The 288,358-nt window shown below is 44.2% G+C and overlaps 3 protein-coding genes across 7 annotated transcripts; 1 reads left to right on the plus strand and 2 right to left on the minus strand.

The window, feature by feature from the left end:
* Window positions 1–625: 625 nt before the first annotated feature.
* Window positions 626–37,421, plus strand: LMNB2 (lamin B2). Its single transcript, XM_069977962.1, has 12 exons — window positions 626–1,011; window positions 9,756–9,892; window positions 14,182–14,338; window positions 18,646–18,771; window positions 19,279–19,449; window positions 19,687–19,812; window positions 28,833–29,053; window positions 29,844–30,153; window positions 31,295–31,402; window positions 33,813–33,932; window positions 35,312–35,428; window positions 36,996–37,421. Exons 1-12 carry the CDS (start codon window positions 790–792, stop codon window positions 37,035–37,037), a joined length of 1,857 nt encoding a protein of 618 aa, XP_069834063.1. The 5' UTR covers window positions 626–789; the 3' UTR covers window positions 37,038–37,421.
* A 25,213-nt stretch (window positions 37,422–62,634) lies between these two features.
* Window positions 62,635–171,002, minus strand: TMPRSS9 (transmembrane serine protease 9). Of its 2 annotated transcripts, none has more exons than XM_069977969.1 (20): window positions 170,838–171,002; window positions 127,256–127,413; window positions 118,578–118,708; window positions 112,196–112,263; window positions 98,533–98,705; window positions 88,954–88,995; window positions 86,746–86,859; window positions 84,734–84,905; window positions 82,472–82,746; window positions 80,072–80,208; window positions 75,139–75,481; window positions 74,542–74,713; window positions 74,181–74,452; window positions 72,307–72,443; window positions 71,786–72,218; window positions 69,446–69,559; window positions 66,861–67,032; window positions 66,443–66,708; window positions 65,524–65,660; window positions 62,635–62,835 (listed from the first exon to the last, which is right to left on the minus strand). In XM_069977969.1, exons 2-20 carry the CDS (start codon window positions 127,398–127,400, stop codon window positions 62,689–62,691), a joined length of 3,450 nt encoding a protein of 1,149 aa, XP_069834070.1. In that variant the 5' UTR covers window positions 127,401–127,413; window positions 170,838–171,002; the 3' UTR covers window positions 62,635–62,688. The 2 variants fall into 2 exon arrangements, with proteins under 2 accessions (XP_069834070.1, XP_069834068.1); XM_069977967.1 differs by having other exon boundaries at window positions 62,755–63,692.
* Window positions 171,003–187,143: 16,141 nt separating this feature from the next.
* SPPL2B (signal peptide peptidase like 2B) lies at window positions 187,144–242,032 on the minus strand. 4 transcript variants are annotated; one of them, XM_069977964.1, is made up of 15 exons: window positions 241,908–242,032; window positions 236,059–236,184; window positions 234,082–234,264; window positions 227,338–227,427; window positions 222,942–223,081; window positions 220,791–220,936; window positions 219,228–219,324; window positions 218,664–218,780; window positions 218,501–218,582; window positions 207,064–207,138; window positions 198,044–198,106; window positions 194,085–194,184; window positions 192,610–192,687; window positions 190,731–190,891; window positions 187,144–189,291 (listed from the first exon to the last, which is right to left on the minus strand). In XM_069977964.1, the coding sequence occupies exons 1-15, from the start codon at window positions 241,953–241,955 to the stop codon at window positions 188,980–188,982; spliced, it is 1,818 nt and encodes a 605-aa protein (XP_069834065.1). In that variant the 5' UTR covers window positions 241,956–242,032; the 3' UTR covers window positions 187,144–188,979. The 4 variants fall into 4 exon arrangements, with proteins under 4 accessions (XP_069834065.1, XP_069834064.1, XP_069834066.1 ...); XM_069977963.1 differs by having other exon boundaries at window positions 187,144–189,294; XM_069977965.1 differs by having other exon boundaries at window positions 189,207–189,294; window positions 190,681–190,891.
* Between the last annotated feature and the right edge of the window lie 46,326 nt (window positions 242,033–288,358).

Consider the following 288,358-nt stretch of genomic DNA (forward strand, 5'->3'; position numbering starts at 1 on the left):
GGAATTCTCGCGGAAAATGTCTGCGGAATTCCGTCAGCTGTCATTCTATGGGCCGGTGTATTCCGTGATCCGCTGAAAGAAGTGACATGACACTTCTTTCAGCGTATAGCGGAATACGCCGGCCCATAGAATGGTGTCTATGGGACCGGCGGAAAAGCGCCCAGATGTGCGGGCGGACAGCTGATGGACTTCTGCGGACATTTTCTGCGAGAATTCCTCAGTCTGAACCTGCCCTAAAACAGGAAAAAAAAAAAGTGAAACCATAATTAAATAAAAGGAACAAATATGGATGAAAAAACTGAAAATACGGAACACATTATGAAAGAAAGCATACTTTTGTAGCATACTTTTAATTGGAAGATTGCCCAGGGCTTTAAAGGACAGTAGATGCTGTAGCCACCACACAAGCTTTGAGAGGCATCATAGAAAGACTGCAGCTCTAGCGCTAACTGATTACACTAGTGACAGTTCGCTGGCTAAAATGGCCGCGCTCCAGCGAGACTACATTTCCCATAATCCCACACTTGTTCGGACGCCATCTTGGAACATGGTATGGGCGCAGCCATTTAATGGGCAGGACGCTTTAGAGCAGTTACGCGATTACCCTACTAGACATGGCCACGCCGGAATCCTAAAGCGGTGACGTCACACGATGCCTCTCCTGCGATTGGTTGGCACCTTGTACTCCCGCCATTCAATGAAAAGTGACCGTTGCTTGAGGAGAAAGAAGCTGTGAGGCGAGTCTTGAAGCGCTTAGTAGTTCTCTAGCGGGACCCCCCGAATTATTGCATGGCTACCTCCACACCCAGCCGCGCGAGCATGCAGTCTCCCGCACGTGGATCTTCCACGCCGCTGTCACCAACCCGCATCACCCGGCTGCAGGAGAAAGAGGAGCTGCGGCACCTCAATGACCGCCTGGCCGTCTACATAGACCGGGTGCGCTCCCTGGAGCTGGAGAATGACCGTCTGATGGTGAAGATCTCCGAGAAGGAGGAGGTCACCACCCGGGAGGTGAGTGTGGAGGACGGGGTCGGCGGGACCGGGGCTTCAATTCATTATAGCCGGGCACGGGCTGCTACCTGTCACCTGGTGGGGAGGGGGGGTGACACGTGACCTCTGACCATGAGGCTGCCCTGGCCCCGCCCCATGTCCAGGTGCCCCAGCGAGTGCACCGCGCGGTATACACTGCCGTCATCACGTGCTGCTGTGTGTATATGCGCCGAGCACGCTGTCACCTACACGTGACCGAGCCCCTGTGGCTGCGCTCACACTCTGCGTGGTAATGCGTTTTCCTTAGCATTTTTTATAGCATTGTTTATTGCTACCACAGCTTACATAAATCTATTCCAGGCATGCAGATAAAGGCGGGAGAACACAACTAATTCTGGCTTTCAATTTCTCCCATTATTCTGCCATGTCTTAATAACAGAGCCAGCAATATTATATGCATGAAGCAGGAGGCTCAGGATGAGTAATGCTATAGTATGCTGCTGTACTGCATAGCAATAACTAGGGCTCCAAAGATACCAGTATACAGTGTGAACTACCTGTAGTCTCCAAGTCCTGTAGATACCAGTATACAGTTTTTTGTTTTTCAAAATCAATTGGTGTCAAAAAGCTTGTAGGTTTATAAATTCTATTAAAAAATCTCCAGTCAGTCTTCCGGTACTTATCAGCTGCTGTATGTCCTGCAGGAAGTGCTGTATTCTTTCCAGGCTTACAGTGCTCTGCTGCCACCTCTGTCTGTATCAGGAACTGCCCAGAGCAGCAGAGGTTTCTATGGGGATTTGCTGCTGCTCTGGACAGTAGAGATGTTCCAGCAGCACTGATGTTCAGGTTCGTATGAACTCAAACTGCAGTCTTCCCGTTCCGTGGGGAAGGTGGAGACAGCCCGAGTCCCGCCTAGAAAACAGGAATACAGCCTGGGTCATAGGTTATTTTCCTGTTTTCCAGGCAGTACTCGGGCTTTCTCCACCTTCCCCACTGAACGGGAAGACTGCGGGAGTCAAATACCGATGGTTCTAGTTCGTACGAACCTGAACATCAGCCCTGTTCGATCATCTCTACTGGACAGTTCCTGACATGGGCAGAGGTGGCAGCAGAGAGCACTGTGTCAGACTGGAAAGAATACACCACTTCCTGCAGGACACACAGCAGCTGATAAGTACTGGAGATTTTTAAATAGTAATTTAGAGATACATATAACTTTCAGAAACCAGTTGATTTAAAAAAATAAAATAAAAATTTCACTGGAGTTTCTCTTTAAAGGAGACATCTGGCCGGACCCAAGTGCTGGGTAGGATAAAAGAAATAAAGTGCTCTAACTCCCCCACTCTTTCCCCCCCCCCCCAGCGCTGGTGGCCGCATCCTGCTGCTCTGGCCCTTGTCCATGGCCACTTTTTAGTCTGAGTGGAGACCAGGGTTGTGACGTGGGGAGGTCTGTTCAGACAGTCAGCAGCCGTATTGGGGTCCTGTCTCAGCCGCTGACTAGCTGAGCGGATTTCACGTGTCACGACCCAGGTCCCTGCTGGAGAAGGTGTGGTAAGAGCACTTTATTTCTTTTATCCTCCCCCTTCCCAGCACTTGGTAAAAGAAAAATGGGTCTGGCTGGACTTCTCCTTTAAGGTTTATAACATACCATTGTGTAGCAGTAATTCCCACTTGTTTTGATGCCCATGTTTCCCTTTAGTTGGAAAGCCAGTTCAGCTTGACGTGTCCTATAATTTAGGGCAGGCCCATAGTCTGGTGCAGAAGAACCTGACAGACTTGTACTGACTGACCACAACCCTATTGACCCCCAGCTGTATAATCTGTCACTGCTCACATGTGATTGGTGGCCACTGGGCACATTGGACAGGTTTTGTCCCAGACATATTGATCTGGGACAATCAGGGCTGTGGAGTCGGAGCTAGTTTTGGCTGGAGTCGGAGTCAGAAAATTTTTTTTCCGACTCCATCTTTAAAAAATGTAGAATTGAATTTTGATATGAATTTTACAAGTTTTGCTCATGAATATATATTATGAGCAACATTCTAATAGGACACTGGCCCTATTACATAAGGGGGGGCGGGGAATATATCAGTAATAGAACACTGGCCCTATTACATAAGGGGGGTCATGGAAAAGTTGTCGGTCACTATTTGGCAGTTTGTTTCTGAGCTGGAAGAGTCCATTGTGTGGGGGGAGATCTATGCTGTTCTCTTCCTGGATGCTGGATGACTGTATATGAGCAGCAGTGTAATATGGAGATATCCTGTGTAATATAGAGGAGGAGGAGGAGAAGACATTAGTAGTGTAGCAGTAACCTCTGTCCTCAGTGTGGTGTTTTCTCTCTGGGAGAAGATTGTGTGTGTGTGTGCTATGGCTGCAGCAGGCTGTGTGTGTGTCTATGCTATGGCTGCAGCAGGCTGTGTGTGGGGTGTGCGCTATGGCTGCAGCAGGCTGTGTGTGTGTATACTATAGCTGCAGCAGGCTGTGTGTGTTGTGTGTGTGTGTGCTATTGCGTGCCCCCACAGTGACCTTCTATATCACTGTGTGACCTCTATATCACTATGGGATATCACTATGGCTGACCTCTATATTACAGGTATCTGGCATTGTTAGCAGTTTTCTTTGTGTATGGTGAATAATTAGTCAGAAACATAGAAGATTGTCAGCAGGAAAAGACCACCTGCTCCATCTAGTCTAGTTCTGAGTTGTTCAGGACATGAAGGCTGGAGACTGGCTGCATCCACTGCACACCCAGGAGAATCTGCTTTATATGTTTTCCTTATTCCCTCAGAAATCATGTAGGATATTAGGGAGAAGCTGCTGAGCCAGTGTGATAAATAACTCCCCTGGTATATAACCGGCCATTTAGGCCCCGTTCCCACTGAGCAAAACTAGTGGAATTCCACGGCGGACAATTTCGCTCATAATGGGAGTCTATGGGAGGTGCGCCCTCCTGCTCTGTCCGCGCTGAAGAATGAACATGTTCATTCTTCAGCGCGGACAGGGCAGGAGCGCGCGCCTCCCATAGACTCCCATTATGAGCGGGAGGCTAACGGCATTCGCTGTGGAATTCTGCTGGTTTTGCTCAGTGGGAACGGGGCCTTATGAAGGAACAGGAGTCTGAGTCCGGAGTTGGAGTCGGTCCTGAGAAAATTCAGGAGTCTGAGTCGGAGCTGCGGCTTACCGACTCCACAGCCCTTCGGACAATGTGTGAAAAGTTAATAATAACTTGTATCTTACCATCCAAGCTGGCCCTGTTTGGTGTTGGGATATGTTTGCAGCAATGTCAGTGGCCAATGCATTTGGTCATGCCTGGTGTTGAGCAGATCTGTCAAAATTCTTGGGTTTGACTACATTACCCGAACACTCTGAGCTTAATTCCCTGTGGCTGCAGAAGTTGGATGCCACCCTAAGCAGGGCTGTGGAGACGGTAAGCCGCAGCTCTGACTACAACTCCGACTCCTGAATTTTATCAGGACTGACTCCGACTCCTGCTCTTTCATAAATGGCCAGTCATATACCAGGGGAGTTATTAATCACACTGGCTCAGCAGCTTCTCCCTAATGTCCTACATGATCCTGGGGCGACTTCTGAGTGAATAAAGCAATACTGTATATAAAGCAGATTCTCCTGTGTGCAGTGGATGCAGCCAGTCTCCAGCCTCCATGTCCTGAACTACTCACAACTAGACTAGATGGAGCAGGTGGTCTTTTCCTGCTGACAGTCTTCTATGTTTCTTACTAAATATTCACCATACTTAAAGAAACACTGCTAACAATGCCAGATGCTTGTAATATAGAGAGGGGTCACACATAGTGATATAGAAGGTCACTGTGGGGACACACAATAGCACACACACACACAGCCTGCTGCAGCCATAGCACACACACACACAGCTGCAGCCATAGCACACGCAGCCTACTGCAGCCATAGCACATTGAAGAAAAAGACACAATCTTCTCCCAGAAAGAAAACACCACACTGAGGACAGAGGTTACTGCTACACTACTTATGTCTTCTCCTTCTCCTCCTCCTCCTCTATATTACACAGGATATCTCCATATTACACTGCTGCTCATATACAGTCATCCAGCATCCAGGAAGAGAACAGCACAGATCTCCCCCCCACACAATGGACTCTTCCTGCTCAGAAACAAACTGCCAAATAGTGACCGACAACTTTTCCGTGACCACCCTTATGTAATAGGGCCAGGGTCCTATTACAAAGCTGGAGTCTGTACATTTTTTTTTCCGACTCCAGCCAAATTAGCTCCGACTCAGACACCACAACTCTGAGTCCACAGCCCTGGCCCTAAGGCTCTCTGGAAAACTTAGCCTCAGCCATAGGTTGTATCCATGTTTTCCAGAATTACCTAGGTCTGCATCCATCTTTTGCAGACACTGGGAATTAAAGGGGTTATCCAGCGCTACAAAAACATGGCCACTTTTGCCCCTCTCTTGTCTCCAGTTCAGGTGTGGTTTGCAATTAAGCTCCATTTACTTCAATGGAACTGAGTTTCAAACCCCACCCAATCTAGAGACAAGAGTGGTGCAAAAGTGGCCATGTTTTTGTAGCACGGTGTTCGGGTAATTTTGTAAAACCCCGAGCATTTTGACAGATCTGCTGAACACTATTCAGGACTAATATGGGTCCTGATGCACTGGTTGGATTGTAATGTGTCAGACTGGAAAGAATACACCACTTCCTGTAGGACATACAGCAGCTGATAAGTACTAGAAATATGGAGATTTTTAAATAGAAGTAATTTATAAACGTACGTGCAACCTACTTGGGAGCACACACAGCCTCCGGCTCCAACACCCGCCCCCACATCCATCCTCACCCATTCTGCTCTCAGCCAGGCTGTAGAGCCGTCTCCTCTGTGCAAATGCTGTTTCTAGACAGAGAGGTCGGCTATACAGCATGGCTGAGAGCTTTCCCGGGCTCCTGAATGGGGTGGAGTGTCCATTCAGAAAGCTGGGTAACCCCCCCCCATGGACAGTAAAAAAAAAAAAGGCAAAAAAAAAAAAAAGCCCTATATAATAGATACTGTACGTTTACAGACACATGTCCTGGGTCAAAAACTTGTGAATGAAAGCATGCTTGTGAAGGCTATCAATGAAATGACAGCCTTAGGGCCCTATTCCACCGGACGATTATCGTTCAGATTATCGTTAAAACGTTCAAATCTAAACGATAATCGTTCGGCTGAAATGCAGTTAACGATTAACGACCGAACGAGAAATCGTTAATCTCTTTATAAGACCTGGACCTATTTTTATCGTTGCTCGTTCGCAAAACGTTCGCAAATTGTTCGCATTGAATAAGACGTCGTTCGCAATAGATACGAACGCAATAGTTACACACAAGGTTTGAGATAAGGGGAACGGGGTAATCTAACAACTAAGGCTGCAGTACCACCCTGCACCACCAGATGTCACCTTATCAATAAAACAACCCACACTATATTTTATACAAACGAACACTGGGCTTAGTTCATAAGAAATATAAATGATCTTTATTATGTGTAAATAGGTACCAAATACACATCAAATTTCATTGGAGTAAAGTTAAAAAAAAAATGACCACAATAATTAAAAAGTACAATTTAAAAAGGTGTCAGCAGAAATAAATCATCATGGATAGTGCAATTGTGATGATGTCTCATATATTAACCTCTATCTTAGTATGTTACACTGGGATATATATGTATCAGATTACTTTTCAAAGTCTCCTAATGTCCCCTATGTTTCCATTCACTCTAAAAGAGGTCTAACATCAGCTGCTGTTACCATCCAATATTATTGCACTCACCCATGCTGCCAGAACACCAAATGGAGCCGCCTCTACGTACGTTTCGTTATCTTCCTCAGGTTCCCTCTTTAGAGTGAATGGAAACGTAGGGGACATTAGGAGACTTTGAAAAGTAATCTGATACATATATATCCCCGTGCAACATACTAAGATAGAGGTTAATATATGAGACATCATCACAATTGCACTATCCATGATGATTTATTTCTGCTGACACCTTTTTAAATTGTACTTTTTAATTATTGTGGTCAATTTTTTTTTTAACTTTACTCCAATGAAATTTGATGTGTATTTGGTACCTATTTATACATAAAAAAGATCATTTTTATTTCTTATGAACTAAGCCCAGTGTTCGTTTGTATAAAAAAAAAAAAACGAACGCAATAGTAAATAAATAGCGAAGAAAAAACTATCGCAATTACGATCATAAGTAACGATTATCGTTCCATGGAAATGAGTGAACGTTTTCAGGTCTTTCACAATAGCGGTCGTTTGAGATCGTTAATTGTTAACTATTATGCAAACGATAATCGTCAGGTGGAATAGGGCCCTTACACAAGAACTCACAGGAGGGAGTAAGGAAATCTCAACTTTTTTTTTTTCATTCTAAATCAGTAGAGATTTTCACTTTTGGAACAATGGAGGCTAAAACTAAGAAACAGCTCCCCCTGGTGGCAAAATGTATAAAGCGGATTTGCAGGGTGAAGCAATGGAAATAAATAAATAAAATATATTGAGAAAAGGTTTAGAATCAATTGATCTAATATTTTAGATTTTTTTTTTTTTTTATTGGGGCATTATTTTTTCAAAAATATTTTGATTGGGGGTTGAAAGGGGTAGTGTTCGAAGTTATTGCGATTGTGGCTATACCAAATATGGTGGGGTACAGTGAAATAAACAAAAAAGTGGTCCATGGAGCCTCAGTCAGCATGTTGATAAGGGGTGAGGCGATAGCCAAACCACCCTATTATGTGGCCCCTTAAAGGGCTAATCCAGGTAACAAAAACAATATTCTAAACAATCCCCTTCCCAATGCCACCCTCTAATATACATGTATAACCTATCTTTCACCCTTTCCATATTTCTTATTCTTTTTCTTACTGGTTCTGGACATCTAAAATCTTCTACTGTGTCAATTCTGACAATGGGCTGCTCTCTGCTGCCCCCTCCCTTCGTAGACACACATGAACTCCTCTCGGGGAAGTTAGCTGTCCATTGACTTGGTAACCCGATTTCCTGCATGATCTCTGGGCTCTGGTTTCCTTCCGCTCTCCCCTCCCCCAGAGATAACAGTGCTCTGGAGCCCGTCTTGTCCCGTGCTCCACATCACTGCCTGCTTTGGCGCCCTCCCGCTACAGAGACATGACAAGGGAAATGCCAAAGCCAGGCAGTCTAAGATTTTTTTTTGTGTTTTTTGCTGATCTACTATTCATTGCCTCCCAGAATCCTACTCCACACTGATGAGGGGCAAACACCCTGAAACAGCTGTCTGTGAATGGATGCCTGGCTTTTGTATTTTCCCTTGTCATGTCTAAATTATTGTAGTGAAATGGTTCAAAGAATAAGAATCAATTTGTCCTAAAAATTGTTATTGGTTGGTTGTCTGGGCAAAACAGACTGAGCTATTCATACAACACAGTGAATGACTTGAAGCACCTGGTGCCATTAACCATGTAGTGGCCGCATCTGGTTACTGCAGCACAGCTGCGGTTTTCGTGAACAAAAGGAGTGGAGCTGCAGTTACATGTTGTCTCTGCTACACATATAGCCAATCTTTGTTTTGGCCCCATGAACTGTGTAGTGCGGGGTATTTGGACGTCAGCACCCTGCCGATCAGTGACTGACCCATCCTGTAGACAGCTCATCTACATGGACAACCCCTTTAATCGTTTGATGCTTCAAAAACAGATTTTCTGTTGGACAGAGCCAGATATAGCACCCTTAAAGGGGTATTCCCATCTCAACTAACCAGACGACTGCATTTAGAGTGGTTAGTTTATATAGGAATATCCCTTTAAACAGAAGTAAATGATATATTTATGTAACTTTCTGACAACAGTTGATTTTCAATGAAAAAAAAATAAAAATCGATGGAGTTCCCCTTTAATGAACCCCTTGACCAATTGAGCCTTGTAAAGACTCTGCAGACAAGCACTGACCAGGGCTTTTCTGCCCCCAGTCGGCCTGGGTACAGGGGCCCTCAGTTCCATGGGTCATGCAATATTTAGGAAGGATCCCCAAACACTGTTTTAATCCAAGCTAGCAATTTTAAAGAGTCACTGTCGTATTTTTTTTTTTTTTTGCAGAAATCAATAGTCCAGGCGATTTTAAGAAACTTTGTAATTGGGTTTATTAGCCAAATCTGCCATTATCTGCATGTAAAAAGCCTTTTCCCAGGTCCCCCCCTCCTTCCTCTTTTTCATCCACTCTGAAAAATCTGAAAATTGTGACTTGTTGCAGGAGTCGTACCCTGTCTGCTCTAGGGAGAGGGGAGGGGGGAGGAGGAAGGAGGGAGTTAGCCGGCAGCAGAAAGCAGATAACAGAGGATTACAGGCATGGAGCTGGGTGACAGCTGTAATCCGAGCTCAGACAGGTCACTGGTGACTGTCCAAGAAGATAAGGGTGAGATATTTGTAGATTAACTCTTTGTTGTCCTGTTTTGGTCTTTTGTTTAGCTCTCTCCATAGGAGAACAATGAAGACAGGGGGGAGAGCTTCAAACAGCTTTTTCATGATAAAAATGCATTTTTCTGATAATAAACCCAATTACAAAGTTTCTTAAAATTGCCTGGACTATTGATTTCTGCAAAAAAAAAATTCACGACAGTGACACTTTAAGTTAAAGACGTTGCCAGGTATGGACGCCTCTATAAGATGATACGCTCTGCTACAGATACTGAGGGCATATTAATGTATATAGCTATGTACTAATTCTGAGGGTTATTTTGCAGGTTAGTGGGGTCAAGCTCCTGTATGAGTCTGAACTTGCTGATGCTCGAAAAATATTAGATGAAACAGCAAAGGACAGAGCAAGGCTACAGATTGAGTTGGGGAAGTATCGGTCAGACCTTGATGAAGTAACAAAAACGTAAGTACATAAAAGTTGGTGGTGTCAGAGCTGTAGAGTTTGAGGGTTGTACTATGGGTGCGTTTACACAGAGAGATTTATCTGACAGATCTTTGAAGCCAAAGCCAGGAACAGACTATACACAGGAAACATATCGTCAAGGAAAGACAGATTTCTCCTCTCTTCAAATCAAGGAAGTTGGTGACTGGATAAGCACCTGTTGTCTCCTGTCACTGAATTGCTTTCTGTTCTATATACTGGTGTCACCAATCTGTCTGTGTTGATAAGAAGAACACTGCTGGGAAATGACTAGCACAGAACAGGAAGTCTCAGCTTACTTTTAAAGCGGCACTATCAGCAGGTTCTGCCTAGACAACCTGCTGATATGCCGCAGAAGCTCAGTAACTTAGGAGTATATTGCTGTACCAAACTTTTCTCTTCTCCCCCACATTCTTTATTAATTCGCTAATTGCTCTTATGCAAATCTGCTGCCTAAGAGCACTTGGGGTGCCACCCTCTGGCACCGAGCACCACCGTGTCCCGTCCACTATGCATATTCATTTATGCATAGTGGGCTCTTATGTACCGCGCTGGTGCAGGGAACATGTCCCGTCGGAGACTGGCATCTTCCCGCGCATGCGCGATTCATCCGGGCCGCCACCAATGCTCCCAGAGGTCACTCAATATGTTAGTATAAGTCTATGTTTGTCTATGAATGTGTCTGAATTGAAGTGATTGTTGTTTTTTTTTGGCAAATTGTATAAATGAGAGTGAGTTGTAGTGTGTGCCTGTTGAGAGAGTGTTGATGATGGGAGTGTGCATTGTGTGGACCCATCATGCACACAATGCTCACTCCCATAATCCACACTCTCCTCACACCATGCACACTACAACTCACTCAGTTATACAGTTTGCAAAAAAACAAATCACCTCAATTCACACACATTCACAGACAAACATAGACTTATATTTACATCTCTAGTGACCTCAGGGAGAATTGTCGGCGGCCCGAATGAATCGCGCATGCGCGGGAAGCAGCCAGTCTCTGACGGGACATCTTCCCTGCATGGACACGGTACATAGAGCCCACTATGTATAAAAATCTATACTGGAGGGGGCGGACTGGGTGGGACATGGTGGTGCTCGGGGCCGGAGGGTGACGCGCCAAATGCTCTTAGGCAGCAGATTTGCTTAAGATCAATTAGGGAATTAATAAAGAATGCGGGGGAGAAGAGGAACGTTAGGGACGGCAATATACTTCTAAGTTACTGAGCTTCTGCGGCTTTATTCTGCTGCCATCAGCTTTTTATGGTGATGGGTCAGAATAGTGCAGGGGCAGCGGTAAGGCTTGCAGTCTCGTCCTCTCAGCTATGGGGCAGTGTGTGGGGTCCTTTCTGCCTTCACCCGCACTGGCAATTGCTATTAATGTTATAACTGCGGCTGCCGGTAACAGGCATTGCTGGCACCGCTGCACACTTTCGGCTCCCCTTACAGTGATCCCACAATGGGAGGTGATGAATACATGAACCCCCCCCCCAATTAACCCCCAAGTGGCCTGGTCACTAACCTTCCCCTCCCCGGGTGGCCATTACATCCAAGATGGCCGCCACCATCACTGTGAACAGACTCTCTGGCGGAGAGCATGGGGCAATGATTGGGGATCACTTTTGGAAACTTTCATGGAAGTTGATAATCTGCTGATACATTTCTAAGCCTGTAACACCCTAAAAAAGTAAAATGTTTACCAAATGATGGAAAAATAATGTGACTTAGGATGTGATGTGACTTAGTTTGTAGAAGTTTGTAAAATGCTAACTTTTATAAAATGTTCATTCTATTTTAGTGTTTTTTTTTGTTTTTTTTAACAAAAAACACAAGATAGTGACCAAATTTAGTAGCAAACATAAAGTACTATATGTTACAATTCACAGACTCGCTAGCATAAAGCATCACTGAAATATAACCACATAATGAGAGACAGATCAGATTTTGAAAAATGAGCCTGGTCATTAAGGCCCAAACTAGCTGCAGCACTTGGGGGTTAAATATATAAATCAGGTCTTTATGGTAAACAGGTTATTTTCTGATTTCTCCTAATACTATGTGTTGGCTACATGCTGCTACAGCAATAGATGAATAGTGCTGTCTCCTGACTGGCTTCCGCAATGTCTGCACCTGTTGTAGTTGTATAATCCAGCAAATGTTCTCCACAATGGTGACTTTCTGTCCCGAATTCTGTCATATTCATCTGTCGGTGCAACAACTGGACAGTATGGTCTCGCTTGTTTCTTTCTTTTTTTTTTTTTTTTTTTTTTTTTTAATTCTCACAGATAATATGAACATAGCTAAGCAGGTCTTTTTTTAATTTTTTGCTCTTCGGGAATTAGTGTAAATTGTGCATGAAACTTCTACCAGCTGATAAAGGAAAAACTGCTGGGGCACAGACAATGAAAAGTGCACTAAATATGTTAAAGGGAACCAATCACCTGAAAAATCGATATGAGGCCAATAATCTGTGCCATAATTGGCTTCATATCGATTTTTTTTTTTTTTTTTTAGGTGATTGGTTCCCTTTAAAGGGAATCTGTCACTAGGTTTAGGCTGACTTAAAGCGTAACTGTCATTTCGGGGTAATTTTTTTGAAAACATAAAATATCAACAGAACAAGCGATTTTAAGAAACTCTGTAATAGGTTTTATAAACCAAAAGAGTTTCCTTCTGTACTAAAAAAGCAATCTCCCAGCCTCCCCCTCACTTCAGAAGTAGCAGGATTTCTGTCTCCATTATGTGGCTATGGAGAGGGGAGGGGCTGTTAGGAGTGACTGAGCACGGAGCAGTCTTGCAAAACACAACACCCTGCAATCTTCTCTCAGTAAGTTCATAGATAAGCACTGACCTTTCTGGCCCCAGAATCCTGCGGTTTAGGTGACCAAAGAGTCTACAAACAGCTGACCTTCATGTCACCTCTTCCTGCTCCCTCATCTCCCTCGGCCCCTCCCCCCTCCATAAGGATAGAATGGAGACAGCAGAGCCCGTCTTCACTGGCTTCTCTGTAATGAAGACGTGTTTGCCTGATAATGCACAGATAAGGAGGCTTTTTTGGCTGATAAAACCTATTACAGAGTTTCTTAAAATCGCTTATACTACTGATTTCTGCAATAAAAAAAAATGACAGTTACGCTTTAAATGAGGGCAGCAGGATTACTTCAGCTCATGTGAAGGACATTTCATATTATATTTCCATATGATAGGACGACGGGTACTGGACTTTCTTGTTTGTATTTTATTTTTATTTATTTTTTGCACTTATCTGCACTTGATTATTGTATTGTTGTTTGTTTTCTTCCTTTCATGTTGAAGGCCGATTGTGGGCCCATTGGCTTTGTGCTATGTGTCTTTGTACTTTTAATAAACATTGATATGTTTGATACTAAATGAGGGCAGCATAAACCGGTGACAGAAATACTGAACCGATCGGTGTCTGTTCAGCTGTTCTCCTGATATGCAGGAGAATGGGCTTTGTGCTGCACCACTCCCTCCAACTTTCAGATGTTGACTGCTGCCTGCTTATACGTAGCATAGATAAACAACTGCCGATCAGGGGCCAGTGCGCGGATTGTGCTAGTGCTCATGAATATCCAGAACTACGCACGCACACATAATGTAGAGGAGTCCTTGTTGTTCAGGAGGATACCTCTAAATCAGCTGCACAGACCAATGTAAGTGATTCTGTTTAGCTTCTCTGTCACTAGTTTATGCTACTCTAGGATAGATATAGTTTTTTTTTAAGGAGGTGTTCATTCCTAATGAATTTGGCACATCCTAAGCCAGTGGCATATGTACTGCCAGTGTTTATAAATTACCCCCTCTATGTATGGTATCATTCAAAGTAAAAAAAAAAAATTGATTGTAATTCATTGATAGCTTGTCATTCATTGTATATTCATTGTAATTCATTGATAGCTTGTCAATAGATTCCCACAGAAAATCTAATCTAGGTTCAGCTTTACATATTGTGGTACTGACCCTACAGCCATGCTAAGATCCTAGAAGCAACCTCCTAAACAACACTGGAAGAATCTGTCCTCCATTGGGCAGGGCTTTTGGGGATTTTATGCCACCCAGGACATAACTGAAGAAGTGGCCACACCGCCCCATCTGCACCACATTTATCCAGTGCAGCTATATCTCACCTCCAATATCTTATGTGTTTCCATGCTTGGTCTTGAGACACTGTCTTTTTTTTTTTTTGCTGTTATTTCTCTAAAAATCTTCCTGTAATACTGTTGTAATTCTTCCTTCTCACTTAGCCTCAAGAAGAAAGATGCAGATCTGCTTCAAGCTCAGCAACGTAACAAAGACCTAGAGGCCTTGCATTTCAGGAGTCAGGCAGAACTTAGTGCAGCCCTCGAAGAGAAACGTAACCTGGAAGCTGACTTTGCTGATCTGCGCGCTCAGCTTGCTAAGGTATGCTGCTGCTGTTGCATCTATTTGTGCACTTGATTATCAAAAAGGGGTACTAAACATTAGTTAAAACAAAATAAAAGCAGCAAAACTTAATTTGTTTTGGGGATTTGGTTTACAACTCCTAGAGGCTTTAGTTTGGGGGCCTGTGCAGCAGACTTTACACATCCACTAACACTCCACTGCATCTTAAGGCTAGTGTACCACCAGTTAACATACAAAAATGTTCCTATGACCTGATGGTGCCGCTGCAGATTCTTATTCTTATTAGTTCATATACCCCAGCAGAATTTAATGCTTTTTTTGCTTTTTTTCATATATATATAATGCTTTTATTTGGATAGCGCCAACTGATTTCGCAGCACTTAGTTTGCCAATTTTGGTCACTGTCCTCATTGGGGCTCACAATCTGTATTCGCCTATCTGTATGTTATGGGTGTTGGAGGAAACCGGAGTACCCGGAGAAAATCCATCCAAACAAAGATTCTATAATGACTGGGATTGTTCCACAGGACTGGCGCATAGCTAATATGGTACCAATATTCAAGTAGGGTTCAAAGAGTGATCCTGGAAACTATAGGCTTGAAAGTCTAACATCTATAGTGGGTAAAGAAACTTTGTAAGAGATGCTATAGTGGAGTATCTTAATGAAAATAATCTTTATAACACAGCACCAGCATGGGTTTATGAGGGATCGGTCCGACTAATCTGATCGGCTTCTATGAGGAGGTCAGTTATACACTGGACCTGGGGGAGGCTTTGGATGTTGTGTATCTGGACTTTTCAAAGGCATTTGATAGTGTGCCACATGAAAGCTTAGTCTATATAAAATAAGTGTGCTGGGACTAGGGGAAAACATATGCAAATGGATAAGTAACTAGTTAAGTGATAGAAAACAGGGTGGGCATTCATGGAACATACTCTGGGTAACAGTTACTAGTTGGGTACCGCAGGGCTCAGTGTTGGGTCCACTTTATAATATTTTTATCAATGACCTCGTAGAGGGGCTACAGAGTAGAATCCATTTTTGCAGATGATACTAAACTGGGTAATCACCACAGAGGGGGATAATATCATATTACAGAGGGATTTTGGGAAGCTGGAGGCTTGGGCAGATAAATGGCAAATGAGGTAATGTGGGAAGATATAAGATTATGCATTTGGGCCGTAATAATAATAATTACAGTACAGTTATGTGTTACGTAATAAAACACTATGTAAAACTGCTTCCAAAAAGGAATAAGAATGGACATTAAACTCAACTTTAGTGATCAGTGCCAGGCATCGTCTGCCAAGGCTTATAAAATAGTGGGATGCATCAAAAGAGGTATAGATGCTAAAGATGAGAACATAGTTTTGCCTCTTTATAAATCACTGGTCGGACCACATATGGAATACTGTGTACAGTTTTGGGCACCGGTATATAAGAAGGACACAGCTGAACTGGAGCGGGTGCAGAGGAGGGCAACAAAGGTCATTAAGGGAATGGGTGGGTTACAGTACCAGGACAGGTTATCAAGATTGGAGTTATTTAGTTTAAAAAAGATGTCTTGGGGCAATCTGATCACAATGTACGTACATACATATGAATGGACAGCCAAACCCAGGAACAAACTACAAACAGAGAACAGGTCATAAAGGAAAGACTGGATTTTTCCTCTTTTCAAATCCCCTCCTGGGTTTGGCTTTAAATCTTTGTCAGATAATCTGTCGTCAAATCTGGTGGTGTTATAGGGCCTTTAGGTCTGTAACAATGGTAAGGGGATATCCCCTATGTCTAGAGGAAAGAAGGTTTCGCCCTCAGCACAGAGGCGGATTCTTCACTGTAAGAGCAGTGAGACTATGGAAATCTGCCACATGATGATTTTCTGCTCATGGTTTGTGGTTGGGTGAAGCCTTTTATTGTCAAACTACTGTGTTTTCTCTTTTTAAATTATGACTACCAAAAACATCCAAATGACCCTGATCAAGTGTATTGCCCCCTCTAACATCAATGACAGCTTGAAGTCTTTTGTGGTAGTTGTGGATGAGGCTCTTTATTTTCCCAGATGGTAAAGCTGCCCATTCTTCTTGGCATAAAGCCTCCAGTTCCTGGGCTGTCTTACAGGAACTGCGTGCTTTATTCTGATATCCAAGGAATTGATTATGTCAGCAGTGTTAATCTGTGATTAACAAATGGAAAATCAGGGGCTCAGTAAAAACAGTCGGGAAGACCAACAAAAATTTCAACCACAAGTGCCAGGAGAATTGTGGGAGGCAAAGAAAAACCCACAAATATCATTAACTGAAATCCCGGACTCTATAAAAATATATTGGACGTACTTGGATGTTCCAACATGACAATGATCCAAAACACAAGACCAAGCCAACCTGTCATTGGCTACAGCAAGTAAAAGTAAAGGTTCTGGGGTGGCCATCTTAGTCTCCTGACCTCAATATCATTGAGCCATTCTGGGAAGATCTCAAGCGTTCCTTTCATACAAGACAGCCCAGGAATTTACAGGATATGGAGGCTTTTTGCCAAGAAGAATGGGCAGCTTTACCATCTGAAAAAATAGAGCCTCATCCACAACTACTACAAAAGACTTCAAGCTGTCATTGATGTTAGGCAATAGGCAATTGATGTGGGGACAATATTAAGAACTCTGGTATGTAAACTTTTGATCAGGGTCATTTGGATGTTTTTTGTTGTCATTATGATTTCAAAAGAGAAAGTTTGACAGTAAGTGGCTTCACCCAACCACGAACCATGAGTGGGAAAAGTTTTGTGTTATCATTCATATGAAAAAGGACAAGAAAGCAAAAATTCTGCCAGGGTATGTAAACTTTTGAGCACAACTGTATATCCCCATAACACAGGGAATGTAGAGTCAGTTACACAGAGCACTGGAGATGGGCCAATGCTCCTATGTCTCCTCCCCTTGGTAACGCGCCTTCTGCACTCCTCTTTCCTGCCTCCTGTATGCCTCCTCTTTCCTGCCTACTGCGCAGGCTCATACCACGCTCTAAAGTCATTTGAAGAGACAGTCTAGTGGTTGTTTATGAAGTGCAGGTTGTATCGATACTGCTACCAGATTATAGGTGGTTTTAGTGGTACCTATGATCTGGTAGCAGTATCGATGGAGCCAGTACTACTTAAACATCTGTTCAAAGGTGCTTACAGGTGGTTGTGAGCCGGTGCAATAGAACCCCACTATGACTATGGAACATGTAAGTATACAGAAAGCAGGACAGGGCAGTGCAGGAGGTGCGTGTCGCCAAGGTAAATAAACCTAGGGATACTGGGCCTGCCTCCAGTGCACCTAAAGACTTCATTTGCATATTTTGAAAGAGGAGCAGATATCAGGAACCAGGTGGTGCTTCTAAAAGTGGACGGCACAGTCAGAATGTAAGCGGCGGTGCCCATTGGGTCACATGAAGATGTATGATTCCTCCAGCTAGGGATACAAACTGAATGTATCATTTAGCCTTTATACCTGGATCCTTTCCTGCCTAAGGCTAGGTTCACACTGCGTTTTTTCCATCCGTTTTTTTTTTTTTTTTTTTTTTTGCAAAAAACGGATGCATTAGTATGCATCCGTTTTGATCCGTTTTTCCATTGACTTCCATTGTAAAAAACAAAAACAAAAACTGATCCGTTTTTTTTAACGGACACAAAAGTAGTGTCAGCTACATTTTTGCGTCTGTCAAAAAAAAAAAACGGATGGACACAAAAAAACGGATGAAAAAAAAATGATTGCAAAAACGCAGTGTGAATTCAGCCTAATATGAAATTTATCAGCAAAGAATTTTGGACTAAGGGCCCTATTCCACCGGACGATTATCGTTCAGATTATCGTTAAATCGTTCGAATCTGAACGATAATCGTTCGGTTGAAATGCAGTTAACGATTAACCACCGAACGAGAAATCGTTGATCGCTTTATAAGACCTGGACCTATTTTTATTGTTGCTCGTTCGCAAAACGTTCGCAAATCGTTAGCATTGAATAAGACATCGTTCGGTCATTCGCAATAGATACGAACGCAATAGCGAAGAGAAACGATCGCAATTACGATCATAAGTAACGATTATCGTTCCATGGAAATGACTGAACGTTTTCAGGTCTTTCACAATAGCGGTCGTTTGAGATCGTTAATCGTTAACGATTATGCAAATGATAATCGTCCGGTGGAATAGGGTCCTAAAAGAATTTTAGGGAATTTACAAACTACAGCACAGTGTTTCCCTGTTTTAATTGTTTGTTTTCTTTTTGATCTTTTGTTTATGGACACTTTAATAGTAATTTAAGGAATTTTATTCTGTCACCAGGCAGAGGATTCTCACTCTGTCGCAAAGCGGCAACTGGAAAGTGAAACTTTGATGCGTGTGGACTTGGAGAATCGTTGCCAGAGTTTGCAGGAGGAGCTGGAATTCAGAAAGAATGTGTATGAAGAGGTAATTGTGTTTAACCCTTTCAGTTCCATTCACAACAGAAGTTGTAGAGTGCATGCTGGGAATTCCTAGGCATTGAAAGGGGGATTCCCATCTCGACAAGCTATGCCCTATCAACAGAATGGGACCTAAAAAAAAAAAAAAAATCACTGGTGGCCAGACGGCAGGGGCTCCCACGATCCAAAAAACTGGGCCCCTGAATTTCTGGTAGCTCCATAGATAATCTAGCTGCAGCTTATGCACCGCAGAGCTCCATTCAGCTGAAGTCTTTGAATTCTTGTTCTCGAGGTTGACAACGTTAGCTGTTACCTGAAAGGACAGCGACACAGAAAAGAATGCTGGCAGCAGCTTACACCTCTCTTCTGTGGAAGCTTACATACATGGTCCTGAAACAACTAAGCAGGGGGATGGAAGGGACAGCTGTCAGACATTGTTTTATTTGTGCATATCTAGAAAAAAAATCTGTTCATTATAACTGTCTTCCAATTTTATTTTTATTGAAACTTACAGGAGTTCAGAGAGACCAGGAAGCGTCATGGACGCAGTTTAGTAGAAGTAGATAGAGGCCAAAAATATGAATATGAATCCAAGTTGGCAGAAGCCCTTGAGGAGCTCAGGAAACAGCACGATGAACAAGTTAGACTGTACAAGGAGGAGATGGAGCAGACCTACCAGGCAAAGGTATTTGTTATAATATTTGAATTTATTCTTTTGATGCTTTGTTTTGAAGATCCCTTAAAATGAAACTGTGGTGCACTGTACCAATCCTGTAAAGGAAGATCTAGTCATTTGATTTTTGGCATAAAAATTAAGGTGACTTCCTGTTATAGGAGAATTAGTTTTTTTTACGTTTAGGTTGCTGTTAATAAATTATTGCTGCAAGATTTTTTGTTTAAAAAAGGCATGTCTTGTTGTTAGTTGGACAACATCAGACGTTCTTCTGACTACAATGACCAGGCTGCAGAATCAGTCCGAGAAGAGCTAAGTGAGGCACGAATGAGGGTGGAAGCACTTGGATACCAACTTACAGGTCTGCAGAAGCAGGTACAGTGTTTGAGTCCTCTTTCTTACCTCTTATTGTTTACCTTTTATTGTTTGTAAACAAATTTTGTTTGCTATGAAAGCTTTTATCCTAGATGGTTACATTCTAGCCATTGGTGCCCCATGCCACTTAAATTTGAATATTTATGGTCCTCTTTTATGGCAGGTTGGGCTTTTTAGTGCTATGTCATTAAAGAGGTACTACTAATTTTATATCGGCCTAGTCTTCCTGAAGTGGCAAGATGCAATCCTCCCCTCCCAATTCTAGCAGGATTAACAGGCGCAACTACTCCCAACAGATGAAGTATAAGAAGCTACTTTATTAAAATAATAAAACGTATTCAAAAGGGTATATATATATATATATAATTACTGTATGTGTGTGTGTGTATGTGATATATATATAATATATACAGTGAGTCCAAGAAGTATTTGATCCCTTGCTTATTTTCTTTGTTTGCCCACTAATAAAGACACTATCCTTCAGCACTTTTAATGGTAGATACATTCTAACATGGAGAGACAGAATATCAAGAAAAAAATCCAGAATATAATTTTAAAGAATATATTTTAATTAATTTGTATTTCAATGAGGAAAATAAGTATTTGATCCCTCTTGCCAAACACACTCAATACTTAGTGGCAAAGCCTTTGTTTGCAAGCACTACTTGTTGTAGTTAACCACAAGTTTAGCACACACACCAGGGGGAATTTTGGCCCACTCTTCTTTGCAGATTGTCTCTAAATCATGAAGGTTGGTGGGCTGTCGCTTGGCAACTCTGACCTTCAGCTCCCTCCATAGATTTTCGATCGGATTGAGGTCTGGCGACTGGCTGGGCCACTCCATGACCTTAATGTGATTTTTCTTGAGCCAATCCTTTGTTGCCTTTGCTGTATGTTTAGGGTCGTTATCATGTTGGAAGACCCAACCACGGCCCATTTTCAGAACCCTGGCAGAGGGGAGGAGGTTGTCCCTCAGGATTGTGCGGTACATGGCACCATCCATCTTCCCAGTGATGCGGTGAAGTAGCCCTGTACCCTTGGCAGAGAAACACCCCCAAAACATTAGTCCAACTAGTAGAAGCAACTCGGCACTACAGCTCCTGTGTTGGTAGTAGCAATATAGACAACTTCAGTACACGTCCGTGCGGTGCTCAATGATAGTTAGATTATCCATAAATATATAGAATGAGGAAAAAGATCAGGCACTCACCCATCAACGTGTCAATTTTCTTCTTTATTGATTATAGAAAAGTCATAAAAACGCAGGGAGAGGGAGCATGGCAAGCAGGTCTCAGCTGAGGGCTGAGACCTGCTTGCCATGCTCCCTCTCCCTGCGTTTTTATGACTTTTCTATAATTAATAAAGAAGAAAATTGACACGTTGATGGGTGAGTGCCTGATCTTTTTCCTCATTCTATATACCCCCAAAACATTATGCTTCCACCTCCATGCTTGACGGTGGGCACAGTATTCTTGGGGTCATAGGCAGCATTTTTCTTCCTCCACACATGGCGGGTGGAGTTGAGGCCAAAAAGTTCAATTTTGGTCTCATCTGACCACAAAACCTTCTCCCAATAACTTGGTTCATCTTTCAAATGATCATTGGCATACTTGAGGCGCGCCTCCACATGTGCTCTCTTCAGCAGGGGTACCTTTCGGGCACTGCAGGATGTGAATCCATTGTTGCGCAAAGTGTTGCCAATTGTTTCCTTGCAAACTGTGGTCCCAGCTGCCTTCAGGTCATTTGCTAACTCCTGCCGAGTGGTTGCAGGACGATTTCTGACTGTTCTCAGCATAATTGCCACCCCACAAGGCGAAATCTTCTTTGGAGCATCGGGCCGAGGTCTGTTGATTGTCATGTTATACTCTTTAAACTTTCTGATAATTGCACCAATAGTTGTTACTTTCACATCCAACACCTTACTAATCTTTTTGTAGCCCATTCCAGCTTTGTGAAGGTCAACAATTCTGACTCTGAGGTCCTGTGACAGCTCTTTGGTTTTACCCATGTTGGAGACTTGAAATCTGTGTGATCTGTCTGATTCTGTGGACAGTTGTTTTTCACACAAGTGATTAGTGAGAACAGGTGGCTTCAGGTCAGGTAACAAGTTGATTGGGAGTGTCTAACTGGTCTGTAAAAGCAAGAACTGCTAATGAATACTAAGGGATCAAATACCTATTTCACTCCATGAAATACAAATCAATTAATATATATTCCTTCGATTTATTTTCTGGATTTTCTTTTTAATATTCTGTCTCTCCATGTAAGAATACATCTACCATTAAAAGTATAGAATGAACATGTCTTTATTAGTGGGCAAACAAAGAAAATCAGCAAGGGATCAAATACTTCTTGGACTCACTGTATGTGTATATATATATATATAGATCTCTCTGAGCTTTTTATATACGTTTTTATTATTTTAATAAAGTAGCTTTTTATACTTCATCTGTAGTAGTTGTGCATGTTAATCCCTACGGCCCTGGCGTGGGTTTGCAGGAAGGCTGCACACTGGCTCTCTTCTTAAGTATACGCATGGAGAGTTGTGCCTCGATCTTGCACAACTTCGCCAGGTGAGAGGGGACCCGGTTTTACTCCGTTACTAGATTTTTATTAATCCTATTGCATCTGGTCCTGCACATTAAAGGGGTTTTCCAGGGAAAAATGATTTTTTTGTGTTAGGAAAGGGTTAACCAAGGTTAACCCTTGTCTAATATACTTACCTGTCATTAGATGTCTGCTCTGGGAGATCGCTGGGCCGGTCACGTGACTTGGCTGCTTCTGATCTTCTGTCTTCCTGTCATTTTCCGGACCGGAAGCTTCTCCTGTCTCTGCTGCCGATCCGGTGACATCAGCTGCACTGAGCTCTTCTGTGCCTGTGCCAGGCTCTCCCTCTTCTTATTGGCTGCAGAGGTCTTGAGCCTGATTGGCTACACACTCGGCTCTGCAGATGAAGCGTGAGGGGGACTTGTGAAGACGGAGGGGCTTGATTTCTGCCAGGCAGGTCTCAGCAGCAGTGCAGACACAGTGTCTCCGTCCCCAGAGTGAATCTGATTCAGAGGGGGGAATGCTGTCTGTGCTGCTGCCCTTCTGAGAGCTCATTCACCACTTCATTCTGTCACAACACTGTTCCCTGACACATAAATCATCTCCTCTGCTGTCCTAACCCACCCCTCCCCCCACACACAGAGAAGCCCTCAGTGTAAACCTTCATATAGATAGCGCTGAGGCAGCTGGGTGGGGAAGGTTAGGACACTGGAGATGATTTCTGTGTGACATAACACTGTTCAGTCTGAAAGAAGAGGTGAGGTGCACCAGCTATATCTACAGGAACACTCTCAGCAACACCACAGAGGTACACAGCGTTCCCCTCCAGTACTGGATATCAATGCTGACAGGTGCAAATATTCAGTATGGAGAGTGAGGGACACTGTGGCTGTACATGGGGAAGCCGTGGCTGGCATGAATCCTGTGGGGGTGGGGGCACAGGACTTCAATGGTGATGACTTCTGAGAGGCAGAACACTATTCAATCAGAAAGAAGAGTTCCACAAGCTATAAGAATGGGAGCACTCTTGGCAGCAGCACACACAGCCTCAGATGGCTTCTGCACCTCTTATTTCTGTCAAAACTGAAATAGAAAATCATCACCCCCCCCCCCCCCTCCCTTTTTCTTTTATGTTTATTCAGAATTGGATTTTTTTTTTAGGACTATGTCCCTCCTGTTATAACAGTCAACTCCTGTGGTGCAGTGGTAAGTATCCGGTTTACCATGCATACAGACCAGGGTTCACATCCCATCAGTGACTCCCCCCCCCCCCCCCCCCCCCCCCAATTATGACTTCTGCCAGATCTTATGGTCATTCTAGTTGCTCTGCAAACAAGAAACACTGATGGTATTATACAAACTAGATGAATTTTTTAAGAAAATAATGCTCTAATGACTCTAATTTATTATATTGTGGACAATAGATATGATGGGAATTTATTTTGGTAATACATGTATACCATTATACATGGCAGTTTTAGATGGCATAGTCATTAGAGCATTATTTTTTTTAGAAAATTCATCTAGTTTGTATAATACCATCAGTGTTGACCATAATATCTAGCAAAAGTCATAATTGGGGGGGGGGGGGGGGAAATAGGTATCTTACAGGATGTGAACCCTGGTCAGTAAACATGGTAAACCTGAAACTTACCACTGCACCACAGGAATTGGCTGGTGAAGCGTTAGGGACATAGTTCTAAAAAAGATCTAGTTCTATGGTAAATAAAAAAAAAATAAATATATATATATTTTTGTCAGTTCATTATAATCTGCGGGCTGCAAGTCCACTATGACTCCTACCATCCATCGGACTACCACCGACCGGTGGCTGAGACGCTCTGCACCAGGTCTCCGGGGATTCTACACATTGGGGAGAGATTTATCAAACTTGCTGTAAAGTGAAACTGGCTCAGTTGCCCCTAGCAACCAATCAGATTCCACCTTTCATTTTCCAAAGAGTCTGTGAGGGATGAAAAGTGGAATCTGATAGGTTGCTAGGGGCAACTGAGCCAGTTTCACTTTACATAATGTTTGATAAATCTCCCCCCTAGTGTGTGAGTACTAACAAGCAGTGTAAGGATATAAACCCACACACCGTATACGCAGCGTATTTACTGCTGCGATACGCAGCAAATACGCAGCAAACACGCAGCAAATACGCAGCAGATTAGATCTAAATAACTGAACACAGCATCAAATCTGTACTAACATCTGCTGCGTATTTGTTGCGTATCTGCTGTGTATACGGTGTGTGGGTTTGTACCCTTAGGGTATAAACCCACACACCGTATACGCAGCAAAAACGCAGCAAATGTGATGGTGAAGATTTGATGCTGTGTTCAGTTATTTAGATCTAATCTGCTGCGTATCTGTTGCGTATTTGCTGCGTATCGCAGTAGTAAATACGCGGCATATACGGTGTGTGGGTTTGTACCCTTACAGTACAAATGCTTTGCTTCTCATAGCAAGCACTGCTTTCATTTTTGCAAGGCTAAGCTGCGATCAGTTGCTATAGGCAACAAAGGAAAGTACTACTGTAAGACTGCACTACTTCCACCTGTATGTATGGAGAGGGAGGGGGAGGAGTAAAGAGATGCTGAAAGAGAGTGTGACCATCACATACAGAGTAAGACAAACAGTAGCACGTAGACACACTTACAATGTAAAATTCAGCTTTCTAGTGGATGGTACATAAACAGAATGATGGAGCAAAAAAGGTTGTGCTAAATATACATAAAGTTTACTGCAGACAAAATTGCATCCATAGGTACAGTGCAGTAAAGCAGAGTAGGATAGGAAAGGAAAAGTATAATAAATGTATTAGGAACAATCAATACATAAAAATAAAACATTACAATGCTGTGGAAGTGTGGTATTTTATCATGCACAGCTGCAGTGTCAACACCTGTGTATGTGATAACCAGTGGCTTGTGGTGGGAGGAGCCTGAGGCTGCAGTTCATGAGGTATCTGATTAGCTTGTTATACACTGCAATACCAACTCTGGCCACTAGGTGTGCTGTGTAAGTAAACAGACAGAGCAACTTGTAAACAAACAATACAAGATATAAAAAGAGCTTTTTCATCTCATGAGAAGCTGATAGAAAAGAAAAATGTATATGGGGAGGTTTTTCTTGACTTAGGCAATCATGCTGGATGATTTTTGAAAAAACGTAAAAATCCTGGAAAACCTCTTTAACCCTTTAAGGACATGGCCCATTTTCGTTTTTACGTTTTCGGTTTTTCCTCCTTGTGCATAAAAGGTCATAGCACTTGCATTTTTCCACCTAGAAACCCACATGAGCCCTTATTTTTTGCGTCACTAATTGTACTTTGCAATTACAGGCTGAATTTTTGCATAAAGTACACTGCGAAACCAGAAAAAAATTCGAAGTGTGGTGAAATTGAAAAAAAAAAAACGCATTTCTTTTATTTGGGGGAAATGTGTTTTTACGCCATTCGCCCTGGGGTAAAACTGACTTGTTATGCATGTTCCTCAAGTTGTTACTATTAAAACGATATATAACATGTATAACTTATATTGTATCTGATGGCCTGTAAAAAATTCTAACCGTTGTTAACCAATATACGTTCCTTAAAATCGCTCCATTCCCAGGCTTATAGCACTTTTATCCTTTGGTCTATGGGGCTGTGCGAGGTGTCATTTTTTGCGCCATGATGTGATCTTTCTATCGATACCTTGATTGCCCATATACGTCTTTTTGATCGCTTTTTATTACATTTTTTTCTGGATTTGATGCGACCAAAAATGCGCAATTTTGCACTTTGGGATTTTTTTGCGCTGACGCCGTTTACCGTACGAGATCAGGAATGTGATTAATTAATAGTTCGGGCGATTACGCACGCGGCGATACCAAACATGTTTATTTATTTATTTATTTACTTTTATTTAAAACCTGGGAAAAGGGGGGTGATTCAGACTTTTATTAGGGGAGGGGGCTTTTTACTATAAACAACACTTTATTTTTTTTTTTTTTACACATATACTAGAAGCCCCCCTGGGGGACTTCTAGTATATACACTTGGATCTCTCATTGAGATCTCTGCAGCATAGATATGCTGCAGAGATCCATGAGATCGGCACTCGTTTGCTTTCGGCTGCTGCAGCCGAAAACGAACGAGTGCCGAGGCGAGGACGGCGCCATCTTGGACGCGTCCCCGGCCGGCATCAGTAACGGAGATCGCTCCTCCGGGACAAGGTCCCGGAGGAGCGATCTCCCCCACTAGACACCAGGGAAACGTTGCCTCCGGTAATCGGAGGCAGCTGTCAACTTTGACAGCTGCCTCCGATTAGCTAATTAGCGGGCACGGCGATCCGACCGTGCCCGCTAATAGCAGCGGTCCCGCTTTGAAGTGCAAGTGAGGACATAGGACGTACCGGTACGTCCTATGTCCTTAAGAGGTTAAAGAGAACCAATCACCTAAATATAACTGTCCCTATTATGACAGTACATCTCTCCCTAAGTCTATTCATGAAGATACAGACTGCCTTTGCAGTCTGTATCTTTATACTTTACCTGATCCTCTGTTCCCTGGCTGTTCCGGTGAGCGCCGCCATCTTGATGACGTCACTTGCGTTCCAGCTGTGCGTTCCAGCGTGACATCATCAAGATGGCGGCGCCGCCGGAACAGCCAGGGAACAGAGGATCTGGTAAAGTATAAAGCTACAGACTGCAAATGCAGTCTGTATCCTCATGAAGTCTATCTATGAAGATACAGACTGCCTTTGCAGTCTGTATCTTTATACTTTACCAGATCCTCTGTTCCCTGGCTGTTCCGGCGGCGCCGCCATCTTGATCACGTCACGCTGGAACGCACAGCTGGAACGCAAGTGACGTCATCAAGATGGCGGCGCCGCCGGAACAGCCAGGGAACAGAGGATCTGGTAAAGTATAAAGATACAGACTGCAAAGGCAGTCTGTATCTTCATAGATAGACTTCATGAGGATACAGACTGCATTTGCAGTCTGTAGCTTTATACTTTACCTATCCTCTGCTTCAGTGCCGCAAGGCCGGTCACCGCCATCTTGATTACGGGCCTTGCGTTCTACCGCTGGAACGCAAGTGACGTAATCAAGATGGCGCCGCCGGCCTTGCTGCACCGAAGAAGAGGATTAGGTAAAGTATAAAGATACAGACTGCAGAGGCAGTCTGTATCTTCATAAATAGATTAGAGAAGAGGGACTTTAGATAATACACAGCGATCTTGCGCTGTATAGCGCGAGATCACTGTGTGTTAACAGAGCGGCAGGCAAAGGATCATGGGAACCTTTCCTGCCACTCTGCATGACGGGAGTTTCCTGTCTCGCGCCGGCTCTTTTGAAAAGAGCCGGCTCGAGACCGGAAAGTAAAAAGGGAATAATTCAAAAACGTGACAATAAAAATAATTAATTATATTTATTTGCAAATGTCAATTAAATTATGATTTGCATCTAATTAAGGAATAAAATTTTTTTTAACTTTCGTCCATGATTGGTTCTCTTTAAGCGCTGTCTTTGTTCTCTTTTACTCTAGCTTTGAAGTGACAAGGGGCTGGAAAGCTTAGCTGTCATTAAAAGAATATTCCCATCACTAAATCATGCAAATTAAAAACTAAGTATTTTATTAGGTATGCATTAAAATTAGGAAAAAAGTCCCTAAATAATCTCTTATAAATTAATAAGTGTGAGATTACCACTTACTTTAGTAAATTCTCTGGCATCATAGTAATGATTTAGGATCGCTAACGTGGTATTTTAAGCTCCAGGGACAATTTTGTGTAATAGAATTGTCTGGTTAAAGTGAATCTGTCCAGCCCATTTGTTTTCTATGCAGTAAAATCGCCAAAGACATTGACATGGGATGGTTGTTGTCTCACAGGGTCAGGAAGAGACTGACAGTCTTTCCTAGACATTGGAGATTTACTACCATCCCGGACATACAAGAGTTAGTGTAGGCTGTTAACACTTATCACTAAGAAAGAATTATAGCTTTGGGCTCTTCAAACATGAAAAAATTCTCCATAACATGGAATATGTGGAGTGCCCTTTACCCGTTTTTAAGATGACACGGTATTATACTGTATATAATTGTATGACCCTTTGTGTTGTAGATATAATCAGAGCTAAAGAACTTGTAGGTCACAATCTCTTTCAAATGTTGCTTGTAAGTCGTTCTGAGACTTTTCCATCGCTCCTAGTGATGGAACTACTTTATCTTTCCAGATTGCATTGAGTAGAATCAACGCAAGTGGTCGACTATGGACTTTGCCGGATGAATAGATGAATTCCTCTTTCTTGAGTTTCTGTTTCTAGTTCTAAAATTGGGATGTTTCATTTTATTTTATATCTCAAGTGATCTCTGTAATACTACCTTATAACATGAATATTTTGTCACATATTTGTAATATCTTTAAATTACTTTAAAAAAAAATCCTAACATTTTTCATTTCTGGATTTGTTTTGCTTTTCAGTTAAATGCATCAGAAGATCGAGTTCGTGAGTTAGAGGAGCTGCTGTCCAGCGAACGTGACAAATACCGCAAACTTCTGGACCACAAAGAAAAAGAACTGGCAGCCATGAGAGACCGTATACAGAGACAGCTGACAGAATATCAAGAATTGCTAGATGTGAAATATGCCCTTGATATGGAGATAAATGCATACCGCAAGTTGTTAGAAGGAGAAGAGGAGAGGTAACAATGCTTTATGTGCTTGTTATTCTATTAAAGGGAACCATTCACCCCGTGGCCCCCGGCAGAAACTGACATACAGTGACATAAAGGTCAATATACTTACTACATCGCTCCCGGTCCCGTCCTGAATCCCGTTGTTGACACGGAGAAATTGACGATTCTTCTTCTCGCGCCCATTATGGTAATGAGCGCCGCCGGGTCTGAAATCCAGCCTTCTCCCCGCCTCCGACACTTGATTGACGCCAGGTCCTCTTCCTCCTCGTCTTCTTTCTTCTCGCCGGATCCCACGCAGGCGCCGTGACAGTCGTTTTCGGCGCATGCGCAGTTCACAATTGAAGCCGCTCCGCAGCTTCACTGTTTACTGCGCGTGCGCCAATTGGCTCGAACACGTATCCTGTTTACCGCGCAGGCGCAGAAGAGGTGACAAGACCATCGCAGCGGCGCCTGCGTGGGAATTCGTCAGAAGACTGAAGACGTCAATCAAGTTCCAGGAGGCTTGGATGGGCGGCGACGAGAAGAGGACCTCATGAATAAGTTGGACTCGTCCGTCGTTTCCTATGGACGTTGGACTCATCTCAGCTCATTACCATAATGGGCGGGAGAAGAAGAATCGGCGATTTCTCCGTGTCAACAACGGGATCCGGGACGGGACCGGGAGCGATGTGGTAAGTATATTGACCTTTATGTCACTGTATGTCAGTTTCTGCCGGGGGCCACGGGGTGAATGGTTCCCTTTAATCAATATATTTGATTATTCACTGGATAACTAAAAAAAAAAATTATTTTGAAGGTTGAAATTGTCACCAAGCCCACAGTCTCATGTAACAGTGTCTCGAGCCACTTCCAGTAGCAGCACAGCTACCACCCGCCAGTCTCGCAACAAAAGAAAGCGCATGGAAGCTGGAGAAAACGTGGAAGCCAGCAATATTCAATCTTCTGCAAGCTGGGTTAGACTGCCTCACACCTCAAGCAGCGCTGTTGAACGAAGCAGCAGTAGCAAGTTCCATATGTCGCAGCAGTCAACTGCAACTGGTAGCATCACTGTAGAGGAGGTTGACCAGGATGGAAAGTTTATTCATCTTAAAAATAATTCTGATCAGGTGATTAAAGTTCTTTTGTACAGATTGGGGCTTTGTTTCAACTAAGGATAAACAGCCTTTGTTTTTAATGAAAAATTGCATTGAAGTCTATAGACAACGGCCGAAAATAAGTGACAAAGAACATTATTTCAATAGCTGTAGCCAAACAATGGCTGTTATTCAATACATGGATGTGTGAAACAACGGCTGTTGTTTGCATTTACTTTAATGCATTATGAAAAGAATGTCCATTTAAAAATAAATTAAAAACGAGCCATTCTTGGGTGGGTCAGTGTAGCCTTAAAGAGGATGTATCACCTACATTTTCTGTTACTGAGTAGAATCGGATACTAACAGTCTTTTTTTTTTTTTTTTTTTTTCTTCCCTACTCTGTTTCTTTTTACCGACTAATCTTTTTTTATTTAACTTTTTGTGCATTGTTATGGGGGCTACCATCTTGCCTGAGCTGTTTTTAACATCATTTAGTGACATGCTTTCAGCCAGGCTCATGGATATAGACAACAATAGACAGACCCTGTCCCCCTTGAGTGGAACTGCAATATTTTAGTATTATTTTATAATAGATAGAAAAATGTAAAATTAGAAAAAATGTCCCTAAAAATTCTTAAAAATATTGCCTTAGCTCTGCTTATCCTTACTAGCTTGAATAATAGAAGTCGTGTGTGAGCAACTGGTCTCTATCTTACCAAATAGCACTTTTTAATATTTCTTGAGTCTTTAGTTACTCCCCTATAATTTACCAGTAAGCTGTCAATTACATTTTCATACATTTTAATATTCATCTAAGGTTCATTCACAAATAACGTCGATTATTTTATAACAGTGTCTGTCATGTGAATAATGGCCGTTATTACGGCAGTTATTTGCTGGTAAATGATGACCGTCCAATAAAAACAACCGACAGTGTATGAACATAGCCTCATGTTGTCCATTTTTAAAGGCATGTTAAGGCATTGCAGTCAGCAAAACGGCAAAGGTTCGGTTTACTTATCTCCCGACCAGAATCTGCAGCCCTGTACCTGGTATGAATTATAAACCATGAGGATGGCGTAGTGACAAGTGTTACTTGCTTTACAGGCACATTGCAACTCTGTAATATTGTTTTTATGTGCATAAATAAATGTTTCATCTTACCTTCCAGGATCGATCTCTAGGCAGCTGGAGACTCAAATTGAGTGTTGGAGAACAAGAAGAAATAGTATATAAATTCACCCCAAAATATGTGCTGAAAGCAGGCCAGTCTGTGAAGGTGAGGGTCTTTGTATCTCTTTGTGGAAACAAAGAAAATTTCAAGATCTGTGTCTTACTCTGAAGAAGCAGCATACAATGAGTGTAAAGCTGCATTAGAGGTCTTTTGCATGATGCCAAAGGAGGCCACATTTGACTGAAGGAAGAATGCCTAAGGACCTTTTTACATGACCCTTTTGCAGAGCCTTTACATGGCTCAACTGTGTGGCTAGACCGCATGAGTGATTGCTGCCTTGTTCATGCAGCCATTTAATTTTGTTTTTGGCTTTGCATCCCCTGTTCAGATGGGGAGATGTGTGGCCATTAAGATAAACAGGCTCACAAAAAAATAGTAAAATACATCTCCCATCATGCATTGTACCACAGTTCTATCTGCCAGGTACCCTCCCCTTTCTTGTAGTACCCGCCCACCATGGACTCAATCTGCTTCTGCTTTGCACAGTAAACACAGTATCTATCTATTTATCTACATAGACAGAGATTAAACAACAATGTCTCCTTTCCCCTATGCTACTCAGGAGAGGCTGTTGTTTTCTTGGCCAGGCGATCAATGTGTGGTGCCAGGGTTAATTAGGGTTACAGCTTGCCTGGCAACAGAGGAGACAAATCATGTGACCTTTGTCTCAGAAGGGGGTAGGACAGGACAGGAGTGGAGCGGGCAGAGAGAATATTTAGCAGCTTCAGGGTGTGTGTCAGGATGTGCTGCAGACAAACTGACCAATTCATGTAATAAAAACCTGTTACATACAAGCTTAGATTATAGATGTGGATTGAATAGGGTAAATCTTTCTTAACCAGTTTCCCTTACATTTTTAAGTGCACCATAAGTAATGAAAGCTGTGCAAGGACACAGGCTGGGATTTGTCGCGCCTCTGCTCAAAGAGTTGTCATTTCAATTCTTTGAGCGGAGGCGCCCAAGAAATCCCATTGAATCAATGGGACAGGTGGAATTTCAAGTACCATCCGCGGTGCAGTCCCTTAGACTGTTTCAGTAATGCCCCCTTGAATGTAAAAACATCCAAAGTCTCAACTACTTTGGCCCTGCATGAATTACACTGTAGACCGTTCACTGTGGAAGAGGGAGCAGGAGGAGGTGCGCTGAGGAGCAATGTGATACATTCATAGGAGAATGTGGGGGGAGGAGTCCTAATTAACCCCTTTAGCACCTGGCTAATTTTCGTTTTTGCGTTTTCGATTTTTCCTCTCCTGGTTTAAAAGGCCATAGCACTTGCATTTTTTCACCTACAGACCCACATGAGCCCTTACTTTTTGTGCAACTAATTGTACTTTGCAATGGCAGACTTAATTTTTGCATAAAATATATTGCGAAACCAAAAAAAAATTATATGCACAGTAAAATCAAATGCAATATTATTTGGGGTGATTTTGTGTTTACACCATGCGCCATATGGTAGAACTGACTAGTTATATATGTTCCTCAGGTTGTTACGATTACAACGATATGTAACATGTATAACTTTTATATTATTTGATGGCTTATAAGAATCAAAACCTTTAAAAAAAAAAACTAAATGTTCTTTAAAATCACTCTATTCCCATGCTTATAGCGCTTTTATCCTTTGGTCTATGGGGCTGTGTGAGGTGTCATTTTTTTGCGCCATGATGTGTTCTTTCTATCTACTTTACTTGCGTATATGCAACTTTTTGATTTTTCTGAATTTGATGCGATCAAAAAAGTGCAATTTTTCACGTTAAAATTTGCGCTTACACAGTTTACTGTGCGAGATCAGGAATGTGATAACTTAATGTTTCGGGCGATTACGCACACCGCGATGCCAAACATGTATGTATGTATGTTTGTTTGTTTTATTTATTTTTATTTATTATTAAAAACACTTTTTTTTTACTAACAGTAATTAGAAGCCCCCCTGGGGGACTTTTATATACACAGCACTGATCTCCCATTGAGATCAATGCTGTGTATATAATAGAGCACCGATCCATTAGATCGGTGCTCTATTATAATGGTCTGCAGCAGACCACATACACAGAATGCCGAGCTGGGATCATTCCGATGCTGAGCCCTGGCCGGCTCAGTACACCCCCAGTGCCCCACCCCCACCCCCAGAGATTAATGCCAGTTCTCAAAATTATCTGACAGGGTTCTTTCTCACTACAGTCACTGGGGTCTGGTGCTACCAACAGGTGTTTTGTTTTGTTAAGTTATCATCTATAGTCTTGAGAATATTATTATTATTATTATTATTATTATTATTATTATTATTATTATTATTATTATTATTATTATTATTATTATTATTATATTTATTATCTGGAGAATAATTTATATCTATTATTATCTTTGTTAGTCTTGCATACACTTTGTGTAGGTTGATAGGAAAAATGTGCTTTGTGAGTGTCAAAAAAATAAGTACCGCTTTCTATACCAGATATACAGCGCTGATGCTGGGGTCTCCCATAGCCCACCTTCAGTCTTGGTTTGGAAAAACCAGAGGAATTGGGGAACAGACGGAAACATGAAAATCTCCCTGGTGAACAGTGAGGAGGAGGTCAGTCCAAACAGTCGCTAAACAGTTCATAAAATGTTGTTATAAGCTGCATAAATATTTATATGTATTTCATTCTGATGCTGTAGTAGTCTTGCTAATTTGTGCTCTGCAAAAACCTGGTAATATTGAAGTGTCATTGTTGTCATAGAAAACTGCAGTACGTCTGCTTCCTGCTCTGTGTCAGAATAGTTAGTGGCCCTTCATAGACTTACATTATGAGCCCGACTGATCACGTTAATTACCAGCTACCCACAGGCCGTGGGTGGGTAGCTGCTGGTAACTAATATTATATTGGTACCTACTATTCTACTATTTTATTTTATTTTTTACAGCCTTTAGCTATATGTTTTACGGCAAGCTCCGTGGACATAGGTCCTGTCTACTGTGGTCTGTCTCATTGAGATGAATACTAAACATTACTGAGCAAACTCTGACCTTAGAAGATGTTGTTCCACAGAGAGCTGCTAATTGCCTTATACTGGTGCCATCTACTGGTGTCACCTGACGCTGTAATGTTATACAGGTCACTTTACTGCAGCCTCCTCCTATTACCACTGACACAACAGGAAGTCTCCACTTCAGTCTTACACTGATGCCAAAACATAGTTACCCCAAATAGTTTATTTTTGTGATTTAGTAATTTATTGGATCCTACTTTAGTATTTCTAGAAAAATTCAGTGTTGTTCAGTAACTTGCCTTTGTATTGCTCTGATTAATTGTGGTGGTGGTTGCTTAAAGGGGTATTCTCATTTGCTAATGTTTTTCAAACTGCTAATGCAAAAGTAAGCAATTTTGTGAATGCTTTTAAATAGAAATTGCTTAATTTTGCAATTTTTGCCCTGTACTGTGTCCCTATAGCTAACAGCTTGTTGCCTAGGTTACTGACCACCGCTCTCTGCTATGTTAGTGGTGGCCAAGCTGTGAGGTCAGTCAATGGCCGGGACCTGGGAAACCACTGGTAAGTATGATCTTCAGCAGCTTCTATGTCTCCCACTCAGATTACTGATGGCTCTAAGGTTTGTGGATTGTTTCTAGAGGCTTCTCTGATCTCAGCGGGAGATGCATAGCTGATTCAGCTCAGCATCGCTGCATCCCATCTTTATCCTCCCCACTTTTTTTCACCAAACTAGGAAGTGATAGCGGGATGCAGTTGTGCCGAGCTGAAATTCTCCAGGTGAGAAAATCCCTTGAAGCGCGTTACTTTGACTACCAGTTAGTAGTATGATCACCTCATGCTTAGTATTGTGCATTTATTAATACGTTTGGATGATTCTATTGGATTCTGATGCTGGTACATTTGCAAACTAGTTCTCTGCATTGAGCATAAATTAATATTAATGGTGTTTTCTATAACCATATTATTAAACTAATTTATCAGGAAGTAGCAGTCAGAACTGTAACAAAGACTATAGTGTCCACTGTAGAAGAGGATGGAGAAGATGAAGAAGAAGAAGAAGAAGCTGATTTTGGGGAGGAAGATCTGTTTCACCAGCAGGTAAACTACTCATATGTTTATATACAACAAATTTAACATACTGAGAGATCTGCCAATCATGATGGACAGGGAAAGGCAGAAGTCCCCCATTGCACATATATATCACTGTTCCCAACACAGTGCTCTGGCTACACTGTGTTTAAAGTGTCACTGTCGTTATAACTTTCTAAATCAACAGTAGATATGAAATAAAGCAAGTTTGCAATATACATTCATTATTTTTTTTTTTATCATGTTATCAAATAAAGCTGACCTTACCAGAAATCCAGGTCCAATCTCCCGAAGGCAGGAGAAAACAGGAAGTGCCATGTTTTCCATGATAACTAAAAAAAAAATAATGTATATTGCAAACTTGCTTTATGTCACGCTAAATACGGCAAGAATACAGCGTGCACTGTGGTTGGGTACAGTTAGAGAATACAGTGTGCAGTGTGATGTTACAGGTACAGAATACAGTGTGCTGTGTGGTGTTACAGGGAGAGAATACAGTGTGCTGTGTGGTGTTACAGGTAGCAATAGTGTGGTGTTACAGGTACAGAATACAGTGTGCTGTGTGGTGTTACAGGGAGAGAATACAGTGTGCTGTGTGGTGTTACAGGTAGCAATAGTGTGGTGTTACAGGTAGAGAATACAGCGTGCTGTGTGGTGTTACAGGTAGAGAATACAGCGTACTGTGTGGTGTTACAGGTAGAGAATACAGTGTGCTGTGTGGTATTACAGGTAGAGAATGCAGTGTGGTGTTACAGGTAGAGAATACAGTGTGCTGTGTGGTGTTACAGGTAGAGAATACAGCGCTGTGTGGTGTTCTGTGTGGTGTTACAGGTAGAGAATACAGTGCTGTGTGGTGTTACAGGTAGAGAATACAGTGTGCTGTGTGGTGTTACAGGTAGAGAATACAGTGTGGTGTTACAGGTAGAGAATACAGCGCTGTGTGGTGTTACATGTAGAGAATACAGTGTGGTGTTACAGGTAGAGAATACAGCCTGCTGTGTGGTGTTACAGGTAGAGAATACAGTGTGCTGTGCGGTGTTACAGGTAGAGAATACAGTGCACTGTGCGGGTGGGACCACAATGAAACAATGCAGTACCGCAATGAAATGTTTCACGAACACATAATGCAATTTGTGAACACAGCCTAGATGTTCTGCTACAGTTTTGGATGGGGGATGTGCAGGGTGGAGGACTGATGAATAGCTGATGAAAAGCAATGCATTCAGGAACTTGTAGTACTAAGCAACTGCTAAACCAGTAGGAACAACCACAAAATACAGAATTAAGACTCCCCAAACAAATAGATTTTTGGTAGTTTCAGAACTGGGTCAGACAGGTAAGCAATACTATATGCTTCTGCAGCAGTACCCCTTTAAGAACCTCAGTCCCTGGTACCAAAAAGTACAATTCTTGTACCCTCTCTGTACCCTCTTAGTCACGCCATGATGTACATTTACATCATGGGGCGTTAAGTTTTTAATTAATTTCTTCTATTTTTATAAGCTTTACTTGTATGGGCATTTATGCCTAATAAGTGGTTCCATGTTTGTAATTTGTTCTGTTTGTTATTTTACAGGGCGATCCCCGTACAACATCCACAGGCTGTTACCTGATGTAACCAATCTGCCAGAGTTGCTATTTTTATATTCTTTTGGCACCATATAGTTTCATCTGTGAAACACAAACTACTGCCAGATATGTTTGCAAAGGATTTCTTTTGTTTTTTATATTGTATTATTGTTTGTGGTTTTAACAACACTATCTCTCCCAGCGAGGGTGCAAGTTTTATGTTTTACCTTTCATGTTGCAGAAATTTTGCAGAGGAAAAGTTTTAATATATGACTAGCATGCACATAATGTTTTACTGGTTAACTTTACAGATTACTGACAAAGGGGCCACTTTTAGAGTTTAATACGTTTTATAGTACTACATATTACCACTTGGAATGAGAGCGAAATGTTAAAGGGGTAGTGCGGCGGTAAAGAATTATTGACAGAATAACACACATTACAAAGTTATACAACTTTGTAATGTATGTTATGTCTGTAATTGGCCCCCTTCCCCGTGTCCCACCACCCCCACCAGTGTACCCAGAAGTGTGGTGCGCTATACATACCTGTCACGTGCCGACTCGTCTCCGATCTTCAGTCTGCGATGTCGTCTTCGGACGGCCGGGCCGAATCCCTCCGAGCGTCCTAAATGCCGGCCGCCCTCTTCAGCGTCATCAGATGCTCAGCCGCGATTGGCTGAGCACAGTTATGCTAAGCCAATCGCGGCTGAGCAGCCGATGACGCTGAAGAGGGCGGCCGGCACTCAGGACGCTCGGAGGGATTCGGCCCGGCAGTCCGAAGACGACATCGCAGACTGAAGATCGGAGAGGAGTCGGCACGTGACAGGTATGTATAGCGCACCACACTTCCGGGTACACGGGTGGGGGTGGTGGGACACGGGGAAGGGGGCCATTCACAGACATAACATACATTACAAAGTTGTATAACTTTGTAATGTGTGTTGTTCTGTCAATAATTCCGCACTACCCCTTTAAAGGGAACCAGTCAGCAATTTTTAATTAAGTTCCCAACAGGGCCTAATGGATGTTGTAAAGAGCCCCCCTACCATGTCTAGGGGTTCCTCTGTCGGTTAATTCACATCCCGGCAAAATGTCTTTTATACCGATGCATAAGGCAGGGAGAGAGACAGAAACTAGTCATCTGGGCAGTGACTAGTCACGGTTGTTTTCCGGTCCGTGTGCTGTGTGGCATTGATTGACAGGCAGAGAGCCGTGACTAGTCACAGCCAAGATGACTAGTTCCTGGCTCTCTCCCTGCCTCACATGTTGTCATAAAAGACATTTTGCCATCATAAAATACATTTTGCCGGGATGTGAAGTCACTGCCATATGAACCCCAGACATGGTACAGGGGCTCTTTACAACATCCATTAATCAGCAAAATTGTACTGATTGGTTCCCTCTAAGGTTTTTAAAAACATTAACGGAAACCTTTACTGTCCATGTCTCTTTCTGCTGTAGATATCCTGCCAAGTAAGTGACCAAAAATAAAGCATCTTTATTAAGGGTGCCTTCACACCTACCGTATCGCAGTAGAAAATCCGCTGCGGTTCCGCAGCAGATCCGCAGCAGATTTAACTAAATGAATGAACACAGCATGAAATCCGCACTTACAAATCCGCTGCGGATCCGCAGCGGATTTGACAGTGCGTATGTAATGCTGTGTTCATTCATTTAGTTAAATCTGCTGCGGATCCGCAGCGGATTTTCTACTGCGATACGGTAGGTGTGAAGGCACCCTAAAGGGGTTATCCAGGCCTGGAAAGACACGGCTGCTTTCTTCCGGAAACGACACCACCTCAGGTTTGGTGTGGGTTTTCAGGCTGTGTTCTACTTAAGTGCATATTGCTGCATTATAATACCACACACAGCCTGAGGACGGGGTGGTGCTGTTCTTGGGAGAATGTACCAGTTTTTTTTAGCTAAGATAACCTCTTTAATCATAAAGTATTCTGCTTTGCCTTCTGGCACTTGTATGGATACAGCATCTTTTGTTTTTAAATCCTTACCCTATAAGTTTACACCCTAGTCATGTGTTATGGCTTGTATCATGGCAAATGTGGTGCCGTTAACTAGTGCTCATGTTTGTTGGGGTGCAAGGTAGAGTATTCAATTGGGGGAATTATTGGTGTACTGTAAATTAGCTGAAGACATATTAGGGCCAGTAAAGTGCTCAGTTGTCTTCTGCAAGCATTAAATCGGGAAGAAAAAAAGTTAAAAATCAAGATTACCAACCTGCATTTATAATTTGCTTGGCTTGTTTGTTACTATGATTCATCCAATCTATGGTCTTGTTTTCTGTTTGCTATCTATTATGTCTAAGAGTCCTACTTGGACTTCTAAAATGGCTGCCCATCTGTTTATCAGCTTACAAAGGAAGTTATATTTAGTTGTGTAACAAGAAGTTTCATTATAACTTCTCAATTAATATTGAGAAGATATACTGCCGTCCGTTCCTCCCATCTCCGCTTGGTCCCCGAGATCTAATCTGGTTTGTACTTATGCAAATGTCCAGTTTAGTGCACTGAATCTGGCCCAGCACCCCAGTGCCCAGTGCTTTTAGTAACAAGCTGCCTTCAGATTCAAGTCTGTCTGGTCTGACATCTCACTGAGAGGAGGAGATATTGGTGCACTGGGGGTGCTAGGCCCGCCTTACTGCACCAAACCAGACAGTTGCACACCAGAGACAGTACAAATCAGAGATCTCAGGAACCGAGCGGTGATGGGAGGAATGGACAGCACTATTACAATGTGCAAGGCGATGCTCATCAGGTGATATGGAAATCTTAATTAAGTAGTTATAGTGGTACATTTATCCATGAAACTGAGTTTTATCCATCATAAGTTACTCTAACAAGGTCATTCAGCTTTAGAGTAAGGGAAACATAAGCTTTGTTCTACAATTTGGCTCTAGAGTTGAGAGTAGGTTTGCGTTATACATTTTGCCTTTGTAAACCACACTCTATGTTGATCTCGATTTAAGGTGTTGCGATGTTTATGTATTCTCTATTTGAAGTTCTTTTCCTTCAATCCTGAGCAACCCCATTTTATCATGCTTACCACCTTTCTGATAAAACTGTAGGCGTAGCTATTTGTCATTGTCCAGTGCTATAAGTTATATATTTTTGCAGCCTTTGAAAAAAAAATTCTACTGTTGATAAGAGGAAAAATAAGAGGATAATATGTCTCTTGTGAAGGGTGAGAGGAGTCTGTACTGTCAGGCAATAATGCATGTTTGTAACAGTGAACTCCTGCTTGACTGAAGATTGTTTTGTTGTTATGTCTCCAGACGAAGTTGATCCATGCATATTGTCAGTCATGTTAAACTGCAATAAATATTTCCATTCAAGCATTCAATAATTTACATTATTCAGCCTTTTTAAAGATAGATTTATATTTTAATGTATATTTTAGTAATATCTTTATTACCTTTCACGTGCATAGGTGACCCATTAGAAATTATAGGTCTAAAGGTGGCCATGGACCTTCAATAATTGATTGCCAAACAATCATTCTCCCACCCACAGCCTTTCCTCCACATATACAGGAACGTTCGGCATGGCTTAGCACTCCTGTGTCTGGGAAGGGATAAGGAGAGCGCTCTCGCTGCAGCTTGTCTGGGTCGGCTGTTTTTCCATCATGGCTGACCCCTATCACCTGTCAGTGGTTGATCGTGGAGACTGCATACACCATAGACTGATGGCCAAATCTGCCGCGAGCAGTGGGTTTGGCTGAAATAATAAGTCTATGGTGTATGGTCACCATAATTGCTGCCACTTGAACCAGTTACTACAACAGGGTACAATCCTCTAACCACACAGCTGAGCCAAGATGAAACACATTACACTGCAGGAATAATGAGTTAGCAATAAATAATGACATTTAGAATAATGACACCTGTGACCTGTGCACATTTTGAATACCACTTTAACTCACATTTTACTTTCTGTTTTTGTTTTTTGCTTGCCTTCAGCCATAAGGTTAATAGTGACAGCTTCTGTGGGGAGTTGTCTAGGTTTTCTAAGTCTTCCTCAGATCAAGGGAAATAAGGCTAGATTGCACTTTTACTTATCATAGGTCTAGCCAAAGCTGTCATATTAGCACCACCATCTTTTTATCTAATGTGTACAGTGGCCTTCTGACTTCCCTCTGACAGCAGTTATTGGGGGAGAGGAGAGGGCTGCACATCTGGCTAACAGCTGTCTATGTATGGCCAACTTTAGTCACTTATTGAATTTGCTGACTAGCCAAATTGGTCCATTTACATCCTTATGTGTTTGATAAAATATTCATGGGATTTATCATTATCACTGCACCATGAAAAGGCTGACACAATTTTTCTCTGGTATTAATGGAAACTGCTTGTAAAATGACCATGTATTGAATGTTTAGCTCTTTTGTAACAATTGTATAACCCTCATTTACTTGCTCTCCATACAACTGTGAAAGTTCCTATAAAACCTGGCCGTGTGACTGTGCCAGTACAGTACTGATTTGGAGCGCCTGGCATCATAAGGATACATGATGCCAGGAGGTCTGTGAATCCGGTACACATAACCTTTTCTGTGCACGGACCATATTCATTAAACTTGTGAATGCCGTCTTATAGTTGTAAGCGCAAACCTTGTATACTATGATTATAAAGCTGAGAGCCATTCATTTAAGATAAAGCCAGTTACTCCTTGGAGCAGCATATTATGGAAACTTTATTGGTAATATCCTTTTTAGAACATTATGAAAAGCTAATAGTCTTGGTGGGTCTCTGAACCACATTCTCAGACACTGGATTTAAGGTCTATGCTAACTTTTTGTAGTGCTACAAAATTAACTATTGAGCTACAGCTACAGTCCAACGCATTACATTGGGCTTTGTCATTGTGTGGGATGCAGTTGAAGGGAGTGTTGCCTAGATTTTTTTTTTTTTTTCATTTGTCAGAGCCAGGTACATTTTTTTTTTTTTAATTTCCTCACTTGTTTCTATTGTATGAGTTTTTTAACTTAATTTTTTTGCTTTGGCCACTTTAAGAGCATTTACAGATATGCTTTACAACAATCCCCATGGAAAGGTAACAATAGACATGATAGAGGTCATTCTACAGGGAGGGGGTGTTGCGTTCTACGTGGGTATAGTTTCTAACTAGTCACTAAAATGAAAACTGAATATTTCCAGGATGTTCTTAAAATTTATATGGTAAAAATAGATTTTTTTTTATTATTTATAAAAAAAAAAAAATGTAAACAGTAAGTCATTTGCTGATTACACTTCTCCTTTAAAATCACTTTTGTAGCACTACAAAAGCGTACCCTCTTGCCTATAGGGGGAGGGTTTCATGCTAATGGGTTAGTATAATGAGTACTCTGGCAATAGAATTTTTTTTATTTATTTTTTTTAAGTGCTCTGGCTAGCTAAAAAATCCTCACCTGATCCCATACTTTTGCTGCGACTACTGTGCCCAGATCGCTGCTGATCACTGCTTTCTGATCCAGACTTGACAAACAGGAAATGCTTATGCCAATCCTCGGCCTTGCTTTTAGCCCATTTCAGTTAGTGATTGAGCAGTCTGAACACTGTGTGGACAGCAGCAAGCATTGGGGCATCTATCCCCACGAACCCCTTTTAAGGTACAAATTGTATGAAAAGTCAACATTTCTTAAATTAATGCATACAGTTTGTTTATATAACCTTAATGTAGGCAACAGAGGATTATCTAACCCTTTAACTGTGAAACTTCCCTTTGAACAAATTAGGGGAAATTTATTGATGTTTACTCAAAAAAAAACTGGCATAAAAAGCCACAAATTACAGCAAAGTGCTCAGATTTTACAACTTCCCTAATATGTCAAAACTGGCATTCAAACCTTAATAGATTCCTCACATTAGGTTTTTGGTCACTTGTATGACCAAGGCCTTAATACATTTTACACTGATTTTCTCATACTGTGAATGGAGCAAATTCTGTGACATTGACCTAAAATTTGTTACTCATTTAATCATTGCAAGGGGATGTTCTATGGTAAACAGGTTTATATGTAGCGCCTTTTTTTTTGGTCATGCATTAGTGCCACCTTTCTATTAACTGTCTGTGGAGCTGCTGGGATTGGCGGGGAGCTGCACTAAATTCCAACAGCTCAATAGACAATGAATGGAGCAGTGGGATGCATGTGTGACTTGCTCCTTCAGTGAAAGCTAAGACTATGGGCCCTTTTCTCGAGACCCAAACTGAAGACGAGTGGTGCTGTTTGTGGAAAAATCCCCTTTAAGGATTCAATGCTTATGAGATCATTGCGTTAACCTTTGCATGAAAATGCTCATGTCTGGTTTATGTCTTCCTGATATTTTTCTTAAAATTTTAGTTGGTAATTAGGGATCTGACCCACCCCTACATACAGCGAGATATTATGCTATATGGCATTGCTGAGTAATTTGGTGTGTCTGCAATTCTGTTTGCTTAGCCATAAATATCCATAGCCTCACACAAGGCATGTAGTGATGTACATAACAAATTTTCAGCTTTGTAGACTTGATATTTTTTTAACCATATACCAGCATTTAATCTACTGACATTTATCCCGTATAATTATACTGGATACAACTTATTTGTATTAGTTCTTACTGCTTTTGATAGAGACATTTGTATTTGGCATAAATTTATTGTAGACTGTCTCTAGGATCCAGTGTAGGGAGTGTGTTCTGTTCATACCTATGGACTGGTGCATTTATGGTCACCTGCTCCTCAGTATGTGCTGTGCATATAGAAGCAGGTTTACTGGAGTATCCTAGAACAGCTTATCTGGGAAATTGCATGCAGAAAATATGAACATTAATATGACTTTTTATAGTTTGCACAGATTCGAGGGGGGAGGGGGAGTTGACAAATCCTTAAGTGCATGATCGGCCGATGTTCCTATAATGTGGCAACTTTGCCTAAGGATGGGTTCACGCTACGGAATCCGCACAGAGAATTTCCGGCAAACTCCGTTGCTCGTACCTGCATGCGGCTCCATTGACTATGACCGGGCCAATTCCGCTGTCTGCCGAAAGAATTGACATGTCAGTTCTTTCGGCAGAAGGCGGAATCTGCCCGGCCATAGAATGTTGTCTATGGCACGAGCGGAGATACTCACGGCCGAGAACGGGTACGAGTGACAGAATCCGCTGGAACTTATCTACACGGATTACGTAGTGTGAACCCACCCTGAGAATGTAGTTTCAGTACAAGAACTTCCTCAATGCACCCTGTGTTTTGCAAGGGATGTGTTTGAAGGGGGGCTATTTGTGTGGCTTAGTTTAATAGTTAAACCAGTCCCTTTTTCCATTAGCTGTCATACTGAACATGTATTATGTCAAACAAGTTACATGAAGTCTTTTATTGGCTGGGCAAGCCCTTTAACGTGAATTTGCATTTGAAGGAAGTGTGCAATATTTTGTAATTAACACAAACTTCAGTTACCTGCAGCCAAGCCCATTAAGTAAGGCGGCCAATGTGGCAGCAGAAAAGTGATGGTATCACAGGGCAGTTACTATTGACTATGCAATGCAATGTTACCCAACACTCTGGAATCAAGGTATTGTGGAACCTGGAGGTATACACTAAAAGCATCACTTTACTTGTGCTGTGTATTTTTTTTTTTCCTGCACCACTTAGGCTGTACTACAGTGCCAATGCAGCCTAAGGGGCCTATTCCACGGGAGCGATAATCTGCTTGATTCAGCCGATTATTGCTCGGTGGAATAGAGAAAACGATTAGCCGATCGTGTCATCGGCTAATCGTTTATTTAGGGCCAGACCTAAAATCATCGATCCCCCACTGCGCATCGCCACGGTGGAATAGCGGTGGGCGACCGACTATTTGAGAAGCAGCATACATTACCTGGCAGGACTTCAATGCTCCGTCTTCCTCCCCGAGTCCCGCGCACAGTATCGGCAGCTCCGGAGCGGCCTGACTGAGCTGTCAGACCACTCAGCCAATCACAGGCCAGGACCGCCGCGGCCAGTGATTGGCTGAGTTGTCTGACAGCTCAGACAGGCCGCACCGGAGTTGATGCTGCGCTGCGGGACTCGGGGAGGAAGACGGAGCGGAGGAGAAGTCCTACCAGGTAATGTCCTTGCAGCCCTAGCACCATACATCGGCAACAATGTCCCTGCAGCCCTCGCTCAACGATCATCGGGTCGTGGAATAGGCCCAGTAAACGAGCGCCGATATAGCAGATCGGTGCCTGTTTACATAGTTAATCGGGCCCTCCTCGGCCCGTGGAATAGGACCCTAACTGGTGGTTTCTACTGGTTGTGGAGGGACTTCCATACAGCACAATGCTATGAAGCTTCATAGAGATTAACTGTTTATATCGAATATAATTTTAGTACTAGTAGATTTTTTCCAGCATATGAGCTGTGTCCTAAATATATGCTTGCTAAATTATATTCTGTTCATCTTTTATTTTAATGAAGGTGCATTATTATTATCATTATTTTTCTTATATAAACCATGCCAAAATAAAAAAAAGTCATACCTAGATACTATCTGTATACTGTGTGATAATTGTATATGCATGGCATGTATTTAGTTTGCATTATATTTTTTCCTTCACTTTGTATTACTCATTATAAGACTGGAATACCTTTTTGTACAATCAATAAAATTCTCTTTGCATATAAACAATGTCATTGAATTTACAATCTGCTGTGTACTCCCTGAATCATTTTCTGTAGGTGTAGAGTTTTGTCTTTTTGTGTGGTCACTGGATTTCTTCCAACGGTGCCCAGGAGGCCAATCTATGTATATGGACACCATTCTTCAGCGCAGAGAGAGGAAGCGCGCGAGCCTCCCATAGGCTGTAACTATGACACGGAGGCTGGCAGGATTTTGCCAGTTTTGCTCAGTGTGAACGGAGCCCGACAGTTCCAAAATCCAAAACTACTTGTCATGTTAAAAACACAGAAAAATGCAACAGCTCACCACAATGGCAAGATACAGACCCACTACAGACTTTTAATTGTTAAAAGCAGCCCCCCACCCCAACTGCCAAAAAACTTCCCCAAAAATAATGAGGCTCTTGGTTACCACTTGAAAATGGTCGTGTTTCATGCCACGGAGAGGCCATAGTACAGTGTAGGACTGCCCCGGTATGAGGCCATCGTAACGTGGTGGGGCAGTTTACACCATTTTCAAGTGGAAACCAAGAGCCTCATTATTTTTGTGGAATTTTTTTTTTTTTTTTGGCAGTTGGGGGGGGGGGCTGCTTTTAACTATTTTCATGACTGTATCTGTAGTGGGTCTGTATCTTGCCATTGCAGTGAGCTTTTGCGTTTTTGTGTGCTTGCAATTTCAGCCATAGCAACGTGCTCCTGCCTAGTGTGAATGGTGTTCTAGGAGAGCTGACCAAATTTGTCTTTTTTTACTTCGTTACTCATGTTACTAATGAGTAATAATTAGAGATGAGCGAACCAGGTTTGAGTCGATCCGAACCCGAACGATCGGCATTTGATTAGCGGGGGCTGCTGAACTTGGATAAAGCTCTAAGGTCTGGAAAACATGGATACAGCCAATGACTATATCCATGTTTTCCACATAGCCTTAGGGCTTTATCCAAGTTCAGCAGCCACTGCTAATCAAATGCTGAAAGTTTGGGTTCGGATCGACTCGAGCATGCTGAAGGTTCGCTCATCTCTAGTAATAATCCATGTCACCATAAACACAATATACATAAGGAGACCCACTACTAATTACTATTCCAACCAAAAGGAATATGGGCACCACACCTCCATAACAATTATTTTTATTAGAATAATGTTAAAATGTTATAAAATTACTGTGTATAAAGACACTGTATAGACATTTACACCATCGCAGACATACACAGAGGATAAAGCAAATCATATACAACCATTGCAAATTGCCCAGAGAATAATATAAACCACTTGATTACTCTCACCCAACATAAGCAATAGTAAGCCCTATTGAAATAGCAGTCATTAGGGTACATGCACACTATGGAATTGTGATGGAAAATCCGTTGTGGATTCTGCAACTCGCACCTGCTCGCATACAGACGGATTCCACCCTCTGCGTATTCTGTAGTGTGCATGCACCCTTAAGGCTATGTTCACACTACGTATATTTGAGGCTGTATAGCAACCAAAACAAGGAGTGGATTGAAAACACAGAAAGGCTCTGTTCACATAATGTTGTAATTGAGTGGATGGCCATCATTTAATGGCAAATATGTGCTGTTATTTTAAAACAACGGCTGTTGTATTGAAATAATGGAAGTTATTTACCGTTATATGGCGGCCATCCACTCAATTTCAACATTGTGTGAATAGAGCCTTTCTGTGTTTTCAATCCACTCCTGGTTTTGGTTGCTATGAGGATCTGACTTGAGGACTAAATACAGCCTCAAATATACGTAGTGTGAACATAGCCTTAGGGAGTAAACTTCATGATGTAATTGCAATTCAAATACAGTATATGGCAACCAGCAGGTCTCAGCTTAACCATTGTGTAGTGTGTGAATGGTGCCCACCCCAACGCGTGTTTCGCGCTAGATGCTTTTTACAGGGGCATGTTCTCACCACTGTCCGTGTCCTATTTATGCTGGCCACAAAATGAGTGAAATAACTTGCCGCTGGATCTCCTGCAATCCAACAGGTAAGTATATATGAAACTAAAATGAATAGATAAGAATAGGACCAAAAAGGGACATGGTAAAATGAATTCAGGAGACTAGAACAAGGATTTGATAATAAATAAGTAGATGAATAAAGTAATTTATATCAACAGCCCCTCCAGACCAAGGGAAGGATCATTTCTACTAGAACACATATACACTCACCGGCCACTTTATTAGGTACACCATGCTAGTAACGGGTTGGACCCCCTTTTGCCTTCAGAACTGCCTCAATTCTTCGTGGCATAGATTCAACAAGGTGCTGGAAGCATTCCTCAGAGATTTTGGTCCATATTGACATGATGGCATCACACAGTTGCTGCAGATTTGTTGGCTGCACATCCATGATGCGCATCTCCCGTTCCACCACATCCCAAAGATGCTCTATTGGATTGAGATCTGGTGACTGTGGAGGCCATTTGAGTACAGTGAACTCATTGTCATGTTCAAGAAGCCAGTCTGAGATGATTCTAGCTTTATGACATGGCGCATTATCCTGCTGAAAGTAGCCATCAGATGTTGGGTACATTGTGGTCATAAAGGGATGGACATGGTCAGCAACAATACTCAGGTAGGCTGTGGCGTTGCAACGATGCTCAATTGGTACTAAGGGGCCCAAAGAGTGCCAAGAAAATATTCCCCACACCATGACACCACCACCACCAGCCTGAACGGTTGATACAAGGCAGGATGGATCCATGCTTTCATGTTGTTGACGCCAAATTCTGACCCTACCATCCGTATGTCGCAGCAGAAATCGAGACTCATCAGACCAGGCAACGTTTTTCCAATCTTCTATTGTCCAATTTCGATGAGTTTTTTACAAATTGTAGCCTCAGTTTCCTGTTCTTAGCTGAAAGGAGTGGCACCCGGTGTGGTCTTCTGCTGCTGTAGCCCATCTGCCTCAAAGTTCGACGTACTGTGCGTTCAGAGATGCTCTTCTGCCTACCTTGGTTGTAACGGTTGGCTATTTGAGTCACTGTTGCCTTTCTATCAGCTCGAACCAGTCTGCCCATTCTCCTCTGGCATCAACAAGGCATTTCCGCCCACAGAACTGCTGCTCACTGGATGTTTTTTCTTTTTCGGACCATTCTCTGTAAACCCTAGAGATGGTTGTGCGAGAAAATCCCAGTAGATCAGCAGTTTCTGAAATACTCAGACCAGCCCTTCTGGCACCAACAACCATGCCACATTCAAAGGCACTCAAATCACCTTTCTTCCCCATACTGATGCTCGGTTTGAACTGCAGGAGATTGTCTTGACCATGTCTACATGCCTAAATGCACTGAGTTGCCGCCATGTGATTGGCTGATTAGAAATTAAGGGGTAATGTGCAGTTGGACAGGTGTACCTAATAAAGTGGCCAGTGAGTGTACATTGAGTCATATAAAGAACATAACCACATGTCAACTTTGTAAGCTTATCAATATATGCACTGCCAATGATATATGAGCATCAAATCCGGTGTACATTAGAGCCTAATAACAACGTCAGAGTGCAACTGTAAATATGATACATGGTTTCTTAACTCTTTAAACCCTATCCACAGTAATGTTAAAAATAAGGGGGGTGGGCGGTGTAACCTAACTAGAGAAAAATAAATTAATCGCGTATAATTTGACAACATAAATGTACACAGAAATACCATTTTCTGAGGTTTTATAGAAAGGCAGCAAAAGAAAAACCCTCATTAACCCCTTAAGGACAGAGCCAATTTCGATTTTTGCGTTTTAGTTTCCTTGTGCTTAAAAGGCCATAGCACTTGCATTTTTCCACCTAGAAACTCACATGAGCCCTTATTTTTTGCCTGACTAATTGTACTTTGCAATGACAGGCTGAATTTTTGCATAAAGTACACTGCGAAACCAGAAAAAAATTCAAAGTGTGGTGAAATTGAAAAAAAAAAAGCATTTTGTTTATTTGGGGGAAATGTTTTTTTATGCCATTCGCCCTGGGGTAAAACTGACTTGTTATATATGTTCCTCAAGTTGTTACGATTAAAACGATATGTAACATGTATAACTTATATTGTATCTGATGGCCTGTAAAAAATTTAAACCATTGTCAACAAATATACGTCACTTAAAATCGCTCCATTCCCAGGCTTATAGCGCTTTTATCCTTTGGTCTATGGGGCTGTGTGAGGTGTCATTTTTTGCGCCATGATGTGTTCTTTCTATAGGTACCTTGATTGCGCATATACGACTTTTTGATCGCTTTTTATTACAATTTTTCTGGATTTGATGCGACCAAAAATGCGCAATTTTGCACTTTGGGATTTTTTTGCGCTGACGCCGTTTACCGTGCGAGATCAGAAATGTGATTAATTAATAGTTTGGGCGAATACGCACGCGGCGATAGCAAACATGTTTGTTTATTTATTTATTTACTTTTATTTATAACCTGGGAAAAGGGGGGTGATTCAGACTTTTATTAGGGGAGGGGGCTTTTTACTATTAACAACACTTTTTTTTTTACTTTAACACTTATACTACAAGCCCCCCTGGGGGACTTCTAGTATAAGTGTTTTGATCTCTCATAGAGATCTCTGCAGCATAGATATGCTGCAGAGATCCATGAGATAGGCACTCGTTTACTTCCGGCTGCTGCAGCCGGAAGTAAACGGGTGCCGAGCCGGGGACGGCGCCATCTTGGAGCGGTCCCCGGCCGGCTTCAGAAACGGAGATCGCTCCTCCGGGATAACATCCCGGGGGAGCGATCTCCGCCACTAGACACCAGGGAACGGCTGAATCCGGTAATCGGATGCAGCTGTCATGTTTGACAGCTGCATCTGATTACTGTATTAGCGGGCACGGCGATCGGACCGTGCCCGCTAATACCTACGGTCCCGGGCTACAAGCGGCACATGGGACCGCCGCGGTTCAGAGCGGGGTCACCGCGCGGCCCCGCTCTGAACGTCCTTACCGGCATCAGGGCGTAAATTTATGCCCGATGTCGTTAAGGGGTTAAGACCCTTAGGGCCAGTTCACATGGGGTAAAAGTGGCGGAATTCCGCCAGCATCTGTGTCATACAGGCTGTGTATGGGAGGGCTTGCACATCTCCGCTCAAAGAATTGACATGTCAATGAAAGAGGTGCGCAAACTGGTATGTGAACTGGCCCTTCGGGCCCAGGATGGATATATGAAAAGTCCACCTAGCCTCTTCATGAAGCAAAAGTTTGTCTAGGTCACCCTTACGTGGTCCCAATCTCATCTGGCAAATGCCTCAGATTTTTAGATGACTAATGTCTAGAGATGAGTGAACCGGGTTCGGGTTTGAGTCAATCCGAACCCGAACATTCGGTATTTGATTAGCGGGGGCTGCTGAACTTGGATAAAGCTCTTAGGTTGTCAGGAAAACATGGATACAGCCAATGACTATATCCATGTTTTCTACATAGCCTTAGGGCTTTATCCAAGTTCAGCAGCCGCCGCTAATCAAATGCCGAAAGTTCGGGTTCGGATCGACTCGAGCATGCTCGAGGTTCGCTCATCTCTACTGATGTCCCCATTATGATGTGTATGTATGTGACCTGATAATGGTGTATCTAGAGCTGTATATAATTTGTCATATCCACATTTAATTGCATACATGATACCTTTGGTACTGCAATAACTGCATGAATTGCCAAAAGGTAAAATGACCACACGAAAAGGATCTGCATACGGAGGTCCTAGGTAAGTCACATGGGGTTGACAGATGGCTATGAACTAATAAGTCTCTAGTTCTTGCCCCTACAGTATATATTTCTTTGGTGTGGGTCCAATTACTTCTCTCAAATCCTCATCCATTAACAAAAATTCTCCAATGTCTTTGCATTATCCTCTTAATTTTGCAGTGTCAGTGTCAATGCAAGCTGTGGCAAGAAGGGTTGCTGTGTCTGTTAGCGTAGTGTCCAGAGGCTGGAGGTGCTACCAGGAGACGTGGAGGAGGCCGTACGATAGAGTTAGATTAGAATCCGACTCCATGAGGATAGTATGAGGGCCCGACGTCCAGAGATGGAGGTTGAGCTCACAGCCCAACAACATGCAGGACGTTAGGCATTTGCCAGAGAATACCAGGATTGGCAAATTTGCCACTGGCGCCCTTTGCTCTTTACAGATGAAAGCAGGTTCACACTGAGCACATGGGATAGAGTCTGTAGACGCCATGGAGAGTGATCTGCTGCCTGCAACATCCTTCAGCATGACCAGTTTGGCAGTGGGTCAGTAATGGTGTGAGGTGGCATTTCTGTGGAGGGCCGCACAGCCCTCCATGTGCTCGCCAGAGGTAGCCTTACTGCCATTAGGTTCCGAGATGAGATCCTTAGATCCCTTGTGAGACCATGTGCTGATGCGGTTGGTCCTGGGTTCCTCCTAATACAGAACAATGTTAGACCTCATGTGGCTGGAGTGTGTCAGCAGTTCCTGCAAGATGAAGGCATGTAGGCAATGGACTGGCCCGTCCCTCCCCTGACCTGAATCTGATTGAGCACATCTGGGACATCACGTCTCACTCCATCCATCGTAACCATGCCCAGGCTTTGTAGGGAGGTCATATAGGCACATGGACGCTACATTAAATACTGAGCCTCATTTTATCTTGTTTTAAGGACATTACATTTAAGTTGGATCAGCCTGTAGTGTGTTTTTCCTGGCCTCCATTGGTTAATTCATTTGATTTCCATTGATGATTTTTGTGTGATTTTGTTGTCAGCACATTCAGCTTTGTACAGAACAAAGTATTCAATGAGAATATTTAATTCATTCATATCTAGGATGTGTTATTTGATTGTTCCCTTTATTTTTTAGCAGTGTACTTTGTTGAAGTAGCCTTTGAAATAATGACAGCATTCAGCGGGAATCAGCCTGGCACACCTAGACTTGGCAATCTTTGCTCACACTTCCTGGCAATAGGGCTGTAAATCAGTCATATCGGGATGAGCTCTCTTGTGTACAGTCCTGTTCTGGTAAACCCACAGATTTTCTCTTTGATTCAGGTCTGGGTTGTGGCTGGGCCATTCGATCTCCTTTGATGTTGAGGTATGCTTTGGGTTGTACTGAAAGGTGGCATCCATCTTCAGCTTAATAACAGAGGCCTGAAGGTTTTGTGACTGATATTTGGAACTATTTATAATTCCCTCCATCTTGACTAAAGCCTCAGTTCCAGCTGCAGAAAAACAACCTCCAAGCATAACGCAGCCTCCACCATGCTTCACTGTGGGGATGGTTTTGGCAGATTTGCACCAAACATATCATTTGGAATTATAACTAAAAAGCTCAAACTTAAGTTGTGCTCAGTGTATGATTACATGCATCCCCTATATTAGCTGAGCTCCATATGATTACATGCACCCCTTATATTAGCTGGGCCGCATAGGATTACATGGACCCCTTATATTAGCTGTGCCCCCTATGATTACATGCATCCCCTATATTAGCTGTGCCTTTATATTGTTAATCTAAAGTTGCGTTTACACGGAATGATTATCGTGCGAATTTGCACAATAACGATCGAATTCGAACGATAATCGTACGTGTAAACGCAGCGAACGATCAAACGACGAGCGAGAAATCGTTCATTTTGATCTTTCAACAAGTTCTCAAATAGTTGTTGATCGTTCGCAAAAAATTCGCAGACCGTTCCATGTGAACAGTAATTCGCCGATTTAACCAACGTGTGAGATAGGCTTTAAGCGATCGCACAACGAATTTCCGTACGATATATCGTACCGTCTAAATGCTGATCGTTACTCCGACATCGTTAATCGTGTAACCGTGTAAACGTAGCATTACCCTATATCATTAGCTGCCCCCTCCCAGCCCCCCCTATATTATGAGCTGTGCCCTCTATGTACTGTTGTTGAGGAGGATGTGGAGGTAACCTCTGCCAGTGTGCATGTTGTCAGGGCTTCACTCATTCACAGGCAATTTTCCTTTACGCCACAAGGTAAAAGTTGATGCAAAAGAAAGTAGTTCCAGTAACTCAGCAGCCAACAACTACAACTCCCATAATGCTTTGCACGGCTGCCAGTGAGACGTGACCTGGGCAGCTGTATGGTGTTAAACAGCAGTCGGGCTTGGTGTTTCTTTCTGGTTAAAGAGGTACTCCAGGCACCCCCTGTAAAATCTAAACTCCTCACACACTGGGGGATGGTTACTGGCTTCCTCTGTCACATTTCTTCCCACTCTGGCTGCTCTCGCTGCCCCTGCACTGTTCTCTGTTGCTGCTGATTACATCTCCAGCTTCCTGTTTGGACCAGTGTCTGTGTGCTGCATAGTCCTACAGCCCCCACAATGCCTTGTTTCCCTGGCCTGCCTCTGTAAACCTCCCACCTTCTCCTCCCACCCACAAACATGGCCACAACCCCGCCCTCCATCCCTAGCTCCTCTATTCCCTGTCTCCCTCCATCTATTCCCCTCCCACTGCACAGCTTAGTCCCCTACACAAGCAGTAATGGTAAATACTGACAACCCAGCCCCCTTATTTGGGTGTCCAGTGAATAAAAACTGCAGCCACCATTGTCTACTTTTAATATGGCATGATGCTGAGGGTTGTGGTTGTGCAACCTGGAGTTGCACAGCTTGAAAAATTACTACCAGCATCTTGTCCAAGAGACAATGATGGTGGTAGTAGTTCTGGAAGCTGTGCAACTCCAGCTTGCACAAATACAACCCCCACCATCATACAATGCTGATACTTGATGATGGTGATTGTGCTTATGAAGCAGAGGAGACCTCGGACACCAGGTTCAGCTATAACTCATAGTCCAGCAGCTGACAGCAAGCAGAAACATCTTTCAGGAGCTTGAACTAGGCCAGGATCTTACAGGGAGCATTGAAACAAACCCTTTCAACTCCAGAAAGATGTTGCTGCTTGCTGTCAGCTGCTGGACTATGAGTTATAGCTGAATCTGGTGTCCGAGGTCTCCTCTGCTTCTCAGTCATTCAGGAGGAGAATCCTGTAGCATCAGACACCAGTGATCTCCTAGCAGGCATCTGGCATTGAAAGGGTGCCAAATGCCTCCTATTAGATCTGTGACATCCAATGCTGCAAGCAGCTGCCGATCTCCAGGATGACTGAGAAGCAGAGGAGACTGAGATAGTGCAGAGGAGGGAGCCCGACAGATAATATAGTATGTATTGTAAAACTGGGCGGGCAGAGGAGGAGTGGGGCGGGCAGAGGATGTGTTGAGGGGCGGGTTTCCCTGTGACAGAGAGGAAATACATCACGTCTTAATATGGCACCTGTGGAACAGCAAAGAGGCGTGGTGTGTTTCCTTCTTCCTGAACTACAGAACTTCCTGTGGGACTTTGATTCTTTGAAAAACGGGTAACATTACAGCTGTCCTACTGAGTGTAAATGGCAATGTTATATAACTTTCCTTTGTAAGTGCAGTGTTAAATTATGTAATTTGCCCGGAATACCCCTATAACTTGTCACGGTGGCCACGAGTGGTGATACTCCTGGACACACAGGCACTGGCACTTGAAAAGGGTAGCACAAGGTGTAGGTGTGGGTGCACGACAGAGTCCAGCACTTAATCGGAGGCAACCTTTACTGGAGAACTTCAGTGCAATACAGAATAATAAGGCAGAACACTAGACAGGTGCAGATGACTGTAGTGTAGAAAAGCAAAGGAAGTTGATTCACTTTCCCTTTTTTCTCTCCTTCCGGGCCAGGATTCCATCACAATTTCTTCTAGCTACATTTTGTCTCTTCAGACACTGCCAGACAAACATCTTAGGCTCTGCACATTTGTAGCAACTTCCTTCCCTTTCTCCCTCCTATCTTCTCCCAAACTGTAGGAACTGCGCTGTTTGGTTTTATGTGCAATAAACTGAGTATGTGGGTTGCCCCCTGTATGTAGGATCTCCTGCTGCTCCCTCATATACTAATAATGCCCCCTGCTGTGCCCCCCATTCAATAATAATGCCCCCAGTTGTGCCCCTCATATAATAATGCCCCCTTATAATAATAATAATAATACCCCTGCTTTGCTTCCACATAGTATTAATGCCCCCTGCTGTGCCCTTGATACAGGAATAATGCCCCTAATGTGTCCTCCATATAGTAATGCCCCCTGCTATGCCCACACTGCTGAGCCCTCCATAGTTATAATATACCCCCTACTGCGTCCTTCATCGTAATAATGCCCCATGCTTTTCCCCTCAGTAAAAATGGCCCCCCCTTGCTGTGACCTCCATAGAAATAATGCCTCCCATGCTGTGCTTCCTCATAGTAATAAGATACCCTATGCTCTACCTCTCTTAATAATAATGTCCCCAATGCCGTGTCCCCCATACTACTAAGAGCTCCACCTGCTGTGCACCAATAAAAAAAAAAAAATCATACTCAAGCCCAAGGCCCAGGGTGTAGCAGGCTTCCCAAGATTTCCCAGGATAGCCGTGCGTAGTCTGTAGAATACTTCGGCTATCAGCAACTTTGTTCTACTGGAGATCAGTACCTTGACTTTAGTAACTGTCCTAAGAATAACAGAAAAGGATCCCTGGTGTGGACAAGGTGTACCCTAGAGGACGGTAACTCCTCCTGTTGGTTTAGCAGTGCATCTTAAGGACAGTCTACTGACAAAAGACCTCCCACCAGAACTATATGGGTTTAAATAGGGATGACTGGGTCTAACCTCCCATTAGTGGGGCTGTGTGAGAGACAGGAGAAGGAAGAAGTGTAGTGGGAGGAAAGTGGTGTGAGGTATCTGCACCTGTGATTGGTCAAACAGTGAATAAAACAGTGCAACAATAACAATATAACAGAAGAGTGAGATATCTTGTGGAGAAAAATACAAACAACACCTTCATCCCCTTGAGGTGCAATACCTGACAAAGTTACTTTACCAAGGTGGTATAAAAACTTAGTGGACCAAACGTACTGGGACACTACAAGAGCACAGCTTCCGCCCCCGGTAAGATGCAGTCAGTTTGTGTGTCAGTGACTTTGAGCTGTGGACACTCACTGGACAAGGACGGGTTCAGCTCGAACTTCGCCCCGGCCAGCTCTGGCTCGGGCTCCGGGAAGTTGGACATGGGAGCAGGTACAGGTGAAGGTTCAGATTGTGGTGTCGAATGCACAGGAGCTGCTGCTGCAGGTGAGTAAATGATGATAGGTGGCCTTCCCGGACTGACACAGACCTCCTCATAGCTTACCTTGTGCATCTCAGCGGTCACAGTGTCTGCTGCCTCAGTGACTGCATGTGAATGCTTTCACATTGCGAGCTCTGGTTATTATAGCATCTACAGACTATAGACAGCGCTGCCCTATGTGCACTGGGTCATAAACAGGTGGTAATTTTCAGGTTAAGGCTATTGTGGGGAAAAATAAATGGAAAAAACAATATATATATAGGATTTGTTAATGTGGAAAATCCACAATAATCAGTGACATAAATTGAAATGTTGCTTTTTACACATCCACGCCACAGTTTGTTTTCTGTGTGGAAAACTTTTGTGCATGTTCTCAGTTCATATCACATATCAATGGAGGTGACTGGGTTCTTTTGCAGATTTTTTTTAATAACTTATGCAACTTCACAAAGAGTATTCACTGACGACTGGTAACCTTAAGGGAAACTCTAATTTATTTCTCTAAAAAAATCTCCAGTCTTCCAGTACTTATCAGCTGCTGTATGTCCTGTAGGAGGTGGAGTCTTCTTTCCGTTCTGACACAGTGCTCTTTACTGCCACCTCTGTCCATGTCAGGAACTGTCCAGAGCAGTTGTGGTTTTCTATGGGGATTTGCTACTGCTCTGGACAGTTCCTGACATGGGAAGGGATGGCAGCTGAGAGCACTGTGTCAGGCTGAAAAAAATACACCACTAATTGCCGGACATACAGCAGCTTATAAATAATGTACAAATTCGTATAACTTTTTGACACAAATTTAGGGAAGAAGGGATATAAAAAGCAGCTCTCCACATTTTTTGAGGCGTCGGGTGGGAGATATAACTGATGGCTGAACTATTGTTTGGCCGTCCGTTATCGAAGGCTCTTAAGACTCTTAATTGGAGTGAAACACTGACTTATCATATGCTTTGCACATCCTTCCTCCCAGTATCTGATTGGATATGGGAGTTTGAATTAACCCTTTCCTGTTGCAGCAATTTTTGGCAATGGCGTTTTAAGGCTCCATTACCAAGGCCAATCTTTGAAGTGAGGCAGATATCAGCACTTGTAATAGGGCCGTGATCAGCTCAATAACATACGCTCACTAATGCTACGTTTACACGGAACGATTATCGGGCGAATTTTCGCGATAATGATCGAATTCGAACAATAATCGTACCTGTAAACGCGGCGAACGATCGACAAATGGTTCATTTTGATATTTTAACATGTTCATAAATCGTTGTTCTTCATTCACAAAAAATTCTCCGATCGTTCCGTGTTAACAGTCGTCGCGCGATAGTCCGGCCGCCCACCGCCCGGCCCCCCCGCTCATCCGCAGCCCCTTGCGCCAGCTCGATCGCCACCCCCGCCGCTCCGATCGCCCCCCCCCTGCCGCCGCTCCGAACGCCCCCGCTGCCCCGGCCACGAGCATACGTTACCTGCTCCGCGTAGCAGGTCTTCGAGATCCCCGGCTCCCCTCTTCAGCGCGTTGACTGGCTGAAGAGATGGGCCGGGAATTTCAAACAGCTCCTCGGAGTGGCGATCGGAGCGGCGGCAGGGTAGTGGCGATCGGAGCGGCGGCAGGAAGGGTTGTGATCGAAGCGGCAGCGGGGGGGGGGGGGGCGAACGGAGCGGCGGGGGTGGTGATCGGGGCGGCGCAGGGGGCTGCGGTTGAGCGGGGGGGGGGGGCGGGCTGCGGGCGGGCGATCGCAAAACGATTTTTCCGTACGATATATCGTACCGTCTAAACGATGATCGTTATAAAAAAAAAAAATCGTTACTTCGAAATCGTTATTCGTACGATCGGGCCAATAATCGCCTTGTGTAAACTTAGCACTAGGGTCCATTTACACAGAAAGATTATCTGACAGATTATCTGCCAAAGATTTGAAGAACCATCTATAGTTCTAGGGTTCATGCAGCCCTGGTGCAATAGGCTCTTAAAATGAGCGTCAGTCTAGAAGATTTATCACTTTATAATCTGCTTTTGTTCTTTTGGGAGGCATGTATGTTAAAGCGACTCTGTACCCACTTTGTGACCCCCCCCCCAACTACTTATACCTTCTTGTAGCTGATGAGAAGTCCTTTCTGCTGGTATGTTTATCAAGGCTGGTTGTGCTTTCCTGAAGTCGGAATTCAAACTTTAGTTGAGCTGTAGCCGTGTCTAAGAGGCGTGGCCTAGATCGATCATGCTCTAGGCCAGCACCGCCTGTGTACTGTTGGCCTCCTGACCCCCCGGCGCCGCTGCAATGTTGTAGCCGGGACTGCACCTCCTCTGTTGTGTGTCCTTTTAGCGTCGTCGTCGCCGCCTCGTGGTAGTGACGCGCACAGCCCTTCCCCGCCTCTCCTGCCTGTCACCGCCCCCCACCCCTAACCAGGGGTATTTCTTGGCATTTCTGGGGCCCCAAGCGAAGTTATGTCTAGGGCCCCCCTCGACACGCACTCTACAACAATAGACCGCTGTGTGCTGCCCCCAGTAGTATATACCCCTTGTGCGCAGCCGCCAGTAGTATATACCCCTTGTGTGCTTCCCCCAGTAGTGTATAGACACCTGTGTTTTCCCCTAGTTATATATAGCCCCCCGTGTGCTCCCCCAAAAGTATATAGACCCCCTGTGTGCTGTCCCAGTTGTATATAAACCCCCTGTGTGCTGCCCCCAGTCGTATATACCCTGTGTGCTGCCCCCAGTTGCAAATACCCCCTGTGTGCTCCCCCACTAGTATATAGACCCCCTGTGTGCTCACTCAGTGGTATATAGCCCCCCTGTGTGCTCCCCCACTTGGATATAGACCTCCTGTGTGCTCCCCCACTTGGATATAGACCCCTGTGTGCTCCTCCAGTAGTATATAAACCCCCTGTGTGGTTTCCCCAGTAGTATATAGACCCCCTGTGTGCTCCACCACTATTATATAGATCCCTGTGTGCTCCCCCAGTAGTATATAGACCACTGTGTGCTCCTCCAGCAGTATATAGACCACTGTGTGCTCCTCCAGCAGTATATAGACCCCTTATGTGCTGCCCCCAGTTATATATAGACCCCCTGTGTGTTCCCCCAGTAGTATATAGACCCCCTGTGTGCCCCACCAGTAGTATATAGACCCCTGTGTGTTCCCCCAGTAGTATATAGACCCCCTGTGTGCCCCACCAGTAGAATATAGACCCCTGTGTGCTACCCCAGTAGTATATAGACCCCCTGTGTGCTACCCCAGTAGTATATAGCCCCCCTGTGTGCCCCACCAGTTGTGTATAGACCCCATTCTGCTGCCCCAAGTAGTATATAGGCCCCCTGTGTGCTGACCCAAGTAGTATATAGACCCCTCTGTGAAGCCCCAGTAGTCTATAGCCCCCCTGTGTGCTCCCCCAGTTATATATAGCCCCCCCCTGTGTCTTCCCCGTTATATAGCCCCACTGTGTGCTCCACCCATTTATATAGACCCCCGCTGTGCGCTCCCCCATTTACACAGGCCCCTGTGTGCTCCCCCTCCCATATAGTATATAACACAATTAAGCAAACACTTATACTCACCTGGGTGTGGGCTTCTCCTCTTCTCTTCACTCTTGTGGCCGCAAGGGTTTTCCCTGCGGTCACAAGAGGCTGCGCTCCCCTTGTCCTGGCACAGATGCTCCAGTGATGTCACTGGAGCACCGGCACCACAAGGACAGAGCGGCCACTTGTGACCGCAGGGAAAGCACTTCCTGCGGCCACAAGAGTGACTGACAGGAAGAGACCCAATGGCTCCTGCCCTGTCAGTGCTGCTGCTGCATGTAACTGTGAGCGCTCATTACGAGTGCTCATAGTTACAGTTCAGATCACAGCAGCAAGCGGGGCAGCGGCCCTGTCTAGCAGTCTTGAGCACAAGAGAAGAGCGGGAAGTGGGGGCCCCCCTGGATGTTGGGGGCCCCAAGCGATTGCTTGGGGTGCTTGGTGCCAAAGACCGCTACTGCCCCCAACATAACATGGTGCTGCCCGCTGCTGGAATCAGCTCGTCCTCTTCTTTGGACATGTGCCGTTGTACGCCGTTCCTGTGCAGGCGCAATGACGCACCAGGCTAGTCGGAGAAGGCTGGTCGCGTCCCTGCGCCTGCGTGGGATTGGCATGCAACGGCACATGTCCAAAGAAGAGGACGAGCTGATTCCAGCAGCAGGCAGCACCATGTTATGTTGGGGGTGGGGGGCGGTGACAGGCAGGAGAGGCGGGGAAAGGCCGTGCGCGTCACTACCACTGGGCAGGGATGACGCTGAAAGAACACATCACAAAGGTGGCGCGCCCCGGCTATGTCATTGCAGCGGCGCCAGGGAGGTCAGGAGGCGGTGCATGCGCAACCAGCGTTGATAAACATACCAGCAGAAAGGTCTTCTCATCAGCTACAAGAAGGTATAAGTAGTTGGGGGGGGGGGTCACAAAGTGGGTACAGAGTTGCTGGTTGTCCAGGCAAAAAAAAAAATCTCTGTCAAGGGGTCTTGCAGAAGTAAGAAACAAGCTATACTCACTCTCCTGTTCCCCTGTCGGCTCACCCAGGTCTCTTGGCTTTTTCCTGGTTACAGTGACATCATGACTATGCAGTGGCCACAGTGACATCACTGGAACCAGGAGGAAGCCGAGAGGACTGGGATCTGGGAGAGTCAGTGCAGTAGACAATAGATTTAGATTTAGATAAATTATTTATTTGCCTAGACATCCCATATAAATGTAAGGAACGGGTTACATGTCTTTAAATCGTGATTTCTCATTTGTTTCATAACATAACTAAGACTGGATTTCCTGCTCCCTTATTCACATGATTGTAGGAGTGAGTAGGCACATTGAAGACCTCATGGCACAGCTGTATGATCATTCTGCTACCTTTTGTTCGCATGTGGTATTACTGGGACCAATTCACAGAAACCAATGACTACAAGACTCTTCTGGTTCTGTGAGTGGGTTTTACCCCACCCCTTTCCTTCACCACAATTCTTTCGTTTTTCCTTCCCTTTTCCATTCCTTTCTTTTTTCCTCGCTTCTCCTTTCGCTTCTCTCGCTTCTTTAACAGCTCTCTCCCCTCCTAGAGTTGCCAAAGTGAAGTTTCAATTTACACCATGTTTGATACAGTAAATCTCCCCCAATGACTTTAAGCAGGTCTAGTTCCGTGCACTATTTGTGCTCCTCACTACTCTGCACTGGTCTTCATTTTGACAGTTACCCTTTAAAGGGGTACTCAGGGGGAAAAAAGAGTTATCAAATCAACTTATGTCAAAAAGTTATTTAGATATGTAAATTACTTCTATTTAAAATTCTCCAATCTTCCAGAACTTATCAGCTGCTGTGTGTCCTGCAGGAAGTGGTAATATTCTTTCCAGTCTGGAGAGCAGGAGACATTTTCTATGCGAATTTGCTACTGCTCTGGACACTTTCTGATGTTGACAGAGGTGGCAGCAGAGAGCACTGTTTTTTTTTTCTCCAATAGAAGTAAATTACAAATCTGTATAACTTTCTGACACTGGTTGATTTGTAAACATTTTTATTCCCTCTGGAGTATCCCTTTAAGGTTGTGTTCTCCTCCTTGGAAGATCTCTAGTGCAGGAGTAGATAACACTTGTATTGTGTTATGTCTCCTTGTGTCTGTTCAGTTTTTCTCAAACACAAAGGTGCTGTATGCTGATCCTTGTTTCTGTGGCATATCCCTATGAAAAAAGTGATTTCTCAGGATTATGTTAGGGCAAGGTCTGTCATCATGTAGTCTTTGTAACACAGGGAACCTAGATACATTCCTACTATCAGGCACCTCTCCCTTCAGCCTTTTATAGATGAGTTTAGAGGCTGTTGAACAGAAATCAATATCCGGAGGCACTTGCTGTTTAATAAAATATTTTACTGGTTACAAACTTGCTTAAACTGTATAGACTTTGTACGTGCTCACTGCATTCTGGTTACAGATTGTTAGAAGGCCCTATCTGTTCTGAAATGAATCCTCCATGTTGTATCTTCTCAGGATCCTGACGGAAGCAGACACGGACAAAATAAAAAAGATTCTGATTGAACTGTGTGTAAATGTCAATTCTGGAATCCTTTGCAGCCGCACATTCATACAGTTATTCTAGAACAAAATATCACATCATTTATTGTATCATTTGGCTGGAGGCTGCTTAATATCACTCTGCCTATGAATAGTTACATACAGATCTGTGGTTTACACTATGGCAATCGCATACATAGAGTAATTCCAGTGCATAGGCTGCATTTCATGGCGCTCTCTAATATATGCTGTCTAGTGGTATACTTGGTTATTGCTTGCCATTAGGAACCATAACTATGTATTATATTGAAGTCCGTCTTATTTTATAACACCAAGATATGGTTCAGGAAAAGAATTTTGGAATTTGCTTTAATGTTGCATGTTTTTTAGTTTTATACATGCAACCTTAATAAAAAAAAAAGTTACAGTTTAGGAATTTCCTTTCTTACTCATATATCTTAATAATCCTTTATAGTATTTCTATCTAACACTGACCTTACTAGCAAATAAATATCACTTTAACCTCTGACATATTTGAGTTATGTAAAAAAAAAATAGTATAGGCTCAGAATCTTGTTTTGTTACAATGTCATGATATTTTGTTGTCATAGTAGCAGGTCACATTGATTCATAGAAAATATAGTCTACATTTTCCGTTTCAGATGTATGAGTGATCAGGGCAGTAGATTGTCCTTTGTCCTTACGGTTGCGCTGCCCTCACTTCTTTAAAATATCCATTTGGTTATGTTGGTCTGCCTCTCCCTGAGTTGTAACCCTCATAATCGTAAAGTCTGCCCAATCCAGGTACGAACAGAGGTTATCCTCGTGTAAACTCCTGGAAAGTATGGTCTTGCACAGCCATAGCCCCAACTAGTTATTCCAGCTAGAAACCATCGACCAGATGGTTCTCTACATGCTAGAGGTCCGCCCGCATCACCCTGCAAGAAAGAGCAAAAAAGTTACACTGTATCCTGTGTGGCAAATATTCAGAGACCAGGGCCCAGATTTATCCAACTGGTATAAACTTCCCATAGCAACCAATCACTGCTCCGCTTTCTGCTCTGGTCAAATAAAAGCTGAGCTATGATTGGTTGCTGTGGGCAGGTTTAGGAGAATGACAGTCAGACATTGGTCCAGGAAGTAGATGCACCATGAAAGAAATCTTAAATTGTATTATTATTAGAATTTGGAGCTGGAAATGGGAAGATCAGTTGCCCTGTAAAGTGCTCTGCACAAAACACAGCCTCATAGTCAGGTGCTGTAGAGGGCTACAACTTCTAATGATCCGACTTTAGGGTCATAAAATACATTAGGTAGTCAGTGAGATCTGTCAAGACAAGGTTAAAGTGGCCAACCAGCAAACCGGATCCTCCAGGTGGTTGATACAGGTGGTGATACAGTAATGTACCTCAATAATAGGGCTTTCTTACATGGTCGTGATAGTTAAAAGCGAACGCTGATCTGCTAAATAACAGAACCTATTACACAGCTCGAGAATAGCGTGACAAGAGCTGTGTGTGTGTATATCTATCTGCATTCTGCTCATCAGGCTGCAGGTTTAGAAATCTGTTCTATGCCTCTCTGCCTCATGTGCTGGGAAAAGCTAGATCAAGTCCAGTTATCTCCCAGTTTCCCAGGACTGGATCCATACATGTTCTGCATAGCGTGGTCTACAGCACTGGACTTTGACCCAGGAAGTCTCCCTGACCTTCCAAATTATGGCAGATCCACTTCAGGCTGGGGCTTGCATCAGGGGACAGGACTGTGGAGGTAATCTCTTCATAGCTGAAACTCCACTCTCCCCGGACAGAAAGTGCTGCTATACTGTGCCCACATCTGCCCTGCTCATTCCTCCCAGCAGTCTCTGTCAGCCCTTGTGTTTCCCATCCTCTCCGTTCCTGTACTTATTACTGAACTTAATGTACCTGCACTTACCCTATGCTACACACACTGCTGCTATAATGTGCCTGCACTTACATACAGCCATTCACATTGCTGTATAGAGAAGTTTCTGTCACTGTCCTCCTGCACAGCTCTGTCATTCTCACTTCCTGATTGGTCCATGCTGAACACACACACCCCTTCTCCATTGCTGTCATGTGATCACACAGACCTCTGACAGCAGCCCTCCTTCTCTTGTCTATCCTGTTGAACTATTCTACTGCATTATGGGGATCTGCATCTCTATCTGCTGCTTTTTTTTCAGGTTTATGCCTTTACTATACATTATACTCAACATGATGATGGCTATAATGTGCAGTAACTTATAATATAACATATTCAGCTGTTTCTTATTATTTGTTTCATCTGTTTTACATGTTGTTCAGTAAAAAAATATTTTTTGGGGGGGCATGGAACAAATTGTCTGCATTTCAGTGATTTCTTATGGTAAAATTTGCTTTGGTTTAAGAGTGGATTTGGATTTAAAGCATGGTCCCGGAACAAATTATGCTCCTAATCCAAGGCACCACTGTATATGTATTTCTATTTCACAATGTTACAATTCCCTTGTGTTGCTTGAAACGCACTCTCATATATGAATCTGTCCTGGTTCTATATGTATTGCGGGCACTGAATGGCTGATCGGTGCCGAGGGTCAGCCACCCGCCAATTAACAGCCTATCCAATAGGCTACCAATAGTTTTTTCCTGGAAAACTTTTAAATGACTATAAACTTTACTTGTACATGTGTACACGCACTACAGATTCATGTTTGAGTGTATATGCATTTAAAAAAATATATGTTAAGAAGAAAATGTTAATACTTACAGAGCAACTGTCAACACCGCCTTGCATAAAACCAGCACAAAGCATTCTGGGGCTAATCTGAATGGGATAGAATTTTTTACAGGTTTGGTCCCCTACAATAGTGACTGAGGCCTTCTGTAGCTGCCTGGACATTGGACCTGAAATGTACACAAGCAAATAAAACATAAGTGCTTTGTATATTTTTGAAGGGATCATGTGAGAGATGGGCCACTTTTTCAAACTTGCTGTGCCGCTCTTGCTTCTCTCCGCTGCAGGAAACGAGCGCCGGCGGCCTGGGGATATGTTCTGGCAGCAAGGGCAGGCTGGAGGAGCTGTGCCCTGCAGCGGGAAGAGGCAAGAGCAGCACAGCAAGTTCAAACAGCCTCACGGTCCTGCCTCTCTCTGTCTCTGCTGCAGGGAACACCTGTTTGGAGCAGAGATTCCCCTCACTATGAAGGACAACATCTGGTATAACACTAACAGAAGGATAAACGTGGGGACCCTCCATTGTCCAATTGCGATTTTTTTTCTTTCAAATCAACTGGTTCCAGAAAGTTATAAAGATTTGTAATTTACTTCTATTTAGAAATCTCCAGCCTTCCAGTACTTATCAACTACTGTATGTCCTGCAGGAAGTGGTGTTTATTTTCTACTGCTCTCTGCTGCCACCTCTGTCCATGCCAGGAACTGTCCAGAGCAGTAGCAAATCCCCATAGAAAACCTCTCCTGCTATGGACAGTTCCTAACATGGACAGAGGTGGCAGCAAAGAGCACTGTGGCAGACTGGAAAAATTGCATCACTTCCTGCAGGGCATACAACAGCTGAAGTACTGGAAGACTGGTGATTTTTAAATAGATTTTTACCGATCTACAGTATATAACTTTCTGACACCAGCTGATCTGACCAAAGTACCAGTTTGACTTTTTGCAATCTGATTACCTCCTTCTTTAGTAGAGCCCCAGCCTGTAATGAAGCATTTTGTTCCCTCTACAAAGCTGTGACTGGTGTCTGGGAGGCAGATAGGCTTTATTAGATTTGTGAAGGTGAGGGGTGAAGGCAGCTCCAGCAAAGCCACATCATTATCCAGAGTGTAGACATTGTAGAAGGGGTGTTTGTGGATTCTGAAAATCTTCTCTACTCTTCCCTCCACGCCATTGAGGAAAGGGGTTCCCAGATAAGCTGCCCACACCTTGGGGTCACTGTAACTGTTAGAAAAAGAGGAATTATAACATAATCAAACACTAATCAACAATTCCTTATTTATTTTTTCTCTGATTCTACATGAATACAGTACTTAGTCTCTCACACATCCCTTCTGTCCTAGTACCCCATACAGAATGGCCCTGTAAATAACTACATGTCAAAGCAGTGGGCAGCCGACAGAAGCCAACGGTCTGAGATCAGGACAGCTCCACATTTGTGTTCCTTTCTCCGCAGCCACAGACTGACTTGCCATGGCCATTCTCCACGTAAGGAACCACTGCCACCAACTATCTTGTTAAAAGGCAATACAGGGGCAGATCCACAATCTGAAACAAAGAAAGATGACTGTGAAGGTATTTTTTATAAAAAATATTGATAAAGGTATTATCTGAATAGGTACAATACATGCTAAATCACCATGAGACTAACAATTCATTCTATTCATGTTTTACCTTTTAAGTTTCCTTCTTCCAGAAAGAAATACTGTGTGTGCGCATTTCCTTCCGTATCCCTCTCCTTTCCGAGACGGCCCTTACAGGCTGTATCTGCAACACTGTAGCTTCTTTGTAATGCTGGGATGAATAAATAAAGGTCAAGTTGCCGATGACCTCACTGTGATGAATCCTTCTGGCATTGCAAAGTTGCAGATAGGGACTTAAGAGGAGGGGGGGGCTGAGAGAAAAGCTCACACACAGTTTTCTATGTCTTTAGCAGAAAGCAGATCAAAACTGAGGGAAGAAGACAGAAAAGGTAATGACATGTATGGAATGAATTGTTAATCTCCAGGTGGGGGACGATTCAACATATATTTTACCTAATCGGATAACTTCTTTAATATGACAAGATACAGCGACTATAGACATGGTTTAAATCATGCATAATCTGTGTAATAAAGTAATTTGGCAGGGCCTTTTAACACAGGCCAATAATCGCCCAGGAGCATTGCCAGAGATGCTAAAACTGAAAGCCATCATGCCAAGGAGTGGAAAACGCCCAATTCTTGGCTGATCACATCTTTCGGACACTCTTTACAGTTAATTGCTATCGGCTGCACATCTTCCTGTGTAAACAGGCCGATAACAAAGGGAAACTGACAGCACAGATATAGCTTCTAGATCACACAAGCAGTCCATACATACTAAGTGCATTGCTGTGTGATCTGGCATCCCGCTTTTTGGCTTTCCTGTCCTGCTCTCTGGCTGCCAGCAGCATCTTCAGGCCGCTGCCTCCTCCAACTATCAATCATTCAGGAGGAGACAGGGCAAGACAGCAGAGCACAGAGAGCGGGATCACACAGCAGCAGTCCACTAGGTAAGTATGAACTGCTTGTGTGATCTGGAAACTGATAGCACAGATTTATATACAAGTATCCTATGTGTACATATATCCTATATGCATATCTTTGCTGTCAATTTACATGGCAACACAAATGATACAGGGATCCTTCGAATAGCCCAACCGTTTGATTACTGTGCCATATAAAGGCACTCTGAAACGGGCGCCAATCTCATTGAACAACACTCAATTGCATTCTTGCACAACCCCATGTTGAGCCATGTAAAAGGACCTTTAGCCTGTGTTCACACTGTGTTAGCTGTGTATGTTTACTGTATGCTATGAATGTATGGACAAATACTTATTAACCAACATAGACATGTTTTATAGAAAAGTGCATCAAAAAAAAAATTGTACTGTGCGTTTTAAAAGTGTCTAGGTTAAAACAATTGATCAATAGTTAACCGGTGGGTTGCCGGTATTCAGCACCCCTGCCAATCAGCAATTCGACACCCACACTACAGTGAGAACAGAGCAGGACGCGGTTGGCTCTGCTCCCTGTGTAGTGGTGGCACTGCTGTACTGCAGCCTTAGTTACTATTGAGGTCAGGCCAGTCAGTCTTTAATAGAGATGAGCGAACTTTTCAAAAGTTCGTTCCGACCGGACTTCCGGATTTTTAAAAAAAGTTTAGTTCGACCAAATTTCGGATTTCATAGTTTAAAGCATCTATATGATACCCCCCGTAGTGTATTTGGTTGAATTTAGGGCTCTACATGTCAGTAACATCATTATCTTTTCAATATCTCAAAGTCAAATTTTTTTTTTTAGACTTTAATATTCACCATTACAGAGTCTATGCAGGAAATTCACCATTACAGGGTCCAGCAATAGTCATTTGAGGCCAGTACAGGAGCAGCAGTAGTCAACAAGGAGGCCAGGCAGGAGCAACAGTAGTCATGCACGAGGTATATATTTGTGCCTCAGGAAAACACCTATGTCATATACACTCTTCCAAGGGTCCAACTATAGTACCTGTATATCTGTATAGCACATTTTTGTTCTGTGCACCCTTTGCTCTCCTATGCCTAATCGTTTTGTCACTGAAGAGCTCTGTGCACTGCTAACAGTCTCCTTCCTCTCTCTCTGCAGACTGCGGCGTCCGGTCATGTGACCGCTCCTCTTAAAGCAATACCAACATCACACAGTGGGTGGGCTAGTGCAACATCCCTGCTGATTGGATGTGTTCCAGGCATCATGGGAAAGCGCTTTTCCCGGCCAGAACACGTCCTGCTTTCTAAAATGGCGGCTGCCATTTTAGAAAGCAAGAAAAAAAATAATTTCGGAGTGGACTTCCAAAAATCCGAATCCGACCGGACTCAGACTTTTGGAAAAATCCGAACCGGATCCCATACCGGCCGAACCGGTTTGCTCATCTCTAGTCTTTAAATGTCTCACACACTCACCGCAGTTTTGCTCATCTGATCCATTATTGCAGTCTGGAATCCCATCGCACTCTGGATTGGTTTTGCTGATGCAGAGTCTGTTGGAGCATTTGTAGGTGGAAGCCGTGCACGGGACTGTGAAAATGCACAGATCACTTTCAGTTACCAGTGGAATAAAGCAATAAAGCGCACCATATTATGGCTTGTTTTACACAGGACTAGTTGAACTCTTTAAAAGGAAGGTGATTTACATATTTCTAGAGGGATATATTAGTTATCCTTTTTATTCCCGCCATCTTGGTCTGATTGCTCGAACAGTTTATTCCAATTACAATACAATACATTTATATTGCAGTGTCCTGCAACTGGCCAATCTGTGACCTACCAGTACAGTCTGTGGCAGAAACAGAGATCCTCAGAGGGCCCCTGGCTGCCAAGGACACTGACTGACACCCAATGATTGCATTATGGAGGTGTGGTTTGTATCTCTGACAGGACTAGGTAGGGATTTGACAGGTGTTGGTTCTGCAAGGATATTGTCTGTGGCATCAAGGGGGTTAAATGATTGTGAATATGTGTATTGACTGCAGATGTTACCTATTCAGTGTATGGGCCTTATAATTAATATATATCTTATATATTAATATATATCTTATAATGAATGCCAACCCTCCTGCTGCTTACCAGAGACATACAACATGTAGTAAATGTCCAGTCAAGATTTTTTTTCAAAATGTTTAATCAGATCTATATTTAAACCTTCATATAGGGAGATGGATGGAAATTTATCTGTTCACAGTTTTAAAGACATTAACTATAGGTATGGTGATAATAATTTGGTCTTTCATAAGTTTCGTTGGCTTTGACTATGGAGAAAATGAGAAAAAAAGGTGGAGTATAAAACCTAACTTTTGTTCATTATTTCTTCTGAATTACATACCCAATGTTCCCCCATATTGGCAAGAACACTGTCCTTACAACCACTAGCAGTTAATGTCTGTATTGATTGGTATCATGTACCATCTCTCTGATACAGAGGTTGTATAGTATTCCTAAAGTTGTCTGTATATTTTTGTCTTGCATAGTTTTTTCTTTTTAATCAATTTAATGGATAGTTTTAAAGCAATATTGAATAAAAGTAAAGTTTATACTGTGCCTCCTCCCCACTTTTTACATTGTTTTCCTAATTAATAGTAATTACAGTATGTGCTTTAGGTTAATTGGGTGAACCATACTTTCATTGTTCTTATTTTTGGGTTTAAATGTGCTTCCTCTTCCCCTCCATGTCAGTGACAGGAACTGTCCAGAGCAGGAGAGGTTTTCTATGGGGGATTTGCTTCTGCTCTCTGGACAGTTCCTGTAACAGACATAGGTGGCAGGAGAGAGCACTGTGTCAGACTGGAAAGAATATGCTGGTTCCTGCAGGACATACAGCAGCTGATAAGTACTGGATGACTGGAGATTTTTAAACAGATGTAAATTACAAATTTTTACAACTCTCTGACACCAGTTGATTTAAAAGAAACACTTTTTCACTGCAGTTCCTCTTTAAGAGACACTTTTCTTCTGGGTCCAAACAGGGACAAGGCCTCAATATAAAAAAGGGGGAGTGACAAAGTGTGACACTGTGCTCTACCAATATCTGTCTCAAAACTGATAAATCTGGTGCATTTGAAGACTGTCTACGCTCTTTGCGCATAGAAAGATTTGGTGCATTTGGGCTAATAAGTTTGCTTGATATTGCACCAAGTAAGGATATTTACAAGCTATCATCAGCTGTAAGGTACACACGTGAAGAAAAGGACATAAACTTCCCTGGAAGAAAAGAATAAAGTAGCTTAGGACAATACCTATTCAATATAATGTACTAATAATTTGCACTGGGCTGTTTACTTATGTGTAGAGATGCGCACAACTGGAGCATGCTCGGGTCTGGCCATAGGCTGTATCCATGTTTTCTTGCACCCCCTCCTAAGCTACATCCAACTTCTTCAGCCACAGTAATCAAATGCGGAATGATTGGACCTGAGCATGCTCCAGTTGTGCTCATCTCTACCTGTATGTATAAGATCTCATGACATCCACTGAATGAAACCACCCAGAAACAAATGGCAGCAATAGGATATTATCATTATCATTATTATTATTATTATTATTATTATTAAAGCTCCCTTAATTCCAGAGCGCTATACAATAGATAGGCAACAGGCAGGAACAATACAAGATCAGAAAACATTACATGAAGGCAAAAGACAGACTGGTACATGGGGGAAGAGGATACACAATACAGTTCTTTACGTTGCATTTTCCCGGCCAACATTCCCATTGGGGTGGCTGAACACTAATGCTGTTTTCACTCACCCGGTCTTTGGGTGGGTCTGGGAGGCTCAGTGATCCTTGATGCGGTTGTGCTTGTCTTGGCAGTAGTTGTTCTCTTGCTTGTTACTTTTGCTGTAGTTGACTTTGGAGTACTTTTAGTAGGTTTGATTTGGGATGTAGTCCTAGATACTGTGGTTGTCCTTCTCCCTGTGGATGTTGGTGGTCGCACAGTGGATGGTCTTGTGGTGGTCACAGGAGTTGTAGGAGGCATAGTTGACCTGGGCAGGTTCATACCACTATCTGTAGTCCTTAATACAGGAGCCACTGTATCCAGAATCCAGTCTTTAAGTTTTGTTACTCTACTATAAACCCCTGGTTTTTTGGCCTGAGCACAACCGATACCCCAACTTACAATGCCAGCCAAGAAGAAAACACCCGGGCTCTCTTCACATGCCAGGGGGCCCCCAGAATCTCCCTTTGAAACACGAAAGTTGAGTGAGTAGACAAGTTATTGTCACTTCATCATACTTAGTTTATTTCTGTTGTCTACATTAAAGCCTTACCTGACAAGAGTCCACTTTCCCATCGAGAAATCCTGCACAGATCATCCGCTCTGTTATTGAGAAGTTATAAAGGACACTGCAAATTTTCTGATCAATGATCCCCACAGAAGCCTTCTGCAGAACCTCTGGCTTAGACACTGCATAAAATATAGCATAAACGAGAGACCGCACAGATATACATATGGCCCAGATTTATCAAGCTGCTTGAAACCCACACTCTCTGATTTTCCGACAGCAACCAATAACAGGGCAGGTTTTATATTTTAACGAACGCAGGTAAACTGAAACCTGCGCTGTGATTGGTTGCTGTGGGACTGTGTGACTTTTGGGCAGCTTGATAAATCTGGGCCACTAAGTCTACTTTCAGAGTTTTATCTGCTTCCAACATCATAGTTTCTTCTTCACTTTTATATATTGCTGTCCTTATATACAACATAATAACAGCCTATTCATTTTTTTTTTCCAGATTTTATTAAGATTTTCAAATATAAAAGTAACGAAGGCGCGAACAAGCAGTTGTTACAATAACTAAAGGGGAGAGAAATATAAAGGGGGGGGGGGATCAGTAGAATTCTGGGAGGTGGGGGAAAGGGGGTTAGAGAGGAGGTAAAGGTAGAGAAGCCAGAAGAGATATATATTCTGCTGTGTCTGTAAATTGATCCCAGTAGCACCATGTTCAGAATAATCAAGAGGAACGACCATAATAACAGTGTATTCTTACCATACCACACTCCCCTGGGGTCTTACTGCAGCAGGAGGACCCTGGAGGAGTGTGGTGAGCTAGAATGTATATCATATAAGAGCAGCAATATATAAAAAAATGTAAGGCGGCACTCTAGGAAATAGTGAATAAAGCAGTGAATTTATTCACCCATCATGTGCAATACAATGTTTCAGTTTCTCAATTAAACCTTTTTCAAGCAACACATACATACGCATGTGTTGCTTGAAAAAGGTTTCATTGAGAAACTGAAACGTTGTATTGCACATGATGGGTGAATAAATTTACTGCTTTATTCACTATTTCCTGGAGTGCCGCCTTATCTCTATTGTTTTGTGGATCTATGTGGAGTCGGGGTCTGACTTCATGGAGATAGTGCACCCACTTGAGCTATTGCAGCACAGTGCCGTCTACACACATCATTTGCTATTAAAAAATTTTAAGTGTCAGAGTACCCCTTTAAGATATTAAAGCTAAGTTCTGATAGGTTGCTGTGGAGAAAAAACAGACAGAGTGGATGGAATAAATCAAAATGTGAAATGGATTTTGTGAAAACGAAAAGAATTCAACTTTCCACAATTCACTGGTGAAGTTCTTTTAAGGTAGGTAGTAGGTAATTTTTACATGTAAAAGTCAGTTATTTACTGTGGTCTACTTCCATGTGCTAAAACCAGTGAGCTGTGTTTGTGTATGTCCTCAGTAAAGTTTTCATGCAAAGTCACGTTGTCTTTTTTGAGCGAGTCACGTTTGTTAGAAAATTCATAGAAATATTCTAGAAATGAACCTCTTTGTAGTGGTTTATATGAGTGAAAACCTTTTATTTGTTCCACTGTGAGTTTAAGGGGAGCTTGATAAATCTAGGCCTATGTATTTCTGTATTTGGTTCATTAACCAAAAGGCATACACAATAATGATCAATATACTAGAGATGAGTGAGACTCCAGCATGCTCCAGTCTGATCGTTCAGCACTCAATTACCGGTGGCGTAAGAAGTTGGATGCAGCCCAAGGGGGTTCGGGAAAACATGGATACAGTCATAGGCCATAGGCTGTCTCCTTGTTTTCCTGGACTCCCTAGAGCCTCATAAAACCTTTTCAAATGTCAAACAATGCGACCTGAGCTTGCTGGAGTCAGACTCATTTCTAATTCTTACCATTGCCTTCTTTGATGTTGCCCCATCCTGATATCATGCACTTCCAACCCGCTGGAAACTTCTGCAAGGCCGATGGGAGACAGACAGGCTGCACATACTTGTTAAAAGTTAGAGCACTGGATAGTTCTACCACAGCTACATCAAAGTCCAGGGTCAGAGAATTGAATTGAGGATGCTGGATTACTCTTTTCAAGCTGACCTTTACCGCCATTGTATCAGCTCCACTTAGAGCCGTGGATCCCATGTGAGCAGTAATTTGGTCCAACTTTGTTCTAAAAACAAGAAGAGAAATTTATACTTAATAGTTTTTTTCACTGAAACTTGTAGAGTACCATACTATAATATGAGCAAGGGTACTCACTGGTTGAAGCAATGAGCAGCAGACACCAGCCATCGATCCCCGATAATTGTTGCCCCACAGAAGTGATGTGGCCCTTCTTTTAGGCTTGCTTGCCATGGTACTTCTCCTCTGACAGCATCAAAACCTCCTACTATTTTGTTGGGTTTTGTCAGGCCGGGGCGGCTGCCACATTCTGAAAACATTATGATTGTTAATATGACTTAAAAAAATATAAGCATTTGTTCCATTGTAACATCTAATAATTCCTCCAAAAATTATACTGTGCTGATCTAGAAATTTCATCGGATGATTGATGGTGAGCCAATTGTTCCCACAGGAAAATCAAACATTTAATAGGTGATGTGTGAACAGCGGGAAATGTACAATTGTCAGATAACAACACAGTATGTTAGATACTATTTTCTATTGATTGTTTTAGGCTACTTTCCACTGCCTTACAATGCATTCTATTGTCACGCTATCTCCAAATATCAGAAGGCTGCTGCATTCCAGTCTGCATGGCTGACTTCTCATAGAGTAACCTTACAGACCTCAGCTCATATTTATTAGACATCAGATATTTAGCTTTCATTTTTTTCCCTTTTGTAGGCTACATACCTTGAGGTTTGGATGTACTGAGAGGTTTCTGGGTTGGTTTAGCTGGCATTGTACTGCTGCCTGGTTTAGTTTTAGTAGTGGAATGTTTAGTTAGCGGTCGTGCAGTTGTCACTTTGGGGTTGGTTGTCTTCTTTATGTTACTGGTGGTGGTAATCAGACTTGTGTGTGATTCCACTGGAGCCGGTACTGAAATGACATCCTGGATCCAGTTCCGCACTTTGCTCACTCTCACATAGACGCCAGGTCTTCTGGCTTCAGCACAACCCACCCCCCAGCTGACAATACCTGCTAAAAAGAATCTACCTGCTGCCTCTTCACAGACCAGAGGACCCCCAGAGTCACCCTGTAATGACACATAATAATAGGAGATAATATAGTGATCCATATGGCTATTATAAATTGCATAACGTAAATGTGCCGCTATGCCTAATAAATTTTTTTAAAATCCTCTGATCATCCCCAATGTGTAGATCCCAGTGGTGCGGTCCATTTTTCAAACCGCTGCCCGTTTCCTGCCATCTGCACCCATTTCTCGATCTGCAATTAGGGCTGCTCGGTTAGTTGGAAGTGGGCCTAGCACCTCCACTTCACCGATATCCCCTCCCCTCAGTAATGCACCTCCTACAGAATCAAGTCTGGCCGTGTCACCATGGGGAGAGGATATCGTTGAACTGGGGACCTCCAATGCACCAAGCAGCCCTATTTTCAGATCATGAAACCGGTGCAGATGGTAGGAACCGAGCAGCGGCTTGAAAAAAGGGCTGAGCCACCGGCATCTACATATTGGCATTGATCAGGTCATATATATAAAAAAAAATTAAAGTGGTACATTTGCTTTAAGATGACATTATATTACATTGTGAAATACATGTGAAATCTGTTAAAGTGTAAATCAAAGTGTTACTGTCTATTTTATGTTGTTCTTAGTGATCTGAATGTAATTGTTCGGCACTCCAAGCACTGGCTGATCTATCTCCGCTGTTCATGCATCAGCGCACATAGGGATCAGGGTTCCAGGGCAGACCCTGCTTGTCTTACAGTCCCATTCACACCTAATCCTGCCCGCCTTGGCTTACTATACAAGTAACTTTTTGTGTTTCCACACTAACTGCAAACTCTCACATATCTCTTTCCCTGTCTTCTTATGTCTCCAATCATTCACAAACCTCTCATAACTTTCATATCTTCTTCCTAATACCCAACACCTTTTACCAGCGCTGTTACATCCTAGAAGAAGAATTTCTATTAAATAGCTGCATGTTATTTGATTTTCCATTTTTCTATTCACAAAGGTGCTTGCTGGCTGACTCCTCTTTTTATGTGACAAACACCATGACCTTAATAAATAGGTACAATATATAAGTGAGTGTGGCATATCCAGTTATTATCATTACTGAGTTGTAATGTGCTTATTCATTGTTGCATCTGTTGTTTCTTTATTGCCTGGTGAATACAAGTGAGGGTTGCTAGAGATTAGCGCAATTGGAGCATGCTGGAGTCCGATCATTCTGGTTTTGAATACCAGTGGCTGAAGAACTTAGATGCAGTCCTAGGGAGTCTGGGAAAACATCTTTACCTACCAAACTTCTCCTATGTCACAATCCTTACCTACCAAACCTTCTCCTTTGTCACTATCCTTACCTACCAAACCTTCTCCTTTGTCACTATCCTTACCTACCAAACCTTCTCCTATATCACTATCCTTACCTACCAAACCTTCTCCTATGTCACTATCCTTACCTACCAAACCTTCTCCTTTGTCACTATCCTTACCTACCAAACCTTCTCCTATATCACTATCCTTACCTACCAAACCTTCTCCTATGTCACTATCTTTACCTACCAAACCTTCTCCTATGTCACTATCCGTACCTACCAAACCTTCTCCTATGTCACTATCCTTACCTACCAAACCTTCTCCTATATCACAAACCTTACCTACTAAACCTTCTCCTATATCACTATCCTTACCTACCAAACCTTCTCCTATATCACTATCCTTACCTACCAAACCTTCTCCTATGTCACTAACCTTACCTACCAAACCTTCTCCTATGTCACTAACCTTATCTAACAAACCTTCTCCTATATCACTATCCTTACCTACCAAACCTTCTCCTATATCACTATCCTTACCTACCAAACCTTCTCCTATGTCACTAACCTTACCTACCAAACCTTCTCCTATGTCACTAACCTTATCTAACAAACCTTCTCCTATATCACTATCCTTACCTACCAAACCTTCTCCTATGTCACTATCTTTACCTACCAAACCTTCTCCTATGTCACTATCCTATCCTGCCAAACCTTCTCCTATATCACTATCCTTACCTACCAAACCTTCTCCTATGTCACTATCCTTACCTACCAAACCTTCTCCTATATCACTATCCTTACCTACCAAACCTTCTCCTATGTCACTATCCTTACCTACCAAACCTTCTCCTATGTCACTAACATTAATATACCAAACCTTCTCCTATGTCACTATCTTTACCTACCAAACCTTCTCCCATTTCACTTACAAACATTAAAAAGAATACGACCAAGAACAGACCCTTGTGGCGACCACTTGTAACCAGACTCTGCTCAGAATATACACTATTACCAACGACTCTCTGATATCTATCCTTCACCAACCACAAATCCACCAAACTATACAGGGATTAAGCTCTAACTATCAGCTTTTTATGGGGAAACTGTATCAAAGGCTTCAAAGGAACTTCGTCTTTCGAGTCTCCATGCGAATATGCCATGACATCTGATAACATGCACTTGTGGGTGATTTAATATTATGTAAAGTAAGACTTTTTTTGCAAAAAGATTTTTTCTGATGGATATTTGAAAATAAAGAATATATAACAAGCATTTTTTGGGGGGGGGAAAATGTCTGTGTCCCTGCGTTATTAATGAATATGAAGATTATATCGGGTAAAACAAACCGTTTTAAAGGAAACTACACCCAAAGTGTATTATATGGTGGATATCTATATACTAGATTTTTTTGATGCTTAGATTTTTAATTGTATTTTGAGGCATATACAGTGGTTTGCAATAAATTAGAATATTAACAAAAAAATATTTTTTTCAGTATTTGAATTTAAAATGTGACCTCATATATTCTATAGAGTCGTTACATACAGAGTGAACTTTTTCAAGCGTTTATTTCTGTTAAAGTTAATGATTATGGATTACAACCAAGAAAACCCCAAAAGTCAGTATTTAAGAAAATTAGAATAATTAACCCAAAACACCTGCAGTGGCTTCCTAAGTGTAATAAAGGGTCCCTTAGTCTGGTTCAGTATGCAACACCATAATGGGGAAGACTGCTGACTTTACAGATGTCCAGAAGGCAGTCATTCACACACTCCACAAGGAGGGTAAGCCACAAAAGTTCATTGCTAAAGACGCTGGCTGTTCTCAGAGTGCTGTATCAAAGCATATTAATGGGAAGTTGAGTGTAAGGAAAAAGTGTGGTAGAAAAAGGTGCACAAGCAACCGGGAGAACCGCAGTCTTAACAGGATTGTAACGAAAATGCCATTCACAAATTTGGGAGAGATTCATAAAGAGTGGACTGCTGCTGGAGTCAGTGCTTCAAAAGCCACCACATACAGACATCTGCAGGACATGGGCATTGTTGCATTCCATGTATCAAGCCACTCCTGACCAATAAACAACACCAAAAGCGTCTAATCTGGGCCAAGGAAAAGAAGAACTGGACTGTTTATCAGTGGTCCAAGGTGCTGATTTCAGATGAAAGTAAATTTTACATTTCATTTGGAAAACAAGGTCCCGGAGTCTGGAGGAAGAGTGGAGAGGCTGTACACAATCCAAGCTGCTTGAGGTCTAGTGTGAAGTTTCCACAATCAGTGATAGTTTGGGGAGCCATGTCATCTGCTGGCGTAGGTTCACTGTGTTTCATCAACAATAAAGTCAACGCTGCCGTCTACCAGGAAATTTTAGAGCACTTAATGCTTCCCTGTGCTGAAAAGATTTTTGGAGATGGAATTTTCATCTTCCAGCAGGATTTGGCACCTGTCCACACTGTCAAAAGTACCAATACCTGGTTTACTAACCACAGCATCACTGTGCTTTATTGGCCAGCAAACTCGCCAGACCCTTAACCCCATAGAGAATTTATGGGGTATTGTCAAGAGGAAGATGAAAGACACCAGACCAAAAAATGCAGACGAGCTGAAGGCCGCTATCAAAGCAACCTGGGCTTCAATAACACCTCTGCAGTGCCATCAGCTGATCACCTCCATGCCACACCGCATTAATGCAGTCATTCATGCAAAAAGTGTTCCGACCAAGTATTGAGGGCATTTACTGTACAGACTTTTCATTTGGTCGACAGTTCTGTGTTAAAAACATTTTTCAGTTGGTTTTATATAATATTCTAATTTTCTGAAATACTGACTTTTGGGTTTTTCTTGGCTGTAATCCACAATCATTAACTTTAACAGAAATAAACGCTTGAAAAAGTTCACTCTGAATGTAATGACTCTATAGAATATATGAGGTCACTTTTTGAATTGAATTACTGGAAAAAAAAATTGTTTATATTCTAATTTATTGAAAAGCTCTGTACATTCATTCTAAGTGTGAACATAGCCTAACACTGTAAAATCAGCAAGGGGCATGGTAAGACCAGATTTACTGTATACATTCATTTAGGGTGCATTCACACGTACAGGATCTGCAGCAGGCTCAAATCTGCCTCATCAGATCTGCTGCAGATCTTGTACATGTGAATGCACCCTTAGATGGAGTTTAAATTTCATGCCCTCCCTGCAGGAAAAAGAGAACTATTTAGGTGCTTAAAAATGAATGTCAGTTGCAGGAATACCTTATCATAGCAGAACACCATACATTTCCAGGAGTTATAACAAATACACTACATAATGCAAGCTTTTAATTTAGTCTTACCTGGCATGAATCAATTTTGCCCTCCAGGTAACCTGCACAAACCATCCTGTCTGTGACCACATTGCTGTATAAACTATTGCAGAGTGTTTGATCCAATAGGGCCACTGTAGCCTTTTGCAACACTTCAGGTTTCACCACTGAAATCAGAAAAGAATGCAGTTTGCTCATTTTACTCCCAAGTTAATCTTAATCACAAGCTCAATATTTATTTATAGCTGACAATGGAGCAATTTATGGAATATTTCTTGGTAAATCTGGGATATTATGTAGTTTATATTGCATTAGGACTTCACGATTCATTGTTGCATTAGGACTCCATCATTATAGAACGCAGTCTATAAATACTGACAAAAGGGACTGGGCGGGCAGTCCAGGCACTGGGAAGTATATGGAACTGAGGCTGCTTCATACAGTCAGTGCCTGACATTTTAGATCATTAGGTCCCTTCCCTGCAATCTGATGTTCACTGCCTATTGTTTGGGGAAATCCATCTGTGGTAATGGCTGGATCCAGACTGAACACAGAAGAGGGAGGTGGCATGTGCTATGGGCAGGAGACAGAGGGAAAGAACCTAAAACAGCTTGGGCTTTGTGCCTGCTGAAGAGAATGATGAAATAAATGTGCTTATAATTGCCCCTATACCTTGTTACATTTTGCCTTCTAAAGCCACCTATGTGACTGGCTTCACACTGCCTTAAAATCTTGGGAAAATCCCAATAAAAATGCCAGTGGCCAGATGTTTGCTAGAAGTCAGTTAATGATATGCCTTACACACATGGTGACATTTATGAGGTTTTTTGGCAGTTTTTCTAAAATGCAACATACTGAGAGTGTGGCCTTTTTTTTTGGCAAACTGTGGCATTTGTTTCTACCATAGACTTCAATGGGTTCTGCTTGTCTCAAAAACGCCATTGCTGTGTGTATGGTGTTTTTTTCTGGAGTTTTTGTCACCTTTTGTGGTCCAGCAACTAGGTCATATCACATGAGAGGAAAAAATAAGTTCGGCACACAAAAACACCTAAACCATAAAAGAGCTCATTCACACACAAAAAGTCAAAAATACCAGAATAAAAATGCCAGAAGCTACTACATACTCCACTGTGACTTTTCCCAAGGCAACCCACAAACAGTATGGTCTACATTATACAGTGGTACCTTGGTTTAAGCGTAACTTCTTTTAGGTTTAGGATTTTACAGTTTTTCAAAATAGTGACTTGGTTTAAGAGCATTGCTTTGGTTTAAGAGCTCCCTGTACCGGGTGGGAGCGCGAGTTGGGGAGGGTTTTTGGTCTGCACAGGGTGGTCTACAGCACTGTACTTTGAATCAGGAAGTCTCCGCCACCTTCCAAATCATGGCAGACCCACTTCAGGCTGGGGCTTACATCAGGGGACAGGACTGTAGAGGTAATCTCTTCATAGCTGTCACCCCCTCTCTCCCCGGACAGAGAGCGCTGTATGTATGTGCCCACATCTGCCCTGCTCATTCCTTCCTGCTCCCTGCAGTCTCTGTCAGCCCTTGTGTTTCCCATCCTCTACATTACTGTACAGTAACTTATAACATTACATATTCTGCTGTTTCTGAATGTTTGTTTCATTTGTTTTACATGTTATTCGGAATAAAAAAATAATTATTTTTGGGGTATGGAACCAATTGTCTGCATTTGTATGATTTCTTATGGGAAAATTTGCTTTGGTTTAAGAGTGGATTTGGATTACAAGCACGGTCCCGGAACGGATTATGCTCATAATCCAAGGCACCACTGTAGTTTGTTGCGGATACAAATTCATGGATCATAAGGATTTATATAATTTCTGTTTATATGACTTTCCAGTATGGGTCCAAATCATTTACCAATTGTACTATTAATGGAAAACTATCAGCAGGTTGGAAGCATCTAACCTGATGTGTCCCTATAGTGCATGGAGCGCTGAGGATGAAGGCAATTTTCTTACCCAGATCTTTGGCACTGCTTCTGTGTACTTTAAAATGTAATCTTCCGATCCACCCCAGGCTGCCCCTTTAAATATATTGGAGCCCCCCTCTGCCGCACAGTTATGCTCAGCCAATCGCGGCTGAGAACAGTTATGACGCGGCAGAGGGGGGCCGGCATGAAGGACGGCAGGAGCAGGTCTGCTGGCCTCCCAAAGTTTACATCACTGTCAGAAGACAGCGGACGGGGGTCAACACCAATCAGGTATGTATAATGCACTACACTTCTGGGTCCACGGGCGGGGGGTGGGGAATACGGGGAAGGGGGCCATTCACATACATAACATACATTGCAAAGTTGTATAATTTTGTAATGTGTGTTATTTTGTGAATAATTTCTTAGCGCCGCACTACCCCTTTAAAATGTTATTAGCCTACATGATAACAATTTTAGCATATGGTATATCTTACAGTTGTCCTCTTTGAGGTAGCCCCATCCAGTAATAATGCACTTCTTTCCCATAGGGAAGACATGAGTGGAGGCTGGAAGGCAGATTGGTTGGGTATATTTGCTGAAGCGTAATTCAGACTCCAGTTCCAGTACAGCCACATCATAATCTGCAGTGTCCGGGTCATACGAAGGATGCTTTACAATGCTTTTGATGGAGGCTTTCACTGTGCTGCTGTCTGAGCCACTTAAAGATGTGGATCCTATGTAAGCCACCCATACAGCCGGATCCTGAAAACTGCAGAGTACTTTATATTTAGTATAATGTGAAATACAAAGCAAAAAGTAATTAAAGGCAAACAACCACAATAAATATATACAGCCTGATGGATACTGTCCCACAGCTTAGGCAACCAAGTCAGCGCAGACAATCTTCATTCACATTCATTACAATGAGGAATTTTATTGGACTTACCTGGCCGATAAAGGCCGTTCAGGCTATAATCACTTAGTAAAATAACGCATGTTTAAAGGCCAGGATAAGCTGGCATGCCCAATGTTGGCTGATCATGGTCTTTTGAGATATTAATTGGGGCCAATTTGTGCAGCAACAGGTTGCAGCGCGTCTCTATGTGTAATGGGAGTGGCGGTGGCAGAGCGCCACTGACCTCAATGGGCGGCCCGAATGATCTAAGGCCCCTCCCGCTACTCCCCGCTGGCTGTCTGTGAGTGTTATAGCACATTGCAGTGAGTGGGAAATGAGGAAGAGGCGTAAAATATATATTATTAAAATGTCCTCATGATTGTCATTATTTTATCTTATATTATTTTATCTTATATTATTTATGTATTGATTTTTTAATATGCATTTACTATTTGTCTAATTTTATTTATTTGTAATGAATTATTATTTATAATATTATTATATAGTGTACATAGAGGGCCCTATTATTTTTCTTTTTTTTTTTTCCAATTAAAGGGAATCTGTCAGCTTCCAGGCCCTACCTAAGGTACTGACAGTTTGCTGTAGCATGCAGTCCCCTAGTAAGCATGGTATACTCTGGCACACCTCACCACTCCTTCCTTCTCCCTTCTCTTCATGAATAATCAATGCTGCCCGGCCTCCTGCTCGCTCAGCGGTCAGCCAGTTCAGCCAGTGTCTCTGATTGCAGATATAGTTGAATCTCTGACCCGAAATATGTTGGAGCTGTGGTCTATGGGTAACTCTCCAGCAGATCATTTTTTGGTTCAAATTCCTGTTGAAATTGAATGGATGGCCGCCATTTAATAGCAAATAGTTGCCGTTATTTTAAAATAATGGTCGTTGTTTTAAAATAATGGTAATTATTTGTCATTAAATGATGGCCATCCACTCAATTTCAACAGTGTGTGAACATAGCCTTTCTGTATTTTTATTCCACTCCTGGTTTTGGTGGCAAAAGCCTTAACAATGATACAATACTGAGAAAAAAATAAAGACCCATATTTTATTTCCATCAGGGAATATGAACCAAAGGATGAAGACTAGTGTGTAGTCTGTAGGCTAGTGAGTTACCCCTAGACCATAGCCCAAATACATTTGGGTTCAGAGATTCAACTATACCTGGAGTGTTTCTTTTAGACATAACCTGCCTGCGGGGGACTGATCTGCAATCAGAGACACTGGCTAACCACTGAGTGAGGAGGAGGCCGGGCAGCATTGATTATTAATGAAGAGGAGGAAGGAGTGGTGAGGTGTGCCAGAGTGTGACACAAACAACACTTTGACATTTCATTACAGTAGGATTGTGCATAATCCGCTGCACAGACAAATTAACAAAAGGCACCGTGCTTACTAGGGGACTGCCAGCTACAGCACACTGTCAGCACCTTAGGTACGGCCCAGGAGCTGACAGATTCCCTTTAAAGATAAACAATCACAAACAAGCGCTTTTGTAAACAACCTGAAATCATTCACCATATTACACGGCAGGATAGTCCATGTACGATCGTAATTATGATCATTCGTATGTAAGTATACGAATGATCGTAATAACAAACGGACCATCTGTACATACACCGAAAGATTTGCGAAGATATTATGGGCAGATCAAAAGATGACGAGAGGACGAGAGAATGAATTTACGTTAGTCATTTGATTATTGAATGCATACATTTGCCTTTGCCTGACAGCAGACTGCACCTGACAGTGGGAGCATATCAGTTATGTCCTAGAAATCTGCACCAACAGTTATTTTAACAATGAATAAGCAGTGAAATTAAAAGAAAAATCCAGCTTTACTTACTCATTAAAGCAGTGAGCTGCTGACACCAGCCACTTAGTACTTATTATGGTGGCACCACAGAAGTGTTCATTGTTCTCTCTCAGACTGACCTGCCATGGAAACTCTCCCTTTGAAGCATCGGACCCTCCAACTATTCTGTTGTTTTTTTGCATTGCAGGTCGAGTACCACAATCTGAAGAAGCGGTAAGGAGGTGGGCATAAGTAAACAGTCACCATTAAATAGTCAACTGAGTAGGTCCTTTTATACTACCTGATTTGTCGACCACAGATGGCCGAAAATGAGCACTGATTAGCAAGATCAGCACTCATTTTCATTGCCTTTACATGGCACGATGGGCTGCACGAACGATCCATGTATCATTTGTACAGCCATGGAAAATGATGGTACATGTGCTGCTGCTGTGATCTGGTATCCTCTTCTCTGTCTCTCCCATCCAGCGGCTACCTTCATGCCCTGTCTCTCCCATCTGTCGATCATTGTGAAGTAAGCGATGGTGTAAAGATACAGAGGCTTGATGGAAGAGCCAGATATCAAGATGTCGGATCACAGCAGCAGCGCACTAGGTAAGTATGTACTGCTGTGTGATCTGGAAACTAACAGCATGGATAAACGCATATGCATGCTTTCAGTTTGCCTTTATCGTTATTGGCCTCACACCCCTGTTTAGGAAGATCAGCGGCTAACATTTATACATTTTAAAGCTTGCTTTAAAGGGGTAGTGCGGCGGTAAAAAATTATTCACAGAATAACACACATTACAAAGTTATACAACTTTGTAATGTATGTTATGTCTGTGAATGGACCCCTTCCCCGTGTCCCACCACCCCCACCCGTGTACCCGGAAGTGTAGTGCATTATACATACCTGATCCGTGCCGACACGCGTCCGCCATCTTGTGCCAAACGTCATCTTCGGCCGCTGAGCCGCGATTGGCCGAGCACAGTTATGCTCAGCCAATCGCGGCGGAGCAGCTGATGACGCGGCCGGCACTCGGGAAGAACGGAGGTGTTCGGGCAGGCCGGCTGAAGATGACGTTTGGCACAAGATGGCGGACGCGTGTCGGCACGGATCAGGTATGTATAATGCACTACACTTCCGGGTACACGGGTGGGGGTGGTGGGACACGGGGAAGGGGGCCATTCACAGACATAACATACATTACAAAGTTGTATAACTTTGTAACGTGTGTTATTCTGTGAATAATTTTTTACCGCCGCACTACCCCTTTAAAGGCACGATCAGCAGAGAATCAGCATTTTCCCACTCCTCTGCTGATCACTGTCACTTTTACACATTTCTTGCAATGCTCCTGGCCGGGCCAACAATCTGCCCATGTAAAAGGTCCTTAAGGTCACTTTCATATCAAATTCCCATACTTCTATATCTAAAAGAAAAGCAGATCTTGGCACATAGCAGAGGAGAACTATTCTCTAAGAAAACATAAGGGAATGTTTACCCTCTATGTGCAACAATCCAATCCTCATTTAGATGTAAACAGACATTCAGAAGAGGAGTTTGTGATGTGTAAGGGGCCTAAATGTATAATGGAACTTTGCAGATTAGTAAATCAGTCTACAGACAGACCAGGCAATACAAAATATCTAGCATACATAAATTTGGGTACAATAAGTTACATTTATTGCACCCAGTGCACTGATCTGCCTTGGCCGGTCCGCTCTGTTGATATTTATTAGAAGGGTCAACTGGAGTTAATATAAAAATGGAGCAGAAGATGAAGGTAAGAAAGGTAAGAGAGAGAAATTGGACGCACCCCCAAATTTTTGCTCTTTAGGGAGAAAAAATTTATAGAAGTCACTGTCTTATTTTCAAGGAAGATACAACAATCTATCTAATAAACATATACAACTATATGGCATACATTTACTCACATTTATGCATTCATGTGTGGGAAAATTTGGGGTATAGAGCGCTTTCATAATCCTAACACTGTGGTTATATTTGCAATATTGTCTGTGGCCAATTTTTAACAAATTTTCAAATGCAAACTCACTGCAGTTCTTCTCATCTGATCCATCTTTGCAGTCACGAACACTGTCACATTCTGGGTTCTGTTTTACAATGCATTGGCTGTTCTTGCAGGCAAATACTTGAGGTGGACAACTTCCTGTCGAGGTAAGAACATGGCAGCAGCAAATGAATAAAGAGGCAATAATTACAGTACATGAGGACAAAAGATTAATGAAGAACAAAGACTAAAGGCACTATTACACCAAGCGTTTATCCTCCGTTACAGGCAATAATCACTTGGTGTAATCGTTGCCTTTTAACAAGAACTATCAGCCAACATGCATGATGTTGGCTGATCCTTGTCTTTCAACATGCTCAAAAATACTATAATGATAGTCATTTGCTGAGAGAGGGCATCAGACCGCCGCTACCTCCTATGGGTTCCCCGGACGATCTTTAGCCCCTTCTGCAGCTCCTCGCGCCCCCGCGCCCCCCCCCCCCCCCCCCCACACACACACACTCTTACGAGGAGCAAGCAAGCACTGACCTGACAGGTAGGCACTCGCTTGCTTCTCAAAATAGGCCCGTGTAATAGGGCCTTAAGAGCTGTGTTACACAGCTTGACTATCGGCGCAAATGATCTCCAATCTACCAGATCGGCGCTGGTTTACAGGGCCATTATAAGGATCAATAGTGCAGCCTTTTAACGTCACACAGGAAGGTGTACAGAAAACTGATAATTTTAATGCCTGCACAAATGATGCGATCAGCCAATGAACAATAGAATTCTTGTTTGTCGGCTTATCGCTGGAACCCTCGATGCTGATAACTGGCCTTTGCAAAAAGACCCTAAGGGGCCTTTTACATGGGACGACTATAGGCCAGAAGGGTTGTTAGAAACGTGACGGCAAAATATTTGCCGCAGATCGGTGAGATCGGCGCCGGTTTAACGTTCCTTTACACGTAACAACAAAACAAGGGGACAGGCTCCACGAATGATCCTTGTATAGTTTGAGCAGCCATAAAAAATGACAGCACAGATATTTATATAGGATATGTACAGTATTAATCCTTGCATTCAGTTTTCAGATAACACAGAAATGTATACTTACCATCCGGACTGCTTGTCATCGAGCATCTGACTCCCCCGTCTTCAGCCAGCTGGTGGACTGGAGAGCCAGATACCAGATCACAAGCAACACACTATCTATCTATCTTGTGTCTCACTGGTCCACCAATATAGAACCAGTGAGACACAACACGCTGACCCGCTCCTTTTCTGGATTCATCTGTATCTGACAAATCCCTTGTGAATAACATTTTCAGTCAAACTCTCAGAACCCCCTACATTTATACAGCTCTCAGGGTATGCTGGGAGTTGTAGTTTCTGAGGCCACAACCCTATAATAAATCACTGTGTGCAGAGGCTCCTGGTGGCTGTGGCTGACAACCATCAGCCCTGAAGGTCCAGCAATACATCTGTCTACAGTTATCAGAGCATTGTACTACAACTCCCAGCATATCCTGAGGGCTGCAGACTGTCAGTAAATGCTGGGAGTTGTAGTGCCTGCAGCTGTTGTAGTTGGGTCCTAGGTGCATTATACACTGGATGCTTTATGGAAGATCACTATACAGAGTTCTGTGGGGGCTCAGTGGGGGCTGCTGGTGGCAGGGAGGAGAGGCTGGGGGTGGCAGGGGCGGGGGGAGAAGCTGGGGGTGGCAGGTGCAGAGAGGAACGGCTAGGATGAAAGGGGCAGGGGGTGGCAGCAGCATCACTGCGGCTGTTGTCCTGGGCCAGCCAATACCCCCCCCAGTGCTGTTGAGGGGCCAGGGGTGAGCTTCCGGCACATGCAAACGGTTACACACCGGGCCGGAGGCTCACTGCTGCAGTCCTGGTGCCCGCACTTCTCTCCCTTCCTGCTCGTCAGCTGACATGTGACATCATCGCGCCAACGGCCTGCGTGGATTATAATGGGGCAATCTCCCTGGGCCCCCCTGGAGTTCGGATCCGGGGTGGTTGCCCAGATTGCCCTCATTATAATCCGCCCCTGAGTATATCCTATCTACATATCTGTGCTGTCAATTTGTCTTTATTGTTATCAGCCTCACAAAGAGGCATAACTACCGCCATAGTGGCTGCTATGGGGCCTGCCACATCAGGGGGCCAGGTAGCACACTCCTGCAATTCATTCTGTCAAGCCCTCACACTTAACAATTGTTTAAATTCATGAACTTTTTGTACTTGTCTTACCTGACTTTAGACCTATAGAGTAGAAGGATAGTCCTTTATTATCTGCATGTAAATCAGGAAAAGGAAAAAAACTATTAAAACAAAACCTATGTAATGAAATTAATAATAATAACAATAATAATGACATATTTTGGGACATTCACAAATGGATTGAAATGAATGCTGGTGTTGGCAGATGGTAGGGACGTATTCATATTGCCTTGAGTAAGGTATAAAAGTTGCAAATAAAAGGCAGGTGTTTCCATGGTGGGTACACACTGATGGACATTTTATGCACAGCAAGGATACTTTGCAGGAAACACGCACAACATTAGATCATCAGTTTATGCTGGGTATACACCCTGGGGCCACCCTGGTGTTTCCCTATTTACGTCCTAATGCTCGCAACAGAGTGAGGACCTTAGGGGCTACGTATCGGGGTGGTTTGACGCTCTCCCCACTGGGGGGCACCCCTTGGTAACAGGCTTACTTCTCTGGAGAGAGGGATATCTGGCTATTCCCGTGATTTGAGACTCACAACTGAGTCTCCACGGACCTCTTCTTTGAATATTCAAAATTTGTAGGGGCAATCAATGGTCCATAGGTCCTTTATTATAGCTGCCTAATCAGATTCTTTGACGTTAAACCTATGTCAGTATGGTATCATATAATAACCAGTAAAACAAATTGAACCAGTGATTTAAAATAATCAATATCATAAAACTATTGGCCCCTGTTTAATGTATAGACCAAGTGAAACTGTTTATTAAAGGGTTCTGATTGATAACATACAGTGGCATTTGTTCCATAAAGGCCCCATTGTATTAAAAAACAAAACAAAAAAAAAACAAGATTTCCAGGAATTTTAGATAGAAAGGAACAAGTGTATAAGCTAACACTAGCTGAAGTGTATAATATTATATATACTGGCATAATGAAAAATTAAAAAAAATAATAATTGCAGAAGTGCATTTTTTTAAAGGATACAAGTGTGTGAATTAATGTCAGGTACTACTCTTTTCCACACCTTTTTTTAATATATACAGGCCACATGGAGGCCAAAAGGACACTCGTCACACTTAGAGGATGCTCACCTAGTTTTTTTTTAACTTCATATCAAATTAAATAAATAACTCAAAACAAAGTTTAGTATCGGAACATTATGGCTTCATAAAAAATTACCAGCACCTTAACGAACCTTAACGAACCAGATTGGTTAGGAACTTTGCAAAAAGTTCGGTTTGGAACCAAACCGAACTTTGGGAAAGTTTGTTACGAATCTAGTTAAAATAACAACGGCAACGCAAAACTGTACTTTTTTCACAGAACAGACCAGGATACAAGGGATTATTACTCCTATGGTCCCTTGAATCCTGGTTTTCTGTGAAAATCAAGATGTGTGACGTCACCCCACAGCCTCTAAGGTGCCTGAGCGCGCCAACGGCTTGTCAGTGTGTTGCCAAACTTCACAGAGAGAGAGGAGCTCCCTATTAGATAGAGAGGGAAAAGAGATAGATAGACAGATAGATAGATAGAGAAGGAATGGAAAGTGTTAGTGAGAGAAGCAGGAGAGAAGAAGAGAAAAAAACAAATAGCAAGATCCAGGGTGTATATATATATATATATATATATATATATACACACATACAGGGTAGATATAGAAGATAAGGTGATAGATAGGGAAAGAGGCTGAGAAATCAAGAGATAGGGAGAGATAGACATCTAAATAAAAAAATAGTGAGATCTAGGGAGAGATAGGGAGATAAAAAAAAAGAAATAGGTAGAGAAAAGTGAGAAGTGTTAGCACTTTGATTCAATTATAAAGGGCACCATATTTCCATGCTTCACTGAAATTATATTGGATATTATTATATATTATAAGATATTAAAAGCATAATAAAAGAAGTATAATACTGTCATCTGGAGTAAGTAGCACAATGCTAAATGGGGGCAGTGCTCATGACTTTTTATTTGGTGTGATTATATATAATCAGACAAATGTATAGCCTCTTTTTATTGTCTCTTCTTTATTGTCTCTTCTCAACAATACTGGCCTGGGTGCAATCAAGTGCTGCCCCCTCCTCCTCCTCCTCCACTTTTTTTTCCCACTATTTTTTTTCACTATTTTTGCACTTAGATTTTTTCCACTTTTTTTCATTGTAATAGCAACTGCAACTAAACAAAACTATACCCTATCAGACTCCCACTATTGTAGCTGCAATTATTCAGCCGTTATAGCAAGGTTTGTTTTAGGTTCGGTTTGTACGAATCCGAACTTTACGAAAGTTCGCCGGATCGAACCGAACTGAACTTTTCAAAAGTTCGCTCACCCCTACTACAGACCTTACTAAGCTGCAGCATACAGCTTTTATATGTCTTGCAGGAAGTGGTGTATTCTTTCCAGACTGAAACAGTGCACATAGTGGCAACATAGCCTTAAAGCGGCTAAAGAGAAGCAATATTATTGATTGTATTAAATATCTTCACTAGTTTATGAGATAGGGTTGCTTGTTAGGTAGAGGACTAGGGAAGATCACGATCATTACAGTCAGTACACAGGCGGAAACTTAAAGGGAATGTATCCCCTAAATTTTCTTGTACTGATTAGAGTCAGATACTACAAATTGTTCCTTTGTTTTTATCTATTTTTATTTTCTGACTATATTTTATTTTTTGTACATTGTTATGGGGGCTGCCATCTGGCCTGAGCTGTTTTTAACAGCATTTAATGACATGCTTTACAGTAAGCCTCATGGATATAGACACCTATAGACAGTCTGCCCCCTTGCAATTAATGTGAAACATCACTGAGAGTAGGCTGTGACCTTTGTAGAGGTCATTCCACAGGGAGCTGCTATTGTCTCCTCTATCTACTGGTGTCACATGTCGCTGCAATGCTGTACAGATCACTTTAAGGGGTTATCAACCTAAGAGCGAAAAAATTAAATGCTAAGTGGTCTTACTTACCAAGTCCCCCTGAGTATTTTGATCCATCTCCTGCCTTTCTAGCTGCTGCCATTCCTGAGTTACAAGTTTTATTAAAAGTCAGTCTATATCCAAGATAGTAAACTACATTTCCCATCATGTATTTGCCTGATTGGTCCATTTGTGTACTCACCCCCTTAGCTTTCTTTCTTGCCCACTGCTGTCATTACTATTGCACAGTAAACATAGGACTGTTTTTTTCCACTGATTTTGCATCACATCACCCCAGTATGTATCTCATACTAGCTGATGATGTAGCAGAGCTGACCCGTGCATGGTGTATATATGTGCTGCATAGCGGGCATTTGTTTACCAAAAGGTGGGGGGGGGTAGTGTAGGTTTAGATCTCGGCTTGCTGACAGTGAATGAAAACATTCCAGTTCCATCAAGACTATAAGAACATCTATAACACTTACAATATAATGTGCTTTGACACAAAGACAGGTACATATGCCTTCATTTAGTGACCGCAAGCAGAGATAGAATTATACCTTTTCATATTACAGAAACCTAGGCTCAGGGACCCATGCAAGTCTATGGAAGCAGCACAGGTGCATGGAGATGATGCAGATGATGTCTCCTGGGGTCAGGTTACCAAGTCAATAGACAGCTAACCCAGCCCCCAGAGAGGAGATCACATGACCTGAGACCACAAAGGGAGGGGCTTAGCGTGGTCTGAGTGGACCTAGAGTAGAGGATATTACACATCCAAAGCCAATAAGAATGAGAAAAAAACAGGGAATGGGTGCCAGAAGGTTATACATGTATCTGGTGGTATTGGGAAGGGGGATCATTTTTGTTACCTGGATAACTCCTTTAATTTTAGCCCCAGTAGTAAGAATGAAAAGTGCAAGATTTTTGTTTTATTTTATCATATAGATAGAAAAATGTAAAATGAGAAAGCGCAATCACCCCCCCCCCCCCCATTAAAAGGTAAAAACATTATTTACACAATGGTGTATATTTCCTTTTAGTATACTTTTCCTATTGTGTCAAGGTTACATGTGATAAGCTGCCTGTTATATCCTATTCTATATACGGTGTTCTCAGGTTTATAGACTTGAGGCATCATGTACACAGTTTCTGTTCCTAAAAAAAAGAGTTATTGTTCTCCCTTTAAATTGTACACGCATGCAGCTCTGTAATAATCTCTCTGTAGGTTTTTTTTTAGCTTTTTTTTTTCTAAATTTTTAAAAAATATTTTTTCATTTACTTCAATCGTTCTTGGCATCTGTAAAAAGGATCGGCAGCGGCATTGCTCAGATTACAGTGCAGAGTTGGCAGCCAGTCAATGCCTTTTCTACTCCTGCTCCTTCTATGCTAGCCTAGCTCTGGACATTTTAAGCCTATTAATACAAGCTGTTAGATAAATGGAAACATGTATTATAGAAGCATAATAGGTAGCTACTGAATTATCTAATAACATTGTATGCAATACTTAAGCAAAGGAATGGTGTCTGCCTAATTACAATAGAAAAAGTTATACCATTTTCATGTAGATAAATACTGTAGATAGAATAGGAGCCTTCCTTGTTTACCGCCAGGGGCTAAAATATGCTTGGGGTCTTGTGATGTACACATTTATGCAACAAAGCTCTGAGAACTGTACTGTACAGCCGTGCACCTGGGCAGAGACCACATGACAAAGATTGTTTTTTATCCACTGGCAGTAAACCAAGTTTCTACTGAATGATGGCAAGCAAAGATCTTAAAGGGGTGCTCCGTCATTTTTTCCCCATATAATTTAGATTTGTAATTTACTTCTATTTAAAAATCTCAAGTCTTGCTGTACTTATCAGCTTCTTTATGTCCTGAAGGAAGTGGTATATTCTTTCTAGTCTGACACAGTACTCACTATTGCCATCTCTGTCCATGTCAAGAACTGTCCAGAGCAGTAGCAAATCCTCATAGAAAACCTCTAGTACTCTGGACAGTTCCTGATATGGACAGAGGAGGCAGCAGAGAGCACTGCGTCAGACTGGAAAGAATCCACCACTTCTTGCAGGACATACAGCAGCTGATAATGGATCTTTTAACACCCCCCCCCCCCCTGCACAACAGTGAGTGGGCTGAACATTATAGCCATGGGCCCCTCTTCGGGCCCCTGTGCACCCAAACTGTCTGTGCCCATGTATGTTTGGTTGGGGGTAGGGAGGTGCTGTCAGCCACTGCTCCATGAAGACAGACCACCGTTCTCTTACTGAACAGACCCCATAGCAGTCCCATGGTCTGCTGTGGTAACTACACAATTGTCTCTAGGTGTAGAGGAGGTCCGCTATCACAGAAAAACATCAGTAAATTGTTACCGACCACAGGCCTTAGATACGTACAAATCAAGAACAAAATCACAGGGGCGTATCACACTTCTAAAACATCACATTTATTTATTCGGCTAAAAATGTTAAAAACACCACAAACACAGATATTTTCCAAGTCTGCACCTTTATAACCATCAATATGGGGTGCAGGCTAGATGCAGGTCGTCTGGAAAATCCGATCCAAATTGTAGGGCGACAAAACCCAAAAGAGGAGGTCCACTTCTCGTGGTTACAGTGCCATGGCTCAGGGAGCTTAGGTGGTATACAGGGCCGATTCTAGCTTTTCTGGCGCCTGAGGCGAAAACTGACAAAGCGCCCCCCCCCCCCCCCCCCCCTCAGAGCAATAGTCAGAGAGAGAAGATCCAGGAGAGGCACAGTGCATTACCGCAGTGTGTATGGGACACCACTATAGATAACAGTGTGCTCTGTGCGGTGACCAGATTTTTTAACTGTTTGAGCCACTATGGGCCCCCTGGGAGCTTCAAAACAAACAACAATCTACAACTGCTGACCTCTGACCTCAGGAGCCGGAGAAGAGCCATAAAACGGGCTGCTCTGTTAACTCTTTCAGTACTGCAGAATGTAGAGTATTACTGTGCATCACTTACATTCTGCAATACAGAAAGCGTTAACAGCAGAGCAGAACATTACTTTTATGCCTCTTCTCCTGCTCTTGCACTGTGCTGAGGTCAGCTCGGAGGTCGGCAGTGCAGAGAAGACATAATATAGCGTCCCCGCTGCTGCTAACTTTTTCTTTTCTACAGTGTGTAAGTGATGCAGAGTATAATAACTATATCTATGTCTTATGTGATGTGAATATGAGGCTTCCAGTGCCTCCTCAGCGCTTCTCATGAGGCAACTGACAGGAAACACGGCTGGGCACTAAGCCGTAACTAGTTGTAATGATAAGGACACAGGACGCTGATGCCGCCCCCTCAAGGGCTGTGTTATCTGCCGCCTGAGGCAAACACTTCACCTCGCCTCATGGCAGATACAGGCCTGGTGGTATACAGCAGATGGGCTCTGGTGTTTTCACTGGGGTACTTGTCACGGTGGCCAGGAGTGGCATTACCCACCCCTGGAAACACTGTCACTGGGCTTAGTAAAGGGTAGCACATGTCCAGAACATAAAAAAAAAGTTTTACTCAAAATCTTCAGTGCAATACTAGTAAATAAAGGAAGCAGTGCAGATACAGGTGTAGGTTGTGCTAGAAGTAGTGACTAGTAGAAGAAGGTAGAAGTGTGCTTGACTTGGCAGAAGTTGCTGAGGGCTGTCTTGGAGGACCTTGCCTAGGCATAGTTACAATACTCTGCTGGGATAGTGTTAATAGTGTTACAGAAGAAATCCTCGTACTCACAGTTAAGATAAATGAAGTGAACTACTGCCTTTTGCCAAACCAGTCAGTGTCAGGTTCAGTAGTATAAGTCACGAGGCTTGAACTACTGGGCGAAGCTAACTCCTCATAATTACCTGAGGAGGTTGAGCAGGTACCAGTGGAATACTTCGGCTAAGGCCCTTTGTCCCACTGAGGATTAATTCTTGGCTTTGTAGATTGTTCTGACTATTGAAAAGGAAGCCAGGCGTAGACAAGGTTGACCCAGGTGACAGCTCAGCTTTGGGTTTAGCAATGCAAAGTTACTTTTAGCCTCTCTGGCTCCATGGCTGTGTCTTTCTCTCATCAACTTTACTACTACTGACAGACTCCCCCAACCAGGAACTAACCCCCTTATATATAAAGGTGACTTGGGCTAGCTTCCCATTGGTGGACACATACTGAGGAGAGGAGAAGGAAGAAATGTAATAGGTCAGGAGTGTGTGTGGTATCTGCACCAGTGACCAGTTGAAACAGTGAAGAAAAAAAGCGCAGTTAACCCTTTTCCTTCAGCTGTGTCTAGGAGAAACAGGGGAGAGTGAGACACCAAGTGGTCATAGTGCGAAAAGGCACCTATTATCCCAGAGTGTAACACCTGACCAGGGCTGTATTAACAGCTGCTGCTGCCCTAGGCACTAAACCTGAAGACGCCCCATCTTCACGCACCTATTGGCGATACCAGACCTGACCAGGGCCGGGACAAAGGGTACGCCAGGGTAGGCGATGGCCTAGGGCACCATCTAGTGGTAAGTTACAGGGGGCGCAATTTCAATTTCTTTAAAAAAAAAAAAAAAAATCATTGACCTGCCAGGACCTGCAGGACCTGCCAGGACCTACAGAGGCTCCGCCCCCTCCTCACCATGTGACCTCTTCTCTGTCTGACTGCTGGAGGCTGTACCGACTGCTGGGCTGCTGTCTGGTGAGTTCACTGACTCTCCTCATTCTTTAGCTGCTGGGAGAGGGAGGTCACCTAGGTCACAGGGCTGCCCCATATAACACTGCCCCATATCCCTGCACTGCTCCTCTATACACAGCACTTCCCATATTGTACCCCAACCTGAGGGTCACCAGCTGCTCCAAAACTACAACAGTCACAGCATGATAGGAGTTGTAGTCCTGCCACAGGTTGGTGAACACTTATATTCTGTTTATTGTGTACAGGCTAATCCCCCTGACACCAGTGATTTACAGTCAGCGGGTACAGTATACATGTCCTGTTACATTCAGGGGGTACAGTATACATGGTCCTGTTACAGTCAGGGGGTACAGTATACATGGTCCTGTTACAGTCAGGGGGTACAGTATACATGGTCCTGTTACATTCAGGGGGTACAGTATACACGGTCCTGTTACATTCAGGGGGTACAGTATACATGGTCCTGTTACAGTCAGGGGGTACAGTATACATGGTCCTGTTACAGTCAGGGGGTACAGTATACACGGTCCTGTTACATTCAGGGGGTACAGTATACACGGTCCTGTTACAGTCAGGGGGTACAGTATACATGGTCCTGTTACAGTCAGGCGGTACAGTATACATGGTCCTGTTACATTCAGGGGGTACAGTATACACGGTCCTTTTACAGTCAGGGGGTACAGTATACACGGTCCTGTTACATTCAGGGGTTACAGTATACACGGTCCTGTTACAGTCAGGGGGTACAGTATACATGGTCCTGTTACAGTCAGGGGGTACAGTATACATGGTCCTGTTACAGTCAGGGGGTACAGTATACATGGTCCTGTTATATTTAGAGGTTACAATATACATACTGGACTCTCCCATATAGTCTGCAGTGTGGTAATACTCTGCAGAGCCTGTGATGACCAAGTATCAGCCCCCACATACAGTATAGCCTCCTGGCTGTCCCCGCATAGTGTACAGTCTACTCTGGGGGGGCGCCATTTGCCTTCTCTGTCTAGGGCACCAAAACTCCTTGTCCCGGCCCTGGACCTGACCAATACCACCATACCCCCCACCCCCCTAGAAAAGACACCAGATTTACTGGCAAATCTGAACGGGAGGAGGGAAACTAAAAAAATAAAAACAAAAAAATTAGTTTTTTCTGTCTCCCTGCTCCCTTGTGCTGCCCCCCTGCAATGTGCTTCCCTAGGCACCGGACCACGGGTGCCTAATGGTAAATACGGCCCTGCACCTGACAGAGTTACCTTTGGGCAGATGATATAACAGGTTATTAACATCTCAGCCTCTTTTCATGCATCCCATGATGTTATTAGCCTTGACAGCTTCTGCCTGGCACTGATCCATAAAATGTTTACTGTCCACCAAATCCCTCATTTCATTTTGTGCAGAAGTTTTACCCAGTGTTTTTATTATTTAGCTATTTACTAATAGAATATTAAATTGAGGACCTGTGGTTATAGCATAGTTTGGCATGTCATTCTATCCGGTATCCTGATGTATAGCATAGCATTTGCTGTACCAATTTGTGTGCATTTGCTGTACCAATCCAAATGCGCACCGCTAGTCCTAATGCACACTGGCAATCCCAATGCACACCACCAATCCCAATGCACCCTGCCAATCCCAATCCACACCGCCAATCACAATGCACTTTGCCAATAACAATCCACACTGCCAATCCCAATGCACACCGCCAATCCCAATGCACACCGCCAATCCCAATGTACACTGCCAATCCCAATGTACACTGCCAATCCCAATCCACACCGCCAATTACAATCCACACCACCAATCACAATGCACATTGCCAATAACAATCCACACCGCCAATCCCAATGCACACCGCCAATCCCGATGTACACTGCCAATCCCAATGCGTGTTATTTTTACTGAGTAGCTTAATCAATTGAAAGCTGAGCAGTACCTGTTTGCTATGGGGAACAAAGTCAACTTTTTAGTTTTTATCAAAGAGGACCAATGTGTCATACCAGGAACATACCAGCAAGTACTGCAGAGGAGATATTTCCATAGGTGTAAACTGGGATGGGCTGATCTCTCAGTGAGGAGGACAGGCCTTGTCTGAGAATGTCGTCCATCTGCTCTAGATCATCTGTGTAGACTGATGACATAAACTGCATCTTAAGATGGGCAATGATGCTTGCATTCCCGCTGCTGTGAGAAAAGTAAGAATAGTTTAGGAACAGTTTACTACATTATATTACAAAATACAGAATGTAAGATAAGATAAGATAATACTTTAATAGTCCCACCATGGGGAAATTCAGTGTGTTACAGCAGCATATACAAAAAGCTAAAATGGTAAGGTAAAGGCATTACGATTAAAGTAGACAAAGAGAAGAAAAGGTAAAAAAGATACAGTAAAAATATTTAGGGGGACATTTATAAAACTAATTGCGTCTAATATATCTAGTTTGCGCTCAAAATAAATCTAATATGAATTTATGAAGCTTTTTTAGACAAGACTATCCGAATTAGATGCGACTTTTTGAATTAGATTTTTTGTTGTTAATTAGATCGATAGTGCGCCAGAATTCTTTTTTAGCTAAATTTATTAACTGCGCAATTTTTTAAAAAGTCGCATATATTGGCACATCGCTACGTCTGCTCCAAACCAGGTGAATTTATTAGACTAATTAAAAGACCATTATTTTTAAGACACATTTACTATGCTATTAGACAATTTACATAATTTTGACTAAACACATTAGATTGGAAATTATGGCAAAACATCTTTGACAAAATCGTGTTTTTAGATTTGTTAGTAAATATCCACCTAAGTTCTTTTTGTGGAGTGATCTCTGCATAGGTCGGTGATGATTGTACAGCCTAACCGCTGCAGGAAGGAAGGACTTCCGATATCGCTCCTTCTCGCACTAGTACTAGTACTGCCCAGTGCTGTCACGGTCTCTTGCATAGGATGGGAGTCATTTTCCAGTATGGAGCTGACCACTGACAAAATCCTTTGCTCCCCCACCACCTGCACCAGTTCCAGGGGGCTTCCAAGGACAGAGCTGGCCCTTCTGATCAGCTTGTCCAGTTTGTTCCTATCGCTGGTTGATATGCCACTCCCCCAGCAGGCCACTCCGAAGAAGATGGCTGATGCCACTACAGAGTTACAGGTCCTATCGTTCAGATTATCGTTAAATCGTTTGAATCTAAACGATAATCGTTCGTTTGAATAGCAGTTAAAGTGACACTGTCGCCCCCTTTGTGCATTCTGACATCTCTACACAGGTGTAATGGGTAAATTTAGCGTTTTTATATCATACGTCATTGTGCTTGTTCAAGTAAAAAGTAGTCTTTTATCAACTGCAGATTGTGTTGAGTGGGCGTGGCCTCGCATCATTAGCGCCTCTTAGCCCCACCCACAATGCCACCGTTGGCCCCGCCCCCTCACCGGCCATTGGAACAGGCTGGCCTAAAGGTCTAGGCCAACAGTGGCGCTGTGGGTGGGGCTAAGTGGTGCTAATACTGTGAGGCCCCGCCCACTTAACACAATCTGCAGTTGACAAAAGATGACTTTTTACTTGAAGAAGCACCATGACGTATGATATAAAATAAGGTATGAAAACTGCTAAATTTACCCTTTACACCTGTGTAGAGATGTCAGAATGCAAAAAGGAGGTGACAGTGTCACTTTAACTGCTATTCAAACGAACGATTATCGTTTAGATTCAAACGATTTAACGATAATCTGAACGATATTCGTCCGGTGGAATAGGGCCCTTAGTGTAGGAGAGGAGACTGATGCTGGGGTGGGAGGAGCTGGTGTGTGAACAAACCTATTGAAGAATAGATTGAGCTTATTAAGCCACTTTGTATCTCCTTCTACCTGGGAGACAGGCTGTCTGTGTCCAGAAATTGACTTAAGACTTTCCCAGACCTCGCTAATGTTTCTGTGTTCCATTTGTTCTTCCATCTTTCTCTTATAATTGGCCTTTCCCTCCCGGATTTGATGCCTTAGCTCCATTTCTTAGTCTTTCCTTGTTTCCTGATTTAAAGACCATCTTTTTCTCCTTAAATGGGTACTCCGGGCAAAATGTGTTTTTAAATATGTTATTACATAAAGAAAGTTATAGAAATCCCTAATATACACTAATTATGGGAAATGCACATATAGTGCTATTTCCCTCACTTTAGTAGGTCAGACAGGCTCACTTCCTCAAAAAAAATGTGACGTCACGTCTCAAATGTATGCAGCAGCAGGGGGCGCATGTAGAAGTATAGAAAGGGAATAGACGTCTATTCTCCATCCCTCCCTGGGCTGGTAATGTCCACCTTCCTCTGTCCGACCCCCCTGCCCGGTCCTATTATACTTGCTGCAGTGGCTCACCCCAACTAGCTGCCCCCTCTGAGCCCATCTCTCCCCTGGCCGGTCCCCTGCAGGAGCCGTTCCGGCGGGGTGCAACTTGCCGCCCCTCATGTGAGCACTGTGCCCGGTCCTTAGCACGAGCGCTCACCCGCCGCCCTTCGGGGTGAGCGCTCATGCACCTCCTCCTCCGAGCCTGCTCCCCTCAATCACAGCCCGCCGCCTGGTCCCGTGCAGAGCGCTCACCCGCCGCCGCCCTGTCCCGGTGGGGTGAGCTCTTATGCACCTTATGCACCAAGCAGCTGCACCTTCTCCCAAGCAGCTTGCTTCACTGTGCACGGAACCGGGCGGCCGGGTGAGCGCTAAGACTGGCTCAGATTGCTTCATCTCAGCGCTCACTCGGCCGCCCGGTTCCGGTGAGTGCTCCTGCAGGGGACCGGCCAGGGGAGAGATGGGCTCAGAGGGGGCAGCTAGTTGGGGTGAGCCACTGCAGCAAGTATAATAGGACCGGGCAGGGGGGTGGGACAGAGGGAGGGGGACATTACCAGCCCAGGGAGGGAGGGAGGGATGGAGAATAGACGTCTATTCCCTTTCTATACTTTTACATGCGCCCCCTGCTGCTGCATACACTTGAGACGTGACGTCACATTTGTTTTGAGGAAGTGAGCCTGTCTGACCTACTAAAGTGAGGGCAGAGCCGCCGATAGGGCAGTACAACCGGTACTGCCGTATGGGGCCCGGACCCTAAGAGACATGGGGGGGGGGCCCGGCGGGCCCGCCGGCCGCAGCCCCCCCGACCGCTACGCTAGGGGGGCCCGCACGGCCCCCCTTGCCACCCGGGGGGGGGGGGGGTTGTGCCGCTTCGGTCCGGTGAGCTTCCGGCACACGCTGCCTCTATCACTGGCCGGAAGCTCACAGCTGCAGCCCTGCGGTCCTTCTCTGCTGCTCGGCAGCGGCGCATGTGACGTCATCGCGCCGAGCAGGAGAGAAGTTCCTGGACCGCGGGGCTGCAGCTGTGAGCTTCCGGCCAGTGATAGAGGCAGCGTGTGCCGGAAGCTCACCGGACCAATGGGAAGGGGGGACCTGCGAAGCCTGCCTCTGCTCCCCCGGCCGCTCCCTCTTCCCCCAGCCTCTCCTCCTGTACCCCCCCTCCAGCCTCTCCTCCTGTACCCCCCCCTCCAGCCTCTCCTCCTGTACCCCCCCTCCAGCCTCTCCTCCTGTACCCCCCCTCTAGCCTCTCCTGTACCCCCCCTCCAGCCTCTCCTCCTGTACCCCTCCTCCAGCCTCTCCTCCTGTACCCCCCCTCCAGCCTCTCCTCCTGTACCCCCCCTCCAGCCTCTCCTCCTGTACCCCCCCTCCAGCCTCTCCTCCTGTACCCCCTCCAGCCTCTCCTCCTGTACCCCCCCTCCAGCCTCTCCTCCTGTACCCCCCTCCAGCCTCTCCTCCTGTACCCCCCTCCAGCCTCTCCTCCTGTACCCCCCTCCAGCCTCTCCTCCTGTACCCCCCCTCCAGCCTCTCCTCCTGTACCCCCCCTCCAGCCTCTCCTCCTGTACCCCCCTCCAGCCTCTCCTCCTGTACCCCCCCTCCAGCCTCTCCTCCTGTACCCCCCCTCCAGCCTCTCCTCCTGTACCCCCCCTCCAGCCTCTCCTCCTGTCCCCCCCCTCCACCCTCTCCTCCTGTACCCCCCCTCCAGCCTCTCCTCCTGTACCCCCCTCCAGCCTCTCCTCCTGCACCCCCTAGCCTCTCCACCAGCACCCCCAGCTGCTCTCCCTGCCCCCCAGCTGCTCCTCCTGCCCCCCATCTTCTCCCCCTGCCTGCCACCCCAGCTGCTCCTCCTGCCCCCATCTACTCCCCCTGCCACCCCAGCTGCTGCCCCCGAGCTGATCCCTCTGCCCCACATTGCTCCCCCTGCCCCTCTCACCCCAGCTGCTCCCCCTGCCCCCATCTACTACCCCTGCCCCTCTCACCCCAGCTGCTCCCCCTGCCCCCCATCTGCTCCTCCTCCTGCCCCCATCTACTCCCCTTGCCCCCAGCTGCTCCCTCTGCCTCCCCAGATTCTCCCCCTGCCACCCCTAGCTGCTCCCCCTCCCCGTCACCCCAGCTGCTCTCCTTCCCCCTGTCACCCCAGCTTCTCCCCTTCACCCCAGCGGCTTCCCCTGCCACCCCCAGCTGCCTCCCTTCCCCAGTCACCCCCAGCTGCCTGCTTGCAGACTAGTTGTGGTCGGAGAAGTCTTCTTCGCCAGATGGAGAAGAAAGCAAGAAGCGACGGCAATCGGAGAAGACGTCACCTGTGAGTCATTAGTAACTGCACTGTAATCACTTCTATAGTGTGCAGAGCCTGTGTACCATTGGGGTATAAATGGGTCAGTGTATTGTTTGCGGTAGTGTACTGACACAGCCCTGCGGTCACTACAGTACACTAGCGCAAACTTTTAAACTAGGACCCAACTACAACAGCCGCAGGCACTACAACTCCCAGCATATGCTGAGGGCTGCAGACTGTCAGTAAATGCTGGGAGTTGTAGTGCCTGCAGCTGTTGTAGTTGGGTCCTAGGTGCATTATACACTGGATGCTTTGTAGCATATAAGAATACATAGATCTGTGGGGGCTCAGTGCAGGGACGTGACCCCAGAACATCACTAATAGGGGATAGTGGTAGATGTTTTGTTCTATCCCCTATTAGTGATGTTCTGGGGTCACTTCCCTGCACTGAGCCCCCACAGATCTTTGTATTCTTATATGCCACAAAGCATCCAGTGTATAGGACCCAACTACAACAGCTGCAGGCACTACAACTCCCAGCATGTACTGACAGTCTGCAGCCCTCAGAGTATGCTGGGAGTTGTAGTACAGTGTAGACAGATGTATTGCTGGACCTTCAGGGCTGATGGTTGTCACCCACAGATTGCAGCCACCAGGAGCCTCTGCACACAGTGATTTATTACAGGGTTGTCCTCTCAGAGACTACAACTCCCAGCATACCCTGAGAGCTGTATAAATGTAGGGATTTGTCACAAATACAGATTAATTCAGAAAAGGAGCGGGCCAGCATGTCGTGTCTCACTGGTTCTATATTGGTGGGCCCCAGGTCCCCCAGTCCGACACTGGACAGAAGCGGCCCCCAAACTAAGACGTCCCCGGCCTCCTTCCTTCCTCCATCACATTTGTTTGATGAGAACAGCGGGCATCAAGCAGAGCGACACCCAAGTGCCAGGGTATATACCATGCATGTACAGTAATGGAGGGGGGGCACCTCAGCGTGCAAAGTGCCTAGGGCAGCATAAACTCTAAATACAGGCCTGGCTGCCGGCACTTCATACCAGCAGCCTATGGGAGGCCGGGCCGTGACCTCTCCGGCAAGTCCCGTCCCTGCGGCTCGCAAGATGGAGCCCGAAGAGGAGGAAGAGCTGCTGCCTGCACAGCGCGGATTAAGTGAGTAGGATGTTTGTTTTTTTAGGGGCACCTCTGGGGGCATTATTAGTTCATGGGGGGCACCTCTGGGGGCATTATTAGTGTATGGGGGCACCTCTGGGGGCATTATTAGTATATGGGGGCATTATTAGCATATGGGGGCACCTCTGGGGGCATTATTAGTTCATGGGGGGCACCTCTGGGGCATTATTAGTATATGGGGGCACCTCTGGGGGCATTATTAGTATATGGGGGCACCTCTGGGGGCATTATTAGTTCATGGGGGGCACCTCTGGGGGCATTATTAGTATATGGGGGCACCTCTGGGGGCATTATTAGTATATGGGGGCACCTCTGGGGGCATTATTAGTATATGGGGGCACCTCTGGGGGCATTATTAGCTCATGGGGGCACCTCTGGGGGCATTATTATCTCATGGGGGCACCTCTGGGGGCATTATTAGTATATGGGGGCACCTCTGGGGGCATTATTAGTATATGGGGGCACCTCTGGGGGCATTATTAGTTCATGGGAGGCACCTCTGGGGGCATTATTAGTATATGGGGGCACCTCTGGGGGCATTATTAGTATATGGGGGCACCTCTGGGGGCATTATTAGTATATGGGGGCACCTCTGGGGGCATTATTATCTCATGGGGGCACCTCTGGGGGCATTATTAGTGTATGGGGGCACCTCTGGGGGCATTTATTAGTGTATGGGGGCACCTCTGGGGGCATTATTAGTATATGGGGGCACCTCTGGGGGCATTATTAGTGTATGGGGGCAACTCTGGGGGCATTATTAGTGTATGGGGGCACCTCTGGGGGCATTATTAGTTCATGGGGGCACCTCCGGGGGCATTATTAGTATATGGGGTTACCTCCGGGGGCATTATTAGTATATGGGGGCACCTCTGGGGGCATTATTAGTTCTTGGGGGGCACCTCTGGGGGCATTATTAGTATATGGGGGCACCACTGGGGGCATTATTAGTATATGGGGGCACCTCTGGGGGCATTATTAGTTCATGGGGGGCACCTCTGGGGGCATTATTAGTATATGGGGGCACCTCTGGGGCATTATTAGTATATGGGGGTACCTCTGGGGGCATTATTAGTATATGGGGGCACCTCTGGGGGCATTATTATGTCATTGGGGGCACCTCTGGGGGCATTATTAGTGTATGGGGGCACCTCTGGGGGCATTATTAGTGTATGGGGGCACCTCTGGGGGCATTATTAGTATATGGGGGCACCTTTGGGGGCATTATTAGTGTATGGGGGCACCTCTGGGGGCATTATTAGTATATGGGGGCACCTCTGGGGGCATTATTAGTATATGGGGGCACCTCTGGGGGCATTATTAGTATATGGGGGCACCTCTGGGGGCATTATTAGCTCATGGGGGCACCTCTGGGGGCATTATTAGTATATGGGGGCACCTCTGGGGGCATTATTAGTTCATGGGGGCACCTCTGGGGGCATTATTAACTCATGGGGGCATCTCTGGGGGCATTATTAGTTCATGGGGGCCACCTCTGGGGGCATTATTAGTTCATGGGGGCACCTCTGGGGGCATTATTAGCTCATGGGGGTACCTCTGGGGGCATTATTAGTTCATGGGGGCACCTCTAGGGGCATTATTAGCTCATGGGGGCACAGCTGGGAATCCTACATACAGGGGGCACAGCAGGGGATCCTACATACAGGGGGCACAGCAGGGAATCCTACATACAGGGGGCACAACAGGGAATCCTACATACAGGGGGCATCCCACATTCCTACTCGCTTTACTGCACATAACACCAAACAGCGCAGTTACTATGGGAGCCTACAGGAGGGAGAAAGGGAAGGAAGTTGCTAGAAATGTGCGGAGCCTAAATTGTTTGTCTCGCAGGTTCTGAAAAGATGAAACATATCTGGAAGGAATCATCCTGGAGGTCTGGGCCGGATGGAGAGGAAAAGGGAAAGTGACGCCTCAGATCAAAGAAGACATCACCGGTGAGTCACTGTATGACACTTTTCTTATTTTGTAGAACATCATTTAGTAGGGCGCCCCGAGGTGACAGCTACTACATTATCTGTACTCAGAGATATCACTGTGTTATCTGTGCTGTTACATAGGACTGCAGGTGACAGCTACTACATTATCTGTACTCAGAGATATCACTGTGTAATCTGTGGTGTTACATAGGACTGCAGGTGAAATCTACTACATTATCTGTACTCAGAGATACCACTGTGTTATGTGGTGTTACATAGGACTGCAGGTGATATCAGGTGATTTCTCCAGGTTGCAGAAGTTCAAACTTTATTGTGCCCTGGTGTGCTGGTGTCTGTATACATGTGTGCTGGTGTCTGTATGTGTGTATACATGTGTGCTGGTGTCTGTATACATGTGTGCTGGTGTCTGTGTGTGAGATCAATTCTAGAGAACTGGCTCATATATCCCATTTTCCCCAGTGGCTTAAAATGTAACCTCTGTTATACAGTTATAAAATTGTAGAACCTAAATGTGAACAAGGTGCAATTCAAATAGACACATGCTTGTATAGCTGTCTCTTGTGCTCTGTATGCAGTGCATTATATTCACCCTTGCAACGTACAATTTATAGCGTGTCTACAAGCCCAGCGGGGCTCATTATGATGGAGACTAAAACTTATACAAGAGTGGGGTAGGGGTTCCCCTGTATTCAGAATGCTGTTGAGTGCTAGGCAATGCCCCGTCTGGGATTATTGAATTTCGAGGGTCTATGCAGAGCAGGATAAAGACACCTCTGCTGCACAAACAGGATCTCCTAGAAAGCGTTCTCACCGCCCTGTATTCGCTATCACTGGCTTGGGTGAGCTAAACTAGTCTGCCTGGGGGGGGGGGTGATTTGTATATGCTCACTAACATGGAACAGCCTCATTATATTAGCCTTATCAACATATTCTATGTTAGTGAGCATACCGGGGGGGGGGGGGGGGGTGGATATTGGTGAACATATACAAATCAAACAGGCCCCCAGACCCTCGAAATTCAATAACCCCAACGGGGCATTGCCTAGTACTCAACAGCATTCTGAATACAGGGGAACCCCTACCCCACTCTTGTATAAGTTTTAGTCTCCATCATAATGAGCCCCGCTGGGCTTGTAGACACGCTATAAATTGTACGTTGCAAGGGTGAATATAACGCACTGCATACAGAGCACAAGAGGCAGCTATACAAGTAAGTGTCTGTATGGTGACATTTCAATTGCACCTTGTTCACATTTAGTTTCTACAATTTTATAACTGTATAACAGAGGTTACATTTTAAGCCACTGGGGAAAATGGGGTATATGAGCCAGTTCTCTAGAATTGATCGGAACCAAATTATACCTCCCAGCAAGGCGTGGGGCGAACACACTATTTTTTTTTTTATTAATGTGGGGGGCCCAGACACTTTGGTTGTATGGGGCCCCGAAATTCCTCATGGCGGCCCTGAGTGAGGGAAATAGGACTATATGTGCATTTCCCATAATTAGTGTATATTAGGGATTTGTACAACTTTCTTTATGTAATAACATATTTAAAAACACATTTTGCTCGGAGTACCCCTTTAAGAAGAGCTTTTATATCAGCATTAATCCAAGGTTTGTTGTTAGAGAAACACCTCACCCCTTTTGTGGATACTGTGTTGTCCACACAAAAATTAATGTAGTCTGTTATACAGTGTGTGAGGCCTTCCATGTTCCACCAATAGGAATCCTGCAGCTCTTCCCATGCAGTTGTTTCAAAGCAATCCCTCAGAGCCTCATCACTCTCTTCGGTCCATATCCTCACTGTGCGGATGACAGCTGATTCTCTACGTACAAGTGGCTTGTATGCAGGTTGAAGATGCACCAGGTTGTGATCTGATCTTCCCAGGGGTGGTAGGGCTGATGAGTTATATGCCTCCCTTGAATTGGCAAAGAACAAGTCCAAAGTTTTGTTGTCTCTTGTGTGGCAGGTTACATACTGTGTGAAACTGGATAGTGTGGATGATGGAGAAGCATGGTTGAAGTCTCCAGATACGAGAAGGAGGGCCTGGCGATGCAGCATCTGCAACTGGCTCGCCGTGGCTTGTAGGACCTCACAGGCAGCCTCAGCCCTCGCAGAAGGGGAAATATATGCAGCCATCACAATGACATGCGACAGTTCCCTTGGCAAATACAATGGTCTCATGCTCACAGCCAACAGTTCAATGTCCATACAGCAAGTCCGCTCCTTAATCACAATGTGCCCCGGGTTACACCCTCTACCATTCACAAAAATCGTCCAGAGTGTCCAGAGTGACCTTGGCAAGCCAAGTCTCTGCAAACAGCATCATGCTGCACTCCCGAAACTCACGATGATGCCTGGCCAGCGCCGCCAGTTTGTCCATCTCACATTGTCCATAATGATGGAGGGAAGAACAGGTCTATAACATCTGCTCCTAGTCCTGCAAAGGGCTCCAGCTCTACAACCTCTTCTTTTCTTCCTTATTTCCTGGGGGATGTCTGGTAGTATGCAGCCCTGCTGTGTTCCTCAGCTGAAGCAGCTGCTCCCTGGTGTAGACTATAGACCCCTGGCTCCATACAGGGTCACCCGACACAATACTTCCCAGTGAAAATACAATAAAAAGGACTGCAAAGGTCCAAGTCCTCATGTGGTTGTTCGTAGTGTAATGCCCCTTAAGTACAGTAATAAGACAAAAAAAAAAGAAAGAAAAAGAAAAGAAAGCTCAAGGTGAGCAGGAGCTTCTGCAACAGGCTGCCACTCCAGCGGTGCCATCTTGGAAAAAAAAAAAGTATATACAGTATATAGTATAGTATATAACCAGTACTGTATATAACCTTCTGTATACTATTGAAAAGCAAGCATACTTACTATAACATAAACCTGGTTTACTAACCAGCAGGTGTCTGTCTATCTGGCTGCATTAAGCCACCATCTCTCGTGCAAAACAGGTCACGTGCCTGGGCATCAAAGGAGATGGCAGGCCTGCCATCATGTACTGCTTGTTGACTGTCTAGTGACAGAGCAGCTATGACTAAATAAACTCAGTCTTTACTGATTGACTGAGGATTGACCGATTGACTGATTGACTGGAGATCAGGGCTCTTCTGCTTTGTAACTGGGGCTGCTAGAACTGTAGGACAATATATAAAAAAAATATACAGTGGTACATTGGTTTAAGAGTAACTTGGATTAAGAGCGTTTTGCAAGAAGAGCTCACAGTTTTTCAAATTTGTAACTTGGTTTAAGAGCATTGCTTTGGTTTAAAAGCTTCCTGTAATGGGTGGGAGGGGGAGAAGTGGAGGGGCATGGTCTGCATAGTGTGGTCTACAACACTGTACTCTGATCCAGGAGGTCTCCCTCACCTTCCAAATTATGGCAGATCCATCAGGGGACAGGACTGTGGAGGTAATCTCTTCATAGCTGTAACCCCTCTCCCCGGAGAGAGAGTGCTGCTATGCTGCACCCACATCTGCCCTGCTCATTCCTTAATGTTTCATGCAGTCTCTGTCAGTCTTAGTGTTTCCCATCTTCTCCATTCCTGCTATAATGTGCCTGCACTCAGCTATACACACTGCTGCTATAATGTGCCTGCACTAACACTCAGCTATACACACTGCTGTATAGAAAAGTTCCTGTCACTGTCCTCCTGCACAGCTCTGTGATTCTCACTTCCTGATTGGTCCATGCTGAACACACACCCCTTCCCCATTGCTGTCATGTGACCACACAGACCTCTGACAGCAGCCCTGCATCTCTATTCTAGCCTGTTATACTACACTACTGCATTATGGGGATCTGCAGTTCACCCTCTATCTACAAACTGCTGCTGTTTTTACAAGTTTATGCACGTGCTATATACACCACATGCTCACTTCTGTACTCTACAGTAACTTAAAATATGACATATTCAGCTGTTTCTAAATGTTTGTTGCATTAGTTTTACATGTTATTTAGAATAAAAAAAGATTTTTGGGGTCAAAAGTTATTGATCACAGTGGGTCTAACTGCTGACATTTGCTTCGATCAGAAGATATAGCCAAGCAGAGACTATGGCAGCGATTGCTCATTCCATCAATATTTTTAATGTAAGTCTATAAGAAAATATTGCCGGAATAAATGGCTGGCCGGGGAGTGGATTGTGCTGCCGTGATCTCTCCATGGTTATATCTCCTGGTCAATGTGGGTGTCAGCAGTGAGATCCACTGTGATCAATAACTTTTGACATGTCTGATGACATGTCGAAGTTAGGTTTAGTGACAGTGCCCATTTACATGGGAGATTTTTTTCTTCTCATCTTACTGTCTGTTTGTCAGTTTCGACTATACAAGAACGTGTTCAGCCAAACAGTGGCCACAGCGGTGTCCTGCTTTGTGACTGATGGATTCACCCTTATTGGGAATCTATCAGCTCTATATGACCTGCAGACATGGGCAGATAGCTGATAGAAGATAAAAGAAGTCATTTTTACACTGCATACATATTGTTTATTGTTTTGCCTTAATAGATTTGATTTAGATTTTTTATTTCTCCAAAGCATATGTGAAGCAGTATTGTGTTATTTTTTTTTATTAGGTTGTTACAAGTGATGGTCCTATACTTTATTTTTTTAACTATTTAATGAAAATATGTTTTAATTTCTTTTTGGGAAAACTTTATTCATCTAAAGGGGTAATGCACAGCACTTATTTTTTTTTACTAAGGGTGGGAGGAAAAATCTGAAAATTGTACTTCCCTCCTGTCAATGCCCTGCTAATTCAGTGATTGGACATTTCCTGTGTGTTGAGAGGAGAATGGGAAGAGACCAGAACCCTTGGAACTGCACTGGTAGGATATCTGTGGTAGGGGACTACAGATTTTTTTCTTTGTTTTCTCCAACTCTTCAGAAATATTTATTGAAGTATAAAATTAATGCTACAGAATACCCCTTTAAATTTTATTACTTTATGCTCTGGTGATGGAACACCTAGCGGTAACTTTGCGTAACAAGTAGAGTTGATCTGAACCTGAGCATGCAGCATTTGATGAGCAGTGACTGCTGAAGTTGGATGCAGCCCTAAGGCTGTTTGGAAAACATTGATACGGCCATAAGCCATAGGCTGTATGAAAGTTTGCTAGGAGTCACTATTAAATGCCGTATGCTCAGGTTCGGATGAACTCAAGCAGGCTCAGAGTTCGCTCAACTCTTGCAACAACCCCAGCGTGCACATATGCTGATGACTTAATCCCAAACATGTTGCAACCTTTTTATTTTCTATCCTGCAGGAGTGTGACATATTTGGCTGCCTTATTAACTTTAATCATGCAGCCAACTTCTGGGGCCTCTTGTTTTTATGCATTACACTTTACAGTATCAATGACATGTTATCTGTATTCCGTGGATCAGTACAATCACAATAATTCTCAGTTTATGTTACCTTTGTTTTTCTTTAATACCTAAATTTGATTAAAATTGTAGCATTCTGAGAGCTTTATGGAAGTTAATTTCTTGTGCTGCGGTCCTCCCCAGACTCATTCAGTGATGTCTTTTTAACCTCCCCCCCCCTCCCTTATTTTTGTCTTTCTCTCCCCTTCTGCTCACTTTCCCTTCAAGTACCACTCTTTAACTAGTAGTATGCAATTTATTGTAGTGGTTCAGTGGGATTTATGCCTGGGGTATACTGTGAAAGATTCTTTTAATGCCCTCGTCTGTTTTCTTTTATTTTGTATTATATAGAGGTGAGTGTGACTCCAGCATGCTCAAGTTGGATTGCTCTGCACTGGATTATTAGTGGCTGATGAAGTTGGATGCAGCTCTAGGGAGTCCTAGTGGATACATTCAACTTCTTCAGCCACTGGTAATCAAATGCTAAACGATAAGGTTTGAATCTCAGTATCAACTCTTCATTTCACAATTATATAAAAAAAATTCACTTACCTGTAATGTAAAACTGTCAATCCAGTATAACTATCTTCTAGAATGGTATCCTTGAAACTGGATTTTAACTAAGGGAAAATTGCAAAACAGTCAAACTGTATACATTATGTAAAAAAAAAATAAAAAAATTAACCATTAACTGATACAAGCCATAAGCTGGTATTATACATTAGCCTTAAAGGAGTACTCCATTCAAGTAAAATACATGTTACATGATCCCCCTCCTGGAACCTAACAATTTGCTCCATACTTGTTATTACCTTTACAGTCTCTTTCCCCCAGTTCTGAGCCTGTTGCTATCTACTGAAGATACAGAAAACCGTGTAAGAGCTGTTCACTTCATCTTTCCCTCTCTACTGAGACGGCTTAAATAAACAGTGTCCCTGGCTGGTTGTATCTGTACCGTTTCTGCACTCTGTGAGGCCAGGGGGGTTCATCACAGTAAGGTCACCAGCAACTTGACCTTAGTTTAACTCATTACATAGTGGCCGGAGAAACTGTTCACATGAGCGGAGTGGATAAGTGTTAGTATAATTTTGAAAACTTTTGATGCATTGTCTAGAAGTGTCAAAAGTTTATATTACACCAGGTCTCAGTACAATTGTTATTTACAGCTGGGTGTAGCATGTGGCTGTGTGCTTCATTCACGACCTAGTTACTGATCCAACTTATTACAGAAGTCACCTTACAATGGAGGCTGTCTCCTGTAATAAGTCAGATTGGGCAGCTATGCTTTAAAGTGACTCTGGTACCCACAATCTGACCTCCCCAAACCGCTTGTACCTTCAGATAGCTGCTTTTAATCCAAGATCTGTCCGGGGGGTCTATTCGGCAGGTGATGCAGTTAATATCATAAAAAAACAACTTTTAAACTGGCAGCCCCGTGCCCTTTGGCCGTGGCTTACATTGTGTATGCATTAGGCTGGCACAACCTCTCTGTCCCTCCTCCCCACCCTCCTCATGATTAGAAATGCTCCAGGCAGATTGCCTCCTATTCATCAGCTCTGAGAGGACGGCACATGGGCTGGATCGTTAAGTACCTGTGTAGTTTTCACTGCTGAGAAATAGGAAAAATGGTGAAGAGGTTGGGGAGCAGGGACGGAGAGGTTGTGCTAGCCTAATGCATACACAAACTAAGACACGGCCGTTGGGCACGGGGCTGCCAGTTTAAAAGTTGTTTTTTATGACAATAACTGAATCACCTGCCGAACGGACCGCAGGACAGATCTTGCATTAAAAGCAGCTATCCGAAGGTACAAGTGGTTTTGGGGGGTCAGATTGTGTCGCTTTAAAGTGACACTGTCACTCCCTTTTTGCATTATGACTTCTCTATACAGGTGTAAAGGGTAAATTTTGCAGTTTTCATACCTTATTTTATATCATACATCATGGTAATTGTTCCAGTAAAAAGTGATCTGGGGTTTCACAGCCGGAGTGCCACTTAGCCCACGACGATACAGTTGGCCCTGTGATGTCATCAGTGCATAGGTGTAGGTGGGGCCTAGACCTCTAGGCTGGCGTGTTCGGCGCCTATGCGCCGATGACGTCACGAGGGCGGGCCAACGTTGTCATTGTGGGTGGGGCCAAGTGTCGCTTCACCTGTGAAGCCGCGCCCAGGTAGCACAATCCGCAGATTATAAAAGATCACTTTTTACGGGAACAAGCACCATGACGTATGATATAAAATATGATATAATATGATATAAAAAAGTATGAAACCTGCTAAATTTACCCTTTACACCTGTGTACAGAAGTCATAATGCAAAAATGGGGTGATAGTGTCACTTTAACATGCTATAACTAATGTTCACAGTTAGTCTCAGTACAGACTTGGCACAACCTAACTTTTAACATGGCTGAACGACAGGTCAAAAATTTTGGGGTTTTTATTGTTACAAATGACGCTGACACTTCAAGTGGATAGTAATATTGCATATGTGTGTTTCATGGTTCTGTTCTTTCACTTCTATAGCCTTCTATGAGCCAGGGCTATACCTGATAATTCTGATAAATTATGGAGATATTTTACTCAATGCTTTAGTTAAGAATATGATACCCAGTGGCAACACTGCATGCTTACAACTAAGGCACATGGAATTGTTTATAGAAACATAGAAACATAGAAGATTGTCGGCAGAAAAAGACCACTGGGTCCATCTAGTCTGCCCTTTTAGTATTTCCTTTCTTATTATCTTAGGATAGATATATGTCTATCCCAGGCGTGTTTAAATTCTGTTATTGTAGATTTACCAACCACCTCTGCTGGAAGTTTGTTCTAGGTATCTACTACTCTTTCAGTAAAATAATATTTTCTCACATTGCTTCTGATCTTTCCACCAACTAACCTCTCACTGTGTCCTCTTGTTCTTGAGCTCAGTTTTTTTTTTTACTAAAAACACTTCCCTCCTGAACCTTATTTAGTCCTTTAACATACTTAAAGGTTTCAATCATGTCCCCCCTTTTCCTTCTTTCCTCCAGACTATACAGATTCAAATCTTTAAGTCTTTCCTGATATGGTTTATGCCTCACACCCTCCACCATTTTTGTAGCCCATCTTTGGACCCGTTCAATTTTATCAGGCCCCATTCACACGTCCGTGTCAGTTTTTACTGTCAGGAAATCCTGATCAGGAGACCTCAAATGTCATCAGGAAAGTATCAGGATTTCCTGACAGTAATCAGTTTTTACCATCAGGAAACCATCAGGAAAAACCTTCAGGATTTCCTGATGAGATAATATGGTCTAGTATGCCAACATAAATCACAGGTACCCGTGTACCTGGATGGCCACAGGCTGCAGAACTACAACTCCCATCATGGCCTGTCAGCAAGGCATGATGGGAGTTGTACGTCTGCAACCTGGATGGCCACAGACTGCAGAACTACAACTCCCATCATGGCCTGCCAGCAGAGCCATGATGGGAGTTGTACTTCTGCAACCTGGATGGCCACAGGCTGCAGAACTACAACTCCCATCATGGCCTGTCAGCAAGGCATGATGGGAGTTGTACGTCTGCAACCTGGATGGCCACAGACTGCAGAACTACAACTCCCATCATGGCCTGCCAGCAGAGCCATGATGGGAGTTGTACTTCTGCAACCTGGATGGCCACAGGCTGCAGAACTACAACTCCCATCATGGCCTGTCAGCAAGGCATGATGGGAGTTGTACGTCTGCAACCTGGATGGCCACAGACTGCCGAACTACAACTCCCATCATGGCCTGCCAGCAGAGCCATGATGGGAGTTGTACTTCTGCAACCTGGATGGCCACAGGCTGCTGAACTACAACTCCCATCATGGCCTGCCAGCAGAGCATGGTGGGAGTAGTAGTCCTAAGGGGTAATCTCACCTGTCCTGGATCCTGCACTGTCGGGGCCGCGAGGTTGGCGTCCGGGTCCGGGTCAGAGTGCAGTGCTGAGGTCCGGGCGGCGGCGGCGGTCGGAGGTGCGGAGCATGGTGGTGAGTTCCCGGGGGGGGCGGGGGCGGGAGAGGGTCAGATGACAGAGAGCCAGAGTTCCGGTGGTGAGTGGCGGCGGCGGCGGTGGGGGGTCTTTTTAGTGTGCGGTGCGTTGCGGGGGGGATGGGGGTGTGCGGGTGATCGGACGGCGGACGGGGCTGGCTCTCTACCAGTCCGGAATCGCGGGCACTTTCCTGATATACATCAGGAAAATGCCCGTGATTCCGGCGCTCCCATAGACTTCTATGGGGGCGTCCGTGCCGGATTTCCGGACGAAAATAGGACAGGACCAAAAAAATCCGGTCCTATTTTCCGGAACGGACACCCTTCCGGAAAAATCCGGAAGGGTGTCCGTGTCTAATGTTAGCCTATGAGTCCGGAAATCCGTCCGGATTTCCTGATAGGAAATCCGGACAGATTTTCCGGACGTGTGAAGGGGGCCTCAATGTCCTTTTTTAGGTGAGGTCTCCAGAACTGGACACAGTATTCCAGATGTGGCCTCACCAGAGCTCTATACAGCGGGATCACAATCTCTCTCTTCCTACTGCTTATACCTCTAGTTATACACCCCAGCATACAATCAGCTTTCCCCATCGCCTGGTTGCACTGGCTGTCAGAAATCACTACCCCTAAATCCTTCTCTTCTGAAGTCTTTTCCAACACAGTACTGCCGATGTGATACTTGGATAGAGGATTCCTCCTCCCCAAGTGCATTATTTTACATTTGGAAACGTTGAACTTCAATTTCCACTGTTTGGACAACTTATCTAGCAAAGCTAAATCATTTTCCATATTACTGACACCTCCAGGAATATCAACTCTATTGCACACTTTTGTGTCGTCAGCAAACAGACAAACTTTACCTACCAACCCTTCTCCTATGTCACTTACAAACATATTAAAAAGAATAGGACCCAGAACAGACCCTTGTGGCACACCACTTGTAACCAGTCTCTGCTCGGAATATACACCATTAACAACAACCCTCTGATATCTATCCTTCAGCCAACCACAAATCCACTGAACTATCCAGGGATTAAGTCCAATTTTCTCCAACTTCTCTATCAGCTCTTTATGGGGAACTGTATCATAAGCTTTGCTGAAGTCCAGATAGGCGATATCCACAGCACCACCTTCATCCAGTATTTTTGTGGCATAATCAAAGAAATCAATGAGATTAGTCTGACATGATCGGCCCTCAGTAAAGCCATGCTGGTTTGGATCCATCAAATTGTTGATTCTTAGGTGATCCATTATCTTCTTTTTTAGAAGCGTTTCCATCATTTTCACTACAGATGTCAGGCTCACTGGCCTGTAGTTACTGGGCTCTTCTCTATTCCCCTTCTTGTGGATTGGTATAACATTGGCTGTTCTCCAATCATCGGGGACATCTCCTGTTAGCAGGGATTGGTTATACCGATCTGTCAGGGGGGCAGCAATCACAGATCTGAGTTCTTTAAGAACCCTGGGATGGATCCCATCTGGACCCATAGCCTTATTTAGCTTTAAACGGGCAACTTCCTCTGCAACTTTAGTCTCTGAAAATACTGGAGCTGAACCCATATATATATATAGATCTATAATATTAGTATAATAGAGACCAGAAAGGAGGATTGCACAATTCAATATTAAAACACAGTTGTGAATTATGAGTTATTCTTCTTTTTTTTTTTTTTTTTGTATTTTAGGTATTCTAGATATCATGATGGTAACAGAGAAATTCCTAATTAGATGTTTGATTTGGTGGCTAATAGCAGAGTGAGGTTAAATTCAGTAAATTTATGCCATTGTTTTCCTAATTGAAAAAAGCATGAGAAAAATACGACTGCCACTTAAAGGAGACGTCCGGCAATTTTTTTTAATTATAGTTATACAAATCACCAATATACACTTATTACAGGAAATGCACATAAAGTGCTTTTTCCCTAGACTTAGTACTGCATCAAGGCTTCACTTCCTGGATAACATGGTGATGTCACTTCCTGGATAACGTGGTGATGTCACTTCCTGGATAAAATGGTGATGTCACAACCCAACTCCCAGAGCTGTGCGGGCTGTGGCTGCTGGAGAGGATGATGGTAGAGCAGTGCTCAGTGTCTGTGTCCCTCCAGTGCCCTGTGTCCCTCAGTGTCCCTCTGCCATCATCCTGTCCAGCAGCCACAACCCGCACAGCTCTGGGAGTTGGGTCGTGACATCACCAAGTTATCCAGGAATTGAAGCCTTGATGCAGTAGTAACTGCAGGGGGAAAAAAAAAACTTTATAAGCATTTCCCGTAATAAGTGTATATTGGTGATTTGTATAACTTTTGGGGGGCAATACAGTACTTAAATAAAAATTTTTGCCGGACTTCTCCTTTAACTGGAGATGCACAGCATCACCACATAATACCTCAGGCTAATTTCACACTGCGTTTTTGAATCTGATTCATTGTATCTATTTCAGTGCGTTTAATTTTAGCATACAGAAAAATGCGGTCAACCACGTATTTGTGTACGTTAAAAAAAGCAGATCTGTTTCGATCTGTTGCAGTGTGAACTCTGTATCTGACCCATGGTTGTAAAATAGGTTTGCTGCAAGTCAATGATTAGCAGATCCACTGCAGATTTCATGGTATGGGTCAACGTGCATTTTGTCCATATTTTTGCACCCCTTTTTTACATCAAAACTGCAGCATTCTTTTGTAAAAATAAGTTTATAGTGTAATTGTAAGTGTAATTGTGTAATTAAGTGTAATTCCCTTTTAAATTTTTAAAACCATTTATGTGGATCTGAATTGTTTAGTTATTCAATATACACATGTTGTATAACCAATCTGCTATGCACATGACTAAACCTAAACCTTACTACAACGCCCCAGGTTATGGTTGGACCAGTTTTTTGGTAATCAACAGAAATGAGTCATACTTGAAATGTTTGACTTACCATTTTCTGTAATGTAGTGGTTATGGATTTGAAGTACAAAGAAGAGCAATTCTGTAAACTGGGACTGTACTGAAGACCTTGTAATTCCAAAGTATGCACCACAGTGAGGCTCTGTGTTGTTGTTAAATACACTAAAGAAAAAAATATTCAAGTGGTTAAATGTATTTACAAATCTGGGAGTAATCAACCAATCAACCCAAATACTTGGCAAACAACAACAAAAATAATTTATAATGTCTGACCGTAGTTAGGGCATACTGGGGATACTGAATCTGAAAGTAACTCCCACCGTTTCCCTGGCCACCATCCAGGTGTCACGGTCATTACACACCTCTGTCTCTGCCTGGAGCATTTCCAGGCACTTAGCAGAAGGAAATGTGGTGTCACTGCCCCACTGTCACCTTTATTTGCAGTGGTGTTGTGAACCAGAAACCTGGACTGCTATGAAATCCAGGTTCTGTTAGGGATCCAATGACAATTGAGTATAGAAGCCTTGTGCAGATTGTTTCAATCCTTCCTTTCCTGTGGAGTGACACACTGCCCCAAGTGCTGGTGTGGTGATTCGCGAAGCCATCCCCTATGACTAGAGATGAGCGAACCTGGAGCATGCTCGAGTCCATCCGAACCTGAACTTTTGGCATTTGATTAGCAGTGGCTGCTGAAGTTGGATAAAGCCCTAAGGCTATGTGGAAAACATGGATATAGTCATTGGCTGTATCCATGTTTTCCAGACAACCTTAGAGCTTTATCCAACTTCAGCAGCCACTGCTAATCAAATGCCGATCATTCGGGTTCGGATCGACTCGAACCCGAACCCGTTTTGCTCATCTCTACCTATGACCCATAGTAGTGATACAGAGACACTAACAGCTCAGTTATACGTACAGGACATCCTGCGGCCACAATTGCTGATTAGATCATATACTTGATGAGAGGAATAATTAGGTCAGTATATTCTAGTGTTTTCACTACACAAGGTTAGGGCTGCCATCAGTGGGGTATTGTCAGTAATATTTGTCTTGGGGATACTGGATTTTAATCAGTCTATGGAGGCTTAATTTGGTCACTGTGTGTATATATAGTCAAGATATGGCAATTTTGGTTGTCCATTTTGTAGTATTATGTGTGTTATTTGTGACAATGGTATTGGTATACTGGGTTGTGTTCAGTAACAGTGTGATGCCGGGATGGGGGCCCTATTTTATGACAAGCCCAATGCACATTGTAGTTAATCCACCATTGCAGGTATATAATCTATATAAAATTATTATGTAAATATATAGGATTCCAGAGGAAAAAGTCCAGTGCTTTTACCTAGTGTATAAAAATTCACAGCTTTATTATAGATCCATAAAGCAAGATACCATTGCTGTAAAAAAAAAACACACAGCAATGATGTCTTGTGTTATGGATCTATAATAAACTGTGAATTTTAACACACCAGAACAAAATGCTGGACTTTTCTCTATGGGGCTATGCTAAAACACAGTACTTCTTCTAAAAATATGGCCAAGAAAACTCTTCTGTCCCCTTGCTCTAATGATCAATGGGGCCTGATCAGTAAAGTTGAGGTAAACTTAAAGGAGAAGTTGAGGAGCAGGAGGAGGCAGCACTTGATTGCACCCAGGCAAGTATAGTTGAGAAGAGACATGTTGAGGAGCGGGAGGAGGCAGCACATGATTGCACCCAGGCCAGCAATGATTTCTTGTATTATGGATCTATAATAAAACTGTGAATTTTAACACACCAGAACAAAATGCTGGACTTTTCTCTATGGGGCTATGCTAAAACACAGTACTTCTTCTAAAAATATGGCCAAGAAAACTCTTCTGTCCCCTTGCTCTAATGATCAATGGGGCCTGATCAGTAAAGTTGAGGTACACTTAAAGGAGAAGTCCGGCGAAAATTTTTATTAAAGTATTGTATTGCCCCCCAAAAGTTTTACAAATCACCAATATAGACTTATTACGGGAAATGCTTAGAAAGTGCTTTTTCCCTGCACTTACTACTGCATCAAGGTTTCACTTCCTGGATAAAATGGTCACGACCCGACTCCCAGAGCTGTGCGGGCTGTGGCTGCTGGAGAGGATGATGGCAGGGGGACACTGAGGGACACAGGGCAATGGAGGGACACTGAGCATCCCCCTACCATCATCCTCTCCAGCAGCCACAGCCCGCACAGCTCTGGGAGTCGGGTCGTGACATCACCATTTTATTCAGGAAGTGAAGCCTTGATGCAGTAGTAAATGCAGGGAAAAGAGCACTTTTGTGCATTTCCCGTAATAAGTCTATATTGGTGATTTGTAAAACTTTGGGGGGGCAATACATTTGGGGGGGCAAAAATTTTCACCGGACTTCTCCTTTAAGTGTACCTCAACTTTACTGATCAGGCCCCATTGATCATTAGAGCAAGGGGACAGAAGAGTTTTCTTGGCCATATTTTTAGAAGAAGTACTGTGTTTTAGCATAGCCCCAGATTGTCCAGGGCCTGGACAATCCCGATGGCAACTCTACATAAGGTCATCCGAAAAGTAAAGCTCTTATAAGTTAACAAGTCTTCTAGTTACGGGTAGAATAAGATGTAGCATTTAGCTTGACTGGAAAGTTTTACTCACTTGCAGCTAAAGAGGGACAGAGCAGAGGTGATGAAGCTGCACGTGCTGCGAACAATGTGAAATTGTCCTTGAATACAGAACATGCCTTTCTCTTGTGTGTTTAATAGGGCATTCTGCCAAAACTATAGGTAGCGGTATGCTGCTACATAATTATATTATTTAGAAGGTTGAAGAGCCAATCAAGATCAACCTATAACCCTACTGTGTTGATCCAGAGGAAGGAAAGACCCTCATGAGGCAGGTACAAATTGCCCCATCACAGGGAGAAAAGTTCCTCCCCAATGTAAATGGCAGAATCAGAATAATCCCTGGATCAGCGTCCATCCTATCACATGTAATCTAGTGCTCATAACTTGTAATCTTATATTTTTCAGTAGTAGAGGATGCCCCCTTGTCATGGTTACAGGCCTAGGTAGGGATGAGCGAACTTTTAAAAAGTTTGGTTCGGTTCGATCCGACGAACTTTTGTGAAGTTCGGATTCGTACGAACCGAACCTAAAACGAACCTTGCTATAACGGCTGAATAATTACAGCTACAATAGTGGGAGTCTGATAGGGTATAGTTTCGTTTAGTTGCAGTTGCTATTACAATGAAAAAAGTGGAAAAAAAATCATGAAAAGTGCAAAAATAGTGAAAAAAATAGTGAATAAAAAATAAAAATAATAAAAAAAAGTTAAGGGGGAGGCGGCAGCACTTGATTGCACCCAGGACAGTATAGTTGAGAAGAGACAAGTTGAGGAGCAGGAGGAGGCAGCACTTGATTACACCCAGGCGAGTATAGTTGAGAAAAGACAAGTTGAGGAGCAGGAGGAGGAGGCACTTGATTGCACCCAGGCAAGTATAGTTGAGAAAAGACAAGTTGAGGAGCAGGAAGAGGCAGCACTTGATTGCACCCAGGCCAGTATAGTTGAGAAGAGACATGTTGAGGAGCGGGAGGAGGCAGCACATGATTGCACCCAGGCCAGTATAGTTGAGAAGAGACATGTTGAGGAGCGGGAGGAGGCAGCACATGATTGCACCCAGGCCAGTATAGTTGGGAAGAGACATGTTGAGGAGCGGGAGGTGGCAGCACTTGATTGCTCCCAGGCAAGTATTGTTGAGAAGAGGCAAGTTGAGGAGCAGGAGTAGGCAGCACTTGATTGCTCCCAGGCCAGTATTGTTGATAACAGACAAGTTGAGGAGAAGGAGGAGGAGGAGGCAGCACTTGATTGCACCCAGGCCAGTATAGTTGAGAAGAGACAAGTTGAGGAGCAGGAGGAGGCAGCACTTGATTGCACCCAGGCCAGTATAGTTGAGAAGAGACAATATGAGGAGCGGGAGGAGGCAGCACTTGATTGCACCCAGGCCAGTATAGTTAAGAAGAGACAGGTTGAGGAGCTGGAGGAGGCAGCACTTGATTGGACCCAGGCCAGTATAGTTGAGAAGAGACAAGCAAAGCAGAAATGGACAGGTTTTGTGGGGCGCTGAATTAGCGTCACACTCTATGGAGGGCTTCAACAAGTTTTGCTGCTATAGGTTACTAAACGGGGTTGACTGCTAAATGGGGTTGACGGCACCCAGCAGAGCAGCAACGTGTAGGGTGTACTGTTGGTCACAGGACAGGAGCTGGTTCAATGCTACCTGTCCTGACTCTTTTCTCACTTTGCTCTTCCTATTTCTTTTTTTATCTCCCTATCTCTCAATAGATATCACTATTTTTTTTATTTAGATGCCTATCTCTCCCTATCTCTTGATTTCTCAGCCTCTTTCCCTATGTATCAGCATATCTTCTATATTCAGCTTTCCCTGGATCTTGCTATTTGTTTTTTTCTCTTCCTCTGTCCTGCTTCTCTCACTAACACTTTCTATTCCTTCTCCATCTCTCCCTGTATCTATCTAGTTGTTTGGCTATCTGTCTCTTTTCCCTCTCTATCTGATACGGAGCTCCTCTCTCTCTCTGAATTCTGGCAACACACTGAGAAGCTGCTGGCGCACTCAGGCACTTCCTGGTGCTGTGGGGTGACGTCACACATCTTGATTTTCACAGAAAACCAGGATACAAGGGATTATAGGAGTAATAATCCCTTGTATCCTGGTCTATTCTGTGAAAAAAAATTTGTGTTGCCGTTATTTTAACCAGATTCGTAACGACCTTTTTGCAATCTGGTTCGTAACGGTTTGGTTCGCTCATCCCTAGGCCTAGGTATAAAAAGATCACTAGAAAGATCTCTGTACTGTCCATTCATATATTTGTACATTGCAATCAGACCATATCCAGGGTGTAATTTTTGGAATCTTAGCTTGATAACCTGTCTTGGTACTGTAACCCACCATGTACTTGGTATGGACCTCACACATTCCCTTTAAGGGCACATACATGCCTAATCCATTATGGATTTGGTGCTGCTGAAATACACAAATAAGCATCATCAAATCCACAGCAGATTATGTTGTATCTTTATTTTTATGCGTTGATGGTAGGGTCCACACATTAAAGGCAGTAATGAGGAACATGGCGAATTGAAGCATAATTCCTTACATCATATAAAGTGCACTGTTATCTATAATATATCGGGGAGGATATGTTATGTGGGCTGCTCGGGTCTGAGTGCCAGGGCTGATATTAAGTCCCAGTCCAGCCCTGCCCTCAGTTCCTTCTCGGAAGCAGTTTTACCCAGTGTTGGATTATTTAGCACGTAACTACTTATTATTGTTGTGTCCCACCACTGGTGTTTTTCCCTTGCACCTGTCCTAAAGTTTTCACTCAGGTTAACCAGTGGGAGATGATGCAACTGTTGTATTATGTTTTCTCCACTAGGCGTCACTTTTGTTTATTGCACAGCTGAAAGAGCAACAGGGTTAACTTGTTTTGTACAATGTGTTTTGTGCTGGCCACTCACAGGTGCTCTTTTCTGCTATCCTATCCTCTTCTGCCTCTCTCACGCACACTTAGCCCCACCACTCACAGGAGGGTTTAGATAAAGCCCCTGTGGGAGGAGTTACACTGGTGAAGGAAGTGAGTTAGTTCCACTTAGTTTTCTAGTGAGTAGGGACACACAAAAAACCAAGTTACTGCTGTAGTTAAGCCAGGGCCTGGCTTTTGCCAGTACCCCTGACAGGAAATAAGCACAGATGCAGCAAAAGACTTTATTTCTATACAATCAACTATGTTTGCTAATTGCTATGCAGTGCTAAGCTAAAGCAGAGGAGAGCAGCCACCATGGTCACCCTAGCCCACGCAGGAACTCCTAAAAAAAGAGCAGGACAGACTTAAAACCTGAAACAATAGGAGCTGATCCCAGTAGGACAAAGCTAACGTCTAAAAAAGGTCTACGTATCCTACTGCAAAATGCAGGTGACTGGGAAATCTTGGACACCTAGCTACACCTAGATAACTGACGACTGGGGCTCGTGCTACCCACCTGGGATGGGTTCTACAATACCAGGGGGCAGAAGGCAGTCAGTCTAAATGTGAGTATAAGTGTCACTTCACTACTTACAGAGCTCCACTATAGTTCCGGCAGAGTACAAGGGCTATATTGGGCAATGGGCTCCATTGGCAAACTCCTCTCCTCTTCTTTCTACCTCTACAAAGCACTACTACTGCTTTTTTTCCTTCCAAGCACCTACCTCAAGCACTAAGTCAGCACTCAAATCTGTGTCAAGATTACCAAAACTCTTCAGTAAAATTGTTCTATTTTTATATATCAAGCGCACGGGACTCTGTCTGCCTCTGTTCAAACCTGCACCTATACACACACCACCGCACACCTTGGGTTATTTTTCCCCTCTTCTGTACCAACATCCTGGTGGGTCAGTTACCATTTCAGGTTGCTGTGACAAGAGTACAAGGGCAAGGGACCCACAACAAACCCGAAAGGTTACAGACTATTTTGGGGAATACAAGCCAGCCGAACACAAGCAGGAACCAACATCACACCTGTGTGCTGGGCTAGCACTGGTGTGACAACATATAACAATAACATCACTGGCAGAGCAAGCAAATCTCTCCTACCTACCACATTACGGCTCAAGTGCATAACCTTACATTTATCCACATTAAACCTCATTTGTCATTTCTCTGCCCAACATATCAGCTAAAGCACCAGAAGCCAGATTTGGGGATCCATACCAGATTTAACCAACCAATTTCAGTCAATATGACAGGAAAGAGTCACAGAACACACCACTCCTATTGCAAGAAAGTTGTGAAACCTTGAATGATATAATTTGTATTATTTTAATGGTATTTTATTTATGGAAATGATATGATGAGACAAAATGAGACAATTAGGCGAGATCCGGATATTATATCAGTACTAAATGAACAGGTAATAATCATTACTAATCAGTGTATAAGATTTGATTATTTTTTAACATGATAAGGAGAGGTGTGACAGGTTTTGGTGTAAAATTTTGAATAATTTTGAGCAATCACTTATTTGCTTAAAATGTGTGACTTTGTTACACTGATTTTTTGGTGAAAGCATTGCTCAATTCCCCCTTATGTGTCTTTTACCAAGTTTTCACCAATTATTCTTAGTTTGATTAATATCTTGATTTTGGGTAAAGTGCTTATTACTAGCTTATCCCCATAGTATCTTAAAGGGAAACAGTCAGCTAGAAAAGACATCCCTAACTGCTTACACAGCTATAAAGCCATGTAAGCAGCAAGTCTATCCATAACTTCATTGTTGTTGTCTGAGGCTGCAATCATCTAGTAAAATGTTTTTTATTTCTACTATGAAGTGTCAGGGTGTAATTTCTATGGAGTGTCCAGCACGGGGCGCACTATATATAGAAGTCAATGAGTACCATTGACTTCTATATATAGTGTGCCCCTGCTGGACACTCTATTTATTCAATGGATGTGTATGTAAAAATTTTATGTACAGTACATTTGGAGGGCACCGAATAGGGAGTGAGAGAGGTGCCTATGCATCTACCTCCCCCCTCCCTCACTGCTCGGTGCTGGACACATATACACAGTACTACTCCTCCTATCATATGCTTATAGTATTAGCAGGTGATGGGGGAGTAGTACCTGTGCTATCCCCATCACCAGCACCCCCTGCCGCCGTCCACGCCACTCCTCACACAAGGGCTTCAGCATGCCCCCTCCTCTGCTCCCCCTCCTCCTCTTAGCTTCAAACGTCAAACTATCCCGCCGACGACTGGGGACCAAAGTATTCCATAAATGTATTCAATCAAAAACGCACTGTACATAACATTTTTACATACACATCCATTGAATCAATAGAGTGTCCAGCAGGGGCTCATTGACTTCTATATATAGTGCGCCCCCTGCTGGACACTCCATTGGAATTACACCCTGGTTCGTGACGTCATAGTATTTCTGAGAAATTGAAGTCTGATCCCTGATCTAGTAAATTAAGGAAAATAGACCTATATGTGCATTTTCCATAATTAATGTACATTAGAAATTTGTCTAACTTTCCATAAGTAATAACATATTAAAAAAAAAAAACTTTTGGCCGGACTTCTCCTTTAACAACACACATATGCACTTATGGAGAGTTTATGTGGAGCTGTCCATGCAGATGCAGGCAAAGATGGTGACCCACTCCTTACTCCACATTGAGAGTACTGAAAGACATGTATTTTCTAGTGGGTCACCATGAGATCACATGACCCAAGTAAAACAAAGAATTCCAGGAATTTTCTGAAAGAAAGGAACTATTAAATTAGGCAAGACTAGCTGCAGGAAGGTCAAGCCCCATATCTAGTAGTCTGTACAGACAGCAGATTGACATCTCGCTGCAAGTATGTAAGTGACAGCTCCCTTAACCCCCACTGGCAGGATCATACATTACCTGCTCCACATTCCAGCTTGCTTTGGGGGGCTCCCGGCGTCTTGACGTCCCGCTCAGCCAATCAGCGCACTGATTGGCTGAGTGAGACGTCCAGACACCGGGAACCCCCAAAGCAAGCCGGAGCAGGTATATATGCTCCAGCCAGCGGGGGGTTAAGGGGGATGTCAGTTACATAGCGTAGTGGGAAAACCATTGCAGATTAATTACATGTGAAACTGGCATTAGGTAGAAAACTCTGTGCACACTTACTTATTAATAGTCCTGCAGTGACACTGATGGCCGTGCCTCCAAGAAGTATTGAGGCCAATGTCCATTTGCAGCAAGGTGTGCGTATGAAATTCACTTTGTCCACATCTAAAACAGGTTCTGTATCCCCACGCTGCTGGACAGCCATTGTAACAGAATAGCTGTAGAGAATAAACAAGTGTTAATTCTGAAAGTGAACATCAAATAAAAAATGTAAAGATGGCATTATAGCGCTAGAATGTCCACGGATATGGTATCAGAACTGCGTGCGGGGGGCTGCCCGGGTGATTGCTTGATCGTTCGTGCAGCCCATAGCAGATAGCAGCCGTCTGCTGCCGCCACTCCTATTCCACATGGAGCGACGGCAGCAGATCACTGCTATATTAGCCGTTTGTCTTTAAACATGTTGAAAGACAAACAACAGCAACGATCAGCCGACATGATTCATGTCAGCTGATTGTTGTCTTCTATTAAACTAGACGATTAGCGGCCGTATAATCGTTTTGTGTAATGAGGCCAGAGCTGCTATTTATCTTTTCCTAGATACTCTAGTTAAGGTGCAGTGCTTAACCCACAGGTGGGCAAACCCTCCTCTAAGGTTACATTGTCTATACCAGGGATTCCTTCTCTTCTCCATCAGGACAGTTTACAAAAGTCAAGAGACTGATCCCCAGTAGGATAAAGAGCCTAAGTTGACACATCCTTCTGATCTATGCCTGACTGCCTTGGGAGGTCTTGAGGAGTCTGCTACACCCAGTTTATAGGCTTGGGGCTTGTACTACCCAACCTGGAAACTTGGGCAAAAGGCGGTCTTCGTATGCGTTTTTTTTCTGCACCCAAAGTACTACTCTCAACACAATCCCAGCAGAGTACTTTTCTACATTAGACATTCTCAGTCAAGTTACACTTCTTCTATGCTCAACTATACCTTCTTCAAGATAAGCTACACTTCTTCTACTCACTCCTTCTTCAAGTCACTACTTCTAACACTACTATCACCTGGAACTGCATCTGTTAAGTGGTGTGTTACAATCCACTGTATTGCACTGAAGTTCCTCAGTAACCAAAGTCACCTTTGCTTAAGCAACGGATTCTGTTCTTATTTGTTCTCCGCACCTGCACCCTAACATTGTGCTACCCCCAAAAGCGTCAGTGCCTGTGTGTGGGCCACACCACTCCTGGCCACTGTGAAAAGTGAACCAGCCACAAAACACCAAATGCCCACCTGCTGCATAACACCTCAGCACTCCGGGCAACACCATGAACACCCAGAAATAGAGATGAGTGAACCTTGAACACACACGAAACAAGTTGTTTTTAATTATAGCGCCCATTTAAATGAAAAGTGTCACATTAAAAAGTGCAGTAGTGTAATTTGGTGGGGGCAGAGGGGGCGGCCGCTCCCGGGCCCACACAGGCAGGGGGTCCACTGAAGACTGTTCCTGGGGGCCCACAAGGCTACCGGATGCTGTGCCTAACCATTTGACTGTTTGCACTCGATTGCGAAGAGAACATACAGTTGAATGTGGTGGGGTGATGGACAAGGTGAGGAGAGCATTGGTTGTCCACCCTGCCAATCACTGTTGTGGCCACAAGAGACCCTTCCCTCCCTTAGAGCTTTTTTTTTCTCTTAGTTATAGAGGAGGAGACCGATGGGAGTAAGTGGGTCTAACTCCTGTGAAGGATCTCATCTATGGCCGTTGGGGTATGGGAAGCGCTGCCTAACGGAAAAGGGGGTACCTAATGTGGAGGTACAGTCCACTGGCGGGGGTGTTGGTGGGTTGTCTAACCACCAGGAGGAACACCAAGGAGATTACTTCTGTGTGTGTGTGTGTGTGTGTGTAGGGGATGGGGGGGCACAGAGGAATATGAGGGCACAAAAGACCTAACTAATATAAGGATGCAAAGAGAAGCTGAGCTTTAATATGGTGGTACAGAGGGGCCTGACAACTACGTGTGTGTGTGTGGGGGGAGGACACACGAGGGGTCTATCTTCTATATGGAGGTACAGGAGGGTGGTGTTGGGGGGGGGATAATCTGCTATATAAAGTTATAGCTGGTGGCTTTTTTTTTACTATATGAGAGCATAGAAGACACCCCCTGTGCTTTGTCTGTCCAGGCTTGATGGGAATTGTAGTTTTGATATGTAAAAAGAGAATTCAGATCCCAACCAATCAGGAGTAGGAGACAGAAGTATGTGCTTAGCGTGTACACTCCTAGCTGTGTCACATGACCTAAACAGACTCCCAATGCAAGTCTATGGGGCCATTTAGAAAGAGGAGCATGCAGAAGTGTGGTCGTCTCCTCACTCTTTCTACTGATCATTCAGGGACAGACCCTGAATGATAAACACTTTTGATACGTCTCGCTGATATATCAAAAGTTTTTTTTAATGACAGGTATTCTTTAAGAAGTAATGTGTTGTTTTACCTGTCATACCTCAGTAAATAAAGTAAATAATCTGCATGCCATGTGTCTGCAGCTGAGCTCTCACCATACTGTAATTACTATACACGTCCTTCAGAGCCCAGTCCACATTTTCCTCCTCTACTAGATCTTGCTTCTTAGCCGACAGTCCTCATTCCCACATATAAGGTGCCATTACTAAAGCTGGAAGCAACTATTGTATTTTCGGCGCACAATTTTTTGATGACAATGATTACCACTGTTCTTCTAAAGGTACTAGGCTACAACCTACAGTAAGGGCTCTATTACAGTAAAGATTATCGTGCGAAAATGTAAGCGATAATTTTTCCATGTGTATGCGGGCAACAATCAAATCACTTACAAAAATCTGTTCATATGTCCTTGATTGCATCTTTTGAGATGACCATAAAGTCATCGTTAATCGTTTGCAAATCTTTTGATGTATGTACACATCGATATTGTGATCGTAACTAACGACTATCACTTCATGTATTAGGTAATTGATTTTAGGTCGTTCCCAAAAGTGCTTGTTTGCAGCTCTGCAAGGAAACAGTGCTAAGCACTAAGCCAACATATCTGACTACACGGGCATACTTGGCTGCAGGGGGCATAGCTGTCTAGAAGGGGCATAACTGGCTGCACTGGGCATTTCTGACCACAAGTGGCATACTGTACAGTATATGACTATAGGGGGCATATTAAGCTACAAGGGGCATATTTGGCTGACTTTATACAGAGACTATGGCAGCAGTGTGATCTTGTCATTACTTATTCAGGCTGGGTTCACACTACGTATATTTGAGGCTGTATATTTGAGGCTGTATAGCAACCAAAACCAGGAGTGGATTGAAAACACAGAAAGGATCTGTTCACACAATTTTGTAATTGAGTGGATGGCCGTCATTTAATGGCAAATATTTGCTGTTATTTTAAAACAACGGCTGTTGTATTGAAATAATGGCAGTTATTTACCATTATATGACGGCCATCCACTCAGTTTCAACATTGTGTGAACAGATCCTTTCTGTGTTTTCAATCCTCTCCTGGTTTTGGTTGCTATGAGGACCTGACAAGAGGACCAAATACTGCCTGAAATATACGTAGTGTGAACCCAGCCTCAAGGTTTATAACTGATCACATCACTTGGGAGTACTCAGCTGGAACATGTCATTACATGGAGGGCTTGAAAGGCTTCCACATGGTGCACCAATGGGTACACCAACTGCACCATTGTGGCTCCAGTTTGATGTCTGATACAAATATCACCCAGGCACAAACATGCTCTGTGAGTTATTATGGTAGCTTTGACTGAACTTTAGAAACAGTCAGGTATCTTGATGTTGCATTTGTAAACCAGTATGTCTCACATCACAAAACAGAGTTTAATCGGTGAACTGACAAGGTAACGGGCATGAGCTGGACAAGTATCAAAAATGTTGGCAATTAATCAGGAATTGGAATGAGGGAACAGTAACTGACTCTGTGGCAAGGAAAGCAGTCATACAGCACTCATAGTCAGCGTAGAAATCTACAATGTATACTGGGCAAATGTTGCAACTTGGTGTTTTTTCACCCTGTGTATTTTTTTGATGTTGACTGTCCTAGATCTATCTATCTATCTATCTATCTATCTATCTATCTATCTATCTATCTATCTATTTATCAATCTTCTGGTCAAGGTACAATAAATCAGAATGGCATAGCAAATGCCAATGATACTACATGCATATATGATCTATGTTGAATTAAAAGGTTGGCAATTCTTGGATGCAGGATTGGACAGGTTCACTGGGGTACCAGGGAGTCTCCCAGTGAGCTCTAACTCTGACATGGTTATGGGCCCCAGAGATCAACAAAAAAGAACCTTTTATTTTGGAGCCAACCACTTGCACTACAGTCTGTTTTCTTCAGCTGTGCTCTTACAGACAGATAGGGGAGAGTGAGACACCAAGTGGGGAAAGTGCTAGAGACTGCCATCATCCCTTTGTGTGACACCTAACAGAGATCCCTTTACCTGGGTGACATAGGACATAGTGAACCACCCGAACTAGGACACTACACATGTTTTGATGCAATAACCAAAATGGTATCGGCAGTCTGGCGTGTGTGTCCAATCACCAATTACATTGGTGGCGCAACCAAACTGAGCTCTCTGTTATTACGATTAGATGTACATAAACTGGTGGGTAAAGAGGAACCTTACGATGGTCCTCTACGAGCTGCCACCTGAATGCCCGTATTAACAATCTGTTCGAAGACTGGATCCTGTTGCAATACTGGTAAATATTTACTAAGGCTATGTTCCCAAACAGTATTTTTGCTCAGTATTTTGTTCACTATTTTACAATTAACCCTTTGAGGACTGGGCCCAATATGACCCAGAAGACCGCACAAATTTTGATCTTAGTGTTTTTGGTTTTCCCTCCCCCCCTTCTAAGAGCTCCAGCACTTTCAGTTTTCTATTTACAGGGCCATGTAAGTGCTTGTTTGTTACAGGAATAGTTGTACTGTGTAATGGCGTCATTCATTTTACCATAACATGTATGACGGAATCCCAAATATATTATTTATGAAGATATAAATTGTGAAATCGTAAAAAAGAATGCAATATGGTAACGTTTGGGGGGTTCCTGTGTCTATGTAACGCACTATATGGTAAAAGCGACATGATACCATTATTCTATAGGTCAGTCTGAACACAACCATATGCAGGTTTACACAGATTCTCTAATGTTATATTTTTTTTTTTATGAAATTTTTTTTGGCAATTGATTATTAATAAAATGGGCTTATTGTGACACTTAGGGTAGCTTCACACGGGCGGGCTCGCTGCGAGCCCGGCAGGTCCTGTCAGTTTCCATAAACTACATACTTGCTGCGGACCGCAGCGAGTATGTAATTGTACCGCGCTTAACCCCTTCTACTCCCGCCGGCTCCCCCGCTGTAAGCAGCATACATTACCTGTCCTTGCTGCACGGGTCCGGCGTCCTGCTCTCCCGCCCGGCCAATCAGTGGCTGCGGCTGGGCAACACACTAATTGGCCGGACGGGAGAGCAGGACGCCGGACCCGTGCAGCAAGGACAGGTAATGTATGCTGCTTACAGCGGGGAAGCCGGCGGGAGTAGAAGGAGTTAAGCGCGGAACAATTACATACTCGCTGCGGTCCGCAGCAAGTATGTAGTTTATGGGAACTGCCAGGACCTGCCGGGCTCGCAGCGAGAATCTCGCTGCGAGCCCGCCCGTGTGAAGCTACCCTTATAACGGTTTTATTTTTTCACCTATGGGGCTGTATGGGGTGTAATTTTTTCCACCATGATCTCTAGTTTTTATTTATACCATATTTGTGAAGATCGGATGTTTTGATCACTTTTTATAAATTTTTTTTATATATAATGTAACATAAAATCGGTAATCCGCGCACTTTTTCCCCTCTTTTCGTGTACGCCGTTCACCGTTCGCAATGACGCTTATTATATTTTAATAGATCGGACAATTAAGCACGCTACGGTATATTAAATGTTTATTTGTTTATTTATTTTTAGAATTTTTTTTATATAATGGGATAGGGGGGTGATTTCAACTTTTATTGGGGGAGGGGCTTTGTTAGTGATTGTAACTTTTTTTTTTTTTACACATTTGAAGTCCCTTTGGGGGACTTTTACATACAGTACTTTGATTTCTACACTGATGATTGCTATGCCATAGGCATAGCATTGATCAGTGTTATTGGCGATCTGCTCATTGAGCCTGCCTGTGCAGGCTCAGTGTAGCAGATCGCCGATCGGACCGCGCGGAGGCAGGTGAGAGACCTCCGGCAGTCCGTTTTAACGATCGGGACCCCCGCAGTCACACTGCGGGGGTCCCGATCGGTAAGTGACAGGGGACTCCCCCTGTCACTTAAACGCTGCAATCGCTGCAGCGTGTCATTACTGGTGAGGTCCCGCCTGCTGATTGCAGCCGGCCCCCACCTGCTATGAAGCGCGCTGCGCTCCGGAGCGTGCTTCATAGCCGGAGAAACACCCAGGACGTATAGTTACGCCCTAGGTCGTCTGGGGACAGACTTCCATGGCATAACTATACACCCTGGGTCGTCTAAGGGTTAAAACCAAGAGTGGAATAAAAATACAGAAAAGCTATGTTTACACACTGTTGAAATTTAGTAGATGTCCCTCATTTAAGACAAATAATGGCCCTTATTTCAAAACAAGGGTTTTTGTTTGAAATAAATGGTAATTATTTGCCGTTAAGTGGCAGCCATCCACTAAATTTCAGCAGTGTTCGAACATAGCTTTTCTGTATTTTCAATCCACTCCTAATTTTGGTTGCAAAATGCTGACCAAAATACTGAGCAAAATTACTGTGTGGGAACATAGCCTAATGATGTTTTCATTTTTTTCATACTACCTACTGTATCCTGTCAGGAATGTAGGGCTTTTTTTCTGTTTCATTAACCCTCATTCCCCATTTACTTGTCGTAGCCTATGTCATTTTCCATATGGAATATTGTTGGTAACATGTGCTGAATGGCTTAATGAAGCCATCAACAAAAAATTGCCTGCATTTTCCTTTCTATGAGCAAATACATAATATATATATAAACATTTGCCATCAGAGTTGCAGGGGTGTTTAAAAAAACAGAACATGCACTTACCTCTCCATCTCCATTGCTGGTGCCTGAAGTCGGTGCTCCGGTCACTGGCCATTTCCTGGTCTAGAGATGGGACTTGTGAGTTGTGACGTTCCAGGCCTGCTCTGCCAGTCAGCGGCTGAAGTGGTGTCCTGCCTCTCCTGCTGATTGGCTGAGAGAGCTTGAGCCGTTGCATTCCAAGTCCCATCTCTAGACCAGGATGGAGCCGGGGAAGTAAGATCACCTTATTTTTTACACACACACCCTCCCTGGCAGTTTTGAAAAAAATGTCCCTGCTTTCCTTTAAGATAGTTCACAAACTCCTGGCCCTGGCAAATGACCAACAGGTCATCAATATACCTTCCAGTCCAGAAAATCTTCTGGAAAAAGGGGTTAGAAAAAAAATGTATTTCTTCCTACACACTAAGCCTATTGTAATTTGAATTCACCATTGTTTTTGTTTTTATCTCCCTACAGTGCTTGATGGAGCCTGTACACAGAGGCTGCATGGCAACACAGGCTTCATGTACAGGGGTCTGTTCTGGACATGAGACCAAAAGACAGCCATAAGCCACTACCACGCAACTTTTGTATACCTTTTATCCAGGCATAAATCAGGCCCAGTAGGAGGCTACGCCTCTTCCCCACCTTATCATGCCCCTGCTGCCCATCCATTAGGCAAGTGGGGGATGCAGCTGGCATATGCCACAGAAAAGGGGTGGATCTGCCCCTTTTTCGTGGTGTACACCAGGGGCGCACAATGATAAATCCCCCCTTTGTTTTCTGTAGCCTTTTTTCATTATTATGTGAATTCTGTTTTTAAATTTAATTTTTAATTGAAAAACATTTAAAGGGGTTATCCAGAGCCAGGGCCGCCATTAGGGCATTACTGGCAGTACAGGTGTATGGGGCCCAGCCTATGGGGGGGCCCGGGCCTCCCACACACTTCACTTTGTGAGAAGCCTGGTATACAGACAGTGCAGGGAGATGGGAGAGCTACTGCAGATGCAAGGGGCCCCTTCTACTTAACTAATATCATGAGGCCCTCCTCCCCCCTGCACTGTCTGTGGATCGGGCTGCAGAATCCCCCCCTCCCTCCACAATGGACCCCAGGCTCGTGCAGAGCTGGTGACTTCCGGCCTGTGTGCTCTCCCAGGTGACAGGAAGATGCAGCGGGCCCCCTCTCCTCTCTCCCCCTCCCTCCTTCCATCTCACAAACTTCTCTGGCTGCCGTCGTCTCTGCTGCATGGTCGGAACATAAGGGGGAGGGGAGGAGCCGTTGTGTGAGGAGCACTGAAGACTGAATGGGTCCTGGAGCAGAGAGAGAGAGAGTGAGAGAGTGAGAGAGAGTCCCCATCCTGGGATAGCCTGCCCAATGTAACTCTCAACTCGGCTCTGCAGTGCCTGACCAATGTAAGTGACAACTCTGCTGAGCCTGACCAATGTGACCGACAACTCGGCTCTGCTGTGCCTGACCAATGTAACCAACAACTCGGCTCTGCTGTGCCTGCCCAATGTGACCGACAACTCGGCTCTGCTGTGCCTGCCCAATGTGACCGACAACTCGGCTCTGCTGTGCCTGACCAATGTAACTGACAACTCGGCTCTGCTGTGCCTGACCAATGTAACTGACAACTCTGCTGTGCCTGACCAATGTAACCGACAACTCAGCTCTGCTGAGCCTGACCAATGTAACCGACAACTCGGCTCTGCTGAGCCTGCCCAATGTGACCGACAACTCGGCTCTGCTGTGCCTGACCAATGTAACTGACAACTCTGCTGTGCCTGACCAATGTAACCGACAACTCGGCTCTGCTGAGCCTGCCCAATGTGACCGACAACTCGGCTCTGCTGTGCCTGACCAATGTAACTGACAACTCTGCTGTGCCTGACCAATGTAACCGACAACTCGGCTCTGCTGTGCCTGACCAATATAACCGACAACTCGGCTCTGCTGAGCCTGACCAATGTGACCGACAACTCGGCTCTGCTGAGCCTGACCAATGTGACCGACAACTCGGCTCTGCTGTGCCTGCCCAATGTAACCGACAACTCGGCTCTGCTGTGCCTGACCAATGTAACCGACAACTCAGCTCTGCTGTGCCTGACCAATGCAACAATGCGTCTGAAGCACTGGAGGCGGGCCGGCTTGCCCCAGTGGGAAGGAATTCCCTCCCCTCTATGACGGGGCTCCATTATAATCAATGGAGCCGTGTCATAGGGGGCGGGGGATTCAGTCCACTGGGGCAATCTGGCCCGCCTCCAGTGCTTCAGACCTAGCCCGGTACCCGTGGATAGAACGGCGCCGTACACGGGAACCAGGCCGCAGTTCTAAAAACTTACCACGGCATCGGCTTCACCGTGATGGCGGCGTTCTATCCGTGGGTCATATTAAAGAGGATGTGTGTGTGTGTGTGTGTTGATTTCTGTGGACATGGAGTCTGGAGGGGTGATGCTGTATGGCTATCTGTATATTATATCCAGGCTGTATGGTATGTGTATACTATCTCCTGTATGGTATGTGTATATTATATCCCAGGCTGTATGGTATCTGTATATTATATCTAGGCTGTATGGTATGTGTATACTATATCCCAGGCTGTATGGTATCTGTATATTATATCCAGGCTGTATGGTATGTGTATACTATCTCCTGTATGGTATGTGTATATTATATCCCAGGCTGTATGGTATCTGTATATTATATCCAGGCTGTATGGTATCTGTATACTGTCTCCTGTATGGTATGTGTATATTATATCCCAGGCTGTATGGTATCTGTATATTATATCCAAGCTGTATGGTATGTGTATACTATATCCCAGGCTGTATGGTATCTGTATATTATATCCAGGCTGTATGGTATGTGTATACTATATCCCAGGCTGTATGGTATCTGTATATTATATCCAGGCTGTATGGTATGTGTATACTATATCCCAGGCTGTATGGTATCTGTATATTATATCCAGGCTGTATGGTAAGTGTATACTATATCCAGGCTGTATTGTATCTGTATACTATATATATATATATATATATATATATATATATATATATATATATGCAAAAAAGGGGTCCGTGGAGCCTCAGTTACGAGTCTCAAAACACGGGAATAGCCAGATATCCCTCTCTGGAGAGAGGGATATCTGGCTATTCCCGTGTTTTGAGACTCGTAACTGAGGCTCCACGGACCCCTTTTTTGCATATTTAAATTTTGTATGGGACAATCAATGGAGACTCGTAAATGAGTACTCCATTGGAATTTTTCACTGTTCTCCCTGAGTTCAGTGATTGTTGTGTTTTGTTGGTCTATTTATCATTGCCCCAGTAGCCAGAATCCTGCTCCACACTGATGAGGGGCAAATACCCCGAAACTGCAGTCTGTGGATGGATGCCTAGCCTTGGTAACCCTTGTCTTATGTCGTTATACTCGCCACAGAGTTAGACTTTGACTCACAGGGGCCACCCTGGTGTTTCCCTATTTAGGTCCTAAAGCTCGCAACAGAGGTAGGACCTGAGGGACTACGTATCAGGGTGGTTTGGTGCTCTCCCCACTAGGAGGCACCCCTTGGCAATGGGCTTCCTTCTCTGGAGAGAGGGATATCTGGCTATTCCCGTGTTTTGAGACTCGTAACTGAGGCTCCACGGACCCCTTTTTTGCATATTTAAATTTTGTATGGGACAATCAATGGAGACTCGTAAATGAGTACTCCATTGGAATTTTTCACTGTTCTCCCTGAGTTCAGTGATTGTTGTGTTTTGTTGGTATATATATATATATATATATTCAGCAGCGGCTGACCAGGCATGCTGGGGGTTGTAGTTGCAAAGCAGCGGCTGACCAGGCATGCTGGGGGTTGTAGTTGCAATGCAGCGGCTGACCAGGCATGCTGGGGGTTGTAGTTGCACTGCAGCGGCTGACCAGGCATGCTGGGGGTTGTAGTTGCACAGCAGCAGCAGACAGCACATCTAATTTCAATTTGTAAGTTAAGTGTGCTGTTTGTCTGCCGGTGCATCCCCGCCCCAGCTAGCCGGGAGTGATGTGCCCTGTGCCAGCCACACAGGTCGCACCCACCAAAGGCCAGCCCTGAGTCAAAGATACGTTCCATAGTTTTCTTTAGTGGGGGGCCCAGACAATTTGGCTGTATGGGGCCCCGAAAATCCTGATGGCGGCCCTGTCCAGAGCTACAAAACCATGGCTACTTTTCCCCCTCTTCTGTCTCCAGTTCAGGTGTGGTTTGCAATTAAGCTCCATTTACTTCAATGGAACTGAGTTTGAAACCCCACCCAACCTGGAGACAAGAGAGGGGGAAAAGTGACCATGTTTTTGTAGCGCTGGATAACCCCTTTAAAACATACACATAAAGAGTTAGATAGTATATCAAAGCTATCACTGGAGGCAATCATACATAAAACATGTCTGTGCATACATTTACTATAAGAACATTTACATCAGGATTTAGGATGGCACATGTCTATGTTTTCCCTCTGCATGCATGTGTGTTAGAAGGGACTGTCCTTGTACCATAAAAAGAAAAAAAGCTCTGTTTACGATGTAAAATGGCAAAGGCGCTGAACATAGGGGTACAATAGGGTCTTTGTTAGGTTTTCTTTCTACCTTTGCTGTCCAGTGCAAATACCTAAATTCCAGACTTCTCCTTCCACTGCTGATTTTATCACAGCCCAGAAAAAGGCGGTGGTGGTGGGTTATAGCAGATTCACCAATTCTTGGGAAGCAGGACAAGGTTGGGGGGGGGGGGGGGGGGGACCGATATCACTTAAGGCCACAGCAGTTGCAGTAGGAGTAGAAATGATGTACAGACTATATTGTGATTTATCTACATATATTTTTTAGTATAGTCATTAATATTCATGATATCAGTGTATATGAATGGAACACAGCTTTTGCAGGACCTTGCACAACAAGAACAGCAGCAGGAGACTTTACAATCTCAAACCAGGGCAACCTTTAACAATATTTCCCTGGAAGCCCCTGTTTAACTCACAGAAAAGGTTTTCAGGGGATAGAAAGGCCTTTTTGGCCTCCCGTGAGGGTTCCAGGTTATGTTCTCACCTCCATCACCGTTCTTTGGGAAATGAGGGGCAGCAAGTAAGTATTGTTACTCCTGCATGGTGGGCCTTCTCCCTATCCCCTGAGGCTATAGAGCTGTCTTTAGGAGACAGGTGCCCAATGCTATAGGGTTACTGTATGATGAACCTGAGAGAGCAACAGTGGCTGAGAACCAGTTAAAGGAGAAATCCGGCAAAAGTATTGCATTGCTCCCCAAAAGTTATACAAATCCCCAATATACACTTATTACGGGAAATGCTTATAAAGTGCTTTTTCCCCTGCACTTACTACTGCATCAAGGCTTCACTTCCTGGATAACATGGTGATGTGACTTCCTAGATAACATAATGATGTCACAACTCGACTCCCAGAGCTGTGCGGGCTGTGGCTGCTGGAGATGATGATGGCAGAGGGACAGGGACACAGGGCATTGTGTTGGTTGATAATGCAAAGTAATGCAAAATAATCGTCCCGTGTAATAGGGCCCTTAGACTACAAATAATAAATTACTGGAATTATTGTTAGTTGGCCACACATCTCTCTGGGAAAGCAGCTGATGTGTGGCCAACTGTGAGGTAATAAAAGGGCCCCTGTAGTGTCAGCAGATAGAAAAACACCCATAAGTCACCCCATTTTGGAAAGTACACCCTCAAAGAATTCATCTTGGGGTAGGATGAGCATTTTGACCCCACAGTATTCAAAAGTATTCAAAATTAGACAATAAAAATGAAAAACTCGAATTTTTCCAGTAATATGTTCGTTTAGTTTGAAATTTCTCAATTTCACGAGGAACAAGAGAAAAAATGTACCCCAAAATTTGTAACGCAGGTTCTCCTGAGTAAAAAGGTACCTCATATGTCGGTATAAACCACTGCATGGGCACACAGCGGGGCTCAGAAGGAAAGGAGCGCCAATTAGCTTTTTCAATGCAGATTTTGCTGAAAAAGTTTCTGAGCGCCAGGTGCGTTTGCAGTGCCCCTGTAGTGCCAGCGGAGTAAAATCTCGCCATAAGTCACCCCATTTTGGAAAGTGCACCCCTCAAGGAATTTATTTTGGGGTGTTGTGAGCATTTTGACCCCACAGGTATTAGAGGAAAGTATTCAAAAGTCACCAATCATTTATGTTGACAGGGGATAAAAAGTGCCGGCGGCACGTGGCACAAGCGATCAGCGGTATATAGTATATACCGCTGATCGCTTGTACCGGGACCCCACATGGGGGTCCCCGATCACTGCCCCATGCTCTCCGCTACCTCCGGGGGTGGAGAGCATGGGGCTTTCATTCATTTTTTCTTTTTGATCACTGTGAACAGACTTAGGTCTGTTCACAGTGATGGCGGCGGCCATCTTGGATCTGATGGCCACCGCGGGGAGGGGGGGTTAGTGACTGGGGCACTAGGGGGGCTGATCTGGGGTCTTATTTTACTTATTTCATCTTTCCCCACACCGTGGATTCATGCTGGGGGGAGATGAAATACAGAAGCGGCACCGGCCCATTAGTGACCGCCGTATTGGCGGTCACTAAGGGGTTAATGAGGTTCGGCTGTGGGACCGCAGCTGATTGTCATTACCTCCGGTGCTGCAGTCACTTGAGAGCGGGATCGCTATCCCTGCAGCGATCCCGTTCTCATCATAAAACCCCGTCAGAGCAGGAACGTATATATACATTCCTACTGCACGTGCAATAGGAACGTATATATACATGTTACTGACGTGAAGGGGTTAAAGGGGTTGTCCCACAGTACTAAGTAATGACATATTGTTATGACATGCCATTACCTACCGATCAGTAACGAACTGACTGCTGGAATTCTGGAACACTGATCCTCGAAATGAAGGATCTACAGTTTGCAAAGCGCTGCTCTTTAATGCAGGAATGCCAGTGGTCAAAGTTTTCATTGATCAGAACGTTATGTCACATCCTAGTGATGCATCATAATATCATTGCCATAATATTATTAGTTGGGCATACTACTTTAAGAGAGTAACTGCTGGGATTTATTTTTTACTTCTGAACATTTGGTGTTCCTTAAAGGGGTATTCTGCTCAAACATAACTTTACATATTTTGTTGCCCATGGTGCGACTAAAAATTCTTTACATACTCCCCCACCCCCCTGTCCAAGATGGCTGATATTACCAAGTCCCTCTCTGCAACTTTGTAGCTTCTCTGTAATGCCAGGATGTATAATCACAGTGAGTTCATCAGCAACTTGACCTTAGATTAACCCTCCCAGCATTACAAAGAAGCTACAGTGTTGCAGATACAGCCTGCCAGGGACTTGTTTACACCAGCTGTCTCAGAAGGGAGGGGGAAGGAGGAGGAGACGGAGAGAAAATCTCCCACAGTTTTTTGTGTCTTCAGCAGAAAGCAGTAGCTCAAAACTGGGGGAAGGAGACAAAATAGGCATTAAGTAAGGAATGAATTGTTAGTCTCACCCTGGGAAGCAACATATGAAAACTTATGTTTGAGCTAAATATCTCTTTAAACTACACATCTAACAGAAAAAGCATCCTGGTGCTGTCAGATCAACCAGAGATTTTAATCACAGCAAAATTAACTTCAATCTGTCCGACAAGTCTCTGTACATATTTAAAAGCTTACCTAAAATCCACCTGTTTATTCAAGATTACCAGGGTAACTCAGGACATCTGAACATGTTAATCCTTGCACATCTTGTTCATTTTATGCTGAGCAGAGAATGATAAGTCCTAAGTAAAAGGCCCGTGTCATACTCAGTAGGTTCAAGCATCTCAGAATATTTAAAGGGGTACTCCACTTAAGAAAAATTTAACCCTGTTTAATCCCCAGCCATAATCTAAGCTTGTGTGTAAAAGGTTTCTATTGCATGAATTGGACCATTTTTCTGCAGCACATTCTGACTCACACTCTGAAGCTGCAGAAAATCCTCACTGACTGCTCCACTCTGTCTCCACTCCTCTGTTCTTCCCCTCTCTTCTGAGACCAAAGTCACATCATCTCTGTCTCTTCTGTTGCCAGGCAAGCTGTAAACACCTCAACTGTAATCCCAGCCAGCAGTGACATCACACTAATTGGTCTTCGCTATAGACCGGCTTTTAGAAAAACTGATAATTTAGGTACAAGGGCAGCTACAAAGACGGGAGATGGCTCAAAATATGCAGAGGGACTTGGTGAGTAACATTGGCTAAGTTTGGGAGCATTTCATTCTTTAGTGGGATACCCTTTTAACTAATTTTTGGTGGACTAAAAACTGTAACATGAAATGTTGTCAGGGTACGGGATGGTCTCACTGTTTACTTTCACATGCCATTTTGGCATCCTATTTGTCTAGACCCCAGACAGAAGATTCACTGGTACTGCCCTCATGGTGACCCTGTAACAACAGTCTTCCAGATCTGTTCCTTTTTAGTTATGAACATTATTAGAGATGAACGCAACTGCCACGGCCGCGGCGGCGTCCCGTGCCCCGGGCCGCTGCTGCAACCTCTCTCTGCCCCATGCAGCCGCCGGGGTCCATGTGCAGGGACCCGGCGCTGCTACCAGTTCGGCCCCGGGGGGTGCCTTACCTCGCCCCGCTCCTGTCTCCGTCTGTACCGGCCGGCGTGCGCGTCCTTGCCTCCTAGGGCGCGCGCGCCAGCTGTCTCAGATTTAAAGGGCCAGTCCGCCCCTAATTGGAGGTTTGCACCAATCACTCACTATAAATCCCAGCATGCCCTGTCCCTCGTGTTGGAGCCTCTACATGCTTCCCATAGCATTTGGCCCAGCTCCCTGTTGTTCCTGACCTGAGTCCTTGTTCCTTGTTCCTGTCAGCTGGCCCGGTCCCTAGTCCCTGTCCGCTGCCTTCCTATTGTTCCTGAGTACCGTCTGTCACCTGCGACTACGCCTACAGACCTCTGCCTGCACTATCTCCTGCCTACTGCTCCTGCCTACTGCTCCTGCCACGCCTCGCCCGCCGTCACTAGCAACCAAGCCAGGGGTAGCGACCTGGGGGTCGCCTGCCGCAGCAAGCCCATCCCGCCTTGCGGCGGGATCTGGTGAAAACCAGCGGCCCCTTCGACTCTGCTCCCTGGTGAGGTTAGTGCCATCGCTAGTGACGGTTCAGTGGATCCACGACTCCAGGCGTTACAGCAACTCGAGCAGAAGTAGTTGAAGTTAAAGAAATTGGATGCCACCCTAGGGAATCTGGAAAACATGGATACAGCCTATGACTGTATACAACAGTACTCCCAAGGGCTGCATATAACTGCTCCATGTTCCAGTTGCACTTATCTCTAAAACGTTATACATGCTCTAGTAAACATCCCAAGTCTTGTCAAGCTGCTACATCTAGAGGTGTTTTTGTCAAGTTTTAACATACCGTATATTTTCAAATCAATTGAATAAACAATAAGAGTACAGCAGATCTGGGCCTATCTGTTCATGTGACAAAATGTTAAAATATACTGCAATATATTAAAAATTCCCAATTAAAAGAATAAATTAATTTTGGCACTAAAACATGCATTACGGCCTCCGACTACACAGTGTGTACTGTAACTAGGCCCCCTCTTTTGGTCAAGCTCAAGATCAGAGAAAAAGGCCTCTTGAGTATAAAATCCAAAAAAGGAAGAACAGATAACGCGTAAGTATTATATAGCTAGCCATATAACTGTTTTTGAACCTATATAGGTTTCTATAAACACAGTATATACATATACCCTAATATTTATAGATTGTAAGCCCTCGCTGGCAGGGTCCTCTTCCCCCATGTACCAGTCTGCCATTTGCCTTCATGAAATGTGTTTTGATCTTGTAATGTTCCTGTTTGCAGTGGCGGTCTTTGGCACCAAGCACCCCAAGCGATCGCTTGGGGCCCCCAACATCCAGGGCTTGTGCTCAAGACCGCTGGACAGGGCCGCTGCCCCGCTCGCTGCTGCCATCTGAACTGTAACTATGAGCACTCGTAATGAGCGCTCATAGTTACATGCAGCAGCACTGACAGGGCAGGAGACATTGTCTCCCTTCCTGTTAGTCACTCTTGTGGCCGCAGAAAGGGTTTTCCCTGCGGTCACAAGTGGCAGCTTTGTCCTTGTGGTGCCGGCGCTCCAGTGACATCACTGGATCATCGGCGCCAGGACAAGGGGAGTGAGGCCTCTTGTGATGCCAGGGAAAACCCTTTCTGCGGCCACAAGAGTGAAGAGAAGAGAAGACGCCCAGACCCAGGTGAGTATAAGTGTTTGTTTTATTGTGTTATATACTATATGGGAGGGGGAGCACACAGGGGTCTTTTTAACTGGGGGAGCACACATCGGGGGTCTATATAAATGGGGGGAGCACACAGGGGGGCTATTTAACAGGGGGAACACACAGGGGGGTCTATATACTACTGAGGGCAGCACACAGGGGGTCTATATACTACTTGGGGCAGCAGAATGGGGTCTATATACAACTTGGAGAGCACACAGGAGGTCTTTATCCAAGTGGGGGAGCACACAGGGGGGCTATATACTACAGGGGGAGCACACAGGGGTTTATATACTACTGGTGGGGCACACAGGGGGTCTATATACTACTGGGGGAACATACAGGGGGTCTATATACTACTTGTGAGGCACACAGGTGGTCTATATATAACTGGGGGAGAACACAGGGGTCTGTATACTACTGGGGCAGCACACAAGGAGTCTATATAATACTGGTGGGGCACACAGGGAGTCTATATACTACTGGAGGAACCACACAGGGGGTTTATATACTACTGGAGGAGCACACAGGGGTCTATATCCAAGTGGGGGAGCACACAGGAGGTCTATATCCAAGTGGGGGAGCACACAGGGGGGCTAAATACCCCTGAGGGAGCACACAGGGGGCCTATATACTAGTGGGGGAGCACACAGGGGGTATATACAACTGGAGGCAGCACACAGGGGGTCTATATACAACTGGGGCAGCACACAGGAGGTCTATATACTTCTGGGGGAGCACACGGGGGGCTATATATAACTGGGGGAACACACAGGGGTCTATATACTACTGGGGGAAGCAAACAAGGGGTATATACTACTGGGGGCAGGACACAAGGGGTATATACTATTGGGGACAGCACACAAGGAGTATATATTACTGGCGGTAGCGCACAAGGGGTATATACTACTGGGGGCAACACACCGCGGTCTATTGTTTTGGAACGCGTGTCGAGGAGGGGGGCCCAGACATACCTTCGCTTGGGGCCCCAGAAATGCCAAGACCGCCCCTGCCTGTTTGATACCCCTATTGCTTGTATAGCGCTCTGAAATTAAGGGCGCTTTATAAATAATTAATAATCATCAATATAGACAATTAACATCATCAACATATTTAATAATTAATAGAGATGAGCAAACCGGGTTCGGGTTCGAGTCGATCCGAACCCGAACGATCGGCATTTGATTAGCAGGGGCTGCTGAAGTTGGATAAAGCTCTAAGGTTGTCTGAAAAACATGGATACAGCCAATGACTATATCCATGTTTTCCACATAGCCTTAGGGCTTTATCCAAGTTCAGCAGCCACCGCTAATCAAGTGGCGAAAGTTCGGGCTCAGATTGACTCGAGCATGCTCGAGGTTCGCTCATCTCTAATAATTAATCATAATACTGGACGATCAAGTCTTTCACCTGAGACGCTGTACATTTGGTAGGAAGACTATACATTGGTCCATATATATTGGTCCATTATGCCATCAGAGACTTGTTCGAAATCTCCTGCTATAAACACAAAGACATGCTCATCCTATGACCTACAACCTTACTATTGCCTTCTATCTCTGCTGTTGTACAACTCCGGTTTACCACATTCCATTAGCTAGAATGTTCCAAAATAAAAAGGGAGGATGAGCTTTAACCACCCTAAGTACTAGTAATAAAGGAGAAACCTGCTGGATTGCACTGGGCATTTGACAATAGAGTATAAAACAAAGGCGTGAAAAAAGCCTCACAGATTTAAGGCTATATAATAGTATTTTGGTCAGTATTTCAGTAATTTGAACAGTATTTTTAAGTTTTAAGTTGAAAACACAGAAATAGGTGCAAATGTTGCTATGATAATTTTGCTAAGTAAATTGCACTCCTGGTTTTACCTAAAAATATTTGTGCAGCCCTGACTAAAACGCTATGTGGGAGACTAATGCTGTACTATTCAATGCTTTAAGATGTGGGTTGTATTCAAGAAGGTTTTGGCATAACTAGGCCTGACTATAGAGGTGCCAAGCGGAGGGGGGGGGGGGGGGTGTTGGAATGGCGGCTGATTAACAGGAAGTGCTGAACAAACATTGCTAGCGATGTTTGTGCAGCCCTGGCCACAAACTGTGTAAGTGCTTGTTTACATTGCAGGTCAGACCATGTAATAAGGCCTTTAGAAGTACAGTGCAAAAGCCATACAAAGGTGTTGATGCAGTCATTGTCTGGACACCGCTATCATGAATCTCAACAGCAAAGGACCAAGCTTAGAAGAAGGCAATTTTGCTAATAAAAGTTTAGTCAATGGGAATACCCCTTTGAGTGAAGCTTTAATATGTATACCTTTTCACTTAAATATCTATACTCTTCAAGTTAGCATATTCTTAGCACCTCACAATACCAATACTCTTTCATAAAATGCTCCATTGACTATAGAATAATGGTGAATAGAGATTGCCTCACAGTTTAACATTTCACAAAAGCTGTAACACACATGATCTTTGTGCACTCTGTGAAATGTACCTTCAATGAAACCTGACTTTTGCCATTGATGATTGTGGAAATCAGCACTGGGGTAAACAATACGGATAGCTCTTACAACTGTCAAGTGATCCCATGACCGCGGCATGTTTAATGAAGTGAAGGGTCAGGAGTAAGACAGCGTAACCTATTAACATTGCTCTGTATAACTGGGTGAGAAATTTATAAAGTGCCTTTTTCTTATATTACCAACATTTCTAAGCCATCGTCTATCTTAGCGATTCTCTTCACTTTTAACTCTATTGTGGTAGGGCAACTGATAGAAAGATGTTATCAGTTTTGCTGTACAGCTCATCCAAAGATGGTATTGTCGTGACGCCAGTGCTAGTCCAGCACACAGGTATAATGTTGGCACCTGTTTTGTGTTGTGGCTGGCTGTACTCCCCAAAATGGTCGGTGACTTGCCGGGTTGTGATGGGTCTCTTGGGCTCTTGTCACGGTAGTCCTGAGTGACAATTGAACAACCCGGACTATGCGTACCACCATTCACAGAAAAGGGAAAAATTACCCAAGGTGTGCGGTTAGTGTGTATGGATGCTGGTGCGTACAAAGTATGACAGAGTCCCAGTGATATCAAAAAAAGAACAGCTTGAGGCTATGTTCACACTACGTATATTTGAGACTGTATGTTTGAGGCTGTATAGCAACCAAAACAAGGAGTGGATTGAAAAGACAGAAAGGCTCTGTTCACATAATGTTGTAATTGAGTGGATGGCCGTCATTTAATGGCAAATATGTGCTGTTATTTTAAAACAACGGTTGGTGTATTGAAATAATGGAAGTTATTTACCGTTATATGGCGGCCATCCACTCAATTTCAACATTGTGTGGACAGAGCCTTTCTGTGTTTTCAATCCACTCCTGGTTTTGTTTGCTATGACGACCTGACATGAGGACCAAACACAGCCTCAAATATACATAGTGTGAACCCAGCCTTACTGTGTAGTCTCTAAGTAGTACAATAAAATAAAATAAAGTAAAATAGATAAATCTTTGCATAAACATTAGTGCTTCACTTGGTTGTGCTTGCGGAGGTGCTTGAGGAAGTAGAGTAGAGTACAGAGGTAGTTGTAGCGGTGCTTGAAGGGTTGAAAGTAGAGTAGAGGTGAAGAGTTTGTTGAGGGAGTCCTAACCCAATGTAGCACTGTACTCTGTCAGAACCTAGAGAATACTTGTAGAGTGAGAAGTTACTTGTACCTGTGTATAGACTTTGGTCTGACCACCTTGTGCCCTAGAGTGTCGAGTGACCTGTGCTAATAGGGTGATACAAGCCTCAGACGTGGTGATCTGGGTCAAGCTAAGCTCCCGGGAGTGTCCCGGTTACCTACACTGCAGGATAGGATAAATAGACTTTCCTTGGTAGCTTTGTCCTATCCAGGCTAGTTCCTCTTGTGTCACAGGATACTACCCTGCACTTTCCAGGAAAAACAATCACATACAGGGCAAGACTGGGAGATCTAGCCCTGGCATCTAAGACTATACAGGCCCATTTACTGTTGAAATACTGGATTATAAGAAGGCGTCATTTTTTTATTTTAAGGATGGCTAACCTTTTTCAAGGGATATTACCATCTTAAAGGGTATTCCCCCCAAAATTATTTTTGCATTCCAAATAATCTTTCCAATATAAAGTTATTATGGATTCTGCACAGTTTTGCTGTTATCTAGTTGCATTCACCCCCACTGAACGCATGGAATCATCAGCTCTCAGTCCAACCCGACACCAGTCCCTGCACCTGGCCCCCACCCTTGGAGTCGGCATCACGTGTCCTCCCTCTCCCGCATCCATTGTCAATCCCCCGCTTAAAGCTCATTTCCCCCTGTGTCTCACCCAGCAGTAGTGAGTGAAGCAACACCTGAGATGACAGCTCTGCTGTGGCTTTCACAGTACTTGTAGAACTAGAGCTCCCAGCATGCTCATCCTTCTCCGTGCATGCTGGGAGTTGTAGCCAGGAGAGCCAGAGGTAGAGGAGAGGTGCATGGATGTAGGTCTACACTCCGCACCCCAATGGCGCATCTCACGTGGAGGCGGCCCGCAGAAGCAACACCAACATTCTCACTCCGACCCCCCCCCCGGCATCTCACCCGGCAGCCGTCCGCGGTGGCGCCCCTCCCTCTCCCGCATCTCACCCGGAGGCGGCCCACGGCAGCAACACCAGCATCCTCCCCCCTCCCACATCTCACCAGTCACCCACCCGAGGCTGCGCCCCTCCCCCCGCATCTCACCCAGAGGCGGCCCCCAGCCAGCACCAACACCACTGGCCTCCCCCCCCCCCCCCCCCCCCGTGCATTTCACCCGGAGGCGGCCTACACCTCTACTACACCATGGACCAATCAAACATTGCATGATGGGAGATGTAGTTTTCTGGCGGCGCCATGTTGGATATAGTTCTGCGTTTTAAAAAACTTGTAACTATGGAACGGAAGCAGCTAGAAAGATGGGAGACGGCTCAAAATTCTCAGGGGGACTTGGTGAGTAACACAGGCTAGGTTTGAGGCATTTTATTTTTTTATCTCTTGGGGGGAATACCCCTTTAAGCAATATAGTTATACCTGTAGGACTTCTTATGTTTAATATTTCTGCAAATACATTGATTTATAAAATTCTACCTCCTGATCCATTCTATTGTCAACAGATAATCGACTATGCTCTAAAAGCAATGGTGTTCTATAAGGAGGGATTTGTCATTTCAATGCCGTAGGCTATATATGTTTTCTAGGACTCACTAGGGCTGCATCCAACTTCTTCAGCCACCAGTAATCAAATACAGAGTTTACTCGAGGGTCGCTCATCATTAGTGGCTACACAAGTGTTCAGTGCTCAGGTCGTTTAGGGCTACTATTTTACTGAGTTTCTATCCTGTACACAGTATAATACATAAGTAAGAATCATACATCCATATGCACACTAACACATACTGCATATACACATACATTTACATCCATATGCACACACTCATAGACAAACCCTGCAAATACACATACGTACACTTAAGGTGCTATCATACAAAGCAATTTTTAACTATTACCGATTAATGATTAATGATCGCAAAAGAGAACTTTTTGGAACAGCTTGAAATAATTCACATAGAAAGATAGTGATAAGTTACGATCATTACTACAATCATTACTACAATTGTTTACTCCTTCTGTGTACATTTAGCGAATATTTAGCGAACAATTAACAATGATTTCATGGGATCAGAGGGATCTGACTTTAATCAGTAAAAAAAAAATCTAGGTAATACTTTCCCTGTAATACATAGGGAGTGTGTTCTAGCTCCTAAATATTATGGTTGTGTGTGATTTCATAAAATACTATTTTGAACTAGATAAATTGGTAAATTATAGAGATGATTGAATCTCTAGCACACTTGGGTCCAAACCCGAGCATGTGCAACTGGTGGCTGCAGATGTTGGATGCAGCTTTAGAGAGTCCTGGAAAACATGGATACTGTCATAGGCTGTATCCATGTTTGCCAGGCAGCCATAGGACCGCATCCAACATCTGCAGCCACCAGTGATCAAATGCTACATGCTCAGGTTCGGTTGGACCCCAGCATGCTCATCATCAAACTGCTTGAGTAACAACTCGTGACTCCTTTTTCTATTCAAGAAAACTGACACTGAGGGTTGATAAAGTCTTCCCTAAGTTTATATTGCATGTTAAATACTAATGCCCATAAAGAGTGGTCTAAAATTATACCATAAAATGAACTTTACAATTCATCCCGATATTCTAGCATTGTCATTACATTCAAAATAACGTGTCACCAAAACATTTTAGTTTTTTGATGGGAAAATGTATTTTATTCGTGAAATAGCCCTGTAAACCAGCTATTGTTATTATATTGCTGAGGATTCACAACCTGCAGCCTGGGGTCTATATACAGCCCACACATCTATTTTCTGTGTGTCCCCCAATCATTAGGACACAGACATACATGTTAAAGCATACCTGTCATCAGTGGGGTACCTACTATAAAGGAAGACCACGCCACTGCTACGCAGCCCGTGGCCCCAGGCCCTTTAACTGTGAGGATTTGTGATGAGTAACAGGCTGCAGAGCTCTGACGGACAGAGCAAGAGCCAATTGACTTCTCGCCACTGCCAGTCTCTCTTGTGGCCAGAGGCAGCAGTGCATCCCCAGCCACAAGGGTGCCTCCCCGCCACAGCCCCCCAGTGTTCGTTCTTCACGGTGCACAAAGGGTACCATTATTGAAGATACAACGCGTTTCGAAACCAGTCCGGCTTCTTTATCAAGTGTCACATACAAACAATAGCACCACAATATACGTTTATAAGTGTCAGAAACTTATAAATGTATATTGTGGTGCTATTGTTTGTATGTGACACTTGATAAAGAATCTGAACCGGCTTCGAAACGCGCTGTGTCTTCAATAAATGGTTATATGTTTATCTGGAACCTTTTTGTTGGATCTGCGACCGAAACCTGTGATTTGGAGTAGAGGAGTTGTTTCTAAATTCATTTGTGGAAAGTATATGGAAAGGTGGATACTCCTTCTGTCTATTTTAAGAACTAGAAGACACAGAGAAGTCATTGACAGCCCACAATGCAGGGACACACAAAGGGGCACTTATAAGATCCAGTTCTGCCCTATACTTTTACAGTATAAATAACTCACCCATGATTACAGAGGAAAGTGAAGTTAGGTCCATAAGACTGGCATGTAAGCGCGGCACTTGTGCTTATTATTTTTGCCTTTTTCCCAGTAGTGACATTTCATGGAACCTCTTAAATAAATCTCTAATGGTAGGTCACCTAGTCAACCTGACCCCTTTGTCATGAGGCTAGGACACTGCTCCTGTGTGTCTGCATCTCAGCTATGTGGGAGGGAGTTTGAAATAAAAGCTATTTTCAGATAAAAAGAGACATTGAAGCTAAATATCATCAGACAAAAGGATGAGGCAGGATCTCTTGCTGCCATATTATAATCTCGATCCTGTCAGGAACAAATGCTTTTGTTTGAAAACAGACAGAGAACTAAAAACCCATGGGAACTCCTCCTCTGCAGGATAATTTAACCATTCCAGCTTAAAGAGCCATTTACTAATGGAAAAAAAAGGCGTATAAAATGACTATAAAATAGGCAGTATCCAAGTTCACAAATGATACCACCGGTTATTTCCTTTATTAGGCTGGGTTCACACTGCGTTTTTAGCATCCGTTTAACGGATCCGTTTTTTTTAACGGTCAAAAAAAGTTGTGTCAACAGTACTTTATTGTGCGTAAAAAAAAACGCATACGTTTTGATCCGTTTTTTTTATAATGGAAGTCAATGGAAAAACGGATCAAAAACGGATGCACACAAATGCGTTAAAATCCGTTAAACAGATGCTAAAAACGCAGTGTGAACCTAGCCTTACCTTGCCTTTAGCTTTAATTTGGAAAAGCATGTCTTTAGTTTTAATGTTCCCCCCCCCCAACCCCCCCCCCCCCCCCCCCCCGCAGTATTGTAGGTTTAATTCTTTTAAAACAACAGGAAGACCGGGGGGAGGGGGGGGGTTGGGAAAACAATAAGGAAAGTATACTTACCCATTCCCGGTCCCGTTTCCCATAGGTCTCTCTGACAGGTGCCCATTGTAATGGTATCCGGGTACGTCTTGCACCCAGCTCTGCTGCTTAAACGTCCCAGCCCGGCTGCTGGATTGCCCGTTTATCCAGTCAGTGACTGAAACGTGTCCCGTTCCAGTCACTGATTGGCTGAGGGGGCAATTTATCAGCTGGGCACATGTCCCAGGAGCTGCAGCAGGTTGGAGGCAGTCAGCACGGGGACAGAAATGTATACTTTCTAGTAGGAGAAATAAAAAAAAAACAAAAGACAACTTTAGTGGGAAAACTGGGTCTGATTTATTAATGTTTCCCCGGCAGGTTAGTGTTTTGTCTTACTTTTTTTTTTTTTTTTTTTTTTACTAATGGTGTGCAACACACACACCTGACGTTTTTGTCTAAAAACCCTTAAGTGGCTGTGTCTTTTAAAACCAGCCACATATGACAGATTGATCAAGGAAACCATCATGAGCCTCATATACTAAGATAACGTATTATTTCTAATTTATTAATGTGTCAAATGCCCTTAGTAAATTTGTTGGATTCCTCAGAGGACAAAACTAAAACCCGAACATCTCGCCACAATAGAAGAGGCTGATTTTTAGAATCGAAAACCTATCAAAAAAATTATGGTTTGCTTAAAAAAATCTATTGGTTGCGGCACATTTTAAAGGACATGCCCACGATACACCCAATTTTCGAGTTTTTGGACAAAAACAACGGGTTGGTAGGGTTTTTGCAAATTTTGTGTTGTACACCCTCCTATGGCTCCTGGCTGCCACAACAACTGATTAGCAGCTTGAGGCCAGGTTCAGACTATGTAACTGTGCGGCTGTATTTGCGGCTGTAATTGTGCGGCGGTATTTTTGGTGGTTCATGCGTACGCTGGAAAGTATAGGATATACGGCTGCACAGTGCACACTATGTATGAATCTACGGCCCGACCGTAAACGGACCCGTAAAAAATGAACAAGACCATTGTTTGCGGCTGGACATGCGGCCGAGGATTGACAGGCGGTCCGTACGGAGTACTTCAAAAATAGCCGGCAATGATGCCGAATGCCGATGCCTCTTATAGTTAATATATTAAATTAATAAAACACATTCTCTTTGTAATAAAGTCCCTTTCGTTGGTCAATAATTTAATTCTAACGAATCCATCATTGTGCTATTAAATATACTGTCAAAAAATAAATATATATATAAATATACATTTATTTATATATCTATTTATTTTAACAGTATATTTAATTGCAAAATGATGGATTAGTTTAAATTTAATTATTGAACAATGAAAGGCACTTTATTACAACGAAAATGTGTTTTATTATTTTAATAGATTAACCATGAGAGACATCGGCATACTGCAGAGGATCGCAAACCCCGGTAATAGCAATTCATGTAAACTGTGTCCCCTGCTTTCCCAGATGCATCCAGAGGTGTTTCCATCACTTTCTTAAGATTTTATTTGTTATTTTTAGTTGAACCAGATTTCCAAGTAAATGACCGTATGTTTTGAGCCGCATGTCTATTTTTTCCCACGGCCGGAGTTTCATCCGCACATTTACAGCCGCATAAAAAATACAGCCGCACAGTTACATAGTGTGAACCTAGCCCCCAATTGTATTGCAGTAAAGACGGCATCTAGGTGGTTAAAGTGCTAGTTTCAATTGTTGCAACTGATTGAGGGGGTCATATGGATATCAAAGAGGAGGACCAATCTCTATGAGCCAAATAATACTACACTGTCAAAAAAATACTTAAAGGGGTTGTCCGGCGATAAAAAATTATTCACAGAATAACACACATTACAAAGTTATACAACTTTGTAATGTATGTTATGTCTGTGAATGGCCCCCTTCCCCGTGTTTCCCCCCACCCACGCTAGACCCGGAAGTGTGGTGCATTATACTCACCGCATATCGTGTCGTCCACGGTCTCCGATCCTCAGCAGTGACGTCTTCTTCGGGAGCTTGGCGGATCTTCCCGAGTGCCGGCCACCCTCTGCAGCGTCATCCGAAGCTCAGCCGCGATTGGCTGAGCATAACTGTGCTCAGCCAATCGCGGCTGAGCGGCTGATGACGCGGCCACGTCATCAGCTGCTCAGCCGCGATTGGCTGAGCACAGTTATGCTCAGCCAATCGCGGCTGAGCTTCGGATGACGCTGCAGAGGGCGGCCGGCACTCGGGAAGATCCGCTGGCCTCCCGAAGAAGACGTCACTGCTGACGATCGGAGACCGTGGTCGGCACGCGACAGGTAATGTATAGCGCACCACACTTCCGGGTACACGGGTGGGGGTGGTGGGACACGGGGAAGGGGGCCATTCACAGACATAACATACATTACAAAGTTGTATAACTTTGTAATGTGTGTTATTCTGTGAATAATTTTTTAACAACCCCTTTAAACACTTAAACAACACAATATAACTCCAGGTAAATCAAACTTCTGTGAAATCAAACTGTCCACTTAGGAAGCAACACTGATTGACAATAAACAGGTGCAAATGATTGGCAATTAGCAAGACACACTCAATACAGGAGTGGTTCTGCAGGTGGGGACCACACACCACTTCTCAGTACCTACGCTTTCTGGCTGATGTTTTGGTTACTTTTAAATGTTGGTGGTGCTTTCACACTCGGAGTAGCATGAGACGGACTCTACAACCCACACAAATGGCGCAGATAGTGCAGCTCATCCAGGATGGCACATCAATGCAAGCTGTGGCAAGAAGGTTTGCCGTGTCTGTCAGCGTAGTGTCCAGAGGCTCGAGGCGCTACCAGGAGACAGGCCAGTGCACCAGGAGACGTGGAGGGGGCCGTAGGAGGGCAACAACCCTGCAGCAGGACCACTACCTCCGCCTTTGTGCAAGGAGGAACAGGAGGACTTCCGTCAGAGCCCTGCAAAATGACCTTCAGGAGGCCACAAATGTGCATGTATCTGCCGAAACTGACTCCATGAGGATGGTATGAGGGGCAACATCCACAGATGGGGGTTGTGCTCACAGCCCAACAACATGCAGGACGTTTGGCATTTGTCAGAAATCACCAGGATTGGCAAATTCGCCACTGGTGCCCTGTGTTCTTCACCGATGAAAGCAGGTTAACACTGAGCACATGGGACAGATGTTACAGTCTAGAGACACTGGGGAGAGCAATCTGCTGCCTGCAACATCCTTTGGCATGACCGGTTTGACAGTGGGTCAGTAATGGTGTGGGGTGGCATTTCTTTGGAGGGCCGCACAACCCTCCATGTGCTCACCAGAGGTAGCCTGACTGCCATTAGTTACCGAGATGAGATCCTTGGACCCCTTTTGAGACCATGTGCTGGTGCGGTTGGCCCTGGGTTTCTCCTAATCCAGGACAATCTTAGACCTCATATGGCTGGAGTGTGTCAGCAGTTCCTGCAAGATGAAGGCATCGAAGCTATGGACTGGCCCATCCATTGTCCAGACCTCAATCCGACTGAGCACATCTGGTTCATCATGTCTCGCTCCATCCACCAACGTCACGTTGCACCACAGACTGTCCAAGAGTTAAGAGGGAATTAAGAGGGTGGGATAAAACATCGGGAGCGAGCACTCAGTGGGCAGAATTAAAAAATGTCATATTAAAGGCAACTAGACTATATGTACGAGAAGTTAGCAAAAGTAAAAGGAAGAAGAATCCATTATGGTTTACTAGAGAGGTTAAGGCCATTGTAAAAGGAAAAAAGGCAGCGTATAGGAAGTATAAGGAGACTGGGAATGAAACTGACAGAGAGACGTATAAAAGTATACAGAAGGAGGCAAAGCAGATTATAAATGCTGCTAAAGCCTCAAAAGAAGAAGAAATGGCAAAATCTGTTAAGCAGGGGAATAAAACCTTCTTCAGATATATAAGTGACAGGAAGAAGATGAAGAATGGCTGCAGCATTACTAAAATAAGTAATGGGGAGAATACGTTTATTGATGGAGATAAGGCGGTCGCTGACTATTTGAATAGTTACTTCTGCTCAGTGTTTTCAGAAGGCGGCCTTCACAATCACAGGATGGTTGGACACAGCATTGCCTCCAGCTATATGGGTTCGGCTCCAGTATTTTCAGAGGCTGAAGTTGCAGAGGAACTTGCCCGTTTAAAGCTGAATAAGGCGATGGGTCCAGATGGGATCCATCCCAGGGTTCTTAAAGAACTCAGATCTGTGATTGCTGCCCCCCTGACAGATCTGTATAACCAATCCCTGCTAACAGGAGATGTCCCCGATGATTGGAGAACAGCCAATGTTATACCAATCCACAAGAAGGGGAATAGAGAAGAGCCCAGTAACTACAGGCCAGTGAGCCTGACATCTGTAGTAGTGAAAATGATGGAAACTCTTCTAAAAAAGAAGATAATGGATCACCTAAGAATCAACAATTTGATGGATCCAAACCAGCATGGCTTTACTGAGGGCCGATCATGTCAGACTAATCTCATTGATTTCTTTGATTATGCCACAAAAGTGCTGGATGAAGGTGGTGCTGTGGATATCGCCTATCTGGACTTCAGCAAAGCTTTTGATACAGTTCCCCATAAAGAGCTGATAGAGAAGTTGGAGAAAATTGGACTAAATCCCTGGATAGTTCAGTGGATTTGTGGTTGGCTGAAGGAGAGATATCAGAGGGTTGTTGTTAATGGTGTATATTCTGAGCAGAGACTGGTTACAAGTGGTGTGCCACAAGGGTCTGTTCTGGGTCCTATTCTTTTTAATATGTTTGTAAGTGACATAGGAGAAGGGTTGATAGGTAAAGTTTGTCTGTTTGCTGACGACACAAAAGTGTGCAATAGGGTGGATATTCCTGGAGGTGTCAGTAATATGGAAAATGATTTAGCTTTGCTAGATACGTGGTCCAAACAGTGGAAATTGAAGTTCAACGTTTCCAAATGTAAAATAATGCACTTGGGGAGGAGGAATCCTCTATCCGAGTATCACATCGGCAGTACTGTGTTGGAAAAGACTTCAGAAGAGAAGGATTTAGGGGTAATGATTTCTGAAAGCCTTAAAATGAGTCACCAGTGCAACCAGGCGGTGGGGAAAGCAAATCGTATGCTGGGGTGTATAGCTAGAGGTATAACCAGTAGGAAGAGGGAGATTGTGATCCCGCTGTATAGAGCTCTGGTGAGGCCACATCTGGAATACTGTGTCCAGTTCTGGAGACCTCACCTAAAAAAGGACATTGATAAAATAGAACGGGTCCAAAGACGAGCTACAAAAATGGTGGAGGGTGTGAGGCATAAACCATATCAGGAAAGACTTAAGGATTTGAATCTGTATAGTCTGGAGGAAAGACGGGAAAGGGGGGACATGATTGAAACCTTTAAGTATGTTAAGGGACTAAATAAGGTTCAAGAGGGGAGTGTTTTTAGTAAAAAACTGAGCTCAAGAACAAGAGGACACAGTGAGAGGTTAGTTGGGGGAAAGATCAGAAGCAATGTAAGAAAATATTATTTTACTGAAAGAGTAGTAGATACCTGGAACAAACTTCCAGCAGAGGTGGTTGGTAAATCTACAATAACAGAATTTAAACACGCCTGGGATAGACATATATCTATCCTAAGATAATAAGGAAGAAAATACTAAAAGGGCGGACTAGATGGACCCAGTGGTCTTTTTCTGCCGACAATCTTCTATGTTTCTATGTTTCTATGTTTCTCTGAGTTGGCGGATGCTTTAGTCCAGGTCTGGGGGGAGATCCCTCAGGAGGCCAAACACAACCTCAACAGGAACAGGCCCAGGAGGTCATTCAGGCACATGGAGCACACACACAACATTTTGACTTTTATGGACATTACATCAAAATTGGATTAGCCTGTCGTGTGATTTTTCACTTTAATTTTGTGCATGACTCCAAATCCAAGCCTTCATTGGTTAATTAATTTGATTTCCATTGATGATTTCTGTGTGATTTTGTTGTCAGCACATTCAACTTTGTACAGAACAAAGAATTCAATAAGAATATTTCATTCATTCAGATCTTTCAGTGTATATTTTATTCTGTTGATTGCTGTAGGCAGGGCCATATCTGTCAATGGGCCAAATTAGTTTATTGCCTTAGAGGGGTATGTGTAGTTCACAGCTTGAGGACATCTGCTAGGCAGTTCTGGAGTCCTGTCATGCCTTATAGAGATAATTGAAGCACTAGAAAATTCATTTTGCGAATTTTGGAACAAATTCACGAATATTTGCGAATGGAATGTAATTGACTATCTTTAAAACAGCCAATCTAAAGTAGCTTCAATAGTGGAACTATTACAGAGTAACATTTTTTCAACAGATGTTGTTGTAAAAAATTGGAAAATGGCAATTAAAAAAAAAATTCTTCCAGGACAGCAGTGGATATAGGTAAATGAGCAGCGTAAAATGACACTTTTTTCCCAGGACAGCAGCAGTAAGCATTGGTGGACCAGTGCCATCAAATCATGTTTTTTCCATGGATATCATTGGATGCCTGGGGATCAGCAGCGTTAAATGACGCTTTCTCCCAGAACAGCAGTTGACATTCTAAAGTGGGGCAATGTCTTATTTCTAGAAAGCTCTAGAAGAGACAGCTGGACATGGCAGCAGCACTCTCTCTTTGACCCTGATGGGCCTAGAACAGACATGGGAGGTGGCAGATGCAGCCCTTTGACTATCTTCAACCCTGAGGGGCCTAGAACAGAAACTGGGAGTTGGCAGGGTAAGCACTCAGACTCTCTTCGACCCTGAGGGGGCTAGAACAGACACCTCGTGGTGGCAGCTGTTGCAACACCGGGACGTGGCATCGGCAGCACTCTGATTCTATTCGACCCTGAGGGGCCTAGGACAGACACCGGGAGATGGCAGCGGCAGCACTCGGACTCTCTTTCTACCCAGAGGGGCCTAGAACAGACACCAGGAGGTGGCAGCAGCAGCACTCAGATGCTCTTCTACCCTGAGGGGCCTAGCACAGACAGTTGACAGTGGTAACTATAGCATGAATTTCATTATTTCTTTAAAATATCTGAGAAAAGAAAGAAAGCCCCCAATGATTAAACACATACAGTAATCCTACAGTTAAGTTGAATGGGCCACTCAACTGCCAAAAAATGGAAATGAAAACCTAGTCAATTGGCATATACTTAAATAGACTGAAAACCCCCTCCTGCAAAAGCATGTACCAAGTGATGGAACAGAGAAAAGCCCAGATTCAAGAAGGCTTTACACTGATTATATTAAAAGAAGAGTGGCAAATTTTCCAACTGCACTGTATTTTCTTAAAAAAAAAAAGAAAAGTGGAAATAATGTGAAAAAACTTGCTAAATCTGGGCCTCAGGTTTTATTTTCCAAAACATGCATACATATCAGCACCGGGTTACTGATTCAACAAAATGCAAGATGCAACCCTTACATGCATCTCTTGGGGTGTTTAAGCTGTCTCAAGCTTAAATGAACAGGGACGGGGGATATCCCTGATGGAGTGTGGGAGTGACCCTTCCACATTTACTTTGGTCACTCCCAAAAAACCTCACCCTAATGGTGCATTCACATGTTGCCTCAGGGCTGCTGCGTAAAACCATCAGCGGATCTTTATGCTGGTCAGTACTATGCAGACTATGTAGGGAAATGTGGTTTGTGTTAAACTAGGTAGTTACTGAGCTTTGTATTATCCGCTCGCCTCATAGAACTGAAAGGTGGCTAAAAAACATCTGCACATCTGCTGAGAGTTTTAGGCAGCAGAAACCAAAAAGCAACCATTCACGTATGCACTATAAATAAGGCAAAGTAACCTGCCTTTCAGCAACAGATAGATGCTGGTAGTAGCTTTAGAAGTTTCTTACAGTCGTGGACAAAAGTGTTGGCACCCCTGAATTTTTTTCCAAATAATGAAGTATTCCTCCAAAAAATATTATTGCAATTACACATGTTTTGTTATACACATGCTTATTTCCTTTGTGTGTATTGGAACAACACAAAAAACAGAGGAAAAAAAAGGCAAATTTGACATAATTTCACACAAAACTCCAAAAATGGGACTAACATAATTATTGGCACCCTCAATTTAATATTTGGTTGCTTACCCTTTGGAAAAAAAAACAAAATCAATGGCTTTCTATAACCATCAGCAAGCTAATTGTCTCATGTTGCCATGCACACAGTCAAAACAACCCCAAAAGATCTTTGAACCTCCACCATATTTGACTGTAGGTACTGTGTTCTTTTCTTTGTAGGCCTCATTCTGTTTTCGGTAAATAGTAGAATGATGTGCTTTACCAAAAAACTTTATCTTGGTCTTATCTGTGCACAAGATGTTTTCCTAGAAGGATTTTGGCTTACTTACAAACATTTTGGCAAACTACAGTCTAGCTTTTTATGTCTCTGTGTCAGCAGTGGGGGTCGTGCCATAGCGTTGCATTTCATTCAATGCACCCTAATGCACCCTGCGCCTGCAGGACAGCTTGAATTTCTTTAGAACTTGATTGGAGCTGCTTATCCACCATCCGGACTATTCTGCGTTGCAACCTTTTATCAATTTTTCTCCTCAGTCCACGTCCAGGAAGATTAGCTACAGTGCCATGGGTTGTAAAATTCTTGATTATGTTGCGCACCATGGACAAAGGAATATTAAGATCTCTGGAGATGGACTTGTAACCTTGAGATTGTTGATATTTTTCCACAATTTTGGTTCTCAAGTCCTCAGACAGTTATGTTCTCCTCTTTCTGTTCTCCATGCTTAGTGTGGCACACACAGACAGACAATGCAAAGATTCAACTTCTCTCCTTTTTATCTGGTTATAGGTGTGATTTTTAAATTGCCCACACCTGTTACTTATCACAGGTGAGTATGAATAAGCATCACATGCTTGAAACAAAATTATTTACCCTCATTTTTGAAAAGGTGCCAATAATTTTGTCCCACCCATTTTTGGAGTTTTGTGTGAAATAATGTCAAATTTTTTCCTCTCTGTTTTTTTGTGTTGTTCCAATATGCACAATGGAAATAAACATGTGTATAACAAAACATATGTAATTCCAATAATTTTCTGGGAGGAATACTTCATTTTCTGGGAAAAATTCAGGGGTGCCAACACTTTCGGCCATGAATTGTATATCAAGTTTAGAGGACATTATCCTCTGTGACATATACCCCATCAAGAACCCTTCCTTTAGCTTTAAACCACTTAACCCTTTGAGGACAAGGCCCAAAATGACCAGTTTTCTGTCTACAGGGCCATGTACAGGGCCATGTAAAGGCTTGTCTTTTTACAGTAATAGTTGTACTGTGTAATGGCGTCTTTCATTTTACCATAACATGTATGATGGAACCCCAAAATTATTATTTATGAAGATATAAATAGGTGAAATCGTAAAAAAGGATGCAATAAGGTAACGTTTGGGGGGTTCCTGTGTCTACATAATGCACTATATGGTAAAAGCAACATGATACTATTACTCTATAGGTCAGTCCGAACACAACCATATGCAGGTTACACAGATTCTCTAATGTTATATATATTTTTTTTTATGAAATCCTTTTTTTTGGCAATTAAATATTAATAAAATGAGCCTATTGTGACACTTATAACGTTTTTATTTTTCACCTACAGGGCTGTATGGGGTGTAATTTTTTCCGCCATGATCTCTAGTTTTTATTAATACCATATTTGTGAAGATCGGACGTTTTGATCACTTTTTATAAATTTTTTATATATATAATGTAACATAAAGTCGGTAATCCGCGCACTTTTTTCCCTCTTTTCGTGTACGCCGTTCGCAATGACGCTTGTTATATTTTAATAGATCGGACAATTACGCACGCTACGGTATATTATATGTTTATTTATTTATTTATTTATTTTTATATGTTTTATTTATATAATGGGAAAGGGGGTGATTTCAACTTTTATTGGGGGAGGGGTTTGGGGGTAGTGTGTTAGTGATTTTTTTTTTTTTTATATATACATTTTAAGTTCCTTTGGGGCACTTGTACATTCATTACTTTCATTTTCATCACTGATCATTGCATTGCTCTGCTCATTGAACCTGCCTGTGCAGGCTCAGAGAACAGATCGCCGATCGGACCTCGCGGAGGCAGGTGAGAGACCTCCGGCGGTCCGTTTTAACGATCGGGACCCCCACAGTCACATCGCGGGGGTCCGGATCGGTAAGTGACAGGGGACTCCCCCTGTCACTTACACTTAAACGCTGCGGCGTTTAAGGAGTTAATGTCGTTAACGGTGAGGTGCCGGCTGCTGATTGCAGCCAGCCACCACCTGCTATGAAGCGTGCTTCCAGGGTCGTCTGGGCACAGACTTCCAGGGCGTATCGGTACATCCTAGGTCATCTAGGGGTTAAGAAACCATTGAGCCATTAAAATATCACACAACAAGTACCCTATTAGGAACCATTGTGCAAGGTCTAAGTACCCTTTTAATAGCTTAAAAGCCCCAAGAACAGTTACTGTCCAGTTACCATGCATGTCCTGAAAAATGGGACACGAATGGTAAGATTCCCTGACACAAGTGCCAGGGTTGATATCCCACGGCTATGTTTAACAAGAAGGAAAATGTCCACTTTGTAAACCATAATCATGGAGATTTGTGTCTGGATAATCCTGTTCTTGGGGCATGGGTAGCACATTGTACTTTGGTGAGCCATTAAGCTGGTGTGGATAATATATGCTATGTTGGAAATGTTTTGGCATGGGCACTAAATTTAAAGATTTTTTTTTTTTTTTTTTAATATATCCAAATTGACTCTGGGTATTTGCTACTGGATTATCCTAATCATTATGCCTAATGGCTTAAGGGGTAAAATTACTTGGCATGTAAAAAAAATAAAATAATAAGATTACTTATGGTGGGTGATTATTTAATTTTGACTTTACCTGGTTGGAGACTGGCATATACCCTGGAGGTCCTGGTCCTGGTGGTGGCGCTACGTATGCTGAGGCATAGAAGTGGTGCCTGGGTTTGGACCCAAACCCCAACCCACAGATGTTACATATAGCAGAATGGTCTTTTCTGCCCCCAAGACGGAAGAACTGCCAGACAGCTGATCTCAGTGGGCAGTTGTGGACTGTCACTGCTGCTGTTCTATGGTAGTTAATAGTTAATATGGTAGTTAGTGGTTAATATGGCTCTGATAAAGAACAGATAAGACTTCAGAAGGGAGAAGGAACCCCGCCTTGTAAATGGCAAAGGAAGATGATTTTTCTGATAATGAGTTTCTTCTATTTACTTCATGACAGTTACATTTAAGGGGTGGTGTCATGAAGCAAAGGAGGTATAATCAGATGTGTACTACATACATATATGTACAGAACAAATGTGCTCTCTTTAGTAAAGTAAGGGTCTTTTTGAGGGACAGATTTCTTGTCCGTGGGGACTGCAAATGAGTGCCGGTCAGTGAGCACGAGAAATTGCGAATATGGGCTGCATTAATTAACCTTGAATCCAGGGGCGGTTTAACTTTACCATAGGCCCCGGGCTGTTCACCAAGCCTGGGCCCACCCACCCCACTGTAACTATGGAAGCACTAGCCTGGCGTTCATAGTACAGGATAGATAATGTCATGACGTCCTGATTTGTGCAAAATTGCCATAAAAAAACAGTGATTTTTTGCAAATCATGGCGGAAGTGTAGCCAGGAGACAGTACACCACTGAAAGTATAAGTCTTTTTGGGTGGTCATGGGCCCCCCAGGAGCTCAGGGCCCCGGGCTGCCGCCTGAAACGCCCCTATTATAGTCCACTACTGCTTGAATCGCTCATGCAGTCCTGGGAACTGACAGCACAGACATGTATATAGGATATTCTGTACATTTAGGATATGTATATATCTGTGTTGTCAGTTTCCAGATCACAAGCAGCAGTCTATACATAACAGCCACACTGACTGTGATCCTGTTCTCTGGCTCTCTGGTCCGGCTGTATCTGGCCTGTTCTTTGGTCTGCTCCAGCTGTATCTTCAGTCCTCAACTCCTCAGGCTGTCAATCATTCCAGAGGAGGCAGTGGTCTGAAGTTCTAGCAGCAGCCAGAGGACCACAAGCAGCTGGGCTGGAATGTTTAGATTGCTACTTGTGGTCTGGAAACTGACGGTATATCTGTATATCTGTGCTGTCAGTTTCTCTTTATTTTTCTCTGCCCTGTTTACACAGGAAGATGTGTGTCCGATAAAGACAAATTTGTGAGCAGGCACCAAAGATGCAATCAGCCAATAATCGGTCTTTGGCTGATCTCTGATTTTCGGCTGTAGGAGCAACCCTAGGGACACTCCTGGCCAATAATCGGACCGTGTAAAAGGTCCTCAAAGTGACACTGTCACACAAAGTCACCCCTTTTTTGCATTATGAATTCTCTACACATGTGTACAGGGTAAATTTAGCAGTTTTCCTACCTTATTTTATATCAAACATCATGGTGCTTGTTCCAGTAAAAAGTCATCTTTCATCATCTGCTGATTATGCTACCTGGGTGGGGCTTTGCGGCCGCAGCGACACTTAGCCCGCCCACATTGCCACGTATCCCCGCTTCCTCCGTGACATAATTGGCACATAGGCCTAGACCTTTAGGCCGGCCCTTCTAATGGCTGCTGAGGGGGTGGGGCCTATGCACAGATGACGTCACGGAGGGGCGGGGATACTGTGGCGATGTGGGTGGGGCCAATTGGCACTGTGGCCTAAAAAACCCATCCAGGTAGCACAATCCACAGATGATAAAAGATCACTTTTTACCGGAACAAGCACCATGAAGTTTGATATAAAATAAGGTATGAAAACTGCTAAATTTACGTTTTACACCTGTGTAAAAAAAAAGTCATAATGCAAAAAGGGGTTATAGTGTCACTGTACCATTTTCCTTCCCCATGGATCTATTTACTTCCTGTTTTTCTCTCTGAACTGTAACCCTGCTGTTGCCATGTAACAGTGCAGACACTTTCCCACAAACCCCCCCTGCCTGCATGTGAAGTGAAAATAAACTGCCAGTACTAATGGGGCAGATTGTATCACTGTGATTGAACTGAGCATGAGTGACCCAACCTAGTGGATGCCTGGCGGGCCGTAACCAAGGTCAACAGATTATCAAAACAAAGCAGCACATTGGGGAATTTAGTTAGTGAGTCTATATCTTAGTCTAGTGAGTCTATATCTATATACATTACAAGAAATGCTTCAACATTGAAAATAGGTTTCATTTACCATAATGCCTCATTATAGATCTAGTTTTCTTCTTGACACAATCCCTTTAAAGGACGACCTCAGGATTTTCTTTTTCAAATGGCAGGACACGGGGGAACATAATAAACAGTACTAACTCACCTCTCCCCATGCCTCTCCAGTGCTGGATCGCTGCTCTGGGACCTCTGCCGGGCACCAGGATCTCTAGCAGAGCCAACATCATGACCCAGCTGATGGACTGGGACTAGTCAGTTACTGGGGTGGGACGCCGCTCTAGTCATTTTTTGGCTAAGCAGGTTCTCCATCAGCCGGGATGTCATCACAACTCGGGAAAAGTGACTTCCGGCGGGGGTCCCGAGACGGTCACGCTGCTCATTGTGGGCACGGAGAGAGGTAAGCAAAAGTTATTGTCTCCCCTGCCACCTGTCCCATCTTTGCCAAGGCTGGACTTGCACCTCCCTTAGGGTGCATTCACACGTACAGGATCCTCAGCAGATCTGCAGCAGATTTGATGGTGCAGATTTGATGCTGTGTTCAGTTATTTAGATCAAATCTGCTGTGGATCTGCAGCATAAAATCCGCTGCGATACGGTGTGTGTGAAGCTACTGTTGGCCCAGACTAGTGGCTGACTGTGAGAGGATGAGTAACTTTAAATAAATATCTCTAATTACAGATTTGTACTTACTGATAACATCAGATTTTACATGAATTGTCGTGGCAGACAGACTACTGCTTCTTTGATGTGAGAGCTGTTATGCAATGCCAAAAATGGGATTGCAGGGAAACCTTTCCTAAACAACTTGGAAAAAGGTCCCTGCTTTCCTCAGAAGGGATCCAATCCTGCCTTTGGCTCTGACACAGAGCTGTAATATGGTCACTTAAATTAAACCTTTAGCTGGCCACAGACTTTAGATAACTGTTGGCCAAGTGACAGTAGCTGGCAGCTGTCTGGCCCAGATGAACAAGGAAGCAGGCAGGTGTAACCCCGTCTGTCCAATGCTTCTTTTCCCCAAAGATAAACATCTGGGGGTCATCAACACACTGCAAATGTACGACTACGGTGAATCTTACAGACAAAAGTCTCAAGCTTTTTGCCCAAATTACACAGATAATATTTCAGTAGAAGAAAGTCCATGCATCATTGTCAAACAAGCTAATAAAATCTCTGTACTAGATTCACAAGCTTTCAAAATAACGGACGTTTTTATTGAATGGGTGTATTTTACCGGCAAATAAAATAACGTCTGTTATTCGTATAAAAATGGCCATTGTTGTAAAATAAATTACGGCTTTCCAATGAAACCAGCAGTCATTTTGATGATGTGTGATGTGTGATGATATGTCCCTCCCATACCTGACCCTGATTGATTGACAGTCAGCTGTAAGCAGAGCGCCAAGCAAGAAAAGGGATGGGAAGGGGGGGGGGGGGGGGGCAAGAGGTATAACAGCTTGTAGCAGTTTCTCCTTGACCCAACAGTTATCTAACAGTAGTGGTGTGCCACAAAGGTCTGTTCTGGGTCCTATTCTTTTTAATATGTTCATAAGTGACATAGGAGAAGTTTTGGTAGGTAAGGTTTGTCTGTTTGCTGACGACACAAATGTGTGCAACAGGGTTGATATTCCTGGAAGTGTCAGTAATATGGAAAATGATTTAGCTTTGCTAGATAAGTGATCCAGACATTGGAAATTGAGGTTCAATGTTTCCGAATGTAAAATAATGCACTTGGGGAGGAGGAATCCTCTATCCAAGTATCACATCGGCAGTACTGTGTTGGAAAAGACTTCAGAATAGAAGGATTCAGGGGTAGTGATATCAGACAGCCTTAAAATGAGTCACCAGTGCAACCAGGCGGTGGGGAAAGCAAATCGTATGCTGGGGTGTATAGCTAGAGGTATAACCAGTAGGAAGAGAGAGATTGTGATCCCGCTGTATAGAGCTCTGGTGAGGCCACATCTGGAATACTGTGTCCAGTTCTGGAGGCCTCATCTAAAAAATGACATTGATAAAATAGAACGGGTCCAAAGACGGGCTACAAAAATGGTGGAGGGTGTGAGGCATAAACCATATCAGGAAAGACTTAAGGATTTGAATCTGTATAGTCTGGAGGAAAGAAGGGAAAGGGGGGACATGATTGAAATCTTTAAGTATGTTAAAAGACTAAATAAGGTTCAGGAGGGAAGTGTTTTTAGTAAAAAAAACTGAGCTCAAGAACAAGAGGACACAGTGAGAGGTTAGTTGGGGGAAAGATCAGAAGCAACGTGAGAAAATATTATTTTACTGAAAGAGTAGTAGATACCTGGAACAAACTTTCAGCAGAGGTGGTTGGTAAATCTACAATGACAGAATTTAAACACGCCTGTGATAAACATACATCTATCCTAAGATAAGAAAGAAAATACTAAAATGGCAGACTAGATGGACCCAGTGGTCTTTTTCTGTCGACTATCTTCTATGTTTCTAAGTATTGAGCTGATCAAAATGTTTGACTTCAGCAACGTAATGTGAACCCAAATAATTAGGGGGAGTTTATCAAACTGGTGTAAAGTAGCATTGTCTTAGGGCGCTATTCCACCACACGATTATCGTTCGCATAATCGTTAACGATTAGCAATCTCAAACGACCGCTATTGCGAAAGACCTGAAAACGTTCACTCATTTCCATGGAACGATAATCGTTACTTATGATCGTATTTGCGATCGTTTTTCTTTGCTATTTCTTCGCTATTACGTTTGTATATACTGCGAACGACTGAACTACGTCTTATTCATGGCGAACGATTTGCAAACGTTTTGCGAAGAGCAACAATAAAAATAGGTCCAGGTCTTATAAAGTGATCAACGATTTCTCGTTCGGTCGTTAATCGTTAGCTGCATTTCAACCAATTGATTATCGTTTAGATTCGAACGATTTAACGATAATCTGAACGATAATCGTCCAGTGGAATAGGGCACTTAGTTACTTCTAGAAACCAATCAGATTCAACTTTTCATTATCTCACGGATTCTTCGAAAAATGAAAGGGTGAATCTGATTGGTTGCTAGGGACAACTAAGACAATTCTACTTTACACCAGTTTGATAAATATCCCCCTTAGTATTTGTTTCTTCTTGGCTGCATAAGTTGGATGCCTATGGCTGTGTCCATGTTTTCCAAGATTGTCTTAGTGCAGCACCAAACTTCTGCAGCCACCAGGAATCAAATGCAAAGTGTTCGAGTTCAAATAGCATTGCAGAACTTGACCAGTTTGACAGATCTGCTTAAGGCTATGTTCCCACTACGTAGGGCAATGGACAGTGTTATACTGCCGGATGTCGGCCAGCATTCAGCACAAATTGAATTGTAAAAAGATGTTCCTGCAGCCGATTTTACAATTCAATTGCGGACACCATTGGGTGTGCCCGCAATTCAATTAACCATTGACTACACCAAAAAGTACGGCTGCCGGACGTTCTTTATTTTCATTGTGTGAACAGCATCCGGAAGCAATAGCTCTTCACACAATGTGAACAAAAAATAATAGGCATGCTCATTATTCTAACGTTAGTTAAAATAAAGTGGGAACACAATGCAATGCTGCTGCTGCAGAAAAGAACGGACACTAATTTCATCACTGTCATCAGCGTCCGTTCTTTAAAAACAAACAACGTAGTGGAAACATAGCCTAACACTACTTAATAGAGATGAGTGATTCATTTTTTGTTTTGCAAAACTGCATTGGCGTTTGGTGATGACACTCATGACAGTGTTCCGTTCCTCACTCACCACAGCTACCGCTGAAGCTTCTAAAGCGGTCTCTGAGGTGGCAGGCCACTCATCCAATCACTGCCCATGGCGCTGTCATGTCACTTTTCTATAAACAGCAAGGGCTGCACGGACATCGCTAATGATATATATATATATATATATATATATATATATATATATATAGCCCCTGCTGCACTATTCTCGAAATGTGTAATACGCTCTGTAATCAAGCAGATCAGTGCTTGCTAACAACGATCATCGGGGACAGCCTTTAGTTCCATGATGCCCCCAGGAGCAGCTGGTTAAGCAGCATGCTTTAAAGGGCTGTTCCCACCTGGGACATTAATGGCATTTCCACATATGCTTTAGATGTTGAAGATGAGGGTCCAACCTCTGAGACCTACGCCTGGTGGCCAGAGGTGGTTGGGAAGCTGGAAACCCGCCTAATGGACTATGAAAAATTAGTTAAATAGCCACTCGCTTTTTGGTCTTCAGGCCCCCTCCAGCAGCAGCAACTAGACTGGAGGGTGCTGGAGGGCCCCCAATCTCAACATCGGTGCAGGAGCCACTTCTAAGATATGTCCTAAATGTCGCAGATGGCAATACCTGATCCAAAGACTAATACCTCCATGTACTTTCTCTGCAGCCGATTCTAAGGAATGTCCTATGCAGAAAGCATGGGGAGCACAGAACAAATCGCTGAGTGCTCTTCTTTTACTTGGCATGCACCATGCATTAATGAAGGTGGTGAAAAGGTAATTACAACGTATTCACACTAAATTACATGTAAGCTCTGTCTTTTTTTTTTACATGTCCAGATGCCAGATGAACGATAACTCATTAACTTACTATACAATGACTGGTTTAACCATATAAAGATAATTAATAGAAAGTAAGACAAAAGCAGAGGTCTGCGAAGTAAAAAAATTAAAAAACAGTTCTAAAAGGTAACAACATACAAAGAAATATTTTATGAAGATTCGAAATCTTATAACACTAGATGCCTTAGTATACACGTCAATCTATTACTGTGTTAATGTATTTCTGTGTAGTATACAAACATGTTCATGGAAAGATCATGTATCCTCCCAAATTCCTGTTAACAATCTTGTGGCAGTCGATAACAGAAAAAACTTTTGGTATTTTTTTGTGTATGCTGAAGTGTAACTATATTAGCTGTAATATATATCTAACCAGTATCTGCATGGCTGAACATTAATATAGAAAAACATCTAATAAAAGGATTCCGCATGATATAGTAAAGATCTTACCTGTGCAGGTCGACTGCGCTCTCTGTACAGAAGAATCCTTCTGTATCCTAAAAGGACAGTTCTCACCACCACCACAGCTATGTCCCATAAAGGTGCCTTGCTGCATTGACTGTCTTGGTTACCTGAGTCGATCCTTTTTGTGCTGGGAGGGGAGGGAACAGAAAGCCCTCTGGTCTATGAATATTCAGAACGTGAAGTTACATGGGATTGGCTTTAGAAGAGAACACATCTACCCGGATTGTGAAAGATTGAATGGATCTGTCCTGGGAACAGGGGCTTGTAAGGTAGCTGTTTATGAGAAGAGGGAAAGATTAACACAAGTAACTTTAGCCTAAGATTTTAAGAGGAAATGACCCCAATTTTGTTTATTAAGTTCCTCAAGTATTATTTTACATTCTATTCTGTCATTTTTTTTCCATTCACTTTTACTTTTTAGGCTATGTTCACACAATGAACAGCGGCTGTTGTTGCACAGAAAATTGCATTGATTTCAATGCACAACGGCCGGAAATAATTGACATGTACAGTAAATTTTTCCACAGCCGTAGCAAACAACGGCCATTGTTTTTTCTATGACAAGAATGGCCATTGTTTTAACTGCATACAACAGCCATACTTATCCTAAAAAAATATGTTGTGTGAACATAGCCTTAGGGTCTGTTCACACGCACAGACTTGCTGCGTAAAACTCGCACAGAACTCGCATCAAACTCGCACGAAAGTAGCTGCGTTTTTTGTGGTGTTGAACTCGCCTGTGAAAATCATGTGAAAATCAAAACTCGCGTGTAAAAATCGCACCAAACACGCAGCGAGAATACACATACATTGACTTGATAGCAATCAGTATCACTGTGGATTTATGTGCGAGAAACTAGCAGCGATAAATACGCAGCGAGTCTGTATGTGTGAACAGACCCTTAATGTGAGTGGATGAGAAGCTCACTTTTTGCATGCACATTTTTATACAAGGTTCTGCACTTGCCTATGTTTATAAATGACCAGTTAAGTACTTTATATGAGATTTGGTCCTCTGTAGTTTGATAAAAACTGTTTGTATGTTCTAGGTTTATCAGCTTGAGTTCTGGACTGTTAGGGCGGGTTCACACTATGGAATTCCGGCTGCTCTTTGTACAGTGTGTGAAGGGGTATTCTTTTTTTTTTTTTTTATTAAATATACCAAATATAAACATTTTAAAAACAATCTTAGTGAGTGTTACAGCCCATATTCCATTCCAAAACAATGCACATTTTATAACAACTGTGCCGGACCTTAGAGCTAAGCAAAAAAAAACAAATTTTTTTTACACAATTAACCTCCAGAGAAAAGCATCAGTCCGCCCCCCCCCCCCCTCCAAGCTGGGGGGGAGGGGGGGGGGGGCGAATCTTTTCTTATGTCAGATATCTATTGTGCCTCCTGGTTGAGCAGTTGCTCAGTACTACAATTCCCAGAATGCAGTGCTTTGTCACAGCTGTTTATAACAGCCTTCCCACCCTGCTCACTTCCCTCCCAAAGCACTCCTGCCAGTTCCCTGCCCAGACCTGATGCAAAACTTTGCTCTACGCAGCAGACTCTCTCTCCCCACAGAAAACCGGCTGTATTCACTCTACTTGCGGCATTTTTCAGCACAAGGAATCATCCTGTAAACACACCTCATTCTTACCTAAATTTACAAATAAACATTCGAATATGCCTTGGCCTGAGATGCTGGTTGCAGGTGTTATGTGCAGCTGGTGTGCTCTGATGTTTTGGGGCTTGAAAAGAGCGCCCCTTTAAGAGAAACTTTAACCCTTGATACCCTCCCTTTAAGAGCGACTTTGGTACAGTACCTTTAAAGGGGTACTCCGGGAAAAATGTATTTTTAAATATGTTATTACATAAAGAAAGTTATACAAATCTCTTATATACACTAATTATGGGAAATGCACATATAGTGCTATTTCCCTAAATTTAGTAGATCAGACAGGCTTACTTCCTCAAAAAAAAAATGTGATGTCACGTCTCAAGTTTATGCACCAGCAGGGGGCGCATGTAGAAGTATAGAAATGGAATAGACATCTATTCTCCCTCCCTGTGCTGGTCCCCCCTCCCTCTGTCCCATCCCCCTGCCCGGTCCTATTACAGCTGCTGCAGTGGGGTGAGCGTTCCTTATCTGACGCTCACCCCAACTAGCCTCCCGTCCTCTCATCCCATCTCCCCCCTACCCAGTCCCGTGCAGGAGCGCTCACCCTCCGCCCAGTCCTGGCAGGGTGAGTGCTCCTGCACTGCCCCCCAACTTGCCGCCCCTGAGGTAAGACGGCCACCCGGTAGGGATGGTCCGAAACTGCCGAGGTTCGGGTTCGTACGAACCCGAACGCTCGGCATCACATTCCCGCTGTCTGCCCGCTACGTGCAGCAGGTGGATACAGCGGGAGGACCGCCTGGAAAACTGGGATACAGCCTATGGCTATGGCTGTATCCCAGTTTTCTAGGTGGTCCTCCCACTGTATCCACGCTCTCCACGGAGCGGGCAGACAGCGGGAATGATTTCCGAGAGTTCGGGTTCGTACAAACCCGAACCGAACTAGGTTCGGACCATCCCTACCACCCGGTCCTGTGCGCAAGCGCTCACCGGCCGCCCGGTCCCGGCAGGGTGAGCGCTCGTGCATCTTCTCCTAAGCAGCTGCACCTTCTGCCAAGCAGCTTGCTTCATCTGAGCCAGTCTCAGCTCGCCGCCCGGTCCTGTGCACAATGAAGCAAGCTGCTTGGCAGAAGGTGCTGCTGCTCAGGAGAAGATGCACGAGCACTCACCCCGCTGGGACCGGGCGGAGGGTAAGCGCTCGTGCATGGGACGTGGCGGCTGGCTTAGATTGGAGCAGCAAGTAAGAAGATGCATGAGTGCTCACCCCACCAGGACCAGGCGGCGGGTGGGCGCTCGTGCACAGGACCGGGGCGGCCGGCTTTCATCAGGAGCGGCAAGTTGGGGAGCGGTGCAGGAGCACTCACCCTACCGGGACTGGGCTAGGGGTGAATACTCCTGTACGGGACCGGGACCGGGAGATGGGCTGAGAGGACGGGCGGAGAGGACGGGCGGCTAGTTGAGGTGAGCGTCAGATTAGGAGTATTTACCCCGCTGCAGCAGCTGTAATAGGACCAGGCAGGGGGATGGTACAGAGGGAGGGGGGACCAGCACAGGGAGGGAGAATAGATGTCTATTCCATTTCTATACTTCTACATGCGCCCCCTGCTGGTGCATAAACTTGAGATGTGATGTCACGTTTTTTTTTTGAGGAAGTAAGCCTGCCTGATCTACATCTAAATTTAGGGAAATAGCACTACATGTGCATTTCCCATAATTAGTGTATATTAGGGATTTGTATAACTTTCTTTATGTAATAACATATTTAAATATACATTTTGCCCAGAGTGCCCCTTTAAGAGCAAGTTTGGTACAGTCCCTTAAGGAGCGACTTTGATGACAACGCTTTGAGTGACCTATATACTGTCCGTTTAAGACCAGCTTAAGTACTCTCCCTTTAAAAGAGACTTAGGTACCATTCTTTGAAGACCAGCTTAAGTACTGACCCTTTAAGAGAGACTTGGGTACCGTCCCTTTAAGAGCGGCTTAGGTACTGTGCCTTCAAGAGCGGCTTGGATACCGTCCCTTTAAGAGCTGCTTGGGTACTGTGCCTTCAAGAGCGGCTTGGATACCGTCCCTTTAAGAGCTGCTTGGGTACTGTGCCTTTAAGAGCTGCTTATGTAATGCCCCTTTAAAAGCGACTTATGTATTGCCCCTTTAAGAGCGACTTATGTAATGCCCCTTTAAGAGCGACTTATGTAATGCCCCTTTAAAAGGGACTTGGGTACCGTCCCCTCAGCTCTGTTTCTTTACTGACTGAACTCTGCTACTTATAATGGTAAAGATCATTGCTTGGTTACCATGACAATCCTACTCATGGCAGTGAGACAAAATCTTTAAGGACCTTCCAATCTTCTATTGGCCAATAGTGGACATGTGACTGTGTGGATGTTGTGAGAAATTGACTGACAAGACCTTAGAATTTCTATTGGCTGCTATATTTTAGCTATTCGCATATGTGCTGTGATTGGCTGTTAGCGTTTACAGTGTGGCCATTATTTCCAATGGGCTATTATTTTCTATGGGAAATTAGGGGTCTTTAAACGTAAATTTCTTAAAATGACAAATCCAATCCAAAACCAAAAATAGATAGCACACCTGTCACCGCCAAAGGCTTCAAAACGCACTTTGAACGGAGTTTGTGCGCAAATCGGTTCGGGCTGTATTAATCGCAGAAAAATGGCTGGAAGAAGAAACAAAAGAAGAATACGGATTACAACATAGTGCTTTTTCAAGCACTATAATAACTCCAGTGCAATACACAATATACAAAGAAATCTGCTCACAAGTGCTTGTGCAAAAAAATACTTTAGATAGACTTTTAAGGTAGACTTAAGATAGTATGAAGGAAAGAAGACCTGTGTGAGAGGGTGGTATAGGGGCCAAATAGGAGCCCTTACCTAAGTAGTAACAGTAGTCTGCTGGGATGTGTGTTGAAAGATACTTGAAACTTTTATTGGGGGAGGGGACTTTTTTTTTTAATGTACAACTACAACTACACTGATCTCTCATAGAGATCAGTGTTGTATATACAGTACATATATAAAGGGAATCAATCACGGCCAAAATTGCCCTAATGATAAGAAAAAGTGCTGGCACATCACCCAGCACGCTTCCTAAACATCCCCCTGTACCCTCCATGCCCCCCTCTATTAGACCATATTCTTACTTTTATGATGTCCCACACTGTATGTAAATGCCAGGCAAGTAGTCACGGTGGGCGTATCTAGTCACGGTCCTGGGCGTATCTAGTCATGGTCCTGGGCGGTTGGAATCGCTGTAATCATGCCCAGAGGGGCGTGATTGAAAGACCTGCGTTCCGCCGACGTCACCCGGGGCCTACGTTCCAAATAGACGGCGTACCGACATCATTAGGACGCCGCACATGCGCAGTACATCAGAATCTTCTCCCGCCGTACAGCGCATGTGCAGCGTGCTAAAAACGTTGCCGCCGCCGTGGAACACAGGCTCCGGGTGACATCGGCAGAACGCAAGTCTTTTAATCACGCCCCTCTGGGCGTGATTACAGCGATTCCACAGCCCAGGACCGTGACTAGATACGCCCACCGTGACTACTTGCCCGGCATTTACATACAGCGCGGGACATCATAAAAGTAAGAATACGGTCTAATAGAGGGAGGCACGGAGGGTACAGGGGGATGTTTGGGAAGCTTGCTGGGTGATGTGCCAGCACGTTTCCTTATCATTAGGGCGATTTTCGGCATGGTTGGTTCCCTTTAATACAGCACCGATCAATGAGATTGGTGCTCTATTGGTCTGGTGCAGCAGACCAGATACATTGATTGCCCAGATCAGTGTCAGTCCGACGGCCGGCTCAGAAGAAAGGATCTCCCCTCCGTGATCACATCACAGAGGGGAGGTACCGCCACTAGACACCAGGGATGGCTCTGTGCAGGACATTTAAATGGAGTTATCATTTTGACAGCTGCATTTAAATGTCCTTATTAGCGTGTGCGGCAATTGGCTGCGCCCACTAATGGTCGAGGTTCCGGGCTGCAGAAGGCCCCCTAACCCCCCTAACAGCACCATGACGTATGAGATACGTCATGGGTTGTTAAGGGGTTGAGGGCGAGTTTGGTGCCTCCCCTTTAACCCTTTCATGATCAAGCCTAAAACAGCGTAAAGACCGCACCAATTTTAATTTTTCGTTTTTTTGCTCCTCACCTTCTAAGAGCTATATTGCTTTCATTTTTCTATTTATAGGGCCATGTAAAAGCTCGTTTTTTTCAGGAACAAGTGTAGGTTGTAATGGCGCCTTTCAATCTACCATAAAATGTATGAAGGAGCCTCAAAAAATAATTTATAAAAAAATTGGTGAAATTTGATGTATACGTAATGCACTTCACGGATAAAACTAACTGTTGTTCTATACATCAGTCTGAACACAACCATATGTATGTTTACATAGCTTTTTTAATATTTTTTTTGTTGTTGGTGCTAATAATTATTAAAATTGTCCACCTATTTTTTCCACCTATGGGGCTATATGGGATGTGATTTTTTGCACCACGATCTCTAGTTTTTATTAGTACCCTATTTGTGTGGATCGGATGTTTTGATCACTTTTTATGAATTTTTTTTATACATTTTTAAAATTTTTAATAATATATTTATTTAATTATTTTTACACGTTTTAAATCTGTATAATGAGATAGGGGGTGATTTTAAGTTTTATTGGGGGGAGTGGCTTTGGGACATTTTTACTCTTTACATTTCTTGCTTGAATTGTGGAAATCTGAATTTCTATCAGTGAGGCAAAATCATAATTACCGGCTGTCTACTACTGGCCAACAGAAGACATGTGACTGCATGGATATTATCAGGCATTGAATGAAGGAAGCTGCGGGTTTCTATTGACTGCTATATTTCGCATCAGGACTGTTTCTAGGTAATTTTGACTACAGGGCGAATCCTACTAAAAGTTACCTAGCAGGGCTTCTCCTGCGCTCCGTCTTTCTACCCGGGTCCCGCGGCGCAGCATCACCTTCGGTCCCGGCCTGTGATTGGCTGAGCGGTCTGACAGCTCAGTCAGGTCGCTCCGGAGTGAATGCTGCGCGCAGGACCCGGGGAGGAAGGCGGAGCGGAGGAGAAGCCCTGCTAGGTAATGTATGCTGTTTGGATTGTTGGTCGCCGCCGCGCACCGCTATTCCACCGTAGCGATGTGCGGGTGGCAAACGACGATTTTAGGCTTGAACCTAAATGAACGATCAGCCGATGACACGATCATCAGCTGATCGTTCTCTATTTCACCGAGCAATAATCATCCGAATCGGGCCGATTCGGCCGATCGCTTCCGTGGAATAGGCCCCTTACAGATGACATGTTCTTTTATCTGCGGCTTCACTTTCCTTTTCCTTTTCTTCTGGCCCAGACCTCCATGATGATTCCTTACAGCCACAATTCATCCCTTTTGAACTTGACAGACAAACATCTTAGGCTCCGCACTTTTACAACAACTTCTACTTTTTTTGTGTCTTGTGCAGTAAAGTAAGTAGGTATGTGGGTTGCCTCCTGTATATAGGATCCCCTCCTGTGCTCTTCCCCCATAGTAATAATCCTGTGATCCCCCCATAGTAATAATCCCCCCATGGTTTGTCCACATATAGTAATAATCCCCCCTGTTTAGTCCCCATAGTAATCCCACCTGTGCAGTCCCCATAGTAATAATCCCCCTGTGCTCTTCCCTTAAAGTAATAATCTGGAAAACATGGATATAGTCATTGGCTGTATCCATGTTTTCCAGATAACCTTAGAGCTTTATCTAACTTCAGCAGCCACCGCTAATCAAATGCCGAATGATCGAGTTTGGATGGACTCGAGCATGCTCAAGGTTCGCTCAACTCTTGTAATAATCCCCCCATGGTTTGTTCACATATAGTATTAATCCCCCCTGTGCTGCCCCCATAGTAATAATCCCCCCTGTGTAGTCCCCACAGTAATAAGCGCCCCTGTTCTCCCCTACCCATAGTAATAAACCCCCCATGCATTGTCCACACACACACAAAAAAACTTTATACTCACCTTGTTGTAGCATACAGGGGGTCCCTCTCTCCTCTTCTCCAACCTGCGAGGAGCAAACCGCCACCGCCCCAGCACACATCATCTCCCTCCTGCAGACGCAGTAACATGACGTCATTGCACCAGCTGAAGGGAAAGGATGTATGCAGGGGCGACGGCCTGGCAGGGGCGACGGCCTGGCAGGGGCTTAGTGCGGTCCTGGGCGGAGGTCTGTGATCTGGGCAGGTGATGGGGCAGGCGGATGGGCGCACGACGCTAGGTGAGGTCTGAGGGTGCCACCAGCACCCCCTAGCTGTCGCCCGGCCGCCATTAGAAACGGCCATGTTGCGCATGATACTATTTGCAATTGTGCTGTGCGATATTTTAATTTCGGAACATTCCGCCATTCATTTCTCTGGGTAATTTTTGTCTTTAAAGTGTACTTCTGGTTACAACTTTCAAAACCTACATCAACAGTAAGTGTGAAATAAAGCAGGTTTGCAATTTACACTCATTATTTTTATTTTTTTAGTTATCATGGAAAAGCACTTCCTGTGTTCTGACTTTTTTTAACCACAGAAAGTCCTGTGTTTCCCAGTTCATTTGCATTCACTTACATAGAAGGCAGTCATGTGATTGATGGAAGCACTGAGCCATGACACTCTGAACTGGGCAGACTTCATGGGGGAGATTTATCAAAGGGTGTAAAATACGGCTCTCTTTCCTCTCACCAGAGCTGAAAGCTGAGCTGTGATTGGTTGCTGTGGGCAGTTTGCGCAGCGACCCCGCCCTAAACCGCCGCGGTCCCGGGTGCCTCATGTAGCCCGGGGCCGCGGCTATTAGCGGGCACGGTCCGATCGCTGTGCCCGCTAATAAGGTAATCAGATGCAGCTGTCAAAGATGACAGCTGCATCCGATTACCGGATCCAGCGCTTCCCTGGTGTCTAGTAGCGGAGATCGCTCCCCTGGGACAACGTCCCGGAGGAGCGATCTCTGTGTGTGGTGCCGGCCGGGGTCTCCGCCAAGATAGCGCTGATCCCGGCTCGGCACTCAGCAGCCGAAAGTAAACTAGTGTCTATCTCATCGATCTATGCTGTATAAGTATATACAGCATAGATCAATGAGTGATCAGTGCACTTATACTAGAAGTCCCCCAGGGGGGCTTCTAGTATAAGTGTAAAAGTTAAAAAAAAAAGTGATGTTATTAATAAAAAGTCCCCTCCCCTAATAAGTCAGAATCACCCCCCTTTTCCCATGTTATAAAAATAAATAAACATGTTTGCTATGGCCACCTAATCGCCCGAACTATTAATCACATTGCTGATCTCACACGGTAAACGGCGTAAGCGCAAAAAATCCCAAAGTGCATAATTGCGCATTTTGGTCGCATCAAATCCATAAAAATTGTAATAAAAAGCGATCAAAAAGTCGCATATGCACAATCAAGGTACCGATAGAAAGAACACATCATGGCACAAAAAAATACACCTCACACAGCCCCATAGACCAAAGGATAAAAGCGCTATAAGCATGGGAATGGAGCGATTTTAAGGAACATATATTCGGTAACAATGGTTAGAATTTTTTACAGGCCATCTCGTAATATAAAAGTCATACATGTTACATATCGTTGTAATCGTAACGACTTGAGGAACATATAAAACATGTCAGTTTTTCCATATTTTTTTCTGGTTTCGCAGCATATTTTATGCAAAAGTTCAGCCTGTCATTGCAAAGTACAATTAGTGACGCAAAAAATAAGCGTCTTCGGTACTGGCCCTTTAAAAGCTAATTTGGCCCCAGCCCTATAAGAGTGCATTTGGTAACGGTCCCTTGACAGTGACACCCATAGCAGCCTTTTAAAAGTAAAAAAATTTGCTTGAATTACAGTCAGAAAAAAGAAACAGAATAGAATTAAATAACAATGTTTAGTATCTGACTCTAATCAGTAAAAGATAATCTTGATGCTACATGCCCTTTAAAGGGGTACTCTAGGCAAGGGACCTTTTTAACAAATGCCCGGGGATGGTTTATTTTAAAATATTAAAGCACACTTACCTCCCTGGCTCCAGCGCAGCTATGCTGCCACTCCGTCCCTCTGTGTGGCCGGTCCTGAGGCTGTGACTTTGGAGGCCTGCCCAGCTAATCAGTGACATGAGTAGAGGTGAGACATTGCTGCAGCTGCTTATTGGCTGGTCGGGCCTGCAACGTCACAGCCTTAGGACCAGACGAGAAGCTGGACAGAGTAGAAGCATAGCGGCACCGGAGCTGGGGAGGTAAGTGTGCTTTAAAAATGCTTCTTTTGGGAAGGCAACATTCTTGAGTGTGTCTGTGGAAAAACACAGACACACTCAAGAATGTTGCCTTCCCAAAAATATTTAGGCTTTTGAATTGTGTATGAAGTGAAACCTCTCAAGGACAGGTGCTAAGGTGCTTTTTTAGCACCCAAAATTCAATTTTGACTAGTAGTACAACTGGATATGAAATTCACAGTATGAGGAACATGGAGGAAGTACTATGTGGCACAGAACTCACTTGTGCACAGCAAAGCCAAACTTTTTATTTGGGATCATTTACACAGATAGTATCTTAGAAATGGGTTCTAGGCCTTACTGCACCCTTCAAAAACCAGACCAACAAGTTCCAGACACAGCCTGAAAGGGAAAGCCAATCTTTCAATTTCCTTGGCAACAGTTTAAACACATTTGTCTATGGCCATTTTTGTTTTTTTTTCCTATGGCTTTAGTTCCACTGTATCCCACTGGGAGAAAGAGGGTTTTCCAAACATCTGAGCTTAACCTGAAGCTAAAATAAACTACCTGGCGTCTGAAATAAGATTAAGTAAAAATAAAATTATATATATATATATATATATATATATATATATATATATATATATATATATATATTTTACTTAAAGAGATATACCTGTTTATATTATACCTGGGCAGTTCGGTGATTTTTTTTTTTCTTTCAAATCAACTGGTGTCAGAAAGGTCTATAAATTTGTAATTTACTTCTACTTAAAAATTTGCAGTCTTCCAGTACTTATTAACTTCTGTATGTCTACTGCCATCTCTGTCCATGTCAGGAACTGTCCAGAGCAGGAGAGGTTTTTCTATGGGGATTTGCTACTGTCCTGGTGGCAGCAGAGAGCATTGTGTCAGACTAGAAAGAATATCAAACATTCCCCCTCTGAAGATATCAGAATCTCCCTACTGCAGACTCAGGAACAATTACGGACATTGCTCATGAATAAGGCTAAGGCACAATTGGCCAAGTGCAGACGCCACTACTACGAGCATGGGAATAAAAGTGGCGAATCCCTAGCTCGCGCCCTTCGGACGCAACGCCAGCAATCTAATGTCCCTAGTGTTTTCTCCTCCACCCAGACAAGGGTGCATACCCCGAAAGAGATAGCAGAGGTGTTCAAGGATTTTTATTCGACACTCTATATGGCGGATAGTAGTAACCCGGCCACATTGGATTCCTCTTTTAGGGATAAGTTTACTGCCTATGTTATGCAGTCAGGGATGCATTCTCTTTCTCAGGCGGATGTGGAGGCACTGGAAGCCTCAATATCGGCAACTGAACTACAAGCGGCGATCAAGGATAAACAGTCGGGTAAAGCCCTGGGTCCGGACGGATTTCATTTAGTGTATTATAAGACCTTCTTAGACATATTGTCACCTGGCTGCCTTTGATTCTCTCACGGGGGGCACCCATTTGCCACATGACGCCACGAGAGCCCACATAACTGTAATCCCTAAACCGGGGAAAGATAGCACCCAATGCTCTAACTTCTGGCCTATTTCCCTTTTGAACGTAGACCTGAAGTTATTTTCTAAAATATTAGCCTCCCGTTTAGCCCCTTTTCTCAGTAGTGTAGTTCACCCGGACCAGGCCGGTTTTATGCCAGGCCGAGAAGCCCGAGACAATACATTGAGGGCAGTTAACCTGATCCATAAGGCCTCCCTACGTAAAGTCCCGCTGATGCTTTTATCCACTGACGCCGAGAAGGCCTTCGACCGGGTTAACTGGACCTTTATGACTGAAACTTTGAAGTTCTTAGGCGTAGGTAACAACTTTCTCTCTTGGGTTCTTGCCCTTTATGCTTCCCCGTCAGCACATGTCCGGGTGAACGGCATTCTTTCCTCAGATTTTTCCATAGCGAATGGAACGGGGCAGGGGTGCCCCCTGTCACCCTTTATTTTTATTTTAACTCTGGAGCCATTATTGTGCAGAGTCCGGGCAAATCAGAATATTTCTGGTCTGAAGGTTAATAGACTGTCTAATAAGATCACGGCCTACCCTGACAACCTTTTGGTTTTTATCACCTCCCCTCTGGTCTCCCTACCAAATCTTATGCAGGAATTTGAGGTCTATGCATGCCTTTCTAATTTTAAAATTAATTTTACTAAATCAGAGGCTCTTAATCTCACAATTCCTGCAGACTTGGTGGAAAACCTTAAAATGGCCTTCAGCTTCCACTGGGCGACAGATACCCTTAAGTACCTGGTAGTTTATCTGACTGCGGATCTGAGTAAGTTATATCAGCGCAATTACCTCCCACTCTTAAATACCATCATCACTCACTGTGCTAAGTGGACGAAAGGGATGTTCACCTGGTTTGGATTAGATTGTATTAGATTGGTGCCGCAATAGCCAGAGAAAACAATGGATTGTAGTAGAACAATCTTTCACTACAATTCCCTTACAAGGTCTCCCGTGGCTGTCTGGCACCCTGCTTGGGTGATTGGGGCGTTCTCGGAAAATGCAGTACGTCAATTTCTCCTCCCTCTAAACTCCAAATTTTCGCCGGTGTTGGGATACCCTAAGTTTGCGCCTGGTCTGGAGGATCCGGTTTTCCGAGAATGGATTGACGCAGGGTTCTTTCGCACTACTGATTTCCTTGCAGGCTCCTCATGGTTATCTACCTCCAGTCTGCTGGAACGTGCAGAACCTTGTTGCCTGGACTTGTGGAGAGCAGCACAATTGCGCCATTTCCTTCTTTCCTGTCTGAATCCATCCACTACCCCCTTTGAATCCTTCTATTCTAGCAAGGAACCCTTGCGTCATAGCCTTTCACTAGCCAATTTCTTTTGACTCCCCCGGTGGAACCCCCTCCTGAGTTTCTGGTGAAATGGGAAGAAGAACTCAACCTCACCCTTACATCGGAACAAAGATCCAGAATTTTCACCCTCTTGCATAAGTCCTCTATTAGCTCGCGTTTTCAGGAAGCTGGATACAAAATACTCTCTAGATGGAATCGTGTTCCTTCCCGGCTACATGCCCTCATTTCTGAGGTTGATCCCACATGCTGGAGGTGTGGCACCGAGGAAGGTACGTTCCTCCACATTTTTTGGGACTGCACCCGCCTTCAAACTTTTTGGTCTGAGGTCACACGGGTGATATGACAGGTCACTGAACTGACTTTTCCCATGGGTCCTGCTCTATTTCTCCTTCATCACTGCGACTTATCTTTGTCAGTTTACAAACGTTCCCTGCTCCGTTTCTTGGTCATGGCCACCAGAGCATGTGTTCCCCTTTATTGGAAAAAACAGAACCCACCCCTGATCTCTCTCTGGATCTCAAAGGTCAATGACCTCATGCATATGGAGGACCTGACGGCTAGCATTCTGGATTCTAATGCCCGTTTTAATCGTACTTGGTTCGCGTGGATGCAATTCCAAGACACTGATTTGTATAAGGAACTGCTGCAAACCCCTTCTACACCTTGAACCTCTTATCTGCTAGGGGACATTCGCTACACTCTTTAGAAGCTTTGCCTAAGACATCCCTTCCCTCATTCCCTTCTTTTCTTTTTCTTTCAACATTTCATTCTTGTCTACCCACTTTGTGTCTCTGTTTTGTCAGTGTTTATTCCTTAATCTGTGTGTGTGTGTGATTTGTTTGCTCATGTCGATGTTTCCCGAGCTCTCGCTCGGTACATCCTAAACTTGTGGGGGCCCAGTGGAGTGGTGACACCTTGCTGACACCCTGTAATATTATGTTCTCTTGTACTGGCTTTCATGGTTATGTTTCTTACCCCTGTTCTTCTGATTTATGCTAAGACCTATGTGTAACCTCACACATCCTTGTACCTATACTTTCATTGCATTCTTATTTTGATTGTACACAGTGTTGGCGTTGTTGCCATTTCCTGGTGTAACTATTTGAAAATACAAATAAAGAGTTAAAAAAAAAAAAAAAAAAAAAGTTCTGATGCAGTACAAGAGCTTTTGTGAGTTTCTTTTTGCTTGTGTTCTCATCCACAAGCACTAAAATCAGATTTCAATTAAAGGGGTACTTCTTTGAAAAATATTTTCTTTCAAATAAACTTGTAACAGAAAGTTATACAGATTTTTAATTTACTTCTATTTAAAAATCTTCAGTCAACCAGTACTTATCAGCTGGTGTATGCCCTGCAGGGGTGTATTCTCTCCAGTCTAACACAGTGCTCTCTGCTGCTACCTCTGTCCATGTCAGGGACTGTCCAGAGCAGCAGAGGTTTTCTATAGGGAACAGTTCATATAGTGTAGCCAGCTCAGCACCTTTGTATAGCAAGCCGCCCCGCACGAGCCCCCACTCCAACTGCGTGTAAGTAACAATGAAGAAAATTCCCCTGGGCTCAGCGATGCAGTGCTTCAATAAACTTGCTTTATTTGAGTGATCCAAGAAAAACAACGGAGACATGTAATGCGCTCTCTCAGACCCACGCCAACGCGTTTCCGGTACGTCACGTACCCTTAATAATGGCTAGGGAGTGACCATGCAGGTGTGTATAAATAGGTTACCTGGCCCACGTTTGGAAGCGTGATGGCGTCAGATCTTTACATAAACATACACCTATTAATAAACAATAACATAGCTAAAAACCCAATCATGCATGCAAAAATACTGTGTGTCAATAGCGACATGCTTAGTCACAGCAAGATATTGGTTGCACTGTGTGATGCAGACAACATGCCGAAGCTAACTTAATAATATAACAAAAGTTCTCTACGGAGATTTAAACCATTGGGGGCAGTAGTGTTCAAATGGAAAATCCAATAGGCTTCTTTTTTTGAGAACGTGCGGCACATAAATTAACCAATAGAGATAGACGAGGATTACTTACCAAAAATGAGAAATCTCATTTTGATTATGTCCCTACACTTGTCACAAAATACAGCCCACAATTCAAACAAATCAGGGAAATCATATTTAGACATTTACATATATTGCGGGGTGACCCGTTGTTGGATCAAATTTTACAGTCCGGTTGTTGGGTAGTGTCTAGAAGAGCTTCCACTCTAAGGGACGTCCTCTCCCCCACCAGCCTCAAACACAAACGCTCCTCTACATGGCTAAGCTGTAAGGGCTTCTACAGATGTGGGCAACATCCTTGCCACACCTGTACTGTGGCCATGCCGGTCAAATCTTTCACCAGTAGCTCAGGCAAGGAATTCCGGGTGGGTTCCTTTTTAAATTGTAACAGCACCAATGTAGTCTACATCATATTGTGCAATACATGCAACCTTATGTATGTTGGTTGCACTACACGTAAATTTAAAACTCGTATTGTAGAGCACCTATATGATTTGGGACACCATTCCAATCGTAACCCATCCGGAGCATCCAGCCATTTTCTTCATACACATGGCGGTAACACTGATTCATTCAGGGCTTTTGCCATTGACCGAGTATACCCGTCATCCAGAGGGGGCGATATTAGACATGCTCTTTTTAAAAAAGAAGCCTATTGGATTTTCCATTTGAACACTACTGCCCCCAATGGTTTAAATCTCTGTAGAGAACTTTTGTTATATTATTAAGTTAGCTTCGGCATGTTGTCTGCATCACACAGTGCAACCAATATCTTGCTGTGACTAAGCATGTCGCTATTGACACACAGTATTTTTGCATGCATGATTGGGTTTTTAGCTATGTTATTGTTTATTAATAGGTGTATGTTTATGTAAAGATCTGACGCCATAACGCTTCCAAACGTGGGCCAGGTAACCTATTTATACACACCTGCATGGTCACTCCCTAGCCATGATTAAGGGTACGTGACGTACCAGAAACGCGTTGGCGTGGGTCTGAGAGCGCATTACATGTCTCCGTTGTTTTTCTTGGATCACTCAAATAAAGAAAGTTTATTGAAGCACTGCATCACTGAGCCCAGGTGAATTTTCTTCATTGTTTTCTAAAGGGATTTGCTACTGCTCTGGACAGTTTCTGACATGGACAGAGGAGGCAGCAGAGAGCAGTGTGTCAGACTGGAAAAAATACACCCCTTCCTGCAAGACATACAGCAGCTGATAAGTACTGTAAGACAGGAGATTTTTTAAAAAAAGATGTAAAGTACAAATCTGTATAACTTTCTGGTACAAGTTGATTTAAAAGAAAACATTTTTTTTTTTTTTTTTTGCTTGAGCACCCCTTTAAGAAGGAGAGATGATAAAATGACGGAAGATTAACAAAAAGTTTAAGAGAGAGAAAAATAACGGCTAGGTCAGCAATCTAAAAAGTGACAAACCCTAATACAGAGGTGTAGTGCTTGTACTTGCCTCTGAGAAAGTCTTCATTAGCAAAGCCATTAAAAATTTACTCAGATGTTTTTTTTAACGTAACATCTTTTCTAAACACCAATAATAAAATGTCAAGAAAAAAAAAATTCCCAGTAATACAAAAGAAAAAAAAAATATCTTTATTTACAATCTCCTGCACAACCAAAGTAGCTGTGAACTAACTAGTTAAATTACAATAAATGGGGGAAAAAAGGCCATCATATACAGTGTGTATGAACACACATACACAACTATATATCATGAAAATTGTTCTTTTTTGTAAATACATAAAAAAAAAATCAAAAAAAAAAATCAAGTGATCTAAATATGATAAGTAACTATAAGTTTCCATAATGTCCTTTTAGAAGGGAACCATTTATGCTATTTTGCAGTGTACATCCTGCAATACAGAGAGATACTGAAGAGGCGTGCAGTAACAATCGTGACAAAACAATCACTTCCTATATTTCTGTTGCTGGTCACTATGTTTAGCTGACCGGCTGGCACCATAATGATCAGTGTGGAGGTAGCTGGACAAACAGACTGGATTTCAGGTGCCAGTGTCTGTAATATACACCAGAGCCTAGGACACAGAGGGCTTTCATTAGATCACATTCATATATAACTTAGGTTGGAATAACAATCCTCCCAATAATAATCTACCTAACAGCTACGGCTGCTTTATCATGGGATTTCCCAATTTTCCCATTGTTTTTATTTTCTCTCTTTACCAAAAATATTAATTTGTATTTATTATGCATAATGCTGCCTTAAAGGATGACATATTTGCATGGGTCTATGCCTTAAACTTTAAAATTATATCAAAGTATGGATAGAATTATGGAGTGTACCTCTTATCACTTAAAGTGTACCTGTCATTGTAACTTTCAAAATCTAAATCAACAGTAGATGTGATATAAAGCAAGTATGCAATTTACATTATTTTTTTTTCAGTTATCATGGAAAACACCTGTGTTTAGTCTGTTTTTTAACAACCAGCACAAGTCTAAAAATCTGCCTTCAGGAGACTGGACCTGGATTTCTGGTAAGTTCAGCTTGGTTTTACAGCATGATAACAACAACAAAAATAATGAATGTATATTGAAAACTTGTTTTATATCACATCTAATGTTGATTTAGAAAGGTATAACGACAGCGACACTTTAAACAAACTTTAGACATGTCATAGTGACATGGCAGAAGTTTGTATCAGTGGGGGTCCAGATGCTGAGACCCCCGCTGATTGTTAGAACAAAGGGGAAGACGCTCAGCAGAGCTCGCTCTGCCCCTTAATATCTGCTCAAAACAACCAAAATGAGCGGTATACTTCTAGCAATTCCATATACCGGAACTCTCATAGGCTTCCATTAAAATATAAACCGCTCATATTAGCTCTTTAGAGCGCAGAGCTCTGCCCCTTTGTTCTAGCGATCAGCTATATCGCTATAACATGTCAGGAGTTTGTTTAAATGACAGTTATACGTTGTGGAGAGTGAATGCTAACTTAAAAGGTACTTTAGCTAAATGTAAAGATCCAAGGTGGGCGGGGGCCCTCAGCAGTGCCACCACTCACGGACCCCCAAAATATAACAACACCTATGCCATCACTGACTGGCTGAGCGGGTAGTTCCTGCTGGAACATGACTACACAGAAAGCCGAGAAACCGAGACTGGAGGCCTACAGTGAGCTGGTGGTGCTGCGGGGGCATGGGGATGGGTAAGTACTACTTATTTATTATGTCCCCACCAGCCCCTGTCTGCCCTTGATTTTCACATTTGCCCTTAGTACCCCTTTAAGTGACTATGTAGATGTATTTGTTACATTCTTTGCAGTTTTCAGAGTTACTAAATATGACCTGGTCCTATCTGCACTTGAAGCCACCTTTGGAGTAAGTGATTTGATGTAGTCCTGGCTGTGTCTGGGTAATGGTGTGGAACAGTGGCATTTGTGGCTCATTCCACATTTTGATTTACATCTTTTACTGAGCTATCTGAGATGCTATGGTCAACATCAGGGGTCAGCTGGTTTTCTGCTGTCTTTGTAGATCCAGAGTTCAGTGGATCTTCCTCCTGAGTCTTTACCACAGTCCTTTCTGTAGCCAGGCCCAGCTGTTCACTCGCAGAGGCTTCCAAAGTATCTTCTTGCTGCTCTGGGACAGGATCACCGTGCTGGTGTGTAACAGGCTCTTCATTATCAGTGTTCTGGCTCACACAGGCTTCTGACCCATTGGGAGCTAGAATGGGGTTAGGATTTGGTATGTCTTTCTGCTGAAAAAGAAGAAAGGTATAAGTGCTCATGTAGCTAATACACGAGAACTCGGATGGGATTTTAATTCATTTTAGTTATTTGTGCAAATAATTTTAGGACCAGTTTTATTCTATGAAATTTACTTCTTAAAGGTTACTAATTCCAGACATCAATAAATGGCAGCCAATTTGTATTCTGCATATAAAAACTACAAGGTTTAGGGTTATACATTTACACTTTATAATACTGTATCAAGTGGAAACATAAAAGCTGCCAGTTGAGGCCCTATTATCTATGTTATCCACAAGTATTGTTTACAATTTGACTGCACGTGTATCGATAAGAGATGAGCGCAGCTGGAGCATGCTTGAGTCTAACCATTCAGCATTTGATTTCCAGTGGCTGATGACGTTGGATGCAGCCCGAAGGAGTCCTGGAAAACAAGGATACGGCCATAGGCTGTATTCATATTTTCAAGGCAGCCTTAGAGCTGCATCCAGCTTCTTCAGCCACCGGTAATCAAATGCAGTACAGAGCATATATTTCTATTCTTCATTTCCTATTCCTTATATAGTGCCATCATGTTCTGCCACATGACCTATTGTACAATGCTCTCATGCATGCTGCTTTTGGAGCCAAAAGCATTTGTGTTGCATGAATCAGTAGTGTATGGTCTAGTTGCTAGGCACCAATGAAATATAATCGGCACCAATGAATGCAGTAAGTGGAATCAAAAATATTTTAAAGACTTAAAAGTGACAAACATTTTTATTTTTGCTAATACATTACTTTGACTAAAGTTATATTACTATTGGTGCACTAGGGGCAGGGCAGGACTATTACCCGCCCCTCCTCATGAATATTCATCCAGCACTCTGCAGTGATGAGCATTAGAGAGGCCTCACTGCAGAGCGCCACCCCAATACTTAAAGTATAACTACCATTTTTAAAGACTTCTGACATGCCATAGTGTAATGTTTGAAGTGCGGGGTCGCTCGGGGTCCGGCTGCTGAGAACCCTGCCGATCGCTAGAATGAAGAGGCAGGTGCAACACCCACTCTTCCCCTTCATCTCTGCTGCAGGGAGGCGAATTACGTAGATTGCTAACACGAGCAGTCTACGGAATTCACCTCCCTGTTGCCAAAATGAAGAGTAAGAGCGTGTGTGCACCTGCCCCTTCGTTCCATAACAATGGACACTACATACACAAGGTGCAGTGACCGTACTGCAATGTCAGTGTGGCCAGATTCCTGCACACACAAATTTGACAGGAAACATATATTCAGCATATACCAAGCCTTCAAACCACTACCAAATAAAACATGTGAAAAAGACATGTAAATACAGGGGCATGTAAGAAAAGTTACATAATCCCATTGTGTTAACTCATCAAAGGTTTACTCAACTTTGTCTTGGAGGAATACAAATGTTATAGTGATATCAAACTGGTATTCACCACAAAGCCGCTGCCAGTCCAGAACAAAGGAAGCTCCTTTCGCCAAAGGGCCACAAATAGACTTGTGAGGAGTGTACAGGGAACTAGATAGAGGAGAGCAGGTTGTCCCCTTTTCATAAGAGCTAGTGCCACAAACGTAACAAGGAGACCTATTCCATAGGCTGGAAAGCAAAGAAAAAAACAGATATGACAATTTAGGTGTCATTTTAAAATTAAAAACAAAGGGGGAAAAAATAATGGTGAAAACACTCACACACTTGTGTGTAAAGCAAAGCGGAGGATCAGCAGCAAGGCGAGTTCTTACTGCAGAACATACTACGTTTTTACGTTTTATTACTTTTAATTTTATTTTTGTTTTTAATTTTACTACTTTAATTTTAAACGTTTTCTATTGAAAATATATTTTCTGCTTCCATAGCAAATTTTGCTGAAATTACAATCCAAACAGACTACTAATGATGTAAAATAACAGATTTAATAAAGACACATATTTATCAATACTACATTACTACTACCTAGCGGAGGTGTCAAACTCAGGCCCTCTAGCTGTTACAAAACTACAATTCCCATCATGCCTGACCTAGAGGATACCCAAGAAAACTGATCAGTGTAGTAACAGTATAGAAGAAGTACGGCTTGCGCAGTGTCAGCTTTCCAGTGGAGAAGCTTGTATTTACAAGATTTTACAGAACAGGGGACCCTTCATCCGGCAGGTCAACAAATCATAAAAACAGAGAAGATTGTCGGCAGAAAAAGACCACTGGGTCCATCTAGTCTGCTATTTTAGTATTTCCATCCTTATTATCTTAGGATAAATATATGTTTATCCCAGGCATGTTTAAATTCTGTTATTGTAGATTTACCAACCACATGTGCTGGAAGTTTGTTCCCAGCATTTACTACTCTTTCAGTAAAGTAATATTTTCTCACGTTGCTTCTGATCTTTCCCCCAACTAACCTCTCACTGTGTCCTCTTGCTCTTGAGTTCAGCTTTTTTTCTGAAAATACTTCCCTCCTGAACCTTATTCAGTCCTTTAAAGGGGTTATCCAGCACTACAAAAACATGCCCACTTTCCCCCTACTGTTGTCTCCAGTTTGGGTGGGCTTTTGGAACTCCATTGAAGTAAATGGAGCTTAATTGCAAACAGCACCTGAACTGGAGTCAACAGTAGGGGGAAAAGTGGCCATGTTTTTGTAGCGCTGGATAACCCCTTTAACATATTTGTTTCAATCATGCCCCCCTCAAGTCCTTAAAGGGGTTGGCCACTTTATAGTAAAATAGGTCAGTACAAAGTATTAGTAAGTTTACTCACTGTATATACTGACAGCAGCTCCCTCTGTACCTCATAGAGCTAAAATCAGACTCCCCTTTACCAGGCTGGGCTTCCCTGCTCTGCCTAAAGGAAGGGAGGCTGATATTAGCTCCATGAGGTACACAGGAAGCTGCTGTCAGTATATACAGTGAGAACACTTACTAACACTGTATACTGAGCATTTTTACTATAAAGTGGCCAACCCCTTTAAGGCTTTCCCGAATTCCATAATTCTCCAGAATTCCAGCGCTGATGGCGGTATCCCACAGCCCCCTGGTACCGGGTGGAGGGTGTTAGGCTCCCTCAAGGCTAAGGTAGGACGCCACTACGGCTGCTGACTGGCTGAACGGGCCTGGCACGTTACGTCCCAGGTCCCCACCCAGACCCAGAAGTGTCTGGGACCGGGGAACTTCAGCTGCTGCTCAGCCGTTCTCCTTATTTGCAGGAGAATGGGATTCGTGCTGCACCACTCCCTCTGCCCCCCCCCCCCCCCCCCCCCAAGCTGCTGAATGACAGTTGACTGCCTTTTTTGTAGTTATCATCACATATATTTAACAGGTACATACCAAGAGTGCAAGCCAGAAAGTAGATCCTTGAAGACTGAATCAGAATATCAAATCTATGACAATAAGCCACCAAGAGACCTGCAGAAAGACCGTAACAAATTAAAAAAATGCTCTAACTTTCTTGTTTTAGGCTACAATTGTTAATGTGTACAATTTAGGTTCCAAACTTGACACTGTGAGATAGCTGTTAGGTCAAGAAGGCACATGGTATTTAACATATCTGTCTGTGCTTCCAGGATGTGGAAAAATGTTTTCAATCTCTTGTGCAAAAAGTCAAAGAGACTTTCACAAGCTCCTGAACTGCTGATCACCCCCTCCCATAACTGACCCTATATAATTGACAGAAAGCTGTAAGTTGAGCTTCAAGCAGGGTAAGGAATGGGGTGGTGTTATAGCCCTCAAAAGATCAGGAGCTTGGGAACACCTCTCTGACACTATGCACTGGAGAATAAAAGCAATTCTTTACCTTCTAGAAGCACAGACAGATATATGAAAGGTACCAAGTGTCCTCCTGACCTAACAGTGTAAAAACTTTGGAATGTCAATTACAGCTGACCCTGTTTTTTTTTAACCCTAAAAAGTCAATTGTATAATTACACTGAATTGGATATTGCCATATGTTTTCTATTATTTTTTATGTTTATGGGTTTATGAGTGGGATGTTGTACCCTACTCTGGGCTTGTACACTTTATAAACTGCAAAACAAACAAAAAAAAAAGAATTAGGAAAAAAAGGTCAATTATTTTTCCTAATTCTGCCAACATACCATTCTTTTACCAATGCAGTCCCCCCTTTTCCAATCACGTCTAATACTACCCTCCACATTTTTTCTACATTTTTAAACAAACTACATGGACTATAATCACGGAACGTGTGAATGCCCCCTAAATGTATAATTAAAGTGACTCTGTCACCCCCTTTTTACAGTTTTTATACATTATTTTCTATCATACGACATGGTGCTTGTTCCAGTAAAAAGTGATCTTTTTTTATCTGCGGATTGTGCTATCTGGGCAGGGCTTCACAAGCTGAGCTCCATTTAGCCCCGCCTGCAACGCCACCGTTGGACCTGCCCCCGTGATGTCATTGGCACATAGACCCTGCCCCTCGATGGCCACTGGAACAGGCCAGCCATCAGCCTGCAGGGGGAGGGGGAAATTGACTACAAGTAGGAACTTACCTCTCCCTGTGCCGGAAGTGAGCGGTCGCAGGACCCCCACCGGAAGTCACTGATTGGCTGATCGGCCTGCTGGGACACCCTGGAGTTCCCAGCAGGGGTCCAGCAGTCGCTCCCTCTGCAGGCTGACAGCTTTTAGAAATCACCTGACTTCTCCTAATAATAGTTACATTCTAATAAGAATATTAAAAACTGGTAAAAGATAAAAAGCCGTAAAACAGAAAAAGAAAATTATTAAAACATAATGTGTGGCTGAATTCCTTTGACTTAAGAGTATTCATCAAGCTATATAGATACCTGGCACCAATATGTCTCCAAAGCCAAGAAGAGAGAATGGTCTGTCACAGAGAGCCAATGGGGAAGAGTTTAATCTTGGCACTTTCAGGACCATTGGAAGCTGGTATAGAAAAGAAGCAGCAGATTATGATATGAAGGACACTACCTGATCATATTCGTAGTCGCTTAGAGCTTGTTTACATCTGCATTCATATCAGATCCATTTATTTTGTTAAATGGAAAATGAACGTCAAATGCACGAACCATCAATTACATCCATTCCCATAGAATTTGATGTAAAAATGTTCATGTTCATTAACCAACCATTTTGTAAATAGGCAATCTGCCAATGCAACAATTTTCTATCCTTTAAAAAAAAAAATGTGAACAGAATGGAGCCAAAGTGAAGGTCTGATGTATCCCATAGAAATCAATGGGACATGTTTTCATTTTTTTCGGATGCCTTAAAACACCAAACAGAAATCATGAATGCAGATGTGAACCCAGCCTGAGGGTATGTTCATACCACGGAATCCGCACGGATAAGTTCCGACGGATTTTGGGGCTCGTACCCGCGCCTATCCGCCTGTGCCATAGACACCATTCTATGGCCGGGCCGATTCCGCTATCCGCCAAAAGAATAGACATGTCAATACTTTTGGCAGATAGCGGAATCAATCCGGCCATAGAATGATGTCTATGGCATGGGCGGATAGGCGGGCCGCCGAACAGGTACGAGCCACGGAATCCGGATTCCATAGTGTGAACCTACCCTAAGGCTGAAAAGTCCATTAAAGGGGTTGGTCACCCTCTAAAGGTATTTATTTGAAAAAACAAGTGAGATACCTGGCAGTCATGATTTGAGCTGTTTATCTGGAGGAAGAAGTAATTTTTGGTAAATGAAGCGATTTACAAATATCACCTAGGCTTTTAAATAGGCAGAAGTTGTTTAATCCCTTAAGGTCAAAGCCAATTTACGTTTTTGCGCTTTTGCTTTTTCCATTTTATGTTTAAAAGTCCATAGCGCTTGCATTTTTTCACCTAGAGACTTATTTGAGCGCTTATTTTTTGCGAAACCAATTGTACTTTGCAATGACAGGCATTATTTTTCCATAAAATATGCTGCGAAACCGGAAAACCGAAGCTGTCAAATTGAAAAAAAAAAACGAATTTGTTTTGATTTCGGGGTGTTTTGCATTTACGCCGTTTGACCTATGGTAAAACTGACTTGTTATATATGTTCCTCAAGTCGTTACGATTACAACGATATGTAACATGTATAACTTTTATCTGATGGCCTGTAAAAAATTCAAACCATTGTTACCAAATATATGTTCCTTAAAATCGCTCCATTCCCAGGCTTATAGCGCTTTTATCCTTTGGTCTATGGGGCTGTGTGAGGTGTAATTTTTTGCACCATGATGTGTTCTTTCTATCGGTACCTTGATTGCGCATATACAACTTTTTGATCACTTTTTATTACATTTTTTTCTGGATTTGATGCGACCAAAAATGCGCAATTTCGCAATTTGGAATTTTTTTGCGCTGATGCCGTTTACCGTGCGAGATCAGGAATGTGATTAATTAATAGTTCGGGCGATTACGTGCGCGGCGATACCAAATATGTTTATTTGTTTATTTAATAATTTATATTTATAAAATGGGAAAAGGGGGGTGATTTGGACTTTTATTAGGGGAGGGGATTTTTTATTAATAAAAACACTTTTTTTTACTTTTTTTTTTTATTGTAACTAGAAGTCTCCCTGGGGGACTTGTATATAAACAGCACTGATCTCTCATAGAGATCAATGCTGTGTATATACACAGCAAAGATCATTGTAATCGGTCATAGATTGCTATGGCCTGCTGCAGGCCATAGCAATCTATTGCCGAGCCTGGATCAGCGTCAGTGCGACGCTGAGGCCCGGCACGGGCAGAAGAACGGGGGGAGATCCGTGCCACTAGACACCAGGGATGTTGTTTACAAAGCACTTCAATGCAGCTGTCAGGTTTGACAGCTGCATTGAAGTGCTTAATTAGCCGGAGCGGCAATGGGACCCCCGCCGGCTGCCGTTCAGAGCGGGGTCCCGGCGGGACCCCGCTCTGAACACCCCCCGCTGCACCATGACGTACCAGGTACGTCATGGGTCGCTAAGGGGTTAAAACAACAGTGACAGTAGATAGCTCGGTGTTTCATCGTGGTCCTCAATAACTAAAAGGGTCTATGTTCATCTCAAAGAAATCTGTGTGAACAGCACCATAAATGTTTGGTTATGTTTAAATTTAGAAACTAATATATGTTCCACATATAGCCAACATGTGATGTTAAAGCGAATGTACCACTTTGCTTACTGCAAATTATATACTACTTGGTCGACAAAAGCGCGTAGATCCTGGTGGCGAGGTCCATTTTTAAAATCGATGCTGGGTTTCTGCCATCTGCAATTGGGTCCGCTCAGGGTACTGGAGGCGGGGCCAGCGCACCAATATCTTCTACAGTCTGGCCGCGCCACCGAGGGGAGGGGATATCGGGGCACTGGGCCCCTCTTAGTGCATAGAGTAGGCCGAATTTCAGATCGAGAAACTGGCGCAGATAGCGGGAACCAGACAGCAATTTAAAAAATGGACTGAGATCTACATGCCAGCGCCAACCAGGTAGTAATAATAAAAATTCTTTCAGTAAGCGAATTAGTACATTCGCTTTGACTCATACTTAGGGCCTGATTTGTGGCAGTCTACAGAAGCTAACGAGAACCGATCAATGAGATCGGCGTACGTTTGCAGTGCCTTTACACAACACAACTACTCAAGCAGCCAGTGCGAACAATCGATACAAGGAGCATTTGTGCAGCCTTTTAAATACAATGTTTAAACAGGGAGGTGTGCTGATTAACAATGATTTATAGGGATGCATAAAAGATGTGATCAGTTGAGGAGCAGGCCCTTAAGGCCCTATTACACGGAATGATTATCGGACGTATTATGTAATAAAACACAATGATCAGCCGCCATGAATGATGTCGACTGATCGTTACAGTCGTTTGTCTTTCAACTGGTTGAAAGACAAACGACGCATATAGAAACGATCTGCTGCTGCCGCCCCGTGGAATAGGAGCAGCGGCAGCAAACTGCTGCTGTGTGCTATTGGCTGCCCCCCGCGGTCACCCCGGGTCTTACGAGCGGGGAATGTTTGCTCCTCACAGTTGCCCCATGTAATAGGGGCTTTATTTGTGCTGAGTGACAATCTTTACTTTCAGTACCACCATGTTCCACAATGTTTAACAATTAGGGAGGGAAAAAAAAACGTAAAAATAGTATCAAATCAAATGAACAATAAGACAAACTAACCACCAGTCTGTTGGGAGCTGTCATCAAAAAGGCTGTGCCTTAGGGCCCTATTCCACCGGACGATTATCGTTTGCATAATCGTTAACGATTAACGATCTCAAACGACCGCTATTGCGAAAGACCTGAAAACGTTCACTCATTTCCATGGAACGATAATCGTTACTTCTGATCGTAATTGCGATAGTTTCTTCTTCGCTATTTATTCGCTATTGTGATTGTATCTATTGCAAACGACCGAACGATGTCTTGTTCAATGTGAATGATTTGCAAACGTTTTGCGAACGAGCAACAATAAAAATAGGTCCAGGTCTTATAAAGCGATCAACGATTTTTCGTTCGGTCGTTAATCGTTAACTGCATTTCAACCGAACGATTATCGTTCAGATTCGAACGATTTAACGATAATCTAAACAATAATCGTCCGGTGGAATAGGGCCCTTACTGTGTGAGAAGTAAAGTTCGTGATCTGTATCTGTCTCCCCTCCTTGCAGGGTGGTCACTGTCTCTCCTACATACAAACAATGGCCTGGACGCTTCTGATCTCAGGAGGTCTGTTCTTGTCTCCCCTCACCACTAAAATGAATTAAGGGCCCTAAGTAAATTCTAGAAAAATCGAAAATAATCCTTTTTACCTTTTCCTGTGTATATGAATCTGATGGACCTGCGGCAACTTCAACCATGATACTCTCACCACTCTATGGATAGGAAACAAAAGGAATTTTACTTATTAGATATGCTTGCAACAGGTTTTTGCAATTAACCCCTTAAGGCCCGAGCCAATTTTCATTTTAGTGCTTTCATTTTCTCCTCCTTGTGTTTAAAAGGCCACACGCTTGCATTTTTCACCTACAGACCCACATGTGAGCCCTTATTTTTATTCAAAGCCAATTATACTTTGCCAAGACAGTCTTAATTATTCCATAAAATATGCTGCGAAACCAGAAAAAAATTATTTGTGCAGTGAAATAAAAAAAAAAAAAGGGCAATTACTTTGAGGGGTTTTGTGTTTATGATGCTCACCCTATGGTAAAACTGACATGTTATACATGTTCCTCAAGTCAGTGCTATTATGATATGCAACTTGTATAACTTTTATTTGATCCCTTTTAAAAAATTAAAACCTTTTTAACCCATTAACGTCAGTAATACGTAGATTTACGTTCCTACTGCACATACCTCGTATTTTTGCACTTACGCCATTTGCCGGGCAAGAGTAGGAATGCCAGAGTTTAATAGTTCATCGATTCCGCAGGCAGCAATACCAAATATGTTTATTTATTTTTATTTATAAAATGGGAAAAGGTGGGTGATTTAAACCTATTATGGCAGGGGATTTTTTATCTTTAACTTTTATTACTACACTGATTTTTCATAGAGATTAGTGTAGTATACTTATACAGCATTGATCAATGAGATGCTGCTGGAGCCCAGAGCAATTCATCACTGAGTCGGGATCATCATCATTACAACGCTAAGGCCCAGCCAGGTAAGGTGAAGGGATTGCCCCTCACTAGACACCAGGAATGGCTTCTTACAGCCATTTAAATGCAGCGGTCAGCTTTGACCGCTGTATCAAAAAGGCTAATGTTGGGCGGCCACACCGGCTAATACCCACGCTTCAGAAAGCCCTCTCTGTTTCCCCTTAACAGCGCATGACGAGCATACTTGTCATGCATCGTTAACAGGTTAAAGGGGTTATCCAAACGTGTCTGCAATGTGTCTGCTTTCTTCCAGAAACAAGACGGCAAACCGATCACTGATCTCAGGAAGACCAGCCAAAGAAGACACTGTCAGCTGCTGGTTAAAGCACTCAATACAGTAAAATACTAGGTGCATTGTCCCCTGGGAAAAATCAATATGGAAAAAGAGGTGTGCAGAGCCTTAGTTATGAGTCTCAAAACTCAGGACCAGCCAGTTATCCCTCCAGGGAAGGATCCAGCAAAGGGATGGCTCTTGTAATGAGACCACCAAAACCACCATGTTAAATACCACACACATCTTGAGGACAGGGGTGGTGTAGTTTTTGCAAGAAAGTAGCTGCATTTTTTCTAATCCTGTAGGGCTTGATGACAGCAGCATCACTTAGCTCCGCCCACAGCATCACCTTTGGCCATGCCCCTCTGTGACGTCGGTATATAGGTCCCGCCCCCTCAATGTCCATTGGTATGGGCCTAGACCTTTAGGCCAGCCTGTTCCAATGATCAGTGAGGGGATGGGGCCGATGTGCCTTTGACATCATGGATGGGTGGGGCCAATGGTGGGGCTAAATGGCGCAGTTACCGTGAAGCCCCACCCACTTAGCACAATCTGCAGCTGATAAAAGATTTCCCTTGAAACAAGCACCATGACGTAGGATATAAAATAAGGTATGAAAACCGCTAAATTTACCTTTTACACCTGTGTAGAGAAATCAGAATGCAAAAAGGGGGTGACAGTGTCATTTTAAGGCTATGTTCACACTATGTATGTGTGCAGCTGTATTTTTTAAGCGGCAGGAAATGTGCGGCTGAAACTACGGCCGTGGGAAAAAATAGACATGCGGCTGATAACATACAGTCATTTAATTGGAAATCTGGTTCAACTAAAAATAACAAATAAAATCTTAAGAAAGTGATGCAAACACCTCTGGAATGCATCTGGGAAAGCAGGGAGACAGTTTACATGAATTGCTATTACCGGGGTTTGCGATCCTCTGCAGTATGCCGATGCCTCTCATGGTTAATATATTGAATTAATAAAACATTTTCGTTGTAATAAAGTCCCTTTCATTGTTCAATAATTAAATTTAAACGAATCCATCATTTTGCAATTAAATATACTGTTAAAATTAATATATATATATAAATAAACGTATATTTATATATATATTTTTTGACAGTATATTTAATTGCACAATAATGGATTCGTTTAAGTTAAATTATTGAACAACGAAACTGATTTTATTACAACGGAAATGTGTTTTATTAATAAAATTATAATTAGTACAGGAAGCTCCAGTAAGCCGTTAATTCATATTGCCGGCAATAGAGCATTCTGTACTAATCATCACTTTACTTTAATTAACCCCTTCCCCCAATATGACGTCCAGGGACGTCATGAAAAGCAGTGGCAGAACGCATCATGACGTCCCTGGACGTCATGCTTTCCCTGCCTCCCCCCTCTGTCCCTAGGTGAGATCGGGCAGCAGGAGGAGGCTGTGTCACACAGCCTCCTCCTGCTGCCACTGCCCGGAGGGGAGCCGCGCTCCCCCCCCCCCGGGCAGTTAACCCCATAAACGCCGGGGTCAATGCGACCGCAGCGTCTATGGGGAGATTCAGTGTCCCCCGCCGATCGGGCGGCGGGGGGGAGGCTGCAGAACGCTGCCTCCCCCCACCGCCACTCAATGTGTGTCCCCTGGCCCCCTCCCCTCGTCCCCCGATACCGGCGGATCGCCGCTACTACCGTTTTAGCGGCGATCCGCCGGTACCGGGCATTACCGGCGCCGCCGATAGCTTTCATCTCCCCCCACCGTGAATCCACGGTGGGGGGAGATGAAAAATGTCCCCTCAGACCCCAGATCAGACCCCAGATCAGACCCCCGATCACCCTACCCGGGCGGCCATCAGATCCAAGTTGGCCGCCCCCATCCCTGCGAACAAACGATGTTTGTTCGCAGGGATGGAAATGAATTAGTGATCAAAGCCCCATGCTCTCCGCCACCAGAGGTAGCGGAGAGCATGGGGCAGTGATCGGGGACCCCCCCGTGTGGTCCCGGAGCAGGCGACCGGCGGTATACAGGGGACAGGGGATAAAAAGTGTCACCGTGCCCCCCCCGCCCAATTTGGTCTCTGTCACTGAACTATGATTACTGTGATAGAAAATATCACAGTAATCATAGTAATACAGTGAAAATTAATGTATAAAGTACAAAAAGTGAAAAACATACAAAAAAATAAAACACACACTTTTTATTATAGTAATAATTGCAGTTTACTCCCAGATTACCCCTAGCCCCCCCAAATTACCCGTAACCACCGCAGGTTGCCCATATCCGCCCCAGATTGCCCGTATCCGCCCCAGATTGCACGTAATCACCGCACGTTGCCCATAACCACCGCACATTGCCACTAACCACCGCACGTTGCCACTAACCACCGCACGTTGCCACTAACCACCGCACGTTGCCACTAACCACCGCACGTTGCCACTAACCACCGCACGTTGCCACTAACCACCGCACGTTGCCACTAACCACCGCACGTTGCCACTAACCACCGCACGTTGCCACTAACCACCGCACGTTGCCACTAACCACCGCAGGCTGCCCATAACCACCGCACGCTGCCCATAACCACCGCACGCTGCCCATAACCACCGCACGTTGCCCATAACCACCGCACGTTGCCCATAACCACCGCACGTTGCCCATAACCACCGCACGTTGCCCATAACCACCGCACGTTGCCCATAACCACCGCACGTTGCCCATAACCACCGCACGTTGCCCATAACCACCGCACGTTGCCCATAACCACCGCACGTTGCCTGTAACCACCCCAAATTGCCAATGAGCCCCTCCAGATGGTCCGTAATCAGCCCCGATTGCCCGTAACCCCCCCATATTGCACGTAACCACTGCACGTTGCCTCTAACTCACACACGTTGCCAGTGACCCCCTCCGGATTGCCCGTAACCACACCAGATTGCCGTAACCACCCAAAATTACATGTACCCACCCCTGATTACCTATAAGCACTTCAGTTTATCCGTAACCACCCCAGATTGTCTGTAACCACCCCATGTTGCCCGTAACCACCGCAGATTGTCTGTAACCACCCCATGTTGCCCATAACCACCGCAGATTGTCTGTAACCCCCCAGGTTGCCCCTAATCACATGTAATTCCCCCCAGATTGCCTCTAACCACCCCACGTTGCCCGTTACCACCCCACGTTGCCCGTAACCACCGCAGGTTGCCCGTAACCACCGCAGGTTGCCCATAACCACCCCAGATTATCCGTAACCACCCCACATTACCTGTAATCTCATTTTTTTATTGTATTTTAGTAACTGCGCTATTCTAATAACCATTACTAGCTGCGGTTTTGCTCCAGCAAATTGGCACTCCCTTCCTTCTGAGCCCTGCTGTGTGCCCATACAGTGGTTTATGCCCACATATGGGGTACCGTTGTACTCAGGAGAACCTGCGTTACAGATTTTGGGGTACATTTTTCTCCCATTCCTCGTTAAATTGAGAAATTTTAAACTAAACGAACATATATTGGAAAAATTCGAGTTTTTCATTTTTACTGTCTTATTTTGAATACTTTCCTCTAATACCTGTGGGGTCAAACCGCTCACTGCACCCCAAGATGAATTCTTTGAACGGTGTACTTTCCTAAATGGGGTGACTTTTGGGGGGGTTCTCTTCTGCTGACACTACAGGGGCACTGCAAACGCACCTGGGGCTCAGAAACTTCTTCAGCAAAATCTGAACTGAAAATGCTAATTGGCGCTCCCTTCCTTCTGAGCCCTCCTGTGTGCCCATACAGTGGTTTATGCCCCCATATCGGGTACTGTTGTACTTAGGAGAACCTGCGTTACAAATTTTGGGGTGCGGATTCTCTCATGTTCCTTGTGAAATTGAGAAATTTTAAACTAAACGAACATATTATTGGAAAAATTCGAGTTTTTCATTTTTACTGTTTAATTTTAAATACTTTCCTCTAATACCTGTGGGGTCAAAATGGTCACCACACCCCAAGATGAATTCTTTGAGGGGTGTACTTTCCAAAATGGGGTGACTTTTTTTGGGGGGGGGGGGGTTCTCTTCTACGGACACTACAGGGGCTCTGCAAACGCACCTGGCGCTCAGAAACTTCTTCAGCAAAATCTGAACTGAATATGCTAATCTGAGCTCCTTCCCTTCTGAGCCCGGCTGTGTGCCCATACAGTGGTTTATGCCCACATATGGGGTACCGTTGTATTCAGGAGAACCTGCGTTACAATTTTTGGGGTACTTTTTTTCTCTTTTTCCCTGTGAAATTGAGAAATTTCAAACTAAACGAACATATTACCCAGAGAGTGGTGGTCAATGATTCCTACTCCGAATGGTCCCCGGTAATAAGTGGTGTACCCCAAGGGTCAGTACTGGGCCCTCTTCTGTTTAACTTGTTTATTAATGATATTGAGAATGGAATTAACAGCAATGTTTCTATCTTTGCAGATGACACCAAGCTTTGTAGTACAGTACAGTCTATGGAGGATGTGCAGATGTTACAGGATGACTTAGACACACTGAGTGTTTGGGCGTCCACTTGGCAAATGAGGTTCAATGTGGATAAATGTAAAGTTATGCACCTGGGTACTAATAACCCGCATGCATCATATGTCCTGGGGGGAGTTACTCTGGGAGAGTCGCTGATGGAGAAGGATCTGGGTGTACTTGTAGATAATAGACTACAGAACAGCACACAATGTCAGTCAGCTGCTTCTAAGGCCAGTAGGATATTGTCATGCATTAAAACAGGCATGGACTCTCGGGACAGGGTTATAATATTACCGCTTTATAAAGCTTTGGTGCGGCCTTATCTGGAGTATGCCGTCCAGTTTTGGAACCAGATTCATAAAAAGGATGTTCTAGAGCTGGAGAGGGTACAAAGACGGGCAACTAAACTAATAAGGGGAATGGACCATCTTAGTTATGAGGAGAGATTAAAAGAATTACATTTGTTTAGTCTAGAGAAGAGACGTTTAAGGGGAGATATGATTAACTTATTTAAATATATAAATGGCCCCTACAAGAGATATGGGGAAAAGATGTTCCAGGTAAAACCCCCTCAAAGGACAAGAGGGCACTGCCTCCGCCTGGAGAAAAAAAGGTTCAATCTCCGGAGGCGACAAGCCTTCTTTACCATGAGAACTGTGAATCTGTGGAACAGTCTACCACAGGATCTGGTCACAGCAAAAACAGTAGAGGGCTTCAAAACAGGGCTAGACAAGTTCTTAGACCAAAATAATATAGATGCATATGTATAGAACATATCACCCCTCCCCCTTCCCTGTATCCATCCCCTCCTTGGTTGAACTTGATGGACCTGTGTCTTTTTTCAACCGTATTAACTATGTAACTATGTAACTATATTATTGGAAAAATTCGTGTTTTTCATTTTTACTGTCTAATTTTGAATACTTTCCTCTAATGCATGTGGGGTCAAAATGCTCATCCTACCCCAAGATGAATTCTTTGAGGGGTGTACTTTTGAAAATGGGGTGACTTTTGGGGGGATTCTATTCTGCTGACACTACAGGGGCACTGCAAACGCACCTGGCGCTCAAACTTTTTCAGAAAAATCTGCATTAAAAAAGCTAATTGGCGCTCCTTCCCTTCTGAGCCCGGCTGTGTGCCCATACAGTGGTTTACGCCCACATATGGGGTACCGTTGTACTCAAGAGAACCTGTGTTACAAATTTTGGGGTGCAGATTCTCTCATGTTCCTTTTGGAAAGGAGAAACTTTAATCTAAACATATATATTATTGGAAAATTAAAATTTTCGATTTTTTTTAAGGCCTAATTGTGAATACTTTCCTCCAGCCCCTGTAGGGTTAAAATGCTCATTATACCCCTAGATTAATTCTTTAAGGTGTCTAGTTTCCAAAATGGGGTCACTTATGGGGGTTTCCAGTATACAAGCCTCCTAAATCAACTTAAAAAAAGAACTGGTCCCTAAAAAAAATCAGTTTTGGAAACTTTCACAAAATGTGATAATTTGCTAATAAATTTCTAAGCCCCATAACAGCCTAAAAAAGTAAAATATGTTTCCCAAATTATGCCAAAATAAAGAGGACATATTGGTAATGTGATTTAGTAACTAATTTATGTGCTATGACTTCCTTTTTTAGAAGCAGAGAATTTCAGAAGTTCATAAAATGCAAAATTTTCAAATTTTTCATGATATTTTGATGTTTTTCACAAAAAACACACAAAGTAATAACCAAATTTTGCCACTAATATAAAGTGCCATATGTGACGAAAAAACAATCTCAGAATCGCTAGCATACGTTAAAGCATCACTGAGCTATAAGCGCATAAAGTGAGACAGGTCAGATTTTGAAAAATGAGCCTGGTCATTAAGGCCAAAACAGGCTGCGGAGGCAAGGGGTTAAAACATCAAATGTTTCTTGTAATTATGTTATCACAATAGCATTATTAGAAGAAACATTTTGAATTATATGTGCGCTCAGCTGATTGGCTGATCGGCTGAGCGCACATATAATTAGCGGGTCCGCAGCACAGTGACTTCATTGTGCTGCGGACCAGCGAAGAGACAACATCGGGGTGAGTATACAGATCTCCCCACCCCCTCCCCTGCACTGCACCCATACCAGTAAGGAAGGGGGGTCACTTAACCCCTTCCTTGCTGGGATGGTTGCAGTCTGACAGTCTGTCCCCCAAGCGGTTAAGGGGGATGCAATACATCCTCCCTTAACCCCTTGGGGGCCAGACTGTAAGCAGCGATCTGTAAAGATGCTGCATACTGTAAGGTGCACAACACCGCTCACAATGATGGGTGTTGTGCTCCTGTTTGTGTGTTTTTTGTGTGTTTCTCCCTTTTTGTTTTTCAGATATCGGTATCCTGCGGATTACATCGGATTCCGTGGACTACGTCGATGACCAGCGGTTGTTTGTTGTTGTTTTTTTTTATAAAATGGTCAATGAGGGGTGTGGGGGTGTTTTTATTTGAATAAAAAATTTTTTTAACTTGTGTCTTGTCTTTATTTTAATATACTAACTATTAGAGGCATCGGCATTCGGCATCATTGCCGGCTATTTTTGAAGTACTCCGTACGGACCGCCTGTCAATCCACGGCCGCATTTCCAGCCGCAAACAATGGTCTTGTTCATTTTTTACGGGTCCGTTTACGATAGGGCCGTAGATTCATACATAGTGTGCACTGTGCAGCCGTATATCGTATACTTTCCAGCGTACGCATGAACCGGAAAAATCCGGCCGATGATTTACCGCTCGCAATACAGCCGCACAGATACAGAGTGTGAACCTAGCCTAAGGCTGCGTTCACACAACGTATATTTCAGTCAGTATATGTATATTTCAGTCAGTATATTTCAGTCAGTATTGCAACCAAAATCAGGAGTGGATTAAAAACACAGAAAGGATCTGTTCACACAATGTTGAAATTGAGTGGATGGCCGCCATTTAATGGCAAATATTTGCTGTTATTTTAGAACAACAGCTGTTATATTGAAATAATAGCAGTTATTTACTGTTATATGGCGGCCATCCACTCAATTTCAACATTGTGTGAACAGATCCTTTCTGTGTTTTTAATCCACTCCTGGTTTTGGTTGCAATACTGACTGAAATATACGTAGTGTGAACGCAGCCTAAAGCTGTAACTGGGCAATGTTTTTCATTTTTTAAATAAAATTAATGTTGAGCGAGCATGCTGGGTTGAGCATAGTGCTTGATCGAGCATCTGGGTACTGGGGTAAAGGAAGGGATTTTTTTTTTATTATTTCTGCCCTAATTTTTGTATACTTTGTCCCTTGAAATGATGTCTAAGCAAAATATACAACAGTTAGAATGAAAAAATGCACTAATGCACTAATCAACACTAATAAATTAAAAAATATATATATAAAAACTCATACCTTGGTAAAATATGGTGTAATGAACACGAAGAAGACATCATACACAAAGAGAACTGACAAAAGTAATGTGCAACTCTGAAAGAAAATAAAGAAAGTTTAAAAAAAATGTTAGTAAGAGTAATGAACAACTGCTTTGAACCAGTGTAACACTTAATTCATCATCTCCTTGCTTGAACTTGATGGGCGTGACATTTAGTCGCACTATGTAAGATGTGTCCCACAACTGTAAAAAAAAAAAAAAATAAAAAAAAAAAAAAAAAAGGCCAGCACTCCAAAAAACACTGTTCACATTGTGCAGTTCACATGCTGCCGTGGCTAACGTATAGCCAAAAAAAATTGCTTCAAGTATCAAGACTTACTGTATATACCTCTTATAAAGATCAAGAGTGATGGTTTCTAACACTTGTCTCTCTCGGACTATAAGTCTACAAAACTGGGCATAAAGGATCCAACTAAGGAGATGGGTGGAGTGTAAGCCAAAAGGAGGTAGCCCCCAACACACACACACATAAAGCACAGAAAACAAAAAAATGCCCAGCCTTTCAATACAACTGTTCACACTGTACAGATTGCATGATGCCGTGGATAACATACAGAAAAAATAACACTCTACCCATCTTCTTTGGGTGTTTTAAACAGAATTGGAACCTTTTGTAGACTTATAGTCCGAAAAAATCTAGAGTTAAGAACCATCTCTCTGAGGTCACATTTAAAGGGTTATCCAGCGCTACAAAAACATGGCCACTTTCGTCCAAAGACAGCCCCGCTCTTGTCTCCAGCTTGAGCAATATTTTAAATTGACATTTTCTGTATGCCCTTTTAAGGTAAAATAATGATCATTATTTATTTAAAATATGGCCGTATTTTCGCCTCAAAAAAACATTGTGCGATTATGGAGTCTGGAGACCACTTCTCCACTGTGAACCAAAGACATGCTACGAGAGCGCTTCATGATTGACATGTGTCATACATCTAATTGCTATGATGTAAATGAGTAAATGTCCACATACACAGAAATATTATCTGACAGATTATATGCCAATGATTTGAAGCCAAAGCCAGGAATGGATTTGAAAAGAGGAGAAATCTCAGTCTTTCCTTTATGACCCGATCTTGGTTTATAGTCTGTTTCTGGCTTTGGCTTCAAATCTTTGGCAGATAATCTGTCAGATAATCTTTCTGTGTAAATGGACCCTTAGGCTATGTTTTTTTGGACTGAACCCCCCCCCCCCCCCCCCCAAAAAGAACTGATTGCAAAGGAGACTTTAAAAAAATTAAATAAATAAACGTTTACGTAAATGGCATCAGAGAGGTCCCTTGCACTTATTTTTACCTCTGTAACAATTAGGATGTAAAATTAGTGTAGGAACTAGGAGATATTTTTTCATTAAATTAACTGGGAAAAAGCATCTGTTTATTAGGGCTTTTTGAGATGTAAAAGCGCTGAAAAGAAAAAAGTGTGAAAACATGGTGAAGACTTAGGGCAACAGCATAAATGGAGAATATGTCACGTCACCCTTGATCTTGCCACAATTAGCGCAGGTGTATGTGGACCTCCTGGAAGTGAAGCACGTTCTGGTTTTATTGCGGGCCGCAACCCGGAAAGTCCATAAAACTAAAAATTCCATCCACAGAGTCAATAATATTATGGTAGCTTTATTAGGACTACACAAAACAAAAAACAAAAAAATTAAAGATAAAAACACGCCGACACGTTGCAGGGTTAGAACCGCTTAATTATGGCATATGTATGTGGGTAACTCACAGGTTTATATGTGTATGGGATGTGATGTCCCGCCTCAGGGTAGACACGCCCCAGGCAAAGGAGAACGGAAGCACCTGTTTCGAGTAAGGTCACATGACCAATAACATCCATTAGTATAACATCATAGAATACAAATGAAAACAAACAAATACAAGATATATACATCAGATACAAATATATACACAAATTGCTGAAAAGAAAAAACAATAAATGATAACAAATAAACATGTGAAAAAAAATATATATATTTTTCATTAATATATGTAGTACAAATCTGACTTGTAGTTTAACCCTTTCGGGTATCTAGAGTTGAGGTTGAAAATCCACAGTGCCTCCCTCTTGCATAAACAGATGGGTCCAATCACCACCCCACCCCCACCCCCGGTTTGGGTCCATTAACCCTTTCTACAACCCATTGAAGTCCCCTCCATGACACTCAACAAAGTGTCTGGAGAGACCAGTGAGTGTGGGTGAGTAGAGACCAAAGCTGTGCGTACGTCACTCAAATGCTCCCCGATACGAGTCTTGAGCCTCCAGACATTGGATCCCACATACTGCAGATTGCACACAGTACAGTGGGCGACATTAGTGCTAGGAGCTGCAGTTAATGAAGGAACGTATCGCGAAGCTACGACCCGTAACACAGGAAAAAACTGAGGACTGCTTACATGCATATTCATTCATGCTGCAGCGCGGTGCTGCGCAGCAAAAGAAACCTTCAACTTGAACCAATTCTCACTAAGTGTCTCACTAGCGCTGATATCACTCGGTGAGAGTAAATTTCCTAGGGTTTGGCCTCTCCACGCTACATACCTGACCTTGGCATTCGGAACCTGTTCACATTTGTTGTCTGCATATAACAACGGAATATTGCGGACTATAGCTAGTAGAAAATGTTAGGGGTTTAATTGAAGGATTAGTGCTCTATCACACAGATGGTACGATCTATCCCTTTGTTCAGCTATACGTCTTGCTCTATGTAGGATATGAATTTTATAACCCCTAGCCAGGAGTCACTTTTTGTAAATTGTCAGCTTCCTGTATGTAGCTATCTTGGCTAGAACAGGTGTGGATGAGACGGATATATTCCCCAATGGGGAGATTCCTCGTGACATGAGGTGGGTGGCTACTCCTGGCGTGTAGTACACCATTACCCAAAGTGGGTTTTCAATACAAACTAGTGGCTATTTTACCGTCCTCAAACCACAGCTGTACGTCAAGAAAAGCTATAGCGTCTGGCTTATACTGTGACGTGAACTGTAAGTTTAGGGTGTTTCATTGAGGTAACAGACTAAGGGCCCTATTCCACAGTAACGATAATCGGCCGGATCGGCCCTTTTTGGCACGATTCGGCCGATTATCGTTCGGTGAAATAGAGAGAACGATCAGCCGATGACCGTGTCATCGGCTGATCGTTCATTTAGGGCCAGACCTAAAATCATCGTTCCCCGACCGTGCATCGCTACGGTTGAATAGCGGTGCGCGGCGGGCGACCGACTATTTGACAGGCAGCAGCAGCATACATTACCTGTCCAGGCTTCTTCTCCGCGCGGTCTTCATCCCCGGGTCCTGCACGCTCTATCTTCAGAATGGACGGTCCGTCAGCTGACCGGCCATTCTGAAGATAGAGCGCGCGGGACCCGGGGATGAAGACAGCGCGGAGAAGAAGCCTGGACAAGTAATGTATGCTGCTGCAAGGACATCGGTAATGATGTCCTTGCCACCCTCGCTCAACGATTATCGGGCAGTGGAATAGGCCCAGTAAACGAGCAGCGATCTAGCAGATCGCCGCTCGTTTACATCATTGATCGGCCCTCCTCTGCCCGTGAAATAGGACCCTAAGTCCGTAGCCTCTTCTGGGGACCCCCGCCATACCAGGAGAAGGTCATCTATATAACACCCTTTCCAAAAAATAAAACCTAAATAGGGGTTATGGGCGCTATACAGAACCACCTCCTCCCAGTAGGCCATATAGATGTTAGCAAGGGAAGGTGAGAAGCTGGCCCCCATGGGGCAACCAAGGGTCTGAAGAAAAAAATCATCACAGAACTTGAAAAAATTATGAGACAGCAAAAAACGCGTGACCAGCAAAATGAAATCTGACAACTGTTTGCTATAATTACTGTACTTGCCTATATGATAGGCCAATGCATGGATCACCATATCGTGGGGAATATTAGAGTATAATGCGACAACGTAGCATGACAGCCATAAGACAATTTCCATAGTCGGTAATTTGTCCAGACTAGCCAGCAAGCTCTTACTATCTTTCACATAGCCAATTGTTCCTACTGCTAATAGCTGGAGCAAATTATCCAGCCAAACACAGAGTCTCTCAAGGAGAGACCCTATCCCTGAGACAATAGGGCGCAAAGGTGGGTGAAATTGATTTTTATGCGTTTTTGGCAGTGCATGAAAAACCAGCACTATAGGATGTGATAGAAGAAGATATTGTTTTTCGCTTAGAACCCCCAGCTCTGCGCCCGTGTCCAGGACATCGATAAGGGCAGCCCTGGCGTTATCCGTGGGGTCAGTCAAAAGACGTTTGTAAATAGTGGTGTCTTCCAGGATGTTAAGGACTTCCCTGATATATAATGCTTTGTCCAAGACAACCACAGATCCCCCTTTGTCTGATCCACGAATAACCACATACGGATTGTTAATAAACTCATTTAAAGCAGTTCTTTCAATTCTAGAGAGATTGTCTCTATTGCCACCCGAAAGGGATCTATTACTCAGCTTAGTCAAAGCCTTCTCCTCCACTTTGTGCTGGAAGGTGTCCATGGCAAGTGTTCTGGACTGAGTCGGCTAATAGGATGGATTCGGAATGGTAAGGTGACCATACGTATATTTTATCTGATCCAAAGTGGGTGCAGTACTAGGCTGGGTTCACACTACATATATTTCAGTCAGTATTGTGGTACTCATATTGCAACCAAAACCAGGAGTGGATTAAAAACACAGAAAGGATCTGTCCACACAATGGTGAAATTGAGTGGATGGCCGCCATATAACAGTAAATAACTGCCATTATTTCAATATAACAGCTGTTTTAAAATAACAGCAAATATTTGCCATTAAATGGGGGCCATCCACTCAATTTCAACATTGTGTGAACAGAGCCTTTCTGTGTTTTCAATCCACTCCTGGTTTTGGTTGCAATATGAGGACCACAATACTGACTGAAATATACGTAGTGTGAACCCAGCCCTAGACTGTAAATTAAGGAGATTTTGTACACACATTTGCTCAGGAAACGAAAAATGTAGGTAGGGTAGTAGAACCTTGACCCACAACATTTAGATCAGGAATGGGAGCAGACAATGAAGATGTGTTGTCGTGGGATTCATCTGCAGAAACCGCTTCTGAAATCTCCGACAAGAAATGTGGTATTCCACGGGCCGATGGGGCCCGATAAACGAGCGCCGATCTGCTAGATCGGCGCTTGTTTACTGGGCCTATTCCACGGCCCCAATTATCGTTAAACAAGGGCTGCAAGGACATAGTTACCGATGTAGTTGCAGCTCTTGTTTAACTAGTATACATACCTATTCATGGTGCAGGGCTCCTCTTCTCCTGCTTCTTCCCATGTCTCGCGCGCTCCTCCAGCTTCAGGGCGGCCTGTGTCAGCTGACAAGCCACTCAGCCAATCACTGGCCGGGACCGCCGCGGCCTGTGATTGGCTGAGCGGCCTGTCAGCTGACACAGGTCGCCCTGACGCTGGAGGAGTGCGCGGGACCCGGGAAGAAGCAGGAGAAGAGGAGCCCTGCACCATGAATAGGTAATGTATATCGTCAGTCGCCGGCCGCACACCGCTATTCCACGTAGTGGTACACTGTCGGCGCCCAAAAAATATAGGTCCGGACCTATATCAACGGTCAGCCGATGACAACGATCATCGGCTGATCGTTGTCTCTAGTCCACGGAGCGATAATCGGCCGAATCGGCTGATTATCGCTTTGTGGAATAGGGCCCTTAATAGTAATTAGACGTACAAACCTGTTGACATCCTGGATGGTATTATACAAATTAAATACTTTACACGGTACAAAGGATAAACCCAATGACAATACTTTTATCTGAGCATGTGATAGGCAACAAACAGAGAGATTGTCTGACCCCACGGATAACGTCAGGGCTACCCTAATCGATGTCCTGGACATGGGCGCAGAGCTGGGGGTTCTAAGCGAAAAAGAAAAACAATAACTTCTTCCATCACATCCTATAGTGCCAATTTTTCATGCACTGCCAAAAAGGCATAAAAATCTATTTCCCCCACCTCTGCGCCCTATTGTCTCAGGCATAGGGTCTCTCCTTGAGAGACACTGTGTTTGGCTAGATAATTTGCTCTAGCCAGTAGCAGTAAGAACTAGAGATGAGCGAACCGGGTTCGGGTTCGAGTCGATCCGAACCCGAACATTCGGTATTTGATTAGCTGGGGCTGCTGAACTTGGATAAAGCTCTAAGGTTGTCTGGAAAACATGGATACAGCCAATGACTATATCCATGATTTCCACATAGCCTTAGGGCTTTATCCAAGTTCAGCAGCCACCGCTAATCAAGTGCCGAAAGTTCGGGTTCGGATCGACCCGAGCATGCTCGAGGTTCGCTCATCTCTAGTAAGAACAATTGGCTATGTGAGAGATAGTAAGAGCTTGCTGGCTAGTCTGGACAAATTACCAACTATGGACAATGTCTCAAGCCTGTCATGAGACGTTGTCGCATTATACTCTAATATTCCCCACGGTATGGCGATCCGTGCATTGGCCTATCATATAGGCAAGTACAGTAATTATAGCAAACAGTTGTCGGATTTCATTTTGCTGTTCACATGTTTTTTTGCTCTCTAATAATTTTTTCCAGTTCTGTGATTTTTTTCTTCAGACCCTTGGTTGCCCCATGGAGGCCAGCTTCTCACCTTCCCTTGCTAACATCTATATGGTCTACTGGGAGGAAGTCGCTGTATATCGCCCATATTCGTAATATTATCAATAAATATATTCAGTTGTTATATGTAGACAACAAATGTGAACAGGTTCTGAATGCCAAGGTCAGGTATGTAGCGCGGAGAGGCCAAACCCTAGGAAATTTACTCTCACCGAGTGATATCAGCACTGGGGTGACAAATAGTTAGAATTGGCTCAAGTCTAAGCAGTCTTAATTTTTTTCCTGTGTTACGGGTCGGAGCTTCGGGATACGTTCCTTCATCAACTGCAGCTCCACGCACACAGTGTATGTCACCCACTGTACTGTGTGCAATCTGCAGTATGTGGGATGCAGTGTCCGGAGGCTCAAGACTCGTATCAGGGAGCATTTGAGTGATGTACGCACAGTTTTGGTCTCTACTCACCCACGCTCACTCTCTGGTTTCTCCAGACACTTTGTTGAGTGTCATGGAGGGGACTTGAACGGTCTGAAAATTTCAGCTGTAGAAAAGGTTGATAGACCCAAATGGGGGAGAGATTATCCCCTTAGTGACCGCCGATACGGCTTTTTACGGCGGTCACTAAGGGTCCTTATTCTGCTGCCATCAGCTTTTTACGGCGATGGCAGAGAATAAGGCTGCGGGGCCGGGACGGCCCCCATCCCCCCAGCTACCGAAAGGGGGGTTGGGGCAGTGTGTGGGGTCCGTCCCGCCCCCCCCCCCTTACCGACGATCACCGCTATTAACGTTATAGCCGCGGCCGTCGGTAAAGGGTATTACCAATGCTGCCGCCTTTAATCTCCCCCCACCGTGAATCCACGGCGGGGGGAGATGAAATAAGTGTCCCCCAGACCTCAGATCAGCCCCCCTTAGTAGGGCGATCACTAACCCCCCTCCCCCGGCGGCCATCGCTGTGAACCGACTAATGTCTGTTCACAGCGATGGAAAAGTTAAAATTAATGAAAGCCCCATGCTCTCCGCCACAGGAGGTAGCGGAGAGCATGGGGCAGTGATCGGGGACCCCCCTGTGGGGTCCTGGTACAAGCGATCAGCGGTATATACTATATACCGCTGATCGCTTGTGCCACGTGCATCCCGCCACTTTTTATCCCCTGTCACCATGAATGATTGGTGACAGGGGATAAAAAGTGATGTCCCCCACCCCCCAAGTCGCCCCCCACCCCCGCCCCCCAGTCACCCCCCAAGTCGCCCCCCACCCCCGTCCCCCAGTCACCCCCCCCTACCCCTTATACGTTACCTGATCCTGGAGCTCCTTCCTCTTCGGCGTCCTGGCTGGTTATGAAGTGCGCATGCGCTCCACAACCAGCCAGCTCTGAAAATTTAAAGTGACAGAGACCAATTTGGTCTCTGTCACTGAACTATGATTACTGTGATAGAAAATATCACAGTAATCATAGTAATACAGTGAAAATGAATGTGTAAAGTACAAAAAGTGACAAACATCCAAAAAAATAAAACACACAGTTTTTATTATAGTAATAATTGCAGTTTACTCCCAAATTACCCCTAACCCCCCCCAGATTACCCGTAACCACTGCACGTTGCCCATAACAACCGCACGTTGCCCGTAACCACCGCACGTTGGCCGTAATTACCGCACGTTGCCCGTAAACACCCCAAATTACATGTACCCACCCCAGATTACCTATAAGCACTTCAGTTTATCAGTAACAATCCCAGATTGTCTGTAACCCTTCCAGGTTCCCCGTAATCACGCCAGATTACATGTAACTCCCCAGATTGCACGTAACCACCACACGTTGCCTCTGACCACGCCACGATGCCTCTGACCACCGCACGTTGCCTCTGACCACCACACGTCGCCTCTGACCAGCACACGTCGCCTCTGACCCCCTCCAGATTGCGGTGCCCACGCCAGATTACAGGTACTAACCCCAGATTGCCTATAAGAACTTCAGTTTATCCGTAACCACCCCACATTGCCCGTAACCACCCCACGTTGCCTGTAACCACCCCAGGTTGCCCGTAACCACAGCAGGTTGCCCGTAACCACCGCACGTCGCCTCTGACCACGCCACGTCGCCTCTGACCACGCCACGTCGTTTGACCACCGCAGGTTGCCTCTGACCACCCCAAATTGCCAATGACCCCCTCCAGATTGCGGTAACCATGACAGATTACAGGTACCCACCCGAGATTACCTATAAGCACTTCAGTTTATCCGTAACCACCCCACATTGCCCCTAACCACCCCACGTTGCCCGTAACCACCCCAGATTGTCTGTAACCACCCCAGATTGTCTGTAAGCACTGCAGGTTGCCCGTAACCACCCCACGTTGCCCATAACCACACGTTGCCCGTAACCACCCCACGTTGCCCGTAACCACCCCACGTTGCCCGTAACCACCCCACGTTGCCCGTAACCACCCCACGTTGCCCGTAACCACCCCACGTTGCCCGTAACCACCCCACGTTGCCCGTAATCACCCCACGTTGCCCATAACCACTTCACGTTGCCCGTAACCACCCCACGTTGCCCGTAACCACCCCACGTTGCCCGTAACCACCCCACGTTGCCCGTAACCACCCCATGTTGTCCGTAACCACCCCAGGTTACCTGTAACCACCTCATGTTGCCCATAACCACCCCAGACTGTCCGTAACCACCCCACATTACCTGTAATCTCATTTTTTTTATTTTATTTTAGTAACTGCGCTATTCTAATAACCATTACTAGCTGCGGTTTTGCTCCAGTAAATTGGCGCTCCTTCCCTTCTGAGCCCTGCTGTGTGCCCATACAGTGGTTTATGCCCACATATGGGGTACCGTTTTACTCAGAAGAACCTGAGTTACAGATTTTTGGGTACGTTTTCTCTCCTGTTCCTCGTCAAATTGAGAAATTTCAAACTAAACCAACATATTATTGGAAAAATTCGAGCTTTTCATTTTTACTGGCCAATTTTGAATACTTTCCTCTAATACCTGTGGGGTAAAAATGGTCACCACACCCCAAGATGAATTCTTTGAGGGGTGCACTTTCCAAAATGGGGTGACTTTTGGGGGGAATCTATTCTGCTGACACTACAGGGGCTCTTCAAACGCACCTGGCGCTCAGAAACTTCAGAAAAATCTGCACTGAAAATGCTAATTGGCACTCCTTCCCTTCTGAGCCCGGCTGTGTGCCCATGCAGTGGTTTATGCCCACATATGGGGTACCGTTCTACTCAGGAGAACCTGCGTTACATATATTGGGGTGACATTTCTCTCCTGTTCCTCGTGAAATTGAGAAATTTGCTGATAAATTTCTAAGCCCCATAACACCCTAAAAAAGTAAAATATGTTTACCAAATTATGCCAGAATAAAGAAGACATATTGGTAATGTGACTTAAATTAGTTACTATGTGCTACGACGTTCTTTTTTTAGAAGCAGAGAATTTCAAAGTTCAAAAAAATTCAAATTTTTTTAATTTTTCATGATATTTTGATGTTTTTCACAAAAAACACACAAAGTAGTGACCAAATTTTGCCACTAACATAAAGTGCCATATGTGACGAAAAAACAATCTCAGAATCGCTAGCATACGTTAAAGCATGACTGAGCTATAAGAGCATAAAGTGAGACAGGTCAGATTTTGAAAAATTAGCTGCAGCACGAAGGGGTTATGCAAGAGGGAGGCACTGTGGATTCTTAACCTCAACACTTGATACCCGAAAGGAAACTACAAGTCAGATTTGTACTACATATATTAATGAAAAATATATATATTTTTTCAAATGTTTATTTATTTTATCATTTATTGTTTCTTTTTAGCAATTTGTGTATTTGTTTTCATTTGTATTCTATGATGTTATACAAATGGATGTTAATGGTCATGTGACCTTACTCGATACAGTTGCTCCCGTTCTCCTTTGTCTGGGGCGTGTTTATCCCAAGGCGGGACATCACATCACATACACATATAAACCTGTGAGTTACCCACATACATATGCCATGATTAAGGGGTTCTAACGCTGCAATGCGTCGGCGTGTTTTTATCTTTTATTTTTTTGTTTTGTAATGTCCTAATAAAACTACCATAATTTTATTGAAGCCGTGGATGGAATTTTTAGTTTTATGAAGACTTAGGGCCCCTATTACACACACAGATATCGGACAGATTATCTGACAGATTTTGCAGCCAAAGCCAGAAATGTATTTATAAATTTTCCTACACTAAAAACAACAAGAGGAGGAGGGCTATAAGTCTAGGATTGTTCCGATTCACAATAGTTAAAGGGGTAGTCCGGTGGGAAAAAATTATTTTTTAATCACATGGTGGCAGAAAGTTATACACATTTGTAAATTACTTATATTAAAAAATCCCCAGTCTCCCAGTACTTATCAGCCCCTGTATGTCCTGCAGGAAGTGGTGTATTCTTTCCTGTCTGACGCAGTGCTCTCTGCTGCCCCCTCAGTCCATGTCAGGAACTGTACAGAGGACCAGCAAATCCTCATAGAAAAACTTTTCTGCTTTGGATGGTTCCTGACATGGACAGAATTGGAAGCAGAGAGCAATGTGTCAGACTAGAAAGAATACACCATTTCCTGCAGGACATACAGCAGCTGATAAGTATTAATAGACTTGAGATTTTGAAATAGAAATAAATTACAAATGGTAAATGGAAATGGCTTTCTATAGCAATATTTATACTATACATGGATTCCTAGTACCACAAAAGTCATTAGTAACTCCAGTCATTCCAAATGTAATCTTGATACCTACCTTAAATGTGGGCAGGCGAATTGCCTTCAACATGTAGAGACAGAAAGCTATGCCAAGAATATCCTGAAGGATCCAAGCCCACCTTAAAAAAAAACAACAACTTTATATTAGAACATCATCACAGAAGTTTCCCAGACTCTGCTGTTACAGATAAAATACTTACTGGTCTTCATTCCTATACACTCCCCATAGTACACTGACGGCAATGCAGAAGCCTGCTAGAAGAAGCTTCCAGACAGGTGGGCGATTGTGGAAATAAGGCAAATTATTCTCTGGGATTCTAATAAAAAAAGAATAAAAAGTAGCTAAGTAAATTATTTTACTGCCTTAAAGGGGTTTTCTATGAAAAATTCATACATAGCCATGCTGCCAGGGGGAGCAAGTCAGTAATATATACTTACCTGTCCCGCTGTCAGTGTTTTCATAACATCCCGTTCCCATAGGAAATGGCCGGTCAGTATAGAGTGAATGCTGAGCGGCATATCATTGGATGTTTTAAAAACGCTGAAAGCAGCATAAAGCAGGCGCCCCGGGAGCCGCCAGCAGCAGGGGAGAGAGATAGGCAAGTATACATTATTGGCAAAACCCCTTGCAGCCTCAGCCTTTATTTAGCAATAAAAACATTGAGAATTGTTTGGATTTACCAGTGTGGAGAATCATATCAATACTCTATCCTACAATAACAGTTGTCCATGTAGAACAAGAGATAACACCTCTCTTTGCTTACCTGCATTTCCCATATGGAATTATGCGAACAAATGGAGAAAGGCAGCTGTATAGCCCAATGGATGCAGCCAGGCAGAATATTCCAATGATTATATAAACTGTGCATAAGAGAAGAAACATTGCATAAGAGAAGAAACATTAACAGATTAAGCAAAACACATGTAATATTAAAGGGAATCTGTCAGCTGCAATTCAAAGATTAAACCGCCGACACTGTTAAATGCTTTTAGGCCAAGGAGACACCTGGTACCCTTTATATATCTGTCTGTGCTGCCAAGATGTAGAAATCATCTTTTTTTTTTTAAACTCGGTTTATTGAAGTATGTACATCCAGTAAATTACAAACATACATATGCAGTGGTTCTTGTAATGCAAGAAAGATGTCGTACATACAGCATAGATGAATCCTAAACAGTCTGCTGGAAACTTCCAACGGGATGGAAAACGGCTCTGGAGCGTGGTCAGTCCAACTCCCCTCTCAAAAGGAGCAATCATAGCAGATAGGGTTGGGCATAGAAAATGAAGTTTGTACCAATCACAGTATCCGAAACAAGAAGAGGACATATAACATATTTACATAGTATCCCTCGCTCTCATGTACTGGTTAGGCGAATAATTAGTGGCCGGGGAAGCACACCACTGATCCCAGACCTTGTTAAATTTAGTAGTGCACCCCCTATTCTTATAGGTAACGAACATATATAGTATTAACTAAAGACTTCCATTTCCGTACAGTTGGTGGTCCGCTATCCATCCACCGATATGCTATTGTTTTTCTTGCCATGAATAGCTTCTTTCAGGAATATTCTTTGGTGGTATGTCCATTTTTCCTCCAAATACCAAATAGGCATATTTTGGGATCATAAGGGACTACCACCGACATAATATCTTCTAGCATTTTCAGCACTCCCTCCCAAAACTTTCTAATGGGAGGGCACCCCCATATAATGTGCCAGAAGTAGAAAAATGCTTTTATTCCCCAGTAAAAAGTGGCAGGGATGCTTTCCCATGCTCCTAATCTTCTGATGGCTGTAACACCTCTCCCCTCCCCCATCCAGCTTACAGCTGACTGTCAATAATACAGGGTCAGGTATAGGAGTGGTAACTAAGTGATATTCCAGCTTGTAGCACATCAGGAGCTCAGGAAAGCCTCTCTGACACTTTTCACTGGAGCATAAAAAGCATTTTTCTATGTTCTGAAAGTAAAGACAGACATATGAAAGGTACCAGAAGTCTCCTCGACCTAAGCGCTATCTGACAGTGTCAGCAGTTTAAGACATGAATTACAACTGACTGACTCCCTTTTAAGTGACACTGCCAATTCAAAGGTGCATCAAGGGTGCAGCGTAAGGGCAGAAAAAAATATAAATTAAATTTTTTAAAGTGTACCTATCATGCTTCTGACTCCCAACCTTCTATGTGCAGACGCAGCTGTTGCTGGAAGTTTGGGTTGCCATTGAAAAATCCTAGGCATCTGCACATTCCATGCATGTGCCATATGAACAAGATGCACAAGACAAGTACACTTCAAGTTGTGTGTGTGCAGAGGGTAGAAACGTCTTACCTAAACGATCATAGAAGTTGAACAGAAGGACCAACATTGAGCAGCACATAACAACAAACACACAGATCATAATGGGAGTGACATCCACAGTCTCATCGTCGTGTTTCTTATCTGCTCCGTCATCCCTCTTGTGTTTCATATAGCTCCTGAAAAAAAAGACCCACTTATGTAACATTTGCATCAGACAAGTAGAGTGAACTGAATATGAATGTATAAAAGGAACCAATCCTCTCCGAGAATGTGTGACTTGGCCCCAGTACCAACGCAAAGCCCAACGCTCAGGCTGTCAATCAATTGTGAGTAGTTAGGAGGAGAGAGGAGGCTCCACTCCCATGTCCATTTACCGGGCATCGGGAGGATTAATGATGGATACTTTGAAATTGCTTCCCCACCGGAGATGTCGTGTCCGGCAGCTATAAGGTTCTGGGACCAAACCACACTCACTCAAGCAGGTGATTGGTTCCCTTTAATATTGCACTTCATTTTATCTTATGCATGCAAGCCCATATTGAATCTAAGGACACCTAGCCAATGGTGAAAAACAACTGCCTCTCATGAGCAGCATACTTCTTTCTCTAATCTATGTAAATGGAATGGTGGGTGCATAGAGGGATAGACCGACAGATAATGTGTTTACTGTGTTAAGCAGAAGGAGCCAGTGTTGGGCAGATACTACAAGACAGGGGTAGGTACCTAGCAGCTGGCTCTGAGGTGCAATGCATGCTGGGAGATGTAGTTTTCTGGCCAGGTGCCATGATGGAAAACTGGGATCATTTGTAAAAGTTTGAATCTGAAGCTAGGGGTAGTGTAGACAAGCAGGAAAGGTGTCAGACAATCTGTGGGGGAACTGGGGAATGCACTTATATGCTTTTTGTGCATTTGTATTTTATTTTTTCATGGGATTGCTGGTGTTTCCCTTAAAGGCCCTGGTACCTGGGCCAATTATTGTTAATAGGAGTTCCTAGAAACGCTTATTTACCCAATAATCTTAACCTTGTAAAAAGCAAACGCTCGCTTGTCAGCTGATTATTATCGGCCACACATCTCCCCGTTTAAACAAGATTTATATATATTAGGTTTTGGAGATATAGATATATATATAAATACACACACACACACACACACACACACACACACACATACTAACTACATTAGTTAAGGTGTGTATACTCAACTTTTGAAAAGTGAAAAACTAGTGAAAAAAGAAAAAAAAGAGGATTGGAAAGAAGCCTTGGCTTCTCATATGATGGTGTCACCTGCTATAAATAACAAATTGACCCAATTGTTCATTTTCCATCAGTGCTATCTGATCCTGGTAAGACTACATAAAATGGGCAGATGTCCCATGACAGAATGTCATAGATGTAAGCATCCATGCTCTGACTTCATTCACATGCTCTAGGGATGTCCTCTTATTAGCACATTTTGGGGAGGGGTATTGGATATGTTGGATGCACTACTACAGCGCCCTATTGATCGTTCCCCCAAATGCTGTGGACACACCACCAAATGATTTTTCTAATGGAAGTATTATTTTAAGCTAGGGAGGCAATTGCATTAAAGTGGATGAATGCTAGGCCTCCTGCGTTGTCGGAATGGATTGGACTGGTAAATACTGTCATCTCTTATGAACACATTGGGGGAGATTTATCAAAGGGTTCAGCAGAGCCTAAAGCTGAGCTGTGATTGGTTGCTGTGGGCAGTTTGCACCAGTCTAAATTTTACACCCTTTGATAAATCTCCTCCATTGTGTTTAAACGCAGAGGGTGTCCTTCTAAACTCAGTAAGGTGTGAGGAATCTGTCACCTGACACGAATTATACCACAACCCGTTACACCAGTTTGCGGGACGCGCTGTTGTCACGCCATACTTAAATCTCTTTCCGGAGTGATTTACTAGATATACTTCACTTTTATGTTAAGAAGTGAATGATGGGTGTGTTGGACACAACATTATTTATGTGGACTTAGACCTATTGCACCCTTTTATTCTGGATGGATTAGTCCTAAGCGGTTTTTGTTTGGACGTCCCCGTTAGGGCGCTGTACCTTTTTGAATAATTTGTACCTCGCAAAATAATATGTGGAAACGAAGACATGACCAATTTGGACAATAAAGAGTTTCACCCCCTGAAAAGGACAGCGTTACTTACTTCTTAACATCTCTGCTTCCAGCCCAGTAGCCACCAGTAGCAACGGTTCCTACAGCCATTATAAAAATGATGACCATGTTGTAGTCTACAACAGGCTCATTTGGTGCATACATTGCCACTTTTACAGAACGACCGAATGTCTAAGACAAACGTGCAGAAATGAAGAAACACAATTACAGGTTGGAATTTGTCTTACATACACTTCATTAAAATGATTGACTTTATAACATATCTATTCAGTTAATCTCAGAAATATACAGTGTAAGGCTGGGTTCACACGCTGTAACTGTGCGGCTGTTTTTTTTATGCGGCTGTAAATGTGCGGGTGAAACTCCGGCCGTGGGAAAAAATAGACATGCGGCTCAAAACATACGGTCATTTACTTGGAAATCTGGTTCAACTAAAAATAAGAAATTAAATGTTAAGAAAGTGATGGAAACACCTCTGGATGCATCTGGGAAAGCAGGGAAACAGTTTACATGAATTGCTATTACCGGGGTTTGCGATCCTCTGCACTATAGCCGATGTCTCTCATGGTTAATATATTGAATTAATAAAACACATTTTCTGTGTAATAAAGTCCCTTTTATTGTTCAATAATTAAATGTAAACGATTCCATCATTTTGCAATTAAATATACTGTTAAAATAAATATATATATAAATAAATGTATATTTATATATATATTTATTTTTTGACAGTATATTTAATTGCACAATGATGGATTCGTTAGAATTAAATTATTGAACAAAGAAACTGTATTTATTTCAACGAAAATGTGTTTTATTAATTAAATATTAATTAGTACAGGAAGCTCTATAAGCCGGTAATTCATATGCCGGCAATAGAGCATTCTGTACTAATCATCACTTTACTTTAATGAAAACATCAAATGTTTCTTCTAATTATGTTGTGACAATAGCATTATTAGAAGAAACATTTAGAATTATATGTGCGCTCAGCTGATTGGCTGTTCGGCTGAGCGCACATATAATGAGCCGGTCCGCAGCACAGTGACTTCATTGTGCTGCGGACCAGCGAAGAGACAACATCGGGACATCGGATGGTGAGTATAGAGCTCTCCCCACCCCCTCCCCGGCACTGCACCCCTCCCAGCAAGGAAGGGGGGTCACTTAACCCCTTCCTTGCTGGGATGGGTGCAGTCTGACATCAGTCTGGCCCCCAGGGGGTTAAGGGGGATGCAATACATCCTCCCTTAACCCCTTGGAGGTCAGACTGTAAGCAGCGATCTGTAAAGATGCTGCATACTGTAAGGAGCACAACACCGCTCACAATGATGGGTGTTGTGCTCCTGTTTGTGTGTTTTTTGTGTGTTTCTCCCTTTTTGTTTTTCAGATATCGGCATCCTGGGGATTACGTCGGATTCCATGGACTACGTCGATGACCAGCGGTTATTCTTTGAATTTTTTTAATAAAATGGTCAATGAGGGGTGTGGGGGTGTTTTTATTTGAATAAAAAAATATTTTAAACTTGTGTCTTGTCTTTATTTCTTTACTTTATAGACTTAGTAGTGGAAGCCGTCTAATAGACGGAATCCATTACTAAGTTGGGGCCTAGTGTTAGCCGGTATAAAATGGCTAACACTAACCCCCCATTATTACCCCAGTACCCAATGCCACCAGGGGTACTGGGAAGAGCCGGGTGCCAGTGGTCCCGGAGCGTCAAAATTGGCGCTCCTGGACCGGGCGGCAGCAGGCTGGTAAGATTTAGGCTGGGGAGGGCCTAAACCAATGGCTCTTCCCACCCTGGTGTTACCAGGCTGCTGTCGTTTGGTTTTTAACCCGGCTGGTTATAAAAATAGGGGGGACCCTATGCGTTTTTTTTAAATTATTTATTTAAAAAAAAAACGCATAGGGGTCCCCCCTATTTTATATATATCCTATACTTCCAAGCATACACACGAACCACCAAAAATACCGCCGCACAATTACAGCCGCAAAAACAGCCGCACTGTTACAACGTGTGAATAAAAGGTATAGCTGTACGGCTGTGTCAGTACAGTAGCCTGAAGGTTCTTCTTTCAAATCAACTGGTTTTAGAAAGCTATACAGATTTGTAATTTACTTTTATTTAAAAAACTTCCAGTACTTATCAGCTGCTGTATGTCATGCAGGAAGGAGTGTATTCTCTCCAGTATGGCATAGTGCTCTCTGCTGCCACCCCTGTCCATGGTAGGAATTGTCCAGTGCAGGAAATGTTTTCTATGGGGATTTGCTGCTGCTCTAGACCTTTCCTGACTTGGGCAGAGGTGGCAGCAGAGAGCACTGTGTCAGACTGGAGAGAATACATCCCTTCCTGCACATTAAGCAGCTGATAAGTAAAACAGAGGTAAATTACAAATCTATATAACTTTTTGAAACCAGCTGATTTGAAAGAAAGATCTTTAAACGGTTTCAAAGCTCCCGGCATCATTATAATACATGATGCCGGGAAGTCTATGATTCCACTCCTATGATTGTCCCCTAATTCTTGGAATTCAATCAAATATAATAATACTAATTATTTAAAAATTATGGATATCTTTTACATAGTCCTTTCATGTTCACAGGCTTAGTACTAGGAAGACAAAATAATCATAAAATGTAAATATTATTTTTAAAGTGTATCTGTCATTGAAAAAATAAAACCTCCAGCAAGTATATAGTGAATGCTTGCCTTATGTAGTTTTTATTTTAATTTCACATATCCAGCCATCTAGATACACCAAACAATTATAGGCCTTACTTGGCCGATTACAGACCGTTCAGGTCAATAATAGTTTAGTGTAATAGCGCATGCTGAGAGGCAATGATGTTGGCTGATCGCGGTCGTTCAACATGCTGAACAATCACGATTAAGTAAGTGACAGTCTGCTGGACATCACTCTGTTTTAAGGAACGTTCAGGGCAGCCCCTTCCAGTTCGCTATCTGTCCTTGTAATAGGACAGGTATAGAGAAGGGAACAAGGGGAAAGCGAGCGCTGAACTGACAGGTTGCCACTCGCTTCCCATGGAACATCGTGCTGTTTAAAAGGGTTATCGAGCGCTACTAAAACATGGCCACTTTCTTCCAGAGACAGCCCCACTCTTGTCTCCAGCTTGGTCCGGTTTTTGCTTCTCAGTTCTATTGAAGTGAATGGAGCTTAATTGCAAACCGCACCTGAACTAGAGACAAGAGCCGTGTTGGCCACTTTCTTTCAGAGACAACATGACTCTGTCTCCAGTTCAGGTGTGATTTGCAATTAAGCTTCATTCACTTCAATAGAACTTAGCAGCAAAAACCGGCCCAAGCTGGAAACAAGAGTGGGGCTGTCTCTTGAAGAAAGTGGCCATGTTTTTGTAGCACTGGGTAACCCCTTTAATACAGCCTTTAATTTACTCATCTACAGCAGTGTACAGGGGCGTCTACGGCTGCTGGCCAATCAGCATTCATCTTTACTGGGCCTGGCTGTGCAGGACAGATGACATCACTTCCTGCATTCAGGTGCATGCCTTTCAGTGAATCCGGCCTGATTTCTGCCATGATTTACACCTGCGAGCAGACTTAAGTCAGGTGCGGGAGAAGTCCATGTCTCCTTCCTGCCTTGTCGCTCTGTCCCTGCCTGGCCATTGGGCAAGCAGGGGATATGGCAGGCGTATACCAGGAAGAGGGGGCGAATCTGCACCTTCTTCCTGTCGTACGTCCCGGCTGCAGCGTTCATAATTCTCCCCCATAGTGGCTGATTTTACAGCATTGTATTTCATTTCCTGCTGAATTAACAGTATTTATTGGCTTATTTATTGGGTGGAAATACTTTTTAATGTCTGCCTAAAGTCTGGAACCCGTAGACATTTCCAAATGTTTCCACTAGGGATGGTCCGAATCTGCTGAGGTTCGGGTTCGTATGAACCTGAACTCTTGGCATCAGATTCGCGATGTCTGCCCGCTCCGTGCAGCGGGTGGATACAGCGGGAGGACCGCCTGGAAAACTGGGAAACAGCCTATGGCTATGGCTGTATCCCAGTTTTCCAGGCGGTCCTCCCACTGTAATCCACCCTCTCCACGGAGAGGGCAGACAGCGGGAATAATTTCCGAGGGTTCGGGTTCGGGTTATCCCTAGTTTCCACCTTCAGTCGCTGCTTATTTGTGCCTGTTTTCTTTCAGTTTTTATTATTATTATTTTTTTAAAAGGTCAGATGACTGACTCTTCCTTTGAAAAACATGAATCATTTTTTTTTTTCAATCAAAAACCCATATACCATCAACAGCCGTTAGCTCATGAATAGGAAGAGTAGACCCCCCCCCCCCCCCCCGCGCCAAAATACTGCGGAAACAACTTCTATTGACACCTCTTTGGGCCACATACTGCGAGTTCCCATGCAAGTTTAACACTTGTTCTGAGAGAATTTTTCTTACCTTACTGATATCTAGCATATCTGTGTAGCTAAGAAGAGCCACCGGGATGTCAATCTCCTCATACTGGCTATGGTTACCTCCAGGAGGGACCTAAATATTAGAATATGTCATTTATTTATTAAATACCATTATTAATGTTTTTTTTTCACAATTTAGGTCCCATTAAAGGGGAACTCCAGGCAGAGGTTAAAAAAATGAAACTTCTGCAGAAGCATGTAGCATTACTTACCTATCTATCCCAGTTTTGAAACTACCAAAAATCCATTTGTTTGGGGGGGGGGGGGTTGTACTGTTTTGTGTTCCTGTCCTTCCGGGTTGATCAGTTCCCAGAATGCAATGCTTTCCTTCAGCTAATCATCAGTCCCCCACCCATCACAATCAGTAAAATTAGTGCTGCACCTGTTTCTAGCTAGTCAGAGATGATGGATCACTCAGGGGATTGGAGGATCCAGCCAAGCCTCCTGTGACATCACGCCCTGCCCCCTGTCTGCATCATTAGCCTGTCCTCAGAAAACACACACAATGTGAGACAGAGGCATGGAATATTTGTCTCCTAAGGGGGGATAGCAGAAGAAACAGGAGACGTGAATTGGCACAGAGGCCATTTTTTTCCCCACTTCCTGGATTTCTATCAGCTACCAGTGTGGCAGAACCGCACAGATTCGGTAATACATTATATAGACAAATCTATATACCTTTTAATGTACTTTTAATAGAAAACAAGTTTTTCTTATCTGGAGCTCCCCTTTAACACTAATAGGACAGATACAAATAATCAGGTCACCAAGATCAATGTTGCCTAGGTGGTTTTCAAAATCATAGAAGTCCTAGCAGTATGCCATGCATCTATTCTTTATATTCAGTCTCTACTGACCAAGAAATATAAAACTTGAGTGACATAAAAATAAGAATAATACTGAGTTACTGAGTCAAGACAACAGCAAAGAGAAAACAAAAAGATACATCGCTACAACCAAAATATATGCCGTATATATAACTCAATGCATACCTGTCCTGGTATCCCAATCGGTATGTAGGGAGGTGCACCCGATGCCTAGGAGCTTGCTAGGCTGTACTCAGTCTATGGCCAAAAAAGTTAAACCGAGGCACACAATCCCATAAAATATCATACCTTTATTGATACAGACACAAGAATAAAAGTCCACGTAAAATTGTGTGTATGGCAACGCGTTTCAACGTAACCGTCTTTATCACAGCAAATACACACGTTTGAAGTCCGCTCGGATCCCGCCTCCTTTACTGAGTGGCTGAGCGGCCCTGAGACATAGCGTCTCGGGTGGCGTCAGACACCAGGAAGCGGCCGGGAACGGGGACCGGAGCGATGAGTGACCCGCCGCTGGAACCGGGGAGGTGAGTGGACGTCTTTTATTTCAGCCACCTCCTCCCCGGTCCCCCCCAGAAAGTGCCCCCATGCTGGAGCACCCCTTTAAGGGGAAAAGCAGTATATGTGCATTTCCATAAGTATGTCTAACTTTCCATAAGTAATAACATAATAAAAATACTTTTGGCCGGAGTTGTCCTTGAATGTAAGGGCTGTATTACACGTCTTGATCACTAATGTAAACGAGCACTGATCTGCTAGGTTGCGTTATTACAACCATATAAAAACATATATACACACAGTTGTACCTCTGTTCTAGAACTTAAAGGAGAAGTCTGGTGAAAATTTTTATTAAAGTATTGGATTGCCCCTCCCCTAAAGTTATACAAATCACTAATATACACTTATTATGGGAAGGTGCTTTTTTCCCTAAACTTACTACTGCATCAAGGCTTCACTTCCTGGATAACATGGTGATATCACTTCCTGGATAACATGGTAATGTCCCGACCCGACTCCCAGAGCTGTGCGGGCTGTGGCTGCTGGAGAGGCAGAGGGACATTGGGGGACACAGGGCACTGGAACGACACTGAGCATCCCCCTGCCATCATCCTCTCCAGCAGCCACAGCCCGCACAGCTCTGGGAGTCGGTTCGTGACATTACCATGTTATCCAGGAAGTGAAGCCTCGTTGCAGTAGTAAGTGGAGGGAAAAAAAGCACTTTATGTGCATTTCCCATAATACGTGTATATTGATAATTTGTATAACTTTTGGCGGGTAATACAATACTTTAATAAAAATTTTCGCCGGATTTCTCCTTTAATTGGTTCAAGATGGCAGTTTGAGAACCGAGCAGTGTCTACCGTAGGAAATAATGTAAATGTGCTTACCCACAATGCTACAAAACACTGTATAAAAACATACCTGTATAGTTCTTAAGATTCTTAATACTCATGTAGTGGGGGTACTATAAACTTAAGTAGTTACTGGAATGTACATATAGGCTACCAATTTGCATAGAATGCCAAACTACCACATTATCAATAATCACACGGCCTGTCACGTCAATAGCCAGTAATGGCCAGTAGAATCCTCAGCAGTTGTGGCAGTAAGCGGGCAGAAGTGAGAAGAACACCGGGAGCGCTAAAAGGTATGTAAGAGATTTTTGCTTTGTTTTTTACACAGCAATCAATCGTCGGCCGTGCATCGCAATTGCACGAAGCTATGCATGGTAGGCGGACAATGATCTTTAGGCAGGACCAAAAGACACGATCAGCCACTGATCGCTGTCACTGAATGTTCTCTGTACTGGTGACCCAATACCTTATATCTTAAGTCACTCAAGATTTTACTTTGTCTTATATTTTAAAAATTAGTCAGTAAACATTAAAGGGGTAGTGCAGCGCTAAACATTTATTCACAAAATAACACACATTACAAAGTTATGTTATGTAAGTGAATGGCCCCCTTCCCCGTGTTCCCCCCCACCCCCGAAGTGTGGTGCATTATACTCACCACATTCGTGTCGACCCCCGGCCGCCATCTTGGGACAATGACGACATCTTCGGGAGGCCGGCCGAACCTCTCCAGCCGTCCCTCAAGATGGCGGCCGGGGTCGACAGTGATCTGGTGAGTATACTGCACCACACTTCCGGGGTGGTGGGGGGGGGGGGGGGAAGGGGACACGGGGAAGGGGGCCATTCACTTACAGTTGTATAACTTTGTAATGTGTGTTATTTTGTGAATAAATGTTTAGCGCCGCACTACCCCTGTAAATATTATGAATGGATGCATTGCATAGTATTTTCATATATGAGCTGTTAGACACATCTGAGAGTTCATAATGTGAAAAAACTAATAAATCCACAGTGGAATTCATTTTAACATTTTTTTCCAGCCTTATAGAAGTGATCCAATGAAGAACCATTTCCACCATACACATTTATTTTATACTTATAGCTCAAGCAATTGCTGCTGCTATATAATAATCACTGCTGCTGCTACATAATAATCACTGTTGCTGCTATATAATATGAATATATATATATATATATATATATATATATATATATATATATATATAGTAATAATAATAATATAATAATCACTGCTGCTATATAATAATCTCACTGCTGCTACATAATATAATATATATATATATATATATATATATATAGTAATAATAATTATTATATAATAATCACTGCTGCTGCTGCTACATAATAATCACTACTGCTGCTATATAATACTCACTGCTGCTACATAATAATCACTACTACTGCTGATACATAATAATCTCACTGCTGCTATATAAGTCACTACAGCTGCTGCTGCTACACAATAATCACTGCTGCTATATAATACTCTCATTGCTTCTAAAATAATAATCACTACTGCTGCTGCTACATAATAATCACTGCTGCTATATAATACTCTCACTGCTGCTATATAATATCACTGCTGCTATAAAATACTCTCACTGCTGCTACATAATAATCACTACTGCTGCTGCCACATAATAATCTCACTGCTGCTATATAATAGTCTCACTGCTGCTATACACTCACCGGCCACTTTATTAGGTACACCTGTCCAACTGCACGTTACCACTTAATTTCTAATCAGCCAATCACATGGCGGCAACTCAATGCATTTAGGCATGTAGACATGGTCAAGACAATCTCCTGCAGTTCAAACCGAGCATCAGTATGGGAAAGAAAGGTGATTTGAGTGCCTTTGAATGTGGCATGGTTGTTGGTGCCAGAAGGGCTGGTCTGAGTATTTCAGAAACTGCTATTCTACTGGGATTTTCACGCACAACCATCTCTAAGGTTTACAGAGAATGGTCCGAAAAAGAAAAAACATCGAGTGAGCGGCAGTTCTGTGGGCGGAAATGCTTTGTTGATGCCAGAGGTCAGAGGAGAATGGGCAGACTGGTTCTAGCTGATAGAAAGGCAACAGTGTCTCAAATAGCCAACCGTTACAACCAAGGTAGGCAGAAGAGCATCTCTGAACGCACAGTACGGCCAACTTTGAGGCAGATGGGCTACAGCAGCAGAAGACCACACCGGGTGCCACTCCTTTCAGCTAAGAACAGGAAACTGAGGCTACAATTTGCACAAGCTCATCGAAATTGGACAGTAGAAGATTGGAAAAACGTTGCCTGGTCTGATGAGTCTCGATTTCTGCTGCGACATTCGGATGGTAGGGTCAGAATTTGGCATCAACAACATCGAAAGCATGGATCCATCCTGCCTTGTATCAACGGTTCAGACTGGTGGTGGTGGTGGTGTCATGGTGTGGGGAATATTTTCTTGGCACTCTTTGGGCCCCTAGGTACCAATTGAGCATAGTTGCAACGCCACAGCCTACCTGAGTATTGTTGCTGACCATGTCCATACCTTTATGACCACAATGTACCCAACATCTGATGGCTACTTTCAGCAGGATAATGCGCCATGTCATAAAGCTAGAATCATCTCAGACTGGTTTCTTGAACATGACAATGAGTTCACTGTACTCCAATGGCCTCCACAGTCACCAGATCTCAATCCAATAGAGCATCTTTGGGATGTGGTGGAACGGGAGATTCGCATCATGGAAGTGCAGCCGACAAATCTGTGGCAACTGTGTGATGCCATCATGTCAATATGGACCAAAATCTCTGAGGAATGCTTCCAGCACCTTGTTGAATCTATGCCACGAAGAATTGAGGCAGTTCTGAAGGCAAAAGGGGGTCCAACCCGTTACTAGCATGGTGTACCTAATAAAGTGGCCGGTGAGTGTATAATAATCTTACTGTTGCTGTATAATAATCTCACTGCTGCTATATAACAATCTCACCGTTGCTGTATAATAATCTCACTGTTGCTGTATAATAATCTCACTGCTGCTATATACTAATCTCACCGCTGCTATATAATAATCACTACTGCTATATAATAATCACTACTGCTGCTGCCACATAATAATCTCACTGCTGCTATATAATATTCTCACTGCTGCTATATAATAATCTCACTGCTGCTATATAATAATCTCACTGCTGCTATATAATAATCTCACTGCTGCTGGATAATAATCACTACTGCTATATAATACTCTCACTGCTGCTGTATAATAATCACTACTGCTGCTACATAATAATCACTACTGCTGCTGCCACATAATCTCACTGCTGCTATATAATATTCTCACTGCTGCTATATAATAATCTCACTGTTGCTGTATAATAATCTCACTGCTGCTATATACTAATCTCACCGCTGCTATATACTAATCTCACCGCTGCTATATACTAATCACTACTGTTATATAATACTCTCACTGCTTCTATATAATAATCACTACTGCTGCTAAATAATAATCACTACTGCTGCTGCCACATAATATTATCTCACTGCTGCTATATAATAATCTCACTGTTGCTGTATAATAATCTCACTGTTGCTATATAATAATCTCACTGCTGCTATATAATAATCTCACTGCTGCTACATAATAATCACTACTGCTGATGCTACATAATAATCTCACTGCTGCTATATAATAATCACTACTGCTATATAATAATTACTACTGCTGCTGCTACATAATAATCACTGCTGCTATATAATACTCTCACTGTTGCTATATAATAATCACTACTCCTGCTGCTAAGGAGCCAGCCATGATAGTGTCTTGCTAAGAGTGCATGTCTGTGCATGTACTGATCTGAAGCCCTAAGTGAGTATAAGGATCTGTTTACACTTTCCGTTACAAACTGCAACATACAGATACGGGGTCTGTAAAATAATGCTTTATGATGTTGTATACTTGCTATCAAATACAATAGAAAATGTCCAGAGCAGGAGAGGTTTTCTATGGGGATTTCCTACTGGTCTTGGCAGTTCCTGACATGGACAGAGGCGGCAGCAGAGAGCACTGTCAGACTGGAAAGAATACACCACTTCCTGCAGGACATACAGCAGCTGATAAGTAATTTACAAATCTACATAACTCTCTGACACCAGCTGCTTTGATTTTTTCCTCCTTAAGGGTGCGTTCACACCTACAGGATCTGCAGCAGATCTGCAGCAGATTTGATGCTGTGTACGCACCATAAAGATCCAAGACATTTTGTTCTTACATGAGTAGACACAACTACACACTGAGTGACATAGTTGCTGAGGTCCTATTCTAATATAAGAAACCACTACATGGCACTTGCGTTGGAAGTAGCAGCCAGCATGCAGTTTCCTCTCACCGTGCAGTGTTTTAGAATGAAAGACCAAACAATACTAAATCATCAGGAAGTATCAGTAATGGATTATTATATTATATAATGGATTTCTTGTCTTATATTAACAGCAGCAATGCTTTCTACCTATGGAATAGCCGACCAGATTAGCACCGTAACTCACCAGCTTCTCCCGACTGACGATCAGCAATCCACGAGCACCATTAATCTGCGCCAGTCGTACCTTTTCATAAAAAGTACAATTTCCTCTCATTACCATGGGAATACGGTTACTAAATCCACCATCTGGAACGTCCGAAGGGGAGCAAAGCACAGATGTGGTCTGATCCTGAAGATGGAGCAAGGCCTTTAAAAAAAAAAAAAAAAAGTTATATAATCATCAGTACCCAATGCAGCAGCTACCATACTCGGCTGTTAAGTAACTCCCATTGAAGTGAATATGGAGAACCATGCATGTGAGCCAACACTGCTCCATCTACCTTCAACCTGGAAGCATCATTAAAGGAGTTATTCAGAATCAGAAAAACAATTTTTTTTAGAATTTTTCCCAAAAACAGCGCCACTCTTGTCCTCAGTTTGTATGCGGAATTGCAGCTTAAAGGAGTACTATGGCGATTTACTTTTTACGCTTAATTAACACACATTACAAAGTAACTTTGTAATGCAAAAACAGCACCACTCTTGTCCTCAGTTTGTATGTAGTATTGCAGCTTAAAGAAGTACTATGGTGATTTACTTTTTACGCTTAATTAACACACATTACAAAGTAACTTTGTAATGCGCAGCAATAAGCTATCTCTCCCCCCCCCCCCCCCCTTTGGTAGTTAAATAGAGTATACATACCAAATAACTGTTGACTCCATCCTCTTCTCCAGGGCACCGTCTTGGGTCCATGTCTTCAGAGCAGGGGGCGGGCCTGTTCTCTTGAGCACCAGCAGCATTTTCATTGGCTGGAGCGCATCACATGGCTTACAGCTTGCTCAGCCCTGATTGGCTGAGTAAGCTAGAAGCCATGTGATCTACTTCAGCCAATGAAAGGGCTGCCGCTACACATGCGTACCAGCAGTCTTTTCTCTCCCATTGACTGCTTCGCAACTGGGAAGTGAGGGAGGTCTGAGGACGGCGGGCAGACATGATGGAGACGCAGCCGGCGGGAGATTCAAACGGCGATCGCCACCGGAGGGATGGTAAGTATATTAGCTATGTGTGTCTGTGGGTTTGTTTTTTTTTTTTTTATTAAATCGGTCCACCGGAGTACTCCTTTAATTACAGTGAAGTAAATAGAGCTGAGTTGTAATAGACTACAAACCTAGAGACAGGTGTGACACTCTTTTTGGATGAAAGAAGCATTTCTTTTCTAATCATGGAAACAGTCTAACTAAGTAAAGTACTGGGGTGTGACTACAGGCTGAAAAAGTGTGTGACCCTAAACTGTAAACGTGACATGAAGAAAACAGATTGGACTTTAAATCAGAAAGAAGGGAAAGCAAACCAATAATATATGTAGAAGAATAAACAAAAAACCATATGCGTCATTCTGACAAAGACAAGGGATTTCCCATCACACAAGTCTGACAGACATCACACAGTGCCATCCATAGTGTATACCACAGTATATTCTTCTCATCAGATGCCTCCATAAGGAGCAGTTAAAAGGGAAAAAAAGAGGATTTAAAACTGGAGTCAAAGTTTTTGTAATTTACTTCTATAAAAAAATCATAAGTCTTCCAGTACTTCTCAGCTTCTGTATGTCCTGCAGGAAGTGGTATATTCTTTCCAGACTGATACAGAGGTGGCAGCAGGACCACTTCCTGCAGGACATACAGCACTTGATAAGTACTGGATGAACGGAGATTTTTAAACAAAAGTAATTTACTAATCTGTATAACTTTCTGACGCCAGCTGATCTAAAAAAAAAAAAAAAAAGAATTCTGGCAAAGTACCCAATTATGGCTACTGTGCTATTCCTTGTTGCCAAAACACCCATAATACACCACTTAAATAGAGGCTTCCTTCAGTTCACGCTGGGGATACATTTACCGGATATCTTGGCAGTTTCCTGGTAAATGAACACCCGCTGACACAATATAAAGGAGGCCTATCCCACTGCCATATGGGTAAGGAGGAAAGATGTACTCACAGCTTTGGTAAGGTCATGAGGCAGGTGGGCCCAGTCTGAGTTGAATAGAATACAGTAATCTTTGGCACTGCCAGTGCCTGCACTTTTATCCGATGTAACATGAACCATCCCATATTCACAAAGGACCTAGAAAAGATAACATGGTAAAGTTAAATCCAAGAAACACATGATACAATCTAACATTCTGGACAGAGTTTATGTTTTCCAAACATCCAATGTAGTTTGGAGTTACCCTTGAAAAAAACATACCCATTGTAAAATTATTTTTTTTAAGAAATAAACAATGTTTGTGATCCCAAGCAGTTTTGCAATATAATCTCTTTATTTATTATGTTTTCTATGTTTAAATCGGTGTTATACATACAGCCAAACTGTGCTCCATGCTCCCTTCGTGCTGATATTTGTTCTTTTCTCTGTTAAAAAAAAAAAAAAAAAAAAAAGAGACCAAGCACAGGAAGTCCCTTTCCTTTGTACGCTCACATTAGGAATGACACCTGTTCATCATGCAGGTTGTATATCAACTGAGGGCAAATTACGTTATATCCTTTTACTAATTGTACCAGCTACACAATGCCCTTTGTTATGTATAAGGTCACTGTATAAGGTCACTGTGTGGTTACAGAAGTTTTGCTGCTGTGTGACAGGAGAGCTGACCATACAGTGCAAGCACCCCCCAAGATTCCCTGCTACTGATTGTGGACGTGCAGCAGCTGGTTACATACGTAGTGAAGGGAGACACCTAGTGGCCATATGTATAACAGTGATTTAGGGTACAAATTCACTGGGCGGATCTGCAGCTAGTTTCGCCGGCTGGAGCGTATACATCACCGGGTCCCTGCTCTGGATTGCTTCAGCGCTCCCGATGTCTTCACGTCCCGCTCAGTCAATCAGTGTGCTGCGGCGGGGCAGTGCACTGAGTGGCCGAGTGGGACGTGACGGGGACCAGGTGAAGTATAGACTCCGGCGGCGGGGGGTTAACGGGGCGGGCTGCGGAAAAATTCGCAGCGGATGTGCATCCTGCTGCGAGTTTGTCTGCCCATATGTGTACAGGGCAGGGATCCGCAGCGGGTGTCGCTGTAAATTCGCAGCGAGAAACTTGCTGCGGATCCACCAGGTGAGTTTGTACCTTTAAACATATAGAAGTTTTAAAACATAGAGTATATTGCAAAACTGCTTGTGATCACAACCCTTTTGAAAAAATTTTTTGCAACAGTGCCTCACCCTATGATTTTTGTTATCCCTGGGAGGTACGCACAGTTAAATGTAGTAGATGGAGGCTCCTTTACCACCTTAAAGGGTTATCCAGCGCTACAAAAACATGGCCACTTATCCCCCACTCTTGTCTCCAGTTCAGGTGTGGTTTGCAATTAAGCTCCATTTACTTCAATGGAACTGAGTTTCAAAGCGACTCTGTACCCACAATCTCACCCCCCCAAACCACTTGTACCTTCGCATAGCTGCTTTTAATCCAAGATCTATCCTGCGGTCCGTTTGGCAGGTGATGCGAGAGTATCTGTGCCCTAACTTTGCACCACCCCTCCGTCCCTCCTCCCCACCCTCTTCATCATTAGGAATGCCACTGGAACATTTTCTCCATGCTGAACATTTGCACAGGTGTCTTAAAGTGACTGTACCACCAGGCCCAGGCTGAAGCACTGGAGGCGGGCCAACCCACCCTTAGTGGGAGGAAACCCTAGCCCCTCTATGATAGGGTTCCATTAATTCTAATGGAGTTAAGTCATGGGGGTGGGTTGGCCCGCGTCCAGTGCTTCTGCCTGGGCCTGATGGTACAGTCACTTTAACGATCCAGCCCATCTGCCTGGAGCATTCCTAATGGATGGCAGCCTAATGCATACACAATCTAGGCCACTCCCGTAGCGCACAGGGCTGCCAGTTTAAAAGTTGTTTTTTAGGACAATAACTGCATCACCTGCCAAACGGACCGCAGGACAGATGTTGGATTAAAAGCAGCTATCCGAAGGTACATGTGGTTTGGGGGGTCAGATTGTGGGTACAGAGTCACTTCAAACCACACCCAATCTGATGACAGGAGCGGGCGAAAAGTGGCCATGTTTTTGTAGCGCTGAAGAACCCCTTTAATATTCTTCATGAGATAACCCCTGAAAGTGTACGATCAGCTTTACAGACAAACATCAGTACACAATGACTGCAGTGTGGGTAGTGTGGTTTTCTTCCACAAGTCAGCATCTGTCTGGCGGCATTGAACAGCGCCGGTCACCAGTAACAGCTGCGCTGTCCTCAATAATAAAACGTTCAGAACAATAAAGCTGCAGATGTGACAATTTTGTGTCCACCCTGTGGTTTTAAACAGAGACAAAGCTTCCATGTGACCCCACCACTGTCCTGCTGGATGAAGAAAATTAGGGAAAATAAAGAAGAATGTTATTCTGGATCTACGCCTGAGGACATTCATTCCTGCAGTACTCACTGTAATGAAAGTCATCTGCAGAGCAGCGTACAAAGTGTTCTCCAGTGAACATGCCAAATGTATTATTATTGGAGCCGTATTCAGCCATTTAACTTATACCTACATATATTCTGCTGCAGAGTCTCTGTGGGTTCACTGCAGATTGGGGGGGGATCTCTTCTGCTACGTGTGGCCTAATCCCTCCAAATCCCTACACTTCTGTATTATTGACTGCCCTCGTACAATGACAATGTAAGGGAACATATCTTCTAGGGGAGAATACTTCCATATTATATGTCCACATGAAGAAATCAGATACATAAAGAGGTACAGTGTGAGCCTAGAGGTTTTTATAGTTTCATTTTATTCAATTCATTTTTGTGATTTTTTTACTTTTTTATTATATTTTTTTTAAATCAACTGGTGTCAGAAAGTTATATAGATTTGTAATTTACTTTTAGAAATCTCCAGTCTTCCAGTACTTATCAGCTGCCGTATGTCCTGCAGGAAGTGGCATATTCTTTCCAGTCAGACACAGTGCTCTCTGCTGCCACCTCTGTCCATGACAGGAACTGTCCAGAGCAGTAGCGAATCCCCATAGAAGACTTCTCCTGCCCTGTACAGCTGTTATTCCCCATTTACATGTTAGATAATAAGAAGATGATTGATGGGGTTCCCCCTCTGGAAATGCCCTCAATCCTGGAAATTGGGACAATTTTGTTCCCCGAATAAATGGTATGCATTGCAGATGTGTGACCAGTGCCGCATTTACTAACACTGCGTCAGACTGTAAAGAATACACCACTTCCTGTAGACCATACAGCAGCTGATAAGTACTGGAAGACTGGAGATTTCTAAAAGTAAGTTACAAATCTGTTTAACTTTCTGGCACCAATTCATTTTGAGAACAGAAAAAAGAAAATCTCCAGAGTTCTCCTTTAAGGCTAATGTCCCCTTAACCCTGGATGAGTTGTAGCCCCAGGGACAGAGATAAAACTGCAGCTAAATCTGCAGCCAACACACTGTCAAACCTGCGGCAGTAAATACATCGATATAATGGTGCGTTTACACAGGCAGATTTATCTGACAGATTTTGGAAGCCAAAACCAGGAATGGATTTGAAAAGAGAAGAAATCTCAGTCTTTCCTTTATGACTGGTTCCCAGTTTAGGGTCTGTTTCTGGCTTTGGCTTCAAAAATCTGTCAGATAAATCTGCCTGTGTAAATGCACCATTAGAATGTGTCATCATTAGAGTAAAGTAATTGCATGAATCAAGAAGGAACAGGTGCTGCGGACCGGGATACTTCCCCTGCCTACCTGCACTCATACACCTGAGAAGCCACATAAGGTGATAATCCAGTGTGCAGTGATATAGGGGATATGTAATGATCTGCCTGTAGTATGGGCCAGCTATGGGATGGGATATTACAGGGGGTAATGGCAGCAGTGACTGTGAGGTGTGGATTATGGGGCACAGTAGCTGTGAACACCTGAATACTTTGCATTAATGTAGAATACACAGACATCTGCCAGGGTCGCTGCATCCACAGTAATGATGAAGCTTTGTGCAATGTGGCTGAGGCTGCAGGGACTAGAGGGATAAGTGGAGTGATATGAGGTCATGCTGGCACGGGAGGGTGATGATGTAGCCGGCGAGAGGGCACAGGTCACACAGGAGCCGCTAAACAGTCATAGGAAAAGTCGGGGACTCCAGCACAGGGACAGAAACATGCAGCCAGGACCCCCAGCACAGGGACAGAAACAAACATGCAGCCAGGACCCCCAGCACAGGGACAGAAACAAACGTGCAGCCAGGACCCCCAGCACAGGGACAGAAACAAACGTGCAGCCAGGACCCCCAGCACAGGGACAGAAACAAACGTGCAGCCAGGACCCCCAGCACAGGGACAGAAACAAACGTGCAGCCAGGACCCCCAGCACAGGGACAGAAACAAACGTGCAGCCAGGACCCCCAGCACAGGGACAGAAACAAACGTGCAGCCAGGACCCCCAGCACAGGGACAGAAACAAACGTGCAGCCAGGACCCCCAGCACAGGGACAGAAACAAACGTGCAGCCAGGACCCCCAGCACAGGGACAGAAACAAACGTGCAGCCAGGACCCCCAGCACAGGGACAGAAACAAACGTGCAGCCAGGACCCCCAGCACAGGGACAGAAACAAACGTGCAGCCAGGACCCCCAGCACAGGGACAGAAACAAACGTGCAGCCAGGACCCCCAGCACAGGGACAGAAACAAACGTGCAGCCAGGACCCCCAGCACAGGGACAGAAACAAACGTGCAGCCAGGACCCCCAGCACAGGGACAGAAACAAACGTGCAGCCAGGACCCCCAGCACAGGGACAGAAACAAACGTGCAGCCAGGACCCCCAGCACAGGGACAGAAACAAACGTGCAGCCAGGACCCCCAGCACAGGGACAGAAACAAACGTGCAGCCAGGACCCCCAGCACAGGGACAGAAACAAACGTGCAGCCAGGACCCCCAGCACAGGGACAGAAACAAACGTGCAGCCAGGACCCCCAGCACAGGGACAGAAACAAACGTGCAGCCAGGACCCCCAGCACAGGGACAGAAACAAACGTGCAGCCAGGACCCCCAGCACAGGGACAGAAACAAACGTGCAGCCAGGACCCCCAGCACAGGGACAGAAACAAACGTGCAGCCAGGACCCCCAGCACAGGGACAGAAACAAACGTGCAGCCAGGACCCCCAGCACAGGGACAGAAACAAACGTGCAGCCAGGACCCCCAGCACAGGGACAGAAACAAACGTGCAGCCAGGACCCCCAGCACAGGGACAGAAACAAACGTGCAGCCAGGACCCCCAGCACAGGGACAGGAACATGCAGCCAGGACCCCCAGCACAGGGACAAGGACATGCAGCCAGGAGCCCCAGCACAGGGACAGGAACATGCAGCCAGGACCCCCAGCACAGGGACAGGAACATGCAGCCAGGACCCCCAGTACAGGGACAGGAACATGCAGCCAGGACCCCCAGTACAGGGACAAAACAGCCAGGACCCACAGCACAGGGAAAGAACAGCCAGGACCCCCAGTACAGGGACATGTTGCCAGCAGCTGGGACCCCCAGAACAAGGACAGGAACATGCAGTCAGGACCCCCCAGCACAGGGACAGGGACATGCAGCCAGGACCCCCAGCACAGGGACAAGGACATGCAGCCAGGACCCCCAGCACAGGGACAGGGACATGCAGCCAGGACCCCCAGCACAGGGACAGGGACATGCAGCCAGGACCCCCAGCACAGGGACAGGGACATGCAGCCAGGACCCCCAGCACAGGGACAGGGACCGCCTGCCAGCAACCGGGACCACCAGCAAAGGGACAAGACATTTTATACCAGCACGGACAATGGCACAGCATCACTTGCGGCTCTCACCTGGGTGGCTGTGGCCGTCCATAACAGGAGAATGATGAGAGTCTTCATTTCTCCTTCCTGCCCGTGTCCCCAACCTGGGAGGACATACACAAAGGTAGATGCTAGAATGTATCCTCTCCTTTGAGTGTGATGTCACCTGGAGGGGCGGGGCCTCGACCGGAAGTAGGAAGCAGTGAGCTACTGCACCATTCACTGTGCAGAAACAGAGGGAAGGAAGCTGCTATATCCACAGCAACATGGGAGATACAGGGGGAGAGGACTGGTGTATGTGAGGTCTGTATACAGGGGGACAGGACAGGTGTGTGTGGGGGGCTGTATACAGGGAGAGGACTGGTGTGTGGGGGGTCTGTATACAGGGGAGAGGACTGGTGTGTGGGGGTCTGTATACAGGGGGAGAGGACTGGTGTGTGTGGGGTCTGTATACAGGGAAGAGGACTGGGGTGTGGGGTCTGTATACAGGAGGAGAGGACTGGGGGGTGTGTGTGTGGTCTGTCTACAGGGGGAGAGGACTGGTGTGTGTGAGGGGTCTGTATACAGGGGAGAGGACTGGTGTGTGGGGTCTGTATACAGGGGGAGAGGACTGGTGTGTGTGGGGTCTGTATACAGGGGGAGAGGACTGGTGTGTGTGGGGTCTGTATACAGGGGGAGTGGACTGATCCTCTCCCCCTGTATACAGACCCCACACACCAGCTCTTTCCCCCTGTATACAGACCCCCCACACACCAGTCCTCTCCCCTGTATACAGATCCCACACACCAGTCCTTTCCCCCTGTATACAGAACCCACACACCAGTCCTTTCCCCCTGTATACAGAACCCCCCACACACCAGACCTCTCCTCCTGTATACAGATCCCACACACCAGTCCTTTCCCCCTGTATACAGACCCCGCACACCAGTCGTCTCCCCCTGTATACAGACCCCGCACACACCAGTCGTCTCCCCCTGTATACAGACCCCGCACACACCAGTCGTCTCCCCCTGTATACAGACCCCGCACACACCAGTCGTCTCCCCCTGTATACAGATCCCACATACCAGTCCTCTCCCCCTGTATACAGATCCCACACACCAGTCCTCTCCCCTGTATATAGATCCCACACACCAGTCCTCTCCCCCTGTGTACAGATCCCACACACCAGTCCTCTCCCCCTGTATACAGATCCCACACACCAGTCCTCTCCCCCTGTATACAAACCCCACACACACCAGTCCTCTCCCCTGTATACAGACCCCACACACACCAGTCCTCTCCCCCTGTATACAGACCCCACACACCAGTCCTCTCCCCCTGTATAAAGACTCCCTACACCAGTCCTCTCCCCTGTATACAGACCCCCCACACACCCAAGTTCTCTCCCCCTGTATGCAGACCCTCCACACACCAGTCCTCTCCCCCTGTATACAGACCCCACACACCAGTCCTCTCCCCCTGTATACAGACCCCGCACACACCAGTCCTCTCCCCCTGTATAAATACCCCACACACACCAGTCCTTTCCCCTGTATACAGACCCCCCCCCCCCACACACACACACACACACACACCAGTCCTCTCCCCCTGTATACAGACTCCACACACACCAGTCCTCTCCCCCTGTATACAGACCCCACACACACCAGTCCTCTCCCCTGTATACAGACCCCACACACCAGTCCTCTCCCCCTGTATACAGACCCCACACACACCAGTCCTCTCCCTCTGTATACAGATCCCACACACCAGTCCTTTGCCCTGTATATAAATCACACACACCAGTCCTCTCCCCCTGTATACAGACCCCCCACACACCAGTCCTCTCCCCCTGTATACAGACCCCCCACACACCAGTCCTCTCCCCCTGTATACAGACCCCACACACCAGTCCTCTCCCCCTGTATACAGACCCCACACACCAGTCCTCTCCCCCTGTATAAAGACTCCCTACACCAGTCCTCTCCCCTGTATACAGACCCCCCACACACCCAAGTTCTCTCCCCCTTTATGCAGACCCCCCACACACCAGTCCTCTCCCCCTGTATACAGACCCCACACACACCAGTCCTCTCCCCTGTATACAGACCCCCCCCCCCCACACACACACACACACCAGTCCTCTTCCCCTGTATACAGACCCCAAACACACCAGTCCTCTCCCCCTGTATACAGATCCCACACATCAGTCCACTCCTCCTGTATACAGACCCCTCACCAAGGCCGGCGTCAGCACCAGGCATACTCGGGCAAGTGCCGGGGCCCACAGTGCCTCAAGGGGCCCCCCTGCACTTGCCCACACCATCTCTTCCCCTCTCCCTCCCCTCTCACTGCGCTCACACACTGACACACATTGCTGTGGTGCTGTGCTGTGAGCGCACACATCATTACCTGAGGCTGTGGGGGGAGGGGGGATGAGCCGGGCGCAGGGATGAGGGGGGCGCTGGTGAGCCACTGAAAGCATATTGTGGCTCCTCCAGGCCTCAGTCTCTCAGCGTCGGACCAGAGGAGAGGGGGGCGAGGCTCACTGCACGGCAGCCTGTAGAGGCCAAACAGCAGGTCAGGGCCCAGAAGCCTCCTCACAGTGCTGCCTGTGCTGTGCTTCCCTGCCCCCTCCTGTATTCCTGGGTCTCCTGACCCCTCCACAGCGGCCCCGGCAGAGGGAGAAGATGTAACAGGACTGCCAGATACAGAGGTGAGTGTAAAAGGACTGCCAGATACAGAGGTGAGTGTATGTGTGACTGAGTATACATGCATATGTGTGCTGTGTGTGTAAGTCTATGCAGGTGTTGTGTATGAGTATCTGTCTATGTGTGCTGGGAGTAGGAAGGTCACCTGTGGCATATCTGCTGCAGTGGATTTATTGCAGATTTTCCCCTTTACTTTCCATGGGGGAGTCACAATATGCAATAAATCCACTGTTGTATTGCTATTTTTTTTACTCTCCATTTAGTGTAGGTGATCAGCAGTGTATTATAATAAGTATATAATACACTGCTGATCACCTACACAGAATGGATGTATATATATATATATATATATATATATATATATATACACACACACACTCATACAGGGGGGATAATAAGTATATAATACACTGCTGTATACCTACACATAATGGAGAGACATATACTTATTATCCCCCTCCTGTATGAGTGTGTATATATCTCTCCATTCTGTGTAGGTATACAGCAGTGTATTATATACTTATTATCCCGCCTCCTGTATGAGTGTGTGTGTATATATATATATCTCCATTCTGTGTAGGTATACAGCAGTGTATTATATACTTATTATCCCCCTCCTGTATGAGTGTGTATATATCTCTCCATTCTGTGTAGGTATACAGCAGTGTATTATATACTTATTATCCTCCTGTATGAGTGTGTATATATCTCCCCATTCTGTGTAGGTATACAGCAGTGTATTATATACTTATTATCCCGCCTCCTGTATGAGTGTGTGTGTGTGTATATATATATCCATTCTGTGTAGGTATACAGCTGTGTATTATATACTTATTATCCCCCTGTATGAGTGTGTATATATATCTCCATTCTGTGTAGGTATACAGCAGTGTATTATATACTTATTATCCTCCTCCTGTATGAGTGTGTATATAATACACTGCTGTATACCTACACAGAATGGAGATATATATACACACTCATACAGGGGGATAATAAGTATATAATACACTGCTGTATACCTACACAGAATGGAGATATTATCCTCCTGTATGTGTGTGTATATATAAGTATATAATACACAGTTGTATACCTACACAGAATGCAGAGATAGAGACCCTCTAAAAGTGATGCCACATGATTTACTATACAAAGGGGCCCGCTGAGGCTGTGTCGCCCAAGGGCCCACCAAAACCTGGAGCCGGCCCTGCCCCTCACACACCAGTCCTCTCCCCCTGTATACAGACCCCCACACACACCAGTCCTCTCCCCCTGTATACAGACCCCCACACACACCAGTCCTCTCCCCCTGTATACAGACCCCCACACACACCAGTCCTCTCCCTCTCTATACAGATCCAACACACCAGTCCTTTCCCCCTGTATATAAATCACACACACCAGTCCTTTCCCCCTGTATACAGACCCCACACACCAGTCGTCTCCCCCTGTATACAGACCCCGCACACACCAGTCATCTCCCCCTGTATACAGACTCCACACACACCAGTCCTCTCCCCCTGTATACAGACCCCCCCCACACACACACACCAGTCCTCTCCCCCTGTATACAGACTCCACACACACCAGTCCTCTCCCCCTGTATACAGACTCCACACACACCAGTCCTCTCCCCCTGTATACAGACCCCACACACACCAGTCCTCTCCCCTGTATACAGACCCCTGTATAAACACCCCACACACCAGTCCTTTCCCCTGTATACAGACCCCCCCACACACACACAAGTCCTCTCCCCCTGTATACAGACTCCACACACACCAGTCCTCTCCCCCTGTATACAGACCCCACACACACCAGTCCTCTCCCCTGTATACAGACCCCACACACCAGTCCTCTCCCCCTGTATACAGACCCCACACACCAGTCCTCTCCCCCTGTATAAAGACTCCCTACACCAGTCCTCTCCCCTGTATACAGACCCCCCACACACCCAAGTTCTCTCCCCCTGTATGCAGACCCCCCACACACCAGTCCTCTCCCCCTGTATACAGACCCCACACACCAGTCCTCTCCCCTGTATACAGACCCCACACACACCAGTCCTTTCCCCTGTATACAGACCCCCCCCCCCCCCACACACACACACACACCAGTCCTCTCTCCCTGTATACAGACTCCACACACACCAGTCCTCTCCCCCTGTATACAGACCCCACACACACCAGTCCTCTCCCCTGTATACAGACCCCACACACCAGTCCTCTCCCCCTGTATACAGACCCCACACACACCAGTCCTCTCCCTCTGTATACAGATCCCACACACCAGTCCTTTCCCCTGTATATAAATCACACACACCAGTCCTTTCCCCCTGTATACAGACCCTACACACCAGTCCTCTCCCCCTGTATACAGACCCCCCACACACCAGTCCTCTCCCCCTGTATACAGACCCCCACACACACCAGTCCTCTCCCCCTGTATACAGACCCTTACACACACCAGTCCTCTCCCTCTGTATACAGACCCCACACCAGTCCTCTCCCCCTGTATACAGACCCTTACACACACCAGTCCTCTCCCTCTGTATACAGACCCCACACCAGTCCTCTCCCCTGTATACAGACCCCACACACACCAGTCCTCTCCCCCTGTATACAGACCCCACACACCAGTCCTCTCCCCCTGTGTACAGACCACACACACCAATCCTCTCCCCCTGTATACAGACCCCACACACACCAATCCTCTCCCCCTGTATACAGACCCCACACACACCAATCCTCTCCCCCTGTATACAGACCCCACACACCAGTCCTCTCTTCCTGTGTACAGACCACACACACCAGTCCTCTTCCCCTGTATACAGACCCCACACACCAGTCCTTTCCCCCTGTATACAGACCCCCCCACACCAGTCCTCTCCTCTTTATATAGACCCCCCACACACCAGTCCTCTCCCCCTGTATACAGACCCCACACACCAGTCCTCTCCCCCTGTATACAGACCCCACACACCAGTCCTCTCCCCCTGTATACAGACCCCACACACCAGTCCTCTCCCCCTGTATACAGACCCCACACACCAGTCCTCTCCCCCTGTGTACAGACAACACACACCAATCCTCTCCCCCTGTGTACAGACCACACACACCAATCCTCTCCCCCTGTATACAGACCACACACACCAATCCTCTCCCCCTTTATACAGACCCCACACACACCAGTCCTCTCCCCCTGTATACAGACCCCAAATACCAGTCCTCCTCCTGTTTACACACCCTACACACCAGTCCTCCCCCTGTACAGCTAAGGGTTCTATTACACCAAAGGATTATTGGCCTTGCTGATTCCCGGCCGTTCTATCTGATATTCATTTGGTGTGATAATCCATGTTATCGGCTGATTGTGGGCTTCAAACGGGTTGAGAAAACCAAATCAACACAGACCGCGAGCGGGGAACAAAGGGGAAGCGAGCACTGACCTAACAAGTCGCCGCTTTCTTTCACCTCTTAATCATGCCCTGTAATACAGCCCGCTCAGAGGAGAGGATACATACTAGACATTTTATACTGAACATGCTAGACTGTATACACTGCAGTGAGAAAAGAGAACATTTTAGACCAGAGGTGTCAGACTCAGGCCCTCCAGCAGTTGCAAAACTACAATTCCCATCATGTCTGGACAGGTAAGGTATGTAGTTTATAACAGCTGAGGGCTGAAGTCTGACACCTGTGCTCCAGACCTTTCAAAACTGCACTTGTTAGAATGTATGCCCTCTCAGAGGAGAAGATACACCTGGTGGAGAGGATACACTCCAGACATTTCAGTACTAAACGTGCTGGAATGTAAGGCTGCGTTCACACAGAGCAAAAGGGGCGGATTACGCGAGGAAATATTTCCGCCTGAAATCAACTGACGCTGAATTCCGAGCAGAATATAAGCAGAATGTAAGCAGAAGCCCTGCGTATTCTGCTAGGAAAGTGTTCAGCTCGTAATCCGCTCTTGACAAATTCAGCGCGGAATACTCGAGGAATCCGCGCTGAAATTCAGCGAGTATTTGGTGAGTAAACTAGACTATACCAGAACATATACTAGAATCCTCCTCCCCCCCCCCCTTTTCCGCGCTGATTCAGCGAGTAATTTCCGCTTGTATTACGCTTGTATTCCGCGCTGAATACGTGCATATTCCGCGCTGAAACAGAAAATCAGAGCCCCATTGATTTGTATAGGCTTCCGCTAGCGGAAGAATGAACATGTTCATTCTTCTGGCGGAAAGCGGATTAGTTCAGTGCGGAAATTCCACTGTGTGAACTGCAGAGCAGAATTTCCATTCAACACAATGGAAATTAGCTCTGCACCTATTTTAACGGCTGAAATTTCAGCGCTGATTCAGCGCAGAAATTCAGCTGCTTTTGCTCAGTGGGAACGAGCCCTAAGCCCTCTCAGAGGAGAGGATACATGCTAGACTTTACATTACTAGTGTTAGAGTTCAGTCTGTGTGTGTGAACTTGGCTGGAAGAATCAGCCGACGCCCGATTTGTCTCTGACCTGTTCTTTGACCTGACCTGACTTTTTGCTCTGCTGCCAGGGAGCTGACACCCAGTCTCATGCCTTTCTCCTGACTCCTCTCTGGTGCTCGTGGGGTTAAGCCTTCAGGTGTTGCATTCTCCTGGGGCTTGCAGTACAGGGGAGGGCTCCCTGGCTGCTATTGGTGTCTCATGCTGCTGTCAGACTTCTTGCTCCTATCAGAGGCTGGGGCGGGAGCTCTGGTTGCATTTAAAGAGAACCAATCATGGGCGGAAATAAAAAAAATTTTTTCCCGATAATTAGATTAAAATTGTTATTTTATTAATATTTGTAATTTGAATTAATTACTTTTAGGGCCGCGTTTTCGCAATATACCTATTTTCTTTTCGTGTCTCGCGTTGGCTCTTTTGAAAAGAGCCGGCGCACGACAGGAAGCTCCCGGCATGCCGAGCGGCAGGAAGGGCTCCCATGAGCCTTTGCCACCGCTCTGTAAGTACACAGTGATCCCGCGCTATACAGCGCGAGATCGCTGTGTATGAATATCCTAACTGGGCCTATTAGTCTATTCCTGAAGATACAGACTGCCTGTGCAGTCTGTATCTTATTCTTTTACCTATAGCTGTATAGCGGAGCAGTAAGGCCGGGGGCAGCCATCTTGATGACGTCAGTGGTGCGTTCCAGCGCTGGAACGCAAGGGACGTAATCAAGATGGCGCCCGGCTTTACTGCACCGCTACAGAGGAGTGGGTAAAGTATAAGATACAGACTGCACAGGCAGTCTGTATCTTCAGAAATAAACTTCATGAAGATACAGACTGCCTTTGCAGTCTGGATCTTATACTTTACCTACTCCTCTGTAGCGGTGCAGTAAAGCCGGACGCCATCTTGATTATGTCCCTTGCGTTCCAGCGTTGGAACGCACCACTGTGACGTCATCAAGATGGCCGCCCCCGGCCTTACTTCTCCGCTATACTGGATTAGGTAAAAGCATAAGATACAGACTGCACAGGCAGTCTGTATCTTCAGGAATAGACTTAGGGACAGAGAATCTTTTATTATAGGGACAGTTAATTTCAGGTGATTGGTTCTCTTTAAGCTGGTGATTTACACCGTGTAGTTGCCAGTGTATGTTTGGTCTCCAGCCACACCAGCATATCTTATTGTTCTGCTTGATATTTGACACTTGGACTTCGCATCTGCCTCATTCTCTGTACTGCGTTACCTCTTGTGCTTGACCTAGGACCGGACTCTGTTTACCCCTTGTTTGCTGATTCGGGTTTTGACGTGACCTCCTGTTGCTGACTCGGACTGCCTGACCTGTTTGTATATACCTGTCTCTGTGTGCTGTCTACCTTCCCGTATCCCTAGGTAGGCTAGGGACTGTTGCCCAGTTGCTGCCCTAGGGGTTAGCCTAGAGCCTAGGGGGGCAAGCAGGTAGGGACAGGGGTTGCGGGTCAAGACAAGGGACTTTCATCTTCCCGGACCCTAGGACTCCCTGACAACTAGGCTATGTTCACACATAGTATTTCTGACAGTCTTTTTTTCAACTACAACCAGGAGTGGAACTAAAAGGGCTAAATTGTAATGGAAAGACTTGCACAGCTGCTGTGTTTTCAACCCACTCCTGGTTTTGGTTGAAAGAAGACTGACTGAAATACTGTGTGTGAACATAGCCCTAAACATGTGAGGCTGTATACCCTGCAGTGAGAAACTCAGAGGAGAGGATACATTCTAGACATTTCAATACTAAACATACTAGAATGTATACTCTGCAGTGAGAGACTCAGAGGAGAGTATACACTCTAGGCCAGAGGTGTCAAACTCAAATATGCAGTGGGCCAAAATTAAAAAATTGGACTAAGTCGCGGGACAACCATGATAATTATTGAAGCACGAATGCAGTGGTCCTGGCACTGTCAGAACAGTGTGTGGTGTTCCTCCCAACCCCGTGCACTATGATAAATGACATGATAACTTGCTATGATTTGATTGAACCCCAACCCATATAATAGCCAACCCCCCCCAATACAACCCAAACTGTCCCACATATTAGCCAGCCCTCCCAATAGCGCCCAAATAGTAGCCAGACCCCCAAGTGTTCAATACAGTAGCCAGCCCCCCAATAGTCTCTTTTATTGTAGCCAGCCCTCCCCCATAGTCGCTTATATAGTAGCCAGCCCTCCCCCATAGTTTCATATATAGTAGCCAGCCCTCTTCCATAGTCACTTATACAGTAGCCAGTCCTCCCCCATAGTCACTTTTATATAGTAGCCAGCCCTCCCCTATAGTCTCATAAATAGTAACCAGCCCTTCCCCATAGTCCCATACAGTAGCCAGCTTTCCCCCATAGTCTCTCAAAAATAATGGCACCACGGGCCAGATTTGGCCCACGGACCAGAGTTTGACATGACTGCTCTAGACGCTTCAGTACTGAACATTCGAGAATGTATCCCCCTACAGTGAGAAACTCAGAGCAGAGGATACATTCTAGACACTTCAGTACTGAACATGCTAGAATGTATCCTCTCTTCTGAGTGTATTTTTGGCCATTATTTTTGGCCCGCCAGACTATTTCCCTGTTTTAATAAATCTGGCCCGCCGACATTGCAGATTATAATATGGAAGTTCCGAACAGCTGCTCAGACCTACCATATTATAATCCTGTAGGCCGCAGGCCTCCGGCTCAGCATTATGTGGTCCGCGTCTAGACGCCGCGAACGTGGTGCTGTCACCGCGCGTGTCTGGCGCCTCCCGTGAGCTCTGGAGCTGCAGGAAGGGTGAGTTGAGTCTATGGGGAGGGCTGGCAGCTGTATAAAAGACTTGGGGAGGGCTGGCTTCTATATAACATACTATGGGGGAGGGCTGGCTACTGTATAAGAGACTTGGGGAGGGCTGGCTACTATATCACATACTGTGGGGGAGTGCTGGCTACTGTATGAGAGACTTGGGGTGGGCTGGCTACTATATCACATACTGTGGGGGAGGGCTGGCTACTATATAACGTGCTATGGGTAAGGGCTGGCTACTGTAAAAATGACTTAGGGAGAGCTGGCTTCTATATAACATACTATGGGGGTGGGATGGCTACTGTATAAGAGACTTGGGAAGGGATGGCTTCTATATAAAATACAGTCACGGCCAAAAGTTTTGAGAATGACACAAATATTATATTTTCACATGATCTGCTGCCCTCTGGTTTTTATGTCTGTTTGTCAGATGTTTTTATCACATACAGAAAAATAATTGCAATTATATTATGAGTAACAAAAGCTTATATTGACAGAATGAGTTAATGCAGCAAGTCAATATTTGCAGTGTTGACCCTTCTTCTTCAGGACCTCTGCAATTCTCCCTGGCTGCTCTCAATCAACTTCTGGACTATTAGCGGGCACAGTTCATTCGCCGTGCCCACTAATTAGGTAATCGGATGCAGCCGTTCCCTGGTGTCTAGTGTCTAGACATTGTCCCGGAGAAGCGATCCACTCATCCGGCTCAGGCCGGGGCCTGCGCTGTAATGGCGCTGATCCCGGCTCAGCACTCGATTGCTTCCGGCTGCAGCAGCCGGAAGCAATCGAGTGCCTATCTCATTGGTCTATTCTGTATTACTATACAGCGTAGATCTCAATGAGAGATCAGTGTGCTTATACTCGAAGTCCCCCAAAAAATGACACCTAACACAGCCCCATAGACCAAAAGACAAAAGCGCTATAAGCCTGGGAATGGAGCGATTTTAACCCCTTCAAGACCAAGCTTATTTGTGCCTTAATGACCAGGCTCATTTTTCAAAATCTGACCTGTCTCACTTTATGCGCTTATAGCTCAGTGATGCTTTACGTATGCTAGCGATTCTGAGCTTTAACGTATGCTAGCGATTGTTTTTTCGTCACATATGGCACTTTAGTTTAGTGGCAAAATTTGGTCACTACTTTGTGTGTTTTTTTGTGAAAAACATCAAAATATCATGAAAAATTTTAAAAAATTGCATTTTATGAACTTTAAAATTCTCTGCTTCTAAAAAAAAAGTCGTATCACATAAATTAGTTACTAAGTCACATTACCGATATGTCCTCTTTATTCTGGCTTCATTTCATAAACTTATTTTACTTTTGTGGGCTAGGTTCACACTATGTAACTGTGCGGCTGTATTTTTTATGCGGCTGTAAATGTGCGGATGAAACTACGGCCGTGGGAAAAAATAGACATGCGGCTCAAAACATACGGTCATTTACTTGGAAATCTGGTTCAACTAAAAATAACAAATAAAATCTTAAGAAAGTGATGCAAACACCTCTGGATGCATCTGGGAAACCAAGGAAACAGTTTACATGAATTGCTATTACCGGGGTTTGCGATCCTCTGCACTAATGCCGATGTCTCTCATGGTTAATCTATTAAAATAATAAAACACATTTTCGTTGTAATAAAGTGCCTTTTGTTGTTCAATAATTAAATTTAAACTAATCCATCATTTTGCAATTAAATATACTGTTAAAATAGATATATAAATAAATGTATATTTATATATATATTTATTTTTTGACAGTATATTTAATTGCAAAATGATGGATTCGTTAGAATTAAATTATTGAACAACGAAACTGAATTTATTTCATCGAAAATGTGTTTTATTAATTAAATATTAATTAGTACAGGAAGCTCCATAAGCCGTTAATTCATATTGCCGGCAAAAGAGCATTCTGTACTAATCATCACTTTACTTTAATGAAAACATCAAATGTTTCTTCTAATTATGTTATCACAATAGCATTATTAGAAGAAACATTTAGAATTATATGTGCGCTCAGCTGATTGGCTGATCGGCTGAGCGCACATATAATGAGCCGGTCCGCAGTACAGTGACTTCATTGTGCTGCGGACCGGCGAAGAGACAACATCGGGGTGAGTATAGAGCTCTCCCCACCCCCTCCCTAGCACTGCACCCCTCCCAGCAAGGAAGGGGGGGTCAGTTAACCCCTTCCTTGCTGGGATGGGTGCAGTCTGACATCAGTCTGGCCCCCAAGGGGTTAAGGGGGATGCAATACATCCTCCCTTAACCCCTTGGGGGCCAGACTGTAAGCAGCGATCTGTAAAGATGCTGCATACTGTAAGGAGCACAACACCGCTCACAATGATGGGTGTTGTGCTCCTGTTTGTGTGTTTTTTGTGTGTTTCTCCCTTTTTGTTTTTCAGATATCGGTATCCTGGGGATTACGTCGGATTCCGTGGACTACGTCGATGACCAGCGTTTTTTTTTTTTTTTTTTTAATAAAATGGTCAATGAGGGGTGTGGGGGTGTTTTTATTTGAATAAAAAAAAATTTAACTTGTGTCTTGTCTTTATTTCTTTACTTTATAGACTTAGTAGTGGAAGCCGTCTAATAGACGGAATCCATTACTAATGGGGCCTAGTGTTAGCCGGTATAAAATGGCTAACACTAACCCCCTATTATTACCCCAGTACCCAATGCCACCAGGGGTACTGGGAAGAGCCGGGTGCCAGTGGTCCCGGAGTGTCAAAATTGGCGCTCCTGGACTGGGGCGGCAGCAGGCTGGTAAGATTTAGGCTGGGGAGGGCCTAAACCAATGGCTCTTCCCACCCTGGTGTTACCAGGCTGCTGTCGTTTGGTTTTTAACCCGGCTGGTTATAAAAATAGGGGGGACCCTATGCGGTTTTTTTAAATTATTTATTTATTTAACCCTTTAAGGACATGGCCCATTTTCGTTTTTACGTTTTCGGTTTTTCCTCCTTGTGTTTAAAAGGTCATAGCACTTGCATTTTTCCACCTAGAAACCCACATGACCCCTTATTTTTTGCGTCACTAATTGTACTTTGCAATTACAGGCTGAATTTTTGCATAAAGTACACTGCGAAACCAGAAAAAAATTCAAAGTGTGGTGAAATTGAAAAAAAAAACGCATTTCTTTTATTTGGGGGAAATGTGTTTTTACGCCATTCTCCCTGGGGTAAAACTGATTTGTTATACATGTTCCTCAAGTCGTTACGATTAAAACGATATATAACATGTATAACTTATATTGTATCTGATGGCCTGTAAAAAATTCAAACCGTTGTTAACCAATATACGTTCCTTAAAATCGCTCCATTCCCAGGCTTATAGCGCTTTTATCCTTTGGTCTATGGGGCTGTGCGAGGTGTCATTTTTTGCGCAATGATGTGATCTTTCTATCGGTACCTTGATTGCGCATATACGACTTTTTGATCGCTTTATATTAAATTTTTTTCTGGATTTGATGCGACCAAAAATGCGCAATTTTGCACTTTGGGATTTTTTTGCGCTGACGCCGTTTACCGTACGAGATCAGGAATGTGATTAATAGTTCGGGCGATTACGCACGCGGCGATAGCAAACATGTTTATTTATTTATTTATTTGTTTACTTTTATTTAAAACCTGGGAAAAGGGGGGTGATTCAGACTTTTATTAGGGGAGGGGGCTTTTTACTATTAACAACACTTTTTTTTTTTTTTTTTTTTACACATATACTAGAAGCCCCCCTGGGGGACTTCTAGTATATACACTTGGATCTCTCATTGAGATCTCTGCAGCATAGATATGCTGCAGAGATCCATGAGATCGGCACTTGTTTGCTTTCGGCTGCTGCAGCCGAAAACGAACGAGTGCCGAGCCGAGGACGGCGCCATCTTGGACGCGTCCCCGGCCGGCATCAGTAACGGAGATCGCTCCTCCGGGACAAGGTCCCGGAGGAGCGATCTCCCCCACTAGACCCCAGGGAAACGTTGCCTCCGGTAATCGGAGGCAGCTGTCAACTTTGACAGCTGCCTCCGATTAGCTAATTAGCGGGCACGGCAATCAGACCGTGCCTGCTAATAGCAGCGGTCCCGGGCTACTCGCGGCACCCGGGATCGCGGCACTTCAAAGCGGGGCCGCCGCGCGGCCCCGCTTTGAAGTGCAAGTGAGGACATATGACGTACGCATACGTCCTATGTCCTTAAGAGGTTAAAAAAAAAAAATGCATAGGGTCCCCCCTATTTTTATAACCAGCCGGGTTAAAAACCAAACGACAGCAGCCTGGTAACGCCAGGGTGGGAAGAGCCATTGTTTTAGGCCCTCTCCAGCCTAAATATTAACAGCCTGCTGCCGCCCGGTCCAGGAGCGCCAATTTTGACGCTCCGGGACCACTGGCACCCGGCTCTTCCCAGTACCCCTGGTGGCATTGGGTACTGGGGTAATAATAGGGGGTTAGTGTTAGCCATTTTATACCGGCTAAAACTAGGCCCCAACTTAGTAATGGATTCCGTCTATTAGACGGCTTCCACTACTAAGTCTATAAAGTAAAGAAATAAAGACAAGACACAAGTTAAAAAAATTTTTTATTCAAATAAAAACACCCCCACACCCCTCATTGACCATTTTATTAAAAAATAAATAAAAAAACGCTGGTCATCGACGTAGTCCACGGAATCCGACGTAATCCCCAGGATACCGATATCTGAAAAACAAAAAGGGAGAAACACACAAAAAACACACAAACAGGAGCACAACTCCCATCATTGTGAGCGGTGTTGTGCTCCTTACAGTATGCAGCATCTTTACAGATCACTGCTTACAGTCTGGCCCCCAAGGGGTTAAGGGAGGATGTATTGCATCCCCCTTAACCCCTTGGGGGCCAGACTGATGTCAGACTGCACCCATCCCAGCAAGGAAGGGGTTAACTGACCCCCCCCCCCCTTCCTTGCTGGGAGGGGTGCAGTGCTGGGGAGGGGGTGGGGAGAGCTCTATACTCACCCCGATGTTGTCTCTTCGCTGGTCCGCAGCACAATGAAGTCACTGTACTGCGGACCCGCTAATTATATGTGCGCTGAGCTGATCAGCCAATCAGCTGAGCGCACATATAATTCTAAATGTGGCTCAGGGAAGAAACAGAGTGCTGCACATCACACCTATGGCTGATACTAGTGCCGCTTGGCTAAATAAAAAACACATCAGAATTTTGTGTATGAATTGATCAAGCCATACTGCCCCATGTACCTCGTGCCGGTATCTGATACACATGGGTCCCTACACTAAAGTCCACACCGTGCCAGTCAGTGGCCACCAACCCCGCAGGCGTGCACAGCCAGGGAACGGGGGCCATGGGACGGCCCTGTGACCCCCATGCCACAGGACCAGACCCAAAAACACCACACCAGAACCCGGCCAGCACCGCCGGCGGAGAAGGTCGCCCCCAAGCAGCACAAGTCTGGATAAGGTATTGCGCTCACCATAGCTGCAGCAAACAGAATGGGAAAAAAACAGGAGGGATTAAAACCATGTGCACTCAGGTGTCTCCTGCTAATTGCGGTCATGTGGGTCTCACCAGGAGGAGTGCCTGCGGGGTTGGTGGCCACTGACTGGCACGGTGTGGACTTAGTGTAGGGACCCATGTGTATCAGATACCGGCACGAGGTACATGGGGCAGTATGGCTTGATCAATTCATACACAAAATTCTGATGTGTTTTTTATTTAGCCTAGCGGCACTAGTATCAGCCATAGGTGTGAGGTGCAGCACTCTGTTTCTTCCCTGAACCGCATTTTGTTTCTCTCTTTTCTCAGTGTTTTGCACTCCTCCTGGTGAGACCCACATGACCGCAATTAGCAGGAGACACCTGAGTGCACATAGTTTTAATCCCTCCTGTTTTTTCCCATTCTGTTTGCTGCAGCTATGGTGAGTGTAATTCCTTATCCAGACTTGTGCTGCTTGGGGGCGACCTTCTCCGCCGGCGGTGCTGGCCGGGTTCTGGTGTGGTGTTTTTGGGTCTGGTCCTGTGGCATGGGGGTCGCAGGGCCGTCCCTTGGCCCCCGTTCCCTGACTGTGCACGCCTGCGGGGTTGGTGGCCACTGACTGGCACGGTGTGGACTTAGTGTAGGGACCCATGTGTATCAGATAACTGCACGAGGTACATGGGGCAGTATGGCTTGATCAATTCATACACAAAATTCTGATGTGTTTTTTATTTAGCCTAGCGGCACTAGTATCAGCCATAGGTGTGAGGTGCAGCACTCTGTTTCTTCCCTGAACCATATAATTCTAAATGTTTCTTCTAATAATGCTATTGTCATAACATAATTAGAAGAAACATTTGATGTTTTCATTAAAGTAAAGTGATGATTAGTACAGAATGCTCTTTTGCCGACAATATGAATTAACGGCTTATGGAGCTTCCTGTACTAATTAATATTTACTTAGTAAAACACATTTTCGATGAAATAAATTCAGTTTCGTTGTTCAATAATTTAATTCTAACGAATCCATCATTGTGCAATTAAATATACTGTCAAAAAATAAATATATATATAAATATACATTTATTTATATATCTATTTATTTTAACAGTATATTTAATTGCAAAATGATGGATTCGTTAGAATTAAATTATTGACCAACGAAAGGGACTTTATTACAAAGAAAATGTGTTTTATTAATCTATATCATAAAAATCAAAGTCTGTCTGTCTGTCCTCTATAGACTTCCAAACGCCTAAACCGTTTGACCGCAAATTTGGCACACAGATACATTGGGTGCCCGGGAAGGTTATTGCGAAGGTCCCGTCCCCGCCAGATGTACAGGAGGGGAGGGGGAGGGGAAAAAACGCTCCATAGAGATGAATGGGAAAATCTCCTCACTGCAAACACAGGTGATATAATTAGCTGCAGCAGACACGGCAGTTGGAGCCTTAGCAACCAATAGGATTACTGCTTTCATTTTCACAGGGAGCAATGGTTGCTAGGGAAGCTGCCTCACAACATCCACAGTAATAACTGGTAGACCCCCTACTCCATCTATACAGTACAGGTATACAGGACCCCCTACTACATCTATACAGTACATGTATATACAGGGCCCCCTACTCCATCTATACAGTACATGTATATACAGGGCCCCTTACTCCATCCATACAGTACATGTATACAGGACCCCCTACTCCATCTATACAGTACATGTATATACAGGGCCCCCTACTCCATCTATACAGTATATGTATATACAGGACCCCCTACTCCATCCATACAGTACATGTATATACAGGACCCCCTACTCCATCCATACAGTACATGTATATACAGGGCACAACAGGTATACCAAACTGTGACTGGGTAACACTGCTACACCAGACCTGACCAATACCGCCATACTGTGCTGGATAACACTGTCATACCCGACCTGACCAATACCGCCATACTGTGACTGGATAACACCTCCATACCTGACCAATACCGCCATACTGTGACTGGATAACACTGCCACACCAGACCTGACCAATACCACCATACTGTGACTGGATAACACCTCCAGACCTGACCAATACCGCCATACTGTGACTGGATAACACTGCCACACCAGACCTGACCAATACCGCCATACTGTGACTGGATAACACTGTCATACCAGACCTGACCAATACCGCCATACTGTGACTGGATAACACTGTCATATAAGACCTGACCAATACCGCCATACTGTGAATGGATAACACCGCCACACCAGACCTGACCAATACCGCTATACTGTGCTGGATAACACTGTCATACCAGACCTGACCAATACCGCCATACTGTGACTGGATAACACTGCCATACCAGACCTCACCAATACCGCCATACTGTGCTGGATAACACTGTCATACCAGACCTGACCAATACCGCCATACTGTGACTGGATAACACTGCCATACCAGACCTGACCAATACCGGCAAACTGACTGGGTAACACTGCCACACCAGACATGACCAATACCGCCATACTGTGACTGGATTACACGATCATATCAGACCTGACCAATACTGCCATACTTTGACTGGATAACACCGCTATACCAGACCTGACCAATACCACCATACCGTGACTGGATAACACCGCCACACCAGACCTGACCAATACCGCCATACTGTGACTGGATAACACTGCCATACCAGACATGACCAATACAGACACACTGTGACTGAATAACACTGCCATACGGGTAAATACAACCCTGCAGGTATACAGGACACTACAGGTATACAGGACCCCAAAACTATACACTATAGGTGCACGGGACCTCCACAAAACTATATACTACAGGTATACAGGACCCCAAACTATACACTACAGGTATACAGGACCCCAAAACTATATACTACAGGTATACAGGACCTCCACCAACTATATACTTCAGGTATACAGGACCTCCACCAACTATATACTACAGGTATACAGGACCCCAAACTATACACTACAGGTATACAGGACCCCAAAACTATACACTACAGGTATACAGGAACTCCACCAACTATATACTACAGGTATATAGGACCCCAAACTATACACTACAGGTATACAGGACCTCAAAACTATACACTACAGGTATACAGGACCTTCACCAACTCTATACTACAAGTATACAGGACCCCAAATATACTACAGGTATACAGGAACTCCACCAGCTATATACTACAGGTATATAGGATCCCAAACTATACACTACAGGTATACAGGACCTCCACCAACTCTATAGTTATACAGGACCCTCAAACTATTTACTACAGGTATACAGGACCCCCGAACTATATACTACAGGTATACAAGACCTCCACCAATTATACACTACAGGTATCCAGGACCCTCAAACTATAAACTACAGGTATACAAGACCTCCACCAACTATACATTACAGGTATACAGCACCAACTATATACTACAGGTGTACAGGACCCCCGAACTATACAGTACAGGTATACAGGACCCTCACCAACTGTACACTGCAGGTATACAGGAACTCCCTCAACTATACACTATAGGTATATAGCCCCCCCAACTATGCACTACAGATATGCGAGACCCCTAAAAACTATACATTGTGGGTATACAGAACCCATCCAACTATGCACTACAGGTATACACTAATTCCACTGATTAACTCAGAAGAAACAATACCATTAGCTTGGCCTCCTGGGCACCTTAGAACAAATCTAATTAACACACTGACACTTTATACCCGGGCAGCGCCGGGTACATTTTCTAGTTTAATATATTAACTATTGGAGGCATCGGCATTCGGCATCATTGCCGGCTATTTTTGAAGTACTCCGTACGGACCGCCTGTCAATCAACGGCCGCGTTTTCAGCCGCAAACAATGGTCTTGTTCATTTTTTACGGGTCCGTTTACGATCGGGCCGTAGATTCATACATAGTGTGCACTGTGCAGCCGTATATCCTATACTTTCCAGCGTACGCATGAACCACCAAAAATACCGCCGCACAATTACAGCCGCAAATACAGCCGCACACTTACATAGTCTGAACCTGGCCTTAGGGTGTTACGGGACTTAGAAATTTATCAGCAAATTACCACATTTTTGTGAAAGTTTCCAAAACTGATTTTTTTTAGGGACCAGTTCTTTATTTAAGTAGATTTAGGATTTAGGTTTGTATACTGGAAACCCCCATAAGTGACCCCATTTTGGAAACTACACACCTTAAAGAATTAATCTAGGGGTATAATGAGCATTTTAACCCTACAGGGGCTGGAGGAAAGTTCACCATTAGGCTGTAAAAAAATGAAAAATTTTAATTTTCCAATAATATATACGTTTAGATTAAAGTTTCTCATTTTCAAAAGGAACATGAGAGAAAAAGCACCCCAAAATTTGTAACGCAGGTTATCTTGAGTACTACGGTACCCCATATGTGGGCGTAAACCACTGTATGGGCACACAGCGGAACTCAGAAGGAAGCGAGCGCCAACTAGCTTTTCCATTGCAGATTTTGCTGAAAAAGTTTCTGAGCGCCAGTTGCGTTTGCAGAGCCCCTGTAGTGCCAGCGGAGTAAAATCTGCCCATAAGCCATCCCATTTTGGAAAGTACACCCCTCAAAGAATTCATTTTGGGGTGTGGTGAGCATTTTGACCCCACAGGTATTAGAGGAAAGTATTCAAAAGTAGACAGTAAAAATGAAAAACTCAAATTTTTCCAATAATATGTTCCTTTTAGTTTAAAATTTCTCAATTTCACGGGGAACAGGAGAGAAAATTCACCCCAAAATCTGTAAGGCAGGTTCTCCTGAGTAGAACGGTACCTCATATGTGGGCATAATCCACTGTATGGGCACACAGCAGGGATCAGAAGGGAAGGAGCGCCAATTAGCATTTTCCGTGCAGATTTTTCTGAAAAAGTTTCTGAGCACCAGGTGCGTTTGCAGAGACCCTGTAATGTCTACAGAATAGAACCCCCCCCCCAAAAGTCACCCCATTTTGGAAAGTGCACCCCTCAAAGAATTCATCTTGGGGTAGGATGAGCATTTTGACCCCACAGGTATTAGAGGAAAGTATTCAAAATTGGCCTGTAAAAATGAAAAACTCGAATTTTTCCAATAATATGTTGATTTAGTTTGAAATTTCTAAATTTCACAAGGAACAGGGGAGAAAATGTACCCCAAAATCTGCAACGCAGGTTCTCCTGAGTAGAACGGTACCCCATATGTGGGCATAAACCACTGTACGGGCACACAGCCGGGCTCAGAAGGGAAGGAGTGCCAATTTGCTGAAGCAAAACCACAGCTAGTAAGTTATTAGAATAGTGCAGTTACTAAAATAAAATAAAAAAAATGAGATTACAGGTAATGTGGAGGTGGTTACGGGTAGTCTGGGGTGGTTACGGACAATCTGGGGTGGATACCTGGAGGACAGGACACTTCACTTTTTATCCCCTGTCACCAATCATTTATGGTGACAGGGGATAAAAAGTGCTGATCAGCACATGGTACAAGCGATCAGCGGTATATAGCATATACCGCTGATCGCTCATATCGGGACCCCACAGGGTGGTCCCTGATCACTACCCCATGCTCTCCGCTACCTCCGGTGGCGGAAAGCATGGGGCTTTCATTCATTTCATTCATTCATTCATTTTTAGTTTTCCATCACTGTGAACAGACATTCTGTTTACAGCGATGGCGGCGGCCATCTTGGATCTGATGGCCGCCGGGGGAGGGGGGTTAGTGATTCCCTACTACTTAGGGGGGGGCTGATCAGGGGTCTGATGGACCGTGAATCCACGGTGGGGGGAGATGAAAAGCGGCGGCACCGGCCCATTAGTGACCGCCGTATCGGCGGTCACTAAGGGGTTAATGAGGGTCGGCTGCGGGATTGCAGCTGATTCTCATTACCTCCGGCCCCGGACACACATGAGAGCGGGATCGCTCTCTCTGCAGCGATCCCGCTCTCATAATAAAGACCCTGTCAGTCAGGAATGTGTGTATATATATATATATATATATATATATATATATATATATATATTTATTTATTTATTTATTTTTTAATATTTTTTAGGACTTTAGGAAAACTGCATATCGAACATCTACTGCTTGGGTGCATGACATCTTAGGAAAGGGAAACAGTAGGCCTATTCCATCTTGTGTCGGGAAAATGGTTAGAGAAAGCTTTCCTGATCCTGAGGGAGACTATATTGGCTTTAAACCTGCGAACGATCCGCCAGCCGAATTAATGGCTTTTATGGAAAATAAGTATGTTTTCACATGTTACTGTTTCACACTGCGATTTTTATAGTTAACCCCTTAAGGACAGAGCCTGAAATGGCCTTAATGACAGAGACAAATTTTATGAATATGACCAGTGTCACTTTATTCATTAATAACTTCGGGATGCTTTTACCTATCCGGCTGATTCTGAGATTGTTTTCTCGTGACATATTGTACTTTACATTTCTGGTAAATTGGAGTCGATACTTATAACAAATCTTTATGAAAAAAACCCAAATAACGTGAAAAATTGTAAAAAAATTCATTTTTCCAACTTTGAAACTTTTTTGCGTACACAGAAAGTGGATATACCACATAAATTATATATTAAATAGCATTAGCAACATGTCTACTTTATGTTGGCGGCATTTATTAAACGATCTTTCATTTTTTTTAGACAATAGAAAGCTTAAAACATAAGCAGCAAATTTCCAAATTTTCAGTAAAATTTCAAAATCAGATATTTTTAGGGACCTGTTCAGGTTTAAAGTGTATTTGAGGGGCCTGTATGTTAGAAAGCCCCACAAAGCACCCCATTTCAGAAACTGCACCCCCCACACTCTGCAAAAGCATATCTAGAAAGTGTTTTAACCCTTTAGGGGAGTCACAGAAATAAAAGCTAAGTGTGTAAGAAATTTGAAAATTTTAATTTTCCGTGCAGAGATTTTATTGTAATCCAATATTTTTCATATTTATAAACCTATTACCAGAGAAATGCACCCCAATATTGATTGCCCCGTTTCTGCAGTTTATAGAAATACCCCATATGTGGCCCTATTGCGCTATTTGACGCAACCACAAGCCTCAGATATAAGGGAGCGGCTAGTGCATTTCAATGGCTCCGTTATATTTGGTCATTTCTGACTGTACCACTTCAGGTTGGCAGAGGCTCTGGGGTGCCAAAACCTAAAAAACACCCCTAAAGGGACACCATTTAGAAAACTACACCCCTCAAGGAATGTAACAAGGGGTGCGGTGAGCATTTGGACCCCACAGGTGCTTCACAGATTTTCCGAACAATATGGCGTGAAAAAAGAAAAATTTATTTTTTACACTAAAATGTTGTTCTAGCCTTCAATTTTTCATTTTCACAAAGGGATAAGAGGAAAAAAAAGACACAAAACATGTAGTGCAGTTTCTCCCGAGTACGGAAATACCCCACATGTGGCGATAAAGTGCCAAGGGGGCGCAGCACGAGCCTCCAAAGGGAAGGAGCGCCAATTGGCTTTTGGAAGCTAGATTTCACTGGAATGGATTTCAAGGGCCATGTCGCATTTACAGAGCCCTCGTGCTGCCAAAACACTGGAAACCCCCCACAAGTGACCCCATTCTGGAAACTACACCCCTCAAGGAATCTAACAAGGGGGGCAGTGAGCATATGGACCCCACTGGTGACGGGCACAAATGTAGAAAAATGTGACGTGAAATTGAAAATTTTCATTTTTTCACTTTCACGGCACATATGTGCCCGTCATCCAGCGGTACATATCCTCACTGCACCCCTTGTTAGATTCCTTGAGGGGTGTAGTTTCCAGAATGGGGTCACTTGTGGGGGGTTTCCAGTGTTTTGGCAGCACAAGGGCTCTATAAATGCGACATGGCATTCATCATCTGTTCTAGCCAAATCCAACCTCCAAAATCCAAATGGCGCTCCTTCCCTTCGGAGGCTTGCCCTGCACCCACATGGCGCTTTATGTCCACATGTGGGGTATTTACGGACTCAGGGGAAATTGCTCTACACATTTTGTGGCTTTTTTTTCTCTTTTAACCCCTTGTGAAAATGAAAAATTCAAGGCTAGACCAACATTATAGTGTAAAAAATGTAATATTTCATTTTCAAGCCACATTGTTCCACATTTGTACCCGTCACCAGTGGGGTCCATATGCTCACTACACCCCTTGTTACATTCCCTGAGGGGTGTAGTTTCCATAATGGGGTCACTTGTGGGGGGTTTTCACTGGCTTGGCAGAACAGGGACTTTTTAAATGCAACATGGCCTTTGAAATCCATTCTACCGAAATCCAGCCCCAAAAAGCTAAATGGCGCTCCTTCCCTTTGGAGGCCCGTCTTGCGGCTGCATAGTGCCTTAAGTCCACATGTGGGGTATTTCCGTACACGGGGGAAATTTCTCTACGCGTTTTGTTTTGTTTCTTCTCTTTTAACCCCTTGTGAAAATGAAAAAACCAAGTCTAGGTCAATGATTTAGTGTAAAAATGAAAACATTTTTACACTACATGTTGGTCTATACTTGATTTTTTCCCTTTTCACAAGGGTTTAAAAGAGAAAAAAAGCTCAAAGCGTGTAGAGCAGTTTGTTTCGAGTACGGAAACACCCAACATGTGGACATAAAGCGCATTGCGGCCGCAAGACGGGCCTCCAAAGGGAAGGAGCGCCATTTGGCTTTTGGAGGCTGGATTTGGCTGGAATGGATTTCAAGGGCCATGTTTCATTTACAAAGACCCTATGCTGCCAAGACAGTGGTAAACCCCCACAAGTGACCCCATTCTGCAAACTACACCCCTCAAGGAATCTAACAAGGGGTGTAGTGAGCATATGGACCCCACTGGTGACGGGCACAAATGTGGAACAATGTGACGTGAAAGTAAAAAATTTCATTTTTTCACTTTCACGGCTCAAATGTGCCCGTCATCAAGGGGTCAATATCCTCACTGCACCCCTTGTTAGATTCCTTGAGGGGTGTAGTTTCCAGAATGGGGTCAATTTTGGGGGTTTTCCACTATCTTGGCAACACAGGGCCTTTGTAAATGCGAGATGGCATTCACCATCCATTCTAGCCAAATGGCGCTCCTTCCCTTTGGAGGCTTACCCTGCACCCGCATGATGCTTTATGTCCACATGTGGGGTATTTCCATACTTGGGGTAAATTGCGCTACACATTTAGTGTTTATTTTATCTTTTAACCCTTTGTGAAAATGAAAAAATAAAGACTAGATCAATGATTTAGTGTAAAAATATATATTTTTTTTACACTAAATGTTGGTCCAGCCTTGATATTTTTCATTTCCAAAAGGGGTTAAAAGAGAAAATAAATGCAAAACGTGTAGGGTAGTTTCCCCTGAGTACGAAAATACCCCACATGTGGGCATAATGTGCCATATGGGCACAGGGCAAGCCACCAAAGGGACAGAGCGCCATTTAGAGGCTGGAATGGAGGACGGAGGCCATGTTGCATTTACAAAGCTCCTGTGCTGCCAAGACAGTAGAAACCCCCCACAAGTGACCCCATTCTGGAAACTACACCCCATAAGGAATCTAACAAGGGGTGCAGTGGGCATATGGACCCCACTGGTGACGAGCACATATGTAGAACATGTGCTGTGAAGATGAAAAATACTATTTTTTTCACTTTCACAGCACAAATGTGCCCGTCACCAGGGGGGCATATCCCCGCTGCCCCCCTTGTTAGATTCCTTATGGGGTGTAGTTTCCAGAATGGGGTCACTTGTGGGGGGTTTGTACTGTCCTGGCCGCACAGGGGCTTTCTAATTGCACCATGGCATCCTCTAATGGGAATGGGGGCCATGCCTATTTAGTTGGGGAAAAGGAACAATTTTAATTAATTTGGGGGTATTGGGCCAATTAGAAGTTTATAAGGTTAAAAATGACAGGAGTCCATCAAATTCAACCTGTGTTGATCCAGAGGAAGGCAAAAAACCCTAGTGAGGCAGAAAACAGTAGCCTCATCACAGGGGAAAAATTCCTTCCCGACTCCATAATGGCAATCAGACTAATCCCTGGATCAACGTGACCCCTGAAATAAGAATAAGGGACAGAATATTGAAAATTTAGAACTCCAATGACGTGTGGTACGCCTTGAAGCAATCCTTTATGCAGAGGCCGGGGTGATCAGGACAGGTGTCACACTGGTAAATGGTGTCCTTCCTGATCCCCCTTTTGTGGCACACTCTGCACTTCTTTTGGGATCTCCCCTTTTTTCCAGTGTGGGGGACTTCACCTGGAAAATGTTGTCCCTCTACGATACGGGGTCCTTCATATCCAGAAGCGCTGGGGTCGCTCCGTGGCTGCAGAATATCAGGGCTTTGATTACTGCTTCCTGGAAATCAAGGAATTTCCCCTGGTGGCCGGCACATCGGTACAACACAAAAGCGTTGTACATCGCTGTTTGTACCAGATGTACGGCCACCTTTTTGTACCACGTTCTGGTTTTTCGCGTGGCGTTATATGGCTTGAGGACTTGATCTGAGAGATCAACTCCTCCCATATACTGATTGTACTCTAGAATACAATCAGGTTTGTTCACCACGTTTGTGGTACCACGTACAGTGACAGGGGTGGTGCTATTCCTGTGAATTGTGGTCAGAATAAGGACATCGCGCTTGTCCTTATATCTGACCAACAACATGTTTTCACAGGAATAGGCCTTGCACGCACCCCTTCTCATCGTTTCTCTAACAGGGTGACTTGGGAGGCCTCTTTGGTTTTTTCGGATCGTGCCGCAAGCTACTGTAGCTCGGGCAGCGAGTGACCGAAACAGGGGGATGCTGGTATAAAAGTTATCAACAAACAGGTGATAACCTTTATCCAGCAGTGGGAAGATCAGCTCCCAAACGATCTTCCCACTAACTCCGAGGATGGGGGGGCATTCTGGGGGCTGGATTCGGGTGTCCCTACCCTCATACACTCTAAATCTGTAAGTGTACCCTGAGGTACTCTCACAGAGTTTGTAGAATTTCACGCCATACCGCGATCTTTTATTGGGAAGGTACTGGCGGAAATGGAGTCTTCCTTTGAAGCTCAGGAGGGACTCATCTACTGAGATGTATTTCTCTGGGATATACATCTCAGTAAATTTGGCTGAGAAGTGCTCTATGACCGGCCGTACTTTGTACAGTCGGTCATATGAGGGGTCATCTCGTGGGGGGCACCTTGCATTGTCATTGTAATGCAAGAATTTTAGGAGGGTTTCGAATCGTACCCGTCCCATGGCCATTCTGTAAAGTGGGGTATTATATATAATATCCCCACTCCAGTATTGCCGCATTGTGGGTTTTTTTACTAGGCCCATGTGCAGCAGGAGCCCCCAAAATTTAGTCATTTCGGCTGCATCAGTAGGGGTCCACGCCATGGGCCTAGCAAAAGAAGAGGAGGGGTTCTGGGCCAGGAATTGGTGCGCGTACAGGTTTGTTTGCGCCACCATCAAATTTACAAGGTCACCAGAGAAATAGAGTTTGAAAAAGTCTATTTCTCTGAGACCTGTGGGGTTAACCTGGATTCCCGCCGTTGCCGTAAAGCCAGGAATCCAGGGCTGATGATTTTGGGGATCTGGGGTCCAGATGGGGTCACCTGTCTGGGGGACAGTGGGCGGGATTGGGTCACCTGTCTGGGGGACGGGGGGTGGGATAGGATGACGTGTCTGGGGGGCAGGGGGCGGGATGGGATGACTTGTCTGGGGGGCAGGGGGCGGGATGGGATGACTTGTCTGGGGGGCAGGGGATGGGATGGATTGACGGGGGGCAGCCCGAGGCGTTCTCCTTGGACGCCGTGGTGGATAATCATCATCACTGGATGATGATGATGAGGATGAATGGAGGAATGAAGGATCCCCCCATTCATCCTCACTGGCTGTTTCGGTGTCAGAGGCGATAAGTGCGTACGCCTCTTCCACCGAAAATCGTTTCTGTGACATTTTTATACGGGGATTGGGGTAGGGGGGTATGTAAATGTAATGTGGTGTAGTGGTGTAGTGTAAAGCTTTATTAGATGTATTGTAATGTAATGTGTGGTAGTGTAGTGTAGTGTTTTGTGTTTTACGTGTTTTTCACAGTAAGGGGGGGGGGGGGGGAACCTACGCCAAAAAAAGAGTTGCTGATAAATGTCGCACTTATGTGCGGTACTTTTCAGCAAACAGTGGCAGTAGGATATAGAAAAAAAAGGGTGAAAAGGGGGGAAAAAAACCCCTTCGCCAAAAAAGCGGAGTTGCTGATCAGCGGCGCACTTACGTGCAAAGCTGATCGGCACTCAGCGGCGAAAGGACGCAAAAAAAAAAAAAAAAAAAAAAAAAAAATGGAGGGGGAAAAAAAAAAAAATGCTATTTCTTCACCCCAAAGCCACTGATTAGTGTATGATATACACTAACCAGCCGCTAGGGGGCAGTACTACGTACCTGACGGAAATAGCCGAAGATCTCCGGAAAAAACGCGACAAGACCCGAACGAAGAAGCCGAACGATGACGTGGAAAGAAGCCGACGCCGAACGAACGCGGACGCCACGGAATCGCCGATTCGCCGCACCGGACGCTACGATCAGGTGAGTATGGTGCACTACACACCACACACACCTGCTCTGCTCACCTCAGGTAACCGACTGAGGCGTGCAGATCAAAGTAAAAATATTTATTTTTACTTTGATCGCCGCTATTGGCCGGCCGGGCTTGGCCGGCCAATAGCAGCGATCTGGGGGGTGGCACCATGGCCCCCTCTAGTATACACACTAATGATGATTGGTGCTGTCTCGGACAGCACCAATCATCATTAAATTCCGGGTCCCCGGGTCACCGATGACCCGGGAACCGGAAAATCACTGTAGTTGGCTGATTTGGATAAATCAGCCAATTACAGCGATCGTCGGCACGGAGGGGTTAATCACCCCCCCGTGCCGGCAAGCTACGGTGGTCTGCTGTTAGTAACAGCAGCCATCATTACCCGATCGCCGCGTGTTTACACGCAGCGGTCGGGTAAACATCGGGCGTAAATTTACGCCCTGGTGCGTTAAGTACCAGGCTGCGAGGGCGTAAGTTTACGCCCGATGTCGTTAAGGGGTTAAAGGGGTATTCCCCCCAAAAAAATTTTTTTGCATTAATACGTTGCCCACGCGTAGCTTTCCATCTTTCCAATATTAAGTTATTATGGATTCTGCACAGTTTTGCTGCTATCTAGATGCATCCATACTGCCATACTGTGCTGGATAACACTGCCACACCAGACCTGACCAATACCGCCACACCAGACCTGACCAATACCACCATACTGTGACTGGATAACACCGCCATACCAGACCTGACCAACACCACCATACTGTGACCGGATAACACCGCCATACCAGACCTGACCAATACCGCCATACTGTGCTGGATAACACCGCCACACCAGACCTGACCAATACCACCATACTGTGACTGGATAACACTGCCACACCAGACCTAACCAATACCGCCATACTGTGACTGGATAACACCGCCATACCAGAACTGACCAATACCGCCAAACTGTGACTGGGTAACACCGCCACACCAGACCTGACCAATACCGAAATACTGTGACTGGATAACACCATCATATCAGACCTGACCAATACCGCCATACTGTGACTGGATAACACCGCTATACCAGACCTGACTAATACCACCATACTGTGGCTAGAAAACACCGCCACACCAGACCTGACCAATACTACCATACTGTGACTGGGTAACACTGTCATAACAAACCTGACCAATACCGCCATACTGTGACTGGATAACACTGCCATACCAGACCTGACCAATACCGCCATACTGTGACTGGATAACACTGCCACACCACACCTGACCAAAACTGCCACACTGTGACTGGATAACACTGCCATATCAGACCTGACCAATACTGCCATACTGTGACTGGATAACACTGCCATACCACACCTGACCAATACCGCCATACTGTGACTGGATAACACCACTATACCAGACCTGATCAATACCGACACACTGTGACTGAATAACACTGCCATACGGGTAAATACGACCCTGCAGGTATACAGGACACTACAGGTATACAGGACCCCAAAACTACACACTACAGGTGCACGGGACCTCCACAAACTATATACTACAGGTATACAGGACCCCAAACTTTACACTACAGGTATACAAGACCCCAAAACTATACACTACAGGTATACAGGACCTCCACCAACTATATACTTCAGGTATACAGGACCTCCACCAACTATATACTACAGGTATACAGGACCCCAAACTATACACTACAGGTATACAGGACCCCAAAACTATACACTACAGGTATACAGGAACTCCACCAACTAAATACTACAGGTATATAGGACCCCAAACTATACACTACAGGTATACAGGACCTCAACACTATACACTACAGGTATACAGGACCTACACCAACTCTATAATACAGGTATACAGGACCCTCAAACTATGCACTACAGGTATACAGGACCCCAGAACTATATACTACAGGTATACAAGACCTCCACTAATTATACACTACAGGTATCCAGGACCCTCTAACTATAAACTTCAGGTATACAAGACCTCCACCAACTATACATTACAGGTATACAGCACCAACTATATACTACAGGTATACAGGACGCCCGAACTATACAGTACAGGTATACAGGACCTTCACCAACTGTACACTGCAGGTATACAGGACCTCCCTCAACTATACACTACAGGTATACAGCCCCCCCAACTACACACTACAGGTATACAGGAACCCCCCAACTATACACTATAGGTATACAGCCCCCCCAACTATGCACTACAGATATGGGAGACCCCTAAAAACTATACATTGTGCTTTATAAGACCTGGACCTATTTTTATCGTTGCTCGTTCCCAAAATGTTCGCAAATCGTTCGCATTGAATAAGACATCGTTCGGTCGTTCGCAATTGATACGAACGTAATAGCGAATAAATAGCGAAGAAAAACGATCGCAATTACGATCATAAGTAACGATTATCGTTCCATGGAAATGAGTGAACGTGTTCAGGTCTTTCGCAATAGCGGTCGTTTGAGATCGTTAATCGTTAACGATTGTGCATATGATAATTGTCCGGTGGAATAGGGCCCTTATTCCCCTCTTGTAGTCCCGTTCCCCGTCCCGCCGCCGATAAATCACAGTCGGAAGCGGTGCGCGCCTTCACCAGAGACCTGTCTCATCTGACCTGTCTCACTTTATGCGCTTATAGCTCAGTGATGCTTTAACGTATGCTAGAGATTCTGAGATTTTTTTTGTCACATATGGCACTTTGTGTTAGTGGCAAAATTTGGTCACTATCTTGTATGTTTTTTTGTGAAAAACATAAAAATTCATGAAAAATTAAAAAATGTGCACTTTACAAACTTTGAAATTCTCTGCTTCTAAAAAAAGAAAGTCGTATCACATAAATTAGTTACTAGGTCACATTACCAAAATGTTCTCTTTATTCTGGCTTCATTTTGTAAACATATTTTACTTTTCTTGGGTTTTACGGGGCTTAGAAATGTATCAGCAAATTATCAAGTTAACACAAGTTACATTAGCATTTTCAGTGCAAATTTTGCTGTACAAGTTTTCAGGTGCCAGGTGCGTTTGCAGTGCCCCTGTAATTTCCGCAGAAGAGAAACCCCACCATAAGTCATCCCATTTTGAAAAGTGCACCCCTCAAAGAAGTTATCTTGGGGTGCAGTGAGCATTTTGACCCCACAGGTATTGGAGGAAAGTATTCAAAATTAGAAAGTAAAAATAAAAAAAGGAATTTTTCCAATAATGTTTGTTTAGTTTGAAATTTCTCAATTTCATGAGGAACAGGAGAGAAAATGCACCACAAAATTTGTAAAGAAGATTCTCCTGAGTACAACGGTATAAACCACTGTATGGGCACACAGCAGGGCTCAGAAGGAAAGGAGCGTCATTTTGCTGGAGCAAAACCGCAGCTAGCATCGGTTATTAGAAAAGCACAGTTGCTAAAAAATGGGTTTTTTTAAATGAGATTACAGGTAATCTGGGGTGGTGACGGGCAAACTGGGAGTGTTTACTTGCTCTCTGGGGTGGTGACGGGCAATCTGGGGTGGTACAAGCAGTCTGGCAATCTGGGGGTGTTTACTGGCTATCTGGGGTGGTAATGGACAATCTGGGGGTGTTTACTTGCTATCTGGGGTAGTAACGGACAAGCTGGTGGTGGTTACTGGCTATCTGGGGTGGTGACGGGCAATCTGGGGGGGGTTACGGGCAATCTGTGGCTATCTCTGGTGTTTACAGACAATGTGGGGGTGTTTACTGGATATCTGGGGTGGTGATGGACAATCGGGGGGGCAGGGTTACTGGCAGTCTGTGGCAATCTGGGGTGGTTACGGGTAATCTGAGCGGTTACAGGTAAACTGGAGTCGTTATGAATAATCTAGGGTGGTTACAGGTAATCTGTGGTGGTTACAGGTAATCTGGGGTGGTTACAGGTAATGCGGGGTGGTTACAGGTAATGCGGGGTGGTTACAGGTAATCCAAGACACTTGACCCGTTACCAATTATGGTGACAGGGATAAAAAGTGCCGGCAGCATTTGGAACAAGTGATCAGTGGTATATAGTATATACCGCTGATCACTTGTACCAGGACCACATCGGCTAGTCCCCAATCATTGCCCCATCCTCTACGCCACCCCTGGTGGTGGAGAGAATGAGAGTTTGATCTTTTTTTAAGGAATTAATCACTGTGAACACTAAGGTTATTCTGGGGGGGACATGTATTCATCTCCTCTCACTGTGGATTCACGGTGAGAGGAGATAAAAAGCGTGCAGTGCCCGTTACCGGTGGCCGCCGTTATACTGGTAATAGCAGCGATTGTCGGTGCGGGGACCGGCCAGGACTGATCCCACACTCTGCCCCAACCCATCAGCGACCTCTGATAGCTGAGAGGAGGTGGCTGTGGTCCTTACCGGCGCCGCTTCACTATTCTTTGATCATAAAGAGCTGATGGCAGCAGAATAGAGCCCATTAGTGATCGCCGTAAAAATCCGTATCGGCGGTCACTAATAGCATAATACATGTATTTTCTGGGTCACTACGGTTACGGTGATACCACATTTGTGTAGGTTTTTTTAACTATCTACCTAGCAAAAATCCACAAAAACTGTTGCCACATTGCAAGATCCATAGCGTTCTTATCTTTTGCGTGACAGAGATGGTTTTGGGCTTATTTTTTGCAGGAAGATCTGTAGTTTCTATTGATACCAAGTTTTATATGTATATGACTTTTTGATCTCTTTTATGATGTATTTTCTAAAGCCGATTGATAAAATACAGCTATTCTGGTACTTTTTTTTTTTATTTATTTTTTTACAGCGTGTGTCGTGCGATATAATTATTGATATCGTTTTATAAATTGGGTCGTTACGGAGGTAGCGATACCAATTATGTATAAGATTTGTGTTTTAGATCTGTTTTATCTTATGGTTTTAATGTGGATGGGGAATGTAATGCATTTTTATTATGGGGGAGTGGGGTTTACACTAGTGTACATTACTGTGTACTGTATTACTGTGTAACACTTGGATCACTTATACAATACACTGTACTGCTTCTGCAGTACAGTGTATTGTATTATGTGACCATCCTGCTGACAGGCAATAGCCACAGCCACCCCTGTCAGCAGGATGGCATATGCATTGTAAGCCTGGGGGCCTTCATTAGGCCCCCGGAGTTACCATGACGACATCGGGGGACCGGACGGTACCGCGGGACGTCGCGATCACGTGAGTATGACCGCAGCGCCGTCCGGGACCCACCTGAACCAGTTAGATGCCGCTGTCATACTTTGACGGTGGCATTTAACGGGTTAAACTGCCCAGAGCGGAGAATCCTCCGCTCCGGGCAGTTTCAGGGTGGTGGGGGGGGGTCAGCTGTCACAGTGACCTCTGATTCCCCCGCTCTGTCCACCGTTAAAAGGCGTATGCATCGGAATAAAGCCCATTAGTGACCACCGTGAAAAGATGTGCGGCCGTCACTAAGGGGTTAAAACTATGGTGTTATTATTGTTGAAGATAATGTTTTGCTTTTTCAAATAAGTGCAAATCTAATGTAATTTATTGAAACCTGTTGTAATTCAATATATTTAAATTGTACATTTTAATTTATTTCTGTAGTGTGAAAGTTTATATGTTATATACAATGTTATAATAAAAATAACATTTTTATCTTCAGTCAAAAAAAAAAAAAAAAAAGTCATTCTCTATGGGAGTCGGACTCATCTCTGGTGAGCGCGTGCATGGCTTTGGACGGAGATATCTAGGCGTCGGGATCGGGTCCAGGAGCGGGACTTCTCAGAAGAGGTAAGTATATGGGTCTGCACCGGGGGGTCGGCTGGGCTCTGTCCCGGCATGGGGATGACAGGTTCCCTTTAAAAAAATAGCATCATGGGTAAAACTGTGTTGGAAGAGAGAGAGTGGCAACTGGTTACTTTTTGATCAAGTCCAGTCTATGATTGAGTCCTTTAGCAGATGAAGAGTCCAGCGTAAGAATCCAATATCCTTCGCGATTTAAAAGCTTTTGTCTTCTATCACCACTTCGATCAGGGCAAAATACTCTCTCTATGTCCATAATAGAAAGTGATGAAATGTCTCCTTCATGGACTAGAGAAAATGTTTAGCCACATTCGATGGATTTTTTGCATTAGCATGTGTAGCACCATAAATATGTTCACGTAAGCGGTCTTTTAACCTGCGACTAGTGCAGCCTACATAACCAATTTCACATGATTTACAGAATACATAATAAATTAACCAAGTAGTATTACAGTTGATATAACTTTTCATTTTGTATTCTGTGTTTTCTACCTTGTTTGTAATTTTGTTTGTTTGTTGAATGTATTTACAACAACTACATCTTGTGCCTCCACACTTAAAATTGCCCCTAGTGGTTAACCAAGTTGGACTACTAGAAACTGTATTTACATAAGAAGGTGCCAAGAGGCTACCCAAAGTAGAAGGGCGTCTAGTAGAAAAATTACAACCATTCTGTACAATTTTTTTCATTGTCTGGTCCTGATACAATACAGGTAGAAACTTCTCAATAATGTCCCGTATGTCAGAAAATTGACGTGAATGCGTAGTGACAAACGTGGGCTTAATTGAGAAGTCAGCGGAAGCTTGTCTTATTTTTATAAAGAAGATCCCTGCGATCTCATCTCTGTGCATTATGATACGCTTTAGCAATGTTATATTCCGTATAGCCTTGTTTTCTCAAGCGAGCACTAAGACTAACAGACTCTGTCTCGTAGCTCTGCAAGGAGGAGCAATTCCTGCGCATGCGCACGAATTCCCCCGCCGGCGGGCTCCGGGTGGTGTGAATAGCGTGGCAGGAATCAGCTCTACGAACAGTGTTGCCAGCAGTAGGTTTTCTATAATTCTGTGTTTCAATTTCCCCTGATTCAGCCGTCAACTTTACATCCAAAAAGGAAACACTCTAAGGGTATATTCACACGGGCGGGCTCGCAGCGAGATTCTCGCTGCGAGCCCGGCAGGTCCTGTCAGTTCCCATACACTACATACTTGCTGCGGTCTAAACGACCGCAGCGAGTATGTAATTATACCGCGCTTAACCCCTTCTACTCCCGCCGGCTCCCCCGCTGTAAGCAGCATACATTACCTGTCCTTGCTACACGGGTCCGGCGTCCTGCTCTCCCGCCCGGCCAATCAGTGGCTGCGGCTGGGCAACACACTAATTGGCCGGACGGGAGAGCAGGACGCCGGACCCGTGCAGCAAGGACAGGTAATGTATGCTGCCTACAGCGGGGGAGCCGGCGGGAGTAGAAGGGGTTAAGGGCGGTATAATTACATACTCGCTGCGGTCGTTTAGACCGCAGCAAGTATGTAGTTTATGGGAACTGACAGGACCTGCCGGGCTCGCAGCGACAATCTCGCTGCGAGCCCGCCCGTGTGAATATACCCTTAAGATTCCACTTATAGGCAAATTTCAAAGACATAGAATTGCTATTGCAATAGTCCATAAAATCTGGTATGGCTATACCAGATAACGGAATCACGGAACGGGTTGGAGACATGAAAGATATGCATTTCTTCCCACCAGGCTACAAATAAATTTGCTAGCACTGGTGAGAATTTAGAACCCATTGAAGCGCCTCTGCGCTGAAGATAGAATGTTTTGTTAAACATAAAATAATTATTTCCTAACAGATACTCTACCGCCATAATGATAAAAGAAATTAGGTCTTCATGGTATGTGGAGTATCTATGAAGATGATACAAAAGGGCATCAATGGCTAAAGGATGAGGTATACAGGTGTACAATTACTCAATGTCACTTGTAATCCAAGTATAATTATCCTGCCATTTTATGCCATCAACATTTTTCAATACGTTTGGTATCCTGTAAAAACCCGAAACATCTAGAAACTAGGGGCTGCAAAGTTAAATCTATCCATTCACTTACCTTTCATTCAAGGAACCGATCCCCGCCACAATAGGTCTCATGGGGGGGGGGGGGGGGGGGGGGGAATCTGCCCTTGTGAATCTTTGGTTCCTTTGTGTAAAAGGAAATGGAATATTTGGTTCCTGATAATCCGGTGGTCCCAATCTTCCATTCACTCTCAAAGATTCACAAGGGCCGATTTCCCCCCCCCCCCCATGAGACCTATTGTGGCGCGGTTCCTTGAATGAAAGGTTAATTGAATGGATATATTTAACTTCATATCTCTTCATATCTCCCGAATATCTGTAATGAAAATATTTTGTTGATTTTTTATCTTGAAACAAAAAGCTGACGTCCTTATAGCAAAAAAAAAGGTCAGATACAACGGAGACCTGTGCTATAAAAGGGTACCTGTCAAGCTGGGCATCCAACCAAAACCCACCCCACCCCCCTGACATTATATATTACAACTTATAATATATATTTGCCTCTATAAAAAAAAAAAAAACCTGAAACATAGTCTTGAATAATGATCGAGTTAAGGTTGATCAAATTTCTGAAAAACAAACTAGGATAACCTGAAATTTGAATGAAAACGGTCAAGAAGAAAATGCTATGTAATCTATCGACCTCCTGTTAGGGCACATGCACACTACGGATTCCGCAGCACTGGCATGACCGTCATGGCCTGTGCCATAAACTTTATTCTATGCATAGGCGGATTCCGCTCTCCGCCCAAATAAATGAACCGTTTCATTGTTTGGGCGGAGAGCAGAATCCGCCTGTGCAGAGAATAGAGTCTATGGCTCAGGTGAAGACGGTCATGCCAGTGAGCGGGAGCTTGTTGCGGAATATGAGGCAGATCTTCATCCACTATTCCGTACTGTGCATGTGCCCTTATACAGCTGAACGAACTGAGCCAATTGATTAATTAATTGGTGGAAAAGATTCTGTATAACTTGTTAATAAAAATCCCTGAGACCCAGTTCACACTGAGCAAAATTGTTTGAATTCCAACGGCCTCTGTTTCAATGTTTTTTATTGAACAAGATTTTTATAATTTTTCACAACACAACATAAAACAGAATGAGAGAGTACTCCAAACATACAAGATTTTCATGATATCATCTCCCTAGGTAACGGGGCTAGATCAGGTCCAACATAAGCAATATCAATGTACAGTCACCAGTAAGTCCAATGGATCATAGATGTCTAGGCCCCCGTCAGACCTAATCCGGTGATGTCAAGTTGTCAGTTGATCATCAATGTAGTGAGACATTGAAAATGTGTCATAGTAGACAAACACACTTAATAGGTCAACAGCACCTAAACAAAAACACCAATAAAAACAACAACAAAGGAAAAAAGAAAGGAAAAGCATAAACTATCAGGCAACCAACCTTAACCCCTTAACGACAAAGGGCATTCTGGACGTTCTGGACGCTCTGAACCGCGGCGGTCCCGGGTGCTGCTTGTAGCCCGGGACCGCAGATATTAGCGGGCACGGTTCGATCGCCGTGCCTGCTAATACAGTAATCAGATGCAGCTGCAGTGGCGTAGCTACCAGGGTCGCAGCGGTCGCCACTGCGACCCGGCCCGCTATGAGGGGGGGCCCGCGAGGGCCCCCCCTTGCCACTGCACTGCTCACCCCTTAAATTACTCTTGTGACCGCAAGCATTGATTTGCTTGCGGTCACAAGAGCGTGCTCGTCCGGGCCCCCAGCTGATGCGCGGCTGCCGGGGGTGTCCCGTCCTATCCCCAGCAGCGCGGCGCATCAGTGAGCTGCTTGGGGCCCTGACTTCCGGCACAGGAAGCGCACGTCAGAGACGCTTCCTGTGTCAGAAGTCCCATCCCCGGCGTACAGGGAGCTCACTGACGCGCCGCGCTGCCGGGGATAGCATCTATAATGGGGGAGAGGGGGACATCTATAAGAAGGGAAAGAGAACAGGGGGGCATCTATAATGGGGGGAGAGGGGGGCATCTATAATGGGGGAGAGGGGGGCATCTATAAGGGGGGAAGAGAAGAGGGGCCATCTTCAAGGGGGGGGGGGGAGGGGGCCATCTATAATGGGGGGAGAGGGGGGCATCTATAATGGGGGAGAGGGGGGCATCTATAATGGGGGTAGAGGGGGTCATCTATAAGGGGAGGGGGGGCATCTATAATGGGGGGGGGAGAGGGGGCATCTATAATGGGGGTAGAGGGGGTCATCTATAAGGGGAGGGGGTCATCTATAAGGGGAGGGGGAGAGGGGGCCATCTATAAGGGAAGGGAGGTGCAACATGCAGTGGGGGCCATCTATATATACTATACCTACTAAATGAGGGTGTAAAGGGGACAGTACAGATGTGCAGTGTGTATAGAGATGAGGGTGGTGTCAGTGTGAGAAGACTAATATGTCTGTCTGGCAGATTCTGTGGATTTGTGGCTCGGAGAAATTCTCATAACGGCCCAGGGCAGATGGAGAAGAAGATGAAAAGGAAAGAACTCCGATCAGAGAAGACGTCCCCTGTGAGTCACCTGATATATCTGCGCTGTAATGTATATGGTGTATACAACCTGTGTGGAGCTGCTTCCACCTCTATATGAGTGTATGAGGTGAGCAGCAGTGGTGGTATTAGTCAGTATGTGGTGGTAATATTTGTTACTTGTTATCTGGTACAGTGTTTTATTGGTCTCAGTATACTGGTTTTGGTCAGTAACAATATGGTGGTGATGGTTGTGGTGTGGCGTTAATATTTGCCCCTTGTATACTTGTATTATTGGCAATATTGGTCTCAGTATACAGTAACAGTATGGCGGTAATATATATGGTGATAATATTTTCACTTCCTATATGCTGGTGTTATTGGTAATATCTGTCTTGGAGTGTGTGTGTATATATATATATATATATATATATATATATATATATTTACATACACACACATACACCTACCAGTAGCATCACTTAGTCGTGAAAGGGGGGGGGGGGCCAAAGTTGACCTCTCGCACCAGGGCCCAGGAGACATTAGCTACGCCCCTGTGCAGCTGTCAAACATGACAGCTGCATCCGATTACCGGATTCTGGTGTTCCCTGGTGTCCAGTGGAGGAGATCATCCCAGAGGAGCGATCTCCATAACTGAAGCCGGCCGGGGACCGCTCCAAGATGGCGCCGTCCCCGGCTCGGCACTCGTTTGTTATCGGCTGCAGCAGCCGAAAGCAAACGAGTGCCGATCTCATTGATCTTTGCTGTATATCTTTACAGCAAAGATCTCAATGAGAGATCAAAGTGTATATACTAGGGGGCTTCTAGTATATACTAGGGGGCTTCTAGTATATGTGTAAAAAAATAAAATAAAGTGTTGTTGTCAATAAAAAGCCCCCTCCCCTAATAAAAGTCTGAATCACCCCCCTTTTCCCAGGTTATAAATAAAAGTAAATATATAAATGAATAAATAAATAAACATGTTTGCACAAGCCAAAAAGACAGAAATGGCTGCACATCGCACCCATGGCTGACACGAAAGCTTATTCAGCTACATTTAAAACCAACTTCAGAAGTTAGTATATAATTTGGCCAAACCATATTGCCTCATGTACCACGTGCAGGTCTTCTGATACACATGAGTCCCTAACCAAAAAACATCACTGTGCTGGTCAGCGACCACAATCCCCGCAAAGCGTGCGCAAGCAGAGAAGGGGGGCCACGGAATGGCCCTGCAACCCCATTGTCACAGGACCAGACACTAAAGGGCCCCCCCAGACCCCGCAGGCGGAAAAAGTGGACGCCAAGCAACACAAGTGTGAACAAGCTCTTACCTCTCTCCATTCCTCTGCAGGTAGAATGGGAGAATACTAGGAGATCCTCCCCTTATGTACACAGGTGCTTCCTGCTAATTTGGATCACATGGGTCTTACAAAGCACGAGTGCTAGCCACAATGAAAAAAGGGACAGAATACATAAAATATGCACAAGCCAAAAAGACAGAAATGGCTGCACATCGCACCCATGGCTGACACGAAAGCTTATTCAGCTATATTTAAAACCAACTTCAGAAGTTAGTATATAATTTGGCCAAACCATATTGCCATATGTACCATGTGCAGGTCTTCTGATACACATGAGTCCCTAACCAAAAAACATCACTGTGCCGGTCAGGGATAAACATGTTTGCTATCGCCGCGTGTGTAATCGCCCGAACTTTTAATTAATCACATTCCTGATCTCGTAGGTTAACGGCGTCAGCGCAAAAAAATCCCAAAGTGCAAAATTGCGCCTTTTTGGTCGCATCAAATCCAGAAAAATTGTAATAAAAAGCGATCAAAAAGTCGTATATGTGCAATCAAAAAGTACACATCATGGCGCAAAAAATGACACCTCACACAGCCCCATAGACCAAAGGATAAAAGCGCTATAAGCCTGGGAATGGAGCGGTTTTAAGTGAAATATATTTGTTGACAATGGTTTGAATTTTTTACAGGCCATCCGATACAATAAAAGTTATACATGTTACATATCGTTTTAATCGTAACGACTTAAGGAACATGCATAACAAGTCAGTTTTACCCCAAAGCGAATGGCGTAAAAACACATTTCCCCCAAATAAACAAAAGACGTTTAGTTTTTTTCAATTTCACCACACTTTGAATTTTTTTCTGGTTTCGCAGTGTACTTTATGAAAAAATTCAGCCTGTCATTGCAAAGTACAATTAGTGACGCAAAAAATAAGGGCTCATGTGGGTTTCTAGGTGGAAAAATGCAAGTGCTATGGCCTTTTAAGCACAAGGAGGAAAAAGCGAAAACGCAAAAATCTAAATTGGCTCTCTCTTTAAGGGGTTAAGTGTCCGTCAGGATCGGCATGGAACCCAGATGCTAGGCAAATAGGATACTCCCCCTTTGAGGCATGATTTAGAGGAAAGGGAATTCAATAGATAAAGGGACTCTTAAAGTGGATATAGAAAAATGTATGTGGGGGTGTAGGACATTAGTATAAACTATAAGACCAATCTTGCAATCAAGCAATGGGTACGAAATGACGGCAGTGCTCCCACGGTCCCCAAAGGGTATTAAAGGAGGACGATGTACCCTTACTGAAGGATATAAGCCGTTCAAGAGCATAGTTGTGTTGTAGTTCCGAAATCAAATTCCAACGGCCTCACTGTGACACTGTATCTCTATGATAGGGTTTGCGCGCCTCCAATCACGCCGCTCTCCGCTCAAAGAACTGACATGTCAATTCTTTAAAACCTCTTAGGGACATATGACGTACCCGTACTTCATATGTCCCCAAGAGGTGTTAAGAGTGGGGCCACGCGGCGACCCCGCTCTGAACCGCGGCGATCCCAGGTGCCGCGTGTAGCCCGGGACCGCGGCTTTTAGCGGGCTCGGTCCAATCGCCGTGCCCGCTAATCAGGTAATCGGAGGCAGCTGCAAAAGTTGACAGCTGCCTCTGATTACCGTATGCAGCCGTTCCCTGGTGACTAGTGACGTTGTCCCGGAGGAGCGATCACCGTGTCTGGTGCCGGCCGGGGTCCGCTCCAAGATGGCGCTGACCCCCGGCTCGGCACTTGTTTGTTTTCGGCTGCAGGAGCCGAAAGCAAACGAGTGCCGATCTCATTGATCTTTGCTCTATACTGTAAGTATACAGTAAAGATCTCAATGAGAGATCAGTGAGTATATACTAGAAGTCCCCTAGGGGGGCTTCTAGTATATGTGTAAAAAAAAAAAAAAAAAAAAGTATTATTAGTAAAAAGCCCCCTCCCCTAATAAAAGTCTGAATCACCCCCCTTTTCACAGGTTTTAAATAAAAGTAAATAAATAAACATGTTTGCTATCGCGGCATGCGTAATCGCCCGAGCTATTAATCACATTACTGATCTCGCACGGTAAACGGCGTAAGCACAAAAAAATCCCAAAGTGCAAAATTGCGCATTTTTGGTCGCATCAAATCCAGAAAAAATGCAATAAAAAGCGATCAAAAAGTCGTATATGCGCAATCAAGGTACCGATAGAAAGAACACATCATGGCGCAAAAAATGACACATGACACAGCCCCATAGACCAAAGGATAAAAGCGTTATAAGCCTGGGAATGGAGCGATTTTATGGAACGTATATTTGTTAACAATGGTTTGAATTTTTTACAAACCATCAGATACAATAAAAGTTATACATGTTAAATAAAAGAAATGCGGGTTTTTTTTTCCATTTCACCACACTTTGATTTTTTTGCTGGTTTCGCAGTGTACTTTATGCAAAAATTCAGCCTGTCATTGCAAAGTACAATTAGTGACGCAAAAAATAAGGGCTCATGTGGGTTTCTAGGTGGAAAAATGCAAGTGCTATGGCCTTTAAAACACAAGGAGGAAAAAACGAAAACGCAAAAACGAAAATTGGCCCCGTCCTTAAAGGGTTAAACGTGGTACAGCCGAATTGGAGGCACCCAAACCCTCTTATGGAGATACAGCGTCACAGAGAGGTCGTTGGAATTCAAACGATTTTGTTCAGTGTGAACTGGCCCTTACTCACTGCAAATCATGCGAGATGATCCCTTATAATTAAAAATACAGGAACACATACAGTAAAACGGATGGTAAAAGGCAGTGTTAAACTTTCATTACCCTGTGGAATACATTAGTGAAATAAAGTAAATTAAAGGGGTAGTGCGGCAACTAACATTTCTACACTAAATAACACACATTACAAAGTTATACAACTTTGTAATGTGTGTTATTTAACCCCTTCCCCCAATATGACGTCCAGGGACGTCATGAAAAGCAGTGGCAGAACTCATCATGACTTCCCTGGACGTCATGGCTTCCCTCCCTCCCCCCTCTGTCCCTAGGTGAGATCGGGCAGCAGGAGGAGGCTATGTCACACAGCATCCTCCTGCTGCCACTGCCCGGAGGGGAGCCGTGCTCCCTCCCGGACAGTTAACCCCATAAACGCCGCGGTCAATGCGACCGCAGCGTCTATGGGGAGATTCAGTGTCCCCCGCCGATCGGGCGGCGGGGGGAGGCTGCAAAACGCTGCCTCCCCCCACCGCCACTCAATATGTGTCCCCCTACCCCTCCCCTCGTCCCCCGATACCGGCGGATCGCCGCTACTACCGTTTTAGCGGCGATCCGCCGGTACCGGGCATTACCGGCGCCGCCGATAGCTTTCATCTCCCCCCACCGTGAATCCACGGTGGGGGGAGATGAAAAATGTCCCCTCAGACCCCAGATCAGCCCCCCGATCAGACCCCAGATCACCCTACCCGGGCGGCCATCAGATCCAAGATGGCCGCCCCCATCCCTGCGAACAAACGATGTTTATTCGCAGGGATAGAAATGAATTAGTGATCAAAGCCCCATGCTCTCCACCACAGGAGGTAGCGGAGAGCATGGGGCAGTGATCGGGGACCCCCCCGTGTGGCCCCGGAGCAGGCGATCGGCGTTATATACTATATACCGCCGATCGCCTGTTCCCAGTGCTGATCAGCACTTTTTATCCCCTGTCACCATAAATCGTTGGTGCTCCTTCCCTTCTGAGCCCGGCTGTGTGCCCATACAGTGGTTTATGCCCACATATGGGGTACCGTTCTACTCAGGAGAACCTGCGTTACAGATTTTGGCATGCAGCTTCTCTCCTGTTCCTCGTGAAATTGAGAAATTTCAAACTAAACGAACATATTATTGGAAAAATTCTAGTTTTTCAATTTTACTGTCTTATTTTGAATACTTTCCTCTAATACCTGTGGGGTCAAAATGGTCACCACACCCCAAGATGAATTCTTTGAGGGGTGCACTTTCCAAAATGGGGTGACTTTTGGGGTTTTTTTCTTCTACGGACACTACAGGGGCACTGCAAACGCACCTGGCGCTCAGAAACTTCTTCAGCAAAATCTGAACTGAAAATGCTAATTGGCGCTCCTTCCCTTCTGAGCCCCGCTGTGTGCCCATACAGTGGTTTATGCCCCCATATGGGGTACCGTTGTACTCAGGAGAACCTGCGTTACAAATTTTGGGGTGCGGATTCTCTCATGTTCCTTGTGAAATTGAGAAATTTTAAACTAAACGAACATATTATTGGAAAAATTCGAGTTTTTTATTTTTACTGTCTAATTTTAAATACTTTCCTCTAATACCTGTGGGGTCAAAATGGTCACCCCACCCCAAGATGAATTCTTTGAAGGGTGTACTTTCCAAAATAGGGTGACTTTTGGGGGGGTTCTCTTCTACGGACACTACAGGGGCTCTGCAAATGTACCTGGGGCTCAGAAACTTCTTCAGCAAAATCTGCACTGAAAATGCTAATTGGCGCTCCTTCCCTTCTGAGCCCCACTGTGTGCCCATACAGTGGTTTATGCCCACATATGGGGTACTGTTGTATTCAGGAGAACCTGCGTTACAATTTTTGGGGTACTATTTTTCTCTTTTTCCTTGTGAAATTGAGAAATTTCAAACTAAACGAACATATTATTGGAAAAATTTGTGTTTTTCATTTTTACTGTCTAATTTTGAATACTTTCCTCTAATGCATGTGGGGTCAAAATGCTCATCCTACCCCAAGATGAATTCTTTGAGGGGTGTACTTTTGAAAATGGGGTGACTTTTGGGGGGATTCTATTCTGCTGACACTACAGGGGCACTGCAAATGCACCTGGCGCTCAGAAACTTTTTCAGAAAAATCTGCATTAAAAAAGCTAATTGGCGCTCCTTCCCTTCGGAGCCCGGCTGTGTACCCATACAGTGGTTTACGCCCACATATGGGGTACCGTTGTACTCAAGAGAACCTGTGTTACAAATTTTGGGGTGCAGATTCTCTCATGTTCCTTTTGAAAAGGAGAAACTTTAATCTAAACATATATATTATTGGAAAATTAAAATTTTCTATTTTTTTACGGCCTAATTGTGAATACTTTCCTCCAGCCCCTGTAGGGTTAAAATGCTCATTATACCCCTAGATTAATTCTTTAAGGTGTCTAGTTTCCAAAATGGGGTCACTTATGGGGGTTTACAGCATACAAGCCTCCTAAATCAACTTAAAAAAAGAACTGGTCCCTAAAAAAAAATCAGTTTTGGAAACTTTCACAAAATGTGATAATTTGCTAATAAATTTCTAAGCCCCATAACAGCCTAAAAAAGTAAAATATGTTTCCCAAATTATGCCAGAATAAAGAGGACATATTGGTAATGTGATTTAGTAACTAATTTATGTGCTATGACTTCCTTTTTTAGAAGCAGAGAATTTCAGAAGTTCATAAAATGCTAAATTTTCTAATTTTTCATGATATTTTGATGTTTTTCACAAAAAACACACAAAGTAATGACCAAATTTTGCCACTAATATAAAGTGCCATATGTGACGAAAAACAATCTCAGAATCGCTAGCATACGTTAAAGCATCACTGAGCTATAAGCGCATAAAGTGAGACAGGTCAGATTTTGAAAAATGAGCCTGGTCATTAAAGGGGTTGTCCGGCGAAAAAAATTATTCACAGAATAACACACATTACAAAGTTATACAACTTTGTAATGTATGTTATGTCTGTGAATGGCCCCCTTCCCCGTGTCCCACCACCCCCACCCGTGTACCCGGAAGTGTGGTGCGCTATACATTACCTGTCACGTGCCGACCACGGTCTCCGATCTTCAGTAGTGACGTCTTCTTCGGGAGGCCAGCGGATCTTCCCGAGTGCTGGCCGCCCTCTGCAGCGTCATCCGAAGCTCAGCCGCGATTGGCTGAGCATAACTGTGCTCAGCCAATCGCGGCTGAGCAGCTGATGACGTGGCCGCGTCATCAGCCGCTCAGCCGCGATTGGCTGAGCATAACTGTGCTCAGCCAATCGCGGCTGAGCGGCTGATGACGCGGCCACGTCATCAGCTGCTCAGCCGCGATTGGCTGAGCACAGTTATGCTCAGCCAATCGCGGCTGAGCTTCGGATGACGCTGCAGAGGGCGGCCGGCACTCGGGAAGATCCGCCGAACTTACGAAGAAGACGTCACTGCTGACGATCGGAGACCGTGGACGACACGACATGCGGTGAGTATAATGCACCACACTTCCGGGTCTAGCGTGGGTGGGGGGAAACACGGGGAAGGGGGCCATTCACAGACATAACATACATTACAAAGTTGTATAACTTTTTAATGTGTGTTATTCTGTGAATAATTTTTTTCGCCGGACAACCCCTTTAAGGCCAAAACAGGCTGCGGAGGCAAGGGGTTAAGTGAATGGCCCCCTTCCCTGTGTTCCCCCCACTCCGGAAGTGTGGTGCATTATACTTACGTGTTCGCTGCCGACATGTAAGTATAATGCACCACACCACACTGTGTGTTATTTAGTGAAGAAATATTAAACGCCGCACTACCCCTTTAAAAGGCTTGACTGCAACCTGCTGATATCTCCCTAGTGACCACGGTTCGTAAACAAAGACGTTTTCTTAGTCTCACAACTGATTTTTGTCACCTCGCTGCATGTTGGTGCCTTTACTCTCCGGTGCTGATCGTTGTACCGCGGCGCAATTCAAATCCCACACGCATTTGCGTCACCGCTCCTGTGACCTCTCTTCTTTCTCAATGTGACTTCCGACCTTGAATAAAC

The sequence above is a fragment of the Dendropsophus ebraccatus genome, chromosome 7 (genome assembly GCF_027789765.1).
Source record: "Dendropsophus ebraccatus isolate aDenEbr1 chromosome 7, aDenEbr1.pat, whole genome shotgun sequence".
Lineage (NCBI taxonomy): Eukaryota > Metazoa > Chordata > Amphibia > Anura > Hylidae > Dendropsophus > Dendropsophus ebraccatus.

Coding starts and splice junctions, on each gene's coding strand:
- TMPRSS9 (XM_069977967.1), bottom strand. CDS start 127,400: ATGGCTGTCCAGCAGCGTGGGGATACAGAACCTGTTTTAGATGTGGAC. Junction 67,033..69,445: donor ATCAGATGAGCAAAACTGCG/GTGAGTGTGTGA, acceptor TCTTTGTTTCAG/ATTGTGGATCTGCCCCTGTA. Junction 66,709..66,860: donor GCTGCCCACTGCTTTGACAT/GTAGTTATTTAC, acceptor TTTTTCTAACAG/TTACAGTGACCCCAAGGTGT.
- SPPL2B (XM_069977963.1), bottom strand. CDS start 241,955: ATGAAGACTCTCATCATTCTCCTGTTATGGACGGCCACAGCCACCCAG. Junction 236,185..241,907: donor GGACGGCCACAGCCACCCAG/GTGAGAGCCGCA, acceptor TATCTTTTCTAG/GTCCTTTGTGAATATGGGAT. Junction 227,428..234,081: donor TCGTCAGTCGGGAGAAGCTG/GTGAGTTACGGT, acceptor TCTAATATTTAG/GTCCCTCCTGGAGGTAACCA.
- LMNB2 (XM_069977962.1), top strand. CDS start 790: ATGGCTACCTCCACACCCAGCCGCGCGAGCATGCAGTCTCCCGCACGT. Junction 18,772..19,278: donor GAAAGAATGTGTATGAAGAG/GTAATTGTGTTT, acceptor TGAAACTTACAG/GAGTTCAGAGAGACCAGGAA. Junction 31,403..33,812: donor AAGCAGGCCAGTCTGTGAAG/GTGAGGGTCTTT, acceptor TTTCTATACCAG/ATATACAGCGCTGATGCTGG.